Raw genomic sequence first — 243793 nt, forward strand, 5'->3', positions numbered from 1 at the left:
GAACCCAAGGGCCCAACTGGCAGGGAAGGGGGCTGGCTAAGCAGAAGACCAACCCAGCCTTCACTGTCATGCTCAGCAAGTGTATCCTCGTAGATCTTCCGAAACAGATAGAGACAGGATGGAAACGGTCTAGAAGAAGTCACCTTCTTCTAGACCGTTTCCATCCTGTCTCTATCCTTTTTGAGATTATGGTCTCCAGAACTGAAGATAGTACTCCAGGTGAAGCCTCACCAAGGATTTGTACAAGGACATTATCACGTCCCTTTTTAGCTAGTTATTCCTCTCTCTATGCAGCCCAGCATCTTTCTGGCTTTAGCTACTGCTTGTCACATTGCTTTGCCACTTTCAGGTCACCAGACAATCACCCAAGGTCCCTCTCCCGCTCTGTGCTCTATTAATAGAGATTCTTGATTATATTTGTCATCTTTCTTTGCCCATTCATGCACACATCTTAATGTTTAATTCTAGTAATGCCAAATCCCTAGCCTCCTTATTGCCCACCAAAGTATCATATCCGATTCTTGCTCTTTTATTACACTATGGGGTAGATTTTCAAAGGGTTACGTGCATAATGTACGCGCGTAACCCCCAAAAACCTACCCCAAACCCCCCCTGCACGCGCCGAGCCTATTTTGCATAAGCTCGGCGGTGCGCACAAGCCCCGGGATGCGTGTAAGTCCCGGGGCTTTCCTGGGGGCGCATGTCGGGGGCGTGTTGCGGCGGCACATCATCCGGGGGCGTTCCGGGGCGTGGTTCCGGCCCGGGGGCATTTCGGGAGTGTGGCTGAGGCCCGTGAAATTGCTCCCGGGCCGGGGAATCACGTGCCGGCCAGCTGGCCGGCACGTGCAAGTTACGCCTGCCTAACTTTTCTAACAAAGGTGAGGGAGTTTAGATAGGGCTGGGGGGGGGGGGTGGGTGGGTTAGGTAGGGGAAGGGAGGGGAATGTGCGGGGGGATGGAAGGAAAGTTCCCTTCGAGGCCGCTCCAAAATCGGAGCGGCCTCGAAGGAAACAGAGGTAGGCTGCCGATTTTGGGCAGCCTTGCGTGCGCCGGCCCTGGATTTTAAAGGATATGCGGCTACGCGCGTATCTATTAAAATCTGGTGTACTTTTGTTTGCGCCTGGTGCGCGAAAAAAAGAACGCACGGGCGTACTTTTATTAAATCTACCCCAGTATGTAAAAAAGTAATAATAGATTTAAAATTCTGAATATCACTCTTTTTCACCCAGAATGGCAACATTTGAAGAGGGTATAAACTATTGATAATCACCATCTTTATCAAAGCACACCTCCCATTTGCGATAAAAGTAATATTTTCCATTTATCCAACCATAGCTTAATATTATCCAAAGAATTCTGTATATTGAGAGTGTGAATTTCTATAATCTGTTTTCCTTCTGTTATTCCCAAATATTTTATTGTATTTGTAGTCCAATTCAGTGGAAAAGAGCCTTGCCAGTTATCCTTTATATTGTTATCTAAAGGTAATGCATCATAGTTTATCTTGAGATCAGAAAAAGCATCAAAACACTATCATTTGAATTGCTCAATGAATTTCTTAATATAAAGAAGTACATCGTCTGCAAAAACACTCAGTTTACATTCTGTACCTCCAAACTCAATGCCTCAAAAAGAGGAGATTTTCCTTAACTTTAGAACCAAGAGTTCTACATTTAAAATAAAGAGTAGCAGTGTCAAGGGGCATCGTTGTCAGGACCCTCTGAGTAATTCAAATCCCTGCATCAATTGCCCTTTGACAAGCAGACTTGTTAGGTTTCTTGTATAATAATCTAATCCATTTTTGAAAAGTCTCACCAAATTTATAGTTCTCAAGTTACTCAATCAAATGCTTTTTTTTACATCCATTCCAGAAAGCAGTCCACTTTTTTTTCAGCTTGTTTAGACACTTGTATAACAGTGAGAACCTTTAATATATCACCTACTGAATGTTTTCCCTGCACAAAGCCAGGTGTATAACTTGCTTGATAATATTATTCATTCTATTTGATGGCAGAAGCTATTCTGAAGAACAAAATTACTGCCCATCTGGACAGACACAGAATAATGGGACAAAGCCAATATGGATTTAACAAAGGGAAGTCGTGCCTTATTAATCTGTTAGAGCTGTTTGAAGGGGTGGATAAGGGTGAATCAGTTAATATACTGTATCTGGATTTTCAGAAGGCATTAGCAAAGTCCCCTCATTTATTTAATTTTTCCACTCATTTTTTTTTTTTGATGTCGCATTGAAATCCGCAGGAAAATTAAAATATAAACTGAAAACGAAGGTCCAAGGTATGTACACTTAGGCAAAAAAAAAGACCTCCTTCTTGCATCCAGCTCAGGCTCTCCCAGGAAACCTAACTCTGAGCCCTTTGGTCAGTTTCTATTCTATGAGGCCTTCCCTGCTCATCTCTCTTGGATGAGAACAAAACCTTCTTGTGCTTATGAGCATTTCCTTTGTTAGCAACAGGTTACAGAACTTTAAAGTGAAACAAAGCAGTCCAAAGATGCAATCAAGTCTGCAGAACTTTGATGTACAAAATGATTTCCTAGACATAACATTTACAATTGGTGAAAAGTGCTTGCCTGCAATTTTTAAATTATCTGAAAAATAACTGGTAGAGATGTGAAAAACGACTTGATTTATAAGCACGGAGTAAATAGGAGTTTCAGACTGAAAAAGAAAACCATCTTTGCGTAGTGCAAGTCATAAATCACAGCCAGTTTAAAGCAATGCATCCAGGGTCAGTGCTTCCATTTGGCAAACTAGGTGGCCACCTAGAGCACTAAAGTTTTAGGGGTAACAAAATCCTGCCAGCACGAGGCCCAGAGGGGTGCTGTGCCAGAGTCAATATCACTAAAGGGAGTGTTGTGCTGGAGCTACCACCACCAGTAGGAGGAAGTGCTGTGCTGGAACTGCCACCAGGAGGCAAGTTGGAAGTGGGGGGTGCATGACCAAAGATTTGCCTAGAGCACCAAATACTCTTGCACCAGCCCTTAATGCATCAGGTAATTAAACTGTGAATAGGTTGGCTCAAGATTCAGATCCTCTATGCATTGGGCCAGTTGAGCTTGGTCATGCTGTGCACTTGGTGTTGCGGACGTAGCAGTGGACCCTTGGGCCGGCCTAGCGGAGTGAGAAGGTAGAAGAGGAGAGCACTCCGTGGTGAGACAGTAGGCCAGGAGGCGGCGCCAAGCCATATGTAGAGCTGAAGTATTCACCCTGGAAGCCTGAGGACCCCCCGAGAGGAGCTTGTGAGGTCCCAGACCGCTGGGACTTAGGAGAGCACGGAGACAAGGCGACGGCTTCACCCTGGAAGCCTGAGGACCTCCTGAGAGGAGCTTGTGAGGTCCCAGGCCGCTGGGACTTAGGAGATCACAGGAGACAAGGTGACGGCTTCACCCTGGAAGCCTGAGGACCCCCCGAGAGGAGCTCGTGAGGTCCCAGACCGCTGGGACTTAGGAGATCAGAAGAAGCGGAGGGTGATGGAACAGTCCAAGGTTGAGGCAGGCAGCAAGGATGGAAGCCAGAAACAAGCCGAAATCAGGAACCAAAGAGACAAGCAGACGATCCAGATCTGAGGGTCCAAAACTGGAAGAGAGACAGCGGATCCAAGACTGGGACAGGAGCTGCAGGCCCAACCTGGAGCAGGAGCTGAAGATCCAAACTGGAGCAAGAGCTGAAGATCCGAACTGGAGCAGGAGCAGAAGATCCGAACTGGAGCAGGAACCGACAGAAGATCCAAGCAGGACAGGAACAGAACGCTACAACAAGCAGGAACCTTGTTGCAAGGCGAATACTGGAAGCAGATGCCGGCTTTAAATACTAGCCGGCGCCTGACGTCATCTTGTGGGCGGCCCGCGGACTGGCGGGAAAAGCCCTTTAAATTGGGCTTCCTTGTGCGCGCACGCCCAGAGGGGGAGGAGTCAGGTTCTGGGGCTCAGCGGCGTCTCCCTCGTGGAGACACCGCCGCAAGAAGGTCTGAGTAGGCCCAACGTGCCGCGTGTCCCGCAGCGAACCCCTCGAGAGGCCAGAGCGAGCCCGGACACCCCGAGAGCCCCAGCGCTGCCGCCATGGTGCCGGAGGTAAGGACCCGGTTGCAAGGCTTGCGACCAGGACTGCAACAGTACCCCCGCTCTTGTGCCCCCTCTTGGAAGGACCAGGTTTACAGGGATGACTGATGTGAAATTGATGAAGCAGAGACTTGTCCAAGATGTGACGGGCCGGTTCCCAGGTGCTGCCTTCAGGACCACAGCCCTCCCAGACTAGCAGGTACGCCCATCATCACTGGTGGAAACGGACATCAAGAACCTCACGAACTTGATAGATGGGATCGGAGTGCATGGCCATGTCTGCAGGCTCAGAAACCTTAGGGTGATATCTAGAAAGAATGAGAGGTTTTAACAGAGAGATGTGGAACATATTATGAATGCGCATGGAAGAAGGAAGGCGTAACCGATAGAATACCAATCCCACTCTTTCTGCCAGACAGAATGGTCCACAAACCGTGGAGCCAATCTTCGGAATGGGACTCGAAGATGTATGTTCTTGGTGCTAAGCCAAACCCGGTCACCTGGGAGGAAGACCAGTGCAGGTTGGCGGTGACAGTCCGCCCATTTCTTGGCTGTACTTGCTGCCTTAGTGAGCTTGTCCTGGATGGAGAGCCAGAGATCGCGCAATTGTTGGGCTGATATTTGAACCTCTGGTGAGATACTGGGCATCGGCAAAGGCAGTGGTGGTTTGAGTTGCTTACCAAACACTGTCAGAAACGGGGATTTGCCCGTCACCGAATGGGTGTGATTGTTGTAAGAGAATTCGGCTAGTGGTAGTAGACTCACCCAGTTGTTCTGCCTTTCATTGGCAAACATACGGAGAAAAGTCTTTAACGAGCGATTAGTGCACTCTGTCTGTCCATTACTTTGTGGGTGGAAGGCTGAAGACAGGCTAAGCTGCACATCAAATTGTTTACACAATGCTCTCCAGTAGCGGGCCGTAAACTGGGGCCCTCGATCAGACACTATATCTTGGGGAAGGCCATGGATATGGAAAATATATAGGGCGAAGAGCTGGGTGAGTTCTGGCACAGAAGGCAGCTTGGGAAGCAGGACAAAATGAGCCATCTTGGAGAAGCGATCCACAGTTATCCAGATGACAGTGTTCCCTTCAGAAGCAGGCAAATCTACCACAAAATCTGTGGCGATGTGTGTCCAAGGCTCAGTGGGTATGGGTAATGGTTGTAGCAACCCCCATGGCCTCCCCACTCGTGGTTTTTGTCGTGCGCATATGGGACATGAGCTAACATAGGCGTAGATGTCCTGTCTTATAGTGGGCCACCAGTAAAAACAGTTGAGCAAGTCAAGTGTTCTTTTGCGGCCGGCATGGCCACCCGTAAAGGATTCGTGAGCCCAGACCAGAGCTCTTCTTCGGGCGCGTCTTGGTACCACTGTCCTTCCTATAGAGGTTACTGAATTACTGGACAAGATTACTTTTGCAGGATCTAGGATATACTGGGATGCTCCTCCTCCTCCTCCTGCTCTGTGGTTCGAGATAAAGCATCTGCCCGCACATTTTTGCAAGCGGGTTTGTAGCGAAGCACGAAGTTGAACCAGTTAAAAAACAAAGACCAGTGTGCTTGCCGGGGGTTTAAGCATTGCACTTGGCATAAGAACTCCAAGTTCTTATGGTCCTGTAGACTGTAATGGGATGCGCTTTCCCCTCCAACCATTGTCTCCACTCTTCAAACGCAAGCTTGATTGCTAAGACTTCTTTATCCCCAATGCTGTAATTACATTCAGCGGGAGAGAATTTTTTAGAGAAGTATGAGCACAGTAGTAGTTTTCCTGAAGTAGTGCTTTGGCTTAATACAGCTCCCACAGCTATGTTGGATGCATCCACCTCCACTATGAATAAGCGTTGTAGGCAAATGTCTTGCACAAAGTCCTCCTTGAGGTTCTCGAATGCCTGGCAGGCCGTCTCTGGCCATTCCACAGCATCAGCTCCCTTTCTAGTAAGGGCAGTGAGAGGCGCCAACTTGGAAGAGTAGTGTGGAATGAAGTGTCTATAGAAGTTTGCAAACCCCAAAAAACATTGCAAAGCCTTCAACTCTCTTGGATGCGGCCAGTCCTTAATAGCTGTTACTTTCCCGGGATCCATCTGGAACCCTGTTGCTGAAACTATGTATCCTAGAAAAGGAAGACACTCCTGCTCAAACATACATTTCTCTAACTTGGCGTATACATGGTTGTCTCTGAGAATTTAAAGAACTTGCCTTACGGGTTGTCGATGTGAATCCAAGTCCTGAGAATAGATTAGCACACCATCCAAGTACACAATAACTGAAGAGTGAAGGAAATCACGGAGTACTTCGTTGATTAAGTGCTGAAAAACTGCTGGGGCATTGCACAAGCCGAATGGCATTACAAGATACTCATAGTGCCCGTACCTGGTGTTAAAGGCTGTCATCCACTCGTCACCAGGACGAATCCGGACCAAGTTGTAGGCACCCCACAAATCTAGTTTGGTGAATATCTTGGCCCCTTGTAGCCTGTTCAGGGATCAACGGAAGAGGATAATGATCACGTTTGGTAATGGCGTTAAGACCTCTATAGTTGATGCAGGGTCTTAGGGAGCCATCCTTTTTCCCTACAAAGAAAAAGCCCGTCCCTGCCGGCGACTTTGGAGGTCAAATGAATCCTTTAGCAAGGTTTTCAGCTATGTACTCCGACATAGCTCGGGTCTCAGGCAGGGATAACGGATAAACCCTCCCACGAGGTGGTGTGGCTCCTGGTACCAGCTTTATAGCGCAATCGAAGGGACGATGTTGCGGCAGGATCTCCGCCTTCTTTTTGGAAAAGACGTCAGCAAAATCCGCATAAACTGCCGGGGGCGCAAGGGCAACTTGCAGAAGAGGAATGCTGGGTGCACGAGGAATGTGGAGGCAGTTATTGAAGCAGAAGGGACTTCATTCCACGATCTGCAGGGTGTCCCGATGAATAACTGGGGAATGTTGCTGCAACCATGGTAGCCCGAGTACCACCGGATGGACGACTTTCTCCAAAATCAAGAAGGATATCCTTTCAGAATGCAGAATCCCGGTGTGGAGATTGAGAGGCACCGTGGAGGTGGAGATAATCCCTGGAAGGAGTGTTCCTCAAATGGAGGTAATTCGCAGAGGAGTCTCACGTGGAAGAACGGGAATCCGTAATTATTGTACAAGGTCACTCACAATAAAATTCCTGCCTGCTCCGGAGTCAATAAAGGTGAGGGTCTCAAAGGCTCTGCCGGGATACTCCAGAGTGATAGGTACAGTACATTGAGGAGCAGAAGTAACGCAACCTAGGAGTAGCTCCTCAGGACCTCCTAGGTTCTGGAGTTTTCCGGTCACTCCTTACACTGGGCCAGGAAGTGACCCTTCACCCCGCAGTAGAGGCAGAGACCCAAAGAATGGTGTCGTCATCACTCCTCTGCTGACAATAGAGTACGCCCCAGCTGCATGGGCTCCTCAGAGGACGCTTCTGGGCACGCCGGTCCTTGGCTGGATGCCAAAGTCAATGGTCTAGAGAAAGCGGGTGCCAGAGACACAGTGCATCAAAATGGACGGTTCTCCTTAGCCCGCTGTTGCAAGCGATGGTCAATTCTTCCCGCCAAGTCGATTAATTCGTTGAGGTCATCTGGAATATCACGGGCTGCTAGCTCGTCCTTAATCCGTGCCACCAGCCCCTCCAGGAAGAGGCCACGAAGGCTGTCCTCTCACCAGCCAACTTCGAGAGCGAGTGTACGGAATTCGATGGCATAGTCCGCCAATGAGCGAGACCCCTGTCTGAATTGTAGCAGCTCCGAAGTGGCGGTAGCCAGTCGTGCCAGTTCATCAAAGGACTGCTTAAAGCTGGTCATGAACTGTGACAAATTGTCTAGCAGAGAATCGTTTCGCTCCCACATGGGGGAGGCCCAAGACATCGCCTTCCCATCCAGCAAAGACAAAATATAAGCCACCTTCACGGAATCAGTTGGAAACTGGTTAGGCAATAACGAGAACCGGATATAACATTGGTTCAGGAAACCACGACAGGCCTTGGCCTCTCCAGAATAGCGGGAAGGTGCAGGCAGCTGAGTCGGTGTATTGACGCTTACCACCGGCGTGGGTAACGGGATTTGAGGAACTTCTGGAGGTGCCGCGTCCAAGTGGTTGGCCAGTCGTTCCATGGTAGCCGCCAGTACGTCCAAGCAATGTTGCTGTTGCTGTAACCATTGGGCCATACCGGGAATGGCCTGGAGGCCTGACAGTCTGCCGGGTCCATGGCCTTGCAAACTGTTGCGGACGTAGCAGTGGACCCTTGGCCCGACCTAGCAGAGTGAGAAGGTAGAAGAGGAGAGCACTCCGCGGTGAGACAGTAGGCCGGGAGGCGGCACCAAGCCATACGTAGAGCTGAGGTCTTCACCCTGGAAGCCTGAGGACCCCCCGAGAGGAGCTCGGGAGGTCCCAGATGCTGGGACTTAGGAGCGCACCGGAGACAAGGCAACGGCTTCACCCTGGTGGAGCGCACTGTTAACCTGCGTTTGGATGTGCGTTTTTGACGCGCTAGCTTTACCCTTTATTCAGTAAGGGGGTAATAGTGCGTCAAAAATGCGCGTCCAACTCCCCCCCCCCCCCCCCGAAACTAATAGCGCCCACAACATGCAAATGCATGTTGATGTCCCTATTAGTTATTCCTGCACGATTCAGTAAGTAAAATATGCAGTCAAGCCGCACATTTTACTTTCAGAAATTAGCACCTACCCAAAGGTAGGCGTTAATTTCTGCCGGCACCGGGACAGTGCACAGAAAAGCAGTAAAAACTACTTTTCTGTACACCCTCCAACTTAATATCTTGGCGATATTAAGTCGGAGGTCCCAAAAGTTAAAAAATAATTAAAAATTAAAAAAAAGGCCCGCGGGTTGAAAACCGGACGCTCAATTTTGCGGCATCCGGATTCTGAATCCGTGGCTGTCAGCGGGTTTGAGAACCGACGCCGCAAAATTGAGCGTCGGCTGTCAAACTCACTGACAACTGCCGCTCCTGTCAAAAAAAGAGGCACTAGGACGCACTAGTGTCCCTAGTGCCTCTTTTTACCACGGGCCCTAATTTGAATATTTCTGTTAGTGAATCGCGCGCACAGGAGAGTGGCCTGTGCGCGCGCTCGGAGAGCAGGCGCGCTCGGAGAGCAGGCGCTCTCCCGCTCTCCTGCAAATTTTACTGTATTGGCCTGATAATTTGGGTATTTTCCACTGGACCAGGTTGGTTGAGTTTCAGTCTGAGTTTATTTACAATTTTACCAGACTACTTTAATCCCAATTCCCCAATCATATATCTTTATTACATGGTGAGGATCCCTGTCTGACTGTCCACCTGAAAATCTGCAGCTGTTTTTGAAAGAGGCACATTATTTAACATCTCATTGAATGATGTGATGTCCTCTGCAGCACCATGACAAAATCAAACTAAACCAAGGAAAGTCAAAAAATGTAACAGATTTGTCACACCTATAGCACCATAACATTTTCCATGCCCTTCCCAACTCCTCTACTATCTCAGTTAAAACAACAAATATTTTTATATTATATTTCTTGACAAACAGAAGTTGCCACAAGCAATTTTAACTTAGTCTTCTACAAAAGAAATGATTGTGTTTGCGAGTCTGCCTCCCACTCCCTAATTTTTGAACCATTTATCTAATTTTATTCAAATTTGTGCCATAGATAGTAGATGCCTAGTGACACCTGGCTCACACTTTCTTATGCTCTTCATGCATCAAACATTAGAATCTCTTTGTCGTTTAAGTAGGGACCTTCATTTTCTGTTCTTATTTTACTTTTCCTGGGAATTTCAATGTTATAACAAAAAAAAAAAAATGGAAAAATGAATTTTTCTCCTGTGTTATAACAAAGTAATCTTCCACTGATTTTTTTTTTATTTTGTTATAACATTGAAATTCCCAGGAAACACTTTTAAAAATGCTGAAAATGAAGGTTCCTACTTATAGGACAGGAGTAGGCAACTCCAGTCCTTGAGTGCCACAGGCAGGTTTGGTTTTTAGGATATCCACAATGAATATGCATGAGTATAGTTGCATGCAGTTCCTCCATTGTATGCAAATATATCTCATGCATATTCATTGTGGGGTGGATTTTCAGAGGCCCGCGCGCCTATTTTGCATAGGCCGCCGGCGCGCGTAAAGCCCCAGGACGCGCGTAAGTCCCGGGGCTTTTGTAAGGGGGCGTGTTGGAGGGCGGGGCCTACTGACATGGCGTTTCAGGGGCGGGGCGCCGGCCCGGGGGCGTGGTCAAGGCCTCCGGACCAGCCCCCGGGACCGGAGGACGGAGCGGGGCTGCCGGCCGACGCGCACAAAGTTACGCCTGCTTCCAGCAGGCGTAAACTTTGCCGACAAAGGTAAGGGGGGGGTTAGATAGGGCCGAGGGGTGGATTAGGAAGGGAGGGGAAGGTCCGGGGAGGGCGAAGGAAAGTTCCCTCTGAGGCCGCTCCGAAATCGGAGCGGTCTCGGAGGGAATGGAGGCAGGCTGCGCGGCTCGGCGCGCGCAGGCTGCCGATTTTGTGCAGCCTTGTGCGCGCCAACCCCAGATTTTATAAGATACGCGCGTATCTTATAAAATCAGGCGTACTTTTGTTGGCGCCTGCTGCGCGAACAAAAGTACGCGCTCGCGCAACTTTTTAAAATCTGCCCCTGTGGATATTCTGAAAAACTGTTTGTGGTACTTGAGGATCTGAGTTGCCTGCACCTTTATTAGAGAAACCGGTCACTTCGGTTCAGCTGCAATCTCAGAGAATCAGAGAGGACATAGCATTCTGAAAGCTGCCTTGCCATTGGTTCATTTATTTATTTCAAACACGGTAAATTTTCAAATCGGCAGGCGTCCATGTGCACGTGGTTCCTGGCACACACACAGGGATGTGCTGATTTTATAACATGCGTGCGGGGACACACGCATGTTATAAAATTGGCTACCCAATCGGGCACACATGTGCGCGCATGTGTCAACTTGTGCGCACAAGGGAGGAATTTTTTTTACACACGCGCCGATGCAATTAGCCCTTTCCCCAGTTCCCTAACCCACCTATCCTTCCTCCCTTTTCCCCTCTCCTCCCTGACCCCTAAACCCCACCTACCTACCCTAAATTTTTTTGTTTGACAACTTACCTGCTCCTCCAAGCAGAAGTAAGTTGAGCGTGCCGGCTGCCTTCACGCTCTTCACTGTCCTGGCTGGCTCCTGCCTCACCCCACCCCCTGCCTTCCCCTTTTTAAAAGCTCGGCACTTCTGCGCATGCTATGCTCTCCTCACCCCTCAAAATCTTTAAATGATGCACAGATTCCCTATCCCGGTGTTTTATAAATTGAAATATCAGCCTGCCCCCTCCCTTCCCTCCCACCCACCCGCAAGGATGCTAAATGGCATGATGCCCCCTCCCCCCAATGCCTCCCCATCTCAATGCCTTCTCTTTTATTGCTGGGAGCAAGGGACCCTCTGTCTCGCTCCCAGCACCTCCAGTTTTGCTCTAAGTGAGGAAGTGTAAGCTTACATTAATCCAACATGGTCCTATTGAAGACACACATGCACTAGTTGTGGTCGAATAATTACATGCGGTTGGTGCATTTTAAAACATATATGCGTATGTACATGCACGATTAAAAATTCTAGTGTATTCTCACTCACACACTGATATGCACAAAATGGGTGCACTCACACTTGTTTTAAAATCGACCTGTTAATGTTTTAGTACAGACTGGACTCTTTTACCTCACAATTAATTTGTGCCATTTGAAAACTCATCTTGGTGGTGTAGATTATTTATTTGAAAGTCGGTTACAGTAATATCACAAAAAACAAAGAAGAGTCCAAAGAGAAGCCCAAAAAGATATCAGAGAGCAAACATACAGGTCATTCATCAAAATGCGATGGGCCTTTATCGCGTGCGTTAGGGTGTTTTCGCACGCAATAACGCCCTAATACATGCAATAACTACCGCATCACAACTTTAGCATTTAAATGAGGGAAAGGGGAGGGGTTAGAGTGGGGTTTGGCAGGGTTAAAATATTTTGCTGCTGATACTGCTGCAGGCGATAATGTCTTACACATTATCGCCGGCACTAGCGCCAGACTTAACTACACCTTTCCCACTGGCACTATGGGGGCGATAGTGTGCAGCATGGCCACAACTGCGTGGGGCGAAAACCCACTACTGCAACGTGGCCACCGGCTCACTATTGCCCTTCGCCCCTTTTTTTCCGTGACTCATCATTCCACTATATTTATAGCAGAATGATGAATCCCGGGGATAGAGGGGACCCAACAATCTTTGAAAGACTTGATCAGTAGAGCACTGCAAACAATATCAAGAAATTTTTTAAAAACATGGTAGAGAGGTGTCAGCAAGCCTGGTAATGCATCCCGTTGAGATAAACCAGGACCACCCAGACAATTCAATCATCCACCTTCCCCTGAAAATATGACACCTCTCTACCATTTTTTTGAAAAACTTTCCCGATATTGTTTGCAGAGCTCTGCTGATCAAGTCTTTCAAAGACTGGTTGTTGGGTCTGTTTGCTGTCCAGTAATATCACTTCATAATACTTGCTGGTTACAACCCTGCTCAATTTCCTTCCTCTCTTTTACAAGGAAAACATTAAAATAAGTTTAATGTGTTCCTCTGAAAAAATATCTCGCTCTACAGCCACACTATTTCCTTAGTGTGAAACAGTAGATTTAATACCACTCTACGTCCTTCAGTGCTGGTGGTGGCAATGCCCCATATTGTTCCCAGTGGGAAGGATCCAATAATGGTAGCCAGTGTCTCCCGAGGCAGAGAATGAAACCATGACATTATCTTCCTGTTGACTCTGGCAACAGTGGAATCCTAATGTTGCTTTTAAATTTCAGGCTTTCCGCAGCTTTTGATAGCAACATCACACCCCCAACTTCTTGAAAGCTTTTCTTTGATGATCAATGCAAATATAACACAGAGAAGCCACATACTTACTTACAATACAAACTATATCATCCTAAACCATATTTAGGGGACATGAATGAGCTTCAAAGCATCAGGCTTTTTTGCAATGGGCTGAATAAAAATGTAATCTCTCAATTGTTTCTGAAGTAAATGACTCACTAAAGCTGGCAAAGAATGGAATACATCCTTAAAAAAAATGGGCCCTCTGATTTTTTATTTTTTTTTTTGCAGGGGGGTGTCCAACATACAGACCATCACATCAGGCCTGGATGTTTTCAAAGAAAAGCAAAACTATATATGTAGAGATGCAAAGAGGCAAAAACCGGGACTGGATTAGCCTGTCCAGATGGCCTTCAGCCAATAAGTGAGCCTAGTTACATCAGAAAAGTCCGAAACGGCCAATATAAAAGTACAATAGAATGCAAGGTTTGAAAAGTGTCTTCTAAGTTCTATTTTATGCCCAAGAAAAACCTTCTTAGTAAAGAGAAATGTTGCTAATTTACAATCAACAGTCCAATAAAGATAAAATTAACTGGAGGAATGATAATCAGACTGTGTATTCAGTGGGTTTTTTTCTAAAAAGAAAGGTACCAGTACTCAGATGCATGGCCATCCTTGTGGGGCAGAGGGGGTGGAAATTGGGAAACCGCCCAATACCCACTCCCCCATGATAGCACACCCTCCTCAACGGGTTGCAGGATTCAGTCAAGGAAATAATCTTTCCTGCCTGCCTGCCCCCTCCACCCCCCCCCCCCAACTTCCCATCCTCCCTCCACTAAGGCCATTTTGAATATATGATGATGCCATTTAAATTAAGAAATGCTCCAGCTACCTTTCAAAACCTGGTGAATGAAATATTTCAGTATATACTGGATCAGAGTGAGGTCCTCTATCTAGATGCCATCTTGATATTTTCTGAAGATTCAACAGAGCATGATCAACAAAATCTTTAGGTCCTGGAAAAACAAAATCTCTGGAAAAACAAAATTTATTTATATTCTGCTTTTTGGCACTTCAAAGCAGATTACATTCAGGAACTGTAGGTATTTCCCAATCCCCACAGGGCTTACAATCTAAGTTTGTACCTGAGGCAATGGAGGGTAAAGTGACTTGCCCAAGATCACAAGGAATGACAGCAGGAGTTAAATTCAGGTTTCCCTGGGTTGTAGCCCACTGCTCTAACCACTAGGCTACTCCTCCCTAGCTTGAGGGATGTGAATTTAACAAATGATCACTGGAATTCCTGGGACCACACAATTTATCATGAAGGAATACAGGTGGACTCCAGTAAGGTCAGTGCAGTGGCCCAACAGCCTGTTCCAAAAAAAGGTTAAGGAAATACAATGCTTCCTGGTGTTCTCAAACTTTTACCATCATTTTATCCTGGGATTTTCCAAATTGGCAACTCCACCAACAAAGGTGCTTAAGAAGGGGATTACTTTCAAGTGGGCCCATGAATAGCAATTGGCATTTCAGCATCTGAAGAAGACCTTTACAGTGGGGCCCTGTCCTGCTACACCAGACCCACAGCAGTCATTTATAATTGAGGCTGATGCATCCAGGGTACCTATCGGGGCTATACTATGTCAAAGAAGGGGATCTAAAGACCTCCTCCTCTGCTTTCTATTCGTATAAGCTTACAGCTACGAAGAAAAACAGGTCTATGATAAAGAACTTCTGGCCATAAAAACTGCCTTTCATCAATGGCATCACCTTCTGGAAGGGGCCCATCTTCAAGTCCAGGTTTTCACGGACCACAGACATTTAGAACTCTAAGACCATGCACAATATGAATTCCAGGCAAGACGATTTCGTTTTAACATACTGACCGGTTTCCATTGACAGCAAAACAGATGCTAGTTTTCAAATTTTTTCTTGGCTTGCTTTATTAATATTTGACATCTAACTTCCCAGTGCTTATGCTCATTCCCTCTTTTCCTCATCTAGATCTACTTTCCATTTTCTGAAAGATAATCTTTTGGCTTCAATTCCCTCTTTCACCTTACCATTAAGCCATGTTGGTAGTTATTTGCTCTAATGCATGGCATATTTTTTTTTTATCATACCTCATGCAAGCTTTTAATCTTTGCAAACACTCCTTTTAATTTCCAAACTCCTCATTTTATTGTATCCCTTTTTTTTGTATGATATCTTTATTCATTTTAAATCGTAGTAACCCTTTTTACAGTTAAATGTTTCTGCAGTAGTTTTACTTAATATCCTCCCTCTAGCGATTATGACAAATTTGATTGCATTATGATCACTATTGATAAGCGGCCTCACAACTGTTAGCTCTTGTACCGAGTCCTGCATTCCACTGAGGACTTGTCCAAGTTTGCCATCAAGTTGCATGTTTCACCATGTTAATCAAATATTTTTCAAGTCTGATTTCTTAGGCAACTCACAGTTTACAGAATGCTTTCATGATCTATAACCTTGCCTAGGAGGCTGCTCCACATCTGGCATAAGAGACCGCACATAAAAAGCAATTCAATGCATGTAATTTGTATAAAATCTAAAATATTTGATGCTTGGTACCCTGGAATCTTCATAGTAAACTGCATAACTTCTGTAGCTACAGGCACAAGCTACAGCTCAAATTACTTTTTTCAAACTGTTCACAAATTACATTATAATCTAGGAAATAATACAAATGTGATTGGTTCTATTCCTGTATGTTTAAACTTCATCAAACACAAAAAGGGCAACAGGGTAGCTCAAACCGAAATCATGTAACAAAAAGAGAGCTCCACTGTTATTTTTCCAAAGACAACACCATCCAGGCCCAGCGCCACTGGGTGTGCAAACCATGCATTTGTACGGGGCGGTATACCCAGTGGCGTGGCGTTGGGAGCAGGGAGAGGCCCATGTTGCCGCCGATGGACCCAATCCCACCGGCGGTGGAAGATTTTCACTTTTTCTGCCGCTGGTAGATTGGGTCCACTGGAGGCAGAAAAAGCAGGAAGTAGTTTCATATCGGGGGAGCAGGGGGGCATGCCCTTTAATCGGCAGGGCCGTGGTGCAGCTCATCCCATGGCCCGAAGAAAAATTCACGTCCAGGTGCTCCTCCTCCTTCCTGCCTGTGAAGCCCTGGAAGAAAAATGATGCCAGGACTGCGCACGCAGGAAGGAGGAGGAGGAGCATCGGCTGCATGCAGAGGAGCAATAGAGATTGTAGCAGGGCCACTGCGGATCCCACCTCATGGTGGCCCGAGAAGGCCTGGTAGCAGGACCATGGCGGATCCCACCTCACAGTGGCCTGAAAAGATCAGGGCTGCCGTGGAGCCCATCCCTCTGTGACCTGCGAAGAGGACGCCAAGAAGTGAAGTCTTGTAGAGTGTGTGTGTGTGTGTGTATGAGAGTGAGTTGAGAGATTGTGTGTGGGAGTGGGAGCCTGTATGATCAGAGAGACAGCATGTGAGAGCCTCTGAGTGTGTGTGTGTGTTGTGAGACAGCATGTGAGAGTGAGAGCCTGTGTGTTTGAGAGACAGCATGTGAAAATGAGAGCCTGTGTGTTTGTGTGACACAGCATGTGAGAGTGAGAGCCTATGTTTATGTGAGACAGCATGTGAGAGTCAAAGCCTGTGTGTTTGAGCAAGACAGCATGTGAGAGACAGTGTGTATGTATGAGAGAGCATTTGAGAGTGAGAGCTGTGAGTGTGAGACAGCATGTGAGTGTGAAAGCCTGTGCCTCTGTATGTGTAGGAGACAGCGTTTGAGAATGCCAGCCTGAGTGTGTTGTATGAGAGAGAGAGAGACAGCCAGCGTGTGAGAATGAGAGCCTGAGTGTGTGTTTGGGGGAAGAAAAGAAGACAGGTGGTTAGAGAAGAAACAGAAAAAAAAAGACCTTGTGAAAGGAATTGGCAAAAGGCCACGAAAGGGACGGTGGGAAAAAAAAAGCCTGTGACCAACCAATTAGAAAACTAAGATCAGACCGCAAAGGTAAAAAAACCCCATTTTTAAATTTTTAGTGATTGACATATGTTATCTTTGGGAACGTGCAAGAGTAGCACTTTCTTTATAGCGATCTCATGATGGATGAAATCAACATGGAGAAACTGGAAGCCCTGCAAATTTTTAATATCGTGGGTCCTGCACAGAGGAGGCAGCAGAACAGACTTCAGTGCCAGGAACAGCGATCAGCACCTCCCCAATAGCCACGCGGCAGCAGCGACAGCGCAGCAGAGGAATAAGAGAGGCTCCGATTTTGCTGGTAAAAGAAAGAGAGGGGGTCTGCCTTCAGAATGTGCATGTGTATGAATGGAGCTGTGTGTGTGGGTGGGTGGGTGCTGCAAGTGGATTCCAACCTGCCAGCAGCTGAAATGAAAATGAGGGCCTGACGCTGCTGGTAGATCCTAACCAAAGAAAAGCGGGAGACACCTGTGGGTTTGTCTGAGAGAGTGCGTATGTGTGTATGAGCTTTTGTGTGTGTGTGTGTGTTTATGAAAGAGAGGAGTAAGTTTGTGCATCCCGCTTCCACTAATCCATGACAATCTCAGGATGAGTGGAAATCAAAGATCTCAGGTATGGAGAACATGAATTTTTAAAATCCTTTTTAGTTTTATTTTTCAGGTGTTATTTGCTGAGTCTGCTGTTTTAAAATATTGGTGTTTGAGACATTTTAAAAAACTTGTTTATGAGTTTTTAGTTATTTGGTCTTTTATTCGTCGGCTTTTTTTGAAATATTATTAGTATGTTTTTAGTATTATGATTATGTATATATTTAATTTCTTGGATTTTATTGTTTGATATTTGAGGAATGGTGATGGTTCTGTTTTTTCATTGTTGCACTGCATAGAGTGTCTGGCTTTTTGTGGTTTCCAATTCAGTTTTTGTCTACACATTTGTATTTCTATTTTATGGTTGCTCTATTCTGTATTTGGTATGGGATCTGTTAATGTTCTGCATGTGTGACTGAGGTGAGGCATTCTTCTAATAGGAAGTGTATTAGTGTATTCGGGCTTTCAGAGGATCAAACCCACACCCAACACACATCACAATAGGCCTAATAGCATATGGGTTCCAAGTGGTTTGTTTTTTTTGCAGGGATTTCTGGCTGGCTTCACAGCAGTGCATGTAAATATAATGTGATATTTTTACCGTAGAATACTGTACTTTGATATTTTTAATGTAAAAAATAAATGCATAACTCTTAACTGTGTGTATGGAATGGGGCGGAAGGCATTGTGCAAGGCTATAAGTTTTGCCTAAGGCACCTAATACCCTTGCACCAGCCATGGGTTTGGTGGAGGGGGGGGGGGGGGGGGGGGGGGGGATGGTGACAGTTTTTAAAGTTTGTATCACTGAAGGGAGCTGGGCGGTTTTTTTTTGTGGTCCCGGGACAGAGAATAAACGGCAGGAGTGGGGCAGAACAGTAATAGTTCACATAGGGCAGCAAAAGAACTAGCACCGGCCCCGCACCTTATAAATTTTTCAAATAAAACATTTTAGAAAAAGTGTATCAGCAAGCCAGATACGTGAGAACTGACAACTGTCTCGGTCTCTGTCCATCTTCTCAATCATGTACCCAGATATTAAAACTGAAACGATATAATATTCATTCTTGAGTCATTATAATTTTTTGTACTGCATATGAAAAACTATCAACTGCGAATTTTTCTAAAGTCCAAAACTGTGTAGTTCTTCTTCAACTGAAACTAATACTGCAACCCATTCGACATCAGCTGTTTTTAGAGTACCTTGACTGCTTCAGGGGTAAAGATATGAAAAAAATACTTAGCTTAAGAAGTGTTTAATTTCAGACGCCGGTGTCTGTCTTCATGCCAGAAATCCCTAATGTTGGATGCTAGGATTTTATATGCATATATGATCAAAACTGTGGAATTGTATAAAAGATTCCACTGTGCTCTGCTTTGCAGACCATTACCTCATTCTCAACGGGTAACTTCTGCCATCTGTTTCCACAGTTTTAGCCTTTTGAATAGCAAATTTCTGCACCAAAACAGTTAGCATCACTGGTTCTTTCTCCTTGTGCCTGATATTCATACATTCCTTCTTCTTCTCTAAGCTCAACATTATCATTGGTAATGCATTATGACAGTGGTTCCAACCCGTCCTGGAGGTCCACCCTGTCTGGTTTTCAGGCTATCCACAATGAATATGTATGTGTGTGAATATTTATCCGTACTCATATTTGTTGTGGATATCTTAAAAACAAACCTGTTGGGTGGGCCTTGAGGAACTGATTGGGAAAAGACTGTTGTAGACCATGGCACATCCTATCTTATCTTTGTACTTAATTAAAACATTTCTTTTTTACTATGCATTAGTTTAAAATGATCATAGAAGATATTTCAAATGGGACCTTTTAAAATATAAAGTAAACCATGGTTTTATTATTTTCAGATCTTGCTGGGTTTGTGGGCACTGTGCCAATGAGAATGAGTCACATGGGGCTAAGTCAGCCTTGCCATATTCTCGCTTCATGGCCACAGCAGGTGACCTAATGTCTTGACATCATAGAAACAGAGAAACGTGACAGCAGAGAAAGGCTGTATGGTCTATCTAGTCTGCCCATTTGCATTAACTACTCAGCATTATAATCCCTACCTCCCCCAGAAATTCTCTGTGCTTATCTTATGCTTTCTTGAATTCAGATACTGTCCTTATCTCCACTACCTCCACAGGGAGGCTGCTCCATGCACCCACTACAGTTTCTGTAAAGAAATATTTCCTTAGATTACCTGAGTCTACCCTGATCCTATGACCTCTTGTTCTAGAGCCTCCTTTCCTTTGAAAGAAGCTCACCTCCAGTACATAGAAACCTTGAAAGTATTTAAATGTCTCAGTTATATCTTCCCTATCCTGCCTTTCCTTCAAGGTAAATATTTAAATCTTTAGATCTATTCCCATATGCTTTAGAATGAAAGCCACTGACCATTTTAGTAGCCACTCTCTGGACTGACTGCAACCGGTTTATATGCTTTTGAAAGTGCGGTCTCCAGAGCTGTACACACTACACAGCATTACAAATGAGGTCTCACCAGGGATCTATACAGGGGCAATATCTCCTCCATTTTTCTACTGACTATTCCTCTCCCTATGCAGCCAAGCTTTGTTCTGGCATTTGCTGTCAACTTATCCACTTATTTGATCACCTTAAGATCATTAGATAAAATCACCCCAGATCTTGCTCTTCATTCATGCTTAGAAGAATTTCACTCTTTATACAATATTACTCCATTGGGTTTTGCTGCCAAATATATTTTGTAGTCATTCCTTAATCGGTGCTAGATCCCTCTTCATGTTTTCCACATCTTCTCGGCTGTCTACCCTGTTGGCATCATGCGCAAAAAGACAAACATTTCCTGATAATCCACCTGCAATGTTGCTTACGAAAATGTGGAAAAGAACTGGTCCAAGGACCAATCCTTGCAGTATACCACTAGTAATGCCCCTCTTCTTGAAGTGAATTCCACTTATCACTACCCTTTGTTGCCTCCCACTCAATCAGTTTCAAACCCAATCGGTCGCTAGAGGACACATACCAAAGGTGCTCAACTTATTTTTAAGCCTTCTATGTAGAACCTCGTCAAAGTCCTTACTGAAATCCAAGCACACTGTATCTAGCACTCTCTTTACTCAATCAAAGAAATCGATCAAATTTGTTTGCAAAACCTATCACTGGTAAAACCATGCTGCCTCAGATCCTGCAATCCATTGGATTCCAGAAACCACGCTACCCTCTGTTTTAGCAGCAAATCTATTAATTTGCTCACCACAGAGGTCAGACTAACTGGCCTGTAATTCCCAACCTCTTCCTTTTTCCACTTTTCTGAAGAGGAATCACATCTGCCCATCTCATCCTCCAGAACTATTCTCGACTCTAAAGGATGGAAAAGGTCAGGCAGTGTATCTGCCAGAACTTCTTTATGTTCCCTTGATATCCTCAAATGTATCCCATCCAGCACCATCGCTTTATGTACTTTTTAGTTTAGCTAGCTCCTCATGACCACACTTACACTGAAGTTCAATCTTATGGTTATGTGGTCCTACTTCTGACCCTTCCTCAATAAACATAGCAATTCTGCTTTTTCCTCATCAGCCTCCTCATATTCCTTCCTGTCACCTGAGTCTCACAATGCCAATTATGCACGTCCTATCACCAATATATCTTAAAAAAAAGACTTCTCACCTTTTATCCTATTTGCTTTTTATCCCATTTGTATCTTTGTATTTCTCAGTTGCTCTTAGCTTTCCCAGATATTGTTGCTTGTCTTGCTCTTTCTGTGATCACTTGTAGTTTATGAATACTAACCTTTTTTCCCTTACCTTTTATGCTTCTTTTGAAAACCATAGTGGTCTCTTTCCCCCCTTTCCTTTGTTTTTAATGTTTATAGCCCAGCTATATCAAAATCAGTTGTTCTGCGTGGATAACAATTTTAGTACATTCATTAAAGACATTTAAGACACAAAAAGACAAGACATCAGGTTTACAGAACTGCAATCAACAGAATGTATTACTCACAGCTTAACAAAAAGGTTGGATGCCCTTATATCTTTTTAGTTTCACCCAGTGCTCTGCTACTTCCACTATATTTTTCCATCTAGTCAACAAAGTTTGAGATACTCTCCTATTTTAAGTGCTCTAACTTTCATCACCTGTGCTCTAATTCTAAACCACACCATCCTATGATCACTGAATATAACATAAGAACATAAGATATGCCATATTGGGTCAGGCCAAGGGTCCATCAAGCCCAGTATGCTGTCTCCAACAGTGGCCAATCCAAGTCACACCAAGGGTCCATCAAGCCCAGTATGTTGTCTCCAACCGTGGTCAATCCAAGTCACAAGTACCCGGCAAGTACCCAAACATTAAATAAATCCTGTGCTACTAAATACTGACAACAGTGGCTATTGATTAATAGTTTATGCACCTTTTTTAAACCCAGCTCCACTAGTTGCCTTAAACCACACTGGCAACGAATTCCAGAGCTTGATTGGGCATTGAGTGAAAAAGAATTTTCTCCAATTTGTTCTAAATGTGCTACTTGCTAACTTCATGGAGTGTCTCCTAATCCTTATATTATCCAAGAGTAAATAACCATTTCACATTTAGCAGTTCAAGTCCTTTCATGATTTTGTAGACCTCTATCATATCCTCCTTCAGCCGTCTCTTCTCCAAGCTGAACAGCCCTAATCTCTTCAGCCTTTCCTCATAAGGGAGCTGTTCCATCCCCTTTAACATTTTGGTCACCTTTCTCTGTACTTTCTGCAGTGCAACTATATCTTTTTTTTTGATGCGCTGACCAGAATTGCACACAGTACTCAAGGTGTAGTCTAATCATTGAACGATACAGAAGCATTGACATCCTGTTTTGCTATTTCCTTCTTAATGATTCTTAATATTGTTTGCTTTTTTGAGCCACCTATGACGCCCAGATCTTTTTCCTGAGTGGGTAACGCCTAAAATGGAACATACCATCGTGTAGTTACAGCAAGGGTTATTTTTCCCTATATGCATCACTTTGCACTTGTCCACATTATATTTCATCTGCCATATGGACGCCCAGACTTCCAGTCTTGCAAGGTCCTCCTTCAATTTATCACAAACTGCTTGTAATTTAACTACTCTGAGTAGTCCTGTGTCATCTGCAAATTTGATCACCTCACTTTTCATACCTCTTTCCAGATCATTTCTAAATATATTAAAAAGCACCAGTCCAAGTACAGATCCCCGAGACACTCTACTGTGAAAACAGACCATTTAATCCTTTGTTTCCTGTCTTAACTGGGTCCCAGATAATTGTCCACTAAATCAGAAACACCATCCCCATTGGTAAACACCAGACCTAGTATTTTCCCCTCCAGGGTGGACTTTGATACCAGTTAATGGAACAGTTCTCCCTGCAGAGAAGTTGAAAATGTTTGCCCATAATTATGAAATAGGGTGATTTCTATTTTTTTTACCTAAAGGACAAACCCATAAGTCAGGCAAGTGAAGAATTCAAAGTCCCCACATGTTCCACAACTGTTCAAAACATAGATTAAAGGTTTGATGTAACATTTACAAACAAAAAAAAAAAAGAAATATTCATCAGTCTGAGCACTTTGCTTCATGGGATTACCATGTCAAAAAACAGCTCCATATTATACTCAAACCCCGGGGTTCTCTTCTCAATCATCGTCCTCACTTAGAATGCCTTCCTTGCAAGATCAACATGTCCAGCATGGCATCAGCAGCTCTTGATTCTGCAGCAGTAAATACAGGATCACTATCCCAGGAAGATATGAGAGACTTGACAAACAGTATCTGGGAGAAGGGATGGGCTAGAGAGGGGGTGCCTGAAAGCACACAAAAGATGAAAGAGGATGCTTGAAGGTGGCAGATAAATTTATCATTTTGACACTTGATTGAACCAAATGTCAGTTCAATTTGGTTAGCTGGTGGGCAGTTAGCACTTTCAAATTGGCCTAAATTTGAGCCCTCGTATTCAACTAGAGTGCTGCACGCTGTCCGGGACAAAGTAAACTGGGAAAATAAGACTTCGGAAGCTTGAGCTGTTTTACAAGTACGCAAGAACAATTCACTTCCCAGTAGAAGAGTGTATGTTGGCATTTCACAATTACACAACCTCAATAATCAATACAACAACCTTAACCACTCCCCAGCAAGTGTTGTTTTATGTTCCCAGTTTTGCAAAAAGTTGATTTGCAATGTGAGAGCAATTACCAAACCATCAACCCTGAAAACATTTTCATTCTTTTTCTCTTGGGTAAATACAACAATGGTACTCCACATTCTCTGCAAGAACTGAAAACAAAAATTAGTAACTTACCTCAGATTCTTCCTGACACAATGGTCTTGAGATTCTCCCTTCCATAGGGGCCGATTCAGTAAAAGTCGTGGGAGAGCGGCGCGTGCACAGGCCACGCTCCTGTGCGCGCGATTGAGGGGGGAAGAAAATGCAAATTAGGGCCTGCGGTAAAATGAGGCGCTAGGGACACTAGCGCGGCTCTAGCGCCTCCTTTTTGACAGGAGCGGCGGCTGTCAGCAGGTTTGACAGCCGACGCTCAATTTTTCCGGCGTCGGTTCTCAAGCCCGCTGACAGCCACGGGTTCGGAAAATGGACGCCGGCTAAATTGAGCGTCTGTCTTCCGACCCGCTGGCCAATTTAAACACTTTTTTTTAATTTTTTTAAAATTTTGGGGCCTCCGACTTAATATCTCTATGATATTAAGGCAGAAGGTGTACAGAAAAGCAAAAATTTCTACTATTCTATATACTTTCCCGGTGCCGGCAGGCGTTAATTTCTGAAAGTAAAATGTGCGGCTTGACTGCACATTTTACTTTCTGTATCGTGCGGGAATAACTAACAGGGCCATCAACATGCATTTGCATGTCGCGGGCACTATTAGTTTCAGGGGGGTTGGACGTACGTTTTCAACACGCTATTACCCCTTACTGTATAAGGGGTAAAGCTAGTGTGTCGAAAACGCGCGTCCAAACCCGGAGCGCACTGTACTGTATCGGCCCGTTAGTAATTAACACCCTTTGCTTCCCCCCACACATACAATGTACCCCCATGTGCTGGTCAAATCACAACCAATAGGGGAAAGATAAATGTGGAAACAAACAGATGTTAGCAAGGTACTCGTTCTAATTACTTAAAATCATTCTCACCTATAACAGGTGTACAAAGCTAATCAATAGCACTCTACACTCATGAGAGCAAATTATCACAGATGAAATATTTTTTACCATGTTGAAACTACTGCTTTAACCTGCACAGAATACTGCACAGTGGCTGCGCAAGTTAGCCACATAAACTTATCCAGCTACCTTGGCCGAGGTATTCAGTGGCACGGCCACACCGCTGAATATATGTAGTTGTCTAAAGCACATGTTTATCTGGCTAACTTTAGACCAGTTGAATAGCAGGTCTAACTTATCTGGCAAAGTTAATCAGATAAGTAGCTCTACCCCAGAACACCCCCGTCCCACCCCTCACTTAGCTGGATAAAAAGTTCTTCAGAGAAATGGCAGTGGCTGAGTATTATCAGTGCCACATAGCTGGATAAATCTGACTGATCCAGTTAAATGCTCAGGCTACAATCCTGTATGCTGTGGTTCAGGGAATCTGGGTTTCGCTTCTGTCACAGCTGGTTAAGCCTGGGCTAGTCATGGAGGTAGCATAGGTTCAAGAAAGAAGGAATGGAGGTTGTCACTATTATGGTGGTCCCTGTCAATAGGGCTGTTAACATCAAAAAATTTACAGTCTGCAAAAATAATTTCATGTCAGTAAAAACATCAGTAGTGATGGAGCCTGTCTCCAGTTTTGTGGGCTTAGACTCTGAAAGGCTGTAGTGCTCAGTAGTTGACGATTACGTCTTTGTGCATAAAGGGGTGAATCTTGGTACAGAAGTCCAGTTGTACTCAAAATTGCAATGGCAAAATGAGTCTGTAATAAAAACTAAGATTATCAGTAAAAATCTGGCAGACTGGCAGATGGCAATTCTCCCTGCCAGCCAATGAGCAGCACCTCAGAGGAGGTACCCTTGGCCATCAGATTCTCAGAGGTGCCCAGGCATGTCATCTGAGGTTGGAAGATTGAAGATAAGATTTAAAAAAATGGGGAAAAGTCAAAGCCTCCCCTCCCAACAATCTAATCTGTAACATTTAGTATCATATCTGCACAGAAATAAGGTTTACAAAGAAAAAAAATTATATATATATATATATATATATATAATACCAATAAAAAGGTATCAACTCAACTAACTTATTTCTTGACTAGTTTTCCAGAGTTAACACATTGTCACTGTAGTGTATGAGTCACTTGTATTTTCTGGTAATGTCATCTCTTGCTCTGATATGCTCATTCTCTTTGGAGTGCAAGAAGGAAATGTAAATGCATTTTTTGATGCATGTTCAGGAGTTATGTTAGTCCAATATCAAGGTATCACCTTACTTTTTTTTTTGCTTACAAACTGATTTCTGGGCATTCAAGTAGACTAACACAGCAACCACACTATTGTACTATCTTTGAAGCTTTCATTTTGTGTCTAAACTACTAAGATGGGCGCTTCACATGACAAACATTTTTTTGTTGTAGGATACTGAACAGAAAGGATCTAGCTCCTTGCAAATGTTTAGGCATTATGCGTCAACACCTTCCATGTGAAACCCAGCAATATTACTAAGTCTCCGGAGGTAAACCACCTTTGTAGACACCAAGCTATGCAGATTTTCAGGATATCCCAAATTAATACACATACAATTGAAATAGTGTGCATGAAAATCTCTCTCATGAATATTTATAAGGGATAGTTTGATAGCCAGAAGGGAACGGTGTCCGTGAGGACTACTGGTGGCCTATCCCTGGGAGCCTCCAATATATGTGAATAAGAGCTCACCAAGGCTACACGAAACAATTTTCCTGCAACTGGAGATCCTCATGCTAATAAGATTGAGAATACGTATGTGAGATAAATATCAAAATGGCTCCCTTTCTCAACTTTGTAGCTGAGAACACAAAAGTAACACCACTCCATTAGGTTACTAAATTAATATACATGAGACCTGCACAATCTTGGTCTTCTAGGGCCATAAACATACACAAATTAGCACAGCTATTAGGCCAAACATATGCCAATATGGCTGATGAATATTCATTGCATGTATTTTGAAAACAATCTTTTTGCAGCCCTCAGAGTAGGGTTGTACACCTCTGATACACAGACATGCTGTGCAACCTACACGATAGAGCAAACACTATCATCTATATTTAAATTTAATTTAGAAACCAAATGTTGGCTATATTTCTCAGCACCAGTTCTACCACACTGAATTTTAAATGAGAGCCACTAGGTTTCCTATGTGTGGCACATCTGCAACTTTCAGTTCATATCTGCAGATTTTGCCAGTGAAAATCAATTTCTGAAGTTGGGAAGCTCACAATGGGCCTGATTTTAAAAAGCATTTACAGGCTTAAAATTGGGTTTTACATGTGTGTTAATACACTTTATACTCATGTAAGTGGGCTTTTGAAAATTGCTACAATATATGCCCCTTGAATTGTCCCTAGGATATTCACTTGTTAAGCGCACTATATGCGGTTAAATGGCTTTTTAAAATTGTTACTATAGTATGTTACATTTACATGTGTAATTCCTTCTAAAATTACCTTAGTGTTTTTGTAGCCCATTTCATGAAGCAACAGACACTGGTGACATCAGTCTCAACAAAGAAACATCCTATGATTCATGCTCCCTGAAAAATTAAGCATGTATATGAGTGATAATTAAATGGAAATGATATAAGGCTGGAAATCCCAGTACGGTCGCACATAAGCAATCCACAGAGCTCACGGTTACACAGTGCCTGCTCACCAGAGGAGCACTGTAACAGGATGAATAGCCTTTGTGCACATACCGTAATTATCATTCAGAGCTGGTGCAGCTCCATTTGTTTTTTTTACACTGAGGCTGTGTACAGTCTGGCTTATAGTACGGCTCTCCCTATTTGTTTGAGAAAACCATTCACAAATGTAAGTAAAGTGTCACAGTCCAAACTGCTGAAGAAAACCAGTGGCCAAATGGGGGGGGGAAGCTCTAGTCTGGAAGTTATTAAACAACCTAAAAAGGTTATTTTAAAATTAGCATGTTATAAAAAGTTAGATTAATTTGTTTTATTACAAAGAGCCAAGGATTCTTTCAAAATATAAATCTGTAAAACAATCACTTGACTGTACATTTCATTTACAATATACAATCCAGTAAAATTACACGCAGTCTAACACTGCTTTATAGAATAGCCCTTGGCCAAAACAAAGAAGAGCTTGGCAGTACTACTACAATTTTAATGGCTATGGGGGTGAAGACATTTCATTACATTATCTAACTTCATTACGAAAGTATGAAGGGGAAATACATACATAATTGTACAAGAACAATGAACATGAACATTTTTTTTTTAACTAGAAACAGTCATCATGTTGTAATTCTTGGAGGGGCTGGACCTGCCGATTCTCAGCTCCTCTTTGCAGCTGGTTCTGTTATCCAAAGCCTTGGCACTTTTGCCCACTGGTGGGGAGCTCTCATAGAGCACACAGATGGAGCCATCCTCCCCTATGCGGTAGGACACCTCGAAGGGGTCGACCCAAAGAGTGAGTTCGCTGGGCAAGAGCTGGAAAAGCTGCCGATGGTTGAGTCCGATAAGCCCAGCTGCCTTCCCTATCAAGGGATCCATTTTGTGGTTGATTCGGATGCAGCGGTAGGCTGAGCCTTTGCAGGGCATCTGGGGGAACCAGTGGTGTTTGTAATGGTCTAAGGAAACAAAGGAACAGAACACAGAGACGTTAAACTACCCTAACCCAAAACATTTTCCATCCTTCTTTCCCATTTCAATCTGCATTTCTGATGGGCCGGCTCTAAGCGACTATAGCCAGTTACACGACAAGACCGGAGAAAAATTATTTCTTTTAAAAGTGATCAGCCGCCCAACGGTGTCACACTAAGTAGTCTCCTCAAAAAATAGCCCGTCTGTTAACATTTAAAAAGAACATATATTTTACAAAAACTTAATTCCCCGCTCACGAATATTTTTATCGGTTTTGTACCTTTCAAAGACTCCTCTAGCGACTCGCTGAATTGTTTCAGCTGATCTTCTCCGATGACTCCTGTTGTTTTCAACAACCGAGTAATAAAGCCCACAGCTGTAGAAATTTCCGTTTTCATTTCGTTTCCTCTTCGAGATATATATACTTTCTTTTATTCAATTTTTTATTCTCTCTTCACCGGCTGCGGAAAGTTATATAAAAAAATTTTTTTTTTGTTCTATGCTTGAAAAGATATAACTCCACTCTCTGCCTTTTCCATAGAATAAAGTAAATCAAAATAAAAAAAAGATCAAAACCCAAACGTTAACGAGCCCGAGAGGTTACGATCGTCCCCCCCTCCCCCCCAACTACGATCATCCGGAAGAAAAGACGCTTAAGAGGCAGGGTGAAGTTTTTTTTTTTTTGGGGGGCTGGGGGTGATTGGTTAACAAAAAGGCAGCAAAAGCCCGAGCTCTGACGGTTCTCCTGCCACCTCCAGCACAACGGCCTTCCTGCTCCACTCGGACACAGCGGCACTTTCCTGCGACTCTTTTGTCCGGGAACCTCGTCGAGAGAAGGCTCCGGTTCTCCCCGGCCTGCTCCGGGAGGGAGGGGGCGGTCTACGCGGCAGGAGCTGTCCTGGGCCCGGGGAAACGGATTCCGGGAGAGCAGGGTGGTGGTGGCGGCGGCGGCGGCACAGGTGTTGGAGGGGGGAAGTAGGGAAAGGGGGGGGAGGAACCGTGCGAGACGCAGAAGCCGGGGGGAGGTGGGCACTGAAAAGGAGCCTTGCCCTGCCGGAGCCTGCTTCTTATAATAAAGCAACAACACGGCGCTGGTAAACATTAGCTCCGCGTCACAGCCAACCGCCGGCCAATCAGGGCGCGCTCCCCCGCCGCGACGTCACAATGGCCCCAGTGTCAGCTGCACGTACACACACACGGGAACAGAGGGCGCGCGGAGGCGGCGCGGCGCTGGACGCTCGCAGCCCAGCCGCGAGGGAGGGGAGAGGCGGGGGGTGAACCTTTGTGTTGCAACAAGTGGTGGTGGTGGCCGCCTGACAAGGGTAGCGTATTGCTGCCCCTTCTTTATTAGACAATTAGTGGAAACAGCTCCAGAAAAACAAAAGTAAAAGTCCAAGGGCCGGAAGTAGGAGGCACTAAAGGATTGTCCCATTTTGTAAATAAAAATTCAGTTGGGGCATGGCTTTTTGCTGGCATAAGCCAACATGCATTACAGTCAAAGCAAAGTAAAACAATACATGTAAACATTGTAAAACAATACATCATACATACATCACAAATCATACATCTCACAGAAAACATGGAGTAGGGGAGAGGGGATGCTCATAAGACAGCCTCTTCCCAAGTCTGGACATCCCTGGCCAGCCTTTTTACCCCTGTTCTGTGGCCTTCTGAGATGACTGCTCATATATGGAGTGTTTGCATAAAAGGGAAGGAATAACTTAGAGAGATGGGGCACACATATAAATGTCAGCAGAAAAAGACCATCTAATCTGCCCATCTGTCCAATTTATGAGCCCTTCCAATTCCCATCACTTCCTCAGAGATCCCCTATATTTATCCCATGCTTTTCTGAATTCAGATACCGTTTTCATCTCCACCTCCACGGGGAGGCTGGTACATGCATTCACTACTCTGTAAAGAAATATTTCCTAAGATTACTCTTAAGTCTACTCCCTTTTGTCATCATCTGATGACCCCTTGTTCCAGAGCCTCCTTTCTGTTGAAAGAGGCCTGCCTCCTGTGCATGAAAACCTTGGAGAGATATTTAAATGCTGGTGTATGGCAAAGGCCATTGCTGTGGTTAGTCTGTCCAAAGACAATAGTAGGCATTCTAAGGCTTCAGCATGAACAGTTGTCCACACACTAAGATTTTACATAACTAGGGCAAGTTTCAAATCCATATGCACAGGTGCAAAATCCACAGCTAGTTTTAGCCATGAGCTTTGCACTAATTTTCACAGGAGAAGTGTAAGCATAGTTTCCCTTTGAAAATTGCTTCAAGAAAAAGCACCCAATCTCTGTGCAGGAAATGTGTGGAAAACAACGTATGTAGTTTTGAAAATGCAAAATTACAAGCATTGTTAATATCTCTGCTCTCAAACCAATGTTTTGCCTGGGTAAGAGTACATAGGTTGTTGATGCCCATACAAACTTTTACCAGGAGAAAGGGCATTTTTTTAGACAAATAATATACCACGGTAAATGGTTTTTGAAAATTGCTCTGCCCATTTACACTTATTACTACATCTGCAGCTAGGTTTGGTAAAACAATGACAGAAAATTTTCTCATCTCTAAATAAAATATAAATAGCTGGAATTGAGAGCTATGCACTAAACTCTATTATGTCTCACTTTCCTAAGTGCCAAATGCATGTCTTATATGATTTAATTTTTAACAAGCTCAGAGAACGTCTGAGCGGCATTTTATAGATTTTGATCCTTTTTGCAACCAGGACCAAAACCTCTCTGCCACTGACAGATTCTGAGCCACAGGATTGCAGTGCAAAACTGACAGTGATGGTAGCAGCATGATCTTCCTCCTGCTGCAGTGAAATGTAATAAGCATCCTTTCCCCACCCCCAGCTCACAGCCAACCCAATCACCAAAATATCTTCACAGTCTTTAATAGGAAGCCTGTTATGCTAAATTTGGATCTGTTGCGGTGATCTTACTTTCCTGAATCTACCACCAATAGTGAATTTGGTGCTCAAAGGAAATGTCCTCCTCTCACAAGGTGCTGACATGGCAAATCTTTTTTTCTCATCCATTCCTTAATAAATGTTTGAAAGACTTCCTAATTACTCACCACATCAATAGGAAAATAACTCACATGTTATTTATTTACATTGATTGATCACTTCTATAACATATTTGAAGTGATTTACAAACATATAGTTTGATTTAATACAGCAATAATCAAAAATCTAATCTCAACACATCAAATAAGGAAATATTAAAACCACAAAATTGCAAATAAACAGAAAATTAAAATTATCAATCCATAACAACCAGTCTCCCACCCAACTTCACAACTCATAATAATATAAACATAACACAAACCCTAACTGAAGTGAAAGGCCTTACAGAATAGTCAGGTTTTGATGGCCTTATGCAACAGAAAATGACCTTTTGACCATGGCAGCCATCAGGCAGATAATGCCACAAAATAGGTACTATAATTGAAATGCCCTTTTCCTCGTTCTTTGGAACTAAACCTTCTTTACTGTAGGCACAGAAAGTAAACCTGACTGAGATTATCGCAAAGCTCAAGATGAACTATAAGGCATTAGAAGTGACCATAAACATTCAAGTCCTTTGCTATTCGCAGCCTTTATGTATCAGTGCTAAAATTTTAAACTGGGCTTGAAATTCAACTGGCAGCCCAATGTAACTGCATCAGGAGGGGGGAAAACGTGGTTTCTATAACTAAGACAGCTATTTTGTATCTATTGTAATCTTTTCAAAGAAATATGCTGCAATCCTATATAGATCACATTGCAATAATCTAAATGAGATGTGACCTTTGCATGCATTACCATAGTCAAATTCTGAGGAGACAAAAAAAGATTTTAACTGGCAAATTGCGCAAATTTCTACACAAGATCTTCAGAAAAGAAGAAATATTTCATTTCGTTTATTGCTTCTGTACCACAGAATCAGGCACAGAGGCCTGCCTAAGGCATGTGCAACAAACAAACCTAAAATACAGTCCAATAAAAGATGGGATAAATAACCCATCCAGATGCCAAACCCATGCCATCCCAACCCAGTTGTGTCCATTTTGCCCTTCACAAACTGGCGTTCTTTAAAATTATAAAATCATAGATTAACAAAGAGTGCTCACACCGATCCTACGGGCCCCCCCAGCCAGCCGGGTTTTCAGATTATCCCTAATGAATATGCCTGAGAAATATTAGCATACAAAGATAGTGCATGCATATAAATCTCATACATATTCATTAGGGATAACCTGAAAACCCAACTGGCTGGAGGGGGGGGGGGGGGGGTCCATAGGACCGGTTTGAGCACTCCTGCCATAGACCACCATTCCAGGACCTTATTTATCCAGCAACTAAAAAGAGCCATGATTGTAACTTTTTCCTAAATGCCATGTAATTCTGCTCCAACCTGATATTACCTGGGAGAGAATTCCACAGCTGGGGGCCCACAACGGAATAGGCCCTGTTGCGGTATCTTGCCTTCCTGAATTTGTGAACTGAGGGTAATTGCAGGACGGCACCCTGACTAGATCTTAAAACCCAGACTGGTCGGTATCAACCAACATGCTTCTTAAGATATTCCAGCCCCCCCCCCCCCCCCTTTAAAATCAGGAAGATCAGTGTCCCCTGTTTAATTCTGACATGTGCCACCATCGGTAGCCAATGCAGCCAATAAAGTAATGGTATTGCACTGCATCTCCGGGTTCTCCCAAAAACAGTTCTTGCTGCCATGTTCTGGATGACCTGTAGTCTTTGAATTGCCTTAGCAGGAAGCCCTATAAAAAACAATTAAAATAATCAAGTAAGGAGATAATGGATCCTGAATTACAGTTTAAAATGCTATTTTGAAAAAAGAAATCTTCTTGACAAGTTTAAGCTTAAAATAAGCTTTTTGAATCACTACTGATACAAAAGCTTTCATCTCAAAAGGGTGGAAGAGTAGGCTAGTAATCAGAGCAGCAGGCTGGAAACTATGGTTCAAAGCCCAGTGCTGCTTCTCGTGATCTTGGACAAGACATGTTGCCCTCTATTGCCTCAGGTACAAACTTAGTACCTGATACACTAAGAATTTTTCTCATAGACACAAAATGGGAGAAAAGCCTTAATGAATCTGACCCTTAGATAGTAAGCCCTCTGGGGACAGGAAAATACCTATAGGATCTGAATGTGATCCGCTCTGAAGTGTCAAAGAGCAGAATATAAAGATCTGCCACACAGCCCGCTACTGCCCACTGACCTTGAAAATCTACAGAACAGGAACAGACTCCCCTTCCTTAATAAAAATTATTTCCATTTTGTATACATTCAAAACTAACCAATAGGGATGTGAATCGTGTCCTCGATCGTCTTAACGATCGATTTCGGCTGGGAGGGGGAGGGAATCGTATTGTTGCCGTTTGGGGGGGTAAAATATCGTGAAAAATCGTTAAAAATCGTTAAAAATCGAAAAATCGAAAAATCGAAAAACCGGCACATTAAAACCCCCTAAAACCCACCCCCGACCCTTTAAATTAAATCCCCCACCCTCCCGAACCCCCCCCAAATAACTTAAATAACCTGCGGGTCCAGCGGCGGTCCGGAACGGCAGCGGTCCGGAACGGGCTCCTGCTCTGAATCTTGTCGTCTTCAGTCGGCGCCATTTTGGAAAATGGCGCCGAAAAATGGCGGCGGCCATAGACGAAAAAGATTGGACGGCAGGAGGTCCTTCCGGACCCCCGCTGGACTTTTGGCAAGTCTCGTGGTGGTCAGGAGGCCCCCCACAAGCTGGCCAAAAGTTCCTGGAGGTCCAGCGGGGGTCAGGGAGCGATTTCCCACCGCGAATCGTTTTCGTACGGAAAATGGCGCCGGCAGGAGATCGACTGCAGGAGGTCGTTCAGCGAGGCGCCGGAACCCTCGCTGAACGACCTCCTGCAGTCGATCTCCTGCCGGCGCCATTTTCCGTATGGAAAATGGCGCCGGCCATACGCGTATGGCCGGCGCCATTTTCCGTACGAAAACGATTCGCGGCGGGAAATCGCTCCCTGACCCCCGCTGGACCTCCAGGAACTTTTGGCCAGCTTGTGGGGGGCCTCCTGACCCCCACGAGACTTGCCAAAAGTCCAGCGGGGGTCCGGAAGGACCTCCTGCCGTCCAATCTTTTTCGTCTATGGCCGCCGTCATTTTTCGGCGCCATTTTGGAAAATGGCGCCGGCTGAAGACGACAAGATTCAGAGCAGGAGCCCGTTCCGGACCGCTGCCGTTCCGGACCGCCGCTGGACCCGCAGGTTATTTAAGTTATTTGGGGGGGGTTCGGGAGGGTGGGGGATTTAATTTAAAGGGTCGGGGGTGGGTTTTAGGGGGTTTTAGTGTGCCGGCTCACGATTCTAACGATTTATAACGATAAATCGTTAGAATCTGTATTGTATTGTGTTCCATAACGGTTTAAGACGATATTAAAATTATCGGACGATAATTTTAATCGTCCTAAAACGATTCACATCCCTACTAACCAACTGTCCAGCATTTAGTCAGAAATCCCCATCCAGACCTTTTTTCAATCATGTTGATTTTGATGCAGGATCATATCCAGCTGGAACCACTAGCTGGACATCATATGCGTACAAATAGCAATCCATACTCAAACTCCGGCTAAAACTACCCAAAGGTCACATAAAAAAAGGTGCACCACCTTACTTCATTAAATCCCGAAAGTTGGCCCCCTAACCTTAATGACATACATTATATCAGTCAAAGAGAAGATCCACTAACACGTAACTCCACTGCCCAATCCCACCTGTTTGCACTTACCCAAAAAAATATCATGATAAGACCCATCTAGAAGTAACAAGTAAACATCCTCACCCCTCTCTTAATATTGCAAAATGTCTTCAGCTACCGCCAATATGGTCTCCCATAGTGTGCCCTTTCCTAAACCCTGACTGGCACCAGTCTAAGCCTCCAGACTCCTCCAGAAAAGCAATCAGCTGAGTGTAGCTGCTCCGTCAATAACCTTTGCAAGGATTGGAATGTTGGACACTGGTCTGTAATTAACCACACTGAGGGGCATCGAGGCAGGGGTTATTTCAAAAGAGGGACCTCAATCGATCGATCAATGAACTTGAAAGTAAAGATCCACATCTAACCAAACCCCAAGATTGCGCACCGACGGCAAAAAGCTAACATTCTGTTAAGTGAAACACCTTAAGACCTTCTCCCTTTCTAGTCCAGGATTTATTTGATTTACCTAGATTCAACTTCAATTTATAAGACTTTAGCCAGCTGACTACAGCCTCCAGCCCTTCCTTCAGCTTTTGTAAATCAGCCACAATATTCTAAGAAATTGGACAACAGATCTGGATATCATCCGCGAACAAGTGAAATATTAATCCCAAAGATCTTAACACCTTACATATGGGAGACAAATAAATATTAAACAGATCAAGTGACAAAATGGAGCCCTGGAGGTCTCCACAGTCCAGAGTCTCAGGAGAAGAATAAACTTGCTCTCAACAGACTTTTCGGGTGCATTCTTGTAAAAAGGATTTAAACCACTGCCAAACCCTTCCAGTAATCCCTTCCTCTTTTAATCAAGTTAATAACAGTTTATGATAGGGATGTGAATCGTTTTTCAACGATTAAAATTATCGTCCGATAATGTTTATATCGTCTTAAATCGTTATAGAACACGATACAATAGAAATTCTAACGATTTATCGTTAAAAATCGTTAAATCGTGTTAGTGCGCACTAACTCGAGTTAGTGCACACTAACTCGATTTAGTGCGCACTAACTGAAAATGATACAAATAAACACTTTCCAGGTCACTGAAGGTCAGTTAGGAATGAATATGAGTTCCTATTGGCTGGCTGCCCTCTTATCTATTGATATTACCAAGGTTACCACTGAGGTGATGGTTGGGGGGATGGGAAATGGAACTGGAAACTAACGAACACCAACAGAAAATGAAACAAAGTGTTCACACTTCCCAGGTCAGTAAAGGTCACTTAGGAATGAATATGTATGTATGTATTCCTATTGGCTGGCTGTGCTCTTATCTATTGATGTTACCAATATGGTTGGGGGATGTGAAATGGAAACAGTTGGAAGCTTGACAAAAAAAGTAATGTAATGATCAGCACTCACGTGACTAGAACTTGTTTGTTTATTATTTTTGTTAGCAGGCACCTGAAATGCTAGTGCATGTTGAATTTGCCAATCACTGTGCATTTTAGAAAGGTGGTCCTGGCTGGAACTGTACACAGTTCAAATATATGTAATTGATTGTTGGTAAGTGTATTTTTTAAGTAGCCACACTGGCACCAGTATGTTTACTTTTCCTCCTACTTAACTCACTAGCTCAGCTTTGTAAGAAGGGCTTCTCTGCTTGTGTGTTGTTTTTGTTTGGTGTGAGGAGAGCAGAAACATCAGATCTTTATTCAATCTACTACAGTCATCTCTTACAGTGCCCTATCCCTATTAATACCAGGAGTGTTGTGATCTTCCTGCACACAGTGCCCTAACCCTGAGACCAGTCTGAGACAGCTCCCTCCCTGCATTACTAGTGAGAGGCTGGCTTCACAGACAGGGGGGAGCTGCCTGACCCTCACTCCTGACTTCCCCCATGTCCCAGCTAGTGAATGGTGTGTGGGTGAGGGGGGGGGGGAGGATGGTGAAGTCTGAGACAGCTCCCTCCCTGCATTACTAGTGAGAGGCTGGCTTCACAGACAGGGGGGAGCTGCCTGACCCTCACTCCTGACTTCCCCCATGTCCCAGCTAGTGAATGGTGTGTGGGTGAGGGGGGGGGGGAGGATGGTGAAGTCTGAGACAGCTCCCTCCCTGCATTACTAGTGAGAGGCTGGCTTCACAGACAGGGGGGAGCTGCCTGACCCTCACTCCTGACTTCCCCCATGTCCCAGCTAGTGAATGGTGTGTGGGTGAGGGGGGGGGGGGAGGATGGGGAAGTCTGAGACAGCTCCCTCCCTGCATTACTAGTGAGAGGCTGGCTTCGCAGACAGGGGGGAGCTGCCTGACCCTCACTCCTGACTTCCCCCATGTCCCAGCTAGTGAATGGTGTGTGGGTGAGGGGGGGGGGGAGGATGGTGAAGTCTGAGACAGCTCCCTCCCTGCATTACTAGTGAGAGGCTGGCTTCACAGACAGGGGGGAGCTGCCTGACCCTCACTCCTGACTTCCCCCATGTCCCAGCTAGTGAATGGTGTGTGGGTGAGGGGGGGGGGGAAGGATGGTGAAGTCTGAGACAGCTCCCTCCCTGCATTACTAGTGAGAGGCTGGCTTCACAGACAGGGGGGAGCTGCCTGTCCCTCACTCCTGACTTCCCCCATGTCCCAGCTAGTGAATGGTGTGTGGGTGAGGGGGGGGGGGGGTGGATGGTGAAGTCTGAGACAGCTCCCTCCCTGCATTACTAGTGAGAGGCTGGCTTCACAGACAGGGGGGAGCTGCCTGACCCTCACTCCTGACTTCCCCCATGTCCCAGCTAGTGAATGGTGTGTGGGTGAGGGGGGGGGGGGAGGATGGTGAAGTCTGAGACAGCTCCCTCCCTGCATTACTAGTGAGAGGCTGGCTTCGCAGACAGGGGGGAGCTGCCTGACCCTCACTCCTGACTTCCCCCATGTCCCAGCTAGTGAATGGTGTGTGGGGGAGGGGGGGGGGGGAAGGATGGTGAAGTCTGAGACAGCTCCCTCCCTGCATTACTAGTGAGAGGCTGGCTTCACAGACAGGGGGGAGCTGCCTGTCCCTCACTCCTGACTTCCCCCATGTCCCAGCTAGTGAATGGTGTGTGGGTGAGGGGGGGGGGGGTGGATGGTGAAGTCTGAGACAGCTCCCTCCCTGCATTACTAGTGAGAGGCTGGCTTCACAGACAGGGGGGAGCTGCCTGACCCTCACTCCTGACTTCCCCCATGTCCCAGCTAGTGAATGGTGTGTGGGTGAGGGGGGGGGGGGGAGGATGGTGAAGTCTGAGACAGCTCCCTCCCTGCATTACTAGTGAGAGGCTGGCTTCGCAGACAGGGGGGAGCTGCCTGACCCTCACTCCTGACTTCCCCCATGTCCCAGCTAGTGAATGGTGTGGGGGGGGGGGGGGGGGGGGAGGATGGTGAAGTCTGAGACAGCTCCCTCCCTGCATTACTAGTGAGAGGCTGGCTTCACAGACAGGGGGGAGCTGCCTGACCCTCACTCCTGACTTCCCCCATGTCCCAGCTAGTGAATGGTGTGTGGGTGAGGGGGGGGGGGGGGAGGATGGTGAAGTCTGAGACAGCTCCCTCCCTGCATTACTAGTGAGAGGCTGGCTTCACAGACAGGGGGGAGCTGCCTGTCCCTCACTCCTGACTTCCCCCATGTCCCAGCTAGTGAAGGGTGTGTGGGTGAGGGGGGGGGGGGTGGATGGTGAAGTCTGAGACAGCTCCCTCCCTGCATTACTAGTGAGAGGCTGGCTTCACAGACAGGGGGGAGCTGCCTGACCCTCACTCCTGACTTCCCCCATGTCCCAGCTAGTGAATGGTGTGTGGGTAAGGGGGGGGGGAGGATGGTGAAGTCTGAGACAGCTCCCTCCCTGCATTACTAGTGAGAGGCTGGCTTCACAGACAGGGGGGAGCTGCCTGACCCTCACTCCTCCGGGGTATTGTGATCTTCCTGCACACAGTGCCCTATCCCTGATACCAGGGGTGTTGTGATCTTCCTGCATGCAGTGCCCTATCCCTATTAATACCAGGAGTGTTGTGATCTTCCTGCATGCAGTGCCCTATCCCTATTAATACCAGGAGTGTTGTGATCTTCCTGCATGCAGTGCCCTATCCCTGATATCGGGATGTGTGCAAGAAGATCACAACACCCCCAGTATCAGGAATAGGGCACTGTGTGCAGGAAGATCACAACACCCCTGGTATTAGGGATAGGGCACTGTGTGCAGGAAGATCACAACACTCCTGGTACTATTAATAGGGATAGGTCACTGTGTGCAGGAAGATCACAATACCCCTGGTATCAGGGTTAGGGCACAAGTTCTAGTCACATTGACTGATCACATTACTTGTTTTGTCAAGCTACCAACTGTTTCCATTTCCCATCCCCCATATACTGTCAGTAGGAAACTTGGTAACATGAATAAATAAGAGGGCAGCCAATAGGAATACATATTCATTCCTAAACTGACCTTAACTGACCTGAAAAGTGTCAAATTGTATCATTTTCAGTTAGTGCGCACTAACTCCCGTTAGTGCACACTAATCGGAAAAAACGATTTTTAACGATTTTTTAACTAAAAAATCGTGCCTAAGATGATTTTCTTGCCCTGCCACACGATTTCTATCGTTAAGACGATATGGAAAACGATTCACATCCCTAGTTTATGATTACCTAACTGTATTAAATGCTGCAGTGAATTCTAGCAAAATTATAACAATATTGTGACCCTTATCCAACACATCATTTATCAAGGAGACCACAACTATCTTAGTCCCCCCAAGACTTACAGAAAACTGACTGAAATATATCCAAAACTGCATGATCATCTAAGAATGCAATCAACTCTACAGCAACCGCTTTTTCAATCATTTTATCGAGAAACAGTAAGTTAGAGACAGATCTATAGCTATCCATAGAATTCAGATCCATTCACTTCTAAATATAGTAAACATCATGTTTATTCCAGGGTTCCTATGTAACAGGTGTGAGATCTTTATTGAAATAAGAGAAAGTTAACCAAAGTAAAGACAGCATGGCCTAGATTTTTACTTTCACCGCTATCTACTGCAGGAGCAGGCAACAATGGTCCTCGAATGCCACAACCAGATCTGGTTTTCAGGATATCCGCAAATAATATGCATGAGATGTATTTGCATGCAATGCCTCCATAGTATGCAGATATATATCATGAATATTCATTGTGGATGTCCTGTTTGCAGCTATGGAGGACCAGAGTTGCTTAGGCTGATCTACTGCATAACTAGGTAAACAGGAGATAAACCCCAACGAGTTTTCAGCAGCTAAGCAATGATCTGGTCCACTTCCAACGTGAAGCCCTCTATTATTAAAAAGAAACAAAATTATCCACACTCCCACAGAGTCAGTATAGAAAGGTCAACATTTCTTTCCTGGTGTAAATGTATCACCATTATCCTGTGAAGAGAACGGAATATGATCCTTCAGGAAGAGCAGTATTCACTTTAAATAAGGCAGATTTCTCATTCTCACAGAAACAGGAGTTTCTTTTTATTATAAACTCCTTTATAACAAACTGGTCATGTCAACCAAGGTAAATCTTTCACAGTGTTGTGTCTTAGAGCAGTCAAACTCCACTACCATAATACCTTTTTTTTTGTAATAAACAGATTTCTTAAGCTCTACCTCACTTGTCATAAGCAGTGTTAACTGTAGTTTTAAATTTTATATGAGTACAAGGTAAACATCAGTTATTATGCATGATATACTAAACAAGCATAAAATATTTAATAATTCATGCTCATGTCTGTTATAACGCTGTATAAATACTAATTTAGCTCTGGATGCACCTCCCTGTTGACCTCTGATAGTTGATATGTAGATCAGGGAACACACCTCATCTGAGAGTGCCAACAAGAGTCCGGGTAGAGGGAGAATCCATTCCTAACAGACACATTTTCCAATGAGATTGACCTTCCAACTTTTGAAAGTTATGTCTCATTGTCACGGGGATGTAGCATTATATAACAATGCTATATACAAGCACCAGGTAACTCTTTGGCCTATAAAAAAAAGCAAAACAGATCTTCAGTAAATCACATGCCTACAAGACCAAGCAACATTTTCTAATATGTTTCTTGGTCACGACCCGATTAAATGTAACATTTTTGTCAAAATTTGCAGAACAACATGATTGCTGTCATGCAGTAGCAGCAGAGTTTGTTCATTCACCTATTTTCTGTCAAGAGAACAGTGAATTCCAGTTCCCTGTGGCAATTTATAACAACAGAGTCACCTGCTCGAACATGTCAGCCACATAAGCAACTGGCACAAAAAGTGCTGAAAGGACTTGAATTATTTCTTGGTGGGGGGATGAATAGATCTATTATGTGTAATGCCTTTTTTAAACACGGACACAACTGTGAGACTTCAAGAGAATAAATAACTGCTGATAACACATAAAAGTGTCTAATAACTCTTCCATTCTTTTATCAAGAAACATGCTTGCTATATTGTTTAAAGGGGAAAAAAACTGTCTGACTTGTAGTTCTCTGTGTATGTAGTTCGTGATGCTCCAAGGGATTAGGAATTACATTTTTGTATCTGGAAGATTTGCAAATTTTACATATAGCTTCATTACTATTACTGTTACTCCCTCCAAAACTAAAGGAGGAGAGAGAGAGAAAGAGAGAGACTAACTATAAGGCCCTTATAGTAGTTAGGTATTTATACCTCTATATGAGGCCCACCTCATAACTCGAGGTGAGGTTTAGGTAGTAGTGTAGGGGTTAGGGGCCACTTTAACATGCAGAGTGAGACGTACGAACAGAACAGTACATTCTTGTGAAGATTTGATGACCTTCGGATGAGATTTGTACAATGTTCTCTCAACCTAGCTTGATGTTACCAAGGTTGAGAGTCCATCAAGCTAGGTTGAGAGAACATTGCACTAATCTCATCTTTGTGTGAGTTTCCTCACTCCAAAGGTCATCAAATCTTCACAAGAGTGTACTGTTCTATTCATACGTCTCACTCTGCATGTCAAAGTGGCCCCTAACCCCTATACCACCAATTATCATAATTCCTCCCCTAATTTAAATCTTACCGCCGCAATAAGGGCCTATTGCGGCTTGGAAAATAAACCCCTCTGTTTGTTGTCACATTTTTAGTAATGCGCTTAAAAATCATTCTCTACATGGCAACACTCAACATTTAGTTGTATTTATTGAATGAGATGCTCTCCACTTGCCATTCAGCCCAAGCAAAAACACTTGCCATTAATTTCATGGGTTGCCAACTCATCTTCTTTGGGTTTCTCTGGATTTCAATAAGGACATCTGATTGAAAAAACTTTTTTTTTTAAAGTACATAAAGTATTACTACATATGTCGTGCCAGTGATGGGGGATTTTTGGATGATCTTTTGTAGTGCTTGCATTCTGACTACTCAGTCGTAGGAATTAAAGGATATTGATCTGCTCAGCACCATAGTCAGAAATCAAAGTAAGCTCTCACACTGAAATAGTGAGTTAAATAGTGCATCAAATATTCATTAACAAGAGTCCAGTAACTACAGTGACATCTATACTAGTAGTATAGCTCCTGTGACCTGAGGGGGCTCCAGCTTAAGACCAATGTCCAGCATTGTATCTTTGATAGTAGTCAGTAAGTAACTTCAATTTCAAGTTAATCACTCTAGAAGTAAGAAGTAAAGACAGCCAAGTTTATCTGGTTAATAATTGTAAATGGACCTGTCCTCCAGAAAGCTTGACCAAACTTTTAAAACTCAGCTGTATTACAAGCCTTGAATATATTCTGATATGCCCCTTACCTCCCCAGCAGCGCCCTCTATCTGTAGGCTCCTCCGACATAGATTCCTGCACCAAGCTGCATCCAGTGGTGCTGACTAGGAGGCAGACCACATTCCCTGACACTTTCTCTGCCACTGGCTGATGACATCATCACTGCTAGCTCAGTGCACCTAGCCAGCACCTCAGCAACAGGCCCTCTTGCAAATTCCTCTGCCTAGGTGTTGTTGTTGCTCCTGATCCTGACTCCTGTTCCTGCTTGTCTGCCTGCCTGTTTACCATGTTCCTGCCTCCATTCCATGCCATGTTCCTACATCCATTCCTTGCCTGCTTCCTGCCTTGCTCTATTCCTGACTTCTTGCCTGCTCCTGCTTTTTCTCCACCTTGGGCTTGTTGCGGGAGCGCTAGGGAGCGGTCCTGATTCTGGGGAGATGTGTGCCCTTGGACCACGGCGCGACTGCAGAGAGGAGCTCCGTGGAAGCGCCGAGGCAGGCAAGACGTGTCCAAGTATGGGTGGAACAGACTGACCACCGGAGCCCTAACCTCTGCCGAACCTGCACGCACCGGTAGAGACCCAGCAACACAATGCTGGTCTCTGGGGTAGCCCTCTGGCCACTCGATAGCCCTTTCAGACCTGCCACTAAGGAGCGGCAGATGAGACAGGACGAACAGAGGTCGAGGACAGGCGATGGTTCTGGAACTTGGAACAAGACAGGACTTCGGGCTTGGACTAGGTTTGAAGACTTGAACAAGACGAGGACACTTGGGACTCAGACGAGATGAGGATGCTTGGAACTCAGACAAGACGAGGACGCTTGGAGCTTGAGACTCAGATGCAAGATGTGGATGGTTGGCACTTGGAACTCAGGTGCAAGACGCTCAGACATGGAAGAAGATCAGATATAGACTCAAGAGAGTCAGGCAAGGATTCTGGATACTCCAACGAGGACGAGGACTCAGGATACTCAGATGAAGACAAAGACTCAGAATCTAGGTTGAGGACAGAAGCAGGTATCCGGGGAGTACTCGAGAAAGGATCCAACTGGAAGAGGGCTCCAGCCACCAGAAACGGACACCGGATAGATATGGATTTACTCCCAGAGAAGGTCAGCTGGAGACGAGGTCTGGGACGAGACAAAGTTGAACCCAGAGTTAGGAACTGGCGGTACTTCAGGATCAGAACTGGACAAAGGTCATCAGGATCAAAACTCGGAACATCAGGATCAGGACTTGGAAATTGGAAACATCAGGACTGAAACTTAGGACTTCGGATACAAAAGGACACCGGTACTTCGGCACACTAGGACATCAGGGTGTCTGGACATCTATGGCATCTGGACATCAGGGACCTCTGGAGAGGAGGACCTCAGGGACATCTGGAACATGAAGGACGAAGCAACAGGTACATCTGGAGACAAGGAGGTCTGGACATCTGGAGACAAGGAGACGGGATCCGATGAGAGACCAGGACATGGAACAAAGATGAAGACGAAGGTTCAGGAACCACAGATGAAGACAAGGAACTGCAACGAAGAACAGAGTGCCTTGAAGAAGCGAGGAAGGATCACGGAGGTCTCCTGGAATGAAGAGCTGGAACTGAGGATCCAGGAGCAGTCCAGCTCCATGACTGGCTCCTTGCAAAGGCGAAGACGGAATGAAGGAAGGCTGTCTTTATAGGGCTGAAGAGGAAACGCCTCAGGGACGTCAGCAGGAGGAGCCCAGGACAGCCCACTGCTGGCCCTTTAAATGGAGCAGAGCCGCGTGCCTAGGAAGAGGCAGGACCTTGGAGAGTGGCGTCCTGCCACATGAAGAGCCCTGTTGCGATGATGCCCACGGCCCCAACTAGAGCGACTCCGTGCCACGCAGAAGGCTGAAGAAGATGGCAGCTTCCTGCCGCATGAAAAGGAGCTTCAGGACGGCCTCCAGGCCGCGGAAGAGGATGATGACGGTGGCCTCCTGGCCGCGGAAGGGATGGCACTGGTGGCAGCCTCCAGGCCGCGGAAGGGAGAAACGTCGGCGGCGGTCTAGCCGCAAGGAAGGAGCAGGAGCGGCCCCAGGCCACAAAGAGGGAATGCGGCAGCGGCTCCAAGGCCGCGTAGAGTGTGGCGGCGGCGGCAACTGGCCCGCCACAGAGGGTGAGCATTGGCGGCAACCTCCCCTGCATGGAGAATGGCTGGTTCGGCAGCGGTCTCCAGGCTGTGAAGATGACAGTGGCCTGCTGCGGACGGCAGCAGCAGCAGTGGTGATGTCAGCGGCCTCCAGGCTGTGAGGGAATGGTGTCGGAAAGGCTGGCAGAGGAGGTAAGAGGCTGCTCGCGGCTAGGCCCGTGGGCATCATCGCAACAGGGCTGACTTCTCATTGTTGACATGGGCTGACCTTTTGATGCTGCTTCGCTTACTACCTGCCCTGATCTCAGCTTGTCTCCTCGCTTCTGCTTGAACTCTGCCAGCCCTGACCTTAGTGTGGCTGAACTTTCAGTTAGCCCCTAAATGGCCCTACGGCCCTTACCATCAGGACTAATAACAGCTTAGTGGGATTTTCCATTCCTTTTTCAGTCTCTCCAATGAGCGACTGTGGTTGACTATTCCAAGGGCATAAGGTGCAACTAAAGGTATAGAGTGTGTAGTCATTTTGTTTTGGCTTTTGAGAGTAAGGAGCTATTTTTTCTTTTACCCTCCTAAGCTGGGCTCACTAACCCAACTTGATATTTTTCGTGCCTTGAGAGGACATTCCTCATCAATACACTCTGTCTGAGAGGGTCTGCCTCATTTTTGGGAGAGAGATCTTGTTGCTGTTATGCTCCTGCCCATTGACCCCATCATGTGGACAGGCTCTCACTTACCCCAGGCCAGCCCAACTCGCTACTGCTGATGTTCTTTGTTGTGGCGGGAGCCACCCGCCAACTTCTTCTTCGCGGCCCTGATCCACTGCCATGATCCCCTCTTCGCAGCCTGCAAGCCGCCGCAAACTTCTTTCTCATGCGGCAGGCCGCCACCGCTGTTGCTCATCTTCACGGTGGGAGCCGCTGCCAGGATGTGCCTTCACAGCTCTAGTTCTTCTGCTGCCGCTCCCTCCATCTATGTGGCCTGAGCGCCACCGTCGGGGTGTCTCTTTGCGGCAGGAAGCTGCCTCCAGACCTGCCTTCCATCGCGGCATGGATGCCGCCGCAGGTCTCTACTTCCTGGCTCCTCTAGGCGTAGGCGCGCGCCTCTTCAAGATATTTAAAGGGCCAGCAGCGAGAAAAGCCTATGGCCCCAACGATGATGTGATCATTCTTCGCCCCACTCCAGCCCTATCAGCTTCACTTCCTCGGGGCCTTTGAATTGGATTCCATGGTCGTCCATGTCTCCTCTTCTCCGGTCAAGGTCTTCCGTGGTCTGCTCCTACCCAGATGGTTTTGTGTTCCATGTTCTTCTCGTTCCTGATTTTCTCTATCTGATGTTCCTGGTCTCGTCCCTCGTCGGAGCTCCTTCGTCGCATGTTCCAAGTCCTGATATTCCAAGTCCTGATGTTCCTCATCCAGGAGTCCTGATGTTCTTAATCTGGAAGTCCTGATGTCCAGAAGTCCAGATGTTCCTCGTCCAAGTTCTAATGTTTCATGTTCGGTGGTTCCTAGTCCAGAAGTATCTGATGTTCCATGACAGATGCCCTGATGTTCCTGATGTTCTATGTTCCAGTCCGGATCCTCATGAATCCAAGTTCAAAGTTCCAAGTTCTGAGTTCCAAGTTCTGAGTCTTGAATCCTGATGTCCTAAGTTCCAGTCCTGATCCTGATGTGTCCGCTAGTTCCTAGCTCTGAGTTCAAGCCTAGTCTCGCCCGCCAGACCTCGCCTCCAGATGACCATCCTGGGAGTAAATTCGTATTGATCCAGTGTCCGTTTCCGGTCACTGGAGCTCTTCTGGCTGGACCCTTCTTCGAGTGCAGCCCAGATTCCTCCTTCATCCTGAGCCTCTGTCCTGCACATATCCTGCTCTCCGTGTGGTCCGCAACCAGCCTTTTCAGGTTGTGTAGGGTGCACATTGGGACAGGGTGGTCTGAGACCAGCCCACGGTGGGCTGTGTAGGGTGCCCTGAGGGGCAGTGCCTTCCAAGTTCCAAGTTTCAAATTCCAAGTTCCAAGTATCCTCATCTTGTCCAAGTTCCAAGTATCCTCGTCTCGTCCAAGTTCCAAGTATCCATGTCTCATCTAGTTCCTGTCCTCAGCGTCCGTCTGGCCTCACGCTGTTGCGTCCGTCGGTCTCAGATGGCTTCGTCCTCTGTGCCTCACCTTTTTCCCTTCTCTCTCCTCAAGCCTTGGAAAGATGGCTGCTGCTGTGTCTCCATGCCGCATTCTCCGGCGTCCCTGGAACGGCAACGGCGACAGTGTTCGCCATGTTTCTCCTGAGGACCTCCTAGGGTGCGAGCGCGCATGCCACCCATGTCTTTATCCACGTCATGGCAGGAACCTTGGGGACCTCCCCCTCGAGTGACGTCACGCCATCTGGGTATTTAGCCTGCCCTTCATTTGCTAACAAATTGAGTTAGCAAGGATCATGAATGGATTGGAATGCCTCCGGCCTAAGCTGCTCTGCCGCTTCCTTGCTGCCGCTGGAAGTTCTCTTCACCTGAGTACCCGCTCCTCAGGAGCCCTTATGCTTTCTTTCAGGTGCCTATCTGGGATACCGGGTACTCGCTCCTCGAGGGCCCACTCTCCCTGCCTTGGTGCCTGCAACTCAACTACTTCTGCCTGCCAGAATATCCATCTACTACAGCTATCTACTTCAGTGAGTAATCTAACCTTGTCAGTCTGTCTCACCTTCAGCTCTGCGCTGGGAACCTGCATCCAGGACTTCCCTACTATCCTGCGCTGCCTGCCATCTACTCAAGTGTGGGACTGGGTCCCTCTGCCGAGGATCCCTGGACTCCTTCTACTGGGTTACCTCACTGCTGCCATCACCTGGGAAGTACCACCGAGCTGTATAATAAATATTAATTCTCTGGGTCTGCATGTATAGAGTCTAACCTAGTACTGCGATTCCTTACGGGGCTCCTCCCCGTGGGATTGGCCATCTCCGCAGTACCCAAGAATCCACTCCAACACCTCAAAAGCATAACACACGCACTCGGCGTTCTCAAGCGGCGGGTCCGGAAGGGCTGTCGAGTGGCTGGAGGGCTACTTCTGAAACCAGCATTGCGTTGCTGGGTCTCACTGGTGCGTGTAGGTCCAGCGGAGGGCTCAAGCTGCCTTGTTCCAGTTCCTGTTGTTTCTTGCCTGGTCCAGTCCAGCCTTGTTCCTGTTCCGCCCGTGCCTGTACTCGCTCGCCTCCCGCGGTGTGCACCTTGGGGCTCCTCCCTGAGCTGCGCCGTGGCCCAAGGGCTCACTATCCCCAGGAGCAGGCGACCACGCCTCCGCGTCCCTCAATAGGAATTGAAGGCCGCGCTCGCAACAGTTGGACTTAGAGCATTTTGGATTTTCCCCTTTTTGTTACTGTGAAGGTTTCTTCTTCCCACCCCTCCAGAGTGAGAACATTGTTCAATACTGGAAACATCAGACTTTTCTCCCAGGGAAGTCACACAGAGTGCAAAAAGAGTACAGGATTGAAACATCAAAATCTGGAGACTCCCAACCAGATCTCCACACCAAAGGGACTGGGACACAGGCGGTGGGCAAAGGAAAGAACTTTGGACTCAGGTAGGATTGATTTGTGAGTTGGGGCTCCCCCCTTAGGATTCCCCATCTGTATTGGGCTGTTTGTATCCTGATGAGGAAACAGTGGCAAGCTCCTTCCCAGGAGCTAGGGAGATGGACATACATACCTCAGCAGAAAGACTATGTAAATAGTTCAAATGTACAGTTTCATTTGTGGAAAGTATGTGGGACAGTGATTGACGTTTTGAAATAATCAGTAGACTTTATTTGAACACCCAGTCTGTGTCCAGCCTGTCTGCCCCTGAGAAGAATACACCACAAGAGAAATACACACATTTGAGGAGAAACACTCCATCACCTGGGCCAAGAAGGACTTCCTTTACCCCTACAGCAAGAACTCCCTCCCTGAAATCTGCAGAGAGAAAGGGAAGGATGGAAAGAGTAGCCCCGACTGAGAAATACTTTTATGGCCCTAGGAGAAACAGCAAACTCCATGGCAAAGGGTTACATTAGCTTGCCTTCTCTCTCTCTGCCTGGATACTGACTGTGTCCCAGCCGTAGCCAGTAATTTGTCAGCTGCCACCTGCCGGAGACCAGTCTGTGCTCGCGCAAACTAGGCTATGCCAATCTGACAGCAGTCCAAGAGTTCACCATCCTGAAATGTGCCACATTCTCTGGCAAAAACCTCCATAGCTTAATTGTGCCCTGACTGAAAAAATACACTCTTAAATTAGTTTTAAATCTGTCAAACAAGCGTTTCTATTGTGCAACCTTTGGGATCTTCAGCCTGTCCAATGATAGTTTCAGTCATGTAAATTTGAAAGCTCCAAGGGTTTCATTCTTGTGTTCTCTGGGGCAGATCCATAGCTAATCTATGGCCAATATGATCTCAGCCATAGGCGCCATCCACCAGGAGACACCATTCCAGCAAGATGTATCAGCTTCCTTCTCTTGCCATCCCCCCCCCCCCCCCAACCTTGGCAGTGAGGAGCAGTGTGGTCCACGGGGCTGCAACAAGCATTGGCTTCTTCCGCTCTGTAATGAGGAGCAGCGTGGTCCGCAGGGCCACAATTAATATTTGCCTCCTCCTCCCTCCTGCCTCACAGTGAGAAGCATTGCGGCTCACAGGCTGCAAGAAGCATCAGCATCCTCCTTCCCTCCACCCCTGCCAGTAACAAGCAGTGGGGCCACAAGAAGCATTGGCCTTACCCACGCCCCACCCCCAGCCCACCTCCCTGCAGTTCGGAGCAGGAATAGCAATCCTGGAGGCTAGAAGAAAGTCTGGTGGGCCCTGGGGGCTGAAGGAGGAGGAAGCTGATGCCCTTCATAGTGTTTCCAGAGAGGGAAATAAGCGAAAGAGTGTGTGTGTGTGTGTGTGTGTGTGTGTGTGTGTGTGTGAGTGTGGTTGAGTATGAGAGAGACAGGAAGTGAACAAATGTATGTGTATATGGTTGAGGATATGAGAGAAAGCAAACAAGCATATGTGTTTGTCTATGGTTGAGCATGTGATAGAAAGAGAGCGAACAAGCATATGTGTGTATGTGTGCATTTGATTGAGCATGAAAGAGAGAGAAAGCATATGAGTATGTGTATGTGTGTGTGTGTATGTATATGACTGAGCATGTGAGAGAGAATGAATGAGCATGTGTGTGTATATATCTTTGAATATGTGAGAGAGAGAGAGAGAGCAAATGAGCAAGTGTGTGTGTATGTGTCTGTATGATTGAGCATGTATGAGAGAGAAAGTGTGTGTGAGAGGGAGCATGGAGAAAGTTTGTGCACAACAACCCCCTCCCCTCTCCCTGCTAAACCACAACAATCTCAGAGCATCTGGAAATTAAAAGTTCCCAGGTATGGAAAGCAGGGGATTTTTAAAATCCTTATTAGTTGTAATTATTGGGTGTTATTTGAAGTATTAGCTGTTTTGAAATATTTTTTTGGCTTTTGGAAAAGTTTTATCAGTTTTTAATTATTGGATGTTTTATTCATCAGCTTTGCTTTTTTTAATATTTAATTTTTTATTAATACACTTTTATTTATTTATTTATTTATTGGTTTTTATATACCGCCGCTCATCAAAGATATCACGTCGGTGTACATAGAACAAAAATACGCAGTTGCGTGTACATATAACAGTATAATAATATCTGGATTCCACAATACATTAAAACAGTAAAATACAAAATCAAGAACAACTTAATTAACGGAATATTAGATAGAAATATAGAGTAAAATAAATGTGATTGCATAACTTAATCTAGTATCAAGGCGAAAAAATGGGGGTATAGGAGGGGTGGGGAGCAAGTTGGAACGGGAAGGGAAGAGAAAGGGTAAGGAAGGAAAGGGTTATATACATATGTACAGAGGGCGAGATCAAAGGTTATAAGAGAGTAACAATAGAGCTAGAATGCCTAGAAGAGGAGGGCATAGTTAAACTAAAGTTGAGAGTAATAGTTTAGGGAAAAGATGGAAAGAATGGCAGACTAAGATAATAATAATAATAATACTCTTATTATTTATATTTTGTGATTTTATTGTTTGATTTTTGTGAGGAATGATGATGTTTCTGTTTTAACAAAAGTAGAAGAGCAATTCAAATAGTCCTTACGAGTGTAGTCACACAAAATGTTGAACTTTGTTGGTGTATTGGAACTCCACAAATTTTCAATTAAAAAGGTCTACTTGAAACTAGGTGATGTCCCCGACACAGTCACCATGTTTTGCCCCATGGGGTGCATCGGGAGGGACCATCAAGTACACTTCCAAAAAGCTACAAAAGAAAGGTTGCCAATAAGTTAGGACTAATAAAAATTATATATACAGCAGAACAGGAAGACTAAGACTACATAGCATACAACAGTCATATTTCTGTTGTTCCATTGCTGCACTGCATACAAAATCTGGTTTGATGCTGTTTCTAGTTCAGTTTTTGTCTGCATGTTTCTGTTTACACTTTATAGTCATTTTATTCAGTATTTGGTGAGGGTCTGTCTGTGTTCATCAGGTGTGAATAAGGCAAGGTGTTCTGCTAGCATGTAATTTCTGTGTAAGGATCTATAACATCCTGACTTGTTCTATTTTCCTAATAGGAGAAGTATTGGGGATTTAAGGCCTGGTACAAGATTTGCAATGTTTCCTTTTGTAGGTAGGGTTGTTACTGTTTGAGTACTGGCAGTTGGTGCTGTTTTGGTATGGAATGTTTATTATATTATAATTATAATTCAGTTTATTCATGGCTTTCTGAGGACCAAGCCTACATCACCGGGCAAAGGCTCTCCATGGATGGGAAGACAAGAGTAGTTGAGCTTCTAAAGTAACGAGGGGAATCCTCAATTGTTCCACTAGGCGTCGAAGTATAAAATTGCCTCCTGCCCCTGAATCTACAAGGGCAAGAGTTTGGATTGTAGATGGTCCATAAGTCAGGGAGACTGGTAAAGAGCGCGGAGGAGAAGGCGAGGCAAGGCCTAAGAACAGTCCTCTTGAGGGACTTAGGTCCGTCCATTTTCCGGACAAACAGGGCATGTTGGGACATCGTGACCTGCTTGTCCACAGTACATACATAACCCTTGCTTCTTCTTCTCGAGGAGCGAGTACCTGATCCCTGAGAGCTGAGAGGCTTGAAGGTGATATACTCACACAGCGGTTCCACATAGGAGATGGCACCAGGACTGGAACGGATGCAGGCCCTCGAGGAGTGAGTACCTGGTTCCAGGGAACAGCTCTGAGGTGAAGATGGTAGTACTCACTGGTGTTGAAGATAGCGAATCCTTCCAGACAGAAGAGAAGGTATGAGCAGGCAGCGAGTCAGGGAACATTGGCCCTTGAGGAGTAAATACCGGTTTCCTGATAGCAACCTGAAAAGCAAGTGAGGCCCTGGAGGAGCAGGTACCCCGTTAGCGTTTACAGTCCAATGGAATTGGAGGCAGAGTAGCTGGGTACGGAGAGCAAATCCCATCCGTAGAAATCCCCTTGCTAACTCAAATGCTAGCAAACATTATAGGCTTTAAATATCCGGGCAGCATGACGTCATCACGGGGGAACGCCCCTGAGGTTCGCGGCAAGCAGGAAATAAGAGAGAGGGCCGCGCGGCGCGCACGCCCTAAGGTACTAGTGGAGCATGGCGGGAGGCAGCACCCAAGCCGGTCCGGGAACGCCGGAGAGGGCGGCAGGCAGACGCTGCGGCAGCCAGGCGTCCATCTGCAGCAAAAGGAGGAGCAAAGAAAGAAAGGTAGGCGGAGTGAAGCCGTCAAGCAGCGATGGTTGCAACACATTGTACAGTCATCCTTGGCATACCCTGCGCTGCAGGCCACTACTGGATCTACAGAGGTTTGCTTCACTTCTTTGAAGGCTGCCTGACGAGCCCTGCTCCTCAGGCCACCCCGGATTACTACACCTGACGTATCACCCTGGGCATACCCCTTGCTCAAGAACTGTTCTTAACCGCAGTTCCCGCTCCACGGGTTCTGCTCCTTTTCTCCTATAATAAAGTCTCTTTACAGTTATGTCCTAAGCCTCTGAGACCACGTCTACCGACAGTGAGGCTCACAGGGCTCCTTCCTGTGGGCGGAGTCATCTCTCACTTCAGCCCAGGGTTCACATCCATACTAAAACATAACACTCAGAGAGGGGGAAATGAAGAACTGAGGAGGGCAATAGAAGGGAGAGTTGGAGAGGTGTTGGATTGGTACAAAGAACTGGAGGTAGAAAAGGGGGTTGAAATCTAGACAAGTGGATAGAGAGGCAGAGATAGAGAAATGGAGAAAAAGGAGATGAAAAGGGAAAGATCGATATTAGAGATGTAGGGGAGGAACTGAAGAAGACAGGAGGTGAAAGATGAAACAAACTTGAACAGGAGACCCTGTAAAGAGTTAGGAGACCAACAAGAAGAAAGCAGGAAAAAGAGATGAAGACCAAAGATATTAGAAAAATAAAATGTCCAGACAGCAAGTGTAGAAAAAAACCAAACATTTTATATTCAGTCTAGTGAATGGAATGTGACAACATTGGGAATGTGCAGCTCATGATATCTTTATTTTTATACAATGCAGGAGGAAATGTAAAATGGTAAGTGATGTCTGATAAAGACCAGAATGGTCTGTCCAGTCTGCCTAGTAAGTTGCTTAGGATAGTAACTGCCATTCCTTGCAGGTTATCCCCATGCCTTCTGTTAAGTGTTACCCCCATGCAGAAATGTTACACTTACTGTTAACATAGGTTACCTCATTTCTTCATTTCCATCCTCTAGCCTCTAGAGATCCGCAGTGTTTATCCTGTGGATTTTTTTTAATTCTATTACTTTCTTGTCTTCACTACCGCTTCCAGGAGCACATTCCATGCATCTATCACCTTTCCCGTGAAGAAAGCTTTCTTGATATTGGTCCTGAGTCTTTGCCCTTGGAGTTAAATATCATGACTCCTAGTTCTACAGTTTCCTTTCCTTTGAAAAAGGTTTGATTTTTGTGTATCATTATTTTTTTGGGTATTTAAAGTCTGTATCATATCTCCCCTGTCCCTTCTCTCCTCCAGGGTATACACATTTAGATCTTTCAATCTCATCTCATAACTTTTGGAGCAGACCCCACACCATTTTGGTTGCCTTTCTCTGGACCATTTCCATCTTGTTTCTATCCTTTTTGAGATGTGGTCTCCAGGACTGGACACAGTACTCCAAGCGAGGCCTCACCTGTACAGGAGCATTATCACCTCCTTTTTCCCTATGCAGCCCAGAATCCCTCTGGCCTTAGCCATCACCACCTTGTCGCATTGCTTCGTTACTTTCAGATTGTTAGCCACTATCACCCCCAAGTTCTCTCTCAAGGTCCATGCACATCAGTCTTTCACCCGCCATCCCATAAAGCTTCTTTGGATTACTGCATCTCAAATGCATGACTTTGAACTTCTTGTCATTGAATCCCAGCTGCCAAAACTTTGACCACTTTTCCAGCATTCATATTTCACATGTTTTGTACTGATATTAGAATTAAAGCAAAGTGCACAATAGAACAACACATGGCTAACTCTGGTCGGGCCATAGGGCTGTGCTAATGTTAACCAGTTAGACATAACCGGTTAACTTTAAGACAGCTGGATATATTCAGTGGCAGGACCATATCCTGCTAGTTAGCCGGATATGTTTATCCGGCTAACTAGCTGTGCTGCACAGCGGCTGAAAATGGACCCCTTTGAACATAGATAGAATGAAGTCTATACCTAATTCCTGTTTCCAGTGTCACCGCACATTACTATACGTAGGCAAGGCTTCTCTTTGCATGAGGGACTTATAGAGAAAGGAGATAATATGACGAGCTGGGTATTCAGGATCGAAATGATCTAATAAAAGTTCTCTATTTTTGTGGCATAGTTCCTGCAGGTCCAAGCATAATGCATAAGCTGCAAGTACACATAAAACTATTTATGGTCCAGGTCATATTTTTGTTGGAGTTCTTGAAACGAGAGAACTTTATCCTCTCTATTAAGCTAGTGGAATATTAGTTAAAAAACCTTTAGATCCCCCATTCAGCACAAATCTTGGAATGGAAACATGGAGCAAAATTTCTATTACATTTTATAGGTAGGAAATGAGATAATCTGTAATATAATTGAATCTTAGTATATAACCTTTTCCAGTTTTTCAAAATTGGGCGAATTAATTTACTGTCCTGGACATGAACTGGTAAGGCAGACTGAGTACCATGAAAAATATAATGAAGCAATTATTTCTCTAATACTAAAGGATATAGAAGTTTGAGCTCATCAGCCAGTCTCCTAAATGATTAATGTGACATGCCGTACTGTACCACTTCAAGTTGGAGAGACCCAGGCCACCTTTATCCCACTTTCTCATTAAAGTGGAGAGAGAGAGGGAGAGAGAGAGAGAGAGGGAGAGAGACAGAGCAATACATGGCTTCTTTCGATGCCAAAGAAATGGTCGGATAAGTTTTCAATCTCTGATATCTGAAACAGATACAACCACTTAGGAAGAAGCATCATTTGGAAACATAGTAACATATTAAATGACAGCAGATAAAGACCAAACAGTCCATCTAGTCTGCCCAGCAAGATGATTTTGTCAGTAACTGCCACTCCGTGCAGGTTACCCCCATGCCTTCTGTTAAGGGTAGTAACTGCCGCTCCGTGCAGGTTACCCCCATGCCTTCTGTTAAGGGTAGTAACTGCTACTCCATGCAGGTTACCCCCATGCCTTCTGGTAAGGGTAGTAACTGCCGCTCCATGCAGGTTACCCCCATGCCTTCTGGTAAGGGTAGTAACTGCCGCTCCATGCAGGTTACCCCCATGCCTTCTGGTAAGGGTAGTAACTGCCGCTCCGTGCAGGTTACCCCCATGCATTCTGTTAAGGGTGGTAACTGCCGCTCCATGCAGGTTACCCCCATGCCTTCTGGTAAGGGTAGTAACTGCCACTTCATGCAGGTTACCTCCATGCGTTCTGTTAAGGGTAGAAATTGCCACTCTGTGCAGGTTACCCCCATGCCTACTTTAAAGATAATAGGCATAGAGGTAGGGAAAAGATTTATTCTATTAGATAAGAACAGAGGAAAGTCCATTCAATTCTGTAGAGTCGTCTTGTTGCTCGTTAATAGTAATTGGTAATTGATTGTAATTTGGATGGGTCTCTATGTAATTGAATCCCCAAATATTTAAATAACTCTTTCGACCACTGCATGAGAAATCTCTCTATTGTCTCTATTGCCATCTCTAGTACTGGCAGGGCCTCAGATCTCTCTAGATTTAATTTTAGGTTTCTAAATCACCATAGATTGGAAATTCACCCAAAAGAGCCAGAAAGGAGATTGAGGCCCAATGGTATGGCTCAAAATATTGTCTGCAAAAGCAGCTCATTTAAAAAAGATTGTGGAAGATTGTCCTCTGGGTACCTCCACAATTCTATCATTATCCTGGATTGGACTCAGGCCACGTGGCTGAGGTCCAATCCCTGGACCTTGCCCCAGTCACAAGGCTGGTGCAAGGTCAGGCCAATGCCATTAGGGTGCATCCTAGCCCTAATGCGGGACCCTTTACTATTTTTAAAGGTTCTGAGGGTGTGGGAAGAGGAGTCATGGGGATGGGGGCCTGGACCCCCTTTTTTGGTTTTTCACATTTTGGGAGATGGGAGGGGCTGGGGCCTGGATCCTATTTAATGTTGGAATTAGGAGGGGTGAGGGGCCAGGGGGCTACTACTTAATTTGGGATTTTGGGGGGTGGGGGTCTGGGGCCCTAATTTTTATTGATCATTTTATGTTTATTTATTCAGCCATCTCCTGGGAGAACCATATCAATTTCCTGTTTCTGTTTCTCAGGTGTTGCATGGCGTGCAGAGTCTGGCTTCTTGGGGTTTCCAGTTTAATTATTGTCTGCATGAGGTCCATATTCAGTCACAGCCCGAATAGCAAAGTTATCCTGATAAACTTATCTGGCTATCTTTAGTGGTATATTCAATAGGGCAGACACACTACTGAATATAGCTGGCTATCTTAAAGTTAGCCAGATAACTTTATCCAGCTCTAAGCATGACTAGACTTAGCTAGATAACTTATCTGGCTAACTTAACTCCTCGCAGAAGCTCCTCAGGAAGACTCCTAAGTTATATGGTTAACTTTTAGCCAGATAATAAGATATCTGGCTATAATTTAGCTGGATTAGTGCACAAATATTCATTTAGCTGGATAATTTCAATTGCAATAACATAATCAAGATATATAAATAACTCAAAGTCCATTTATATCCAGGTTTGGTAGAAATTTTAGAATACAGGATATTTAATGTTCTTCTCTGGTGTAAGTGTCCCTTGGTGTGGAAAGTTGAGGTATTTATATCCTCTGTTTGGGAAGAATGGGTATCCTAACCTGACCGGGTTGTCCTAGCAGTGTGTATGGCCCCTGCTGCCCACAGTACCTGAGGTCCACTTGACACGTCTCAATCTCCAGCCTGTCTGTGGTCCTGCATTTTGGGGGAGGGACTCTGACTGGGGGGTCTCCTGGTGTTCTTTTTTCTTCTGTGAAATGCAAATCTCATGGGACCTTTCTGGGGGAACGGCGTACTCTGGAAGCAGATCTTAACTTCCAGTCCTGGGCAAGGAAGGGGGCAGCAAAGATACTTCCTTCCCAAAAGATGGTACAATCTTAACAAAAACAGGAATTTTCCTACGGTCTCTGTAACCTCCTCGTGGCTGGATGGGAAAGGTATGCAGATCCCTCCAGCACTCCAAGAAAGGTATGTCTGCCTCCCAGAAGCTGCAGATCTGGACAGTCCAAAAATATACAAAAATGGTCAGACACCTTCTCTGATCCTTCTTCCCTCCAGTCTTTAGTACAAAGCACTGGCAGGGCCGTGTCTCTTCTTCACTGTGCTAGACTGAGGCCTAACTGAGAGAGAGCACGCACAGAGACACTTCCTTCCTTCTTGAAAGCAAAACTACACTGCCCTCACTACTCCTAGGCTCACCCTCCCTTACCAGAAAAGGAATCTACCACCTGGGTAAATCTCAAAAAGAGGTACCTTGGAGAATGGTATGTTCCTCCTAGCTGTTAACCAAGATAAGGACCTAAGCCATCTGGTGGAGAATGGTATGTTCCTCCTAGCTGTTAACCAAGATAAGGACCTAGGCCATCTGGTGGAGACCAAGATGTCTCTACATTTATATGTGTGAAAATGTATGAAAGAAGGAGCCAGGCACAGAACAGAAGCACCTAAGGCAGTGTGTGCCTGTCTGGCTACCATACCAATACTGTGGGTTGTCAGATCAAAAAGCTAGGCCTTTTGCCTGTGCACAGCACGTCTTAACAAGTCTTTGCAAGGAAGAAACCATTAATGTTATGACATTAAGCAAATCCACCAAGACCCATAACATATTTTATGCTTGCATGTAATCGCTTGAAGAAGCCTTTTTCAATAATTACTATTTGATGTGTTTGTGCGAAATCTTTTGTTGCTGGTTGATCCTGTAATCAGCTTTACCTAGCTTGACTGTAACGCACACTCTCAAGGATCATACTTTTGTGCCCAAACATGCTTGTCCAGCCTTGGGCCACTGAGAACAGAAAATTCAGAGACTGGAACCTAAAAGCTATTTTCACTCTAAATCAGAGAATATGGATGCCTTCAAGAACAATAAGTATTGACACAAACTAATTGCAATTTAATGCAAATAATCACAAAATGTAATTGAAAAATAAATAGGGCCATCATAGCTTTAGAAAGTGAATTCAGTCATTCTCCTGCATGAATAATCATAGTCCCATATAGCTTCTTTTTCTTATTTTTGCAGTTTGCTTGCGGTGGCAATTCCCAGACTTTTTATTTTGCTTTCAAGGCTTGAAAAAGAGGAAGAGAAAACAAGTTATTTCTTTAGGTGTTTAAAAATGCTGAGAATAGCAACATTGTTTTGGATTCCATAAAGTAAAGATTTATATCCCTCTTACATAGATTTTCAATATGGCTCACAAGTCTTCTTGGAGACATGAAGCAGAATTTGCTCTTTAATTTGTGCTAAACAAAAAAAAAATCCATATTTCATAAACACATAAAAATCCTAGCAGATTGTTTAACATCCAATGTCTCATTTCACCCTGACCTCTAGGTACAGATACTGTATGGAAACATTTTACTAAATTTCTAAAAAAAAACAAAACCTAAGAAAACTGTATTAATTCAAGCGGTAACATTAATGTGAAAATCTAAATAATGACATTTGCAAATAGGTATGTAAGTAGATATTAACTAGGTATATCATAAAAATATTTCCTTATGATAATCAGTTATTACATGTCAAATAAATGTAGAGTACTTCGTAAAACAAAGGAAAACAGTATCTAAGTAAGGCCATCTCTCATAGAACAAGAAAAATATGAAGGCAGAGCATCGGGCATAAAGTGTGAGCACTTCAGTCCATAAAATGAAGGGTGCAAGATATCTTCTGTGGCAAAGGATGGGATGATTTCTGAGATCAATGACAAATGGTGTATACAGTTCTTACAGCATGGCGCTTCTCTGACATCGAAGCATAGCCTCTTAACTCTCATCATCAAGTATATCTATCCTGTGTACTATGACGATGCATCCCCTTAGATGCTAAGATGCAGGAGATACTAAAAAAGCAACTGGTATGTTTTAAAAGTCTGCTAGTAGACACAAAAAAAATTTCAAAGAAACAAATTTAAATGCAAATAAATAATTTTGCAAAACATAAAAACAAGGCTGTCCATTTCCCCTCAGTTTAATTTGAATTTCACATCATTCATATAATACATGTGATTGTCCTGATCGTTCTATTCTAAGAGCTGATTATGTAATAAAACCAGTTTTTAGTTCTTTTTCACAATTGCTCTTATTTAGAGGGCCGCCCTTCCATAAGAAATTGCCATGCTGGGTCAGACCAAGGGTCCATCAAGTCCAGCATGGCTCTGCAACAGTAGGAGATGATGTCACTCAAATGCTGCTCCTGCTGCCGGCTTGTATAGCATAAAGGAGAAGCCTGACTGTAATAAACTGCGCTAGGGAGTTCCTGCATTTGGAGAGGAGGAGGAAGAGCCTGAGAGTCACTTGATGAGAAAGTTCGGGAAGAGCATGGGGGGGGGGGGGAAGAGGAAGAAAGTGATGAAAGTATAGGAAGGGGAGGAAAGAGCAAGGGATGGGGGAGGGAGAGATGGAGGAAAAGGGGGAAAAGATGAGGTAATGAGAAAATAAGGTAAGAAAGGGGAATCATCTGAGACAGAGGTGAGAAAGAGAAGAATCTCTAGAGAGACGGGAATGGGGAAGAACTGAGGTAATGTGAGAAAGGGTGGGAGGGAAGAGCCTTTGGAGGGAGAGAAGGGGGGGAAGTGGGGGAAAGAGGAAAGATAGTGAGGGAAAGGGGAGGAAGAGCTGAGGTGGTGAGGTGGTGAGGTAAGGGGATGAGAAGTAAAGGAAAGAGCTGAGGTAGTGAGGCTGCCCGGTGGACCCCATCCGTCCGCCAATGGCCTAAGTAGAGAAGAGGCTTTGGGCTGCTGGTGGACCGCACCCCACCAGCAGCTCAAGTGTAGTGGAGGCCAGAGTTTTTAAATATTGGATGTTTATTCTTCATCTGTCTTGAAATATTTATTTGTGTAATTAATATGATTTTATGATTATGATTGATATTTTATATTTCTTGATTTTATTATTTGATATTTTATGAGGAATGGTGGTTTCTGTTTTTGCATTGTTGCACTGTAAAGAGTCTGGCTTTTTGCGATGTCCAGTTCAGTTTTTGTCTGCACATTTCTGTTTCTACTTTATGGTCTCTTTATTCTGTATTTGGTGAAGATGAAGGTGTCAGTATTTTGCATGTGTGACAAAGGTGAGGTATTCTGTTAGTGTAAGGCTTCTTTGTAGGGTTGTATAGCAGCCTGGCTTGTTCCGCTTTCCTAATAGCAGGTGAATTGGAATTTTAGGAGCTGGTGTTATATTTGCAGTGTTAACTTTTTCATAGGCAAGATTGTTATTGTTTGAGCGCTGGCAATTAGTGCTGTTTTGGCATGGGAGGTTTGCTATATTGTAACTGTGGGCTTTCTGAGGGTCAAGCCCACATTCAACATGCAATATAATAGGCCTAACAACATATGGGGTATTTTTGCAGGGTTTTATGGTTAACACCACAACAGTGCATGTAAATATAATATACAAGTTGTTGTAAGGATATTTTTCACCTCAGAAGACTGTACTCTGAATGTTATTTTAATGCAAAATCTGCTATTATAGATGCATAATTTGTAATTGTGTATTTGTAGAGAGCTGGTATGGGAGAGGGGGGTGGGGTGTGATAGGGCATCTAATACTCTTGCATTGGCCATGAGTTCCAGAGGAGAGGGGGTGGACCTGGGTAGGGAGGAACGTCAGATTTTAAAGTTTAGATTACTGGTGGGAGATGAATGAATCACAGGGGGGGGGGGGGGGCAGTACACTATTTGTTTGCACAGGGCAGCAAAAAAGCTAGCACCGGCCCTGTCCCTAGAGGAAATGCAAGATAGGGGAGATATGATAGAATATTCAATTACCTCAAAGGTTTCCATGCACAGGATGAGGTTGAAAGGGGGTCGACTCAAGAGAATTCTTAGGAAATATTTATTTGCAGAGAGGGTGGTGGATGTGTGGAACAGCCTCCCAGTGGAAGTGGTGGTGAGGAAAACAATAGCTGAATTCAACAAAGCATGGGATAAATACAAGTGATCTCTAAGGAAGTGATGAGAATTATAGTGCTAAATTAATTGGACAGATGGGCAGACTGGATGGGCCATACAGTCTTTCTCTGCCATCATTTATGTATGTTTATATTAAGGTTTCTGATTTTTAAAAAAGTTTAAAAAGTCTGAAAATAAATTAGCGTACCGTGGCATCTCTTTTGGTTGCTAAGTACAATATTAAAGCAGCAGCAGTGGCTCAAAATATCATGCATGCAATCCAATCAGCAGCAAGACTGCACAAAAACAGGATTTTCAGGATTCTGAGTTGCTTCTGGGAAGAAACAGTATTTGAAGATTTTGAAAACTAATCTCTCACCAGTCCCCATAGTTGTGAATCGCAGTAAATCACATTCTCCTGTGCTGTTTGTTGTCAGAAGCCAGTGCTAGAGTCACCCTTAACGTCTACATTATTAACCTGGGATGAGCAGTGAGAGTGAGGTTCACCTTGTGGCTTTGTAACCTAGAGTAATTTAATTTGTATAGATTGGGTGCCCATCCACCTTTGTATTAAGATTAAGGGTTTCTCCATTCCCTCAAGGCCCTGCATGCCTTTGCTTATCCCTACACCTCAGCCTTCATTTCTCCTATCACCCTACTTCTGCCTAAGGACTCCTCTCATCTACTGTAATTGCACTTTATTCTTATATTGATGATCTCTGTTTATTTATACTTTCTAATCTGCCTATCCTAGTCACTGTCCAAAGCAGCAAACAGCAGCTATAAATTATAATAGTTTACCTCGCACAGTGCTGTGTACCCTACCAACACTTTATAAAAATGAAATAATGCACTTTAGGTGCTGTGAGGGCAGCACTCATAGACCCCCCAGGGGGAGAAAAGGGAAGAAAGAGTCAGCCGTTGCACAACAGACTCAGGGTAAATGCATACCAGGTTCTAAAAGGATCTGCAATCTGTCACCCCTGGTGCAAGACTGTCCCTGCAATACCTGGACTAGAGGGATTGTGGTGGGGAAAAAAAAGGTTAAGAATAGGGAAACCACAAGGCCTGGCTTTGTCATAAATCGGGGGGGGGGAGGCAGCAGGCTAGCTGAAGATTTGCTGCCTTCCAATAAAAATAATATAAATTATACTAATAAATATAGTATAAAACTATTTTAGTTTTATAATGTAATGTAAAAGATGGAAATGTCTGTCAATTTGCTTCAACATTTTTTCATTTTTTGCCACAGGATCTACCCCTGAGCTGCCACAGGAAGCTAGGGCGGACTCTGCTATAGGACATCCAGGTGTTGTGCTTTAGAAATTCCGCTGACAAATATCCAGTTGTCATGCAAATCCGTCAATTAATCAATCAGTCCCTTGTGAGGATCCTTTCTCTTGCCCTGCCTTAATTCACTCAGGGGCGGATTTTCAGAGCCCTGCTCGCGTAAATCCGCCCAAAACCGGGCGGATTTACGCGAGCAGGGCCCTGCGCGCCGGTGAGCCTATAGGCTCACCGGCGCGCGCAGAACCCCGGGACTCGCGTAAGTCCCGGGGTTTTCGGAGTGGGTGTGTCGGGGGGCGTGTCGGGGGCGGGGCCGGAGCGCGCCGCGTTGCAGGGGCGTGTCGGCAGCGTTTTGGGGGCGGGTACGGGGGACGTGGCTACGGCCCAGGGGCGTGGCCGCGCCCTCCGTACCCGCCCCCAGGTCGCGGCCTGGCGCGCAGGAGGCCCGCTGGCGCGCGGGGATTTACGCCTCCCTCTGGGAGGCGTAAATCCCCCGACAAAGGTAGGATGGGGGTTTAGACAGGGTCGGGCGGGTGGGTTAGGTAGGGGAAGGGAGGGGAAGGTGAGGGGAGGGCAAAGGAAAGTTCCCTTCTAGGCCGCTCCGATTTCGGAGCGGCCTAGGAGGGAACGGGGGTAGGCTGCGCGGCTCGGCGCGCTCAGGCTATACGAAATCGATAGCCTTGCGCGCGCCGATCCAGGATTTTAGCCGATACGCGCGACTACGCGCGTATCTACTAAAATCCAGCGTACTTTTGTTTGCGCCTGGAGCGCAAACAAAAGTAGGCTGTTCGCGCTCGTCTGAAAATCTACCCCATAATATAGAGTGGGCTGCCTCTCTGAAACCCAGCTAACAACCCCATTGGGTTTCACCCCCACATTCAGTCTGAGGGAATCAATTGATGTACAAACTTCTTGGCTTCTTCTGCAGCCTGGAAATCATGTCTGGTGGCTTGGTGCCATATACGCAGTTGCGCAGGGAATTGTAAGGCGAAACTGATATTATTTTGCAGCAATTTCGTGCATAACGGTGAAAACATTCTCCGCCGTGCCATCACTCGATTCGAGTAATCCTGAAAAATCAGTACTTTATTTTTCTTATATGTCAATTGCTTCCATTTATAAAAAGCTCTCAAAATCATCCCTTTATACACATTGTGAGAGATCTTAGCTATTACTGTCCAAGGTCGGTTCCGTTCTGGCATTTTAGGCCCCAGCCTATGTGCTCTGTCAAATACCATCTTGCCCTGCAATTCCTGGAAATTAAGTTCTCCCAACAGCCATTCTTCCAGAAACTTAGTAACATCCATGATTGCTTCTTCTTCTGCTAGCTAGACCCACAAATCTTAAATTTAACCGATGGGCACGGTTTCCCAGCTCATTGATCTTACTTGTTTTCTCTTGCAGATCTTTTTCCAGAACGTGGACACACTTTTCCACTTGCAGGATGTCGTGTTCGATGGTTGAAATACGGTCTTCAGCCTGATCCAGTCGCGGGAGAACTTCAGCTAGGGAAGATTTCATCCAGGGTAGATACTACCGAATCAGTGAGGCGAATTATTAAAATTGCCTCGGAATTCTCCATCGTTCTCATGCCATCGGCCATCTTGGGAGAGGGTGGTTTTATTTTTTCTTTTCGCTGCACGGAGTGCCATGAATATGGAGCCTTGTTTTAATTTCCTCAGCTCGCAGTAATCAAGATGTGCTTCTCCAAAGATATGAAAAAACTAAATTTTAATCCACCAGGAAGAAATCGGAAGCTTGATAGTGGCGGCGGCGGCACCCGCAGCTCAACTCGGTGCGACCGGCTAAGCCCACCACATCACGTGACTCTAGTGCTCCCTTTTTTTTTAGCAGTATTAGATCTGGTACAGTGCCCTTCTATGCCTTGCACTGGCATGATTTTGCTGCCTCCAAACGTTTGGCGCCCTAGGCGACCACCTAGTTTGCCCAATGGAAACACTGGCCCTGCTCTTGGCACTAGGGATCCTCTGTGTTTATCCCATACTGTTTTTGAATTCTGTTACCTCCTTTGTGGGGTGGGGGTGGGGGGAAGAGAGCATTCCGAACATCCACCACCTTTCCTATGAAAATATATTTCCCGACATTGTTCCTGAGTCTACCCCTTAGTAGTTTCATATATGATCCCTAGTTCTAGATCTTATTTTTCATTAATTTCTCAATCATATCACCTCCCCCCCCCCCCCACGCTATATTTTCACACTTTTATAAAGGAGGGGTACAGTAATCTGATATTCAGAGCATTTGTTTTGACCTGGATTTAGGAAATGCTTCAGTTAACTTAGTAGGTTTAATTGTATCTGGGAGTGGCTGAAGGCTGGTTTGCACTGCCTGTATCTAACAGATGCCAGCTTACTTCAACACTGAATCCAGTCTGCACTTAACACTGCTGACTGGACATGAGCACCGAGGAGGCAAGTTAGGTTCGTGCTATTCATTGAAAAGGCAAAAGTGGGACAAGATGAAATGGAAAATACATTCTAAGTGGAAAGCAAATGCAAGTTGAGTTGAAGAAGCAGCGGCCAATTGTCTCCAGGGTGGGAAGGCAGGGGAGTTGCTTGCAGGTTTATTTGGGTAATATGATAGTCACATTAGTTCAGCTTGACTTTAAAATGCAAGAGTACAAGTTAGCAAAGAAAGCACATTTAGATGTTTATCCTGTGTAGGATGTAATCTAGTCCCTGTGTATTCTGAGATATTGTAGGTTTGCCATATACCTTAAATCTGATAACACAGAGAATGGATGGACCAGCTCCTTTTCTTATTTAAACAAGTAAGTAAATATTGTGCAACCTGGATTCTTCTCCCTTTTTACTGTCACTTGTGAAGACTAATGTTGTTAGCATGCCAGTGCTTATTTATTTTTTTATTTGATTTATATTCTACTTTTTCAGACACCTCAGAGCAGAATATTGTATACTGCTGATAGAATACTGATGTTATTGCTAACCTTGTTACTTTATGTTTTTATTTTGTTGTTTTTGTTGAATTTATTAGCAGAAAAAGACTGTATAGCCCATCCAGTCTGCCCAATTAAATTTTAATGTTTTTTAGTATGCTAAGACTTATTTATCATGATGTTAGTTTTATGTAACATGTTGTTATAATCTGTAAACCGGAGTGAAGGCTACTCTGCTCTACCTCGGTATATAAAAAAATGCTAAATAAATAAATAAAAAATGTATGTTAAATTTGAATGTAAACAGCCTTAATGAGAAGGGTGGTATAAATGAAGCATAACCAGTTTAAACTATTTTCTGTCTTGAAGAATTGCCATCATTTTGAGTTTTTATAATCAGGGTATGAAGTTTTTGCAGGTAGATTTCAGATATAAATGTGACATTTTAGGTCACGGGTCTTTCTACTGAGTTCCACAGCAAGCTTTGGGGGTCATTTTCCAAGGATTTACTGCAGGAGATAATTCCACAAATCTGTAATTTTGTATTCAGGGGGCAGAGTATATGTAAAGTAGGAAAGAGTTATCGTGTGCCGCAAAACAGCTGCAATGTTAGCACAGCTCCTACCCTTTCATTTGCAGTACGTTGTGTGCTAGAGGCTGGTAAAGGAGAAGGAGAGAGAAAGAGAGAGAGAGAGACTTGCTATAGTGTCTCTTCCCTAGACAGGTATTTGTATCCCTATGAGAGGCCCACCTAGTAACTCGAGGTGGGGATTAGGTATTAGTGTAGGGGGTTGGGGGCCACTTTCACATTCAACATGAGACGTACGAACAGAACAGTGGTCTCTTGTGAAGATTTGATGGCAATGATGAGATTTGGACAATGTTCTCTCCACCTAGCTTGTTGTTGCCCAGGTAGAGTGTCCATCAAGCTAGTTTGAGAGAACATTGCCCAAATCTCATCTTGGAGTGAGTTTCCTCACTCCGAAGGCCATCAAATCTTCACAAGAGACCACTGTTCTGTTCGTACGTCTCATGTTGAATGTGAAAGTGGCCCCCAACCCCCTACACTAATACCTAATCCCCACCTCGAGTTACTAGGTGGGCCTCTCATAGGGATACAAATACCTGTCTAGGGAAGAGACACTATAGCAGGTCAGTCTCTCTCTCTCTCTCTCTCTCTCTCTCTCTCTCTCTCTCTCTCTCTCTCTCTCTCTCTCTCTCTCTCTCTCTGTTGTTTTATTGCGCACGAAGATGTTTTCACGAATACATTTGCGCAAATCGCGAAAACATTGCGGCACGCAAAGTTTCCCCGCTGCACGAAAAAAGCCTCATTTGCATGGGAAACGCCCCTTAATGCGTTACCAATGCGATATTGGAAAATGAGGCCCTTTGTTACATAAGAATTGCCATACTAGGTCAGAACGAGGGTCCATCAAGCCCGGTATCCTGTTTCCAACAGTGGCCAATCCAAGTGACAAGATTCCTGCCAGCTGCATCACCCCATGCTACATACTGTCTGCCTGCCTATATGCACGTGACGTGACAGCCATGGTGCTGACAAATTTCACATGAACAACAAACTGTCCTCAACTTTGCATCACCCTACCCACAACATTTCATACTTACGTCTTTTAATAAGTATTTATTTCATTATGTATTAACCTATTAGCTCCGCACTCCAGACCAGCAACGTCTGGTCCACCCTTCCGACGCTGTGTAGCTGACATTAGCACGTCCTAACTCAGCCCCTACTGCTGAGCGCGCAGAAGGCTCCAGGTGCTGACGTCAGCACGTCCCAATCTGGCCTCCACCCCCGAGTAAGCAGGAGGAGCTGGACTCTTTAAAAAGCCGGTTCCATTTCTAGCAGTTTTGAAATGTGCAGCATTTCTCCAAGCCAGCCTTCCCTGTGAAATTTCCATGCCTAAGCTGTCTCTCTCTCTGTTTCCAGTGAAATTTACACCACTTCTTGAAGCCCTTTCAGAATTTTGAGGTGAAAGTGAGTTCACAGCTATGGTGTTGACACCAATCCCTATGTTTCCTATGGGAAAATCAATTTCAGTTTGTCATTTCAACTTAAACATGAAAACAGTTACACATAAGTCACAGTTGTGCCTTATGTGTGAGGAAACAGTTATGACTTATGTGTGAGGTCTTCTTGTATAAGTGAATGTAGAATATTTTAAGATGCTTTTTATGATGTATTTAACACTTGTTAATATTTTGAGTTGTTGTACATTGCGATTTATAATACTGAAATAATACATACATAATAAACATATTAGGAACAAAAGGGAACAAACTCTACCAAGAAGAGAAAATGAGAAAACAAGAGTCTGAAGAAACTGGCAAGTTGTTAATTTGAAAAAATAGCTAGAAATCTGTTTTATATAAGCAGAGCAAGAGAAGAAAGGGTGAACATGTAGAAGGAGGCAAGAGAATGCAAAGAACAGCCTCCTCAGTGCCCCACTGAAAATTTTCTTTGGAGGTTACAGTTGTAAAGAGGACTACAAAAATAGGGGTAAATTTTAAAAAGGTGCGCGCGCTACAGCGCACGCACATGTGCACCCTATTTTATAACTTGCGTGCGCAGGTGCATGAATGTTATAAAATCAGGGGTCGGCGCGTGCAAGGGGGTGCACAATTATGCACCTTGTGTGCGCCGAGCTGCGCTGCCTTCCCCCATTCCCTCCCAGGCCGCTCCGAAATCGAAGCGGCCTGGAAGGGAATTTCCCTTCCCCCTAACCTGACCTTTCCACCCCTTTCCTTAACCTTTTCCCCCCCAGCTCTACTCTAACCCCCCCAAATTATCTTACCTTTTGCGCCTGCCTCTGGGCAGGTGCAATTGCGCGCGCCAGCAGCTTGCCAGCACGCGATCCTCTGACACAGTGGAAATGGCTGCTCTGTCGGAGGCCTCTGGCCTCGCCCCCTCCCTACTCCCTCCCCGCCCCCAGACTACCCAGCCCCGCCCCCAGACTGCCCCTTTAGTAAAGCCCCGGGACTTACACGCGTCCAGGGGCTTTACGCACATCGCCGGGCCTTTTTAAAATAGGCCCGGCCCGTAACCCTTTTAAAATCCGGCCCATATTGTATGCACAGCCCAAGTAAGGTTCCTTAAGGTAAGGCATTAGCTACAACAGGCATTCTCCCTTTACTGTAAACAGGTTGTTCCCAGATTTTAAAAAAATGTTAACTTTTTAAAAACTCTCTTGAGATATCCTGCTTGCAAGAATGCCCAAGGACAACAGTAACAGACTGAAGTAATTATACTTCAAAGAAAAGACCCAAGTTGTAGCAGGTATTAGAAACACATATATATGGCACTTGCTACATAAGGATTTCACATTAGGTAACCAAGTCAACCTTCATATGATACCAAAAAATGGTTATCGTGCTGATAAGCCTTGACCGGCTTGATAAATCATTAGGTGACTTGATGATATTGTGTGGTTCTTCCGAGGAAGTTATCCATATATTTAGCATTTATCTTGATTTAAATCCACTCTTGATAGTTGATATAGCCACCGCCGACATTGCAATGTTTCGGAGTGTTTAAACCCATTCTTCAAGGACACGGCATAAATTGGTGGTGGATAGGTGATAAATCTGCACAATATAATATAATATAATATAAAAGTGAAAATATCCTTTAAATCTTGTATACACAATTAATTTTTAAGTAATGATTTCTATGGCAAGCACCACTAGGCTAATACATCATGAGGCTGCCAATGGGATCCAATGATTAGAGTTACGCTTGACAAAGTACAGCGTGCTTCGTAATAAATATCAAGAATGTCTACTATATCAGACAGAAATCAGTCAGAATGTTCATTAATCCAGTACATTCTAAGTAAGATAATAGAGTTAGCTCAAGGAACAAGCCAACTATATCGACAAGTCTCGCACATCAGAATCAGACAATGTTAACATTTTCTGATACAACAATGTGGATGACAAGATAGTTAAAAAATGAGCTAGGGACCTATAATTTATGTGTAAAAGAAGAATTGAATTCAGAAGACAGCCAACATTGGGCCCTGACTTTTACGGTCCAGGGTACTGATGTTCAGACATTAGGGAAAAAGCACAGAACTGCTTCTATAGCCAAGTCCAAAAGAAAAGCACAGTCAAGCAGCATTGTCTGAATTATCAAGGCTACTCACATCATAAAAATGTTGCTAGTAGTATTACTACCCTCAACATAAGGCTTGGGGGTAACATTCACAGAGTGGTATTTACTACCATAAGACACTTGGGTTATGGTTATTGATGTTTGGGTGGATACTTGGACACTGTGGCAGCTGACCACACCCACGGGGGGCAGTCCCGTGAGGGACCACAGTGTCAGGCTAGACTCTGGACACACAAACACAGATTTGAATCTTTTATTAAAAGTTTTGGAAGCCACCAGAGGTGGCAGTAGTGAGTAGTGGATGTTGAGCCCGGCTGGGCAGGTCTCCCACAGAACGCTGGAACAGTGAGTCTTCTGCTAGGCAGTGCTGTAGTGGAAAGAGACTGAGAGTTATGAATACACAATAAGAAGCATTCAGAGTCCCAGGTAGAATTAGGAGAAGCTCAGAGACAGGGAGAGCAGGCCCTCGAGGAGCGAGTACCAGATCCCTTAGAGCAGAGAGACTCAGTTGTATTGTACTCACGTAGCAGTAACAGAGATTCCACTAGACAAGAGATCTGGCACCAGAACAGAGGGCAGGCCCTCGAGGAGCGAGTTCCTGGTTCCAGTGAACCAGTACTGTGGAATAGATGGTAGTTGTACTCACAGATGGAAACTGTTAGTTAGGTCTTCCAAATAGAACAGTTTGAAGATGCAGGCAGCGATTCAGGGAACATGGGCCCTCGAGGAGCGAGTACTGGTTTCTTGATAGCACCTGAAAGAAGCAGAAGAGGCCCCCGAGGAGCAGGTACCCCGTTAGCAATCCCGAAGGGTGTAAGAGTTCCAGATAGCGCTGGAGTGGCAGAGTAGCTTCAGTACGGAGAGCGAATCCCATCCGTAGAGTTACCGTTGCTGACTCGATGAGCTAGCAAATACTGTAGGCTTAAATATCCGGGCAGCGTGACGTCATATCAGGGGGACGCCCCTGAGGTTCGTGCCAACGTGGAAATAAAGATGAGGGCGGCATGCGCACACCCTAAGGTACCTTGGAAGAGCATGGCGAGAGGCAGCACCAAAGCCGGTCCAGGGACGCCGGAGAGGACAGCAAATAGACGCCGCGGCAGCCAGTAGTCCAAGGTAAGCGGGAGGAGCCGCAAGTAGTGAGAGGTAGGCGGGGCAAAACCGTCGAAGAACGACGGTCACAACAACTTGTTGGACAGACTAGATGGAGCATTTGGTCTTTTTCTGCCATCATTACTATATACAGTATATTACTATCTGTGCATTTGGGCAACATCGTCCCTAGCTCCAGGGTCAGATTTAGGCAACAAATTCTGAAAATGCCCAAAACTACCCCCAGACTCTGCGGATGAAACAGTTGTCATCTGTGGATTGCCCCAGAACAGAGCAGCCTAACATCAGGAGAGTCAAATTCAGGCCACTGACAGTAAAAGGTCTTCCGCTTATGTCAGCCTCTTTCCTTCTGGGTTGAGCCCTCCAGTGTTGGTGGCTGGTGAGGAATAAGAAACATGAACAAGGAGCAAGAGGCCTGGAATGGAGTAAGAAGTTAGAACAAAGCAGAATTCAGGAACCCAGAAAAGATTACAGCAGGAGTGCTCATTGCAGAATCTGCAGATGACGTCTTCTGGACACAGGAACAGAGCCAGAATATGAGGAACAGTAGGCAGGACCAAGCTCTGTCAACTGACTGAAGAAATTGCCTCAGTATAAATACAAGTTTCTAGAGGAAACAAGATGGCCTCCGGAGGGGGGAGGGGAGGGGAGGGGAGGGGAAGCAAGGGGCACTAGGTTGGGAGGACTAGATAGATGGTCCAAACAGTTCACAATGCCACCTGCAGGCCAGAGGAGAATTCAACAACAGATCTTAACAGCTTAGGAGTGCTGTAATTCTAAATCAAGTCCTGCCTACCTCATTTTATAATAACCTGATAAAGGGAATATAGTATTCGAAAGTTAGTCACAAATGCATTGTTAGTCCAATAAAAAAGTATTATCCATAACTTGTTTCTTGATATTTATTCCCTGATATAATTATGGTTGCCAACCAGCTCCAGATTTTCAGGACAGGTGTATCTAGTGCTGGTTTTACCTCATGACTTGTTCTGATTTCTCAATCACACTGCTTAAGAAAAGCAAGACAACTACTATCATTTATCATTTCTAAAATGCTACTAGACACACTACAAGTCCATGTATGCGCTGGGGTAAAACCGGGACAAGATCAACCGGTCCTGAAAATCCAGTTGGTCACACTAGATATATAATAGATAATTACAATAATTTGCATTTAGGCAGCACCCTTTATCGAAACATACTTCATTTGTATGATGCCTTACATCTACATAAGAACATAAGAAATTGCCATGCTGGGTCAGACCAAGTGTCCATCAAGCCCAGCATCCTGTTTCCAACAGAGGCCAAACCAGGCCACAAGAACCTGGCAATTACCCAAACACTAAGAAGATCCCATGCTACTGATGCAATTAATAGTAGTGGCTATTCCCTAAGTAAACTTGATTAATAGCAGTTAATGGACTTCTCCTCCAAGAACTTATCCAAACCTTTTTGGACACCCAGCTACACTAACTGCACTAACCACATCCTCTGGCAACAAATTCCAGACCTTTATTGTGCATTGAGTGAAAAATAATTTTCTCAGATTAGTCTTAAATGTGCTACTTGCTAACTCATGGAATTCCCCTTAGTCCTTCTATTATTCGAAAGTGTAAATAACCGATTCACATCTACTCGTTCAAGACCTCTCATGATCTTAAAGACCTCTATCATATCCCCCCTCAGCCGTCTCTTCTCCAAGCTGAATAGTCCTAACCTCTTCAGCCTTTCCTCACAGGGGAGCTGTTCCATCCCCTTTATCATTTTGGTTGCCTTCTCTGTACCTTCTCCATCGCAACTATATCTTTTTTGAGATGCGGTGACCAGAATTGTACGCAGAATTCAAGGTGCGGTCTCACCATGGAGCGATATAGAGGCATTATGACATTTTCCGTTTTATTAACAATTCCCTTCCTAATAATTCCTAACATTCTGTTTGCTTTTTTGACTGCTGCAGCACACTGAGCCAACGATTTAAAAGTATTATCCACTATGATGCCTAGATCTTTTTCCTGGGTGGTAGCTCCTAATATGGAACTTAACATTGTGTAACTACAGCAAGGGTTATTTTTCCCTATATGCAACACCTTGCACTTGTCCACATTAAATTTCATCTGCCATTTGGATGCCCAATCTTCCAGTCTTGCAAGGTCCTCCTGTAATGTATCACAATCCGCTTGTGATTTAACTACTCTGAATAATTTTGTATCATCCACAAATTTGATAACCTCACTCATCGTATTCCTTTCCAGATCATTTATATTTCTTTTTTTTGACATGAAGTATAAGTTTATTATGATGCAGCCAGTGCTGGATTGCATATAAACAGGGCAATGACAGCTATTTTTTGGTATTTTGTGATAGCTATGGTTTCCACATTCTGCATCCATTATTCTTTTTTGTTTTGTTATGTTACATGTTTTGAAGTTATTGTACTTTTTATATGGTACACAACTTTGGGCGGTTTCCTTTTGGAGCTAGACAAGAGATGTATAAATGTTTTTGTTTTTTTTTTAATAAAGATTTTTCACCTTCCATCTTTCCTTAGTCCAGTCATGTAGTGACAGTCCTCAGCCAAGAGCCATGCACCAGGTTTGTTTCCAGAACCCTGCAATCATAGGCCATAAATCTGACCACAAGGTGTCATCATTGTGCAGTGACTAGAACGCCCTTCCTATAAGAACTGTAAACACTGCCTCCACAGCATCCCTAGCCCAGCCAACCTGAGAAGCAGAAAACATGAACTGGGAATTTGACCCAGGTCCTTCCACTTGGCAATGCACAGCACAACCACTGAGCTAGTGAGTGTTATGAAAGTGGACCCTTGTTTCGAGGTAGTAGTTACCGTCGAAGGGCGAGGCCTCTCGAACCGAAGAGACTTGCTAGAAGACTTCACCCTGGAAGCACGCAACCCCCCCCAGGAGGAGCCCGTAGGGGTCTGGCCGCTGGGACTTAGGCGACTTCTCTGAAGACTGTAAGAGGTCTGGATGCAGGCGCCTCCTGCAGGTCGTGGGTTCCAGACGGCTGGCGCCTCCAGCAGGTCGTGACAGTCTGAGAATGGAATCGAAGAAGAGTCCAAAGCCAGTCCAAAATTCAATATACCAGCAGGGTCCAAATCCAGTCCAGGGTCGAAGCAGGAGAAGGGTCTGAAGCCGTACCGGGGTCGAGACAGGAGAAGGGTCCAAATCCGTACCGAGGTCAAGCCAGAGAAGAGTCCAGAGCCGTACCAGGATCAAGCCAGGAGAAGACACGTCCACCAGTCCAAGGTCAGCAGCCAAGAATCAATCCACGGAGCAGGGGAGAAGAGCGGAACGAAGAAGCAAGAACCAGGAGCCAGGAACACACTCAAGGCAGGAACCTTAATACCAAGGCAAGGACTGAATGCTCAGCCCTTGCCTTAAGTACAGGAAGCAGGAGGAGGAGCTACAGGGGGAGCCATGACACTTCCTGTCATGGCCCCTTTAAGAATCTCCTACAGCCGCGCGCGCGGCCCTAAGAGGTACAGGGGGAGGAGCGGAGCCACGCTGCCGATTCAGCGATGGCGGCAGCCAAGGAAGAGAGAGGAAGGGCTGCCCGCCCCCGCAGACACCCTCAGCCAAAACCCGGCGAACCGGGTGAGTTAATCTTGCTGCCCCTGGTCCTGCCTTCGTCGCGGCCGACCGCGGTCGGCGGCCATGACACCCGGCTCCGGTTGCGGTCTGCCGCGGCCGACGCCACTAACAGTGAGTCAGCACATTCTGCTCCATTCTTGTTAAAGTGTGATTATAGCAGTCAACTTTGTGATAGGGGACTTTTGTGAGACTTATTTTAAAATGTAATCTTTAAATCCTGCTCTCCTACAGTCAGCAATATGCATTAGGGATGTGCATTTGTTTTGAACGAATGTGCAATCCGCAACATAGAGGTCCCTATTCGTTGCATTTGTGGAGTTCTAAAACGTACGGCGAACCCCCACGAATGCAACGTATCATAACAAATAAACCCCCCATCCTCCTGACCCTCCCAAGACTTGCCAAAAGTCCCTGGTGGTCCAGCGGGGGTCCTGGAGCATTCTCCTGCATTCGGGCTATCAGCTGCCGGTATTCAAAATGGTGCCGATAGCCTTTGCCCTTACTATGTCACAGGGGCCGGCCTCGGAGGGAACTTTCCTTTCACTCCCCCGCACCTTCCCCTCCCTTCCCCTATCTAACCCGCCCCCCAGCCCTACCTAAATCCACCACCTACCTTTATTATTTAAGTTGCGCCTGCCTCTGGGCAGGGATAGGTTGCACATGCTGGCCAAGTGCCGGCATGCGATTCTCCGGCCTAGCAGGCCTTTGGAGGCCTCTGGCCCTGCCCCACCACACCCCAGACTGCCCACACCCCGCCCCTTTTTTCAAGCCCCGGGACATACGCGCATCTCGGGGCTTGCGCGCGTCGCCGAACCTATGCAAAATAGGCTCGGCGCGCAGGAGTGGGTTTTCGGGGTTATGCGCGTAACCCTTTGAAAATCTGCCCCTTAGGGTATTTCAAATTGTACAAAATTCAACCACCCATATATTATGTGCTTCATCTCTTTGGGTCACTTCTATTTTAAATATTTATACCCCTATTCTGTCTCTAAAGTCTGCAAGTCATGGTCTGCAGAAAGTCCCTTCTGTGAGTTCGGCTCACCTCTATTGCTGGTCCTCTCATTGCCGGAGCAGTTAATGTTGAAGACTGATACAGAGGCCTTTAACAAGGCATTAAAGGCATTCTTGTTTCGGAATGTTTTTGATACAGATACCTAGATTTATCTGACCTGTTGTCTCTTGCTTTTCATACCTATGACAAACTCACTAGCTGAGTCAGTTTGATGTTAATTTGTTTGTGTATTTGTTGTTAAGTTTTTATGAGTATTTTACTGTACCCTACTACCCGGCCCATACAGAATGGTGTGCTTGGCCGAGCGCACCATTTAGCTCCTGTTTGGCCGCGTGTTTTAGACGCGCTGTTATTACCCCTTATACTGTAAGGGGTAATAGCGTGTGGAAAACACATGGCCAACCCCCCCGAAACTAATAGCGCTGATCACATGCAAATGCATGTTGATGAGCCTATTAGTTAGTTGCCTGGAATACTGAAAGTAAAATGTGCGGCCAAGCTGCACATTTTACTCTCAGAAATTAACACCAAATTGGAAGCGACCATGAAAAGTGTACATAAAACAGCGATATTAAGTCGGAAGAACCAAAAATTTAAACATTTAAAAAATCTGCCCGCCAGTTGGTGGGAGAAAAAATGGATGCTCAGTTTTGCCAGCGTCCGTTTTCTGAACCTGTGGCTTCAGCGAGTTTGAAAACCGATGCCGGTAAAAATTAAGAGTCGGTTGTTAAAACCCCAATAGACAGGAAAAGATCAAACTTTAGGGTATTTGCCAATGAAAGCTCCTGGTGCCAGATCCCAGCTCTGGTTCCACTTGAAGCAGAAGTCCAAAGCGAAGGAGGAAACTGCCAAATAAAAAAAAAGAACAGAGCAGAAGGCAATGTGCCTAGGCACCCTAGCTGTAGCGCAACATAATGCACTATCAAGCTGCTAGCCTGAGTTTCATTGTTGGTCAGGGTGGCTGCATCTCAGGCTGGTTGGAAATAGTAGAGAATCACTATACAGCAATCCCTGTTAGTTAAGCAAGTGTTCCAATAAGTCTCTCTTCTTTCAAAGGGGCATGGGATAAACACTGTGGATCCCTTAAAGGCTAGAGGATGGGAATAAATATAAAAGTTAACTGGGCAAGATGGACCATTTTGGTCTTTTTCTGCCGTGATTACTATGCTACCTCCTTCCATCGTCCTGTGTCATTGATTTAATATTCCTCTGACAACATCTAAATATTTAATTTATGAATCTCACTATGGCTGTCTACTCAAAGTAGGCTTCAAAGGTCTCAATAATCAGTTATGAGGAAACAAAATTTAGAAGCACTCCCTTGGGAGTTCGCATGTATAAGAATGGAGCCCAATCTTGTACTGATTACTCTAAAAATAATAAGATACTCTCTAAAGCAAATCTCTAATCAGATGTTTCCAGCAGTCACTAAACTCCAAAATTATACATAATTTGAGAGGGTTTAGAACAGAAGAACCTTGGTCAATTTAAAAATGGAAATTCAATCATCAGCTTCACAAAACTGAAAGATAATTTTGGTTTGTCACAGTTAGAATGATACACCTGTATTCAAATTAGGTACTTATTAAAAAAAACAAACCCCAAAGAAAATGTGTTTAAATAACATTCTTTATTTGAAGATTTGTTTATTAACTGTACATCAACCAAAGGATTAATATCTAAGCTTGGGCATGGGAACTACAGATTAGATTCACCCTGAAGCAATGAGAAACTGTAAAACAAAATTTACATTAATCCTCAATTTATTCACCCATTCTAGAAGAGTTACAAAATATTTTATAAATGGTACTTAATCCCAGCGCATCTTCATAAGGTTTTCGCTAATGCTCACGAAAAATATTGGAGATCACATAATGTAGGTTCCATTTATATATTTATTAATTATTCACATATTTATATTATGCCTGTTTGACAAATCGTTCCAAGCAGGTTACAGTCAAAACAAAATAAAAGTGTAAACAATTAATACAAACAAAATAGTAATAAAAATACATGGTTAAAACCCATAGACTAATTAAAAGCTTCTATGAACAATAAGCCCTTAAGTTTCTTCCAGAACATTTTAATATCTTGAATGATTTTTAGGTCATCTGGGAGCATGTTCCATAATGTAGGGTTAATGGCCAATAATGCCTACTTCCGTGTTTGCTGCAAATGAATTAATTTGAAATTAGGGATGTCTAGAAGTTATTGACTTGAAGATCTTACAGTTTGTGTAGGGATAAATGAAGAGGTGCATGGTCATGAATAGATTTGTGGACAGGCACAATGTCCCATAGATAGTGGAATTGTCCAAAACTTGTGGAATTTTGGAAAACTGTTCATTATGGGCCAGATTTTCTAACCTACGCGCGGGCGTAGATTTGTGCGCACAACCTGGCGCGCACAAATCTATGCCCGATTTTATAACAATTGTGCACCTTGAATGCCAAGCCCTAGGGGAGCCCCGAGGCTTTCCCCGTTCCCTCCAAGGCCACTGAGAAATCAGAGCGGCCTCGGAGGGAATTTTCCTTTCAAACCCCCCCCCCCCCCCCGCACTTTCCCCTCTCTAACCCACCTCCCAGCCCTACCTAAATCCCCCCATACCTTTATTATTTAAGTTTCACCTGCCTCTGGGCAGGCATAGGTTGCGTGTGCCGGCTGAGTGCCGGCGTGCGATTCCCCAGCCTAGCAGACCTTCGGAGGCCTCTAGCCATGCCCCGCCCCACCCAGGACCGCCCACACCCCGACCCTTTTTTCAAGCACCATGTCATACGCGCGTCCTGGGGCTTGCACGCAGGAGCGGGTTTTCGGGGTTATGCGCATAATATACACGTGTAACCCTTTGAAAATCCGCCCCTTAAGGGCCAGATTTTCTAATCTGCGCCCGATTTTATAACATGCGCGCACAGCCGCACACATGTTATAAAATCCGGGGTCGGCGCGCACAAGGGGGTGCCCACTTGTGCATCTTGCGCACGCTGAGCCCTAGGGGAGCCCCGATGGCTTTCCCCGTTCCCTCCGAAGCCGCTCCGAAATTGGAGCAGCCTTGGAGGGAACTTTCCTTTTGCCCCCCCGCATCATCCCCTTCCTTCCCCTATCTAACCTGCCCCCCAGCCCTACCTAAATCCCCCCCTACCTTTAAGTTGTGCCTGCCTCCGGGCAGGCGTAGGTTGCGTGTGCCGGCTGAGTGCCGGCGCTCGATTCCCCAGCCTAGCAGGCCTTCGGAGGCCTCTGTCCACACCCCGCCCCTTTTGTCAAGCCCCGAGACATAGGCTCGGCACGCGCAGAAGCGGGTTTTTGGGGTTACATGCGTAATATATGCGCGTAACCCTTTGAAAATCCGCCCCATATTGTAAAGAGAATTACTTGGGCTAATTTACCAAGGAATCCAGGAATGTTTTTGCTTGGATTATCAATTGCCTAGATTATCAGGTTTTTCTCTCCAGCATAAATTACCCACCTTTAGGTGGCAGCTAGATACACTGTAGACTTTCTGTGGAATAAACCTCATTCACCTATCCTGAAAATTTCTCCCCAGTGTGGGTGCCTTGGATTATTTTGAATTGGATCAGTTGCTTTCTGCATTTGGCTAGTGTGGTGGTCACTATGACTCTTCACAGTATGGGGCTTCATTAGCCTATCCTGACACATTCTTGACTGCAAAGAATGATTATGAAGGTTGGGCTTGGCTTCACTATGATGAGCGTTTTAGAGATAAAATGGAGGAGAATAAGTTCATGTCCTGGGGTACTCAGGATGTTGGTTTATGGCTTACTCACATGACAAATAAAGCAGTGGGGGGAATCAAGCCTTGGGGTCGTCTTCTTCATCAGTGGGTAAGTCCTTTCATGATTCAGAGGTGCTCTCTAGCTAGGGAAAGGGTTCTACGGGGCCGTCAGGTGTCTGTAGGCGCTTTAACAGATTTGGGTGTTCCTTTCAGGACTACAGATTTAAGCATCTGTGTTCCATGTGTTCTGCCAATCATCTGGCCACTAAATGTCCACACCAAGGGAGGGACAAAGTAGTGGTGTTTTTGACAGAGCGCCTACTCCAATCATGTTGGAGGGAATGCGTTCATGGCTTAGATGGTACCCGCAGAAGAAGATGGCTGCGCCAATGAATGACAGTTTCAGTTTGGGATTTGGGATTCCATATGTTGGGTGAATTTGGCTTCCGTTCTTTGGTTTGGTGACATGGATGAGTACAAGCTGAGGTAGGAATTATGTTTGGGTAGGATTGGGGGACTGTTTTCATCTCCTCCTTTTTTTTCTCCCTATTGGCAATGGTCCCAAAGAAGGAGCCCGGAACCTTTCATTTGATTCACAATTTGTCTTTTCAGAGAGTCAGTCAGTTAATGATTTTGTTCCTAGGGAATTTTGTATGGTATGCGATGCTTGTTTGATTCTGCAGTGTAGCTGGTGCATAGGTGTGGGCAGGGAACTTTGTTGGCTAAGGTGGACATTGAGACTGCTTTCTGTCTGCTTCCCGTGCATCCTGATGGTTTCTCTATTTTTTTTTTTTTTGTATAATGTGTTTTATTGAGGTTCAGTAAACAGAGACATTACAATAATGGAAGAAACACACCTCAACTTTTCCCTCTTTATTGTCCCTTCCCCTCCCACCCTTCCCATCCCCCTCCATCCCTCTTTATTCCTCCCTCTTTCATTTCTCCTCTCCCAACCATACATATACACCTGTTTTAACTGCAGTAAAGACATTAGTAAATACATCAATATCAAGAAATACATCAATATCAAGAAACATCAAGCGGCATCAACAAAGATCAAGAAACATCAATAAAGATCAAATGAGATTGAGGTATCTTGAGGAGCACATCTGAGATCCTATCCCTGGTAGCACATCTCCATAGAGTCATAAAGCTGAAATCTAAACCACTTCTCATTGGTCGTGACAGGTTGGTTTGTCATAATAAACCATATTAATTCATGATGAAGGATAGTAATCATATAGATCATGACAGATCATAATAAACCACCGTGAACGCAATAGGTGCACTTGGGCCCCGCGCTGGGCTTTGATAAGGCTCCATTAGGTGTATTATACTTGAACTTCGTTAGTGGGCCCTTGGGTTGTGGAGAGAGCTGACTCCACCCACAGGGAGGAGCCCTGTGGGGACTATCCACGACAGGCGGGGTCTCAGCAGTGATGGACACAGGAGACAGAGAGGTATTTATTATACAACAAAGAGAAACCCGAGGAGCGGGTTTGTAAACTCAGTCCTGGAGTAGGAAGACCTGAGATGGATTCTCCGGTAGTGGTCCGCAGAGTGGGGTAACCCGGGAAATACCTGCTTCTTGGTAGTTCTTGTGCGAGGTAGCTCCAGTAGTGGTCCGCAGTGTGGGGTAGGCTGGAGATAGATGTTGGCAGCAGGCACAAGGCAGCGTGGATCCGGTAGTGGTCCGCAGAGCAGGGTAACCCGAGGATCCGTACAGCAAGAGAGAAGCAGAGTTGTAGATCAGGTCAGTACTCACTCTGTAGTGTTTCAGTAGAGATATCGTGGTAGCAGCAGTGGAGACCCGGAGCAGGAACACTGAAGGGTCATCTGTAGAAGTAGCGAGAGGTACTCACTGAGCTGGTGAAGATGAGACTCACAGAGAAGGCTCTCCGAGGAGCAGAAAGCCCTGAGTGCAGCAAGGCCACCGAGGAGCGGGTACCTGAGTCACTCAGTCTAGAACGCAGGAATAGCGGGGTGAAGCGTCTCTGAGGAAAGGAATTGAGCAAGATGGAATCCTTGCTAACTCGTAGGTAGGAAGGTCCGGTAGGCTTAAGTACACGTAGGCAGTGACGTCATGCGAAGGGGACGCCCCCGAGGTTCCCGCCCTGACGAGGATAAGACGAAGGCAGGTGTGCGCGCGCATGCCCTAAGTTACACCAGCATCAAGATGGCGACCGGGATTGCCCACGCCGTCCCAGGAACACCAGGGAGGTCGGTGTGCAGAGGCAGCGGTGCCCATCTTAGCCAGAATTGGAGCTATGGGGCAAAATGAGGTGAGCAGCAAAGGTCGCAGCCATCTACGACCGACGGGCGCAACAAGGTGAAAGTTTCACCAAAACCCCATCGAGATAGCATTACGAATCATGTGCGGCCAGTCTTCTAATATATATATATGAGGTAACATAACATATGTGAAGGAATGAAACATCTCATTTGTCATATATCTTATATCATATACCTCCCTAGCTGGTTTGAGCATAGGCGAGAGCAGAACTAGGGTTGTTGAGAAAATACTGATAGTATTGTGTATGATCAATGGTGGTATCTAACAACAATGTCGGCAACAGTAATAATGTTTACAGCAGGGACAATTACTGTACCAGCAAAGGAACTTGTAAGATCAGACCTGTCTCCCATGTTGTAGTGTCCCAGGAGAGAGATATGAAAGCAGTGGCTCCCATATATGACAGTTGGCATCAGGTTTCCTTGGAGATATGTTCCTGGCAATAGCATATTCCATAGAGCACAGATGTATCATTTTTTGGAACCAATGCTCATGGTTGGGGCCCTGTGTCTCCAGTCATCGTGTTAAAATAACTTTCTTGCCTAACACGCCTCTTCCAAGGAAGAGGCGTGTCGATAAGCACATTGAGGGGTACTGTTGTTTGCTGGGACCAAACAACCAAAAATCAGGGTTAAGTGGCAATATGATGTGCAACAGTTGGGCACATGTAATTTGTATGGTATCCCAAAAATGAAGGACTAATGCACACTCCCAAAAGTAATGAAAATAGGTGCCTACACTCTGCTGACACTTAATGCAAAGATTGGATGAGATGAGTCTATAGCAGCAAGCGCGTTTTGGGGTAATGTAGAGTTGCCACAAAAATTTATATTCCGCCTCGCAGAAAAGGACATTGTCTGATAAATCTGGGAGTGTGTGGATCACCTTTTTAAAGGTGTCAAAAGAGATTGAGAACTGGGGCCATTTCATCCACCGGGCATGTAATATCTCCAAGGATTTGGAGGGCTTATCCGCAATTAGTGTATTATAAAAATAAGAAATGGACGTTGTGTCTTGCCTGGGGATAAAGCCATTCGCATTTTCTGATTAGCTCCTAATTCAGTATAATAATTGGGGTTACTGTTAATGAGATGACGGACCTGAATAAATGGGTAAAGGTCTGAATGGCCAAGATTATACTGCCGTTGTAAGGTCGGAAAGTCCAACTTCCCTCCTGAAGCAGGCTGAAACAGTTGGTGTATATAAGTCAGACCCTGCTTATGCCATCGGAAAAAAACAGCCTCTGCCTGTCCCGGTGGGAAAACGGGGCTGTGTGCAATAGATATCAGCGAAGTCATTCGGATATTGGTGACCATAATGTTTGCATAATTGTAGCCAGGCTTTCCAGCATGTTTGAAACAATTTGTGTGGTTGCACGCTAGGAGGAGTGGCCTGTAAATCAATTTGTAAAAGGGGATTCAGCAAGGGTACCCCGTACCAGGCTAAAAGGTCCTGGTAAGGGGTGTGGAGGGAAGTTTGAAAAAGCCAATCCTTGATGTACCGCAGGCTGCAGGCCAGAGTATACATCATCAAATCTGGGCATCCAAGGCCTCCAGACCTCAAGGGTAAGAACATAAGAACATAAGGACATGCCATACTGGGTCAGACCAAGGGTCCATCAAGCCCAACATCCTGTTTCCAACAGTGGCCAATCCAGGCCATAAGAACCTGGCAAGTACCCAAAAACTAAGTCTATTTCATGTTACCGTGGCTAGTAATAGCAGTGGCTATTTTCTAAGTCAACTTAATTAATAGCAGGTAATGGACTTCTCCCCCAAGAATTTATCCAGTCCTTTTTTAAATACAGCTATACTAACTGAACTAACCACATCCTCTGGCAACAAATTCCAGAGTTTTATTGTGCATTGAGTGAAGAAGAACTTTCTCCAATTAGTTTTAAATGTGCCACATGCTAACTTCATGGAGTGCCCCCTAGTCTTTCTATTATCTGAAAGACTAAATAACCAATTCACATCTACCCGTTCTAGACCTCTCATGATTTTAAACACCTCTATCAAGCCAAGAACATCCATGGTTAACCTCGCTTTTTTCCCTCTCCATAAAAAAAAACCTCAGGGCTTCTTGGTTAGCCATATTGTTGTCATTTGGATAATGTAAAGCCATTTCAGCAGCAAAACCATTTTGAACAGTTGTAATCTTCCTGTTCAGGAAAGGGGCAGGACCTGCCATTTAGACAGGGTCTTCTCAGTATGCAACAGCAGGGGTTGTAGGTTTATATTATATAGATCCTTGATGTTTAGTGGAATTCGAATTCCTAAATATTTTAAGTCAGTCTTCACCCAGCGCAAAGGAAATAGTGATGGCCAAGCATTGTGAAGAGTGCTAGTCACATCAATGGCTTCAGATTTTTCTTCGTTAATTTTAAGGCCAGTGAAACTGCCGAATCGTTTCTGTAGTCACAGCAATTCTGGAAGCGAGGTGTATGGATTTGTTAGGAAAACTAGCACGTCATCTGCAAACATGGCCACTTTAAAAATGTGCTGGTGAGTGCCAAAGCCAGTTATGCTCATTGTGTTCTTTATCAATTTTCCGCAGCAGGGGGTCTATAGATAAAATGTAGAGAAGGTGCAACAGAGGACAGCCTTGATGCACCCCACATCGTATTGGATGTCATTAGAGACCGTCTTGTTTGCTATGATACGGGATATGGGATTGTCATATAAAAGGAGTAGATACTGTAAGAAATCCCCCTTAATCCCATATCTATGGAGGACAGAGAAAAGGTAAGACCATGAGACTCGGTCAAATGCCTTCTCTTCTCTGAGTCGAAACAAATAGCTACGGTAGGAATCTGCTGGTTTTGACATACTTGCATCGTGGTGATTAGCTTAATGATGTTAAGGTTCACCTTCCGTCCTTTAACAAACCCCACCTGGTGTCAAGATATAATGGCAGGAAGCAAGATGTTCAATCGTTCGGCCAAACTATTTGCTAATAATTTAAGATCACAATTAAGTAAAGGAGGCAGGCAAGAGCAAATCTTTACCCGGATTGAGAAGTACCGTGATATGTGCAAGGTTAAAATGCTGCGGAAATGAATTTTTAACAAGGCCATCTACGTAAAATGTAGTTAGTGGAACAGCCACCTGGTGACGGAGGCATTTATAGAAATCATATGAAAATCCATCTGGGCCAGGCGATTTTCCAGCTTGGGCCGCGTAGATTGCCTGCAAGACTTCTACTATTTGTATGGGCCTATTCAAGAACTCTAGTTGAAAGGTTGAGAGAGCTGGAAGGTCCATCCCTGCAAAGAAGCGGGTCTCCTCCTCTCTCTCTTCATGCTGGTCTGCGGCATATAGGGTTTCATAGAACAATCGGAATATATCACAAACCTCTTTTTTGCCAGTGACTTGTTCCCCTTTTATATTACGCATACTTGGAATAAAAGTCATGGGTTTCGTGGCCCGTATTAGGTTAGCTAAGAGTTTTCACGTTTTGTTTCCATATCTAAATAATTGCTGCTCCCCTTTTTGCATTTGGTATTGGGCCCGTAGATGAATAATTGTATTCAGTCGGTTGAGGATGCTAAAAAAATGGGACTTGCATTGAGGATTTGGGTCTCGTAGCAAGTCTGCCTTTGCAGATTTTAACTGGTCTCCTAGGTTCAAAACAGATTGGTTTAGGGCTTTTTTACGTGAACTAAGATATGAGATGATACTGCCCCTCAAGACCACCTTGCCCACCTCCCAGAAAAGTTGGGGTTCAGAGGTATGCTGGAGATTGTGATTTGCAAATTCTGCCCACTGCTCCTTTAAGTATTGATGGAATTTAACATCATCTTTAAGGTAACTAGGGAACCTCCAAATGTGGACCCCACCTCGTTCAGGATTAGAGTTGAGAGAGAGAGATACCGGGGCATGGTCAGAGATGACCTGCAGTTCGATAGTGGCCTGAGCAACATCTGGGAAACTACCCTGGGATACCAGTATATAATCGATCCAGGAAAGAGAAAGATGGGATCGTGAAACATGAGTATAATCTTATTCTTCTGGATGAAGGGATCTCCAGATATCAACTAGTCCTAGCTGGTGGCAAAGAAACTCTATACCTTTCCCCTCGTCTCCTCTCTTTCTGCAAGTGGGTGGGCTCTTATCTAGGAAAGAATCAAGTACACAATTGAAGTCCCCCATCAGGAAGAGTGTGCCAAGCAAATTACCGAGCAGTAAATTATGCAGTTTAACAAAAAATACATGGGAATATTCATTGGGCACGTAAACATTACAGATTGTAACTGGGGATCCAGTCCATTCTCCTATCAATATGACGTAGCGTCCCTCGGGATCTGTCAGACTTTTAGCTATCTGGAAATTGGTTGTTTTATTAATAAGTATAGCCACCCCCGCCTTCCTGCCTTGAGCTGCTGAGTATACACAGGACTCTACCCAGTCATGGCACAATTTTTCGCTTTCAACGGAAGATAAGTGAGTTTCCTGAAAGCCTGCTATGGCTGGTTGCAATTTCTTAAGATGGGATAAGATCTTTTTCCTTTTTATAGGCGAACCAGGCCCATTCACATTCCAAGTTATTAATTTAGACATAATGGCACAAAGCCAGGCAACCTACAACAAACGGTTGGTTAACTACGTAAAAAGGGTAGAGAGGCCCCCAGCCTAGCCTCGGCCACCTTGATCTTATTTCACTTGAGATTCTCCTCTTGTGTTATCCACACATACAGTTAGTTCAGGTAAAGTAGTGTTAAGGCAGAGAAATACGAGCTCAGTCATAACATACCAGTGGCAGGAACAAAAAGATAAAATAATACTGTCACTGTATAGCATGGTAAAGAGGAATAAAGTCCCATACCCTTGTCCCCCCCTCCCCTTCCCTTCCCTTAACTCCTCCCCAAACTATTATCCATAACAAGGTCCTCATAAAAAGAGGATGTGGAGTCATGTGGATCTATGTGTGAGGGTCAAACTCCTTACACAGAATCACATAAATTGAGAATTAAAATATAGATACACAAGCGTGGTCTAGGCTTATCGGCACAGGACGCATTCATCAATGTCCCCGTAATAGTCTCGCTGGGCAGTACACTCTAGTAGGGCATCATGAAGCTTGTACCAATCTCGGTTTGGGATAATGTTATACTCAGGCGAATATAAGATTGCTGTCCGTGCCTTGCTCTAAAAAAGACCAGTGCTTTGTAAATGTTACGACCTGATACCATTCTCCCACAGAGAACCGCTCAATTGCTCCAGGCTAGGTGTCTGGTGAGAGCCCCAATGTCCTCAGGGGCTGTTTCCCTGTCTTTCTCAGGGCCATGTCTGCTGCTCGGTGATATCAATTTCCACTGGGGTAGGCCGCGCTTAGGTCCGAAGGGACTACACCCCTGTCTGAGAGCTCCCAGACGCAGCATGCAAAGTCCGGTAGCAGTCCAGGAGCAGCTCCCGCTATTCCGGCAATATCTAGGCGGCCAAATACATGTCCTCACGGCTTGGAGCGGTACCGCCCAGTGCAAGTTCTATCCTCTTGTCTAGCCCCCACGAGGAAAGGTTCAATTTGTAAGCGGGTTCCAGATAATGCATGTCGGGGTAGGAAATCGTCTGATCCATGCCAAACATTCATCTGCCCTATTTTTGCATGCCCTGAAATTTTTAGATGAGTGACTTCTGGGGGACAGTCGGTCCCGTGTGTGTCCCACAGTCCTATGTGTGTCCCACAGTGTCTACAGACCGGCCAGGCGCGTGAAGAACAAAGGTTCCTTACAGCTTAGTGAGAAATTCCCCAGCTGTTTCGGGGGTTTCAAAAACATGGGCCGTATCAGGATAAGGCCCATGTTTTTGAAACCCCCGTAGTTAACCAGCGTGCCGGGAATTGCATCGAAAATGTTATTTGCTTTTGATGGAGCGTGGAGCATACCTGGGAGAAGCTTTGCCATACTTCAGACACCCGGAGGGAATAATCCTGGAACAGCCGAATTGAGTGTGTCTTGTACACCAGGTTTTGTTTTTTCCGGGACGCCTGCCAGATTTTTTGTTTGTGCTGGTAGCTGAGGAATTTTGCAATAACAAGCCACAGCCGTTGTAAATTCTCTCTTCTCGCCCCTATTCTGTGAGCACGTTCAATCGCCAGACGGCCTGCAATTCCGGGAGGCCGAGCACCTCGAGGAGCCAGGTCTCCAGTATGTCCCAAGTGCACGGTCGTCCACCGCCTCCAGGAATCCCAAAAACTGAAGGTTAGAGCGGCGCTCCCGATTTTCCAAATCATCTAATTTGTTTCTAAGGTCACTGATCAGTTTTTCTTGCTCCGCCATTTTAGTGGAACAGGCCAGCGAGTCGTCTTCTAGCAGACTGATCCGGCCTTCCGCCTGTTCTATACACAGGTGAATTTTGGTGAGAGCTGCCTTAACTTCAGTGATTTGAGAGGCGATAGTGGCTAATTTCTCATCAAGCGCTGCGTAGATGACATCCTTGATGTCTGAAAGGGTGGCTGCAGTACCAGGATTTCCTTTCGCAGGTTCAGTGCCAGGCACCATTTTAGGGTCAGGGTCGCGTGATTTCTCTTTTTCCTTCTTACCTCCTTTTGATGACATTACTGGGGAGGTCCGCTGCATATAATATACTATGGACATATGCTCTAACGTTTCCCAAAGAAAGTTGAACCGTATCCCAGTGAGGTAAGAAGGATTGCAGGTGATGAGCGGAGCCGTCCCTCAGAGCCTAAGCAATTCCCTCTTGCCTGGTTCATCACATCACGTGACTCCATGGTTTCTCTATTTTGGGTTTCCAGTTTAGGAGAAATTATTATTTTGATAAATGTCTGCCTATGAGTTGCTCTGTTTCCTGTGTGTAATTTGAAATGTTTAGTACATTTGTACTTTGGGTAACTACATAGATGTGATAACATTGTTCATTATTGAGACGATTTTCTTTTTGTTGGACCTCAGTCTTTGGGTGTTTGTCAGGGCAATATGGCCAGTTTCTTCACTGTGTTGCAGCAGTTTGGTATTCCAATTGCTAAGGAGAAGACAGTAGGGATGTGCTTGAATGAATGCGCAATCCGCAACTAATAGGTCCCTATTCGTTGCATTCGTGGGTCCGCGAAATGCATGGCGAACCCCCATGAATGCAACATATCATTAGTTTTATTCTTTTGGTTTGTGCCATTTGAAATAGAAGGCCATGTGAGAGTAGGGGCGGATAGGCCTATCTGAGGATCGGGCTTCCCCCGGTAGGCCGGATTAGTGGATCACGTGGCCTTCTCTGCTGTGGGCCATTGAGGGCGCCTGGCCAAAGAAATGAAGAGACCAGGCCGGCGGGGCCGAAGAAAGAAGATGGCCACTGCCAGCCACCACCACCAGATAAATGAAGATGGCCACTGCCAGCCGCCGCTGGAGAAGTGAAGACCAGTGCAGTCAGCCACCGATGGAGAGCAGGCCGGCGGGGCCAAAGAAAACAAGATTGGCACGGCTAGCCGCCGCCCGAGACCAGGCCAAATAAAGAAGATGGCCACTGCCAGCCGCCAGCAGAGAAATGAAGACTGGCGCAGCCAGCCGCCGATGGAGACAAGCTGCTCAGCTGGGGCCTTTGTGTTTATATGTATTTGAGATCAGAAGGGTGCTTCTGTGTATGTGTATGTGAGAAAGGAATGGTGCTTCTGTGTGTGAGACAGGGAAGGTGCTTCATGTATGTGAGATAGGGAGGGTGCTTCTGTATGTGTGTGGTGTATATGTGAGTCAGGGAGGGTGCTTGTGTGTGTCAATGTGTGTGTGCGAGAGAGAGATGGAGCATGTTTTTGGCTGGCTTGTGGCTGTGAGAGAGGGCATGTGTGTGATTGAGCTTGTTTGTAAGTGAGATAGAACATGTGTGTGATTGAGAGCTTGTGTGTAAGTGAAATAGAGAGAGCATGTGTGTGATTGAAAGCCTGTGTGTAAGAAAGAGAGAGCGAGAGCATTGTGTGATTGAGAGAGACTGGCCAGAGAGGTGAAGTGTATGTGTGAGAAAGACTGATCAGGGAGATGACTGGTGTGTGTGTGTGTGTGAGAGAGAGAGAGAGACTGGTTGGGGAGATGACTGGTGTGCGAGAGACAGAAACTGGTCCTGAGGGTGTGACTGGTGTGTGTGTGTGTGAGAGAGACAGAAGAGACTGGTTGTGGTCCCTAAGGAAGAGGACAGTGAGGATAGCTTCAGCAGCTACTGCTGCTTCTGGTGTGGCCTGCAAGGGAAAAGAGTAGGAGAACTGCTGGAGAGGGTAAGTAAAGGTGGCTTTTTAAGTTCATTTTTCTTGATTGACTGCCATTTTAATTATTGGGTAGTATGTGATGTGTCTGCTGTTTGAAATATTTTATTGGTGTTTGGTAAAGCTTTCAAAATTTGCATGAGTCTTTAATTATTGGATATTCTATTCATCAACTGTTTTGAAATTATTTTATTAGTATGATTTTACTATTATGAATAATGATTTATATATCTTGATTTTATTGATTGTTTCATAAGGAATGGTGAAACTTTTGTTTTTCCATTGTTGCACTGTATAGAGTCTGGCGTGATGCGTTTTACAGTTCAGTTGTTGTCTGCACATTTCTATTTATACTTTATGTGGCTTTATTCTGTATTTGGTGAGGGTTTGTGTTCTGCATGCAAAGACTGAGATGAAGCATTCTTTTAATATGTGGTTTCTCTGTAGGGTTCTGTAGTGGCTTTAGCTTGGCCTGTTCTGTTTTCCTGATAGGAGGTGTATTGATATTTTAGATTCTGATGTAATATTTGTGGTATTCTTTTTCATAGGTAGGGTTGTTATTCTTTGAGTGTTGGCAGGTAGTACTGTGTTGATACAGGAGGACCATGCCGAAATATATCATAATAGGTATGATGCCATATGAATTCCAAGATGCACAACAGTGCATGAAATTATCACAATAATGTATATATTAATTTTACCTCAGAATGTCACTTTTCATGTAAAACATGTGTTAAATGCATAATTTAAAATTGTGTATGGGGAGGTGGGGATAGGGCGCCAGGCTGTAAGGTTTGCCTAGGGTGCCTAATACCCTTGCACCGGCCCTGTGCACAGCTCCACCCCACCCAGGCATAATTCATCATGTTTCACGTCCTAGCACGCATTTTAGACTCCTTGGTCCGTGTTTCAAGACGGGTTGGGTGGACAGTACGCCCCGGTTGACAGTCGCGCTGCATGCTGAGCCTCGTCTTGTCTCCTTGTCTTTCCCCTATCAACACCACAACAACCTGACTACCTCTGCTCTGCCAGCCTGTGTTGTCCCTATCAAAACCACAGCGACCAGACTACCTCAGCTCTGCCAGCCTGTCTTGCCCCTATCAACTTTCTGCCACTCTGCTTGCTGCCATACACCAGATGACTCACTCAGCACCTTGTGGTGTTCTTGCCACTATCATAGTTCCTCTCAGTGTGTTGGTGCTAGTCTTTCTGCTTGCTATGTTCCCCCTTCATTGTGCTGTAGGATGTTGATGCCACTTGCTTGCCACTTTGCCTGTCATGTTGCCTTCGAGGGTTCATGCAACTGTTATCGGTGCTCCCTTTTGAAGCTGTGCTATGTTTTTGACACTCTCGCTGCTGCTTTGCACCTCTGTTAAAGCACTCTTGCCACTCCTGGTACCCCTTTGCCCCTTTACAGTGCCTTAGGCTATTCATGCCACTTTGGTGCCACTTTGCCACAGTCTAAGTACCTTGGAGCTCTTTTCTCGTTCTGATGATTGCTCCCCAGAAGTTTCATCAGAATTGATAAGAAAACCCCAATTCTGCAGCCAAAAATAGGCTGCAAATACTTCCCCCATTGACTTTAATGGGAAAACGGAAAACGAATAAAACGAATTGGTTTTTCCCCATGAAATGAATGCAACAAATTTGGGTCCTGGTGAAACGAATATGAATCGAAACTAATTTTTTCCTTCTGCACATCCCTAGAAAACAGAGGGACCGATTATGAAACTAGTTTTTCTTGGCATTGAATTGGATTCTATTGCTATGATGTCTTGCTTGCCAATGGATAAACTGTCTAAGATGAAGGGTTTGGTTGTTGGTGCTTTGTCTGCTAGGAAGCTTACTTTGCATCAGATGTAGTCCTTAGTTGGCAGTCTGAAGATGCCTATGTGTCACATTTTATTGCAGCAGCTGTCTTTGGCTATGGCTCATGTTAGTAAACATCATTATCATGTAAGGATTTCTCATCATATTTGGGAGGATTTGCAAGTTTGGTTCAGTTTTCTGGAAACAGTTAATGGGGGTCATGGTGTAGCAGGAGCAGTCATTGCCCAATTGCTATTTGGAACTGTTTTTGGATGTGGCTGGGGGCATTGGTTTTGGTTTTTACCACCAGGGGGCTTGGTGTGCGGCGTCTTGTCTGGAGTCCTAGGTATCTGTGGATACAACTAGGAATATTACCTTTTTAGAATTGTTTCCTATTGTAGTGGCACTGGTCATTCGGGGTGATAGATAGTATTCTGGTGTGACAACTTGGGGGTCATGCAGGTGATTAATAGGCAGTCTGCTCGCTGTGTTTTAATCGTGGACTTGTTGCAGGAGTTTGTACTGCAGTGTTTGCAGCTGAACCTGTCTGTGTGGGCATGTCATGTTCCTGGTATTGATAATTCTATCACAGATTTTCTCTTGTTCTAAGTGGGCAGTGTTCCAGAGGCTGGCACCGGGAGTGGATCTGTTGGGAGTGGCAGTACCCAATTTCCTTTGGAGATTCAGTGTCCGAAAACCTGGATCATGCTGTGATCACATTAGCCCCTTCCTATTGGGCACCTCCACAGTAGCAGTGGTGGTGCTGCTGGATGCCTATCGGCTGGGTAGCCTAGGGTGGGCATCTTGCTGGGGATGTGGCAAATGCTCACGGGGTAATGATTTAGGTGTTGATGTTGTTACACTCAGGTATATACATCTCTATAATTCTATTTTAATAAAAGTGTGGCTAATTCTGATTCCAACATTTGTTTGTTGATTTGGTTGAACGGGTAAATTATGATAATTTGCATGCTTGTTTGGAAAATGCCTGAGGCCCATTGCGTGGCAAGTGACATCAGATAATTGGAAGCACTTTGATGCACGTCTTTGATACCTTGTTCATTGATTAAACTGTTTTAAATAGTATTTTCATTATTAGCATTAAGGATATTGCATCTCTTTACAACCCAGCCATTGCAGCAACAGTCTTCCCCAGTGCTTCCTTCAGAAGGCAGTACATGTGAACCATGAATCCCATTTGCAGGTGTCACTGCTCTGCAGTATTGGCAGTATCCTCAGTCCCAATAGGCCCATAGAACAGAAGCCAAGTCTGGGAGAACTTAAACCCAAATCTCCCACAAAGCTCTGCCACCTGAACCATTGAGCTGGCCCATCACATTTGAATATTATAGTGAAAATATATTTAATATGTTTTCAAGTATGCTAATGAAATTCCAGGAATGCTTTTGCAAAACAAAGAAAATAATAGCTACTTATAGAGATTTATCATTTTAACGTTACTTATTCAACCCACAGTTATATTTTATTTAAATATTCTTTCATCCTTATTTTTTTCAAATCAAGGCCTTGTTTTGAAAGATATTTTTCCATAGTTCCGGAACAGAATTAATGTTTCAGTTTGTTCTCCTTTCCAAGGCTGCTCTCCTTTTTTGCTGGTTTGACTGATTATGGAGTCATTGCTTATGTCTGTGTCCTGTAATAGGGAGGAGAAACCAGCGCTTTCTGGTGCTGCTTCAAATGCTTGGTGTGTTATTTAGTTCCCCAGGGAAGGATGTCATTTGCACACAGCAAAGGCAACTCTAGCTGGAGACTCGCTCATTCGCAAAAGAGTCTTCCTGTCCAATCCAGTGCTCCCTGCGGATCCAGCTTGTTTAATATAATTGTCAGAACAGGTGTGGGGAAATAAGGGAAGATTTTCTGTATGTGCAAAAATGCCATTTTGTGAATTTTCCAAGCTTTACTGCAAAATCTGAAGTCACATATTGCTAATTTCTCTCTTGCATGAATTGACTCTCACATGATTGATACATAAAGCAATTAATTCAGAGGTAAGCGGTGGCATTAATAACATCTGCTTGGTATGATTTATAAAAGCAGACAGAAGAGAAGCAGCACAACAACATAGTAATTAAATTTATAATTGTTATTTTAATGTTTAATTTGTTGTACACTGCTTTGAATCGTCTGTTTAGCCTTGCAAGTGGGATAAAAAGCTTATAAATAAATAAAATATTTAAAAACACTTAAGTTTGGAATGACATTTCCTCAGAGGAATTGATGTTCTGCCTTCACAGGCTAAATATTTCCAGTCTTGTGGGACCTGTGCATTTTCTAGTATCTACAATTATTTGTTCTAATCAAAATAAGATGCACACAGCTTACCATAATGGTTGGTAAAATTCTAAATGAAAATGACTTTGTAACTAGTATTGATAGGCACAGTGGTTTCCTCACCCATTACCAGACAGAGTCCTCCTGTGGTTGTACAAGGCAACTGTTTACCTTCCTCAGCCCTTTGCAAACACATCTGCCTCATCTTTTTACTTTGCAACTTTATAGTTTTAAAAATTACCAGCGATATAATGCAAGTTGTATTTTATGTGTACAACATCATCCTTAACTTATTCTTAGGGACCTTCATTTTCAATTTTGACATGATTTTTCCAGGGAATCTGCATTTGTTACAAGAACAAAACTAGGAGAAAATTGGTGGATAAATGACATTTTTCCAGGTAAATATCTGTTTATTTTGGTTGACAGAAGTCAAGACATTAAAAAATTTGGCTTTAACTAAAATAAATAGACCAGTATGCTGCACAAGAAACAAGTTGTTTATTTTTTATTATTTGCAGACATAGGATCAAAAACTCTCTGTACAACATTTGTTGGATCTATGGTGCAATGCCACAGACTCTTGTGTACAAAGAGTTTTTGATCCTGTGTCTGCAAATAAGTTGTTTTTAGATCTTCAGCAAGAATTTATATATGTGATCTTTGTGCCAACAGAAGCAATTTTGCCCAATGATTGAATAACATGAATAAAAGACTTAGCTGAAGAATTATATGGACAAAGTGCTATGAACTGAATTATATCCACAATTCTTGCGATTGCATATTTACCGGTCATAAGCCTGTTTAACAACTTGCCTTGTTCTTTCTGATTTGGTGTACCAGCTATCCGAATTTTCTTAAATTTATGTTTTCTTATCATCTTGCTAGACCATTCCAGATTAGTGAGTTGATTTTGCCTGTCAGCTAACTGATGGAGACACAGGATGCACCCTTTTTCCATGATGTCATCATTGGTTTTAAGGGAGGTACATACTGGACACTTGCCAGGAATCTCTGTCTCCAGCAGTTGGTGGCAGCAGCTCTCCGCAGAGAGGGTATTATGATGCATTTGTACCTGGACCATTGGTTCATCAGGGAAACATTATTTTGAGAGAACTAGTTGACATCGGTCAAGGTTGTCCAGCTCCTGGAACAAGCTGGGTAGGTGGTAAACTGCAAAAAGAGCAGCTTGACCCCCTCTTAATCCCTAGAATTTTTAGGAGCCCAATTCGATACAGCAAATGGATGTGTCTTTCTGACCCAGAAAAGGTAGACAAGTTGATTTTACGCATGCGAACCTTTCAGTCTCTGAATGACCAAGGCATGGGATTACCTCCAGCTCCTGGGCTTTATGGTGGTCACCCTAAACCTGCTGCCATGGGCTTGGACTCACATGTGTCCATTGCAGTTGTCCGTGTTGATTCAACGAATACCCATGTTCCAGAGTTACAAGTAGTAACTGTCATACCACTGCCAGTAAAGGACATCCTGAAATGGTGGGCGATGCTCTCAAACCTCTGAAGGGAATGGATTTAGAATCTCCCAGTTGGAACATAGTAACCTCAGATGTGAGTGGATTGGGTTGGGAAGTCCATTGCCGTGGTCAAGTGGCCCAAGGCTTCTTGTCCAATGCGAAGGTGTCCTGGCCTATGAACAAGCTATTAGATTAGTTCTAATACAATTCTTTCCACCAATAAAGGGAATAGTAGTCTGAGTTCTGTTGGATAATGCCATGGCAGTAGAACATGTGAACAAGCAAGAGGGCACCCAGAACCCCATAGTGGCACAAGAAGCAAGTCTGTTATTCCATTGGATGGAGAAGAACTTACTTCATCAGTGGCCCATGTTGTAGGGACTGAGAATGTCCAAGCAAAAACAGATTGAATCCTGGGGAATGGGAATTCAGCCAGGAGGACTTTCAGTTAATGTTAAATCAGTGAGGCTGTCCATTCATGAATTTAACGGCAATCTGTAGAAATACGAAGGCCACCAAGTTCTTCAGCCATTGGAAGGAAGTGGGCTCCATGGGTTGGGTGCACGATCCTGCTTTGGCTGAGGGGCAGACTCCTGTATGTATTCCTATTCTGGCCATTAATAGGCAGGATATTAAAGAGGATAGAGAACCCCTCTCCGTGGTGGACCTAGTGCTCTGGATTGACCAAGAAGGCCTTGGTATACAAATGTGGGAAGACTACTGGCAAGAAGCCCCTTCTGGCTGTGCAATGGCCATGGTCTGCTGATGTGGGGCCTGGTACCAATGTAAGATACAACTCAATTCTCATGGCCTGGCCCTTGAGAAGGTTTACTGGCATAAGAAGAAATATTCTCCCATAGTTGTTTCAACCATGTTAAAGGTCTGCAAAAATTCTACTTCTTGGAATATATTCAAGTTTGGTGCCTCTTTAAAAGCTTTTGTGAGGAGTTCAGTTCCCCCTGGAGGCAAGTATTGCAGCTATTTTGGCCTTCTTTCAGAGAGGCCTTGATAAGGTGCTAGCACTTAATTTTCTAAAGGTTTAGGTTACGATTATTGCCTGCTAATGTGGCCGGGTGAAAGGGACCTTGGAAGCCATACATCCAGATATAGTCTGCTTACTTCGGGGCATTAAATTACTCTGGCCCCCTTTCAGGCCTCTGGTTCCCCAGTGGGACCTCAATCTAGTCCTCAAGGCTCTGGTGCGTCCAACCCTTTGAACCACTGAAACTGGCTTCTCTAAAGGACCTTTTCTTAGAAACAGTCTTTTTGGTGGCTGGCTGTACCACCAGACATATTTAGGAACTGCAGGACCTGTCGTGCAGGGATTTCTGCCTAGTCTATTCCTCTGATTCACTTAGCTTTCAACTAGTTCCATTTTTTCTACTGAAAGTGATCTCACTTTTCCATTTTAAATTAGTCTGTTTTGCTTCCAGCCTTTCAGGACAACAAAGGTTGAAGAAAAGACAGCATGCTAAATTTCTAGGATGCCAAGTACATCCTAAGTTATTTGAAAGTGATGAACCCCTTTTGGAAAATGCACAAGCTATTCATGCTGTTTGGAGGGTCTTGCAAGGCTGAGGCAGTTTCTAAGGCTGAGGCAGTTTCCAAAGCTACCTTGGCAAGATGGATTAAGAAGACAATTGCATCTGAATATTGAAGGGACAACAAACATCAGAAATGCTCCATGCTCATTCCATGAGGGCCCAGACATCATCAAAGCCTACCAAAACACCCAATGACTCTCAGACATTACTTCCCTTCTATCGGAACTATGCAAACATGTGGAACCAATGCAAGCACGTAATAGAACACATAATTGGACCTGTATAGTATGACATCCGAACTACGTCTATAAAGCCTACAATATCTATGCTAACAATCACATTAATCTTTTGGACACCCTGTTAAACATCAAAACTTTGTAAACCGTTGTGATGGCGATACCGAACGACGGTATATAAAACTTGATAACTAAATAAATCATGGGCAGAATTATTTGCGGTGGCCCCAGAGGAGATCTATAAGGCAGTTGCTTGGTCTTCCTTGCATTCTTTTGTTAAATATTATTGGCTGGATCTGCAAACCAAGGCTGATGGTGCATTTGAGGCAGGTGTTCTCAGAGCGGCCTTATCATCTTCCCCCACCCTGATTAGTTTTAGCTTGGATACTTGCACTAATCTGGACTGATCTAGGAGGATGATAAGGAAGGAGAATTGAATCATACCTGTTAATTTCTTTTCCTTGAGGTTTGCTAGACCAGTCCATGACCCTCCTGGAAATGCAGAGGCTGCATATATGGATCTTTTCTTTCTCTTCCTAATCAAAGATGGCTCAGGAAGGCATAATGCTTACATTTTCCTTACCTCTTTGCTCCTCCTTAGGGGCTGCTGTCAGGGACTCTCCCTCTTTGTTTATGATGTGGGGGATATTTTTTACTCCATTGCTTTGACAGGTTACTAGCAAGTGCCTACTCTGCAATGAGTGATGTTATGGAAAAAGGGTGTGTGCTGTTTTCACCAGCTGATATGCAGAGTAAACGCACTAGTCCTGGACTGGTTTAGCAAGACACAAGGGAAGGAAATTAACAGGTATGATTCCATTTTTTTTAAAATTATGTATTGTGATGACTGTTGACTGATGCAGGCATTATTCTCAAAAAATGGCCATTTCAGCTCTTATGTTTTTGATATGTGGGCCTTATATTTTAATATATTATTTAATGTTTTACCTCTTGTTTACATATTTATATATTATTTATTTAATGCACAGCATACTTGTCTATTTATTGTTGTTCATTACCACTAGCATTTACCATTTTATTCGTTTGCAGTTTTGCACCTCTTTCTGTATATCATCAGGGCTATAACTGTGTAATTATTTATATTCAATGCTAGGTATACTGGCAATCCTCTACAATAAGTGTTATAATGTTTGATATGAAACTATTATAATATCATGTATTGCCTTCAAAGTATCCAGCATTCCTTAAACAGAAATACAGTAGATATAGTACAGCATTTCAGTGTGACTGGTTAAAAGTCAAGGACAATTGGAAAGAAAATGAGATCTGAATAGGAAAGGAGAAGCAGGTCAGCCTAAGCTATCAGGGCAGAGGAGTCAAGGCTTTAAGGTTGATGGGTGAAGTGTAACACAGGCATGAATGAACAACATAAGGTGGAGTAGAGAGAAGACAAAAGACAGATGCAAGATCAGAGTTGTAGAGAGATACTAGGTAGTTTTGATGTGAATTCCAAGAGACAGGAATCTAGTGAAGATTTCTGAGGATATACAAAATTGCTTTAATGGTTATATACAAATAAAAGTCAATAAGAAAGGTATCACCTACAATGTTATTTATTGGATTAACTTAATATATTTGTGACTAGCTTTCTGAGCTATGCTTCTATCCTCAGTCAGTACAGAATAAGTAGGGTCCTTCCTTATCAGTTTAAACTCATATTCACTCTCATTTCAAAAAACACAGTTGTAAGCCTGTGATGCTTTTCAGCAATTCCTCCCCCAGAAGACCTACAGTAGGGAATACCCAGGAACTGGGCTCCGACTGTATATGCAGCAAAAGAAATGGAAGCAGCATGCACGTGCCTGCTGCAGCTAACCACATGCATGCACCACAGGAGGAAGAAGTCGCTGGTAGAGGAGAGACTGGACCCACTCTCAAAGTCACTGTGACTGCTAGAGCTGCGCTGGAAGAAAGAGTCCAGAGCTGTTGCTGCCACTACAGTCACTGAAAAAGAAGGCCAGAGTCCTGTTAGAGAGGAAGGCCAGAGCTGTATTCTGCTGGAAGAAGACAGAAGGGGAAACTGGGAGAGATGAAGATGAGATGCAGGGGGAGAGGGAAGGGAGAGGTAAGAAGGAGAGACGAGAGATGTTGGGAGGGAAGGGTAAAGGTGGGAAAAAAGAAGAGAGATGCTCGGAAGTGGATTTATACCCCGTCTGTCCTTAGGCATGTGGACTGTCATCTTCCTGTCTGCCCCTAAAACAGCTGAGTGTTGCAGCTGACCTAAAACAAGTGACACAAATAGCAGAGCAGCTGCCCATAAGTACTTGTCTACTCTTCCTATTGGTAAATACCCCCCTAGAGATGCTGGAAGAGGAGAAGGATTGACAGCAGATGGGACAGTGGAAGGAGAGAGAGGGAAAGAAAAGGAGAGATGCTGGAAAAAAACTTTTCATCTAGCTCTATCAAAGATTTGGAAAGTTATGTGGCCTTTTAAATAAAAAATGTTGGAATTCCTGCTCTACGGATCCTAATCTGTTTAAAGTATACTTGTGCAAGGTGAACATGGAAGTCAAACCTGAGGCTCTAGGTTTCATAGTTCTGTGCTCAAAAATGAACCCAAAGAATATCCAGCCAAAGCAAGTTATCCTACATAAGCTTCAGGCTATGGCTGCTGAGCACAAATCTTGAACAGCTGTAAAGCTTTTCCTGAAAAACATTAGACCTAACATTAAATCAGACTTCTCATATGCCAGTGGTGCCCCTTTCTAATAAACCCAAACTGTATTTCCCCATGTAAACTGGGCACAGTATTTTTGTATCCCCTATTCTTTACATTCCACTCCTGACAGACTGCCCGGGCACCCTTACCAACACTTACTGCAGGTAGGAGCTGCCATAGTAGCGGAAACCATGTTTCTTCCCTTCCAGGAATGGACAAGGAAGTCATATCCGTGCTACGCCTGACCCTAGCCAACTAAGTTTACTGCTCACAGCACTAAAAAATAAACAACAAAGAGGATATAGTGTATATTATTTAAGTAGTGCTATACACCAGTGGTTCTCAACCTTTTTTTGGCCGGGACACACCTGTCAGATGATTCTCACATGCGTGACACTGAACATGTGACCATCACAGGGTTAAATGTAAACATGCACTCTGCATCCATAGGAATCCCCTCAACCCCCAGCAATGAGTGCAGAGCAGATCTGGGGCATTACCCTGTACAACTCACCATACAAAAAAGATATTCTGGTTCTGATGACATCCCAGTAAAAGCAAAACAAACTCCTTTTACTACCAGGCAAAATAGCCTTCCTTATGAAAAGACACTAATTTACCACTAATGCATATCCTATTGAGAAAACACAACAAATAAGATTGATACAAATGCCTACATGCTAGTAAAATTCTGACCTTCACCAAGTACAGAAAAACCACAAATTATAAATATGGAGACAGAAACTGGAATGGAAAACCAAAAAAGAAACTCTGCATGCAGTGCGAACCTGGAGAAATGGAAAGAGAAATATAGCACCTAACAGACTCTCGGGATTTGTAATAATGCACACAAACTAACCCGCACAAAGTTACACCTGTATTATGGAACACACTCAACAGTAACAATCCTGTCTAAGAAATACAACTATTAAACCAGGCCCTAAACACTAATACATTTCCTATTAGGAAAACAGAATAAGCCAAGCTGCTATAGAGCCCCACACAGAAATAATTGTAAAGCTATACTAAAAATGTTACAAAACAGCTGCTGAACAGAATAATATCCAACAATTAAAAACTCATAAAAATTATTAAAACGTGTCCAAATATCAATAAAATATTTCAAAACAGCAGACATCGCATAATACCCAATAATTAAAATGGCAGTCAATCAAGAAAAATAAATTTAAAAAGCCACCTTTACTTACCCTCTCCAGCAACTCTCCTATTCCTTTCCCTTCCAGGCCAATAGCACTCACCAGAAGCAGCAAGGGCTGCTGAAGCTCTGTCCTCACAGTCCTCTTCCTTAGCGCCCACAACCAGTCTCTCTCTCTCTCACACACACACACACAATTAGACCCCACAACCAGTCTCAGTCTCTCTCACACCAGTCATCTTCCTGACCAATCTCTCTCTCTCACACAGAAACACATCACCTTTCTGACCAGTCTCTCTCTCAGTCACACTCATGGTCTCTTATATACAAGCTTTCAATCACACACAAATGCTCTTGCACCCATTCACACCAGCTCTCACCCAAGCACTCATTCACACCCACAGACACAAGCTCTCACCCAAGCACCCATTCACACAAGCTCTCACCCAGGCACTCATTCACACAAGCTCTCACCCAGGCACTCATTCACAGACACAAGTTCTTACCCAAGCACCCATTCACACCCACAGACACAAGCTCTCACCCAAGCACCCATTCACACCCACAGACACAAGCTCTCATCCAGGCACCCATTCACACAAGCTCTCACCCAGGCACTCATTCACACAAGCTCTCACCCAGGCACTCATTCACACACAGACACAGCAGCTCTCACCAAAAACGTATTCTTCCTTCACTGCAGGGATGGGCTCCAGTTCCGCCACGGCTTTACTCCGGCAGGCCTTCTTTTTTCACCACCACGGGAATGGACTCCCATGGTGGCCTCGGTCGGGTTTCCTCTTCGCCACCACGGGGATGGGCTCCCGTGGTGGCCTTGGTCGGGGTTCCTCTTCGCCACCACGGGGATGGGCTCCCGTGGTGGCCTTGGTCGGGGTTCCTCTTTGCCGTCATGGGCTGTGGTGACCTTGCTTGGTCAGGGGTCGGGTTTCCTCTTCGCCGCCACGGGCTGTGGTGGCCTTCCTTGGTCGAGGTCAGGTTTCCTCTTCGCCGCCACAGGAATAGGCTCCCGGAGCGGCCTTGCTTCGTTGGAGTTCAACACTTCTATTCTTCCCAACCCACCCCCGGGCTTTCTGATGCCTGTCTCACCGGCCAATCAAAGGCTTCCTCCCTTCTTCCTACTCCCTACTCCCACTGGCAGGTAGAAGGGAGGAGGCTTCCGATTGGCCTGCACGGGGAAAGGCAGAATGAAGGAGACTTCCCATTGGGCAGTGGGGTTAGGAAGAAAGGAAGCTTCCAATTGGCCCGTGGGGGCTGGAAAAAGGGAGAAGGAAAGTACAATGGGGCAGTGGGACACCGAGAGACATGACACACCGGTTGAGAAGCACTGCTATACACTATGTTCGCTTTGTTGAAGTGATCCACTATTAGAACTACAGATTGACAACAGATCGTGGCCAAGAGCTCTCATCAGTGCTCCCACCACAGGCCCGGCAAAAAAACCCAACCCAGGCCTCATTCATAGTATCAGTTATATGTCCATGGAAGTCATAAACGTGCTGTATCTGTTATCGCGATGAACCATCACCAGTGTTGCCAGATTTTAAATGGGGTTTGTAGCCCAAAGTAAGACATGTTATAGCCCAAAACTAGCCCAACTAACTAGAGAAAAGGGAAGTCTCAAGCACAAAAGTAGCCCAATCTTCAGAGGACCAAATAAAGTTAATATAAATGGTATTTTCAATCATTATTTTATTTCTGATGTATTAAAACATACAAACTTGCATACTTACAGTGTGTTAACAGTAGATATCAAAACTGCCTAAATATAATAAATATTGAAACCCATCCCTCACTACATTATATACAGAAGGGCATTCCAGTATCACTCTTGGTCCAATTGGGAATAGTTCTCACTTTGAAAAGTCTATTGTGACTCCTGATAAATCAAGATGCCTCCTCAGCAACTACAATCTACCAAAGTTTTGAGAAAGGGCAGAAGTGAGAGAGACAGGGAAGGAGGGTGAGAGAAGGCAATAAAAAAAGCAACAATAGGGTGTTATCGAACCCCCGCCAAGGGGGAGGAGTTAGCAATCTGATGTCGATCACCCCACCAAGGCAATCTGTTATCGATCAGCTCCTCCAGAGGGGAGGAGTTAGCAATCTGTTCAATGATGCTCCCCCAAGGGGAGGAGCTAGCAATTTGTAATACTCCATAGGCAGAGTTAATGATCTGTTGTGGGTTGGCTCCCACAGAGTGGCAGTCTGTATGATATTGCACAGCAGTGTAAGGAATAAACACTTAATGTAAATTGGTGAATCCTTGGGCCGATGGCAGATGACAGCGCCCTCAGGAGGATATCCTGAGAGGGACCACCGGCTAGGCTGGAGTATGGAGACAAACTCAGATAGTTCTTTATTAGACAGGAAGTAGAACCACCAGAGGTGGCAGTAGTGAGCTGATGTGCCCGGCAGGGCTGAAGTCCCTCAGATACTGGAATTGCGATCTCTGGATTGCTGAGCTGTAGAGAGAGACTATAGGTAGTGAGTAGACAGGGTATGCTGGATACATAACCAGTAGTAGATGATAAACTCACAATTGTAGATATCTGTAATGGCTTCTATGCAACAGAGAGTCTTCAGTATATTCAGGAACAGGAGCCATGGGCGAGTACTGGTTCCTATATGCAGTCTGGTAAAGAACTCATAACATCTGTGTATGAGATGGCTTCTAGAATAGAAGAGAGTCTTTGGAGAGATTTAGGAACATAGGCCCTCGTGGAGCGAGTGCCGGTTCTTATCTGCAATCTGTAATAGTAATCCACAAGATATAGGTATATGATAGCTTCTGAAATAGAAGAGAGTATTTGAAGGGTTTTAGGAAGATGGGCTCTCGTGGAGCGAGTACCGGTTCCTATCTGCAATAATAACTCACGATCTCCGTACCTGCGATAACGTCTTAGACAGAAGAGAGTCTTTGGATATTAGGAACATAGGCCCTTGTAGAGCGAGTACCGGTTCCTATCTGTAATAGAACTCAGTGTTCACGTCTGCAATCGCTTCCAGGCAGTAAGGAGTCTTCTGAGCATTCAGGGACGTAGGCCCTCGAGGAGCGAGTACCAGATCCCGTCTTAGCAATCTGAAATCAAGAAGAGAGAGCAGGGCCCCCGAGGAGCGGGTACCCTTGGGTTAGTTTGCCTTGAGTGCAAGTAGTCTTGGACAGCCGAAGCTAGTCCAACGTAGTCCCTTGCTAACTCGATTCGTAGTTGCAAGCAAAGACCTTTTAAGTTGGAAGCGGATGACATCACTATGGGGGGACGCTCCTGAGGTTCGCACCCTTGCCGGTACAAATTTTGGAGCGCGCCCTTATGTCATCAAGAACATGGCGGATCCGCAGCGTCAGGCCAGCCCAGGGATTCCAGGGAGAAGCGGCAAGGAGAAGCCGCGGTAGCATCTGTCCGTCAGACCCGAAGGGGGTCGCCACTAAGGTAGAGAGGGTGGAGCGAGGGCGAGAACAGGCACGAACGCAACATAGGGATTATACATCCCCAACATAAAACCTCTATCAATATCCTTTCCCTCTGCACAACGTGCCCAACAGCGTCTGCATCTCACCCCCTACTCCCCTTCAGGCCCTGCACTATCAGGTGTGCATTCCATGCGGTTGCACGGGATGGCAGCCCTTGGGGGGGGGGGGGGCAGCACATTGTAGAGTCGGCATCGGCCTGGTGTAGAGCCTACAGGCAGTGGTTAGTACCTGCAGTCCAGTGGATCCTATTGCAATCATGCGCCAGCACAGGAAGATTAAAAGGGTGCTTGGATGCAGCATCTGGAACTGATGTTGTCTGAAGAATAGCACAGAATGATAGGCCATGAGCATGAAGTCCAACCGATTTAAGCTGCTCCCGCATAAGCAGCAAACGCTGACCTCTGCAATATTATTTTTTTCCTGGTTCCAGTTGGCTGCTGCTGACTCACCACTCCTGCACAGCCAATAGCAAGGTTGAAAGCAGCAGGGACAGCATTGCTGTGTCAATGAAATATCTTGCGTTTCTCCAGTGGCAAGAGAAGGGGGGGAGGGCCATGGGCAGCTGAGGCAAAGTCTGGCTACTTGGTATTTCTGGTGTCTTTTTTTCTGCTAGTGTATGGCTCTTGTGGTGCCCAGCAGATTACATGTTGTTCTTGCAGGACCTTTAGGTGAGTCAGACTTCTCATTGCAGTGAGAATCCTGCTGCAGAACCAGGAAAAGGGGGGGACGGGGGACTTACTAGTGGAGACCATCCCATAGTGGATGTGAGAGAGAACGAAAGCGCAGGGAAAGAGAAGCAAGCTTGTGAGGGCGAGAGGAGAGAGTATGTGTGAGATTTGTTCAGAAGGGTGGTATATTTTATTAAAATTAGAGAAAGGAATTGTGTTTGTGAGCATGAGTGGATCTATGAGAAAGAGGGAGTGTGTGAGCAACAATGTGAGAATAAATGTGTAAGAGAATGTGTGCATATGAAAGAGAGGAGAAAGTCTGTGCACCTCCCCTTGCTCTGACTGTGAGTGAGGGGTGTCAGGTTTTTAAAAATACATTTATAAAGAATTTTTATAATGCAATTGAAAAAAAATAATTGTAAAATATAAAAAATAAGCTGTTATGTATATAAAAAAAAATCTGGCAAAATACAGATAAACCAGTGCTTAATTATACCACAAGACACTCCAACTAGAGTGGGCTACACACACTTGATATATTCAAAAAACAATCTTAATTATTTTTAAAGAAAAACCACATATCACAAAGCATCTTTTATTATAAAAAATAGTATAAAAACAACTACAATCCAATATATAATGTAATCAAATGCGTGTAGCCCACTCTAGTTGGAGTGTCTTGTGATATACATATATATATATATATATATATATATATATATATATATATATATATATATATATATATAATCTCCCCTCAGCAACCAGCTCTCCCGGCGTTTGATGTGGAGTTGCCGCGAAGAAGCTGCCTATGCGAGGCTGATTGTTGTCTTTCGGAGTGGAGTCCTTCAAATTAGGGAGGACGCACAGTGATTCAGGAATCGAGTTCCAGAGTTTGGAACCTGCTACTGAAAAGGCACAACTTCTTGTGATGTTCAGTCTAGATGCCTTAAGGATCAGCCCTATCTCGGCCATCTGCGACTGCGAGACCTTCTCGCCCCGACCTCCACAGGCCCTATTGTCCCCTGTGCACCTCTATTAACCTCGCCCAAGCCAGCAAACACACAACCACATCCTTCCACCACTCAGCCAGCTGTACCCAGTTCCCCCCAGATCCCAGGACACATCCAACTGCATCCAGTAACCACCCATCAACGTCCAACACCCAATTCAGCCACTCCCAAGACATTTTTAACACCATCCAGCAACCAACTCTGCCGCATCCAGTACCCAGTCAACTACATCCAGTACCCACTCAGCTGCAGACAACAATTACCCAGCCACAACCAGACCCATCCATCCAGAACCCGCCCCTGAGCTCAGAAAAGACGACGAATTGGAAATAGAAGATATAAAAAGAAGAACCAAAAAGAAACCTTGTTCACCTCAAGGACCCCAAGAACCCTGAGGACCAATTTGCATAGCTACAAGGACATCTCCCCCAACTTTACACACACAAGGTCAACTCCTCATATAGAAGAATACCTCGCAACACACCCTCTACCTTCAACCACCTCTACAACATGCCTCCTCAATTTACCAACATTCCTACCATGATCAACCGGCCACGCACATACAAATCACTCATTCCAATCATGATCTCACCGACCACCCAATTTCTAGGACTCACACTGTTCACCATCATCCTTTTCAACGCTCAATCTCTCACCAACAAAACGCTGATACTTAACGACCTTCTTCAAGACAACAATCCAGACTTCTGCGCCATAACTGAAACATGGCTCAAAACATCAGACATCGCCCTCCTAAACCAACTACCCACTCAAAGCTACGACCTCTTCTCCATTCCAAGGAAAAAAAAAAAGGAGGCGGAGGTATTTTCCTTGCAGTAAAAAATCACTGAGATTTACTCATCAACCAATCATCTCATCAACCAAAATAGAAATAGGTCTCTTTAAATCCGAATCTCTTCAAATTCTCTTAGTCTACGCCCCCCAAGCATCCTAGAATCCAATACCTCCACTATTCTGGAAATCATAGCAACCCATCTAAACTTAGACTCACCAGCCATTATCTTGGGAGACTTCAATCTCCACGTGGATAAGTCTCCTCTCTCCCCCAACTGCGAAGCCTTCCTAACGGCCATGACAGCCTTGGGTTTCAAACAACAAATTAACGAACCTACCCACAAAGCGGGTCATACCTTGGACCTTATCTTTACCAATACCGGTATTGACCTCCCAAAACATCCGGAATGCAACAAAGTTCCATGGTCAGATCATTCAATAATCTCCGCTGCGTTCTCAGTGTCAAAACCGACCTATAATCACCCCCCCCCCCCTCCACCTCAATCATTCCTATACAGAAAAACATGCCCCTCTGAGCAACTCGCAAAGTTCCTAGCCCCAGATCTATCCTGCATCGACACCACCACTCCCAACGCAGCCATACTATCCTGGTCTAAAATAACTGAATCTATAGCAAACACACTATGTCCTCTAACAACAAAACATCTTAAACACAATGCAACAAAGAGTCAACCTTGGTTCAATGAGGAACTACGAAAACTTAAACAGACTCTACGACAGAAGGAAAAAAAAATGGAGAAAATCCCCGTCACCTGCATCACTAGCTGAATACAAACGCACCCTCCACCTCTACAAAAACAACACACTGAAAACCAAAAGGGACTACTACTCCAGTAAGATCCACCACCTCATCTTTGACTCGAAAGCTTTGTTCAACTACGTATCCAATCTCACAAAAACTTTGGCTCCAGACATCCCTATGGACATAGCACAGACTAAAGCAGACGAACTGGCTCACTACTTCAATAGAAAAATCTCTGACCTGCTTAAACAGTTGACACCAAACCCTAATCCATCATTCAATTCATCATATCTTCACCCAAACAAAAACACTACGCTCAACTACTTCGATCCCATCTCTACTGCTGACATACAAAAGGCTCTGAAGAAAATGAAACCATCATCTCACCCATTCGACCAAATCCCCACAAAAATCCTCCTACTAATCCCGGACACTATTTCCAAAACCCTAGCTGACATAATTAATTGCTCCCTAGCCCAGGGTATCTACCCAGATGACCTCAAAATGGCATCGATCAAACCACTACTCAAAAAACCAAACCTTAACACCAATGATCCCGTTAATTTCCGCCCCATCTCCAACCTCCCGTTCATAGCAAAAGTCATGGAGAAACTAGTAAACACACAACTATCCAATTACCTTGAGGATCACCAAATACTATCCCCTAACCAATTTGGATTTCGCAGAGCAGCAAGCACGGAAACGCTTCTACTCTCCCTCACAGACTTCCTCCTAACTGGCATAGACAAAGGACATGCCTACCTGCTAATTCTACTTGACTTTTCGGCGGCATTCGATACGGTCAACCACCACATTCTACTAAACCAATTGGCAAACATCGGAGTTCAAGGCACAGCACAGAACTGGTTCAAAACCTTTCTGGAGAACAGAGGATATAAGGTTAAAATCCATAACAAAGAATCTCAGTACCATCCATCTTCATTAGGGGTTCCACAGGGCTCTTCTCTTTCCCCCCCCCTTTTCAATATATACTTGCTCCCACTCTGCCACCTCCTCACCAAACTAAACTTGAAGCACTTCCTATTCGCAGACGACATACAGATCGTAATCCCCATAAAAAAATCCATTATAAACACATTAGAATTCTGGAACAACTGCCTGACTGAGATCAAACTCCTCCTTAACAGTCTTAACCTTATTCTAAATGCCTCAAAAACAGAATTCCTCATTATAGCACCCGAAAACAACAACATCACCACAAACATACCAGCCAACCTGCAAACCTCGCACGTAAGAGACCTAGGAGCAATCATCGATAACCGCCTAAACCTTAAATCATTCATAAACCAAACAACCAAGGACTGTTTTCACAAGTTATTCATCCTTAAAAGAATCAGACCACTGTTCCACTCACAAGACTTCAGAACAATTCTACAAGCAATAATCTTCTCAAAGCTGGATTATTGTAATTCTATTCTACTAGGTCTCCCTGCCTCACATACAAAACCTCTACAGATGGTGCAGAACACAGCCGCCAGAATTCTGACCAACTCCAGGAAATTCGACCACATCACCCCCATCTTGAAAACCCTTCATTGGCTTCCCATCCACTACAGAATTATGTATAAATCTATTACCACCATTTTCAAAGTCATACATCAACTCGCACTACTAAATCTACAAATACCCCTCAAGAAACACACCTCTGTCAGACCAACTAGAGAACACTACAAAGAATCACTTCATGTTCCAAAAGCCAAAACATTCCAACACAAATCTTTCGAAGACAGAGCTCTATCCACAGCAGGACCGCGCCTATGGAACTCCATCCCTTCAGAGCTTCGCCAGGAACCATGCCTACCAACTTTTAGGAAAAGACTAAAAACCTGGCTTTTCAAAAAAGCCTACCAGAGTTCAGATTGATCCAGGTTCCATTTCAACCACTAAATGAGTCGCCCCTAACCTTCTTCCCTTTATTCTAGTGTAAACCCCACCTTCTCCCCTTATCCTAGTGTAAACCCTACCACCCCAATATTCCACCACTTCCTTGACTTCATTTAGCCCTCGACTTCCACTAAACACAGATCCAATATTGCATACTATGTAAATACTCACTGTAAATGCGTTTTACTATGTAAATATTCCTGTCCCTATTCTCTTTTTTCCTCCTATCCCAGTTGCTAACTTCCTTGTTCATGGTAACTATCACTTTCTGCACCAGTTCAATACCTCTAGTTCTATGTTCAATGCACGACTTGTTAAATGTAAACCGACTTGATGCAACCTCTGGTCGTGAAAGCCGGTATAGAAAATAATAAAATAAATAAATAAATATATAAAAACCAAAAATACAGCAATGTATACCTAGCTAGTGCTTAGTATAAACCACAAAAACCCCCCCAAAAAACAGGGGGAGGAAAAAAGCACCTCGGTTATTTAGTACAGCAATTTTTTCCTTGCTGAGTTAAAAATCATGTTTATTGAAAATGTATAAAACATAATTTACATATTATTTATCTTCAAAGCAATCAATAAAACTATTGTATTGATTTAATCCTCATACCAACTCCTCAATGCTAAACTATAACTAATCTCACACTATTACTGGTTTAACCAACCTCTATGTTTCAACACAATGTATCTTAATTTATTACAATACAATTTAATGTATAGCTCATTTTCTTTTGTTAATACATAATAATAGTGCTTACAATACAAATTCCTTAATTCTTACATTTAGCATTTTTACAATCTTTTACTAATCTATAATACAGTACATTACTGGAAAAGTAGCTGTTATCCCAAGCTGTAATATTCCAATGATTGTTGATTTCCCACTGTGTCGTTTGATGGCATAATTACATCTCTCTCGTATCAAACGACACAGTGGGAAACGACAAAGATTGTAAAAATGCTAAATGTAAGAATTAAGGAATTTGTACTGTAAGCAAGGCCCCTAAAGGGGATCTAGTTGACATAGCAATACAAGGAAAACAGTACAATAAAGACAATCAATACTTATCCAATATATCCATTTCAGTTTTTAAAGTTTAGATCGCTAGAGCGAGGTGGGCTTTTTTCTGCAGGCCTGGGACAGAAACTGAATGAATTGGGGTGGATGACAACACAGGAATTGTTTGTGTAGGGCAGCAAAATAGCTTACCCTGGCTTTGCTTCCCTCTCTGCCCCTCCACTCCCCTACCATCCTCTTGTCCCCCACACCTCTCTCTGCCCAATTCTCTTCTTTGCTCTTCCCCATTCTTCCTCCATTGCTTTGTCTCCCCCCCCTCTCTTCTTTACCCACACCTCCTTGTCCCTTCCTGCCTCCACCTTCCTCTACTTTTGACTCTGCACCAGTATCCCCACACTGTCTTTGCCCTCTTTTCATGGTGTTCAACATCCTCTCTTTCCTCCCAAACTCCCTTTCTACCTCTCTCTTGACCTCTACCTATCCTACAGTGCTTCTCTCTCTTTTTTCCCCCAGGAAGCTAATCCTCAATCAGGCAAAGAAGAGCTCTCCTTCTATGCCACTACGTGCACCTTCCTCTTTCTTCCGTGTTCTGCAGCAACTCCACCTTCCGCATCCATCCTGCTGTTTCTGTCGCCTCTGGTTGGCTGCTGCCTATGAATCATCACTCTGCGACTGCTGGGCTGCCGAAGGCAAAGAAAAAAAAGCAGACGAAAGAATTTAGAGAGCTGCTAACAATTAAAGCTGCCTAGTCGTCCCACCCAAAACTAGCCCAATCCGCACAACGGGGAAAAGAGTAGCCCAATCTGACAGCACACTGACCGCCGCAGCTCTTCAACACTTGAGCTTGTGTGTACTTGGGGAGGAGCCGAGGTTGTTCGGTCCTCTCGAGCCACCGTAACAGCATCCCACAACAGCTTCCTTCTGATTGTAAACCGGATTCCGTGCGTAAGGAACGTGAAAGCTGATTGGCTGGTGGTGTGGGCGCGCGCTGGCGTTTGTCAGGTGGTATTCGTATCCGCGCTGGTGATGGTTGCCGGCTCACGAAGATGGAGGAGCGAAGGTGTTAAGCGTTGGTAGGTGCGTACATATACGGGGACCGGTGTGTACAGGAGAGGGGCGCTGCGGCTGTCGCTGTTCTGCCGGGCGGAAAAACCGAAATGCTCCGGTGTTTGGTTAGAGACGGCCTTATTTGTTCTCCACTACAAAAGAATTCCCCAAGCCAGTGTATTCTAGAGGGGCTTCTAGAGCTTCAGAATAGTTCTTGAGAAGAGTCCTAGTTGTGCATTGTCTAAAAAGATGTGAAAACATGGTGTGATGTAGTAAAGCTTGAAGGGTGGTCTAGAGTCTGGCAGCTAAGATTTAATGCTAAAAAAAAAAAAAAAAAAAGCAAGGTCCTGCATTTGATCTATAAAACCCAAAGGAGCAGTACAGGGCAGATAGAGACTTTAGTTTTCATTTTTTATTCTATTTCTCCTGAGAATTTAGAAGTGCTTATTGCAGCAAGAAAAAATATTTACTGAGAAAAATGATGCGTTTTCCCCCCACTGATCCCTCCCAAAAACTGATACATTTCTTGGAAAAAACAAAACAAAACTGAAAACAAAGGTCTCTAAGTACGGGGAATGAAAGTCTGCTATGCATAAATCAAGAATGAGATCTGGAGATGATCATATCTGATGACCTCAAGCTGGCCAAATAGGTGGATAAGTTGACAGCAAAAGCTGGAAAGATGCTTGGCTGAATAGAGAGAGGAATGGTGAGTAGAAAATGGAAGTGATATTGCCTCTGTATAAGTTTTTGGTGAGAGCTCATTTGAAATAATGTGTACAATTCTGGAGACTGCACCTTCCAAAGGATATAAATCAGATGGAATCGGTCTGGAGAGTGGTTACTAAAATGGTCAGTAGCCTTCATTATAAAATATATGGGGATAGACTTAAAAGATCTAAACGTTTCTCCTAGAACAGAGGTTCTCAACCAGTGTGTCGCCAAGCAGACACAGGCATGTCGCCCTACTGTGGGAAGAAGAGACGATGCTAGTGCGTGCAGCATCAGCCCGAAGTAGAGAGGTGCGGTCTGAAGAATGAGCAGCACGGAGCTCAAGAGGAGCAATGTCAGCTCCTGCGGCCGATGGGACTCCTTTCTTGAGGCCACGAGGGCTAGAAGTGGAGGAGGTTGCTGCTGCTAGTGTTGGGGGGGGGGGGAGAGAGAGAGAGTGGGTAAGCAGGCATATGTGTTTGAGATCCTGTGTGTGAGACAGCATGTATATAAGTGAGTGATTGAGAGCCTGTATGTGTAAGTGTATGATTTGAAAACCTGTTTGTGTGAAAGAGAATATTTTAACACTTATTTTAACACTAGAATATGTGTTTGAAAACCTGTTTGTGTGGGAGAGATAATATGAATGTAAATGTTTGACTGAGAACCTCTGGGGTAGATTTTCATTACACGCGTGGGTGTACATGTGAGAGCGCTACCCGGCGCGCGCACATGTACGCCCAATTTTAAAACATGCGTGCGCAGGCGCGCGCATGTTATAAAATCGGGGGTTGGCTCACGTAAGGGGTGCACAGTTGTGCACCCTGCGCGTGCCGACTCCCATGGGCTTCCCCTGTTCCCTCCCCCTAGCCTGACTTTCCCACCCCTTCCCCTAGCTTTTCTGCCTCCTAACCTAGCCCCCCCCTCCATTGTTATTTCACCTTTTGCAGCTGCCTGGAGGCAGGCGCAGGTTGCGCGCGCCAGCATCCCACCGTGATCCTCTGACACAGCGGCAAATGGCCGCTATGCTGGAGGCCTCTGGCCCCGCCCTCAGATCTTCCCTTTTGTAAAGCCCCGGAACTTAGATGCGTCCTGGGGCTTTACGTGCCTCACCAGGCCTTTATAAAACAGGCCCGGCGCGTGTAACCCCCCCCCCACACACACACGCACGTAAGGCTTTTAAAATCAGCCCCTCTATGTGTAAGTGAGAGAGATCATGTGTATGTATGATTAAGAGCTTGTGTGTATTGTGTATAAGTAAGAGAGAGAGAGACCATATGTGTCTGTGTGTGATTGAGAGCCAGTGTAGGTGAGAGAGTATGTGAAAGTGTGATTGAGAGCCTGTGTGTAAGTGAAAGAGAGCATGTGTGTGTATGAGAGTCTCTGTGTGAGAGAGACAGCATATATGTAAGTCTGTGATTGAAAACCTGTGTGTATATGTGAAAAGACAGCATGTGAGTAAATATGTGATTAAGATCCTATGTAAGAGAGAGAGAGCATGTGTATATGTGTGTGATTGAGAGCCAGTGTGAAAGAGAGCTTGTGAGTGTGACAGAGGAGATAGTTGAAAGCAAACCATCCCTCTTCCTGATAATTCAAAACAATCTCAGGGCACCTGGATATCAAACTTTCCCCATGTATGCAGAGCAAAGCGATTTTTTTTATCCTTTGTGCCTATTTTGAAATATTTTATTGTGTTATAGAAATTTTTGATATGTTTTTAATTATTGGATATTTCATTCATTAGCTATTTTGAAATAATCTGTTCTTTTTATTATTATGGTTTTACTGCTAGTGATTTTATATTTCTTGATTTGTTTGATGAGGACTGGTGATGTTTCTCTTTTTCCTTTGTTATACTGCATACAGTCTCTCTGGCTTGTTGCGGATTCCAGTTCAGTTTTGGTTTGCATGTTTCTATTTATGTTTTATGGTCTCTCTCTTCTTTGTTAGGTGAGGGTCTGCACATATGACTGAGGTGAGATATTCTGCTGGCGTGTAGTTTCTGTGTAGGGCTCTATAGCAGCCTGGCTTGTTCTGATTTCCTAATAGGAGGAATATTGGAGTTCCTGTACGTACCCAGATCAGTCCAGACAGTGGGTTGAGCCTCCTTTCCAGCAGATGGAGACAGACTAAAACTTGAAGGATGCCCTATATCAGGACAGAGCCTATCCTCTACCCCTTTTGTATTCGTCTGTCTCCAGCAGGTGCAGCATCTCCCCTTCGGTTCTCTGCTGTAGGCTAGTCAGCCGCCTCTTATTTATTTATTTATTTATTTACAGTTTTTTATATACCGCCGCTCATCAGAGATATCACGTCGTGTACAGTGAACAGGAACTTACGCCGGAGCGTTATACATTTAACAATATATAGGTATTGCTCAAGCAAGTAGTTCTTTTGATTCCCGCTAGTTTTAGAAACAAAGGAAAAAATCCATGAAGGAAATTTTGCCTTCTTTTAGTGCTTTTACTGTTTTTGTGTGGGAGATGTCCGTCTCCCAGCTCTTGCCCAGCTCAGGGGGGCTTTGCCCCTTTTGCAGGAGGGGGTTCCCTGCATAGTCCTGAGTCCGTGGATGCTTCCAGGTGTGGGGACAGACGCTCTCCGGGCCTCGTTCCCCCTCTGGCTGCCGAGAGGGTTTTTTAACCCGCTAGGGAATCCATCCACAAGTTTCTGATTATTATTTTTTTCTTTACCAAGACTGTACCACAGTTCTGGCAGTTTCTCCCACCTCAGCTGTTTCATTTAAAAGGCAACCTGGTATCTCGGGAACAAACTGATTTACTTCACGCTATGACATTTGCTAAAGCTCTGAATGCTGTGGTAAGCTATGCCCGAATGAGTTTCTTCTTTATAATTTGTTTCATTAGAAAACATTGTTTACAGCACCATTGCTACTTTTATCTTGAACAGACTGGTGAAGTTTTTTGTAAATATTTGCACTTTGTGAAGCATGTTTAAATGTTGCTGAAATATTTCTCTGATAAACTTGACAACACTGCGTTAGCACTGACTAGGTTTTCAATTGAAGCAATACAGCATGTCGTGAGTACCTCACATTTATGTACAACACAGTGCAATTTCATTGTGAAAGATAGTGCTTTAGTAGTATTTTTATGTTTGTTTCACAGTGTTCAGTGTAAGGAGGTATCTCATGTTTTTCCACTGAATCACCATATATGAATCATAATAGCTAGAAACATACAGGCCAGTGTACTGTCAGATCCCTAAAGCACTGTCACAGGAAGGGAAGGAACCTATGATCCTAGTAAAACAGCACTGTCTCGGTGGAAAAACCACAGACTTATCCTGGTACCCTAAAAGATACTTTATCAAGATGTGCCTGTTTGCAAATGCCTGTCTAAAAAAACCCAAAACAGACAGACAATACGACTTAAGCTCATAAGCAGGAGTCATGGATGAACCAAAGCAGAGTCCAGAGGTCACAAAGACCACCCCTGTTGGAATAAAATAGGGGGGGGGGGGGACGACAGTCGGAGATGGAAAAAAACACTCTGGCACACAACATGGCATATGGATGTGGCAGTTCTCCCCCTGAAGAAATGGGTAGGGGGAAGAAGACCTGCAACATGGCAGGACCCCCCCCAGGAAGTGGGGAAGGGAGAAAAGACCTGCAATGCGGCAGAGACCCTCCACCCACCACATGATTATGCATGAGCTTATGCATATTTATCATATGGAAAGTAATAAGACAGGGGGACAAAGAAGAAGGGAGTGAGACCCGAAAAAGCGAAGGACCCCCTGGGGAAGCGAACACCGAGAAAACCCTGAAATCAGAGAAGGGCCAGAGACCAGAGAGAGGAGACACCTGGTTTAGGTGCAGAGAATAACACGGAGTCTGGAACAGTGAGGAGCAAGAGCAAACCCAGATAGCCTGGCAAGTATCAGAGCCATAAGCAAGATTCCTTCCAGGACTACCTGCCCACTCTGCCAGTACCAAGCCCAGGAAGCAAGCTTCTCCTCTGCCCACATTCTTCAGACCCAGCCAGCATCTGCTTCAGAGGTGAATAGAGAGGTATCACCTGAAGCTGGGACTAAGAGTAAGAAAGTTAGCCATAAGTATTATTATAATAAGCAAGCTAAGGTTTATGGCATGCATGATACAGAACTTTCTTGAGGGAAAACTGAGGCTTAGTGGCCAGGATGTTAGAGACAGGAATTGTTGTTTTCTAAATGCTGAACCCTGCCGAATCTGATAAATAAGTCTGTTTCTGAGGAGAATACATAGTTTTTTCCTGACTTAGGATCGCAAGTAAGGTGGGAGGGCATCTGGCAGTGTCCTGTAGCAGACAGATCCCTGCGCCCCTAAACTTGCTTACATCAGTGCTTTAGTCACTAATCTCCCCATGAAGAAGCCAGTATTGGCAAAACATCTCAAGGCCTTTTGTTGGGGAGTGCTTGGCTGTGAACATCTCTACCGACACAGACCCCTGTTGGAGTAGGGTGTGCTCAGTTGTGAACATTTCAATATATATAGACTCTTGTAGGAGCTGCTAACCCTGGGAACTGTCTCGCAGATCTTTTCATCAAGCAACTACCTTCTTAATAACCTGAAGCAGGTTCTTACTTTTCACAGGATTCTTAAAAGGACTTTAAATTATTTATTATCTCTGTATTAGAGACTGCAGTATTCTATGCTTTTCATTATGTGGTGCTGGCTAGCATATTTTTTATAATGTGACTTTTTATATAATTAAAATATTGAGGAAGTTTGTATAAAATCAATAAATATAAATTTGTCTCTTGTGATCCTGCACAGTGTTCCTTTTTTGGATTTATAGTATGCATGTTTATTAGAAGTACCATTAATTAGATTTACTGCCTTTGATATATTTTTTTCTCTCTCTCTCTCTCTGTCTCTTTCTCTCTGTATATCTATATATAACTGTGCCCTCTTATCTCTGTCTCTGACCTCTTGTTTCTGTCCTCTTATCTCTAATCTTTTCATTTTCAGGGCTGCTTGCTGCTTTGCAGGTTGGACATGAGTTTAACTCCCAGCTCAAGTCTTTCTCTCTGGTTCCACTGGAGTTGCTCTATAAGTCAGCATTAACAGCCCTTGCGGGGGAGGGTATCTAGCCATCAGGCAATGGGTAATGCCCAAAGGCTAATTTAGGGCCCATGATTGCTCCATTTTTGGAAGTAGCTCTGGTGCATGGCCCATGGCCAAGGACTGCCATTGATGACTGGGCTAGGTGAGTTGCAAGGGGATGCCAGAAATAGAACAAAAACCTCTGTTGTTGCAAATGAAGGTTCATGATGCCAGATGCAAGCCCTTGTTCTGACTGAGCTGGAAGCCTAAAGCATCAGGAGGCAACTGCTGGGTCCAAAACCAGCCAAAAAAAAAATCTACTTTTTAGTGTCTGGTAGAGCTTTAAAATTAATATTGCTGAATTGTTCTTTTATTCTAGTTGTAGTACTTGTACAAGATGTCAGTGAACCCATTGGTTGGGAACAAAAGGAGAAACAGCTCCATACTGTATGGTGGGCATCAGAGGCAAGCGGCCTCTTCATCTCCTGCTTTTCAAGGTTCTTGCAGTCGAGGATATACCAGAGGCTGTGGAGAGAGTTTTCCGCCAAACAAGCGCTACCGGAGCATTGAAGCCGCTGAGCTGAAAGCAGTGGAAGATCCTTTTGGTGACACTGAAGATTTCACAGCTGATGACTTGGAGGAAATAGAAATCCTTGCAACGCAGGCATTGACCCAAAACACAAGCCCTGTGACTGACCCTAAAAGAAATGAAAAGAGCAAAATTTTGCAGAGTACTAGACCACCTGTATCATTGTGTCATGCTACTCAGTTGGTGAATAACAGTTCAGGAATTGCTGCCTGCAGTGATGGAAAGACTTCAAAAGAGCTTTTAGGTATGTGAAATGCTTCCTCGTGCGTGATGAGAATGATGTAGAAATTTATTGTTTAAAATACTTATATTCCACTGCTTCTGAGAATATGTTCAGTGTGGATTACAATAAAACAATCATAAAAGCAACATGATACAACGAAAAGTGTTGCATGGTTTGTTTTTTTAATTTTGTTTATATATGTATTTAAGACATAGCTTTAAAATATACAAAGAAGCCAGGTCTAAAAAAAGGTCTGGGTTTAAAACAGACCTCTTGTTTTACCTGAACATGGTTACTCTAAAAGATCTTTGTATTTTTTGTTCTAAAGGTTGTAGATTCAAATATTTTATTGTTTTTATGAGCAGTTGAACTTTTGGTTTTGTATTGTTTAGCCCCCAGGATATCGTCACATTCCAGACGAGGTTCAAAATGATTTTTGGTGTACACATTGACACAATCAATATAAGTTCCTTTTTGTCTTAGGCCAGTCCAGACATGTGGGATTAACTCTTTCACCAGTGGGTGGAGGTATAGGACTTCTTTCTTTTTCTGACATCATCTTCCTCAATGAGACCTGTTAGCTAAGATGTTTTCTTTATGTTCTTAAATTTTACAATGTTAATTTTGAACTAGTTTACCCTGTTTCCAAGTTCCGTAACCTTGTTCCATGTACCGCCTCTAGGTGAAATTTATGTTCTGTTTCAATGTAAACCGATGTGATCTGTATTTCATACAGGAACACCGGTATATAAAAATCTAAAAATAAATAAATAAATATTCTGGGATAGCAGGACATGACATCAGTAGTTCTCTGTTTCTGGCTGGAGGTCGTTAGTCAAGAATAGTAGGGGTTAAAAAAAAACAGTTCCCATTTGGGCCTGGTAAAGGCTTCCTTGCTAACTATATAGTGCTGGGTTAAGAACTTGGTATGGACAAATGAGGGAGATGACGCGGGAGAATGTGGACAGCTGCTCCAACCTGTTGCTGCGAGAGCCATGTCGGACAGAGGCAGGAAATGCCTCCAATGCGGCAGTCAAAAACAAAGTACTGTAGCAGGCTTTTTCTGTTTGAAATGTGTAATCTGGACCTTGTACAGTTTCCATTTCTGTGGAAAAAGCAAGTTTGCGTACCATAAGCCGTGTATTCCATAGATAGCAGGATTAATTAGCCATTCTGCTAGCTACGGAAAACACAGTTTATGGTAAGTAAACTCCCTTTTTTCTGTCAATAAACAGGCTGAATTAGACATGCTGTTTGGGAGTCCCAAGCTTCGGGTTACAAAAAAAGGAAAAAAATTGAACGGAAGGGTGAAAGGATGAGGGTGGAACAATTTGTGTCATCAGGTCACCATTCCTGTTGTTCTTATCTGTTCCTTGTGATTTTTTTTTTTTTTTTTTTATTTTTAACCCTACTGCCTGGTGGACATTGTTGTGTCTGTCGGTCCCAGACGGCTGCACCTCTCTGCCTTACCTTCTTCTCTCCTCCTCTGGGAAGAATGGCTACCTCCAGTGCCATGGGCCTCTGCATCCTCTGACGAGCATGGGCGTTCCCAGTCGCCATGCTCACTCCGGTGGCCTCCTAGGGCGCGAGCGCGCACACACCAGACGCTCAAATACATGTCATAGCGGGAACCTCGGGGGCGGCCCCACCGCATGACAGTACCTCTGGATACTTCAACCCTCTGCTTTCGCTACACCAGTGAGTTAGCAAAGTCTACTGAGGTACTCTGCCAGCTCTAAGCTGCGGCTTAGACGCTATCCAAGGGCCTCACTCCTCAGAGTTCTGGACACCCGCTCCTCGGGGGTCTTTCACTCTGCTTCCCTTCGGGGTCCTTACTAACATGACTACCGCTCCTCGGGAGTCTCTCTCTTCTCTATCTCCACAGGATTACAGGATACTGGGTACTCGCTCCTCGAGGGCCCCCCTCCTCCGATATCCTGCACCACAGACCTTCAGCCCCAACTACCTTCCACAAGAAGAAGCCTTTCTTCCGTGAGTACCACTACGAGCCAGTGCTCCAACGCCACCCACCAGCTGCGGCATCTCCCGCACTGTGGGTTTCTGCCTACAACGTGAACATCTGGGTGAGACTACGCTACTGAGTCCAAGCGTATTGGCACCTCCTGGATCTGTACCTTTTCTTCTTGCATACCATCATCTACAAGCAGTATAATAAAGACTGTCCTATTCTGTCTCTGCTATCTGTATCAGCCTATCGCAGTGGCTCCCCTCGGGGCTCCTCCCTGTGGGCGGTAACACCTCCACTGCAACCAAGGGTCCACAATGCCACAAACACAAGACATTTCTTTCTGGTTAACCACACGTGACAAAACTGCATGACCCAACACACTATCTAAAGCTGCCTTTTGGTCTAGGCAGTAGTGAGAAGTGAAGGTGTGGATAGAACCATGTAGCCACTCTACAGATATCTTCAATCAGCACATTCCGAAGATGTGCAATGGAGGACTTTGACTTGCACTTGATGTGCCGCGATAGCACATTCGCCATTGATGGGGTCTGACTTATGACAGAACTGAATGCAATCTGTGATCCAGTTGGAGATCGTCCTCTTGGAGACTGCTACTCCCAGTGAATTAGGATTAAATGAGATGAAAAACTGAGCGCTGGTGAGGCTGTGTCCTTTGTTTATAGTAAGCCAATGCTCTTTTGCAGTCCAAAGAATGTAGTAGTCTCTTCCACTTATTATGCAGTTTAGGAAAGAAGATAGGGAGTGATAGGGCTTGATTGATATGAAAAGCTGACAATATATTCAGTAGGAATTTAGGATGTGTCCTGAGTACTACGTTGTCATGATAAAAACTGTAAGTGGAGCGAGAAGTGCACGAAGACTTGGAGCTCGCCCACCTGTTGAGCAGAGGTCATCACCATGAGAAGAGTAGTCTTCCACGTGAGGAACTTCAAAGCTATGGATTGCAGTAGTTCAAAGGGATCCTTCATTAGAGCAGACAAGACATCGTTTAAATCCCAGGGCACTGAAGGTTTTTTGATGGGAGGATGAAGGTGAAAAAGGCTTCTCACGAAACACGATACCAATGGTTGGGAAGCCATAGAGGAATCCCTGTCTCTTTTATGGTAAGCAGCTGTAGCACTTAAATGAACTCCTATGGATGATGTCGCCAGACCAGATTCTGAGAGATGGAGCAAATAATAGAGAATCTCCTTAGGTGACGATGAAAAGGGGCTAATCGGATGATCTTGACACCATTTCGCATACCGTTTCCACTTGAAGGAATAGTTTCGTCTGGTTGACTATTTCATCGCTGCTATAATAATTCATTGAATATCCACAGAGAGCTAAGTCTTGCAAGATCTCGCGTTCAACATCCAGGCCTTCAAGTGGAGGGAAGTGTGGAGAGGGTGAAGAAGGGAGCCCTCGTCTTGAGTCAGGAGATCTGGGTCTTGACAGAGAGATATTGGACGGCTCTTGGAATACTGCACCAGATACGCAAACCAGGGTTGCCTCAGCCACACCAGTGCTATGAGTATCTTACGAGCACTGTCCTGGATCATCTTCTGAACTGTTCTTGAGATGAGAGGAATCGGGGGGGGGGGAAGCATACAGGAGGACAGTCAACCAAGACATGAGAGAGGCATCCTGTGTCTTCCTGAATCGGCTGGGACGGACCGATCAGAACTGTGCCGCCTTCCGATTTTGTTTGGTGACAAAAAGATCTAAGGTTAACCCCATTGTAGGAAAATCCTGTCGGCCACAGTCTGGTTGCGAGACCATTCGTGAGGATGGAAAACTCTGCTTAGTCGATCTTCCAACATGTTTGCTATTCCAGGTAAATACATGGCCTGTAGGGTCACTGAGTTTTCAATGGCCTACTCCGAGATCCATACTGCCTTTCTGCAAAGGAGCTAGGAGCCTGAGCCTCCTTGCTTGTTCACATAGAACATGGCCACCTGATTGTCCGTGTGAATCATAAGGATGTGGCCCCACAGTAGATGAGCAAAGGCCATTAGAGTGTATCTCATGGCTTTGAGGTCCAGTAGGTTGATTTGGTAGGACTGTTTCTCCAACTACCATAGGCCTTGAGTCTTGTAGTGAAGAAGATGAGCCACCCCAACCCTGAGTGGATGTCTGTGATGAGGACAAGACTGTGGGTGAGCTCGCAGAGAGGGGATCTCATGGTTAGGACTCCCGGTTTTCATCCACCAATGGATGTCTCTGCACATGGAGTCCAGAAAGGTTACTTTTGTTGTCATTGGTTGGCAGTACTGGGCCCATCGTAGTTGATGAAGAATTCTAGAGACTCCAGACAAGTGATTGTTTTCAGATAGTTTCATAGGGATAACTGGTTGGGGGAGACCATCAGCCAGTCATCCAGATAGGGAAAAACCCGGATTCTCTGGCATCTTAGATGGGCCACAGCCAAACATTTGGTGAAACTTTGGGAGCCGAGGAAAGACCAAAGGGTAGAACTTTGTATTGGTAGTGCTTTGAAGCTACCTGGAAGCACAGGAACCACCAGCAGAAAAGGGTGTATTGGGATATGGGTGTAGGCATCTTTGAGATGAAAGAACACATCCAGTCGTTCCTCTGAATGAATGGAAGGACCAACTTGAGGGATGTTATCTTGACCTTTTCCTTCCAAAAGTGCTTGTTGAGGCATCATAGGTCTAGAATAGGCCAGAGACATCTGGAGTGTTTAGGAGTAAGAAATTACTGGAAGTAGTAACCAGTATTTGATTCAGGGTTTGGCTACTAGTTGGATGGCCTGCTGTCTGAGCAAGGTTTGGATTACTTGCTCCAGAAGAGGTTGCTGAGAAACATCCTTCATCTGGCTGGCATGACGGGGAAGGGAAGGCTTGGTGGTGAAATTGAGATAACCCTCGCAGACGATTTTTAGGAGCCACTAATTTGAGGTGATTCGACTCCACTCTGAGGAAAAATGGCATAGCCTGCAAGTGAGGTTGTGGCTGGACTAATCTCAGAAAGATTGAGGGGTTTCAGGATTGTTGTCTGCGAAGGCTTGTGTTGTTTGCAGTCCCTCTGGTGTTCCCTAGGTTGAGCAGGTTGGGACTGTGTATGAGATTGCTGAAATTGTTGGTATGTCTGAGGCCTGAATGGCTGAAAATGCATGAACGGTTTTCACTGACAGTAGTAAGGCTTGCGATATTGATGGTAAAATTTCTTCACTGTGGTCTGAGAGTCTAACGCTGCTGACAAAGACTGTATTGCCACGTTTTATTGTTTGATCTGTGATGCTGTGTCCTTGAGCTTGTTGTCGAACAGGTTCTCGCCTGAGCACGCGGATTTGCTAGCCTCTCATGAATGTCTTCCCTAATGGAGCTGGAACAGAGCCAAGCTATTCAACGAGCAGCAATGGTGGGGCGGAAGTTTGGGAAGAGGTTTCAAAGATTCATAGACTGCCCTTTGTAAATGCCGTAACCTCTCTTCCATATCTTTAAAAACTTTGAAGCTTGAGTGGCTGGTCAGTTTCTGAACGTAAGAATGGCTTCAATGACTGCAGGCATTCATAGAGATATTGGACCATGTAAAACTGGTGCTGTTGGATCCGGGAAGTTAACGTTGCATTCTGAAAAGTTTTCTTGGCAAAGTCATCAAGCAGTTTGTGCTTCCTCACTGGAGGAGCCTACCCATGCAGCCTTGATTTATTTATTTATTTATTTATTTTTAAGCGCATTTCATCGCCGATTCTGCGACCACTGATGCATGTGGAAGTTGGACGACTTCATAGGTTGCGGACTTTTGTAATCTAAACTTTAAATCCAATTTCTTGGAGACCAGACGGAGTGAAGGGACTCCCACATTTTAGACAGCACCGCATCGAGTACTTAATGGGAAGGCAGAGCCGAAGGTTCAGCTGGAACCTTTAGGATTCCAAAGATTTCCTCCCAAGGGTCAGGGAGTTTTTGGACTTCTACCCCCAGCGTATTGCCCAGCTTCTCCACGAACCTTGAATGGGTTAGATCCTCTGGAGGAGAAGAGTGGTTGTTCTGGAGGGTCGGACGGGATACCTGTCGAGCTGGCAGCTGAAAGGTCTGCCGGAGAGTCTGGGTGGACTGACTGAGGCAACAGCGGCTGAAACTCCTCCCGCTCATCTCGAGCCGGGGATATGGGTGCCACCAGAGAGGAAGGGGCACGATCCCGAAGTCCTTCCCCACTCGGACTTGGAAGGTGCGGGGGCCGGAATCTCTGGATGCAAAGAGTAGAACAGATTTCTTATGATTGTTTAAATTTGGTCCATGACCTGTTGGGATCGGCTCAAAGGTGGATCCAAAGGGAGCCTCTGTTTCTCTAAAACTGCAGGAGCCGTAGAATGTTTCCTACAAGGGCGTATAGCCGCAAACAGGATATCTGAGGAAGGTTATGTTTGGTCCCAGGAGCCTTTATCTGGCGCAGCCCATTTATCTCTGGGAGAAAGGTCCTCCTGAAGAATAAAACACTGAAGATGAGATTGTGTGGACAAATCTGAATAGACAGTATGGTCTCCTTGGGAGGAGGAAGACCTGGAACTGATGGATACAGGCTTGGGAGGGGAAGCACAAGGTGGTTGAGACAATATGTCCTGGATCAGGTCCACAGTCTGCTTAGCACGAGAGAATGATGTAGGATCCAGTCTCTTTCTTGCAATGTGGGCTTTGAGGCTCGTCCCCTTCATTAGAAAAAGTGGATCTTCATCTGCTGTCACCTTTGGATGATGCATGCGTCGACAAATCTGGGAGGTGCATCATGAAGGCGTTGTGCATGGAGGGACGTCGCGTCTGCGTCTTTTATGAGCTGTGAGTCTTGACATGCGCCGTAACTTGTGTCAAACTCCTGAGTCAGTATCCGTTCTGTCGTCTGCGCCGATGCTTCGTGGGTCGAGGTCGGAGCAATGTGGTCACTCTTATCCGACAACATCCTCATCACCTATGTGGACGTGTCCCGGAGGTGTTTAGAGCTCGACCTGGATGTCTGGTCAGTGCACGGCTTTCGACGGTGCTGACAACATACCTGCGCCCGAATTCTGTTTAGGATGACGCATGGGCCTTGGCTTGGGTTTTCCAGGTACTGAAGCGACCTTTTCACCCACTGGTGCTGAATGCTTGCCCTTTGACTTTACCTGAGGACATCATGGGCCACAATTTTAGGGCCTGGGGAAGAGTGTGTTGAGCACTTTGGGGAGGGAGCATAGCTCCCCAAAAGAGAAGAAGCTCCCTCCCCGTCCTGGAGAAGGGCTATCTTCGCTGCCGTCTGTATCCTCCAGTAATCCTCCAGTAATCCTCCAGTGCCTTGGGATCTTAATGTCGTCTTGGCTCAGCTCATGAAGTCTCCTTTTGAGCCTCTGGAATTGGCTAGTTTGAAGCTCCTCATAGCTATTACGTCTGCTTGAAGAGTCCGTGAATTACAGGCACTTGTTGCCTATTCAACTTACCTTCAATTCTTCCACAATAGGATGGTTCTGTATTCATAGGCTGGGAGTAGCCAAAGTAACTCTGTCCAGTTGGCTAGTGGATTATACTGCACACTTGTCCATTGGCTAGCCTACAAATTACAGACTCTATCAAGGCTCATCAAGTGAGAGCCAGCTGCGACCTGGTCATCTGTGCATACCTTCATGTCCCACATGAAGCATTATTTCAAGAGGAGATAGTAGTGCAACCTGTTCACTCTCTAATGCACTCTCAACAGCTGGGGTTGGTGGTTTTTTTTTTTTTTTTTTAAATATTGCTCCACTTTGCAACAATCAGCTTAGGGCTCCCATGAGTCCTGGTTAATTTAGCAAGTTTGCTTACCTGTAAACAAGGTTTTCCATAGATAGGATAAATTAGTTATGCTTGTTAACCGCATGTCTTCCTGGAGTGTTGACTACCTTCCTAAAATTTAAGCTGTGAAAACAGAAGGGGCTCATGAAGCAGCATGTGTATGAGGAACTCCCATGCATGCTCAGTAAAGTTTTACTGAGATATGAAAGATGGGTTTGTTCATTTTCTTCGGATGACATCACCCATGACTCATGGCTAATTCATCCTGCTGCCTATGGAGAACTCTGTTTACAAGTAAGCAAACTTGTGTCTTTTTCTTAACACTATACTCTTTGCTGTGGATGCTCTTGCTCCACCCCTCCCTTGTCCTGTAAGGTATGCCAAACCCCTCTATATTTCATTTGCCTATTGTGCTGAGCGTTTCTGGCTGAAGTCCCATTCTCATGCTAACTTCATTTAATTATTTCAAATTCATGCATTTCTTTCTGTCTATTACACTTGCTAAGCCAAATTATGTCCAGCTGACAAGCTCCCTTGCCCTCAAGCCTTGCCATCTCTTTGCCAAGCTCTCCTTAATCTGCCTCCACTTCCCATTCCCTCTTCACTCTCTGCTGATGACTTCAATAACAAGATTAATTGTGAATGCTCCACCAGACCACAACCTCCATCTCCAATTCTCCTCTCCTTTTTTGCCCCATCATACTTTTATTTTGAAATCACGGAGGAGGAAACTGCCCATCTTCTCTCCTCCTCCAAATTCACTACTGGTTCCTCTTATCCCTATTCCCATCCAGCTCTTCAGTTCTGTTTCTTCTGCAATTGCTCCATTCGTCTGTCATTTCCTCACTTGATCACTTATCACTGCAACTGTCCCATCTTCCTTCAAACACGCTGCATTGCACCACTCCTCAAACCCTCACTGTACCTTACCTTATCTACTAACTATCATTCTATCTACCTCCTCCCTTTCATCTCCAAACTGCTTGAACATACCATTCACCTCTACTTTCTATTATATCAATCTGTTCTGCATCCACTCCACTCTGGCTTTCATCATCTATGTTCCACAGAAACTTCTCTTGCCGAAATATCCAGTGGACCCCTTCATGGCGAAGGACCTTTATTTGAGCCTTTTTTTCTTGACTCTGACACGATCACCATCTGCTCTTTGACACGTTGTATTCCATTGGATTTTAGAACTCTGCTCTGTCCTGGTTTTCTTCTTATGTCTCCCATTCTTCTTTTACTGCATTTGGTACTGTTTCTTTCACCACTATTCTGCTGTCGGTCACTATGCCTCAAGGCTCTGTCCTGGGCTCCTTTCTCTCAACATTTCTTCCTTTGCTGCTGTGATCTCCTCCTACAGCTTTTAGTACCACTTCTTATGCTGATGATGCCCAGATCAATCTTTCTATACCAGAAATTTCACCAAGTATCCAGTTCTAATCTCAGCCTTCTTGTCTGACATCAAGGCAATGATGTCCTGCCTCTATCTTAACTTAACATGGCCTAAATCTGCTTCCCCTCTTTTTTTTGTTTTTTTTGTTTCTGGAAAGGTCTCTCATCTTTCTGGTTCTCTCAGATCTGTAACCTTGGGGTTCATCTTTGATGTCTGTCATTCTGTCTCTTCTTGCATTCGTTCTCAGTGTATTGTTTCTTCCTCTATAACATTGCTAAAATATATCCCTACCTTTTTTGATCATGTTACCAAAATAATCATCCACTCTTATTACCTCCCACTTAGACTACTGCAATTTGTTCTTCACAGGTCTCCTATTGAATCATCTTTCTCCTCTGCAATTTATTCAAAATTCAGCTTATTTTTCAGGGTCTTCTTAAGTTGCTACATTGGCTCCTTGTCAGTTTCTGCATATAGTTCAAGCTTCTCTTGCTCACGTACAAAAACATTCACTCTGCAGCTCCTAATTATCTATCTTCTCTTTCCTAGCATGTAAACAGATGGACTCGGGACCAGTGGGTTTATGCTTCCCTGTCAGCAGATGGAGACGGAGCAAATTGATGTTATAGTGTACATAACCCTGCAGTGACCTCAGCCTGCCACTATTCTCCATCGTGGACATGCATCTCCCTATGGGGATTGCTTTGAGCTTTTTGAAAGAAGAAATGTGAAATTCTAAATCCAGAAAAAGAAAGCACTGCTCTCCAGCGGTGATATCTAAAGGTCCCTTCCCCCAGTTGAGAATTCCTGAGGCTGTTTCTGTGGTTCCTCAGAGGTGTGCCTTAGTCCAGTAGTTGGGTTTCCCGGCTTGGACTATGCCCTCTCCCTCCGCAGCCGGAGACAGTCTCTGTACTCAGCCGGTAAGCACTGAACTCATTTAAAAAAAAAAAAGAGAAAGTTTTACCTGAATCAGAGAGAGACAGAGGGGTTTCAGGACTTCCTCTGGTTTCCATTCTCTGCACGCCGTGCCAGCGTTCATTCCCGCTTCCGTTGGGGGTTGGGGGAAATAGGCAGCCTGGCAGGTTGAGCAGCTCCCAGTGGGCTAGGCCCTGCACTTAGGCTTTTTTCTTGCACGCTGCATGGTATGCTGTGGTGGCCGTTTTCATGAACTCTTGTGTGTGTTCTGCGCTGTATAAGCCATCGGTGTGTGCAGTACGTTGGCTCTATGCATGTGCTATGCGCTTGTTTTTTGGGCGCGCATTTTAGGCCCACAAACTTTTTTTATGTGCTTAATTTGGTGCACAGGTTGTGCGTGTGCCTTGCCGCACTTTCTTGTAGTCACATATGTTTTGGGGGCATTTCATTTTTGAGCATGAGCCATTCCGACGCACATTTACCGCATCGATGGCACCAGTAAGCAAGAAGTCTAAGTGTCTTCCCTTTTGTGTTGGCTGTCACATTAGGGTTTCTCAGCCTGACCTGGCTTCTAATCTGTGTCAACGCTGCTCAGACGCCCAGGGAAAGTTGTCTTCCTTGGATTTTGCTAAGTCTGGCTTTTCCCATTCTGATGATGGGTTGGTCACGGCCTTGACTGGAGGGATGCCAGATCTTGGTTCTCCCTTGACTGGCTCCTCCGCTGGTGAGGGCAGTTCTGTGGGACAAGCTGCAGTTCCTTCTGGGCTTGGTCTGGACCCGGCTGCTTTTTCTTGCCTTGATTTTTTTTAAGGCTTACAAGCTTTTCTTCAGTCGCAGTCCTCCTCTTCCCCCAGGTATGTCCGGTTGGACCCTCAGACGGTGGCTCCTCCCTCTTCCAGTCCTATGCTTAAGCGCCGGGTTTCGTCTCTGCTCCCTGCGAGTGTTTCCGACAGGAATCCAGATAGCACTGATGATGAGGTTGATCTGGATTCCCTGGATGGTGGGGAAATTCCTCCAGGGCTGGAACTGTATTGAACCATGTTGTGGTTCTTTGATAGAGATGAACTGCCGACTCTGATTTCCCAGATCTTGAAATAGCTGGGTGTTCCTGGTTCAGATGCTATGTCAGAGCCGAGGAAGAATCCCATATTGATTTCCTTACATAAAGCCTCTTGTTTTTTCCCAGTGATGGATGCCATCCAGGAATTAATTGATATGGAATGGGATGTCCCAGAGACAAATTTTAAAGGGGGACGGACATTGAAAGGCCTGTAACCCCTAAATCTGGCTGTGAGAGAGCGTTTGCATTTTCCCAAAGTGGATTCTCTGGTATGTGCTGTGTCTAAGTGGACGACTATCCCTGTAGAGGGAGGAGTGACCTTGAAGGATGTACATGATAGAAGGATTGAGACTATTCTTAAGCAAGCCTTTGAGGCAATGGCGATTTTACAGATTGCCTCCTGTTTGCCCTAGTGGCAAGATCTTGTCTGCTTCTCTCAGGAGGTTGAGTCTGGAGGGAATTCCAGAGTGGTTATGGACCCTGTTGCTGCCTTTTTAGCAGATGCAGGCTGTGATTTGGTCTGGACCTTGGCCAGAGGAGTGGCTTCAGAGATAGCGGCCAGGCATCAACTCTGTGAAATTGGTCAGCTGACAGTTTCCAAAACCAGTCTTACCAAGATGCCCTTTAAAGGCTCGCTCTTGTTTTGGGAGCGAGTTAGAGAAACTGGCCAGTAAGTGGGGCGAGTCTCCAGTGTCTTGGTTGATGGAGGCTCCTTGCCCCCCTCTTTTGTATATAGTATTTATTTATTTATTTATGTTTTCGTTCACCCCCCTCTTTATTTCTTACTCCAGGTTAAGGCATCCTTGTTATAATGTAACTTTTATGCTCCTTTATCTCTTGTTGATTGGTTAATTATATTTTCTGCTTAGTTCATTGTAAACCGAGTTGATTTGATTTGTATCAAGAAAGTCGGTATATAAAAGCCTTTAATAAATAAATAAGAAACAGTTACAGCGCCCCTTTGGTATGAGGAGTTGTTTCTAGGGTTCCAGGCATTTTCGTCCCTACGGAGGGATGACCTTTCAGTGGACTCGGCCTTTCGGTAGGACTCATTCCTTTCGTCCCCGGCAGCCCAAGAGGAGCGGGCTTGGGTGGTAGACCCTCCTGAGCTTCCCAATGAAGGTTTGCTGATCCATCTTCCAGAACAGGAAATGATATTTCTCTCTCTTTTATCGGAAGTAGGTCGAAATCACGTCGGATCAGTGGGTCCTGGAGGTGATACGCGAAGGATATGCACTGGAATTTTGCAGTATTCCTTGGGATGTGTTCATGATGTCCCCTTGCCACTCCCTGCAGGAGTTTACGCTTCAAAGGCTCCTCAGACTGAGGGCTGTGGTTCCAGTGCCCTCGTCTCAAGAAATGGGGCGATATTCCATTTTTTTGTTGTGCCCAAGAAGGAGGGCTCCTTTCATCCCATCTAGGATCTCAAAAGGGTCAGCTGTCACTTGAAGGTGACTCGTTTTCGAATGGAAACCTTATGCTTTGTATTAATGGCGGTGCAGTCGGGGAAATTTCTGACCTCCTTGGATCTGTCAGAGGTTTAACTTCATATTCCCATCCAATTAGAACACCAACACTTTGCATTGTTGGGGCGCCATTATCAGTTTCGGGTGCTGCCTTTTGGTCTCGCCACCGCTCCAAGAACACTTTCCAAGTTAATGGTGGTAGTACTGGCGGCCTTGCAAAAAAAAGGAATATGGTGCACCCGTATTTGGACAACTGGCTGATTCAAGCAAAGTCTCAGGAAGAGAGCCTCCTGGTGACACTCAAGGTGATTTTCTTATTGCAGAAGCTCGGTTGGGTGGTGAACCTGACCAAGAACAATCTTCAACCATCCCAGTCGTTGGAGTACCTGGGGGTCCAGTTCGACATGGGACAGGACAGTTTTTTCCTACTGGAAGTTCGGATCCAGAGATTGATGTCTCAAGTGTGTCAGTTGATGAACACCATACACCCAATAGTGATGTCCTACCTACAGTTTGATGGCAGCTACCCTGGAAGTGATGCCATGGACAAGGGCGCATATGTGACCTCTTCAGCGCTCTCTATCTTGTTGGAACCCGCAGTCTCAGGATTATGTAATTTGGCTCCACTTGCTGATGGAAATCTCCTGCCTCCAGTGGTGGTTACAGGAGGATCATGCGGTTCGGCTGGCAAGCTTGCAGTTCTGCCACAGGCTGTGGAATCAAGCGGTTTGTGTGATGTTGGCCAACGCGATGATAATGATCTTTATCAATCGCCAGGGAGGAACCAAGAGCCAGCAAGTATTGCAGGAAATAGCCCAGCTGATGTAATGGGCGGAAGGTCATCTGCAGATGGTCTCGGCCTCTCACATTGCAGGAAAAGACAACATAAGAGTGGAATTCTTCAGCAGGTTGAGTCTGGACTCAGGAGAGTGGGTGTTGTCAGCCGAGACATGTCAGCTGATTGTGGATCGCTGGGGCCTTCCGTTCCTAGACCTGCCGGCAACTTTTCGAAATGCGAAGATTCCTCAACTCTACAGTCACAGGAGAGATCTGTAGTCCCTGGTAAAAGGTGCTTTTTGTACGGGTCTGGCCAGAAGACAGATTGCTTAATGCCTTTTCTCCGTGGCCCTTGCTGGGCAGGATAATTTGCAAGATTGAAAGCCGCAGGGGGCTAGTACTCCTGGTGGTGCCAGACTGGCCCAGGAGTCTGTGGTATGCAGATTTGTGACGACTCCTGGTGGAAGCCCCCTTCTTCCGCCACACATGGATCTGCTTCAGCAGGGACCGGTTCTTCATGAGTGTCCGACTCGATTTTGTCTTCTGCTTTTGCCCTTGAGAGGGCTTGCTTATTAAAGTGTGGTTATTCCTCTGTGGTGATTGTCACTTTACTCTGCGCTCGCAAGTTCTCCACTTCCTTGGCTTATGTGCGGGTTTGGAGAGCTTTTGATGCCTGGTGTGAGGAACAGGGTGTTCCTCCTCGTTCAGTTAAGATCCCTCTCATTCTGGATTTTTTGCAGAATAGATTGAATAAAGGCTTGGCCCTTAATTCCTTGAAGGTGCAAGTTGCGGTTCTTGTCCGTTTCAGAGGCCTGGTGAATGGTGTTTATTTGTCGTCTTATCCTGATGTGGTCCATTTTTTGAAGGGTGTGAAGCACCTTAGGCCTCCCTTTACTGGTTCCATTGCGGAGTCTTTATTTGGTGCTGGACGTTTTGGTGGGCCCTATGTTCCAACCATTATGTAGCCTTTCTTTACGGTTAACTTTGAAAACTGTGTTCCTGGTGAGTGGCTATATGTTCTGTGCATGGATTTCTGAGTTGCAGGCATTGTCTTTCCAGGTGCCGTTATTCAGGTGACTCTGGGGGCTTATAGCTGTTACTGTTCCATCCTTCTTGCCCAAGGTAGTCTTGGACTTTCATTTGAATCAGTCTATCTCCTTGCCATCCCTGGACAAGGTCAGGGATGTGGAGGAATTTCGCCTTTTGTGCTCCTTGGATGCTAAGTGTCTTGTCGTGCGGTATCTGGAGTTCTTGGAGTCTTTTCAAAAGAAGCATTGCCTGTTTGTTCTCCATGGCGAGAGTAAACAGGGCGTTCCGGCTTCACAGGCTACCATAGCTCATTGAATTAAGGAGGTGGTCACTGCCGCATATGTGGTTGCTGGAAAGTTGTTGCCTACTCAGGTTAGGGCTCATTCCATTAGGGATCAGGCAGTGTCATGGGCAGTTAGTCTGTTGACTCCCGTCTATATCTGCCGAGCTGCGGCATGGTCCTCCTTATACGCCTTTTCCAGTTTTTATCGTCTGGATGCGCAGGCCTGGGAGGATGCGGCCTTTGCATGTGTGGTGTTGACTGGACCGTGGGCAGCCTCCCACCCTGTTGGGAAGTAGCTTTGGTGCATCCCATCTGTCTACATGCTAGGAAATGGAGAAATTACTTACCTGATAATTTTGTTTTCCTTAGTGTAGACAGATGGACTCAGCTTCCTGCCCTCAGCTGCTGCATGAGTGTATCAATATTCCTCCTGTGGGGCTCTGGGTCCCAAGGGATTACTGCTAAGTGTTCATGCAGTCCCTAGCTTGGGACACCTAGAATCTTGTGTGAGTTCAGTGTTTATGGTTGGTTGAGTACAGTTCTGGTTATTTGTTTTTAATCAAGTTTTTTTGCTACTCTGTACACAGTTGCTTTTGAAGAGAATACTGGCAGGCTGGGGGTCACTGTAGGGTTATGTATACTGTGACATCAGCTTGCTCTGTCTCCATCTGCTGGCAGGGGAGCATAAACCTACTGCTCCTGAGTCCATCTGTCTACATTAAGGAAAACAAAATTATCAGATAAGCAATTTCTCCATTTTTTTTTCTCCCTACACCCTGCCACATGAATTCTGTTCATTGGGCAAGTTGCTCTTATCTGTGCCCTTCTTCCTCACCAGCTCCCAACTCTGCCCTTTCTACCTTACTGCATCATATCCCTAGAATAAACCTTTTGATCTGGTGCATCATGCTTCCTCTCTGGCCAAGTTCCTCCAGTCTACAAATTCACCTTTTTGAGGGTACTTTTTAAAATTGTAAACATTTCTTTACAAAAAATACATGTTCCACAGACTCTTGCTATTTATTTTAGTCTAAATTAGATTGTAAACTCCATGAGCAGGAACTTTTTAATTGTATCTGGACAGTGCTGTATATATCTTGTAGCACTTTAAAAAAAAATAAACAGTAGTAGTGGTAATATTGTGTGCAATTCTGGAGACTGCATCTATATAAGGATAAGTACAGAAATAACTAGAAGACCTAGCAGAAACATAGGTGTTCACTTAAGAAGGTCTAGAAGACAGACTGTTTGGGCAGTAGCCATGCTGGTTTTGCTGGCTATTTAAATTGTTATAGGGATTTTGTGGTTACATATGGGAAAGCAGTGCAATGGAGGGAATTACGAAGGCATCTTTTATGCTTTTATGCCCTTATTAGTGGAGTACAAATGAGAGACAGACAAAAAGCAGTCCTCAGCTGGTGACCACAGACTGTAGCTCCCTTCAGAATTTGTAGGGTCCTTCATTTTTCAATTTAAACCGATTTTTCACCCATAAATTTCCTGATCTTTCCAAAGGTGACAATCTGTTTAAACCAATATTCACCCTAATTTTAAGATTAAAAAGCAGTTGCAGGGCTGCAGATACAGTGTGTAAAGGCCTCCAGCCTCTGCTGCTGGAAGCCAATGTGGGCCAAAACCCGTACCATGTTTCAAGTTCACCTCCTCACCCCCCAAGCAGCCAGAGTGCCTGCTGTCTGGTACTGTGAATGAGTTTGAAGCAGGTCCTGTCCACTAAAAACACTTTCCGGTAAGCTCCCTGGCCCTGCACAAAAGCAGAATTGCAGTGCTGCATAACATGGGAGTCTTGGCAAGAATGCTTCGAAGGACAGAAAGGGGTGTGAGGGTTGAGAGGGAGAGGGGAGATTCTTGGGGGTAGGGAGAGGGAGGGGTGAAGAGTGGGAGAGGGAGATTCTTGGGTGTGGTGAGAGAGACATGCTAGGCAGGGGATGAGGATAGAGAGAGAGATGCTGGTGAGTGGGAGAATCTGCTTAATATTGCTTTATTGTCTTGGCTTCTGTCTACAAAAATAAATTCCAGTATTACCCAGAAAAATGTTAATTTTTTCAAGTGGTTTTCTCCTGTTTTTGCTCCTATCATAGTAAACCCTGAGATATTCCCGGGAAAAATAAAGAAGAATAACTGAATGCAGGTCCCTAAGAATCTGGTAGACATATTGTGAGTCTAGCCACTGAGATTGAATGCTCCTCCATAGCATCCCAAACCCTAGTTAAACCCAAAGACCATAAGCTAGGATTAGGAATTGAACCCAGGTCTCCCACATATGATGTGCAGTAGCGGCCCTTGACTTTAGAATTTACAAGTAATGCATTTGTAGGACACTTGAATAATAGTTATGTTTTAAATGAACTGCAATATTAGTAACAAATGAATACAACATAATTTTTCCGTATGTCTGTAAGGCACTTCAGAACAATGCTGCATAAGAACGGAAATATTTGTAAATCAGTTTTATCATTCTTAATTCCTAAATTTGGGTACAAAATATATGCAGAACTGTGTGAAAGGTAATATCAAATCTTTGGAAACAAAATTACTGTAACTAAAATGTGTCCATCAAAATTATTTTCCATCCTTAATCTGTTATCATTGTGGAACCCACAGTGTGCTTTATTTGAATGCCATCTATGTGCATATATATTTTATGTGCTATTGTGTAGCATAACAGAACACATGTAAGGGACACTGTGTCTGCCTTCCAGGTGCAAACATAGGTCTGTCAGTACAAGGCACTTAAGTGCATATATCATTCTATGATTGCCAATTCTGGAGAAGCTGACTTTCATATACAAAGAAAGCCATGGTCTGGGTTATAGAGCAGCAACTACAGCACCCCCAAAGAATGCTGTGAAAGTGTGTACTGGAAACTCCCTCAATCCACCTTAAGGGACCGGCCACAGCTATTTCTCTCGGTCCTCTTTAAGGATCAGCCCTGCAAGGGATTCTGAGTGAAGAGAGTCAGGGCTCAGAAAGGTTAAAAAGGTCCCTGGAAGCAGGCAGGAAGCCAGCCTATGTGAAGACCTGTTACCTTTAATGATGTTTATTATCAGAGCTGCAAGGTGAGCAGCTTTTCTTATGTGTTTTGCTTTTGCACTGTAAATAACGTGAGGAATCAGCCGAAACTTGCCTCTTTTATACTCCTGGCTGTTTCCCAAGCCACTGTTGCCCAAGTTACCACATATGGTGTTAAGTGGGATCTTCTTGCCTAAGTGAGAAGCACAGGCAGAAGCCCTCAGCTGCAGCAAAGAAAAAAAAATCCTACAGAACCTTTTTTTTCTTGGGGCCTTCTAGTTCCACTCATCCAACATAGGTTGCAGCAAGCCAAGGGAGCTAGCCTTGCCTGTGCAGTTGAGGTTCAAGCCGTGAATACGGACATTGTTTTTCTTCCCCTCTTCTCCCCCCCCCCTCCCCCACCCCTTCCTAGAGTGATATACAGTTTGGAGGCAGTTCAGGAAGCAGGGAAGATAGAGCAAGTATTACAGATCCTTGCTACAAGGCAGCAGCAACTGCAAAACGCCTTACAAACTGAAATTGAGCAGCAGCAGGCACTACAAGAACAAGTTATACAGCAAAACACAGTGCTAACTCAGATAGCACAGGCTGTACAGATCGCTATGACCAGACCACTTCCCTTGCCACTGGTACTACTTAAGATGACCCTAGGAGAAGACTCAGATTGTTTTCTGGAAAACTTTCAATGTACGGCTTGACTAACATTCTGGCCAGAAGATAAGTGGGCTATCTATCTGGGGAATCTACTCACCAGGAATAGTCCAAATGCCTTCCAAACAGCTATTCCAGAAGGGAGGATCACATATTAGGAAGTCAAGACTGTCATTCTAGAGAGAGCAGGACTCACTTCAGAAGCCTTTTGACAATGATTTTGGCAGGGAGTTCTTCAAGCGGGGGAAAATCCAAGGAACCTATTTCACAGACTCAATGATGTCGCTTGGAAGTAGCTGCGCCCAGAAGGGATGACCAGGATTAGAGGTAGCCAAAGTGGTTCTGCTGGAACAGTTCCTAGACGGTCTAGAATGGCCTATGCAGCACTGGGTCTGCCAACACCCAAACTTTACACTTGAAAAAGTACTGGAAGTAGCAGAGGCCTGTTACCAGGCCCAGACAATGCCTAAGTTGCCAAGGTCCCCAGAGAAGCCACTCGACCTGGGGTAAAGTGTGATGGAGCTCTAAGAGCCAGAGGCCCCGACAGACAGTAGCACGGATCTGACAGGGCTTTTCACTTCAACCACAAATGTCAGATGGACCACCATGTTTGAGCTGTGGTGAAAGGGGCCATAATGCTAGAGACTGTCCCCGCAGGGAAGATGAGCCAATGGAAGTTAATTTCATGGTCCCACATTATTGTAATTTTGTGGATGAACCCAACCTGGAAGTCTCTACACTTTTGATTCCTGTGGTTAGAGGGCTCTGCAACCCAGGCTTTAATGGACTCTGGGAGTGTGAAAATGCTCATTCAGAGATACTTAGTAAAGTGGATTCAGATTGACTGTGGGGAAACTGTGACCTGTGTGAAATGATCCAATTTTGAGGACGCTACTATAAGTGAAGTAGAAGGTCTAATAAAAAAAACAAAAACAAAACCTAAACTCCGCTAATCATCCCTTAGATTCCATACCAATAATAGCATTAAAACAAATTGCGCAGGTAATTGCACTACCATTAGCTCCATCATTAATAATTCATTACATGAAGGCCTCTTACCTGACTCATTAAAGCAAGCAATTATCAAACCGATAATAAAAAAAAAAAAAAAAAGAATCTGGACCACCCAAGTACTAAACTACCGTCCAAACTCAAATTTATCATTCATTGCTAAGTTAATTGAAAAGGTGGTATTGAAACAACTCACTGAACACCTTGAATCTAATGACTATATATACCCCATGCAGTTTGGTTTTAGAAAGCACTTTAGCACAGAAACCCTGCTCCTCTCACTGTCAGATACAGTTATGAGAGGATTTGATAATGGACACATACCTTCTTATGCTACTGGATCTCTCAGCTGCGTTTGACACAGTCACCACAAAAGTCTAATTCGAAGACCTGTAGAAATCGGGCTCAAGGGCAAAACATTGCAATGTTTCACTTCCTATCTGAGCAATAGATCATATTGGGTAAACATTAACAATTCCACATCTGACACAATGCTTGAAACAGGAGTACCTCAAGGCTCTTCCCTCTCAGTCACCCTCTTTAACATATATATGCTCCCACTCTGTCACCTTCTTTCTGGATTAGGCTTGAACTACTACATTTATGCTGACGATATTCAGATTATCATCCCGGTTAATGACACATTAGAAAACACTTATAAAATTACCACTATGTACCTGAATATCATCAAACAATTATTAACACAAATGAAACTCGGCCTAAACATTGATAAAACTGAAATCATCCTCCTTGAAAGGAAAATTTACACTATCGAGCAAAATCTCACAATGCCATATGAAAATTTATCAATCAATTTAGGAGACAAAATGCATGAACTCGGTGTCTAGATTGACCCCCGAGCTTAATTTCAAAAAACACATTTCAATTAAAATTAAAGAGGGATATGGTTAGCTACTAATGCTAAGTCGTTTAAAGCCATTATTAAATTCCAATGACTTTAGAACAGTGCTACAGTCTTTATTATTTACCGGCACAGATTACTGCAACTCTCTTCTACTCGGCCTTCTACAATCTACGATTCGGCCTCTCCAGATTCTAAAAAATTCAGCCACTAGAATACTCACCGGTTGCAGAAAGAAAGATTATATCACTCCAATATTGAAATCACTACACTGGTTACCCATTGAAAAACGCATCCAATCCAAAACACTTTGCATCCTACACAAAGCTATTTACGGGGAGCAAGTAGAATGGTTAAACGCGGTCATTCGTCTTCACACACCACAGCGAAATCTCAGATCCGCCAATAAAGGATTATTGTCAAAACCTTCAGTCTCCTCAGCCAGACTCACCATGGTCAGAGAGCCATATCACTCGCAGGGCCCAAATTATGGAACACTCTACCAGTTGATCTAAGGTTACAAACCGATCTCAAGTTGTTTCGAAAAAATCTTAAAACCTGGTTATTTAACAAGCATATAAAGAAGGCATTGGTTAAAGCTAATTATCTCCATTTCACTAATCACAACCTCCTAAACGCGATTTTGTTTTTACGGACTGTTCTTTAAGACCATGTCTCTGCTTATCAATTTTATAGCTTTTATAGTTTATTTACCTGATTTATTAATTGTTTTATAACAATAGGTTAATATTATGCTTTTATGTTTTTACTACTGGTATTTTATTATTTTATTACTATTTTTGGAATATATGTTTTTAATGCTGGCTCTTATGATTTTATTCGCTTCTATTATTTTTATGAATCATTGAAACTTGTGTTTCTGCTTTTGAAATGTCTGTAAACCGTTGTGTTGGCTAGTCCAAACATCGGCATATAAAAGCCTAATAAATAAATAAATAAATGGTGCAAGAAGAAGTTTAGCTTAGAGGTTGGACCTTAAGTGAACCGAACCCAGATTCCTTTCAGAGAGCAGCTGTCTACTTCACCAATCAGCTGATGGAGCAAAACAAGGAGAACTTCTTGAACCTACTAAATTGTACCCACCTGTTGCAGCATGACATTGATATGCCTCCTGGAGGAGTTGTACTGCAATGACCCTATTGGATTCCTAAGGCCAGGTGCTGTGTCATTGAGATCGAAGTAAAGGAGATGCTCCATCCTTGGCGTTATAAAGAAGTCTAATAGTGATTGGTCCTTACCTATAGTGCTGTTGCCAAAGCCAGATGGGAGCATAAGGTTCTGCATTGACTCTAAAAACATCAAGGTCTCAAAACTTGACGTGTACCTGATGCCTCGAGTGGATGAACAGATTGAGAATCTGGGATCAGCCCAGTTCATTTCTACCCTGGACCTTACGAAAGGGTATTGGCATGTGCCTTTCATGCCAGCAGCGAAGGAGAAGACTGCATTCTCAACGCCAGGAGGACTTTTCTAGTTCACCATCCTCCTTTTCGGACTCCATGGTGCCCCTGCAACATTTCAGTGCTTGGTTGACGGCCTGCTCTGCCCAAGTCAAGGGTACGCAGCCACCTACTTGGATGACATTGGTGGTGTACAGCTCAGAATGGAAGACACATCTAAGCCAACTCTAGGCCATAAATAGTCTGAGGAAAGCAGGATTAATGGTTGCCAACCCTAAAACATGCTTGCTGGGAAGTCCAGTATATAGGCTACACCCTGGGAAAGAGCAAGGTCCATCTGCAGACCCAGAAGATCAAGCTGATCACCTGAGTACCAGTCCTGTAAACAAAAGCAAGAGAATTCCTAGACCTTGCAGGGTATTATAGAGGATTTATCCCTAATTGGAAAAGGCAGAGCCTCTTACAAGGTGGCTGTTGAAGTAAGCACCAGAGAAGGTCCAATGGTCAGCTAAAGCAGAGGAGGCCTTCTGGGCTCTAAACTGGTCCTAAGTCCAGACTTCACCAAACCCTTCATGGTGAAGACCAATGCCTCAGAAGTAGGCTTGGAAGCATGCCAAAAACATGCTGTGGCATACATTAGTCGGAAACTGATGCTACGGGGGAGGCATTGCTCAACAGTCGAGAAGGAGGCCTCGGCAGTCAAATCAGCCTTAGAGGTTTTGCGGTACTACCTGCTGGGATGGCAGTGCTCATTCTGCTTCTGTGGTTTAATAGAAATTAGGTGATGAGATGACTCTTGGCCCTATAGCCCATCATCTATAAAATACGACATTGGACAAGAAATGAAAATTTCAATGTGAATTTCCTGTCCAGAGGTGTGTCCCTGGTACAGACAGGTGCTCATCTGAATAAATGAGCCGAGGGGGGGAGGGTATGTGAGGAAGTATACTGGAAACTCCCTCAAACCACCTTAAGGGGCCAGCCACAGCTATCTGGCCTGATCCTCTTTAAGGATCAGCCTCTCAAGGGATTGTTTCTGAAGGGAAGCTCCCCTCACCATACTATGAGGAGTCAGGGCACAGAAGGACTAGAGAGGCCCCGGGAAGCAGGCAGGAAGCCAGGCCATGTGAAGGCCTGCTATGTTTGATTGTTTATTACCAGAACTGCAAGGTGAGCAGCTTTTCTTGTGTGTTTTTTGCACTGTAAATAAAATTGCACATGAGGGAACATCCAAAGTCTGACTCCTTTATCCTCCCGGCTGTTTCAGAAGCCGCTGTCGCCCAAGTTACCACAAATGCATTTGGCCCTCCTCTGTAGAGAGTCAAGAGCAGTTTGAAAGATGGGTGTAACTGTTTGTACCAAAATGTTATCTGTATTTACATTCTAACCACTGATTCAACCTGGTAAATAAAATTGTTGACAATATATCTACCGAATTCTCTCAGCAGTATTGATGAATACCACTGCTTAGAGTACAGAGATGGGAAGGAGTAGAAAGATGTGGAGAGAGAGAGAGAGCTGCATCATATCCTGATCAACTATTTGCATTTTTCTGGGCAGGGAATAGTACAGAAAATACCAATGCGAATGATGTATTTGGATTTGAAGTACTCCAAGCACAGTATGAAGAACTGAAGCAAAAGGTATATGTGTACCATGGTTTTTCTCAGAATTTTCTTTGTCAGTTTATAGACCTTAGGGCTTTTTATGCTTATTTCAGATATGATGATGTTATGATAGTTGAAGTCTTTATTTTTGCAGATGTATTGTGTTTTTTTTTTCTGTTGTAATGTATTTCCTTGGAATTTGCAGCTGAATGAATTGCAGAAAGATATCTTGATTAAAAATGGAGAAAATAAAGTTTTGCGTGACTCTCTACGACAAACGGAGTCTGATCTGGAGCAAGAGAAAAGATCCCATTCAGTGCTTGAAAAGGAGAGGGCCCAGATCCAAAGTGAAAAGGAAAAAGAACTGTCAAAAAAGGTACTTTTTCATGTACACTCCCTCCCCCCCCCCCCCCCCCCCCAAGATACTTTTCTCTGGCTTAATGTTGTTAAAATCTATTGATCAAAGTACTGGTCTGCTAGATTGCATTCTCTGTTTAAGCAACAGAAGCAGGAATGGTTGATGAAATTTTAAAGTGCAGCTGCAAGAAGTATTCAAATTCCAGCTGTTCTCTGTATCAGAGGTGTGACAGTACTGTAGGGCAATGGTTTTCATACTAAGAAAAAGTCCAATGGAAGAAAGAGAAGTATTTCTTCCCCCTCTTCACATGCATGCATTCCCCAGCTCCCACTACTTCTAGTGATCATAATCCACAATGCTCCTTGCAGTTGTACAATACTTGTACTCTTCTGCTTCTCAGCCCTCCTCGTGAGAACGATGATGAGACTATAGCTACTGTGTGGCTCAGACTTTATCGAGAGCCATGTAGAACTGAGAGTCAGCAGCAGAAACTGCACTAAGGTTGGGAATGGGGCTGCCACACAGTCATTGGCATATTGAGACCAAGTTTGGAAGCCATTGCTGTAGAGCAGTGATACTTGTGCATTTGGGTTGCAAAAACCCAATGCAGCAGTACAGTATAAGGGTAAAATTCTGTTTGCAAAATTCTTCCAACATAGACCGGCAAACGTATTAAGCAGGGTTTTAAACTAGAATCGTCGGGGATAGGTGAACAAAAACCTAAGATAAGTAAAACAAATACTTGTATAGAAATGGGGGGGAAGGGCAATATCTGTAAAGCTATGTACAGTAATGATCATAGTATGGGAAATAAAGTCCTGAACCTAGAAGCAGTCATTGAAGATGCAGATTTAGATGTAGTGCCTGTCACAGAGACTTGGTAAACAGAAAACCATAACTGGGGATATAGTTATACCGGGCTACAGTCTATTCAGGAAGGAAGGGAGGAGGTATGGCATTATAAACTATAAAGCAACAGAATTGCAGGGCTTATAAGGTAAGGAGGAGGTACTGTATGTTAATTTGGAAAGAGGCAATGGAACATCTATTTATATTGGTGTAATATTTAGTACAAACCTCCATCACAGACGGAGGAGATGGATAGAGATTTAATGGAGGATATTCACAAAATTACTATGAAAAGGAGGCACTATTGTTAGGGTATTTCAATCTCTTGGATGTTGATTGGGACATCCCAGCTGTGCTACTCTTCTAGATGCAGGGAGATCCAGGATTCTCTGCAAGGAGAAATGTTCTATCAGCTGGTAAAGGAACCCACTCGGGAGGGGGAATACTGGACCTAATGCTTACCAATGGGGGCAATGTCTTTGATGTTGTAATTCATGATCATCTGGGATCCAGTCATCACTTGATGGTGTGGTTCAATATTAGAACACAAGAGGTAAAGGTTCATTCAGAGGCAAGGATCTTAGATTTTAGAAAAACTAATTTAGTTAAAATAGGGGAGTACCTCAAAGAGTTGTTAGCTGGTTGAGAAAATCTAGGGTAAGTAGAAGAGCAGTGGGCAAAACTAAAAGGTGATATTACAAGGGCAACTAATCTTTTTGTTAGGAAAGTAAATAAAGGAAAGAGGGAAAGTGGGCTGCTATGGATTTCTAAAGAAGTAGCTGAAAAGGTAAGAGAAGAAGTTAGCATTCACAAACTATAAGAGATCACAGAAAGTGAAAGACAGGCAAAATATCTGGAAAAGCTAAGAGAGGCTGAAAAATTAGGAACACAAAAATTCAAATAGAAATAAAAATAGGACCGGAAGGCTCATCTACATACTGCTCCCAGCAACCACCAGGAGAGGAGTCCAGAGGTCACCGCAAGCTATCCAGGAATTGAATTCCACAGCCCCAGCTTCAAGAGGCCCTGCACCCTTTGCAGTAGAAGAGGACCGGACGCGCGTGCTGTTAGGCGCACGAATCTCAAGCCCCTCGATTCTTTGAATGAAGAGCAATTTAATGGTGGTTAAAGAAGATTGGTTAGTATAGCTTTGGGAAATCTTTGGACTTATAAAAGTTTGGAGAAAGGTGAAATAGTGGGATATATTCTTTAGAGTTTGTGTGTGTCTGAGGTAATAAGCAAGTCAGAGAGAGTTAATTCTAGTGTCTGTCTTTCCCACCCACTCAACCCTTGATTTTTAGGCAAGAGACACTTTCTCATTAAAAATCAATGAGGCTCTTAACTAAATCATACTATTGTACCAGCCCTTATTGAAAGCTTAATCATCCCCTTGTAGGACACTAGCTGATTAATTAGTAAATTCATCTGTAAATTTAAAGTACTCTAATTCCAACTCCCTTAGTATCCTAAACTTAACTAGGAACTCAATAAAATTAAGATGAAGGCAGCAGTCCAGCAGCAAGAGGGGAGGGGGGCTTTCCAGTCTTTTGCATTGAGTGTCACATGTATGATTTTTTTACCCGCCGGTGAGAGATTGTATGTGTGCAAAGAGCTCCTGGTTCTCAGGGAACGAGTCTGATCTCTGGAGGCTACAGTAGCAGACTTGGAGGAGCTGAGGCAGACAGAGAGGTACATTGATGAGACTTTCAGGGACATAGTAGCCAAGTCCCAAATCCAATCTGGCAGCCCCAGTGCTGCCTTGGATCAGAAAGGACTCCCAGTAGGAGACCATCACCATGGTGTAGCAGGAAGTGATCCTGTAGCCAAGGACCTGCTCTCCAGGTGATGTATTGTCCTCTTGCACCAAGAACAAGTCTTCCAGGGCTACTGCCCACGAGGGAAGGGTTAGGCCAGCCATCATAGTTGGTGATTCAATTATTAGAAATGTAGATAGCAGGGTGACTGGTGGGCATGAGGACTGCCTGGTAACTTGCCTGCCTGGTGCGAAGGTGGCTGATCTCATGCGTCACCTAGATAGGATTATAGACAGTGCTGGGGAGGAGCCAGCTGTCGTGGTACATGTGGGAACCAACTACATAGCAAAATGTGGGAGAGAGGTTCTGGAAGCCAAATTTAGGATTTTAGGTAGAAAGCTGAACTCCAGACCCTCCAGTGTGGCATTCTCTGAAATGCTTCCTGTACCACATGCAGGTCCCCAGATGCAGGCAGAGCTCCAGAGTTTCAATGTGTGGATGAGACGATGGTGCAGGGAAGAGGGATTCAGTTTTGTAAGGAACTGGGGAAACCTTTGGGGAAGGGGGAGATTTTTCCGAAAGAATGGGCTCCATCTTAACCAGAGTGGAACCAAGCTGCTGGCATTAACCTTTAAAAAGGAGATAGAGCAGCTTTTAAACTAGAACAAGGGGGAAAGCTGACAGTCACTTACCAATGCATGGTTTGGAGGAATGTATCCTTGAAGGATATTAATAAAACAGGAGAGTTAGGGCATCCCAACAGAGGTTCCAATAAAAGCAAATGTAGTCCATGTGCCTATATGTAAAAAATCACCTGAGCTAAAGATTTCCAAATTATCCCTAACAACTGGAAAGCAGGTTGTTAATACAAACAAAAAACACACTTTGAAATGTGTGTATGCCAATGCCAGAAATCTAAGAAGTAAGATGGGAGAGTTAGAGTATACAGCAGTAAATGATGAGATTGACATAACTGGCATCACAGAGACCTGGTGGAAGGAAGATAACCAGTGGGACAGTGCTATATCAGGGTACAAATTATATCACAATGATAGGGAGGATCAACTTGGTGGGGGTGTGGCACTTTATGTCCGGGAGGGTATATAGTCCAACAGTATAAAGATCATACAAAAGACTAAATGCTCAGTAGAATCTATATGGGTAGAAATCCCATGTGTGTTGGATAAGAAGTATAGTGATAGGAGTATACTACCGTCCACCTGGTCAAAATGGTCAGACAGATGATGAAATGCTAAGAGAAATCAGGGAAACTATTTGGCAGTGCAATAATAATGGGAGATTTCAATTACCCCAATATTGACTGGGTAAATGTATCATCAGAACTTGCTAGAGGCACAAAGTTCCTGGATGTAATAAATGACTGCTTCATGGAGCAACTGGTTCAGGAACCAACGAGAGAGGGAGCTATTTTAGATTTAATTCTTAGTGGAATGCAGGATTTGGTGGGGCCACTTGGCAATAGTGATCATAACATGATCAAATTTAAACTAATAGCTGGAAGGGGGACAATAAGTAAATCTACAGCTCTAACACTAAATTTTCAAAAGGGAAACTTTGATAAAATGAGGAAAATAGTTAGAAAAAACTGAGAGGTACATCTGCAAAGGTTAAGTGTTCAACAGGCATGGACATTGTTTAGAAATACAATCCTAGATGCACAATTCAAATGTATTCCACACATTAAGAAAGGTGGTAGGAAGGCAAAATGATTACCAGCATGGTTAAAAGATGAGGTGAAAGAGGTTATTTTAGCCAAAAAAAAATCCTCCTTCCAATTTTTGAAAGATCCATCTGAAGAAAATAGTATAAAGCATAAGCATTGTCAAGTAAGTGTAAAACATTGATAAGACAGGCAAAGAGAGAATTTGAAATTAAGTTGGCCATAGAGGCAAAAACTCATAATAAATCTTTAAAAAAAAATATATCCGAAGCAAGAAACCTGTGAGGGAGTTGGTTGGACCGTTAGATGACCGAGGGGTTAAAGGGGCTCTTAGGGAAGGTAAGGCCATTGCAGAAAGACTAAATGAATTCTTTGTTTCCGTGTTTACTAATGAGGATGTTGGGGAGATACCAGTTCTGGAGATGGTTTTCAAGAGTGATGAGTCAAACAAAATGAACCAAATCACTGTGAACCTGGAAGATGTAGTAGGCCAGATTGTCAAACTAAAGAGTAGCAAATCACCTGGACCGGATGGTATGCATCCTAGGGTACTGAAGGAACTCCAAAATTAAATTTCTGATCTATTAGTTAAAATTTGTAACCTATCATTAAAATCATCCATTATACCTGAAGACTGGAGGGTGGCCAATGTAACCCCAATATTTAAAAAGGGCTCCAGGGGCAATCCGGGTATCTAAAGACTAGTGAGCCTGACTTCAGTGCAGGGAAAAATAGTGGAAAGTATTCTAAAGATCAAAATCGTAGAGCATATAGGAAGACATAGTTTAATGGAACATAGTCAACATGGATTTACCCAAGGGAAGTATTGCTTAACAAATCAGCTTCATTTTTTTGAAGTGGTTAATAAACCTATGGATAAAGGTGAATCAGTAGACGTAGTGTATTTGGATTTTCAGAAGGCGTTTGACAAAGTCCCTCATGAGAGGCTTCTATGTAAACTAAAAAGTCATGGGACAGTAGGTGATGTCCTTTCGTGGATTACAAACTGGTTAAAAGACAGGAAACAGCATAGGATTAAAAGGACAATTTTCTCAGTGGAAAAGGGTAAACAGTAGAGTGCATCAGGGATCTGTACTTGGACAGGTGCTTTTCAATATATATATATAAATGATCTGGAAAGGAATGTGACGAGTGAGGTTATCAAATTTGCGGATGATACAAAATTATTCAGAGTAGTTAAATCACAAGAAGATTGTGATACATTACAGGAGAACCTTGCAAGTCTGGAAGATTGTGCATCCAAATGGCAGATGAAATTTAATGTGGACAAGTGCAAGGTGTTGCATATAGGGAAAAAATAACTCTTGCTGTAGTTACACGATGTTAGGTTAATTTTATTTATTTATAAAAATTTCTATACCGGTGTTTGGAACCAGGACCATCACATCGGTTTACATCTTTACATCAAAAACATGAGAAATAAGTTTATAAAAGTATGATACAATAAAATTCAATCTAAAAGTAAAGTAAAAACAAAAACTCTGTAATAATATTAATTCCAGTCTGTATTTAAAACTGAGTAAAATAAAAATATATCTAAATTGACTAAATAGCAATTAAAACCAAAAGTAAGAAACATAGTTGAAGTATGCCTGAAAGAAAGGGAGGAGCCATGTAACGCCAAGTTGGCTTAGCCTATGCCTTCCTTGAAAGCTTGGTTAAAGAGCCATGTTTTCAGGAATTTTCTAAAATCTTTGAGTTTTGTTTCAAGCCTTATTTCTTGCGTGAGCATGTTCCATAGCTTTGGGCCTGCCAGGGATATTGCTCTATCCCTGACAGAGATTAATTTTGCAGAAGAAACAGAAGGTATGGATAATAGTCCTTTGTTCGCCGATCTGAAATTGTGTTGTGGTGTGTGGAGCCATATTGTGGCATTCAGCCATTCCACCTGTTCTCCATAAATTGCTTTGTAAGGCAGACACAAAGTTTTGTATTGTACTTGCTTCTGAATGGGTAGCCACTGTAAATCCATTAATATTGGGGTAATATGATCTTGTTTGCTTGAGCCGGTTAGTATTCTTGCTGCAGAGTTCTGTAGTATTTGCAGAGGCCTGATGGTGGAATGTGGTAGCCCAAAAGCAGAGAATTACAGTAGTCGATGCTGTTAAAGATTAAAGCCTGTAATACTGTTCTAAAGTCGCTCAAGTTGAGTAATGGTTTTAATTTTCTTAGTATTTCTTAGTAATTTATAGTGACCTTCTTTGGTTTTTATAGCAATGTGGTTTTTGAAATTGAGTTCTGGATCCAAGTAAACACCAAGGTCTCTTATTTTTGTACCGAGATGAATTTGAAGGTTTTCATATTGAAAGCACTGCTTATTGTCTATTAATGCTGTTTTCCTTTCTAAAAGTATTGTTTCACTTTTTTTCTATATTTACGCATAATTTCATTTGTGTTAAGATCTAGGCATCATAGTGGATAATACTTTGAAATCGTCGGGTCAGTGTGCTGCAGCAGTCAAAAAAGCAAACAGAATGTTGGGAATTATTAGGAAGGGAATGGTTAATAAAACGGAAAATGTCGTCGTCATGCCTCTATCACTCCATGGTGAGACCGCACCTTGAATACTGTGTACAATTCTGGTTGCTGCATCTCAAAAAAGATATAGTTGCGATGGAGAAGGAACAAAGAAGGGCAACAAAAATGATAAAGGGAATGGAACAGCTCCCCTATGAGGAAAGGCTCAAGAGGTTAGGGCTGTTCAGCTTGGAGAAGAGACAGCTGAGGGGGGATATGATAGAGGTCTTTAAGATCATGAGAGGTCTTGAACGAGTAGATGTGAATCGGTTATTTACACTTTTGGATAATAGAAGGACTAGGGGGCATTCCATGAAGTTAGCAAGTGGTACATTTAAGACTAATCGGAAAAAATTATTTTTCACTCAATGCACAATTAAGTTCTGGAATTTGTTGCCAGAGGATGTGATTAGTGCAGTAAGTGTAGCTGGGTTCAAAAAAGGTTTGGATAAGTTCCTGGAGGAGAAGTCCATTAATGGCTATTAATCAATTATTCTTAGGGAATAGCCACTGCTATTAATTGCATCAGTAGCATGGGATCTTCTTGGTGTTTGGGTAATTGCCAGGTTCTTGAGGCCTGGTTTTGGCCTCTGTTGGAAACAGGATGCTGGGCTTGATGGACCCTTGGTCTGACCCAGCATGGCAATTTCTTATGTTCTTAGCAAAGATGGTAAAACAGGGGTAGACAAGTTTTTTTTTTGTTTTTTTGTTTTTTTAAGCTATGTTAATGATAGAAGAAAGGCAAAAGTGGCATTGTGAGACTCAGGTGAAGGCAAAGAATATGTAGAGGCTGATGAGGAAAAAAGTAAAACTTAAATATTTTTGTTCAGTGTTCACTGTGGAAGGATCTGGAGCAGAACCACATAGAACAAACACAAATAAGACTGGAAGTGAGGTAGACTCAAATTGATTTTCAGAACAGTGTGTTCGTGAGTAGCTAACTAAACTTTAAAGTAGATAACGTGATAGGGCTACATCCGAGGGAATTGAGGAAATGTAGAGAAGTCTCAGCAGTTGACTTTTTCAATTCTTCTTTAGCGTCGAGAGTAGTTCCAGAGGACTGGAGAGGGGCAGATGGGTTTCCTATTCATAAAACTGGAAGTAATGAGAAGGCTGGAAAATACAAGCTGGCTAGTTTGACTGCTGTGGCAGATTAAATTAGAGGAATCGCTGCTAAAACAGAGGGTAGTGCGGTTTCTGGAATTCAGTGATTGCATGATCTGAGGCAGCATGGTTTTACCAGAGATAAATCATGTCAGACAGATCTGATCAATTTCCTCTTCTCTCTTTTTCTTATTTTAAAAAAAAACCCAATAGGGTAGGAGGTTGTGGGGAAAGAGAGCAAGAAAAGACAATACCAACAGGAAGAGGGAAAGGCAAAGCCAAAAGGATTGCTGCTCCAGACAACTTGCCTGTCTTAGCTCTTTTTTTTTTTTTAATTAATCAGCCAAGCCCCTCCAAGGCACTACCCTGTCCCCCCTGGGACTAGGAACTTGCAAACTGGGCTTGCTCTGCCGGCTGCAGCTAGTGGCATGGCCCTGGGGCTGAACGGGCTAAGATCCAACATTGAGCAGCTGCATTATCAGGTCCTACCATCTGCTGGAGGTAGAAAATACTGGGATTTTCCAGAGCTGCACCATCCCTTACTAGGGACAATGATGTCCTGCTGGGGGAAAAAACATTGTGTTCTATATTCATCTGCTGGTAGGGGGGAAACAACGCATGAGTGCTGCCTGGACTGGTATAGCTGGACGACATGGAAACTTGGATTTCAATAAGGCCTTTGATATGTACAAGAGACTTATAAATAAATTGAGCGCCCTTGGTATGGAACCTAGAGTGATCGACTGGTTTAGAAACTGGCTGAGTGGGAGGCGTCAAAGGGTAGTGGTAAATGGATTTTACTCTGAGGAGTATGACTCAGGGATCAGTCCTGGAACTGGTTCTTTTCAACACTTGTCTTTTTGCCAATGATATCAAAATCTGCAACAGGGTGGACGGCCAGGAAGGTGTGGAAAATATGAGGAGAGATCTGGCAAAGTTCGAGGAATAGTCTAGGGTCTGAGAGCTAAGACTTATTGCTAAAAAATGCAAAATTATGCATTTAGGCTGCAAAAACCCAAGGGACTGGTACAGTATTGGAGGTGAAATTCTTCTAATTAGAAAAGAAGAGTGGAATCAGGGGATGATGGTATCTGATGATCTTAAGGTGGCCAAACAGGTGGATAAAGTGAAAGCAAAAGCTAGAAAGATGCTTGGCTGCATAGGGAGAGGAATGGTCAGCAGAAAAAAGGTGATCTTGCCCCTGTATAGGTACCTAATGAGACTTTATTTGGAAAATAATAGGATATACACCGGTTGGAGTCTGTCCTCAGGGTGGATACTAAAATGGTTGGTAGTCTTTGTTCTAAAGCATATGGAATAGACTTAAAGATCTAAACATGTACACCCTACAGGAAAGGCGAAATAGGGGAGATATAATGAAATGTTTAAAGGTTTTCATGCACAGGTGGTGAGCCTCTTTCAACGGAAAAGAGGCTCTAGAACCAGTTTCATGGGATGAGGGTGAAAGGGGGTAGACTCGGGAGTAATCTTAGAAATTATTTCTTTACAGAGAGGGTAAGTGAATGCATGGAGTGGCCTCCCAGTGGAGTTGGTGGAGACAAAAACAGTATCTGAATTAAAGCATGGAATAAATACAGGAGATCTCGGAAGGAGTGATGCAAATTTTAAGGCTAGATGCATTGGCCTGAATGGTAGACTAGATGGGCCATATGATCTTTTTCTGACATCATATTTCTATCTGATGATCAACATGGCATATCTGAAGCTCTTGTAGCAAAACAGATAAGCTTATGGTAAAAGTCAGAAGCATGCTTGGGTGCATAGGAAGAGGAATAGCTACTAGAAGAAAGGAGGCTATATTGCCTCTGTATAAATCTATATGGAGACCTCATTTGGAATACAGTGTACAGCTCTGGAGACTGCACCTTTATTTATATATTTATTTCAATTATTTGTATACCTTCTAAAGGATATAAACCAGATGGAGTTGGTCCACAGGGCAGCTACAAAAATTATCACCATATGCTTTAAGATGAAGACCGCTGAAAAACTTAAATATCCAAACGTGTACCTTGGAAGAAAGGGGAGATACGATAGAGACATTTAAGTACCTTTGGGGAATGAATGAATAGGAGGCTCTAGCATGAGGGACCATGGAATGAGGGTGATGAGGGATAGACTCAGAAGTACAGTAATTTAAGGAAATATTTCTTTATTAAAAAAAAGAGGTGACACATGGAACAGCCTCCCAGTGGAAGTGGCGGGAAGAGCATAGAGATTCTCTGAAAGAGAGGAAGATATTGTAAAGCTGAGTTGGTGGTGTGAATGGACTGTATGGTCTTTATCTGCCTTCATGTTCTGTGTTTCTGTTAACCTATGACTTGGGAGATATATGAAAGTGTGTCGGCAGATCTATAGGTGTGGCTATTTTACAATCAAAAATTTTGTTTGACAGAACAAAATGACTGATACCCTTCAAATTTAAATAGATATTGTCATACTAAAATGGTTCTTTGAGACTCAACTGGCTATTGACGAAACTGCAGAGATATTAAAATCAGCAAAAGGAAGGAGCCCCAACAACCCAAATTATTCACCCATAGAAATGAAGGTCCACCTTTCCTTTATTAATTATGATTTTTAATTGAATCCTAGGTATCTGAGTTTCTTCTGTTTTTCATTAACGTATCTAATCCATTGCTTTGTAGGTAAGATGCAGGGGTAGAGTCCTGTAAAGGGTCCTTGGGCTACAAGACGTAAGACATTTCGGTAAACAACTGCTGGGCAACCGATCAGAAGCCTGGGGTGTTCCATGGCACAACAACCATAATGTGCTAGTTTCAGGAGATGAGGACTCGCCAAGGCATCTTGCTCAGATTACACCCAGGGCCCTGTTTCTGAGCTTTGTGTTTGCAGGGAGCTAAGAGAATAAGGATAAAGGGGAATCATCCACATCATATAAAAACTAACTGGTGCAGAATTTTATTAGACTTGTACTGATATCCAGTATTAGCAGTCTCACAATTTTGAAACAAAAAGTACTTTCTATACATGGAGAATTAAAAAATGAACCAGAACCACTTTCAATTGCTTTGCTTAGTGTAAGTCCACAAAAAGAAGTAAAGAGGGAGGGTAAATATAAATGTACAGAAAAAATAAATTCAGGTACATATAACAAGGGTAAAACACCCATCAAATGTTTATTCCTTTGCTTATTATGATGATTTGTCAGATGCCTTTCCTGCTATTGATATTGGATTCAGACAAAGAAATCACCAAAGAGAGATAATTGATCTGGATTGCAAAACGGAATCCTTAAATGTAACTTTATACTTAAAGGGTATTTTAAAGAAAATTCAATGCCTTTAAGCTAAAAATGTTAAATCAAGAGAGTAGATGTTTTAGGTGAAATCTCCAGAAACATTTCAGGTTCTTGTGTAAGATTCAAGGTTGAAACCAGATTTATGGTTTTCTAAGGTTTTCACTTGCCCAGTATGTAAATAATATGTTCAGGTATTGGCAATAAGCTATCTTTTTGAGTCTAGAGGCATTCAGAAATTGTATTTTTAATATCCAGTTCCAGGGAGAATCATGACATTTGGGAAGTTTACAGCTAAGTTGCTAATTTTCAGAGTATTTTCAATGTTAAAGAATAATATTTAATCAATGCAGTGTTAAGAGCATGAGAACACCCAACTTGTTGCTCAGTATTTTCCATCTTCTGCATGCTTTGTATAGATACATCTTAAAACAAAGCTTTATCTTCTGTATTCCCTGTAGATTTTTACATAATTGTAAATTAATGGTAAACACTTATTTTCCTATCCAAGATGGCCTTCTCACTAGTTTCAAAACTTTAGAAGACTTGCTAGCTTCTTGGGTTACTACAGGTTTTCTCTGAAGGGGGTGCTCCAGGCAGCTGTAGACCTTCATTCTATTCTGAATGGATCTTCCTAGGGAAACCTAGGATCTGTACTTTTACTTCAGCATATCTGATGCTGACAGTCTGTAGTAAGATAGTAAATATATGTAGCAAACGTGAGGGGGAAAAATGAAATTCAATACATAACAATGAAAAATCTCAGATGGTGTTTTACGCTGTAGCTGCCATCTTATCTACCCTCCACCTACTCCAAGGAAAGGACACAGTTTTTCAAAGGAATAAAGCTCAAATTGTATAAGAGCCTTCAGCATATTCTTTTCTCCACTGACAAACTGGACTGAATTAGCTATGACACATGGGGGGACATCATCTGACAGCACCAACTGGACCTTTCTCTCTTAGCTCATATAACTTTTACTCTGCTGAGCATTTGCAAGAGTTCCTGTGAAGGTCTTGCCTCATGAGCACCTCAGTCTTTTTTCATTCAAGATAATCTGTTTTTATAACTTTTATTTCAATTCCTACATTAGTTTGCTGTCTCAGCAGCCCCCCAGATAGTACTTTAATGCTATCTTAAAGAAAAATATTTCTTCACAAAAGATGTCTGGCACAAAAAAGCCCACCATCAATAGCTTCAAAGACAGTCTGTTGCAGGAAAATCTCTATTACTGATGGACATAACATTAAGACTGAATCATGTCCATTCCAGCTGCTATCACTGTTGCTGGTGGTCTCAGTGTTCTCAGAAGTCAAGGGCTTGGAAGATGGAGGAATTGCACAAGTCTCTCTGAAGAGTCGCATCTGTTCCTCCTCCCGGAGTGGAGCCTGGTTTTGCACCCTGGATGTCTAGTTGAGCAGGAGCTCCTTAAATAAGCCTCTTCCTTCATTGGAGCAGGCATGGGGACTCTCCACCTCACTAAGTTTGAGCAAACAGAAAAAAACATCATTCTTGGGTGTTGGTAAGCCCTTCGCATGCATCACAGGGCTCGAGACCTTGTAAAAAAAGAAAAAGCTCCATTCCTCTGAGCTGGCAGTGCAACCGGTACTGAAGAAGCACCAAGCATTGGCGCTGACAATACAACCATTGGCACGTCAATGGCACAACCATTGGCACATCAAGATCCATTGACGTCAAAGCATTGGACTCTGCTGTTGACTCATCAGAATCCAGAGCACTCGCACCTGGACTCTGAACTACCGATGCAGTTTTTGTAGGAGGATAGCGGGTGCAAGGGAAGATACACTTCACTTACTTCACTATTTCCAGAGTGGCTTCCCCATCAAAACCACTTGAGCAAGGTCTCCATCTGGACACACCATATGCTCCATGGTACAATTAGTTTCTAACTGGCCCCTAGGACTAATTTTGCAAAATCCAAAGGGTGTGCAAGAAGATTCCATCTAAGTTTCTGAAGAGAATGTTCCATCCCCAGAACATGGCAGCCCTTGGACCAGGTGGTAGAGTTGATGAAGACTTTCTTTACATCCCTGGCGGCTAAGGACATCCTTTCCAGAATGTCTAATTTTTTTCCCTCAAGAAGTACCCATGGGGTATTCCCATCAGAACCCCTGTGAGATGATTTGAGTCCTCACCACTTTCTTGCAGCGGAATTCAACTAGCTGAATTCCGTTAGTGATGAAGGATCCCCTTCTCAATTGCCTACTTCATCATTGGGGACCTGAATCAATGTCCCCTCTCCCCTCAGATCAGAGGAAGGATCAATGGGAATCCCCTCTGACCCCCTACCTGAGCTTTCGGAACGCTTGTCTCTTCTGGAGGACTCTCATAGTCCAGATTTATGGATGGTTCGGTAAGACGCTGGGCATTAACATCCAAAGGACAAAGACCCCACAAGGAAGGGGGTCTCTGGCCCTCTTCAGATTTTGAACACTTCAGTGGAGCTGGAGGCCATTCCAATCCATTTGATCCTGCAAGAATTACAAAAAAGAATATGGGAGAACCTGTTTTCCTGTTCCCCTGTAGCCAGGACGTTAAACCTAAAATACAGAGTCTGGTAACCATGTTCTCCATAGACAGCAGGATGAATTAGCTATGCTTAATATCTGCCTACTTTCCAGGAGATTTGACCATCTAGTTAGATTTAGCTCTAAATTTGACTGAGGGGTTCATGAGGCAATACCTGTATGGGAAGTCCCCCACATGCTCAGTAGAGCAAAAGCTCTATGAGCTATGAGAAAAAAGGGTCTATTCATTGCCATTGGGATAAGCAACCTGAACACCACTGATTACTGGATGAACAGGCTAAACAAAACTGCTTGTCCAAACTTTCCATATGAGAAACTTCAAAAAAGCAGATGCCAGTGGCTCAGAAAGTGGTTTCATAAGCTGCACTAGAACCACATTAAGGTCCCATGGAACAGATGGTTTGGCTCCTGCTGGTGCTCCTCTTTGGTAGGAAGATCTCTCTAATGGCTAGCAGATGCTTTTGAAATAGTTGTCACTTTTCAGATTTATTTTTATCTATTCCAAGATACTTATGCTTAAAAAAAAAAAAAAAAAAAAAAGAGGTACTCAGTTCTGGTCCTCAAGGGCCTGATCTGAGGACCTCTGGTTTTCAGGATTTTTGCAGTGAATATGCATGAGAGGTTTGCATCCACTGCCTCCATTGTATGCAGTTATCTCATGAATAGTAATTGTAGAAATTCTAAAAACCTAAAAGGGGTTGCAGTTGTTGTTGGCTGGATTTGTCTTAAAATGGAAGAGGGAGTCAGTCACGTGATGGTCGGCTAAGGAGGCAGGTGTGACTTCCAGAGCTCCATGTTCCCTCTCAGCTTGAATCAAATTATTTTGCTTATAGTGCTCTTCTCTCCATCTGAACCTTGACCGCAGCTGTGCTTAGTTTGAGTGGAAGGTACATGGATGATTCTGGCTTCAGAGAGTGGAAGATATGACCACAAAACAAAAAAGCAATGGTTGAGAAAGTGAAAGTGGGAGATGCAAGCGGAGAAAAGGAAAAGGATCTAGCAGTATTTTTTATGTTGGAGGAAGTTGCTAAGCACCTTACAAAATGTCACGGTGGTATTGGAAGATAAATTAGCAAACTTTCAGTCAACTGTGGAAGAATTTCATGCAGCAATGACTGTATACAGACAGTGAATTTTGACTAATGAAAATAGAATTGGGGACAGGAAGACACCATGATAGACTTGCGGGAACAACTGCGTCAGCTTAAAAAAAAACAAAAAAAGATCAACTGGAAGAATGAATAGATGATCAAGAAAATAGAAGCAGATGCAAAAACATTCGATTCATCAGCATCCTTGAGAATGTTAATGGTCAAGAATTGAAATATTTCTGTGAGTATACCATTCTGGAAAAACTAGGATGGGCACCTGAAAAACTACCTTTGCAATTTGAAAGGATTCACAGACTGGGCCCCTACAATGAAAGTAAGGGAAAGCCTAGACTGGTCACTACGAGAATACTGAACTATGCCGATAGAATCAATACTGCGGAGGAAGTGAAACAGTGTGTGAGTAATAACCTAGCAGACACATGAAACATGTCTAAAGGCAAGTTGTTAGCACCAAATTGTCCGGCATACCTTTTGAAGCCTTGTTAGACTGTTACATTTCTGGTTTAGTTTATTTTGCCTCCTTACTTCGGTATTAACTGGCATGCGAACCTTGTGGTGGTGAACTGGATATTGTGATGTTTGGAATTGAATTCTGCAATAAGTCACCTCCTTGGCCTGCTCTCATCTCAGTCTACTAATATGGCAACCTGCAGTGACGCAGATAATATATTATGCGCAGTGCTTTCGCTGATAAAAGGAATATGGATGTGTCGCAGTACAATTGATCAGTAATACCAAATTGATGAATGATTGCAGGATACTTTGATTCCTATTCTGTATGTTTTTTTGAAGAAAATCTGGAAACTACATTTTGGCACATGTGACTTTTTGCTGGTATTAGTTGCATTACATGTGGGAGCTATGGCTGAAGCCCAGTTTGGCGCTAATGTCTTTTAGCAACATGAAAAATGGCTGCTGATGGTGACGCAGTTGGAATTCGGAGAAAGGAGTATATTTGATTTCCAGCATTAATGAGCTTTATCTGTTACAAAGATGATTTGGTGAAGTTTAGTTCTGGCTTTTCTTCCCTCTTTTCACTTATTGCATATTAACGAACATTTGCACAGCTGTGGAGGAGGATATCTCTGACCTAGGGAGATGGAAACGATTTCTCTGACTTTTTTTTTTTTTTTTGACTGATGAGATTCCTCTTGGTTTTCGATGTGTGGGGACTGGATGGAGTTGGTTCACTAATCTTTACCGTTTTATAATATTGAACTGAAGAGGGGACTGGGCTTATGGCCCATTGTAATTTTCCAAGTAAGGATGAGTACAAACAAAAAGGAACATTTGGGGGGGGGGGTGATGTCAGCACATTGGAAATGGTGAAGTAACTTGCATGGAGTGTGAAGGGTATGAATGAGGCATGTGGGATGAATGTTGTGTAGAGTGTAAATGTGGTCAAATAGAGATATGGCCTAGGCATGTAAGATTTCAAGACATTTGTATAGAGGGTAATATTGAAAAGTTAATATACAGTGCTCATCACTTTTTTTTTTTCCCCTCTCTTCAGAGCATTAGTGGTAGCGGGGTCTAGGCTGGGGGGCTCTGGTCACTCTCATACCAGTTATTCATGTATCCTATACTTTAAGGCCTTCCATTAGATGGCTCAAGATGTCAATTTCCGATCATGGAATATAAAAGGTATTAACTCTCCCATTAAAAGGGAAAAAAAAGATTCTACTGTCTCTGAAAAAAAACTGTATACTCGTATAGTTTTTTTTTTTTTTGCAAGAAATAAATTTAGAGGACAAAGAACATATGAAACTTAAAATAGACTGGGTGGGGATATGTGAGTTTGCTTCCTTCTTCAAACGTAAGTGGGGTGTAGCAATATCTATATAAATAAAAATGTAAATGTTCGTTTGTTCAGAATCTTAAATCTCTGAAAGTTCTTCACCGATTGCTTTGAAATTTTGACACAATGTTGCATTCGAATACGCACGTGTTTTTATATACCTATATTATATACGTGTCACACCTGTGACAGGTAAAAACATGCTTTTTTGGAAAAACAGCGCCATCTGTTGGACGTACAAGCAACACACGTTATCTACAATATAAATGGGCTCTGACCGGCCTGCAAATGCACAGTAGAGAGCAGCTCTACCGCGCATGTGCGGACCATTGAGCTCTGCGCTACGTGCTGGGAGTCAGAGGGGAGTTGGAAAGGGCAGACGAGTCGCCGCTTCGAGAAACGGCTCAGCCCGTTCCTCCCCTGCTGGGGAAGGGGGGAGGGAGTAGGGACTGCCGGACAGTTACACACAGGAGGAGGAAAGGGTAGAAGAATCGCCAAGCCAGTCCGTCCACCGCTGGGCAAGGGGGGGGAGGGAGTTGGGACGGCCGGAGCAGAGCGAATGCAGTTGAAAGCGGCTATGAAGAGATCACAAGCAGCTGCAGCAGCCAAAGCGCAAAGAGCTGAACAGAGAACAGCTCGCCCTCCTCCCCTGCCCCCTGAGTCCCGCAGATAAGGAGAAGCCAAGTAAATATCCCGCAACTGCCGGGGGGGGGAGAGGCAGTGCTGTCAGCCCGCGCGTGGGTCTCAGCTGCCACGGGAAGAGTTTACATGAGCATCGCTCCACCCCCACTCCCAGCAAAGCACGGTGACAAAAGTGAAAGCCAGAGCCCTGCTCCCGCCTCCCTCTCAAGCCCCCGATCAGATTTCTTAAAGGCACAGGTCTCCCAGAAAGAGCAAAGTAAGCTAGGCTACGTGTCCCAGATCTGTTGCAGTGCCTGCCGCCTGCCCTTTGCAAGGGGGGGGATGGAGTGTTTTCCTCTCTCTCCCAGACACAACTGGCGTGGGAACTTTGCAAGCTCTTGCAAGTGCAGAGCAAAGACTTAGGTGGGGAGGGGACAAAAATCCCACCCATTTTAACTGTGTGTGAGAGAAGTGTGGCAATGTGCACTGAAGGCGAGTGTGAGTGCCAGAGAGAGAGAGGGAGACTATGTGAGGGATTGTGTATGTGTGTGAGAGAGATTGGGCGTGCGTGTGTGAGGGACAGAGGGAGGAGTGTATGTTCAAGAGAGAGAGAGAGAGAGAGAGGAAGCCTATGTAGGGAGCTGTATGAGAGAGAGATTCTCTCCCCCCCCCCCCCCCCCAGCTCTCCACTTATAGGTTACAGTGGAAGGGGTTCAGTGTAGAGGGGAATTGGAGAGCAAAGGCGTTGGGGCCTGTAAGGATAGAGTGAAAGGGGTCTGAGCCTGTCCCTCCACCACCGGGGAAGGGGGGAGGGAGTTGGGATGGCAGGACCATTACGCCTCGTGAGATTCCCCTCGGTCACCGCTGCAGCTCCTACCACCGCTGCCGCCTCTGGCCCTTTGTGGTGCTGGGGGGGGGGGGGGGGAGGAGCAGAGCAAAGCAAAGACGTAGGAGGAGAGGGGACAAAAATCTCGCCCATTTTAACGGGCTTAACGGCTTGGACTAAATATTTTACGATTCCATTTCAATGTTTCCGATCGCATTGTTAAATTGAATTTTCATAGATTTCGATTTATTTTCATTTTGATTTAATTATTTCGTGTGACATTGCGTTGGAATTGAGCTGTGTTGTTTACCATACCGTTCATTTAGTGAGTATAGTTTGTTTTTTCTTTTTTCATCCTTTTTCATTTCTAGAATTATGCGGTTTACATCTAGACACGGATTGCTTCTCGCATGGACAATTATATGTTGCGTGTTCTAGAGTCGGCAAACCAGATAATCTCTATATCTGCACAGACAGTGGAACAACAAAAAATATTGTATACCCACAAGCATTGTGAAATTAACCCTATTCGAAACGTGCGCTTTCTCTTTTCTTTCTTTTCCATTTAACCAGACTGAGCCACAGCAACGCGTGGCCGGGTACAGCTAGTTGATAAATATAAACATTCTATTTCAATGTGAAAATTAATCAAGGATTCGCAAGAGAGATTTCTTTGGATTGTAGGGCAAGTATATGGTATTAAACTGTTATTAGGGAACATATATGCACCTAATGTGTATTAACATGACTCTTTGTTTCCTTAGTAATACAGATGCTGCAATTTGCTGCATATCCCATTGTGTTGGGAGGAGATTTTAATGTTTCCTCTAATCCTGTACTGGATATGTCAATTTCTTGTGCTGTAAGGTTTTGAACAAGTGGTGGTTTACTTATATTTTTTCCCCTAATATCTGAATTAAAATTGCATGTTGAACTTTTGTATGCGACTTTACCCGAGATTCCTTTAAATGTATGTGGGCTCTTAAAGTACAGAATGCATGCTGTTTACACTTTGTTTCCATTTAAGTTGAAGTCGCTGCAATCAGAGCTGCATTTTAAAGATGCCGAGATGAATGAGTTACGAACAAAACTCCAAAACTGGGAAAGAATGAACAAACCAGTTCCAGTACCCATTTCGTGTAACAGGTAAGAACATAAGAAATTGCCATGCTGGGTCAGACCAAGGGTCCATCAAGCCCAGCATCCTGTTTCCAACAGAGGCCAAACCAGGCCACAAGAACCTGGCAATTACCCAAACACTAAGAAGATCCCATGCCACTGATGCAATTAATAGCAGTGGCTATTCCCTAAGTAAATTTTATTAATAGCCGTTAATGGACGTCTCCTCCAAGAACTTATCCAAACCTTTTTTGAACCCAGCTACACTAACCACATCCTCTGGCAACAAATTCCAGAGCTTTATTGTGCGTTGAGTGAAGGAATTTTCTCCAATTAGTCTTAAATGTGCTACTTGCTAACTTCATGGAATGCCCCCTAGTCCTTCCATTATTCGAAAGTGTAAATAACCGATTCACATCTACTCGTCCAAGACCTCTCATGATCTTAAAGACCTCTATCATATCCCCCCTCAGTCGTCTCTTCTCCAAGCTGAACAGCCCTAACCTCTTCAGCCTTTCCTCATAGGGGAGCTGTTCCATCCCCTTTATCATTATGGTTGCCCTTCTCTGTACCTTCTCCATCGCAACTATATCTTTTTTGAGATGCGGCGACCAGAATTGTACACAGTATTCAAGGTGTGGTCTCACCATGGAGCGATATAGAGGCATTATGACATAGGTGATACCTTTAACAGAAGCAGCAGTGCTACCTTATTTTTAAATAAGCCTTTCACAGAAAGATAGACTATTTCTGTAAGCTTCATTTTTACCATTCTAATTTGTGTTTGATTCTTGAGATGCAGTAGCTGTTCCAAGTGCTGAATGCCCATTGTGCTCATGCAGGGTTTGTGTGGAGCCCAGCTTGAGATAACAGCTACAGGAGGAGCACTTTGGAGGCCGTGATATTAAACACTTAACTCTGTTTTAGGAAAAATAACTTTGTTATTAAACAACTGGTGAATACAAATGCATTACAGAGTGAGGAAGTGGTGACCAGGGTTAAGCTGTGGGGTATAGGATGTTTATCAATTTCATTGCAAAGATCTTTGGTAGGCTCTCTCTGTGTACTCTTTGTGTATTTTGCATGTATGTTAATCTTGTTTTTCCTTATATTTCTGCTACACCAGTCCAGAACGTTGGGGCTCACTCCCACTCCCCAGCTGATGGAGGCATAATTTTTTTTTTTATATGACATCACTACTCTTCTTAGTATTTTCTGCCTCCAGTTGATGTGTGGACAATCTGGTGATATAGCAGAATTTTAAAATGTATTTTCAGTTTTATCTGCTAAGAATTAAAAAAAAAAAAAAAAAAAATTTCAAAAAAGAGAGAAACAGATCTGGGCCAAGCTCCAACCCAAGGATTGATGAAGCGTGCCAATACTGCTAATGCACCTTCCACAGTAATGAGGTTTTGGTAGAGCAAGAAAGAGAGAAGATTCTCAAAGAGCTTTCCTTCACTTAGGAGAGCAATTTTCAGTTTGCCAAACTGTTCTTCTTTGTTTGTTTCCCTGCTGCAGCAATTAAATCAAAAAAGGGGGAGAGTGAGAAGTCACTGATAAGATAAGGAATTCAGCTCCAACCTCACAGAGGGGCCAATGCAATATCAAGCATGAAAAAATGTGTCCAAACTGGACTCAGCGTTTTTTTCAACGTGTGCACATCCCCCTCTCCTCAGCACCTAAGGCAATAGGCAAGTGAGCTGCCTTGCTAAAAAGGACACGCTAGGGATACATTGTGCGTCCCTAGCGCATTCATGGCATTGGGCGCCCAGGAGATGTAGTAACACCATGGGTTAGGGAAACGGACACTCATAAATTGAGCATCCATTTTCCTAACCTGACCGCCATGAAGACTTTTTTTTTTTTTTTTTCGTGCTGCTTTCTCTGGTTCCTCCTACTTAGTACCAGGACGATACTAACTAGGAGGAACCACAGAAAAGCAGTAATTTCTTTTTTTTTTTTTTTATTTTAGCCCTTGATGCGTGTCAAGACTTAACGCCAGCTCCGAGGCTGACATTAATTCTTGCATGTAAAATCATCAGGCGCACAATGATTTTTTGCATGGGGGGCAATAGCTAATAGCCTCATCTACATGACATTTACATGTGATGAGCGCTATTAGCCATGAGCGTGCTAATCCCCTTTTTGCATCTGGTGTTAGCCTAGTGCATCCAAGACACGTGTCCAATTACGGGCTAACCTGTGCGTTTGCCTGAGTGCACGATATTGCATCGGCCCCAGATACACAGGTCGATCCAGTAAGGCCGCGGTAAAAACAGTGAGGTAGTGTCAGGCGCACCCTTCCTCCCCGCACGCACAGTTCTCTTCACTAACTCCCCGATACTCTCCTCTAATCGCATGCAAATGCATGCCGCGGCTGTGAAGCGTTAGGGAAGGGTTATGCCCGCGCAACCCATTTTACTGTATAGGCGCTGTAACAGCGCCTATACAGTAACCTGGGTGCGCTGGTACCTGTCATTTCAAATGACATTTGAAATGACAGGCACCAGGAAGTGTAAAAAAGTTTAAAAAGTGTAAAAAACAAAAAACCTGTGTGTTATATAAAAAAATAAAACAATTTTAAATACCTGTCGGAGGGCCGTGGGTCCCGGTGGGCGGCGGGCAGCCATCAGCGGCATCCGGTAGTCCCTTCTCCCTTCCTCCCTCCCTCCCCTGCCTGGATGAGCGCCAAAATCGCACGGGCGGGTCGGCAGCGGGGGGGGGGGCGGCAGCAGGATCCGGGAGCGGCGGGTAGGCGGCAGCGGGGTCCGGAGGGGCAGCGGCAGCGGGGTCCGGGGGTGGCAGCGAGATCCGGGGAGCCAGCAGCGGCAGCATGTTCGATCGGGTAGGCAGCTAGGTGGCAAAGTAAAGATGGCCGCCTGCACGGGAAAATCGTGAAATTGGCCGCTGAGGACGTGACGTCACACCCCGTGATGCCAAACGTCGTGACGTCACGTCTTCAGCGGCCAATTGCACGATTTTCCCGTGCAGGCGGCCATCTTTACTTTGCCACCTAGCTGCCTACCCGATCGAACATGCTGCCGCTGCTGGCTCCCCGGATCTCGCTGCCACCCCCGGACCCCGCTGCCGCTGCCCCCCCCCGGACCCCGTTGCCGCCTACCCGCCGCTCCCGGATCCTGCTGCCGCCGCCCCCCCCCCCCCCCCGCTGCCGACCCGCCCGTGCGATTTTGGCGCTCATCCAGGCAGGGGAGGGAGGGAGGAAGGGAGAAGGGACTACCGGATGCCGCTGATGGCTGCCCGCCGCCCACCGGGACCCACGGCCCTCCGACAGGTATTTAAAATTGTTTTATTTTTTTATATAACACACAGGTTTTTTGTTTTTTACACTTTTTAAACTTACCATAGCAGGCCCGAGCCTTGCTACTTTTTCGTTTGTTTTTTTTTGCCCTGGTCCCGTCTGGTCTCCTGCAGCCCCGTCCGGTCCGGACGGGGCTGCAGGAGACCGGACAGGACCAGGGCGGGTAAGCAATGTTTTTACCCTACACTACACTACACTAACTCCTACTAGGGGGAGGCGGTAAACTAGCAGGTTAAGGCCGCAGCAGAACAGCGGGTTACGGAGGAGATAATATCAGCGCCCGTTACAGTATCGCAGGGGAATAGCTAATTCCTTCATTATACAGCTTTTTCGTTCATTTACATGCCGGGTGCGGAAAGGGTTATGCGTCTGTTTTCAGAAGCGATACGGACGCGTGAAACTGGAGACTGAATCGCCGAATTGCCTTGCGCGCCCGAATTGTGCGCTACGAGCACGTTACAGACGGGCAATCCTCGAGCGGACGATACTGGATCGACCTGACAGACAGCAATAGGGGTATCCATTACTACCAGGCTGCTTGCACCTTCTCTCTCGTCACACTGAATGCACTCTATAAAAACAACAAATCAACAAACTGTTAGAATCAAAAGGCTGCAGCTTTATTACACAACATTTATATACAGTGGCTTGCAAAAGTATTCAACCCCCTAAAAAGTCAGCAGATTTGTGTGGACTACAAATGACACACAGATTGTTCCAGACATCATATATATTGCTGTTTGTATAAGTATTCAACCCCTTCAGACTAGTGCTTGCTACAATAACAGCTTTGTCTGTTGGGATAAGTTTCTACCAGTTTTGCATGCTGTTCGGGAATGATTTTTGCCCATTCTTCCTGGCAGATTTGATCCAGATTGTTCAGGTTGGTTGGATGACGCTTATGGACTGCAATTTTCAAATAGTGCTTCATCTTCTCGATTAGATTGAGATTGGACTTTCACTTGGCCATTGTAGAACATTCACCCTTTTGTTGTTCAGCCACTCCTGTGTTGCTTTGGCCTTGTGCTTGGGGTAATTGTCCTACTGAAAGATGAACTTTCTTCTGATTTAGTAGTTTTTTGGGTTGGGTTTTTTTTTTTTGGTTTGTTTTTTTTTAGCAGACTGAAGCAGGTTGTCTTGCAGTATCTCCCTATATGTTGACCATCTATCTGTCCTTCAATTTTAACAAGTTACCCAGTCCCCGCTGAGGAAAAGCATCTCCACAACATAATGCTGCTACCCTCATACTTTACTGTTGGGATGGTATTTGCTGAGGAATGGATAGTTAGGTTTGCACCACACATAGCATTTTGAATTTTGTCCAGAAATCTCCATTTTTGTTTCATCTCACCATAAAATCTTATTCCACATTTTAATGGAATCATTTTGCTTTCTGGCAAACTCCTGCCATGCTTTGATATGGTTTTTCTTCAGTAATTGCTTCTTTCTAACCTCCCTCCCAGGCCAGTTGTATGCAGAGCTCTTGGTTATGGTTGACTGGTGCACCTCCACTCCAGCTTGGCCACTGAACTCTGTAGCTCCTTCAAAGTGATTGTTGGCCTCTCTGTGGCTTCCCTCACAAGTCGTCTTGCTCAGATGCCGAGTTTTCAGGGACAGCCTTGTCTAAGTAGTGTCTGGGTGGTATGATACAACTTCCATTTCCTCACAATTGATGCAATAGTGTTCACTGGGATATCTAAGCACTTGGATATTATTTTGTAGCCTTTTCCTATATGTCTATAACTTTATCTTTAATTTCCTTAGAATGCTCTTTGAGCTTCTTTTTCACAGCTTTCCTTCAGATTCACAATCTGACCAATGGTACTGGAATTAGGAAGTCTTTTATTTAGAAAAGCTGACATTTTTTAATGATTTACAATTGTAGCCAATTGTTAGGGCTTTCATCTGTGTAAACGTGGAGCTTCCACAGCACAGGGGTTGAGTACTTATGCAAGCAGCATTTTTCAGGTTTTAATTTTATTTTATAAAAAATGCAGTGAAATAATAATTGTGACTGAAAATTTGCTTTAAGATAATACTGGTTTGCAATAAATATACTATCTGGAACAATCTGTGTAACTGCTATTTGTAATCCACACACATTTGCTGACTTTTTAGGGGGTCAAATACTTTTGCAAGCCATTGTATGTATGTTGATGTCTGTAGATATAGACAGAGAGAGAGAGAGAGAGATCTATAGAGATAACAATATCAGACTTAATTCAATGCCCAGTGAGCATCTGCTACATCCCCAGCAAGATGCCCACCCCCAGGCTACCTAGCTTGCAGGCATCCAGCAGCACCATAGCTGTTATCGTGTGAGGGTACCTACCTCATAGAAACATGAAAAAGACCATATGACCATATGGCCCACTCAGTCTGCCTCATCATCATCATCATCATCCACTCATTCCGCCACACCTTTCTACCTGATGATTGATTGATCAGTCCTCCTGGCTGATCCATCAAATGAACCCAATACAAATCTGCTCGAGTAGTATCGCTCGTACATTTGTCCAACTGTGGCAAGCAGAAGAAAAATTACAGCACAAGTGCAAACACTAGAGGGAGGGTGGGAGGGAACCTGAAAAACAAGGAGGAAGAGAGCAGAAAACACACAGGTCCACTAGACCCATGCATTCATACCTCATCCCCATGTGCTACTTCCTAATATGAAGTTCCCAGTGGAGCCAATCAAACAAGCAAATCTGCATAGTTTGAAAACTCCACTGGGATGCAAGATTCCTAGCCATGAGACCCTAAACCATCCCCACTTGGCCATCAAGTGCACAAGGCTGCATGCAGCTAAGTCGGGAGCCCACATTGTCACAGGCAAACCAGGACTGGCCTGGCCCGCCCAATCATTTAAAGAATAATGCTGCAAAGGCTGTTTTCTGAGCAGTAAAAATAAAATGTCAGATAAGATCCTTCACTGTGGGAAATGTGGCATAAGAGGCAGTGATACTGCAATCGTCCTGGACCTGCTCCTGTTGTTCTAGGGGAGAGAATCCAGTTTCAAGCAATGGTTGGCTGGCAGTGTTGCTTTAAGTTGGGGGTCATAGACCAGCAAACTCAAAGATCCTCCTTCCCACCCCCTTTTTAACCACTCGCCCTGTGACCTTAAACCAGTTGCTTAACCTTTTTTATGGTCTCAAATTTAGAAAGTATTTTCCTTAGAGTAGAAGCTTTATAAGTGCTTGAATTATCTTTTATGGACATACACACTCAATGGGAAGTATAATGGTGGGGAAAGTGCCATGGCATGGCAGTTTGAGCCATTCTAGATGTTATTTTGAGCTTAGTTTAGGAACACTTGAGTTTAGTACCTATAAAGGTGTAAATAACTTGCCGTAGGAGTTATCATTGTAAAAGGTGTAGTTATTTCTGGTGCTAGTGCCAGCGATAATGTGTTAAACATTATCACCCGCAGCGGTACCGGAAACATTTTTCCTACCCCCGCCTAAACCCCTCCCCTTTCCCTCCTTTTAATTTTATCATCGCAATGTGGTCGTTATCGCGTGCGTGAGGGCGATAGCCCATTGTGTTTTGAAAAATGACCCTGTAAGGTATTTCTTACCTGTTCATGTATGGCTTATTAAGCTTCTAAAACTAAAATCACAGTGAATTTATACATAGTATCAAAAAAAGCTTAAATTCATCTGATTTGACTTCCCTTCATGTGTGATTCATGCATTGTTTCCATTACACCCACAGGTGATTACTTCTCATGATTTGGATAAACTTGTAAACCTGTAATGTCTACAGCATGCTGCTAGACATACAGGCTAATGCTAGAAACAGATTTTGTGAAACATTGCATTTTTTGATTATTTTCGAGGAGTTGTTTTCAACCTGGTTGTTGGGGACCACCCGTTCAGTCTGGTTTTTGTGCATGAGATATAGTTGTATGCACTGCCTCCATTATTTGCAAGTATATCTCATGTTCACTAGATATCCTGAAAATCATACTGGTCTGGAGCTCTCGGAGGACCAGATTGAAAACTACAGCTAAGAAGACATTTTTACAGGATTTTTAAACTGTTCTGGTAGACCTTGTTCTTTTCTTTTTAATACATAGTAATTTACTGACACAATTCTATCCATTTGACAGTTTTTTGTTTTTTTTTGCTAGATATTTGAAATTTAGTGACCAGAAGAGAGTTTAGGAAGAAATGTGTAGGCACATTTTGAATTAAGGCTAAAAAATGTTTTTGTTTGTTTTTTAAGCTAAATGCAGACATCCTTGTTGATGGCCTTCACAGCATTCCCAGCCCTGATTTAGGAATTGAACCAAGAACTCTCTGCAAGGCAGAATATAGCACTGCCACTGGCATATCAATCATTCTTCATAGAAATACACCACCACTATACTAGCTTGCTAGTGCCATCTACAGCATTACAATTGGCCAAAAATATAATTTCAAATGTGTTTTTCTTCCTCCTCCTACACCTAGCAGTAGTCCTAGTAGATGTTGGCTCTTGAGTTTTGGTCTTTTTGATGTGGTCATTTGGCCCCAAAGTTTTCCTGCCTCGTTGTAGCTTTTATACAGTAGATTTTGTCCCAATATTCAGAGTTTTAAAATTTCCCCCAAAATGGATGGAATTTGCATGCTGATCCTGTTCATGTTGTCAATAATATTGCTCAAAAATACAAACTCCTTGCCAGTGATGACACATTTTTATCAGTTTAGTGTAATTATGCACAAAAGTGTTTTCATTCTAAACTGTATCAATGTGTAATTTAGTCATTTTGTCTTTTGACTTATTTGAAATGTGTGTAGAAGATGTATTGCTTTGTCCAAACATGTCCATCCATCTTTGTTTAGTCCTAAGAAGAGCCCCCTGGCAAGTGTAAAAACAGAAGGCTGTTCTTCCCCTCAGACTGAAAAGAACTCTTTTCCTACCAAAGAATCCTTCACTGCTGTTATGTCTCCTAAGGCCTCCTCTTCGGTGGTACAGCCGCTCATTCACAGCCCTTTCAAAAAGGAAGGTAAGAGGTCGAGTATAGTATCTGCTACAGTAAGCACCGATAATAGGGTACTGAAAACTGTAAAACGATCTTCTGCACTTTAAAGGGATGTTATCTGTCCCACTGTAGTTTGTTTAGGCCAATTTAAAATATGGGTTAACAAGGTTTTTTGGTTTTTTTTTCTTTTCATTTAAAAATACAAGGTTTTGCACCTGTTTGGCGACTCTGGTAGGGTTGTGCTCTCCCATGTGGGAAACTCAGATTCAAGTCCTGAACTTAACTTCTGCTCCTTGGGCCAATACAAGTTGAGAATGCTGTTTAAGGAGCATTTGTAGCTTGTGGGAGGGTGTCCTGGTCATAAACCACGAGCAGCCGCCGTGGTGTGCAGCTGAGGCTCGTTGTTGGAATGTCTGGCCTAGGCAGAAGGGGTTAAAAATGGGGTAAAGCATTGGGTAACTGTGATTGAAGGCTCATTGCACCATAACGCCAGTTCTGATTTGAACTGAACATCCAAAAGCGTGGGAGGAGGCTTCTACACCAAAAAAAAATAGAAATGCAAGATTTCCATTTTTAAACATGGTTCTTTACATATGAGAACATCATATATTTTTAAACATGTAAATATAGAAAGTCTATAAAGAAGCATCACAGATAACATAAATAAGAAAGCCACACAGATGGCGTGTTTGTACTGTTTTTGAAAAGTTTTTCAACTGTACAGGTTGTCAACTTTTATATAACTGTAAATGTATTGTCCAGTTCCATGGTTTTCCACCTTAGTAATGTAAGAGAACATATAGTGGTTTTAAGTACAGACTGGTTAGGAGAGATGTTGCCACCTTTCTGGCCAAAGGGTGAAAATGTTTTGAATGTGTTGTGGGTTATTTTTTTATTTTTTTGTAACCTCTAGAGGAGAACCTTACCTAAAATTCTGCTCTTTTAAATTGGCTCACCGGGAGATTGGGGTGGAGATATAGGTATAACAGAAGATCTTTAGAAGGCTAAGAAAAAAAAAAAAAGCAGTGCATTCATTATTTTTTGAATTCTTTAAAAGCCTTGGAGATGGATATATATGAGGGGGAGTCCATAAATAAGATGAATTTAAACTGTTTTGATGCAGTGCAAAAATTCACCTTATTTATGGACTCTTCCTCATATATAATGCTGTAAAGTTTTGGCTAGCTGAAGGGTTTTGGATGTCGTAAAGTGTCGCCAACCAGTCAGTGTGATCACTGACTGATAGGTGAGACACCAGTGGGGTGGATATGATTATTTTTACATCAGCCAAGGACCAGCACATGATCGCCTTGGACCCTTTTTCTCTCTCTCCCCCCTGCCTCTCACCAAACAGTCTCATACACACACACACCAAGTAAGTCTGTTAATATAGATCATCATTATTTGATCATCATTATTTAGTTCATGCTTTTTCAGTCATAAAGTTCAAAGCATGGTACAATTTGCAAAATGCATTGCATTCATAAATTTACAGAGTAGTAAAGGTAAAAGGCCATTTTTACATCTATAGTTTAAACAACATAAAGGCGCAATATTTTCATAGGATACACAGAATGATTCTAATATCTCAAACTGGGAGAAAAAGACACCAAGAGTGTCTATAGATACAACAGACTCATAAATAGTGAGGAAAGGTATTATAATGCAGCAGGGCAGCACTTGCAGGTTTAACAGCTTTATAAATTGAAAGGTCTATGATTACTTGAATAGTTTAGAATAGCATAAGATACAGTTGTTCCATAAAACACACAGGATAGTTCTGGTGTCTAGGGTTGGGGGGGAAAAGCACCATGAGCGTCCATACATGTATAAACTCATAAATAGATGAGAGAAGGCATGAAGGCAGTATTCACAGATTTAACACTTCATTAAATAAAGATGTAAGGAATAATATCGATTTACCGTATTTAAACTTAGGGAGCTGGGCTGGTTGTCGTTTACAAGATAGGGCGAACCACAATGTGCAGTGGTCCTGGGTAGGAAGATGAGGTTATGACTCAGATTGTGGCTGGGAGCTGAAGGCTGCTTGAAAGAGCCATATTTTTAAGTTTGGTGTGTATGTATATATGTGTATATATGTATGTATGTATATTCATGTGTGTATATGTACCATGATGTTAGAGACTTCTTACACACAGGGATATTTTTCCTATATGTAACTAGTTAGTTAATATTCACTATAAAATGGCAATATTTACATTGGTTTTTAAAACTTATGTACAAAAAATATAAAAAGGAATCAACAATTTTTTTCAATCCAATTTTCCCTACTAGAGCTTATGTTTGTTCATTAAAAACAGGAAAGAATCATTCTGGTCCTGAGTACTAAAACAGCAAAACAGGAAGCTGGATTTAGGGAAACAGAAGCAGATTTATTTATTTATTTATTTAAAAGTTCTTATATACCGCACAAGGGATAAGTATATATCCGTCTAGGCGGTTTACAAAATGGTCAAGCACATACATAATTTAAGAATTTTCAAAGGATGGTTTTGAATAGAATTATTATTATTATTTTTTTTTTTTTACATCATCACTAAGAGGGTAACTTTTGCGCAGGTGCGCATGTTCGTCGACCTGCATCCAGGGATGCAACCATTCTATAACATACAAGCGTATGTTATAAAATAGTCTGACTGTGTGCACCTGTGGACGTGTGCACCTGTGGACGTGCGCTTGTGCATACAAATACTGCCTCTGTTGCGGAAGTGGGGGGATTTTAAAAGACATGCGTGACGACGCTTTTAGCGGTTTTTCCAATTTGCTCTCAGTTCGCCCAGGTAAGAGAGAGGACTTCCAAAGCCCCCTAGTTTAATAGCCCAACCTTTAAAACCCTGCTGATTTGCCTATATCTTTTTGCTTTACTCCTTACACACCATCCATAGCAGAAGTAAAATACGCAGCAGGAGACCCCAGCGCACGTCTGTGCGTGTAAGTATTTACGTGCAAATTTCAAGGCAAAGTCCAGGAACGCCTATTGCCCCGCTCAGCCCACACCCTGCCCCTTTTTCAGAACTTTTCATTTGTGTGTGTAGTGGCAAGATTGCAGGCGGCTTTTAAAATCTGTTTGGTGCATGCCGGCCCAACTTGTGCACGTATCTCCAGGTTTTGGTGCATGCTGGGCTTTTAAAAGTCACCTCTAAGTATTTTATTTCTTCATTATCGCAAACAGACTGGGAGGCATCTTTATTTTACAAAGATGGCTTATTCCAGAATTCCTATCTCCGATGCTGCCTAAAGTTTATTTTGGACCATGATTTTAGTTTCTTGTAACCAAGGTTTGTTATACAGAGGAGCTGTTGTAAACGAACTCAGGAAAAAATCAATAAATGATCCTTTTGTTGGCCTTCCCACAAATATGTAACGTAGAAGATGAAGTAAGACAGGATTCCTTAGCCACTGAAGGTTTTATAATTAAGGGTAACAAATTTTGAGCAAGCTTTGGTGCCAGAAATGTTAGAAGATTTTTGCATTTTTTTTCCTTGCTTTCCCCTTCCTACTGTTTTTAGTATACTTAAAAAAAAAAGTGGGGGGGGGGGAGGGCTTATGTATTTGCTCTCTATGTGTACTCATTATTTCATGAACCATTTAAGCTACCAGCAACCACATTTTCACGATAGATATTATTTATATAAAAGCTAGAAACCAGAATAACATCTTAGAAAATGTATGGATGTGGCCCAAAGTTGAAAAAAATGGGAAAAAATATATTTTAAGGAAAAAAAAAAAGCACTCATAAAACTTGCTCTGTAATTCTTTTCTTGTTTTTAACTTTTTTGTTGTATTTCCCCATACCCCCCCCCCCAACCCCTGCCTCCAAGTTTCTTTCCTCCCTACAAGCTTCTTCTGTCCAGCCTTCCTCTGCCTGCTGACGTGTTTCTCCGTGGACCTGGGTGTGGGCTCAGCCACGGAAGCTGTGGCAGCTCTTATGCTTGGTCCAGCAGCAGGCACCAAGTTTGTGTCTGGGTGACTTGGCACCCATGGTTTTTCTAGCTCTTTTTATAAGACTTATGTTAACTGTACTTTAAACTTCACATAATCTGGGTTGACCATTTGCATAAATGATGTTTCTTTGTCTTGTGATTATAGACAGCAAGGCGCAAATCCTTGAACCTGAGCAAGTAAAGACAGAGGTGATTCAGAAAAACATTTCTTGCAGTTCTTTTCAACGACAAAATTCTCAAGGTAAAACAAAAAAGAAAAAAAAAAGAACTTTTATCTCACTCAATTCAGATATGTTTACCATTGCAGGTATTGAAACAGTAGTTTCAAAATCACAGAATTCCTTTTCTTCCTGCTAGACCAGTCTGCACTTGTGGGGTTTCCTGTTTCATAGCTGTTGGAGATAGGGGGAAAAAAATGGTATGTCCTCTATGACCCCACTATGGGTATAAGGGAGGTATGGGTCACGGTAGTTGCCAGTAGTCTCTTTGTCCAGCAGTTGCAGACAAGAGAGGACTTGCGTGTGCTTCTCCCAGAGCCAAGTTAGTCCCCAACCTGATGAAGAAACTTTGGCTCCTGAGGCAATAATCATGTGGGGCGGATTTCAACAGGAATACCCTGTGGAGTGCATCCTTGGGGAATGATCCCAGTGTCCATAAGGGGCTGGTTGATCCTCCTAAAATAAAAGGATTTCACAGGCTGAATGCTTTAGAGGTAGATTTTAAAAGCCTTGCATGCACGCAAAATCAACACTGTTATGCAGCAGGTGGATGATCCTCCAAGGAGAGGGTGTCTTGCAGTTTGAAGTGAAGAAGATACCTATTTTCATGCCCCTGTTTTAATATGCATGAGCTCCTGAATATTTGCATATCCTGGCTCTTAAAAACGGTATAGGAGAGGGACTCCGGGAGTGACGAGGAAGATCAGTTAATACCATCAGAAGACAATGCCCTAGCCATTGCTCTCTGCCCCTCCATGGAACCAAGCGGATGAGCTTCAGTATCCTGGAAAGCACTGCATATAAAAGAATCTCTCGCCTCCTACTTAGCAGCCTGAGTCGAACTTGTCTTTTTCCTCTCTAGGAATTAGACAAGTCCTCTCCAAAGCCAGCTGGCAAACAAGGCACCAATGTTTGCTTCCTGTGACAAAGATTGCCTTTGGGAACTCCAGCTTCTCTCATGTCTTAGCGACGAAGACCATCTTCACTTGTGAGACTGAGAGTAATCTCCTGTTTTGGGTTATTTAGTTAAATTTCTTAGTAACATCCTAAGAAAGTCTAGGTTAGAATGAGTTCATCTATAAATGCTAAGCTTTAATCATTGTAAGTACATGCTATGTTAAGGATTATAGTATGTTTTTTTTTTACCTAAGAACTAAGTTGTTTGTATTATTCCTGACCTATCTCTGGTGTTGGTTCCTGGGGCAGCATTGACAACCTAGGGATCTTGAAATGACACTCCAGGGAGAATGACTCAGAACCAATGTCAGGAAATATTTCTTCACGGAGAAGGTGGTGAATGCCTGGAATGCCCTTCTGAATGCCTTACAATAAACCTTTTTTTTTTTTTTTTTTTTTTAATACTGAGACTGTGAATTCCTGTATTTAAAGATAAAATAAGTGGTAATTTTTTGTAGCACTGCTAGTCCCCACAGAAGAGGAGGAACTGGCAGTATCCCACAGGCTACTGTGTACTAGGGATGTGAATCGTTTTTTGACGATTTAAAAAATCTTCCGATATTTTTTAAATCGTCAAAAATCGGTACAGTGCATGATACAATAGAAATTTCCACGATTTATCATGAAAAATCGATACTCCCGTTAGTGTCCACTAACGGGAGTTATTTGGGGGGAGGGCAGGAAAACCGGCATACCAAAACAACCCCTAAACTCACCCCGACCCTATAAAACTAATCCCTTACCTTCCCCCACCCCCCGATTTCCCCCCCCAATACATTTTTAAATTACCTGGTGCTCTAGTGGTGGTCCTGGGAGCGATCTCCCGTTCTTGGGCCGTCTGCTGCCAATCATAAAGATGGCGCCGATGGCCCTTTGCCCTTACCATGTGACAGGGTATCCGTGCCATTGGCCGGCCCCTGTCACATGGTAGGAGCACTGGCTGGCCAGCGCCATCTTTAAAGATGGCCGCCGCCATCGTAAAGATTGTGGAGGCCATGAATCCCAGTACTTGCAAGCAATCCCAAGCTGTGGGTGAAGAGAGACCAGAAAAAAGCTGGACTTGCTCTATCAACGTCTGAGCCCGATCCGGTCGTAGGAATACATTGCCGATCGACGTGTCGAACCGCGCTCCCAGTATCTGGGACGGGGTAGTTTGCTCTTGGTATAGTTGATAATACAGCTGAGAGACTGGAGGAGCTGTACCACTCTGTCGACTGCCCGCCGACCTTGCATTAAGGATTTTGCTTGGATGAGCCAGTCGTCCAGGTAAGGATGCACAAGGATTTCCTCTCGGCGGAGAGCAGCTGCCACTACCACCATGACCTTTGTAAAAGTCCTCGGTGCCGTTGCCAGACCAAACGGCAGGGCCTGGAACTGGAAGTGCTGGCCCAAGATCTTGAACCTGCAGAAGCGGTGATGCGCCTTGTGGATCGGAATGTGGAGGTAAGCCTCTGTAAGGTCTAGGGAGGCCAGGAATTCTCCCCGATGGACTGCCGCAATCACCGACCGCAGGGTCTCCATCCTGAAGCGAGGGATCTTGAGGGACTTGTTGACCGCCTTTAGATCCAGAATCGGACGAAAAGTGCCCTCCTTCTTGGGGACCACGAAGTAAATGGAATAGTGGCCTCTTCCCAATTCCGTGAGGGGCACTGGCGCAATTGCTCCGAGAGCACGGCTAGCTGCTTCTGATGTGAGCCGCAGGGGGAGAAAAGGAATCTGTCTCTTGGGGAACGAACAAAATCCAATGCATAGCCTTGTTTTAAAATGTCGAGGACCCACTGATCCGACGTGATCCGGACCCACTCCTCGTAGAAGAGAGAAAGCCGGCCCTCTATTTTGGGGATCGAAGAGTGGGTCGGTCTGGCATCATTGAGGAGGCTTGGAGGACACACCATGGGCTATTCCGTCCTTGGCCGACCTGTGCCCACGAAAGGGCCGGGTCCAGGTTTGCAAACGGGAAGAAGGCATCCGCAGCGTTTGCTGTCTCGTGGTGCGGAAACGGCGCTGACTGCGATACCTACTTCTGGATGTATTGAATGATCTCATGGACTGTGGACGATCCTCTGGAAGCCTATGTACCGCATTTTCTCCTAGGTCCTTGATGATCTGGTCCAGATCTTCTCCAAACAAGAATTTCCCTTTAAACGGGAGGGATCCCAGCCGCGGCTTGGAGGAGTCATCCGCCGACCAATTGAGCAGCCAAAGAAGACGTCGAGCCGAGACTGCCGCAGCCATTGCTCTGGCCAGAACTCTGAGAAGGTCATAGAGAGCGTCCGCCCCATAAGCAATAACGGTCTCTAGCCTGTCCGCCTGATGTGTTTCCTCCGGTGGAAGTTCCTGTGAAGTGAAAAGTTATTGAACCCACCTCAGGCCCGCTCTTTGTGCCAACGAGCTACAGATAGCTGCCCGTACTCCTAGAGCGGAGACCTCGAAGACTCTCTTGAGATAAACTTCCAACTTGTGATCCTGGATATCTCGCAGCGCTGTGCCCCCTGTAACAGGGATGGTCATGCGCTTGGTGACAGCCGAGACCACGGAATCTACTGCCGGGACCTTGAGCAATTCGAGGAAATCCTCTGGAAGAGGCTATAGCTTCTCCATTGCCCTGCTGACCCTGAGGGACATTTCAGGCGACTCCCATTCTCTAGATAACAACTGTTGGAACGTCTGGTGCGTGGGAAAAGCTCTCGCTGGAGGACGAAGCCCCGCCAACACGGGGTCCCCCTTCTTCCCTGAGGGAGCCGGGCCAGGCGGGTCTGATGGAGCCTCGATGTCCAACTCCTGGAGAATGTGTGGTATCAAACTCTGTAACTCATCTGTATGGAAAATCCGCAAAACCCTCAGATCATCACCTTCCATCTGGTCTGTCAGAAGTGGATCATCTATGGTAGGCCCCTGTGGGATGCCCCCCCCCCCCGGAAGTGCTAGTCCACGGGGGTTTCCCCCCGGACCAGGGTCCGCAGTCCGTGTCAACTTAGGAGGGGGGGGTTCCTGGATTAAGGTTCGGCGGCTGCTGCATCCTGGCCAAATATGCGTTGTGCATTAGGAGCACGAACTCTGGCGTAAAGGCAGAGGGGCCCGGGGTGGGCCTATTTAAAACATCCCCCACAAGGGCACCCAAATCCAGCGAGGGAACCGGGGCAAGGGTAGAAAATCCCCGTCGTACTCATCCTCCGATGTGCGCGGTTCCTCTGATGTGAGCAGGTCCGGAGGTTCCTGCTTCAAAATGGCTGCCGTTCCCGTGCTCAGCGGGAATGGGCCTTGAAGCTGCCTGCCCTGGCGTGCCTGAGCGCGCGAAGAAGGTCCGTCCGCTGGCCACGAGGTGCCTTCCCCACCGGGGAGGCACGTGGTGCAGATCCCCTCCCTGGACAGTCTGTCCCCAGGCTGTCCACAAGCTAGGCACAGTGCCGCCCTTGGCATTCCGGCGGGGAGGTGAGGGGACTGCGGGGAGAGGCAGGCAGCGCCGCACCAACAAGGGGAATCCACCTGGGAGACACACCCCCCCCCCCCCCCCCCCCCGGCCGTCCGATCCTCACGAGCCCGCCAGGGAATGCTGCTTCTCGGCGGGCAGCGGCCCCGGGGAATGTGCGTTTCGGGGCCGGGGTACGGCAGAGAAAGCAGGACACAGCTGAAACGCCGAAAATAAACCTACCCAGTCGGGAGGAAAAAACAAGAGAACAACTCACCCTGTCAGTGTGATAAAAGAAGAACAGCAGACGAGAAGAAAGAAGCAGGTCTGCTTGCAAGACTAACAGGCTGAAGAATTGCTTTTTACCTCTTTTTTTTTTTTTAAATTAACAGACTTCATCCCTCACAGCTATCTTAAAGAAGACACAAGAAATGAAGAAAAAGTACACCTATTATAAGGTAGTGGGGAACAGCCATTCCCCTGCTCCTATCTGCTGGAGTCAGAAAGATACTGAAGAGGGAGGCTGGTTGTGCTGGCTTATGTGGCAGCACCCTCTAAAGTTCTTGTCTGACTCCATCTGCTGGACGGGGGGACATAACCCACCGTCTGGACTGATCCTGGTACGTACAGGGAATGAGAGCTTCTTCAGCTTAGCCCCCCGAGAATGCTCCTGAGGGAAGCGCTGTGAACCTAGCTATAAAGCAAAAGCTGGATTCACCTGCTTCAGTTATTGCACTCAGCCCAGGAGCGCTGGCAACCCCCTCACCCCCCTTTTTGGATTGCCCTGAAGGAAGAATTTTGCCTGAAAAAAAGATTATTATCATCTGAATCAATAGAAGAGGAAACTGTATCACCCGCGGAAGCTGGGGGAAAGAATATTCAAGGAGATGCAGGAGTAAGGGCTTCGAAAGGCGGAGGAGGAGGGGCCAATCAATGAACACAGTGAAGTGCTGGACATTGGAGGGGTCAGAATTAGCCATCAAAACTCCTATAAAAAAAAAAAGTTGGAAAAACCCTTGGTAATCACCTTGGACAGTGTATGGACTGCAATTATTACTCTGGAAAGATCCATATCCAAATTAACTAATGTGACCATGGATATGAACAAACAGGTATTCAAATCAGAACAACAACTTGAAACACAGAAAGTACAACTGGAGGAATTGGAACAGAAAGTATCTCAGGTTCATAAACTACAAGGGGGAATAATACAAGGGGAGCTGATTCAGGCAAAAAACCTAGAGAGATTAGAAAATCTGAGTCGAGATTTAAATCTTAGAGTCATAAATTTTCCTCAAATTAGACACATGTTATTACAAGATCAATTTAAAAAGTATATGAACGAGGTTTTAAAAATACCATCAGAAACTACTCCTCCTCTTGCAAAAATATACTATGTCTCGTATAACAGAGTGAATGAAGAACAAACACCTCCATTAAATGTAACTGAATTTCTTGAGACATCCAATGAAGAATTTGTGGAAAAAAGTGGAACGTTATTGGTAAAATTCATATTTCCTTCGGATAGGGATACAGTTCTTAAGTTATTTTTGCAAAGAAATCGTGCTGTCAAATATTATAACCAACAAATTTGGATATTTCCGGACATTGCCAAAGTGACCCAACATAGAAGGAAGGAGTTTCTGGAAATGAGACAACTAGTTGAACAAATTTGAGCTCAAATGGTAGTGCGCTACCCATGTAAATGTATGCTAAGATTGAACAGCATGAAATATATATATTTTGAACCATCAGATTTAAAATTGTTCTTAGAAGCTAAGTGGGGAATATTGTTGGCTAAGAAGGTTACCGCATAGTTGAAAATGTGTGGGGATATACTTCCCTTTTCCTAAGAATGTTACTTTAAATATTGCTCAATTAATAATAGATTGTTTACTGCTAATTTCATAGTAAATAGGGTACCCATTGATAAATCTTTAATAGAAGATAATATTGGATTGTTAAAATTATATGGTGAAATTTTTGGAAGACTTATAAATATGCAATATTATTTTTATTTGTACCTTTAAGAAAAATGGATACCTGCATTGTATTTTGGCATGTTATGTCATGAAAATTAAAAATTTAATAATGTATAAATTTAAAAAAAAAAAAAAGATATGTCCTCTGTCCTCAACAGCTGTGGAACAGGAAATTCCATTAGTGAGTCTAGCTGGACTCAAAGAAACTCGGTTACTACAGAACTTGTCTTGGTATTTAATGTCAAACTTTCACACAGAAGTCTTAAATTGCAATTTGTACATCTTTATCATTAATTTTGTGCCTCTGCAGGTTCCATTTTATTGAATGCTTTGATGCAACAACCAAAAGCTCCTGGATCATTAGGACTCTACCACCTCCTTAGCAGCAATCCTGACCCTTTGCCTGGTTTCATGTTGCAACAAAATGTTTTTAGTTCGTAAGTATACAAGTAGATTAATGAGGGGAGAGGAACCAGATATTAGCAATAGGCTTGGAACAAGCTAAAATCTAAATAGAACCATTTATACATACGTCCCCACTGGGTATTACAAGTTTGTATTTTAGTATGTCTGTTTAAAATTGATCTTATTTTTATTTTATATAATCTTTCATTTTTAAGTTAGTGTCTTTTAATGTATTTTTTATATATACCTTATACATATATATTTTTCCACCAATATCTGTGTTTGTTCATACTCTTGCTGTTCTATTGCTCCTCTTGTTGCCTATTGTTCGTAGCAGTTTTCTTTTGCATCTCCCTGTTCGTTGGCAATAGTTACTTTACCAAGATTAACCATCAAGTCACACCATATCTGTTCCATGTCATAGTAAGAACTGCAGTAGAAACATTCACCTTCTCAGAGCATTACTACTTAGAGCTTTTGCCAGAAGCATTAAGGTGTTTCGTTACCTGCAACAGTATTTTGCATTTCTTTCCTTTGAATTCCTTTGCAGATTAGAACTTTTTTTTTCCCCCTTTTAGCTTAAGACCAATGAGGTCTGGGGTTGCTATGCCTTTTTTTTTTCTTCTATATTTCTGCCCCGTGCAGACTTCTCTACTGGTTCTCTACTATTTGGGTAGTAGGAGATCACGTTCCATAATGTAGGAGGAGAAGTACGGCTGCGATTAGAAAAATGTGAAAAATGCACTGGTATTTAAAATAACTGAAATAAAATGTTTTTGGAAAACTGAGTATGATCAACAGGGAGAAGTACTAAGAAACAAGCAAGCTGATGTTTTGTGGACATTTCTAATACTGTGGCTTTTGTTTAAATTCTGTAGTTCATTTGTGCATTGCAGAATTGATGCACAGTGTGGTCTCCAGTCACAATCTTTTGCACAGATCTCTCATTCAGAGAGAGCAAATAAGCAAACACATGCCCTCCCTTAATGAACAGATTGAGAGGAGAACAAAGAAAATGGACTGAGTGGAAGTGGTAATGGAGACACATCTGTTAACTCAGCCTTGCTCTGTGCAACTGTCTGATCCTTATACTGGCAGCGCCCCCTTGGTATAGTACTTGCTAATGAATCATTAATAACACTGTAGCATATTATTCACTTTCACTGTTCTCTATTTTATTTTTCAATATGAGGTTTTGTGGGATGTATGACATGAAGGAAGTTTGAAGAGTAATACTGTGACCTTGTTTTAATTTGCATTATTTTTCATTGGTTTTTTTTTTGGTTAGTGAAGCTACAGGAGCATCCAGCATCGGGGCAGATTCTTCCAGGGCTGAAACTCCCCTTTCATCTCTAAGAGAAGCTCAGAAACTTGCAATAACTGGACTGAACCTGATTGTGATGGACGAAGGATTATCAGACAAAGACTTGGCCCAAAACCAAAGGGACTTTTTTCAAATGAACAGACTCTGTAAACTAGCAGGTGCTGTGCACCTCCTGCCCCTGGTGGAGCACTACATCAGCGTATACTGTCACGCACTGCAGGCTATGGAGAAGTCTGGGACCGGTCCCTCTGAGAATCCTTCACTATGGTCATCGAGCACTTTGAGAAGCATAGCTTCCAGTACGGATGAGCTTTTATCTAGTTTAGAAGATTCTGCCCTTGCTTCACTAAGTGTCCTTTACTATTTAGTGTCTTACAGTCAGGAAGTGGTTTGTACATTGCTGTCTTCTGAAACAGAGAGGGGTGCTGCTGTTGGGGATATTTTGACTCTGGAAATGGAAAAGACCCAACCATACAATGATCATTGTAATAATGAACCAAGTCCTTCCAGGCCAGAAAAAGCAATTATTGAGACCCCAACTCAGCATCCTTTGTTTAAAAAAGTACTCCAGTTGTTGGATTTCAATATCGCAGCTGTGGGCTGCCAGCGAACACGTATTGTGAACCAGAGCCTGAGAGTCTTAGTGGAGCTGGCTGGAAACGCTACTGATGGATTATTATTATTCAGGTAAAGCAGTCAGGCTTTCAATGATGGCTTATTCTTTTGTAAATGATTTCAGTTATAATTACTATATTGACCCTGGAAAAACAACTGGGGGTTTTGTGGGACTTTAAAATATATCACTGAGTTTGTAGTACATAAGTTTTCAAGACCACACAGGTCCTTGTGCACTTCTTCACAATCCTCTGCTTTTTGTACAGCATTGAATAATTTCATGTCATCAGAAAATTTGATCACCTCACTTATTACTCCCTTTTCCAGATCATTAATGAATGTGTTAAACAGCAACGGTCCTGGTACAGATCCCAAGGGCCCTCCTTGTTGAACTTTCTCAATTTTGAAAACTGACCATTTAGCCCAACTCTGTTTTCTGTCTTTTAACCAGTTACCAATTCACAAAAGAACACTGCCTCCTTATCCCATGGTTTTTTAATTTACTGAGGAGTCTGTCATGGGGAACTTTGTCAGGTGCCTTCTGAAAATCCAAATACACTGTATCAACTGGCTCATCTTTATCCACATTTGTTTACATCTTCAAAAAAAATGTAATAGATTTGTAAGGCAAGACTTTATTTCACTAAAACCATGTTAATTCTTCCCCATTAAGCCATGTCTACTTATATGGCCAGTAATTTTGTTTGTAATAGCTTCTAACATTTTGCCCAGCATAGATGTCATGTTTACCAGTCTATAGTTTCATGGATCATCACTGGAGCTCTTTTTAAAAATTGGCATTACATTGGCCACTCTCCAATCTTCAGGTATTGTGGCTGTTTAAGTTACATATTATTTGTAACAAGTTTGCAATTTCATTCAGAGTTTTTTCAGAACTCTGGGGTGAATACTCTCTGGTCCTAGTGATTTGTTACTTTAGTTTTATCAGTTTGATCTATTACATCTTCCAGAGTCACAGTGATTCGCTCTATTTGCTGAGAATTATCACCATCAAAGAATATTTCTGGAATGGGTATGTCTCTAGTATTTTCCCCAGTAAAGACTGAGGCAAAGAATTTAGTTTCTCTCTTCTTGTCCAACTGAGCACCTCTTTAACCCCTTGGTCATCTAGAGGTCCTCCTGATTCCATCCTGGTTACTGTGTGACCAGCAGTGTCCCTAGGTCATGCTCATTTTCTTCTCATTATTTCTCCTCTTGCCTCTGCTTTTAAGTGCATGCAGGGTGGGTTGTTTGCAATACTGTAACCACTCAAATCTGTTCCTACCGTTGCGCTCTTTGTCCGTTCCAAATATACTTGAAATCTGTCACACAGGACTGGAAAAGTTTCAGGCAATCAACATTTGGAACCTCACAGCTGACAAGAGATGCTGGTGAGGCCCGGGCTTCAGACAGAGGTGATGGCTGCCACTGGGTGCTCTGTCAATGAATTGAAGGGAAGAAGCTGGAAGGGAAGTGAAAGGAGAAGAGTGTAGGTGGGAGAATGCTTGGCAAGAGGGAGGAGCAGTGGCTTAGCAAGGCGGGGGGGGGGGGTGTCAAAGACCCCAGGTGCCAGGCTATAGGGGGCGCCCGGGGGCAGGGGATCCCATGCCAACCCAGAAGAAGAGGAAGCCCACGGCAGCCGGGGAAGCCCATCCTGGCTGGCGGCAGAAAAGGAGGCCCACAGCTGTCGGGAGCACCCATCTCGTCCAGCAGTAGAAGAAGAGGCCTGCAGCTGCCAGGTGAGCCCATCTCGCCTGGTGGCAGAAGAGAAGGAGGCCTGTGGGGAGAGCTGCGAGTGAGCTTCCAGGGGGCCGTCAGCAGCAGTGAGCTGGGATGTTCCATACAGGAGGGGGAAGTGCATGCGGCCACCGGTGGACTCGATCCTACCAGTGGCTGAAAAATGGGAAGAGAGGCCATGCAGCTGTCAGTGGACCTCATCCAATGGCGGCTGAGCAGAGGAGGACACCCATCCCCTTATCTGTGCAGGCCTGTAGTATTGGAATTCGCGAGAGTAGCACGTTCTCTATGCTGATCTTGCGATGCATGAGACCAGCATGCAGGAAGTGTTAGCCCTGCTAATTTTTAATATGGCGGGGCCTGCACAGAGGAGGCAGAAGCAGCAATGAGTGATCAGCTCCTTCCCAACAGCCACATGGTGAAGATGACAACAGCAGCAGCAGAGAGAGAGAGGAGCTCTGAGGCTGCCAGCAAAACAAAGAGAGGGGGCTGCCTTCAGTGCGTGCATGTGTATGAACGGGAGCTTGTGTGTGAATAAATTGCTGCCTGCCTGGGGGCCTGTTTGTCGGTGTGAGAGAGATGAATGGGTGCCTGCCTGGGTGGGTGGGTGTGTGTGTGAGAGAATGGGGGGTGGGGGTCTGGGTGGGTGTCTGGGTGGGTGAGAGTCTTTGTGTGTATGAAGGAATCTGGGGGAGTAAGTGCTTTTTGTGTGTGTGGGGGGGAGAGAGGGTCTTAGATCCTCTGTATGAGAGTGTGTATGTATAGATATGTGCGAGAGAGAATGAACATATGAGTGTGTGCGAGAGACAGAGGATAAAGATGGTGTGTCCCTGCTAGCCCTCTAATCCTTGACAATCTCAGGGTGACTGAAAATTGAGTTCCCAGGTATGGACAGCAGGGGCTTTTTAAAAAATCCTTAACAGTTTTAATTGTTGGGTGCTGTTTGATAAGAACATAAGAAATTGCCATACTGGGTCAGACCAAGGGTCCATCAAGCCCAGCATCCTGCCCCCAACAGAGGCCAAACCAGGCCATAAGAACCTGGCCAAGTACCCAAACACCAAGAAGATCCCATGCTACTGATGCAATTAATAGCAGTGACTATTCCCTAAGTCAGCTTGATTTATAGCAGGTAATGGACTTCTCCTCCAGGAACTTATCCAAACCTTTTTTGAACCCAGCTACACTAACTGCACTAACTACATCCTCTGGCAACAAATTCCAGAGCTTAATTGTGCGTAGAGTGAGAGAGAATTTTCTCCGATTAGTCTTAAATGTGCCATTTGCTTCTATTATCCAAACGTGTAAATAATTGATTCACATCTACTCATTCAAGACCTATCATGATTTTAAAGACCTCTATCATATCCCCCCTCAGCCATCTCTTCGCCAAGCTGAACAGCCCTAACCTTTTCAGCCTTTCCTCATAGGGGAGCTGTTCCAGCCCCTTTATCATTTTGATTGCCCTTCTCTGTACCTTCTCCATTGCAACTATATCTTTTTTGAGATGCGGCGACCAGAATTGTATACAGTATTCAAGGTGCGGTCTCACCGTGGAGCGATACAGAGGCATTATAACATTTTCCATTTTATTAACCATTCCCTTCCTAATAATTCCTAACATTTTGTTTGCTTTTTTGATTGCTGCAGCACACTGAGCTGATGATTTCAAAGTATTATCCACTATGATGCCTAGATCTTTTTCCTGGGTGGTATATCCTAATATGGAACCTAACATGTAACTACAGCAAGGGTTATCTTTCCCTATATGCAACACCTTGCACTTGTCCATATTAAATTTCATTTGCCATTTGGATGCGCAATCTTCAAGTCTCGCAAGGTCCTCCTGTAATGTATCACAGTCTTTGTGATTTAACTACTGAATAATTTTGTATCATCTGCAAATTTGATTACCTCACTCGTCATATTCCTGTTGCGCTTCTGCTCGTGGACCTAGCCGTGAGCAGGCGCTTACCTTTGCGGCACGGAGCCGCAGTCAGCCTTCTTTCATCGCGGCAGGGAACCACGGACTTCGGTGCTTCCTGGCGCGGAATGGAGCCGCTCTCATTGGGACCCTCTCGCGGTGGGGAGTGCCGCAGACACCCTCTTCGGCCTCGTGGCCCGGAGGCTGTGGTCCCCGGACTAGCCTGCGCGGCGGGGGCAGCCCTCTGCTGATTCTCAGCAGCCTGGATGCTGCCGCTGTCATTGGGCCTGAGCGGAGGCCCAGCTTCTCCCTGCACTGCTCAGCGGCAAGACGCCGCTGGCCATGGTCCTGCACGGTTTCCTGTTTCCTGCTTCCTGTCTCCTAAGGCTCGGGCCGCACCTCCTTCACAGATTTAAAGGGCCCGCGGCCGGATATGCCTCGGGCCCCACCTGGACTCCTCCCAGGGTGTTTCCTGATCTTCAGCCCTATTTAAGGGCCCAGCTTCCAGTCCTTAGTTGCCTTCGCAAGCAGTTAGTTCCTCTCCAGGACTTCTCGACTTCGCTCCTGCTGGTATTTCCTGTTCTTCAAGGGATCCCTCATCGTTCTCCATGTTTGTGGTCTCTTCTGGATTATCTCTCGTCTTGTCCTAATGTTTCGTGTCTTCCTGATGTTCCTTCCTGATGCCTCGTCTCCGCTTCTGCTTCCTGGACCCGTGATTCCTCATTGCTACCTCTTCTGGTGTGCCATGTCGTGTCTCGTCACCTCATGGCATGAGCCTGTTTTCTCGTCTGCAGCACAAGCCTCCGGAGGGTCATCCTCGCCTGAAGCCAAGTCTTGTCTTGGTCCCTTACCCTGAATCTCGTCTCTGCCCTCGGATGTCCTTGAGGCTGCTCCGTCCATGCCTAAGACTCTGACTGAACCTTCTCCCTTCCAGCATGGTCCATGACCAGCCATGGGCGGCTGTGTAAGGCGCGTCTCGGTGCAGGCTTCTACTGAATCTTCGCCATGTTCCGGCTTCATCTTCTACGTATTTGTCTGGAGTCTGCTTCGCACTCAAGCGTGGTCTGTGACCAGTCCCGTGGGTCCGCCCTGTGGTGGGCTGTGTAGGGCACCCTGCATCGCAGCTCAACCCAGTACTAGACTTTGTTCCTCAACCTTGATCCTGAGTCTTTGTGCTCAAGCTTCTTGATTGTGTCTTCATGTCCCAAGCTTCTTGTCACAGTCTTCATGTTCTAGAGCCTTCATCTGCCCTCGTCTCCTGTCCGGCCTGCTGCCTTTGCTGTTCCCAGCGGCAAGTCCGAAAGGGCTTGGAGTAGTCTGAGGACCACTCAGAGACCAACCTTGCGTGGTTGGTCTCACTCAGGCTGTGCAGGTCAGCAGAGGCCTGGGCTTGGTCTCAGCCCAGGCTCAGACATGTCTCGCCTTCCTTGGTACCGCCTTGGAGCCCCCTGAGGTTGTGCCGAGGTCCAAGGGCACACAATCTCCTCGGAAATGGGACCGCTCCCCTAGCGCTCCCTAACAATTCCTTTCCAGATCATTTATAAATATATTGAAAAGCACCGATCCAAGTACAGATCCCTGAGGCACTCCACTGTTTACCCTTTTCCACTCAGAAAATTGACCATTTAATCCTACTCTCTGTTTCCTGTCTTTTAACCAGTTTGTAATCCACGAAAGGACATCGCCTCCTATCCCATGACTTTTTAGTTTTCTTAGAAGCCTTTCATGAGGGACTTTGTCAAATGCCTTCTGAAAATCCAAATACACTACATCTACCGGTTCACCTTTATCCACATGTTTATTAACCCCTTCAAAAAAATGAAGCAGATTTGTTAGGCAAGACTTCCCTTGGGTAAATCCATGTTGACTGTGTCCCATTAAATCATGTCTTTCTATATGCTCTATGATTTTGGTCTTCAGAATAGTTTCCACTATTTTTCCCGGCACTGAAGTCTATAGTTTCCCGGATCGCCCCTGGAGCCCTTTTTAAATATTGGGGTTACATTGGCCACCCTCCAGTCTTCAGGTACAATGGATGATTTTAATTATAGGTTACAAATGTAAACTAGATCAGAAATTTCATTTTTTCATTCCTTCAGTCTCCTAGGATGCATACCATCTGGTCCAGGTGATTTGCTACTCTTTAATGTACCAATCTGGGCTACTACATCTTCCAAGTTCACAGTGATTTGGTTCAGTTAGTCTGACTCTTCACCCTTGAAAACCATCTCCGGAACAGTTTTTATTATGAGTTTTTGCCTCTACGGCTAATGTCATTTCAAATTCTCTCTTCGCCTTTCTTATCAATGTTTTACACTTAACTTGACAATGTTTATGCTTTATCCTATTTTCTTCAGATGAATCCTTCCAATTTTTGAAGGATGTTTTTTGGCTAAAATAGCCTCTTTCACCTCACCTTTTAACCATGCCGGTAATAGTTTTGCCCTCCTTCCACCTTTCTTAATGCATGGAATGCATCTGGACTGCACGTCTAGGATTGTATTCTTAAACAATGTCCATGCCTGTTGAACACTTTTAACCTTTACAGCTGCACCTTTCAGTTTTTTTCTATTTTCCTCATTTTGTCAAAGTTTCCCTTTTTAAAATTTAGTGTTAGAGCTGTAGATTTAATTATTGTTCCCCTTCTAGTTATTAGTTTAAATTTGATCATATTATGATCACCATTGCCAAGTGGCCCCACCATTGTTACCTCTCTCACGAAATCCTGCGTTCCACTAAGAATTAAATCTAAAATAGCTCCCTCTCTCTTTGGTTCCTGAACCAATTTCTCCATGAAGCAGTCATTATTACATCTAGGAACTTTGTCTCTAGCAAATCCTGATGATACATTTACCCAGTCAATATTGGGGTGATTGAAATCTTATGAACAATGACGTTGTATCAACATATTCTTATAATTTTTAGTGAAAAGCTATATTAATCACTTGTGTATATATGTTGGACCTTCATATTTCCCGCGGTTTGCAAGTATTTTGAACTTGTAATTTTTACCGCTTGCGGGTCTTTATTTAATCATCGGTCCATAAACATATATGCAAACGTGTTTTTTAAATTTTTTTATTTTTAGAAAAAAACATGGTACTTCCCTTAGCTGAACGCTATCACGCTTCAGAGTCCAGGGTCCGGAGTTTAGTCCATGTCCACGTTTTGCGGGCTGCTGCTTCAGGGACAATATGAGATGTTCTCCGGTTGCTGGTGTATCTTCCACATGGCTTTATAAAATTTTACTGGGAGCCCAATTATAATTATAATTTCTCACAGGACAAGCAGGATGGTTGTCCTCACAAATGGGTGACATCGAGGATGGAGCCCACCACGGAAAACTTCTGTCAAAGTTTAAACAGAACTTTGACTGGCCCCTACTGGGCATGCCCAGCAAGGCACTGACCCTGCAGCCAGCAGGGGTCTCCCTTCAGTCTTCTTTTTTCCGCGCAGCAGCTGCCACGCGGTGAAAGGAGCTCTCTTACCACGTTCCTGACAGGAATTCGGTTTTTTCTTTCCGAAGAAAATTTGCCCTTCAGGGGTCTCCCTTCGACAAATTTTTGTCACCTCCGCGAAAGCCGGTAAGTTTTTTGCCGATTTTCATCGACTGCCGTCGATTTTGGCCCTAGAGGCCTGTTGGCACTTACCAATCCCGCGGCTAAATTTGGCCCTAGGCCATGGCGACGGGGTTCCGTCGTTGTCCGGATTGCACCCGGACTATGTCAATCACAGATCCTCATCGGGTCTGTGTTCTATGTTTGGGAAGTGAGCATGATGTCCTGACTTGCACTAAATGTGCCCTAATGACACCTAAGGGTCGTAAAGCCAGGATGGAGAAGATGGGGCTCCTCTTCCATGCACCCACCCCAACGCCATCGATAGCATCGACGTCATCGGAACCGGCACCGTCGAAGTTGCACCACCATCGTCAACCCTCCGGTGACCGTCCTCCACCGATGACTTCTCGGCCGTCGACTCCTGTCCCCTCCCCGGATGGGCGAGGAGATCGGAAGGATAAGCATCGCCATCGACGGCACAAGTCTCGGCCCGTCGAGGATCCACAACCATCGACCTCTGAACAGGCCGAGCCACCGACGAAAAAGCCTCGGTCAGACCTGGCACCGTCCACGTCTCGTTCGCAGGCACCGAGGAAACCCTCACCCTCCCGGGGTGCGGGGGCCGTGATCCCACCGGTTACGGTGGTACTTCCGGCCCTGCCTCAGCCTCCCTCTCCCGTCGAGCCGGGTATGGTTACCCCTGGTCTCCGGGCAGAACTGGACCGGCTGGTCCAGGAGGCCATCGAGAATGCGATGCGAAGATTCCAGCCTCCACCGGCACCGATTCCGGCACCGCCTCAGGCACCGCCCTCAGCACCGACTCTGCCACCGAGGAGGGAACCGACCACCGAGCCTCTAGTGGAAGCGTTGGCACCGATACTAAATCGTATGGAGGCACTCATGCGCGCCCTTCCATCGGTGATTCCAGTAGCACCGACTACACCATCATCTCCGGAAGGACATTCATCGACAGGAGAAACACCGTTCCGGATTCCCCCGTCCGGTGTCGTTCCATCGGTGCCTTCACATACCTTTCCACCGATTTATCCTTCGGCTCCATCGATTCCAAGATCGGCACCGATTCCATCGGTACCCCCGAAGCCCTCGATGCCGTTCACAGTTCCGCTTGCAGCACCGATTCCATCGATGCCTTTGGATCCTCTACCAGGTCCTTCAGGACTGCAAGCCCTACATGATCCTTATGATACCTGGGGTGATGATACATCTTCAGATACAGATTTACCATCCCCACCATCTCCTACAGAGAGTAGAAAACGATCTCCTCCTGAAGATCTCTCCTTTATAAATTTTGTAAAGGAGATGTCAGAAATTGTGCCTTTTCAGCTGCAATCTGAGACCGATGACAGGCACCAAATGATGGAGCTGCTCCAATTTCTGGATGCCCCAAAAATCATCGCTTCCATCCCCATTCACCAGGTCTTTCTGGATCTTTTAAAGAAAAACTGGGAATCACCTTCATCTGTGTCACCAGTTAATAAAAAAGCTGACTCAACATACCTCGTTCAGTCAGCACCAGGATTTCAGAAGTCTCAACTGGATCATCGCTCTGTTGTAGTTGAGTCTGCGCAAAAGAAGGCCAAGCGCCTAAAACCACACTCTTCCACTCCCCCTATCAAGGACAACAAATTCCTTGATAGTGTGGGAAGGAAAGTGTATCATGGGGCTATGTTGATATCTCGCATAGCTTCATACCAACTTTATATGACTCAATACAACAGAGCTATCCTTAAACAGATGCAGGACTACGCTGACACATTACCGGACCAATACCAGCCACAGCTTCAAGCCCTCCTTCACAAAGGATTTGAAGCTGGGAAGCACGAGATCAGAATGGCCTACGATATCTTCGATGCTTCCACGAAAGTCTCAGCTACTGCCATCTCAGCCAGACGTTGGGCTTGGTTAAAATCATCCAACCTTCGCCCAGAGGTCCAGGATCGTCTAGCCGATTTACCCTGCTTGGGGGACAATCTGTTCGGAGAACAGATTCAACAGATTGTGGCGGAATTGAAGGATCACCACGAGACGTTGAAACAACTTTCGTCTGTTCCATCTGAGGTATCCTCCAAACCACCACCTAAGAAGGACTCTAAAAAGTCATTCTTTCGGCCACGTCGTTATTACCCTCCGTCGACTAGGCCTCGTCCGGCTCGATCCTCCACCAGACCTCAGCTACGCCAACCTCGGAAACAAAGACCTGCTGTAGCCCCACCTCCCGGGCCTGCGGCAGGCCTTTGACTTCCCGACACGGAGCACATGCCATATCCCACTCCCCCACATCCCTGTAGGGGGTCGTCTGTGCCACTTTTTACAGCATTGGATACGGATTACCTCAGACCAGTGGGTGCTGGCAATTATCGCACAGGGTTACCACCTCAATTTCATAACTCTTCCGACAGACTCCCCGCCTCTTCAAGCGTGGAGTCTATCCAGCCACTTGACTCAATTACAACAGGAAGTATCCCTTCTTTTGCAATCAAATGCTATAGAACCTGTCCCTCCCTCTCAACGAGGCAAGGGATTTTACTCCAGGTACTTCCTAATTCCAAAAAAGTCAGGAGGGCTACGTCCAATTTTGGACCTTCGGGCCCTCAACAAGTACCTTCAAAAAGAAAAGTTCAAGATGGTAACCCTGGGCATGTTACTCCCTCTGCTGCAAAAAGGGGATTGGCTATGCTCCCTCGACCTACAGGATGCTTATACCCATATTGCGATAACACAATCCCATCGCAAATATCTGCGGTTTCTAGTAGGCCGCGACCATTATCAATACCGAGTACTACCTTTCGGTCTGGCATCTGCTCCACGAGTCTTCACCAAATGCCTCGTAGTTGTAGCAGCATTCCTCAGGAAGGAAGGTGTCCACGTATACCCCTATCTGGACGATTGGCTAATCAGGGCCTCCACCCCTCAGATTGCCCGGTCCTCCCTACAATTGACAATCAACACACTCCTTTCCTTAGGGTTTCTTGTCAATTACGAGAAATCTTGCTTCGTCCCATCTCAAACCTTATCTTTCATTGGGGCAGACTTGGACACCTTACAGGCAAAAGCCTACCTTCCGCTTCAACGGGTCCAAACTCTCATGTCCCTAGCTCACCAGCTCCAGTCTCAAGACACAGCCTCGGCTCGCCAGTTCCTCATTCTCCTAGGACACATGGCATCCTCGGTTCAAGTCACTCCCATGACCCGACTAGCCATGAGAGTAACACAATGGACTCTATGACACCAATGGATTCAAGCTTTTCAGCCTCTGTCCTCCATAGTCACAGTCACACAAGCGCTGCGCCTATCCTTAACCTGGTGGACGACTCAGGTCAACCTCCTTCAGGGCTTACCCTTTCTTCCACCGGATCCGCAAGTAATCCTAACCACCGACGCTTCTCACATCGGTTGGGGAGCCCATGTGGACAACTTTCAAACCCAAGGGTTATGGTCCAACGAGGAAGCCGAACACCAGATCAATTTCCTGGAACTTCGAGCAATCCGCTATGCGCTCCGCACTTTCAAAGATCATCTCTTTCATCAGATAATCTTAATCCAGACGGACAACCAAGTGGCCATGTGGTACATAAACAAGCAGGGAGGCACAGGCTCCTTCCTTCTGTGTCAGGAAGCTGCGCAGATCTGGGCGGAAGCCCTCTCCCACTCCATGTACCTCAGGGCCACTTACTTGCCGGGAGTAGACAACGTATTAGCAGACCAGCTGAGCCGTGTCTTCCAACCACACGAGTGGTCACTCGATCCTCTGGTAGCGACCTCTCTGTTTCACAAGTGGGGTTCTCCCCGCATAGACCTCTTTGCGTCCCCTCAGAACCACAAAGTGGACGATTACTGCTCTCTCATTCGGAGCCAGCACTCTCGGCCGAGGGATGCATTCTCCCTCAAGTGGACAACCGGTCTGCTCTACGCATTCCCTCCACTTCCTCTTGTGTCAAAGACTCTCGTGAAGCTACGCCAGGACGGAGGAACCATGATCCTGATAGCACCTTACTGGCCACGCCAAGTATGGTTTCCAATACTCCAGGATCTCTCCATCCGCAGGCACATTCCTCTGGGAAAGGACCCGCATCTGCTCACTCAAAACGACGGATGCCTCCTCCATCCCAACCTCCAAGCCTTGTCCCTGACGGCATGGATGTTGAAAGGTTAGTCCTTCAGCCTTTCAACCTTTCAGATTCCGTTTCTCGAGTCCTGATAGCTTCACGAAAGCCTTCCACAAGAAAGTCTTACTCATACAAATGGAAAAGGTACACATCATGGTGCACTTCTCAGTCCCTTGATCCCCTTTCCTGTCCAATCTCCAAATTCTTGGACTATTTATGGCATCTCTCTGAATCAGGTCTTAAAACCTCTTCCATTAGGATGCATGTCAGTGCGGTAGCCGCCTTCCATAAAGGTGTACAGGGTGTCCCTATTTCGGTACAACCCCTAGTAACACGTTTTCTTAAAGGCTTGCTCCATCTGAAGCCACCCTTACGGCCTCCGGCCCCATCCTGGGACCTTAATCTGGTTCTTGGTCGTCTAATGAAACCTCCTTTCGAACCTCTGCACTCCTGTGAGTTAAAGTATCTCACATGGAAAGTGTTATTCCTTTTGGCTATCACTTCAGCTCGCAGGGTTAGTGAATTACAGGCCCTAGTTACCTATCCGCCTTACACTAAGCTCCTGCAGGACCGGGCGGTACTCCGCACTCACCCTAAATTTTTACCTAAGGTAGTTTCTGAGTTTCATATTAATCAATCCATCATACTACCTATCTTTTTTCCCAGGCCCCACTCCAACTCCGGGGAACAGACTCTGCATACCCTAGACTGCAAACGAGCTCTAGCTTTTTATCTAGACCGTACAGTTGCTCACAGGAAGAGCACTCAATTATTTGTCTCTTTCCATCCTAACAAGTTAGGACATCCTGTGGGTAAGCAGGCTCTTTCCTCCTGGTTGGCGGACTGCATTTCTTTTGCTATCAGCAAGCTGGCATTCCTTTTCAAGACCGTGTGAAAGCACACTCTGTGAGGGCCATGGCGACGTCAGTGGCACACCTTCGATCGGTGCCGCTTCCTGACATCTGCAAAGCTGCAACCTGGAGTTCTCTCCATACCTTTGCAGCCCACTATTGTTTGGACAAAGCTGGAAGACAGGACTCCATCTTCGGCCAATCTGTCTTGCGTAACCTTTTTCCAACGTGATGTACCAACACCCTTCCACCTACCCGGTGGGGTGCGGATGCCCTTTACCAAATTCCACCCCAGTTGTTGTGCCTATTGCACGTCATTGGGTGCATTTGGTGCAAGTCAGGACATCCTCAGCTCGGTACTCACCCATTTGTGAGGACAACCATCCTGCTTGTCCTGTGAGAAAGCAAATGTTGCTTACCTGATGTAACAGGTGTTCTCACAGGACAGCAGGATGTTAGTCCTCACGAAACCCGCCCGCCACCCCGCGGTGTTGGGTTTGTTTTGTTTTTACTTTCTAGGCACTGCCTGTAGCTTTGAACATCAGACTGAAGGGAGACCCCTGCTGGCTGCAGGGTCAGTGCCTTGCTGGGCATGCCCAGTAGGGGCCAGTCAAAGTTCTGTTTAAACTTTGACAGAAGTTTTCCGTGGTGGGCTCCATCCTCGATGTCACCCATTTGTGAGGACTAACATCCTGCTGTCCTGTGAGAACACCTGTTACATCAGGTAAGCAACATTTGCTTTCTCGCCATTTCCTCTTGTCGTGATTGTTCATAAGTGCATCTTTGTTTCGTTGTATATCGGACAGATAGATTCAGTGTGGTAATTGAAATCGCCCATTATTATTGCACTGCCAAATTGGTTAGCTTCCCTTGATATGTGTGTTGTTTTGACATATTTTATTGGTGCTTGGGAAATTTTAGAAAAATATATATGATTTCAATTAATAGAAGTTATTCTATTTGTTAGTTTTAAAATATTCTTTTATTAGTACGATTTTACTGTAACATAGGGACACGAGACGTTTGTCCATGCCCCGCCTAATTTCATTACCCCCCACCCCCTTTTTGCCCCTTTAATAACTAGACAAGACCACAGTATGGCATTAAATAAAGGCCGCAGTTTATTAACCCTAACCCGAGCCACAATCTTAACATAATTTCAAACAACATCAAATAACTTCCCCCCATCCGCTTCCTCCGCCGCTTGCCATTCTTCACTTACCACCGCGGCCCCGATGGTAAGCTAGCTTCTGCCCCACCCCCCCCACTCACCCCGCCTCGTCACCGGCGAGGGTAAGCTTGCGGCCTGAGCATCGGCCCCCTCTTGCTCTCTAGGCCTTCCCGTGTAGCAGCCCCCACGCTACACGGGCATTCCCCCCCCCCTTCCGAAATGCCCCTTCAAATTGCAAACAATACAATACATCTGGCTCGGGTTTTCCGCCACTAACAAAGACAAAACATTCCAGCGCTGGGTGCCCCACATCCCATTTCGGGCCCTCCCCTAACGCCAAGGACCTGCTCCTGCCCTCCGAACTGGAACTAGACGAAGATGTGGAGGAACTCGCGCTAGAACCCTCCCGCGACCCCTTTCTCTTTCCCAAATGACCCGTCCCCCGAGACCCTTCCTTTCCCATACCTGATTCAACTCCAGATGCCACCGTATCCCTCACATCCGGCACTGCACCACTCGCCACAGCAGACAGTGCGCTGCCTCCGGCCGGCGTCCTCCGGTCCGCCACGCTCCGCTGGTCCGCCACACTCCTGGGTCCGGGCACCTCTCTCTCCCTCCACGCGTCGCGGCTCGACGGGCCCGGGAGGTCGTCATACTCAGCACCTGCTGAAAAAAGTCCCCCTGGGCCCCGTATACCCCCAACCGCACCAGCAGGCCCACTTCCATGGGCCCTGCCGTAGGCAACCGTATCGCCGCCAACCGCGCCTAGGCCATCGCGTGGCCAACATGCCTCCGCAACACCTGCCGCAGGGAAGGCGCGGTCGACCAAAGAGGGACCGGGCGCCGCTCGCCAACCTCCAAAACCCGGGTCACTGACACCACTGGCCTTCCCAGGCGCCGGAACAAGGTTGTACCCAGCCCGTGCCAAGTGCCCCAAAACCTCCGCAATCATGGCCGCCGAGGGCACCGGGCCCGGGCCCTGGGTGCCAAGGTTAACCACAGCAGGCATGGTCGCCGCGCTGCCGTCACGAACCTGCCCTCCCGCCCTGGTGGGTCCAGCACCACCGCCCCTACACCCCGAGGAAACCCTGTAGGAGGCCCCCGCTCGTGGGGAAGCAAGGATCCGGATATCCCCTACCGCGGCGGGGAACCGAACCGCCCCGCCGCTTCCGCTGAACCCGAGGGGGCCAGGACCGGGGGGGGCAGGGAGGCACCCCGGTTATCGCGCGCTCCGAGGGAACCGGAGGAACACGGGGCCGGCCCGGTGGCACAGGGCATAAGGCAAGGCGGCTCGCTGAACCCCGCCCCCCCCCCCCCCCCCGGCAGCTTCAGGCTCTGCGCGCTCGGGCACGACGCCCCGGCTGGAATCCCCAGGCGCCGGCAAGGCCGGGCCCAGGCTGGCGGCGGGGGGAGGCCCCGAACCCTCCCGGGCACCCCTCAAGGCTAAACCGAAATGCGATCCGGGGCTGAGGGGGGGGGGGCTAGGGGCATCGGGCTCCGGCCCGCTCTCACCAGAGTCCGAGGGTAACGGGAGAGGAGCGGGGGGCGGGACGGGGGCACACGCAGCTGGCGGGGTCACCCGGGCCCTGGCTCTACGGGTACTCACCGGAGGAAGCAACGCTGGGGTCGCCTCACCTGGCTCAAAGCCCGACCTAGGCACAGACCGTGAAGTCGCTCGCGCCGGCGGCTGAACAGCTCGATCCCTTACACGCCGCATACCGCCAAGAACCCCAGCACCTACGCTCAGAAAATCCTGAAAGCGACCGCAGCACTTGAGAATTCGACACCGGCAGAAGCAAGAAACCACCGCCCGCTCCGCTGCCGAATTCCCAACTGCTCTATCCTGAGGAATGGTGGTTCTGTTTTCCCATTGTTATACACAGTCTGGCTTCTTGGGGTTTCCATTTCGGTTTTTGTTTGCATATTGCTGGTTCTAATTTGTGATCCTTTATTCTGCATTTGGTGAGAGTCTGTCTGTGCTCTGCATGTGTAATTGAGGTTAAATATTCTGCTAATGTGTCGTTGCTATGTAGGGGTCTGTAGAAGCTTGGTTTGTTCTGTTTTCCTAATAGGAAGTATATTGGTGTTTTAGGGTCTGGTGTAATGTTTGCAGGGTCACCTTTTCATAGGGTGGTAACTGTTTGAGTGCTGGTAGTTAGTGCTGTTTTGGAATGGGAGGCTTATTATATTGTAATTGTAATTTAGTTTGCTCATGGCTTTCTGAATATCAAGCCCACACCCAACATGCGTTACAATAGACCTAATACCATATGTCTTTCTGGCTTTTATGCAGGGTTTTCTGTTTGACAGCACAGCTGTGCATGCAAATATAATACACATGCTGTTGTGATATTTTTATTTCAAAAGATTACTTTGAGTGTGTTTTTTCATGTAAAATCTTTTATTATAAATGCATAATTTTGAAATTGTGTGGTAGGGGGGATGCTGGACACAAAGCTGTAAAATTCACTTAGGATGCCTAATACTCTTGCACTAACCCTGATTAGTAAAAGAATAAAATTAAATGTTTAAAGAAAAAGAAAACCAGAATGAGGAGGGGTCAGCCCAGTAATTGTTTGCCCAGGGCTGGAGAAAAGTTAGTTCTGGCCCTGCATGGCAGTGCCATGTGGTGACGTGCTGGCGGGGCTCCCGTCCCTCCCCAGTGAAGGGACCTCGCGCGGTAGTGCCATGTGGTGATGCACTGGCAGTTGATGAGGGGAGGAAGATGGGAGAGGGGGGGGGGGCCACAGGGGGAGGCAACACTGAACGCTTTGTGCAAGGAATTTGCAGAATATAAGATTTTAATAAATAAATAAGTAGATTGGACCCCTGGGCGTCGGAGTCCCTTGCTATGCCTTTGGGGAGGAGAATGCCTGGGGAGGAAATGGAAGAGCAAAGGAATGCGTAAAGGAAAAGTGAAAAAAAAAATAGACAAAGTAAAGAGCAAAATAACCAAGAGAAAAAAAACAGCGCAGTGCCTTGAAACAGCAGGAGTTCACAAAGGGAAGAGTCTATCAGACACACTCGATTCAGTTCTTTAACGAGGTGACAAAAGAAATGGATCAGGGAGGTGCAGCAGACATTGCCTAATCTGGACTTAAGTAAGGCTTTTGATGCTGTTCGGCAAAGAAAATAATAAACAAGCTGGGCTACCACTTGTTTTAGCAGAATCATATGTTGACTGGAATCCTGTACTCATTTATTTTTTAGATGACTATTTATTATGACATGGAGAACATTACAACAAAATGTATACCTAGTAGAATAGCACCCGTATAGAAATCACAAGCAAGATTGTCTCAATAAACCTTATTCACTAATTTCACTTACATAGCTTTCAGACATTGTAAAATGATGGTAATGTATGCCTCTGGGCCTTGCCTTATTCCCTCCCTCCCTCCCTCCCCCCCCCCCCTCCCCCCCCCAAAAAAAAAGAAAAACTCATACATACACACTCACTCATCCTGTATTTTTTCAAAGTGCAACGCTATTGTTTTTCTTTAATATTGTTTTCATAGTTTTTCCCACTACTGAAATTTAACAGAACTGTAACTGCTCGCCTCCTTCATGTCTTCATTTTTGAGCAGTGAGATGGCATTCACTTTCCTTTAGTTCCTCAGAATCTTCCCTGCTATCAAGGACGAGTTGAACAGAGTTGCAAAGGATACAATCAGCGTATTATTTTTACTTCTGGTAGTATCCTGGGATGTATTCCATCAGGACCCAGGGTCTTATCCACTCTAATTTTTATAATTTATTAAAGTGCTGCCCCCTCTGTAAATGGGTTTGTAATCATTTCACATTTTATTAATGCCATTTCCTGCCTTAGATCCATCAGCTTCCCCTTCTTCTGAGAGAGCTTATTTAAGACTTCTGTTTGTCCTCCTCTTTCCAGATCACATTTCCAACTTTATCTTACCCATTTGTGCTTTGGTGGGTCAGGAGGTGGGTGGATTTCTCCCTTATATAATTAAGGACTGTTTCATCTCCTTTATTGACTGGGCAATTTTCTTCTCACTTTGGGCCTTTGCTTATCTAACTGCCCTCACTGCCTCCTGCTGTTTTTTCCCAATAATTCTGCCTGCCCTTCTCTGCCTGTGTGTGCATTTGAAGAGCATATCAAGGCCCGCCATGTTTGATCCATAGCAACATCAGTTGCCATTCTAAGATCTCCCTGGAGGAGATTTACAGAACAATGATATGGCTGTCAGTCCATCATTAACATTATATTGTCTGGACGTGGACTGCTGATGGAATAGTAGGTTTGGAATGTTTGTTCTCCATGGTGGCAGATAAAAACCAAAATGGTCCTTCCAGTCAAGATTTGTTCTCTTTGGGTAGCTGGGCATCAAATTTCCATATGCAACTGAACATCCATTCCCTTTCCCCCATGTCTTAGACTTGAAGATTTATCGGCTGTTCCCTGCAATGCAAAAAGTGCTCCAGCTCTGAACCAGTATTTTTGTCATTGAAAATACTAAGACACATTCAATGTGAAATTTGCAGCTACTTTTATTACTACTACTTAAATGTATTATTCACTTAAGGCCTGATTTTAAATCCCCTATGCGCAGGGAAAACGGGGGTTACGCGCATATTTTAGAAGAGGTCCAGCTGCGCCCTTAACCCCTGTTATGCGCCCAAGAGCCAGGCTTCTTCCAAGGGGCGGTCCCGGGGGTGGGGGCGGACCTAGATCTAGAGGCCGCCGGCACAGTGGCCATTTACCTCTGTGCCAGGGGATCGTGCGCCGGCAGGCAACTTACGCCAACTGGCGGAAGTTTGGAAATTAAAGATAATAAAAAAAAAAGTAGGACCTTCAAAGGGCGAGGGGAGGGGGAGGGTAGGTAGGGGGTAGGAAAGTTCCCTTCCAGTCATCTCCTTAATTGGAGTGGACTGGGAGGGAATTGGGGAAGGCCTGATCTTGTCGCCGCACGTAATCTGGGCAAATCTCCCCCCCCCCCCCAGATTTTATGACATGCATGCGCCGGCGCGGTCATGTTATAAAATTGCACTTCCGTTTGTGTGCGCCGGGTAGCACGTGCACATGGAGGCACGTGCATATTTTTTTTAAATCTACCCTTTAGGAGAATTTTTAAAGGAGTTATGCGTGTAAATGTAACACAATATCATAGCAATTTTCAAAACCCCCTTATTCATGTTTAAGTGCACTTAATATAGATAAAACCTATTGACAATTCAATGGCATGCATTGTAGTGATTTTCCGTATTGAAATTTTTTCTAAATCCAAATTGCTGTGGATCTAACAGTGCACGGTCATCAATGTAATCTAATTGCGATAATTCGACCGACTCAGTTTTTGATAAGAAGGAAAGTGACCAAATGGGTCAAGAGTTGACTTTTTCAGCAGGGGACAAATAGAGGTCTGTTTCAACCATGCAGGTAAACATCCCTTGCTCAGAGGGGGTCGATGCACAAGGCACTTCTACTGAGCGCCCCTTTTCCTAACATGTGCACGTTCACCTCCCCTGGGCGCGCAATCCTGTATTTTAATGAGCTGTCGCATTAAGGAGGACGTACCAGGGAAAACCGTGCATCCCCAGTGCTCAAAGAATCAGGCACTCAGTAGAGCTGTGGCTGTGCACGCTTTAGGAAAATGGATGTTCAATATGAGGATCTGTTTCCTCGCCCCACAGAAGAAAAGCAGGCGCGTTGACATTGATCAAGCGGGATTTGCTTTGATTGTTGGTGCAAATCCTGCTGTTATAAACTACCTATGTTGTTTGCAGCAGTGCAGGCAGTTCAGTTATTGTCCCCATAGTGTTTAATCTGAAGACCTTCTAATGATCTGATCTTTCATGTTTAAGTTTCCAGAAACTTGTCAGCAGCACAGTGTTGTGGCGCTGTCTTTCTCCTGATTCCTCTCTGTCTGCTGTCCGTCTGACAGTGCAGCTGCTGGCTATTTGTACTGACCACCCAAAGCTGACTGCTCAACTCTTGTCCCACTCAGGTAGGCAGCAGTGTTTTCAGTGGTGAATGTCATTCATGCAATGCCTCTGAATTGTGTAGGAAGCAACATAAACTAGTGATGTTGAATAGTAGTTTCAGTAACAAAAACTGCTAATTAGTAATACGAGAAGAAACCCAGGAATATTTGTAGAATTTTACTTGCACTCAGTCTTTGCTTCCAGGTCTGGGGAGAAGATTCTCACAGACCTCTCTCACTCCCCTTGGTCCTCTGGGTGGAAATTAGCCTCGTGTTGACCACATAGCAGGAGCCAAGTATGTACTCATGTAGCAGCTGTTTCCTGAACATACCCAGATCAGTCCAGACAAGTGGGTTTAATCATTCCTACCAGCAGATGGAGGCAGAGGACAAAACTTAGGGCACTGCTACATAACCAAGTGTGCCACCTACAGTCCCTCAGTATTTCTCTTCCTCCAGCAGATGATAGAGGTGTTTACCTGCAGTCTTGACTGATATGGTGTTTGGAAGGTTTCTGCTCCCCGAGGTGCCAGGTTCCTATTGAGGGCCATCCCTCAGGTTGAGCCGGGCAAACGGGGGGGGGGAGGGGGGTGAAGGTGGGGTTTGAATACCCCTGGCAGGTTTTAGCCTGGGGTTCCTTTAAAAAAATAAATAAAGGGAAAGCTAGGAGACTCAGCAGCAGTGGCAGCTCAGGCTGAGTGCCTGGGCTGTCTGTCAGGCGGCCTGCTCAGCGGGATCGTCGAGGGTCGGCCGGGAAGGATCCGGGCTGTGCAGGGGGGAGGGATCGACTTTGCCGCCACAGGAGGGTGCCCCCAGCTGGGGGAAAGTGCCCCTTCTTGTGTGTCTTTTACAGCGGCGCCCGCACACATTTCCCTCAGCGTCAGCGGTGCGCCCTCTAGCTGCTGCTCTGCGGCGGCCACGTGGTGCGCCCCTCCCTCCTCGTGAATCCAGCGCATGAAGGTTTTTTTTAAATCGGAATTACTGATGGCCCTGCAGAGTCTGGTCTGCCTATCTCAACCCCCTCTCCCTTTGCACGGAGTGTGCAGGGGGGGAGGGTACTTCGACCAAGTCTACAAAACGGAGGTCTTCACGGTCAGTGCGGACCGCAGGAGGATCTCAGGCCCGCGGACCTTCCCCACGGATGGGGAGTTGGGAAAAGGGGCTCAATCCCAGGGCTCCGGAGATCCCCCCTCCCCCCCGCTTTATCCCCCACAGTCCAGCAGCATGCGGAGGGTGCGTCTGGGCCGGATCCCAACAGCCCAGAAGGGCCCTCGGGGGACCAGAGGGGCTTCGTGCCCAAATTTGTCCTTTTGCTCCATGAGGCTTTCCTGTCTAGGGAAGCTGGGAAGAGGCGTGTTAAGGACAGGCCCTCAGACTCCGCTAAGAGACTGAAGGGTGACCCGTCGGACTGCGAGATCGTGGGGGCAGCCTTGGGGACCCCGTTCAGTGTGCCTGGGTGCACATACCAGGGATTCGGAGAATTCTGATGACCCTCAGGATGAGGGTGGCTTGTCTCCGGCGGAGGACCTGGATGCTGGCCCGGATGCGGGGCATCCCCAGGATCCGGATGGCCCTAAAGATAATCAGGGGGCCTGTGAGGGGGACCCGAAGCTGAGGGCGACGACCCACACGTGGTCCGCCTGTTCAAGAGGGAGGAGTTGAGACCCCTTATCTCCTAGGTGCTGGAGGAATTGTGGGTGAAGCTCTCCCTGGAGGAATCAGATAGCGAGGGGGTTAATCCGGTGTTGGACAGGCTATGGAAACCCCCCAGCACCTTCCCCATTCCTAAGAAGATCCAGAAGCTGATCAACCAGGAGTGGGACTTCCCGGACTCCGGCTTGAAAGTGGGAAGAACAATGGCAAAGCTTTATCCATTGCTGCAGGATCATTTGGATTCCCTCAAAATCCCAAAGGTGGATGTCGCCATATCAGCGGTCAACAAGAAAACCACAATTCCGGTCGCCGGGGTGGCTGCTCTGAAGGACGTGCAGGATCGGAAGCTAGACGTACAGCTTAAACGGGGCTCTGAATGGCATTCTGTGTCCGTCTGATGCAGCGCGCCTATTTATGTTGGATCCAGAAATCTCAGGAGCAGTCTTCCGCAGGGACGCTGTCACCACTCCAGGCAGCCCGCCTCAAGGCGAGGGTTGAGTATATGGCCGATGCCTTATATAACCTTGTGCGGACTACAGTGCGTAGCATGCTTTCGGTGGTGGTGGCAAGACAAATGTTGTGGCTGTGCAATTGGTTGGTGGATCTCTTGTCCAAGTCATAGCTGTGTAACCTTCCTTTTAAGGGCAAATTTTTGTTTGGGGAGGACCTCGACCAGCTCATGAAGTCTCTGGGAGAGACCAGGGGCAACAGGCTGCCGGAGGATAAGAAGGTGGCATGGAAGCCATTTTCCTCTCGATCCCCTTTTTGAGAGGCGAGACGTTTTCGCTCAGGCAGGTCCGCCGGATCTTCAACGTCACGACAGCCCTCAGGGAGACAGCAGTCCTTTCGAGGTCCCGGAAAGACTTCTAGAGGTTAGTCCATTCAGGGAACGGGCGGACTCAAGTCTTCCCGGTTTTACGAGGAGTGGACTAAGATCACCTCCGATCAGTGGGTGTTACGCCTTAGAGTTTTCTCACCCTCTCAGGTCGGCCTTTCTGGAGTCGCACTGTCTTTCCTAAAGCAAAAGAGCTGCCATCGAGGGGACCCTCCAAAAGTTATTAAATCTGGAAGTTGTAGTCCTGGTTCCAGTTTTGGAGCAAGGGCAAGGAAGGTAATCCATTTATTTCGTGGTGCCAAAGAAGGAGGGCACCTTGCAACCCATCCTGGATCTCTAGCAGGTCAACTGGAGTTTGAAGGTACCATGCTTTCAGATGGAGATGTTGCGTACCATGATCGCAGTGGTCTGAAAAGGAGAGTTTTTGGCTTCTCTGGATCTCACTGAGGCCTATCTGCATATCCCCTTTCGCCAGGACCACCAGAGGTTTCTCCGTTTCAAGGTGCTGGGTCAGCATTTTCAGTTTCGGGCCCTTCCCTTCGGCCTTGCCACAGCTCCTCATACCTTCACGAAAGTGATGGTGGTCGTAGCGCCACCCTAAGGAAGGATGGGATTCTGGTGCATCCCTATCTGGACAAAGTCGCAGGTGGAGTGCTCACGGTCAGTGCTCCGGGTGTGTTCTCTACTGGAGTCGCTGGGTGGATCATCAATCTGCCGAAGTCATTTGGTTCCTTCTCAGGTCCTGGAGTACTTGGGCACCCATTTTGAAACTTATCAGGGAAGAGTGTTCCCCTGCGGACAAGATGGTCAAGATCCAAACTCAGATTGCCTGCTTCACCTTCCGGTTCCCAAAGTCTGGGACTATCTACAGGTTCTGGGATCGATGGCTTCAATGTTGGAGCTGGTGCCATGGGCGTTCACTCATATGTGCCCCCTGCAGAAGGCATTGTTGTTCCGCTGGAGCCCCCTATCGGAACAGTATTTTCTGCCACTACCCCTATCAAAAGAGGCTAGGTCCAGTCTGGCGTGGTGGATGACAAGGAGCAATCTGGAGAAAAGAATGTCCCTCGAAGTCCTGGATTGGGTGGTGGTGACCACGAATGCCAGTCTCGGCTGGGGAGCAGTGTGGCTGGGCAGGTCAGCACAGGGCATCTGGTTGGTGTTGGAATGGTCATGGTCCATCAATCGACTGAAGACACGGGCAGTGCACAGGGCCCTTCAAGTGTTTCTGCCCTTGGACTGCGACCGAATGGTAAGAGTGTTTTCAGACAACTCGACGGTGGCATACATCGACCGCCAGGGGGGGACCAAGAGTCATGCTGTGGCCCGGGAGACTCTGCTCTTGTTCGGATGGGCAGAACTCCATTTCGAAGGTCTTGCTGCCTCACACGTCGCAGGAGTGGACAACATCCAAGCGGATTATCTCAGCTGGCATCAGTTGAACTCAGGGAAGTGGGAACTTTCTGCGGAAGCCTGGAATCACATTTGTGCCCATTGAGGGACTACTCAGCTGGACCTCATGGCAACAAGATCCAATGCCAAGATGGAGAGGTTCTTCAGTCGCCAGAGAGAGACTGGGGCGGTGGGTCTCGATGCTCTAGTGTGTACATGGCCTGCTAGAATCCTTCTATATGTTTTCCCTCTGTGGCCCCTTACAGCTCAGGTGCTCAGGCGGATAGAGGCTCATCCGGGTTCACTCATTCTCGTGGCTCCGGAGTGGCCGCGATGTCCGTGGTTCGCAGATCTGTTACATCTGGCAGTAGTGGATGAGCCACTGCGTCTAGCTCACTTGCAGGGATTTCTGCGGCAAGGTCCCATATTTTTGGATCGGGCAGATCGCTTTTGTCTCACAGCCTGGCTTTTGAGAGGTGGCGGTTGCGCCTGAAGGGGTATTCGAAACCAATTATTGCTACCCTCCTTCATGCTTGACTGCTGGCTACTTCCCTGGCCTGTTCCAGAGTGTGGAAGGTTTTTGACTCCTGGTGTGGGTGACAGGATTTGGACCCGCTGTGGGTTTCCGTCCCGCACATCTTGGCTATTTGCTGCATGGCTTGTCCAAGGGGTTGGCCTTTAGCTCACTTAGGATCCAGGTCTCAGCTCTGGGTTGCCTCTGAGGGACGGTGTAGGGCAAGTCTCTGGCTTCACACCCTCATGTTGTGCGTTTTCTGAGGGTTGTTAAGCATCTGCGTCCCCCTCTACGGAAGGTGTGTCCAGAGTGTAATCTTAACTTAGTGTTACGAATTCTCTGCGAGAATCCCTTTGAACCTTTGGCTCGAGCATCATTAAAGATTCTCTCCTTGAAGACTGTCTTTTTGGTAGCAATTTGCTCGGCCAGACTGATCTCGGAGTTGCAGGCTCTTTCGTGGCGTGATCCTTTCCTGCGGATATTGTCTGACACAGTTTCCTTACGGATGTTGCCTTCTTTTCTCCCTAAAGTGGTTTCTGCCTTTCATGTGAATCAGACAATGGAGTCACCAGGATTTCTGGTCTGGTCCCAAGATTCCTCTATGGGACGGACTCTTCATCTTTTGGATGTGTGATGTGCCCTGTTGCGTTATTTGAAGATCACCAACTCTTTCCATCGATCTAATCATCTTTTTGTGCTATTCGGGGGGATCAAAAAAGGGAGAGAAAGCGTCTAAAGCTTCTTTAGCTCGCTGATTGAAAGAAACAATTTGCTCGGCGTATGTTTCTAAGGGCTGCGCAGTGCCAGTGGGGCTTAAAGTTTATTCCACTCACGCTCAGGAGTTGTCGTGGGCCGAGCGTCAACTGGTGTCTCCTCAGGAGATATGTAGGGCCGCAGTTTGGTCCTACATATCTCACACTTTCACCAAGCATTACCGATTGGATGTGCATGCCTTTGGTGAGAGTGTGCTGAGAGTGGGTCTTTTGGGTTCCCGCCCAGTTTAGGGTAGCTTTGGTACATCCCACTTGTCTGGGTTGATCTGGGTATGTTCAGGAAAGGAAAATTGGTTCTTACCTGCTAATTTTTGTTCCTGTAATACCACAGATCAGGCCAGAGGCCCACCCTTGGGATCTGTGCCGAAAAACTGCTGGTTCGGCTGCTGGGCCTTTAGGCTCACACAAAGATGGTTTTCAAAGCTATGTTGAATTTGTTAACATGTTCTAGAGTTTCACTGTTGACTGTGGTTGGTGGTTATCCAGTTCAGGGGTATCCATCCCAGGGGCTCCGCCCTATTGTTAAATTATCTTGGCTTGAGTACAGATCAATACTGAGGGACTGCAGGTGGCACTCTGAGATATGTAGCAGTGCCTAAAGTTTTGTCTTCTGCCTCCATTTGCTGGTAGGAATGAATAAACCCACTTGTCTGGACTGATCTGTGGTATTACAGGAACAAAAATTAGCAGGTAAGAACCAATTTTCCTTTTTACAAAGGCTGCTATAACATTTGCCAAACTTTATTTTTGGTGTTCATTTTTAGAACATGCTATTTTTTTTTCCTAAAACACTATTTATTGGCAAAAGATGTTTTTTTACACTTTCCAAAGACTTTTCAGCCTTATGGGTGAAGGGCCCTAACCCAGCATCCACATGGATGGAGTGAGTTCTGTAGATAGATAATACTGATCTGGAGAGGATGCTGGAAATGTTGCAAATGGTTCCCAGGCAGGAATGTCAGAAGAGGACTGAAGGGAGAGGAAAGCTAAATAGCACAAACTATGATTCACATTCTGCAGGGCAGTACTTTTGTCTGCTTTTACCATTATGATAGGTTCTGCGCTGCCTGAGCAGAGTACAAAGTGTGATGGCATCTCAAGAGGGATACCATCACGTACAAAACAACTGATCCTTTTCAGCAAGCCCTGGTCCAGTTCTGCTTGCTCTTTAAAGCACGACTTTGTTAATGAGGAAGAAGACTATTACAACACTGCGTTACACCACTTTTCTTTTTTTTTTAACAGAAATTATAGTACAAATTGCTCTTGCTGTTATTTTTAGTTGTAAGGAAGATTGTTTGACTGCCTTGCTTATTTTCAGTTTCTGTAAAGCAAATATACATAGAAGAAAGCTACAAATCTGTCTAGCCACTGTCTGCGAGCATTCAAAATTGAACAAATGTTTGTTGCCCGCTCTACGCTGATTGCCCATGTGCAGAAAACAAGTATGCATATTAACGCCCACGTAGTTAAGCGAGCGAGGTCACACCGTGTGGACGTTTTACCACGGCTTTGCACCTGTTCTCAAAGCGAAAGTGCACACAGAATTTCCCTTTGAAAACTGCCATGACTACAAATTGTGCACCATCGCTTACACCTGCTTGTGAGTGGACAGAATCTTCTTTCAAAAGTGCACACGGATTTGAAAATGCAGTCTGTGTCTGCATTTTTCCACCCCTAACCCAAACATAATCCCAGAAACGCCTCAGATCTGGCTAATGTGACATTCTGCAGCACACAGACTATTTTAGCCATATTTAGGGGGAGCAGTTTCGGACAGCCAATTTATGTAGGCAAAACGCTTTTTATTGCAGGAATTACTTTGAAAGTTACCTTCAGCATGATGAATTATGGGCCAGTATGTAAAAGGTCCTTGGTCTGATCCTCAAGTTGGGTGCTTGACTCCCTGTATTGGCTGGAGCCGGGGATGCTGTGGAAGCAGTGTTTGCAGCCCTGCAAGGTGGAGGGAAGGGGCAGTCAAGATCATTGTTTAAGGCAGGGGTGCTCAAATTGGTCCTCGGGGACACCCCCTCCCCTCCCAAATCAGTTATTCAGGATATCCCTAATGAATATGTATGAGAAATATTTGCATGCATAGGAGGTAGTATATGCAAGTAAATCCCAGGCATATTCATTAGCGAGATCCTAAAAACTGATTGGCTGGAGGAGGGGGGTGGCGGCCTGAGGACAGTTTTGAGCACCCCTGGCTTAAGGGTGGCATCTAGTGGCTGAATACAGACCCATGATTGCAGGGTTTTGGAAGAAGCCTGTGCAGGTCCCGTTCTGTCCACCCCCCGCTAAGTACAGTTACTATAGTGTCCAGACTAGGTACTTTGGTGTGGGATTAAAAAAATAAAAGAAAAGGGATAATTCCCCAGGTTTTTGCAAATGCAGATGTATGACACCAGAATATTAGCGCTGATTCTTATTCAACCAGAAACCCAAAGAAGCAGAAGGGAAACTGCCTGCTCAAGACAAAAAAGATGAATTCTGGAATAAAATACATTTTTATTCTTTCAGAAACCTGTGTGTTCCGTGCTTTGTACCTGTATATCACTTCAAGGCCAGATAAATTGGCTTCTGAAATGCTTTGGCTTCTCCTAGAACACGAGGTAAACAAAATCAGATTCCTTAAATGTATTAAACCCAATAATTTTGTGTCTGATTGTTTGTTAGGGAAGGCAAGTTCTACACACGTGAGATTGTGAATCGAGTCATTATATAGTGAAAGCACTTTGAAAAGTGAGAAATGTTACTTGTGCCATGTGTGTGTCTGTTAGTCTCCTCTTGTAAGAACTGTACACCCTCCCCTCAACTCTCTCTGTTCCTCTTACACCCCTTCATTACTGTTTACTCCTGGGGGAATTCTGCACACAAAAACTTAAAATTATGCAAACTTTATATTGGTCAAAATAACACAATTTACATGCCGGTCTTTAAGTAATTACATTTTAAATTAATACAGAAAAAAGTTATTACTTAGAGATGCAGAATTTCCTTAGAAATTCACTGTAAGAGAGTGTCCCACTCGCTCTTCCTACTCCCCTGGCCACTATGCCCTGTCAGCCCCCAACTCCTCCACCTGCCAGTATCTCTCCCCTCCACCTCTAGGCTCAACCCCTTCCACTCTATTGCCAGTCCCAGAGTTTGAAACCCTTGCCAGTACTGCCCCTCACAAGGCTCCCTCTGTCCCTCCCTCTCTCACACACACGCTCCTTCTCTCTAGTACACATACACACACCCTCATACAGGGTCCCTCTCTCTTGCATACACACCCACACAAGCTCCCTTTCTCTTTCACACTTACATCCTCACACAGGCTACCTATGTCTCTCTCACATACCCCTTCACACAGGCTCTGTCTCACACATACACAATCCCTTCACACAGGCTAGCACCCTTGATCCCTTTTTCATACACGAGCTCCCAATCTCTCACACACAAACACACTCCTTCACAATCTCCTCATACAGGCTCCCTCTCTCTGAAACCCACCGTCAAGCATCCCCCTCCCTGCGCTCTTACCTCTCATGCTCGCTCTCTCTCACCCTCCCCTCCCTCACTGGGGCCTTTATCTTCGCCGCGAGTGGAGCATACTCCGTTCGTGGCACACGGGGGCCTTCCATCTTCGCCGCGAACGGCGCCTTCATCTTTGCCGCGAACAGAGCACGTCTTGTGGCCCATGCAGGCCTTCATCTTCGCGCGCTCGTTCACAGCATGCTGGGGTCTCCTCTGCTATTTTCTGCGCAGAATTTGGCAATCCTGTGCAAATTCTGTGCTCCACAGTAGTGCAGAATTCCCCCAGGACTACTGTTCCTGCTGTGAAGAATTGTCTTTGATAAAACATACATGTGTAAAATAACAATGCATTCGGTTATCTCGTTTTAAATTGGATATAAGTGCCCAGCTTGGGAAGGACACCTCTGCAGTGTTGTTTTGAGTACTTTAAGTCCCACCCAGTGTATGACGGTAGGACATGGAGAAACAATCTCTCATTTGTTAAATAATATTTTAAATTCCTATCCTGAAGTTCACAGGACTGATTTTTAAATCTTTTCCTCTCCTTCCCCTGCAACCAGGAAGATCAGAAGTATACATGCTAGGATGGAGGTGTGAGGCACGTCCCAAAAAACAGAAGAGAATCATTTCTCTCCCCCCCCCCCCCCCCCAAAAAAAAAACCCCCCAAACAAACCAATTCCCACTGAACATGTGGTGATCAGCTGGAAAGAGACATCTTTTCTAACAGTGTAGCTGTTAAGTATAATAATTTCTTTTAAGGTAACTTCCTTCTATATAACCTCTTTGGAAATAAATTAGTATTTCCAGGAATATTGATTGCAGAGATTAGCTGAGAATTCTGCTGTACCAGGTTGAGATGGGACATCCCTAAGCAATATCATCCTTCCTTTTTTTTTTGTTTGCCCGCAAAAGCTCTGTGCTGTCATTTGAATGGAGGCCTTCAGGGAAAGGTGTAACTTGGACATAACGTTTTAGTTATTTCCTCCTGAGATTTGAAATTGAATTGTTCTGGAGCCATTCATTAATGCTCCCCACTCAGATTCATAGCATGATATATCCAGTTCTACAAAGGGGAACAGGGCTGTGGTTGGGAAAAAAAAAAACCCAGCAAGTATCTGGATGTGTTAGATGTGAAACTTTCACACCCTGGCGCATTGAGAGGGGGTCCTGGAAGGGGAAGCAGTGATCTTCTGTCACTCCTCCCTTCTAGCAAGTATGTTGATAATAGGGATGATGGAGTAGGTGAAGAGAAAATCTATAAAATAAATTTAGGGAAATAGATTTTATTTTTAAACCCTGAATTTCCAAACAAAAAAAAAGGTACAGATAATATTGCAATTTGATTATAAAAGTGTAATAAGTTCATTGTTTTACAGATTTGTGCACCTTTTTTTGGAGGCACTTGTAAACACTGAATACCAACAGCCAGTTTGAGAAAAATCTTTAGTCTTTTATTATAAGATATCTCATGATAGGAGCAGTGCAGCTTATCCCAGTCAGCTCTTCTGAGCTGTTGCACTCAGTTAAATATGTCACCGCCTCTAAACCTACACACCAATGGGTTAGTTTGTTTGCATAACATTTTCTAACTGGTTGGCATTATAATTTTCTCATATATACTAATAAGACTGGATTCTTGTAAGTCATATGATTTCTTGGAAATTGAGCCCAGAAGGCAGAAATTAAACTTAATGCTGTCCTTTAACATACTTTAGCATTTCAAGAGCCTTGACTAATTTTACAAATCTGATCAGTGCAATCTCTTTATGCTAAGATTATGCTGTTATCATCTTTCTATTTCTTCACTGCTACCAAACTAGTCTGGCTTCATAGAAAACCTTCTCAAAGCACCCTTGTACTTTTTGTTTTAAAAGTTTCCAAATTCATCATTTTGTAAAAGTGCTAAATGACTTTTAGTTAGATCTTAAATGCAAACCATGAAAACGGTGCATTATCATCTACACTTTATTTAATGTATTTGTGGGTGGGTGCTATTAGCCCTAACAGTAATACTGGAAATTCTGACTGTTACGTTGATTCAGTTAAAGAAGAAATTGCTATCTTGGTGCCACCTAGCAGAAAATTTGCTAAAATAATGGACTATCTTTCTTTTTTAAATGAAAAAAGTATTATTTCCAGAATATAAACATCCATTAGAACATTCAATAATAAGAAACAAAAACATCGCTCATGGGAGATCCAAAATGGTGTTGAGTATATATGAGACTCTTTGAGCTCCACAAATAAGCTGGGGGGGGGGGAGAGAGAAGTGAAAGCTTTGTGCTTAGCCTTCTCTGAGCAGTGCTTCCTTACCAGTATCTGAGCCGATGGCCTGCTTTATGATCTTGGTGGTCAACAGCAGGGTTTCGATAATCGCAGGAAGCCATAGGACAGCATCTCTCTTCTCTGACTAAGTCTTGCTCGGTTTTGCACCATGAATGCTGCTGTTACCACTACAGCATCGCTGGGCTGACCACCTTTAGCACACTGATGCTAAAGGGGCCGATGTGCTGAAAACGGGTGCTCGTATTGAGTGCCCATTTGCCTAACGTGCATGCAGTCACATTCCCTGGGGGCCTGATGCAGTATTTAAATGAGGGACTGTTAAAAAAAAAAAAAAAAAAAAGCACACTAGGGGAGAATTTTGCATCTGCAGTGTTCAATTGCATCGGTGCTCACAATTGCTCAATATGAGCGTCCGTTTTTTATCCTGCGTTTTCAGGCCAATTTTTTAATTTTGCTGAGGATGCAGAAGTATCTTATATTAAGCACCCCTTAATAAGAGAATTTTTTTTTTTTTTTTTTTAAATCAAGCCAATAATCATTTTTTTCCACTGCAAGCAGTAAATTAAAGTATCACAATGATATTAAGTAGGAGGACACACTCATCATAACACAGAGAACCATTATTTTTTAATTTCTCATGAGCCCTTGTCTCGCGAATTGACTTTACTCCACCTCCGGGGCTGGAGTTAAATTTGCCGCGTTAAAAATTGGGCATTGGGTGCCCAGCGCATTCCTGCATTGGGGGGTAACAGCTAGTAGTCACATCTACATGGAATTTACATGTGATGGGTACTATCGGCTACGCATTTGTTTGAGCATGCACTTCATTACATCAGGTGCTGGTCTAGCGCGTCCAAAACGTGCATCCAACCGCGTGTAAATGTGTGTGCTAAGCTGAGTGCACTTTATTGCATCAGCCCCTCAGTGTGAGCTCCCTAGTCGTTAGTGAAGTAGGTGCTGTTCTCAGAAAGAAAGAATTTTAGACCAGCTAGATTTGGAAGAGGTGCTAATTTCTGACTGAGTCACCATGGCTGAGATTCTTGGTGGAAATGTGCTGCGCATGGAGACTTCTGCCTTGAGACTGGCATTTTGCCATATGTTAGTGCAATGCTGTGGTGAAACAACTTTAGGCACCTGGATCTCCAAGGGATATTACTCTAGAGGAAGCCAAAACAAAATTATAAGTTGCACTTTTATGTAAGGTTAATAACCTTATTTCAGCAGTGCTTGCTTTGAATGCTAACTTTATTAAACATATTAAAAATGTTAGTTTATAGTCTGATTAAATCCAGAAACTTGAAGACTAGTTTACTGTAGCACAAACAATTCATTCTGTCTTGATTAAAGAAAATTATTTATTGAATTGTAGAATAGAAAATCTGGAAAATTCTATGAAATCTCTAAACTTAAAGCTTATCAGCTTTCCTATACAGGAAGTCCTCAAACTTAAGACAGTTGGTTCCTGAAATTCATGTTTTAAGTCAAAATGTAAATTGAAAACTATTGTCCCAAAAGAACAATGTTAAATTGGGGACTGCTTCCAGCTCCACAATACCCTATTTTCACCAGAATAATTTGTAATTTAGTGATATAGTACTGTAAAAAGCATAGAATTATTTTTGGGTTTTTTTGTCTGAAGCGGAGTGTGCCAAGTCATGAAGGTGAAGCATATTTCCTTCTACCTCACCTTGCTTGTACTCTTAATTCAGTTCAGCACTTACATCACTTTCTATTTACTTTTCCTAGGTTGTTAGATTCCTGACCAAGCTTTGTGAGCAGTGTCCTCAGTCCTTGACTGCGCTTGTTGATTCACCTTGCCAGTGCAGCCGTGAGGTATGTACATTATGACTGTACAAATGTTAGGGGCACTGAGACTACTGACTCTGTTATCGGTGTAGGAGACCTTTTTTCGCTCCAGAAATCCTGGTGCTACGGTGCCGCTTTTAATAAGACTTAACACTTGTTGGCAATACTATGGATTGGCAAGCAGCCCTTCCACCCCTAGTAAATGAAACCCCAAATCCTGACATTTATATGGTAATAGGTTAATATATCAAGTGATATGAGGTTAAAGAATGCACTGACTGGCAAACCATAGGACAGCAACATTCCTCTTTGTAACATGAGGCCAACTGGATGGTGGTCCTGACTGAGGCAGAAGGATAAGGACGAGATGAGAAGAGAAATGCCCCTGTAATGTAAAACATACTTAGCCTTCGTTTTCAGTGATGCTCAGAAGTATATCTAGGGTTGCTGGACAGCTTAGTGGTTGTGAACTTGTAAGCTCACCAAAGTTAGGGATGTAAAATGTTAAACAGCAAGCAAAACATTACTATTTGTCATTTAACTGTTTAACATTTTTCAGTGCTGCTGCAGGTGGCTGGGGACAGACTCGAGTCAGCCCATAGCGGATTTCCTGGTTCTCTTTTCCTTGTATGCTGAGTGGCTCCCCACATTGGGGCAGGCTGGGCAGCTACAGGGCCAGCTCAGGAAGGAGACAGGCACACCAGGAGGCACCCCCCAAAGCTGCTCTTCCTGTATTTATTATTTAAATCAAAAGCTATTCACACTTCAATAGTTTATTTTCTAAACAATATTTACCTTCTTAAAGTATCACCGCTACTGCTTGCTATGTGAATTTCAGTACGCCCTTTAAATCTCTGTGTAATGTAATAGAAAAAAAAATGTGCTAGCCTGCTTGCTTTTCATGTTCTATAGATAACCATTAACCTGATACTTTCCTTAATACATTTCTTGTAGGTTGTTAAGGCACTTATTGTAATGCTGCATCAACAGTGGCTGAAGGTGAGGAGATGGGATATCCATCCTTGTCTGTTCAAGAAGAAAACTGTTCAGTTTTTACGGGACTCTGTTTTGCTGCTACACAGACTGTCACAGAGGGGTAAAGCCTACCATGAGCAATGTCTAGAAGTTCTTCATCAATATGATCAGGCACTGCCTGGCGTGCGAAGTATTTTCAAAAACATCCCAGACTTGAAAGAAATTGAAGGTAAATCAATTTCTATATGAAAAATTCCTGTATCAATAAGGAAGTAAACTTGGTTTATGTAATGTCCTTCACACAGACAGAATGAGGTTACAGAAGAGAGCCATGAACAAGGCTTGTAAGCAGGGATGCTGGAAATTTGCAGATAATTTTTCCTAAATTAAGTTTTCATGTTTTTGGTATAAGTTTTGGTAGAACATGGTCTTTAACCATGACAGTTTCTTATGGTCTTGTATATACTGTATGAACTTTTGCCTTGTGAACAGCAGGGGAAACAGCAGTAAGTTCAGGGAATGAGAACCTGCTTCTGATCTATGATTAGTACTGGCTTCTGTAAGTTGTAATGCCCTCCTAGAGAGAAGCTGGGGTTGTAGAAAGCTCATACAATGCTGATCAAGGAGCATTTCCTAATGTGATATCCTCAGACATTAAACTGCAAACCTATTACTAAACTGTCATAAGAACATAAGAAATTGCTATGCTGGGTCAGACCAAGGGTCCATCAAGCCCAGCATCCTGTTTCCAACAGAGGCTGAACCTGGCAATTACCCAAACACTAAGAAGATCCCATGCTACTGATGCCAACAATAGCAGTGGCTATTCCCTAAGAAAACTTGATTAATAGCAGTTAATGGACTTCTCCTCCAAGAACTTATCCAAACCTTTTTTGAACCCAGCTACACTAACTGCACTAACCACATCCTCTGGCAACAAATTCCAGAGCTTTATTGTGCCACAATTCCTGAAGTCTGGAGGGTGGCCAATGTAATGCTGATTTTTAAAAAGAGCTCCAGGGGTGATGTATGAAACTAGAGACTAGTGAGCCTGACATTGGTGCTGGGAAAATGGTAGAAACTATGCTTAAAAACAAGTTTCCTTATTCTGCTACACCAGTCTAGACAAGTGGGTTATTCCCCGCCTACCCAGCAGATGGAAGCAGAGGACATTACTTTCTGTATGACATCGTGGTGTAGCCCAGATAGCGTCTGTATTGTCTGCTTCCTGCAGATGGTAGGACGCACTGTTGATGCAGCAGGATCTTCCATAGTCAGATGCCTATTTTTAGGCAGCTTGATTTGGTGGCTTTGACTGCCTGTTTCCCAGTGGTCTTGAGCCATGCAGCTAGTTTTCCAGGCTAGCAAGCCCTGTTGAGAAGGTTAACAGCCCAGGGGTAGAGTTATTGGCTGAGTTAAAAAGGATCCTTTGTAGAACTGCTCTCTTTGCCGCTTCTGGGACCCATGGAGAGAAGTGCTGTTTGGCAACATCTTAGCTGCCTGACGCAGACATTATCACAGCATTGGGGGCTTATTGAAGCCGTGCGCCAAGGGGGTGTGTGATCCTTTATGTCATTTTTTTTTTTTTTAAATCTTTAATCGGCTAAGCATGGGGAAAAAGAGAAAGGGGAAGGTTTCTTTTCCCTCTCAAACCTCAAGCTGGAGCTGAGATGGGAGGGTCAACTACTATACCTACATCTGGGGAGGTAGCCCTTGAAGATATGGAAAGTTGTTGTGGGTACAGATTCAAAATTGTCTAATACTTTTACTCATTTATGTCAGTTTTATGTGGATACAGCTAACAAGTTGCAGGAAGTGGATGCCAGGCCTTTTCCTTAGAATCTAGTGTCCCTACCCAAACCTCTCTTATTTCTAACCTATAGTCAGTGTCCAGTGCAGGAATTAAGGATAAGTTATTGTTGTATTCCTTTTTTTTTTTTAATTTATTTTTTATTGCTTTTACAATAAGATATCCGTAATAACATCTTAATGATATCCATCAAGAAAATGAGCATTTACAAATTTTATTACAAGAAATTCTCGAAAGAAAAATACATTGTATGCCTCATACACAACAGATAGCGAGGGGGGACAGCCTTATAAAGAGCAATAAACCATGAAATACATAATAAGAAATATGAAAGTGAGTAAACGTTTAACCCCAATATTACTTTGCCTAAACTTTCAGAGCTACTAGGTGTGCGAGTCTAGAAGGACCCGTAGTTGTGAGGGTTAAAAAAAAAAAAGATATTTAACATCTCCCAACTTGATTTTACATTTGCATGGATACTGCAACATAAAATTAGCCCCTTTAGATATAACCTCATCTCGCATTAACAAGAATGTTTTTCTCCGAAGTTGTGTTTGCCTCATCACGTCTGGGTAGATCCACAATTTCTGTCTGTTTCAGTGTTTGAGTCAGATTTAATGAGGCTTCTTCTGAAATATTTTTCGATGTTAACCCCTCAGACTTGGATAAGTAGTAAATTTTAGTAATCGCCGGCATGATGGATTCAGGCAATTTCAAAACCTGCGACAGATAACTTTTAAACCAATCGTTAATAGGCAAAGATTTAATAAGAGGAAAATTCACCACAAGGAGAATACAACTCCTCAAATTATTTTCAATATTTTCCAACCTTTTTGCAGTTATTAAATCTGACCGAATCATATTAAATTATATTTCTCCAAATTCAGTAAACTTTGATTCCAAAGCATTTAGCTTAGTCCCGCACTGAGAGATAAAGTTCTCATTAGCTGAAACTTTTATATTTGTTTCCACAAACACTTTTGTAAGGTTGAGAATCGACGTTTCCAGTGATTTTATTGCTTGCCAGAGAACGTCTAAAGTTATTACTGAGGATTTAATAAATTCCAAGTTGGGGAGAATTGCCTTCCAATATGCACCACCGCTACTCCTTATTCCGCCCTCGAGCAGTGCTTTCGGGGTCGAAGATCTACTCACAGGATCAGGAATGGCCCCTCTCCACAGCCTCTCTCAACGGGCTCACTCCTCCTGCTGCTTCCAGGTTAGGCCCACGCACTTCGGCGCTTGCACCTTCCGTTGGCCCCACGCTTGCTACTGCTCGGTAACTCTCCTCCCTAAGGGAAGGAATCAATCTTTTCAGGGAGCTAGAAAGCCAAGATCCAAGACAACTGGCTCAACAGGGGCCCATTGTGTTTCCCAATGACGAAGGGTGGATCCCCTCCTTGTTGCTGCCCATAAGCAGTCACCTATAGTGATTTTACCAGATGTGGACCCACATAACCTCAGACCAGATGTCATATAGTATGATTGTGTCCTAGAACAAGGATGGCCAACTCTGGTCCTCAAGAGCCACAAACAGGCCTGGTTTTCAGGATATCCATAAGGAATATGCATGAGATATTTGTATGCATTGCCTTTATTTTATGCAAGTCTAAAGGAAATGCATTCATATCTAAGTCATGTATATTCATTATGGATATCCTAAAAACCAGGCCTATTTGTGGCTCTTGAGGACCAGGGTTGGCCACCCCTTTCCTTGAACTTGCTGTTTTTTCTTAATACCTTTATGGTTTCTCCTTATGTTTCGCCCACCAGAAGATTGGCAGTTTAAGCCATTCTCAAGAGATTTGAACTTTTGAAGGCTGTGAGTTCGGCACCACACAAGGTGCGAGGTCACCGTCCTGACTTGTGGTCCCTCACTTAAGGATGGAACTTACAGACTTATTTGTGATCAGAAGGACATCATCAACAAACTTCACATTTCTCATTTCTGAATGGAGATTCTTTGGTTGGTATTAACATTTCAGAAGGATGAATTTGTCTCATCTCTGGATCTGTTGGCGGTGTATTTTCAAATTCCAATTGGAGAAGACCGTTGGAGGTTTCTCTTTCTGTATATTGGGAAATCATCTTCAGTTCAAGACCTTCCATTTGGACTCACCATGACTCCAAGATCCTTCACCAAAATAATGGTAGTTGCAGCGGCCTTTTTGAGAAAGGAAGGAATCCTGGGTCATCCGTGTCTAGATGATTGATTAGGGCCAAGTTCTATCAAAAAGGCATCAGAGTATCCAATAGAGTTGTCCAAGTTTTAGAACACTTAGATTAGGTAATCAGTTTTACAAAGAGCAAGCTTCTCCCATCCCAATCTCTGGATTACCTGTGAGCTCAGTTTGATATGAAGATAGGCTGTGTATATCTGACTTCAGATCAAGTGGCCAAAATTGTATGTCAGGCGCAGAGGTTTTCTGAGCCCTCAGAGCTTGGAACTATCTTCAACTACTGGGCTGTTTGGCTGCCATCTTAAATCTAGTTCTGTGGGCAAGAGCTCACATGCAGCCCCTGCAATCTTCTCCCTAATTCACCTTGCCTTCCTAGGTCTCATATGACAGAACCTATACAGGTAGTCAGTGCTTCAGAATTTTGCTGAAATGTGTGAACCTGGAACCTCTCTCATGGATCCTGATTGCCATGTATGTGAGTCTGTTAGGATGGGGGAACACTTGTCATTCAAGTAGCTCAAGGGCTCTGGTCTTGGGAGGAGGCCTCTTGGCCCATCAATAAGTTGGAGATAAGGTTTTAAGACTAGGTCTGTTGCATTTTCTACTCTTGATAGAAGAGGAAGTCTAAGTTCTCTCTGACAGTGCAACAGACGTGGCCAACATGTACAGGCAAGGGGGTGCTCTGAGCTAGGGAGTGTCCAAGAAGATCAACCTTCAATTTATTTGGGCAGAAGAAAATCTTCTGAGGCTTTTGACAGAGCACATTGCAAGACCCAACAATGCTCAAAAAGATTTTCTGAGCAGAAATTTCCAGGATCCAGGGGAGTGGGAGTTCAGTCAAGAAGCCTTTCAGAGGATAGTGAAGCCATGGGGCATTCTTCACGTGGATCTGATGGTGACCCAAATTCTACCCCTGTTACAGGGGTAGAATTTGGGTGTTCGGTTTTTTCAATGGGTGAAGAGACTAAAATCCCTCCTTTAGATCAGTAGTTCCCCAGTGGGACCTCAATTTTGTTTCTTAAAGCACTCGTAGCATTGCCATTTGAACAAAATATCCTTCCATTAAGGGCCTCTCTCTCAAGATGATTTTTTTGTAGTAGCTGTTTGGCTAAGCATATTTGTGAGCTACAAATCCTGCCCTACAGATATCCTTTCTTGTGTTTTGTGTGGATTTAGTTTCTATTTGATCATTTCCTCTTTCTTGCTGAAAATGGTCTCTGCTTTCCATCTAAATCAGACCATTTCAATGTCAGCCTTCTCCGGGGACGAGTGTTGGGGCTGCAACATGTATTTAAGATTTTTGGATGTTTGTTGGGTTCTTATTTGATACGTGGAGGTCACAGGGATGATAACTTTTAAACAGGTGCGCGGGCACACGTGTGCGCGTTTATTGGCCCTCACTCAGGGATGTTACCATTTTATAACACATGCGCATATATGCATGCATGTTATAAAATAGCTTGACTGCACACACGTGTACATGCAATTTTAAGTGGATGCGCACAAATGCCGCTTCTACCACATCATTGGGGGGATTTTAAAGGTCACGCATACCGATGCCATTACTAGTTTTACCAGTTTTTCCCCAGATTGCCCTGTTAAGGAATAGGACTTCCAAACCCCCGAGTTTACTAGCCTCCCTTCTCTCCTCTTAGCCTTAATCCTTAAAACCCAGCTGATCTATTTTTCTTTATTTTATAACTTGCATGTCATCCGTAGTAGAAGTAAAGTTACATGGCACAGGACCCCAGTGCGCACTAGTTTCAAGTTAAAATCCAGGAACACCCATGCCCTGCCCAGACCACGTGTGAATATGCAGGGCGTGCACTGGCCCAGCATATTCACACATCCCCTAATTGATGCGCATGTCGGGCTTTTAAAATTCACTTGTAATTCTTTCTGGAAGTCAGATTGTTTTGTTTGGAGGACCATGCAAGGGCAAGATTGCCATTAAAGAAACAATTGCTTCAATGAATATACTCATCAGGCTCTGGAGATCATTTGGGTGCATTCAACAAGAGCGCAATCTTCTTCCTGGGCGGTAACAATGGCTATAACTCCAGAAGAACTTTGCAAAGCAGTCACTTGCATTCTTTCACAGAGCATTACAGATTGGATGATCATGCTAAGGAGGATGCAGCCTTTAGAGTGGGCATTCTCAGAGTGGCCCTAACTTTCTTCCTCCCGGTTTAGTTGGTCTTTGGTACTTCTCAGTTGTCTGGACTGGTGTAGCAGGGATGCTAAGAGAGGAGAAATCTCTGCTTACCTAATAATTTCCTTTCCTTGAATCCTGCTGCAGTCATCCAGGATCCTCCCAGAAAGTTTGGGCCTTATTGGTGAGGAGGTGTTTTTCAAGTCCATGTGAGGTATTTGTGATGCTTTGGAGAGACAATTTATAAGGAATGTTTAAAGTTTATTATATATCTATTGTGTCCTTGTTCTAGTTGTTTTTCCTATTTAACTTTAAGGACTCCCTTTGATTTCTCAAGTTATTTATATTTGTTTTTAACGCATTTCATATTTGTAGTTTTTTCACTGCTTTGTCATAAGAATACTAGCTTTGTCTGAGCTGCACCACATGTAAGCAGTAGTGATGACATGAAAGAGGAAGTTATGTCTTCTGCTTTCATCTGCTGATAGGGGAGAATAACCCACTTGTCTGGATTAGTGTAGCAGGATTTAAGGAAAATAAATTATCAGGCAAGAATACATTTCTCCTTACTGACCATATAGATATACGTTGCTTAATGGGGAAGAATCAACATGGTTTTATCAAACTGAAGTCTTGCTTTTATAAATCTATTGGATTTTTTTTTTGAAGGTGTAAATATACATGTAGAAAAAGGTGAACTGGTTGATATAATGTATTTGGATTTTCAGAAGGTATTTGACAAAGCCCTACATGGGATTCCTAGAGGGGCTTTGTCATGGAATAGGAGGCAATGTCCCATTGTGGATTGGTAACTAGTTAAAAGACAGGAAATAGATGGTAGGATTAACTGGTTGGTTTTCCAAATGGAGGATGGTCATTAGTGAAGTACTACTGGGACCTGTGCTGTTTAACATATTCGTAAATTATCTGGAAAAAGGAACAAATGAGTAAGGTGATCAAATGTGCAGATTACATAAAATTATTCAAAGTTGTTGAAACTGCAGCGGATTGGGAGGAACCACAGAAGGACCTTTTGAGACTTGGAGACTGGGCATCTGAATAGCAGATGAAATTTAATATGGAAAAATGTGAAACAATGTACAAAGAAAAATACCAACTACAGGAACACACTGCTGGGTTCCGTATTTGAAGTCACCAGCCAGGAAAAGGACCTTGGAGTCCATGTGGACAATACAGTGACATTCTCATTTCATTTTGCATTGACGGTCAAAAAAAACCCCAAATAGAATATTAAGAATGATTTGAAAAGGAATGGAGAATAAAATGGAAAATATATCAACTCTATCGATCCATAGTTTATTGCATCTTGAGTACTGTGTGCAGTTCTTGTTGCCCCACCTCAATAAAGACATAACTGAACTTGAAAAGGTACAGAAGAAGGCAACAAAAATGATAAAGGGAATAGAACAGCTCCTACATGATGAGGCTACACGGGTTAGGGCTGTTTAGCTTGGAAAGAGATGGTTGACAGGACTGACATGATAGAAGTTTATAAAATCATGAGTGGAGTGGAACAGGTAAATAGAGAGGTTATTTACCATTTCAAATAATACTAAAACAAGGGGATGATCCATGAAACTAACAACCAATTAGTAGAAAGTATTTTCACTCTGTGGAATTTGTTGTCATAAGACATAGTCAAAGGCAACTAGCATAGCAGGGTTTAAAAGAAGTTTGGACAAGTTCCTGGAGGAAAAATCCATAAAATATTAGCCCTGTAGACAAAAAAAAAAAAGCTATTGCTATCCCTGGGAGTCAGTAACTAGAAATAAATCTTCTTTGGGATCTGCTGGGTATTTGTGACCCAGACGGGATGCTGGGCTCAATGGACCTTCTTATGTTGTTCTGTTCTCCTTGGTTTTGCCTCACCACAGTACCTAATGTTATTTTCTTGCCATGCATTCATTATTAAAAAAACAAAGGTTGAATTAGCACAGCTTGTGAACAGTGGCATGGCTTAAACCATAGCCAAGTATTTTCCTGTCTTACATACATTCAAAATTCAGTTATTCAAAATATATATCCATATTAGAGCTGGGATAAGAGGCTGGGAATGCTAACTCTGGCTTTTTAAAGTCTACACTAGAAATTTTAAAATATTTATACAGAAGACTTTGCAAACTAAGTGGATCATTTATCAAAGTGCTATATGGCATTTTCGCATGTATTAAGGGGTTTTCGCATGCAAAAAACGCCTTTAACGCATGCGAAAGCATCATAACGTTTGGTGCGATGCAAATGAGAAAAAGGGGAGGATATTGGGGTGGGAATTTTGGCCAAGTGGGCTGGGCTCACAGTTTTGCGAAGCCGTATCGCATGGCTTTAATGTGAATATTAACTACACCTTTTTCATTCGCGTAAAGCCATGCGATAGGGCTTTATCGAGGTTGTGATATTTTTCGCACATGCCATTTTGAGCTCCTGGAGAGCCAGCCAAGCTATCAGGGCCCTCCTGGGGGGTAGAGAGAGAGCCAGAGCCTAGCCATAATGCCCTCACGCTAGATAGGTATTTATATCTCTATGGGAGGCCCACCTATTCACTCGAGGTGAGGTTTAGGTATTAGTGTAGGGATTAGGGACCACTCTGACATTCAAAGTGAGACATACAAACAGCACAGTGCTCTCTTGTGAAGATTTGATGACCTTCGGAGTGAGGAAACTCACCCAAAGATGAGATTTGTGCAACGTTCTCTCAAGTTACCCAGGTAGAGAGTTCTCTCTCTCTCTCTCTCTCGCTTGCGCTCTCTCTCCTAAACATGGTCCCCCCAGTGGTTGTATGTAGGACATACATCAATGCTGCCGCATAGGTATTAGCGCAAATTGCAATAAACTGCCTATTATCATAAAACACGCCCCTTTTCCTATCGCATGCGATGTTTAGTGCATTTTATTAAATCCAGGCCCAAGTCGGTGCAGGGGAGAGGGGAAAGAGTTTAAAAATGTGTAAGTAAAAGCTATTATTATCCACAAAGGGCCCATAAAGCAGAGAGAAAAAGTGTACTGACCATGGATCATGCACACAGTGTGGGAAGGGATGAGGATGAAAGGAGGTCGACTCAGGACTAATCGTAGGAAATATTTCTTTTCAGAGAGGGTGGTGGATGCATTGAAAGGGCCTCCCAATGGAGGTGGTGGAGACGAGAATGGTTTCGGAAATCAATAAAGTATGGGATAAACACAGGGGGTCTCTGAGGGAGTGATGGGAATTATAAAGCTGAATTAGTTGGGTGGATTTTTTTTTTTTCTGCCGACATGTTTCTAGTAAATCCCTCCTAGACTTACCTGGCCCGTGTCATGCACATTTAGATTGTACAAGGGAAAGGTTTGAGACTGTGGAACAGTTTACCACTACAGCTTCGTTGTACAAATGATCCAAAAGATTTTAAGAAAGCATTAAAAACATTTTTATTTAAAGAAGCAGTTAAAAATCTCCAGGAATAAATAGGTGGTTCCCTTCAGACCTTGCCTGAGCAGATCATTAAGCAGTTCTTTTGAAGCCTTGATTTAGGCTTTTAGATATCTGTCAATGTAGCTATTGAATTATGTATGGTTTTTTTTTTGTTTTTTTTTGTAACTTGCCCTAAACTTTGGAGGGTACGGGATATAAGTAATTTTAAAAAAATAAACAAATAAAAATCTAATTCAGTGAAGAAACTCAAAAGCAGAAGCCTCTCAGCTGATTCAAAAACTGAGGTATATTTATTTACATTACCAATAAAAATGTCAACATTTTGGTTCTGACATTTGTCAAGAAATACAAAGATGCTGACTAATGATATCCGGATGATATTTTCAGGAACTAAGTCCTAAAGTAGTGTTAATGGGAAGTTACTAAACCTGTATGCCTCATGGAAGCACCTCAAAAAGTCTTGCTTTGTAATAGGATAAATTAAGTTAAAATATTAAGTTTTGTCTTTTATTTTGGTGACAATTATGCTTTTATGTTTTATCTGTAATTATTGTAAACCGATGTGACTGTCCTTTCCAAACACTGGTATAAAAAAAAATATATAATAAATATATGTGACTTCTCAGCAGAAGCTTGCATGGAGCCCGCGACCCCCAGCTGGCCTGGGATGTGGTTGGGCTCCAGCTTGTACCGCTGCTGACCATTGAAGCAGCTGTATTATACGCAGAAGAAAGCTGTACCTGTCAAAAATAAGCCAAGAATGCAGTAATTCTCACCTTGATGTCCCCTAGCGGATTCTTTGCCAAAATGCCAAGCTATTTGTATCTGTTTGGATACTGGGGAGATTTAGATATCTATTATGGTACCAACCAAGAGAGGTCTGTATAAAATTCTATAATACATTTTGCGGCCTTATAATATCATTCTTTCGGCTTCCTTTTTATCCTTGTATCACTAAAAATATAACTCGAGGACATTTATTTTTTAAATTCTTGAGGCTATTCCTGAACCCTTTGGGAGAAGCCATGCTCAGAGTACTTTTGCAAATCACATTGCTAAAGAGTGGATTTGGATTGGCTCCATTTTTTTTCTTTGCTCTCATTTGTGGTGCTCTTCATTTTTTTTTTTTTTTGTTATACAGTGTGTTGTTAATATGGGGGGAATATTAATTGCCTCCTTTTATGCAAAGAACGGTGGATTTTTGCTTAAAACTGTCCATTTGGTTTGAATGAAAGGGTTGAATGGGTGGTATTTGTGTGATCCCCTTGATAGTCAATGCTTGGAATGTTTCTTGTATGTGCCACAGTTGGTGAATAGATGATCAGCTGTTAAGTTGAAGCAGTGTTATTTTATTTATTTAAAATTATTTATCAACCGCTTCCCCTGCCCTAAAAGAACTGTCCGAAGTAATGTAATATAAACATTTATAATAAAAAACAAACAAACAAAAAAAAACCCCAACTCTTTAGCTTGGAAAGAGATGGCTGACAGGGCTGACATGATAGGAGTTTATAAAATCACAAGTGGGATGGAATGAGTAAATAAAGGACAGTTATTTACCATTTCAAATAACACTAAAACAAGGGGATGCTCCATGAAACATTGACTTCCAATACAATGGAGAGTGAAGATTAAATTCATGATTCTTACTCACAAGTTGCTGCTTGGAGAACATTCTTCTTGGAGGTAGAGAAACTGCACTGGTATGAACAGGCTCTGTCGCTTTGTTCAGTGGGTGCACATTTGTTAGTCAGTCCTTCACTTCGAGAGTATAGGCTACAGTGAATCCAAGCTAGGGCTCTTTCTTTGGAAGTCTCATATCTTTGGAATGGCCTTTCTATTGATGTGCGGGAGCAGAGTGATGCCATGGTATTTAGGAAGTATGATCAAGATATATATTTTTAAAGAAGCCTATCTGTAAGTTTATTATTTTTAATGTCATTTATTATTTTAAATATATGTATGCAATATAATACTGTGCTTGACTGTAATCCACCCACGATAAATTTGTTGGATGAGGCAGAATATAAGATCAAATAAATAAATATACATAATACAATTAGGCTACTACAACTATTGCATAACTCCACAGCCACAGTGTTAATGGGCACAGGCAGCTACAACCATATTATTCCAGTTCGGTCAAAACTTCATTGGTAGCTTTTAGAGTACATTATAAAGTGCTCTCGTTAATACATTAAATAATTTTATAATCCTGAAACAATTTGATTAGGAGCAAGTCTTCACTTATATATGCCACAATGACTTTTGCACTCTGCGAATAAGTGCCTTTTATCAGTACTGACTGTTCAACAGGCAAATTTGGGAGAGGGCAATATCAGTGGCAGGCCCTTTGTTATGGAATTCAATGCCTGAACAACTTTGTAGTAATGATAATATAAAAACATTTAAGAAAATGCTAAAATCCTGGCTTTTTAAGCAGCCCTTTGAGGTAGAATGATTCCTGGTAACTAATTGAAATGTTACCTGGCCAGTGAACAACTTAATCAGGCAAAGTCAAAATGTTAACACACTTGGAAGATGATGGACGTTTTATGAACTCTGATGTTTATTATTTTGATGTTGTAACATTTTTTATTGTAGTATTTTTATGATTTTATTATTTTATGAGACATATGCTGATTATGTATGTTTTTAACTGTAAACTGCCTAGATTGTAGGATATGGTGGTATAAAAATAATTGTTAATAGATATAATAAATATCAAACATTCAACTGACAGCCATCTACAAAGAGCCCCCCCTCCCAGACCCATTTTCCAGTTCTGCTCTAAAAGTCCAGGAGATAATCAAAAATTGATTGAAAAGCTAGGCTTTAACCTTTTGAAAGAAAAGATCATTTTTTTCCATCCAGACATCTATAGGAAATAAATTCCAGAGCATTAGTTGTTACAATGGAAAATGTCCTAGCTTGTAATTGGACCTGATTCACTTCTCTAAAAGAAAGGATTGTCAATAGAGCACTCTGCCTAGACTGCACCTGCTGCCTTGAGATATACCAATATAATTTTGCTTGCAAATAATTTGGATCCCATTCCATAAAGGGTACAAAATGTTAATGTTAAGATTTTAAATTGGGATCTTGCTCTCTTTGGAAGCCAATGTAATTCTCTTAATACTGGTGAAATAGCAGTTCTACGAGAATATCCTGACACCAGTCTTGCTGCTACATTCTGCACTACCTGAAGTCTTTATGTAAGTCTCTCAGAAACACCCAAGCAGATCATTGCAGTAGTTCAGATGAGAGGTGACTAAAGTCTGCATCACAGTCCTACTACATACCTGAAAGTTCAAAAACAGACGTAATCTCCAAACACTAGCCTAAGCTTTCAAAGCACCTTTCATATAACCTGTGAAACCTGATAGTTCAGAATTTAAATAAATCCTTATATCCTTCATTACATTTGACAGGTTATCAATTTCTGATCCAGTCTTTAATGACAAAGAACCATTATCACTCAAAGGCCCATTGATTTTCAACAACTCCGTCTTCTTGAAATTTAAAATCAGTTTACTTCGAAAAAAAACCTGGAGAGTACTTTTGAGTTGTCATTCATTTAAGTCATAGCTGTTAGTTCATTATTCCCCAGTGGAGCAATAATTTGCACATCACCTGTGTACAAATATGCTCACAAGCCAAGCTGATGAAGAAGTCTTCCCAAAGGTTGCAAAAAATATATTAAATAGTAGTGGGGAAAGTGGTGATCCCTGAGGGACCCTATAATTTAGCTCTAAGACACTCGAGAGTTCCCCTCTAACCAAAACCTTTGCTTTTCACCTTGTAAGAAAGGAGGCAATCCAACTTAATATCACACCACCGAAATCCAAGTTTTTACATCTATCCAACAAGCTAGTATGATCAACTAAGTCAAAAGCTGAGGGCAGATCCAATAGGACTAAAAGAACCTGCTGGTCTCTGTTCATCCATTGCCATATGAGGTCACATATAGAGACAAGAACAGTCTCTATACTCTGACCCCCTTCGAAACCCACTTGAAATGGGTCTAACCCTCCTGAATCCTCTAAAAATGTTGCTGTGTAACAGCCTTTTCCAAAATCTTAGCTAAGAAAGGCATATTAGCCACTGGCCTGTAACTGACAAAGTGCAGCCTTTTTTTTTAAAGTAGGATTAATTATGGAGGTTTTGACAGTAATAGGAACAATCCCTTCCTCCAGAGAATCATTAATTATCCTAGATAAACATAACAAAACCTCATCAGAAGTATTTTTCACCAATTTCACTGCACATGGCTCCAGCCAGCAAAAAAGTAGGTCTCATCTCCACCACCAGTTTCTTAAGATGAAAGAGTCAAAATGCTAAAACCAAACAAAACTGACTCAACACTCCTAATGTGGCCAGAGCGAAATCCACTCCATCACAAATAGCTTGAGCTTTCTGCTGTCCAAATCCATACATACATTTTATATTTTAATTTAAAAAAAGTGGCAAAAGTTTCACAATCAGGAGTAATTAATTGTTCTTTCCCACCAGTTACATCATCTTATTTCTGTAATGTCATTTTTTTAAGATTGTGAGCATCTATGTAGAGATATTTTTGTTGTTTCCCGGGGATTCGTTTTTATTTTGGGGTTGAAGTATGATTTATTTGTGTAAAATTATTTTTGTTGTTTTTGGTATAGTAGTTGGTCTGTTGATGGAGATCACCATGGTGTTCAGCTACCTGTGTGTGGGATTGAAGTATGGCATTGAATTGCCCCTGGAGAGCGAAACGTGTCAGGTGTATAATTGCCGTGTTGGAATGTGCTTGAACCTACATGTTTGCAAGTTGGGAGTGTTCCTCGTCAGATTGATTTCTGTATTCATTTAAAACTCTTCTAAGCCTGCTGCTATTATATTCATGATGGTGAAGATTTGGAGGGTCATGAAATATAAATAGCATTTATTATATTTTAATGAAATTGTGCATCCCTAGTGCCTCCTTGGCATCGGGCACTCAGGAGAAGTGACTGTGCATTGGTTAGGAAAATGGACACTCGTAAAATTGAGTACGGTGATGAAGGCATTAGCCCTCTTCCACCACAGCTGAAGACCGACTCTGTACTCGGCCAGTTCTGGCTGAGCTCAGGTAAGGGGATGTAAAAAAAAAAAAAAAATTAAATTAAAATGAAAAAAAAAAAAAGATAAAATCATACATACATAAGAGAGAGGGATAATTTTAGGGATTACTTTCCTCCTCTTCTGGTCTGGTCTTGGAGTGTCGATTCGATGGTTGTTCCTGCCTCTGTGAGGGGCTTGGGGAGTCACGGCAGTTTTGGCAGGTTGAGCAACCTTTTTGCTAGGTCCTGCTCTCAGGCTTCTCTGAGATGCAGGTGGTAGGCCATGGCGGTGTTCACATGCCGCCTCCTGCACAAGTCTGCTGCGAAACAGTGACTGACATCGGTTCGTGCCTGCACATCCAGGTTGGACATCCGTCTGGACCGCGTGGATTGGGCGTCCAAATTTTGGGCACCCATAGTTCGTGCATTCCTCGGATCCTAGTGCCTAAGCCTGTAGCATGCCTGTGGCCAATATGGCCATGGCCATAGGTGCTAGTACCAAAAGGTGCCGAGAGCAATGTGGCTGGCCGCTGGCGGGTCTTCAGCAAAAGAAAAGCAGTACTGCCCTGTTGAAATTGATAACGGAGTTGGCGCAGCCTTAGTAAGTGGAAAAGCAGTGCGGCCCTGCTGGCAACGCTGCTGATTCTGTCAGGGTTGCACTGCTTTTTCACCTACTAAGGCAGAGCTTATTATGCCGACAATTTCGGCGGGGCCACGCTGCTGAGGAGGATGAGCATGCCCTGTTGGAAGTAGTCCAATGCCCCATGGCTGGAAGTCGTTCCCTTGGCCATGGGGGTTGAAGGAGATTGCTGCTGCCTGCTAGATCAAGGAGGAAGTGCGTGAGAGAGAGACCATGTGTGTGGGAGAGAGAGCAAGTGTGCATGTGTGTGGGAGAGTGAGAGCATGTGTGTGCACAACTACTCCAGTTACTCTCTGCCTGCTAATCCATGACAATTACAGGGCATCTGGAAATCAAACGTTTCAAGGTATGGATAACGGGGAATTTTTAAAAAATCCTTATTTTAATTGTTGGGTGGTGTTTGATGTGTCTCTTTTGAAATATTTTATTGATGTTTGGAAGATTTTTATATGAGTTTTTAATTATTGAATGTTATTCTATTCATTAATTGTTTTGAATTATTTTTATTGGTATGATTTTACAAATCTTGTTTTATGAGGAATGATGTTTGTTTTTTACATTATTGCAGTGCATACAGAATTTGGCTTGTTGCAGTTTCCAGTTCAGTTTTTGACTGTACATTTCTATTTATATTGTATGGTCTCTTTATTCTGTATTTGAGGATCTATTTGTGTGTTGCATGTGTGACTGTGAGTTATTCCATTAGTGTGTAGTTTCTATGTGGGAACTATAGTAGCTTGGCTTGTTCAGTTGTCCTAATCAGAGGTGTTTTACTATTTTAGGCCTGGTGTAATATTTGTAGTATTAACTTTCATATGTACATTTGTTGCTCTTTGAGAGCTGGCAGTTAGTGCTATTTTTAAATAGAAATTATTTTTTTCTTGTGGATCTCTGAGAGTCATGCCATGCTCAAGACGCATTACAGTAAGCCTAGTACCATATAGATTCCAAGCATCTCTTGCTTTTTTGCAGGGCTTTCTGGTTGGCTTCTCAGCAGTGTATGTAAATGTAATATGCATATTGTAAGTGATATTTTTACCTCAGAAGACTGTGCTTTGAATGTTCTTTTTCATGTAAAATCTGTATTATAAATGCATAGTTTTTAATTGTGTGTGAGGAGAGTGTGATGGGGTGGAGGGTGCAAGGCTATAAGGTTTTACTAGGGCATCTAATACCCTTGCACTGGCCATAGGCATTGCTGTACAAACATTTAACAGAATCTCCCAACTTGTGGTGTCGTGTTGTGTAAAGGGGGAAGGCGCAGATTTTCACTTGGCCATAGGCGCCAAATTGCCTAGCTGCAGCTCTGGTTTACGTTGCTCTTCATAAGCGAGAATGCGCTTATGGGACGTTCTATCTTAAATACAGGCATCCCATACTTGGGTGTCCTGTCCAGGCTTGCCTTGTACAAGACTAACAATTGTCAGATGCTGTTACTGGACATCTTATTCATGGCGCCGGTTGTGCCATGTGATTTGCACTGCTTGCCATATTCGGGCATCACAGCAGGGTGTCCCCTCTAATCTTATCCGCACTGCCTGAAGGCTCAGGGAGAGTTGTTTTCCGCGGATTTGGCTGAGCCCGACCCTTCCCAGCAGGATATGAGAATGGGACTGGAGGGGGGATCTGTCAGAAGTTTCACCTGGTTTTGAGACTCCCCTAACTGGAATTTCAGCAGGGGAGGACTTCTCAGAGGACACCTCTCTCTCACCCCTGGATTTGGTATGGATCCTTTCGCCTTTTTTGTTGGGTGGAATTTTTCAAGATCTGCAGTCACTTCTAATGTTTGGCAGAACTGGCCAAACCTGGATGTTGAGGAGCACAGGCTGCAGAATCCTGCAAGTCTGGTGCCACGGATAAGTACACCGCAGCCTGCTGCGGGTTCCATTGATGGGGACACCACTGGCTTCGATGACTAGGGCAATCCTTACTCCCTGGAGGATAGAGAACTTCCTCCCGGTTTGGGGTCATATAGATGGATCGCCGGCTCTGATCTCCCAGACACTGATGATGCTGGCAGTGCTAGGTGTTGGTTCCATGTCTGAGCCAAAGAAGAATCCAGTTTTAGTGCCTTGATTGGCCTTGAATGGGGCGCTCCAGAAGCTATTAAAGGGGGACAAGCTTTGATAGGGCTGTACCCCCTGAAAGTGGATGTGCTGGTGTATGCAGTCTCCAAGCGGGCGACCTTTCCTGCAGAAAGGGGGAGTGGCATTGGAGAATGCGCAGGATAGGAGCGTTGAGGCTATCCTTATGCAGGCCTTGAGGCAGTAGCAATGAATTGCAGTTAGACTCTTGTTGCTCCCTGGTGGCTCATGCTTGTTTGCTTCTATCTCAGAAAGTTGATGAGGCTGATTTGAATACCAGGGCAGTGATGGAAACGGTTGCTATCTTTTTGGTGGATGCGGGCTGTACCTTGGTCTCTCTCTGCCAGAGGGGTGACTTTGGTGTTAGCAGCCACGCATCAATTGTGGCTGAGATTGAAATTGTAGCAGGCGACCAAAGTCTAATCTTATGAAATTGCCCTTAAGGATCACTCTTGTTCTGGGAGTGAGTTAGAGCAAATGCCAATATGCAGAGTGAGTCCCAAGTTCCTCATTTACCAGAGGATTAAAAGTAGGCGCTGTGCTCTTTGGTGCAAGGGGCCTTGTTAGGGGTTTCAAACATTTTCAACCCTACAGAGAAGCGCCTTTTCAGAGTATTCGACCTCTGAGTAGGTCTCGGTCCTTTTGGCCTGGGTAGCCCAGACAGGACATAGGATTAAGTTGCGAAGCATCTTGACCCCCTCAATGATGATATACTGACCTACCTCCTAGAACTGGAGATGGGGGTTTGCCTGTCTTCTCTTATCGGGGGTGGGTCAAGGTCATGTCAGACCAATGGGTTCTGGAGGTGATAAGGAATGGCCATGCGCTGGAGTTCTGCATTCCTCAGGATGACTTCATGGCATATCCCTGCGTCTTTCCATAAAGGAGGCTGGAAATGGAGGTTACATTGTCGAAGCTCCTGAGCTTGAGGACCATGGTTCCAGTGCTTAAGTCACAAAGTATGGGCCATTATTCCAATTAATTCATTGTACCCAAAAAGATTTCCTTTTGCCCATCCTAATCCTAAAGGAATTTGTCAGAGGTGTATCTACATATTCCCTTTTGGCTGAAGCATCATCGCTTCTGTGGTTCGATGTTTTGGGGTGACTACATCAGTTTTCAAGCGCTACCTTTCAGTTTGGCTACCGTGCCCAGAACCTTCTCCAGGGTCCTGATGGTGGTAGAGACAGCGAGAGTGTTGAGACAGGATGGTATACTGGTCTACCTGTACCTAGTCATTTGGATAATTTGGGCCAAGGGCATGGAGAGAGTCTTCAGGTCTCATGCAAGGTGGACTTGCTGCAATTTCTAGATTGGGTGGGGAACTTGACCCAAGAGCAAGTTACAGCCGTCTTAGATGCTGGAGTGTCTTGGTGTTCATTTTAACACAAAGCAAAGCAGGGTGTTTCCTGCCGGAGGCTCACATTCAGAAATGGATAGCACAGATGTGGCTATTAACAGAAGCAATTTATCTGGTGGTATGATCTTACCTGCAGGGATTTGGTTGATGGTAGCCATTCTAGAAGTGGTTCCATGGGCAAGGGTGCATATGCGTCCCCTTCAGCACACACTGCTGGCACGATGGAGTCCACAGTCAGGATTTCTGGATACTGCTTCAGTTACTGGGGAAGATTAGCATCCAAATGTAGTGGTGGTTGAAAGTGGATCATCTAGGACATATCCCTACAAACACCAAACTGACTGGTACTCATGACAGATGCGAGCCTCCAGGGTTGGGAGGCTCACTGTCAGGAGTTGATGGCACAGGTGCACTGGACTGAAGAGGAGTCTCTCGAGCATCAATCATCTGGAAGCATGTGCCGTACAATTGGCATGTTTGCATTTCATTGACTGCTGGCAGGGTCAAGCGCTCAGAGTAATGTCAGACACTGCGATGACAGTGGCTTGTATCAGTTGCCAGGAAGGCACCAAGAGCCAGCAAGGGTCGCAGAAAATAGTCCAGCTCTTGGAATGGGTGGAAGTACATCTTCAGAAAATCTCCACCTCTCACATTGTGGAAAAAGACAATGTAAGAACTGATTTTTCAGCAGACAAGAGTCTGGATCCAGGAGAATGAGAATAGTCTGACGAAGCGTTCCAGTTCATAGTGAGCCGCTGGGGCCTACCGTTTTATAGGCTTGCTAGCGACATTGCTCAGTGCAAATGTTCCTCCCCTTCTTGTTGAAGGGGATATCCTTGGGCATCGATTTTCTTGAGAAGTGGCTGGAAGACAAGCTTTGGTATGCTTTTTTCCCCTGCCCGTGTTGGGACTGGTGCTTCTGGTGGTTCCAGTTTGGCCCAGGAGGTTGTGGTATGTAGATTTGTGGAGGCTTCTGGTAGACTCTCTGTTTTGATTACTGGTCGACAGGGACCTATTCTTTGTGTAGGTCCATCTCGATTTTGTTTTTTGGTGTGGTCCTCTAAAGGGCTTGGTTGCTGAAGTGTGGAATCTCCACTGCTGTGATTTCCACCTTGCTTCGAGTACAAAGTTTTTCCCTCTTTAGATTACATTCAGGTTTGGACAGTATTGAGGCTTGGTGTGAGGAATGAGACGTAGTCCTCGTTCGGTTAAGATCCCACTCATTTTGGAATTCTCATAGGATGGGTCACTTAAATTCTTGAAGGTGCAGGTGATAGCTCTTGCCTGTTTTCAAGGGTCAGGTGAATGGCGGACCCTTGTCGGCCTATCTGGATGTGGCCTGGTTTTGTAGGGGGTGAGGTTTCTTCGTTCTCCCTTGTGGTTGCCAGTGCCCTCATGGAGCCTGAATCTGGTTCTAGAATTTTGACAAATTCCAGTTTTTGGCCACTGCGTAACCTCTTCTTGAGGTTAAAGTCTTGAAGACATTGTTTCTCGGGGTGAATTGTTCTGCGTGTTGGGTCTGAGCTGCAAGCTCTTTCTTGCTGGGAACCATTCCCGAGGGTGACTCCAGGGACGGTCCGGCTGTTCTGTCCTTTTTTGCCGAAAGTGGCCTTGGGTTTTCATTTGAATCCATCAATTTCCCTGCCAATGCTGGACAGGGAGAGAGATGTGGATGAATATCTTCTGTTGTGGACCTTGGAAGTCAAGAGGCATTTGATGCAGTATGGAGGTTATTAAAACCTTTCAGGCTGACTGCCTGTTTGTTCTCCACTATGGACCGCCTGTTTGTTCTCCACTATGGACATAAACAGGGGGAGTCAGCATAGCAGGCTACGGTTAGCCTGTTGGGTTAAGGAGGTAATCACAGCTGCATATGTGGATGCTGAGTAGCCATTGCCTTAACAGTTTTGGACTCAATCCACTGGAACTCAGGCATTGTTATGGGCAGAGCTTTGTTGTCTCCCGTTGAGATTTGTTGAGCTGCGATGTGCTCCTCCTTACATACTTTTTTCCAGGTGCAAGCCCAGGAGGACGTAGACTCTGTGTGTGCGGTGTTGCTTGGACTGTGGGCAGCCTCTCTCCCTCTTTGGGAGTAACTTGGTACGTCTAACTGGTCGTAGATTAACCTGTCTGAATGCTGAGAAATGAGAAAATACTACTTACTTGATCAGTTCCTTTTCTCTAATGAAGACAGGTTAATCCACCTTCCCGCCCTTGGCTGCCAGTTTGTGGTTCTGTTTACCTCTTGAGTGGCTGTGTTCTGAAGATAAATGGTAAGTGTCACTTTTAGTCCCTAGATTAGTGATGTTACACTCTTTGGCTGAGCTCAGTGTTTCCTGTTGCTAAGTGCTTGAATGCTGTTAATGGTTATAATCAAGTACTATTAGTTTGTCCACAGTTGACTTTTGCAGAGAATACTGGTGGGCAGAGGACAGAGCAGGGGTATGTATACCTCGACGTCAGCTTTTCTCTGTCTCCATTTGCTGGTAGAGGTGCATAACCTGTGGATTAATCTATGTTCATTAGAGAAAAGGAAATTATAAGGTAAGTAGTAAATTATGCTGTTTCACCTAAGGCTGCACAATTGTTGAAGGCTAAGGGCATTGCTTATATATTGCCTTCCTTAAAACAAAGTTGAGACTTCATTAGTCTGTGCCTTCCTAAGCTCCTGAAGCATGCTGTGAGTGGTGCATTCCCTTGCAGAGGAAACCTTTTCATTAGAGGGTAAAGAGAGGGCACTGTAGAAGGTGCTTTAAAAATGGAGTATTCTGCTGGCTTTAAGAGTCCTTAATGGGAGACAGAGCCATAGTGAGCCTAAGGCCAATTTGGCCTTGGCCATAGGTGCCACTACCAGAAGGGTACTGTGCCACCAGCCCACTGTATGCAGTTATTATCTATGGCAGGCCAGCGGCACAGGAGCAGCCTTGCAACTCATTCATAGTATCTCCCCTGCAATAGTAGCAGTGGCACAGGATTCCATCTGCCAGTGCTACTCTGGCCGGCACATTGATTTTAGCATATTTAAACCTTGAGGTTGGGTATGTCTTGCTGCTGATCTCGCAGTGCACAAGATCAGCAACAGGAAGCGCCTGCCCCCAAAGTTTGAACCTGCTAGTCATTCTCCCCACTTCCCTGGGTCCATCTGCAATGGGGAGCAATCTCAAAAGTTAATGAAGATAATAGTAGGAACAGGCAGGGACAGATGCTGGGGAAGGGAGGGACAAGAGAGGGTCATTGGAGGCAAGGGGTGAGAAATGTGGAAGGATATGATCTATGATGGGGTGGGGTTCAGCCTGGGGAGGGTGGGATAAGAAGGGTGAAAATGCAGGTCTGTCCTGGGGAGGTGGGAAATGAGAGATACTGTGGTTCTTCCTTGGGAAGGGGGGCGGAGAATGCTGAGGTTTTTTCCCTCCATTTGTCCACAGCAGGTGACCAGAGTTCTCGGGCGTCCTCCTTAGGGTTTCCAGTTCAGTTTTTGTCTGCACATTTCTAATTTTGATCCCTTATGTTGTATTTGGTGAGGATCTGTCTGTGTTCTGTGTATGCGTCAGAGGTGAAGGCTTTTGCTAATATTTAGTTTCTGTTTTCCCAGTAGGAAGTGTATGGGTATTCTAGAGCCTGTTACTATATTTGCAGTGCTACTTTTTATAGGAAGAGTTATTGCTGTGTGAGTTCTGGGTATTTGTCCTGTTACAGTATGGCAGGTTTGCTATAAAAGATCTCTGTGTTTTTGGCAGGATTTTGTGGTATATCGCAAAACCTTATTTGCTTTGCTGTTAATGAAATCCAGAACCTAATTAATTTAATCAATCTTATAATTCAGATGAAGCAAAAAAGGCATATATTCATTGATGCCAATACTTCCATTGAAAAAGGCTATCAGGCTTACAATTTAATCATCACCTGCCACGATTAGTTTTTTCATGTCCAAGATGAGAGAGTGCAAGACCTCCCATTAAGGAGCAAATACAGTTTAAGATCATGGTGTTGATGTTTAAAATTAATCAGGATATTGGGGCTGAATATCTTAGAAAGTTGGTTAGACATATTTATTTATTTGTTTATTTAAAAAATTTTCTATACTGTTGTTAAGTTAAATACCATCACAATGGTTTACAGAAGGGCACGATAAAGAGAAATATGGGTGGTATAGATTACAAATTACTTGTGTGCCCAATTGTCTTTGTTCAGCACAAAAGGTATTGTTTCATGTGCCAGCATTCAACATAAGAAATTGCCATACTGGGTCAGACCAAGGGAAGCCCAGCATCCTGTTTCCAATAGTGGCCAATCCAGGCTACAAGTACCTGGCAAATACCCAAACACAAAGCAGATCCCATGCTATTGATGCCAGTAATAGCAGTGGCTATTCTCTTAAATCAACTTGATCAGTAGCAGTTAATGGACTTCTCATCCAAGAACTTATCCAAACCTTTTTTAAACCTAGCTACATTAACTGCACTAACTATAGTTTAATTGTGCACTGAGTAAAGAAATTTCTCAGATTAGTTTTAAATGTGCTACTTGCTAACTTCATGGAGTGCCCCCTAGCCCTTCTATTATCCGAAAGAGTAAATAACCGATAGACCTCTATCATATCCCCCCTCAGCCGTCTCTTCTTCAAGCTGAACAGCCCTAACCTCTTCAGCCTTTACTCATAGGGGAGCTGTTCCAGCCCCTTTATCATGTTGGTTGCCCTTCTCTGTACTTTCTTCATCGCAATTATATCTTTTTTGAGATGTGGCGACCAGAACTGTACACAGTACTCAAAGTGTGGTCTCACCATGGAGCGATAGAGAGGCTTTATGACATTTTCTGTACTCATGACCCCTAGTTCTGCTGTTTTCTTTCCAGCGGAAAAGGCTTGATGTTTGTGCATTATTAATATCCATCAGGTATCTGAAGGGTCTGTACAAGGGAGATATGATACAGACCTTCAGATACCTGATAGTTATTAATGATGCAAAAATGTCAAACCTTTTCTGCTGGAAAGGGAACAGTAGAACTAGGGGCCATGATATGAAACTCCAGGGGGGAAGACTCAACCAATATCATGAAATATTTCTTCACGGAGAGGGTAGTGGATGCCTGGAACACACTCCCAGAAGAGATGTTAAAGACAAGAATAGTTAATGAATTCAAAAGGGCATGAGACAAGCATTGTGGATCCCGAAAGGCATAGTGTATAACATTTCTGCATGAGGGTAACCTACATGGAGCAGATGTTTTTACCCTTAACAGAACCCATGGGGGTAACCCGCATAGAATGCCAGTTACTACCTTAAGCAAATTGTTGGGCAGACTGGATGGATCATCTGGTTTTTTGGGTTTTTTTTTATCTGCCATCATAATATGTTACTGTGTTAAGTAGCTTGAAGGAAAAGATCATGTTTAGTGATCAGACCGAAACTGGAATTCAGTGCCATTAAACATAAAGTTGGAATTTAATTATTTGGCGTTCAGAAAGAAAGTAAAAGCATGGTTGTTCCCCAGCTTGAATTGTTGATATTGAAGCCTCTGTGTATTGGGGCCCTTTGCCTGCCTGTTCTCCTGTGGTTTTAGGTTACATGGTTGTGTTTGTTTGTTTTATTGTTCTATTATTGTTTACCTCTTCTAATGATTTTTTATGTATGATTGCTTTTGTAAAATTTTGATTACTACTTGTACACTGTTCTGGTCAGTCTTGTACTGGGTGAACAGTTTATAAAAACCTGGAAATAAATAAAATCCTTCAACAGCTTTTAAAATCAATGTTTTTGTCACTTTAAAGACTTTATTCAGAATATTTTATGGTAAACTGAAAATCCTCAGTCAAATGAAATCCCTACAAAAAAGAACATATCCCCCTAAGAGTTTCTCCCTTTATACCCGTGATGGGTCATGGATGGCATTACCGTGGCTTAAAAGCGCGCACACCTTTTTCAACCTCTGCTGCTTAACAAGCTAGAGATTACCAATCAGTTGGGTAGAGGTGAAGGATCACATCCATACAGACCAAAACGTCACACTTGTCTACTGTAGATTATAAATAAATGTATTTTTTTAAATTTAAAAATAAAAACACTAACAAACTCCCAGTTTGTAATGTCATGTGATGTGGGCGAGGGTGTTTGTCACTTGGCCATGGTTGCCAAATTTTACCTGCCTCAGGTCTGGCTGTGAGGAAGCAGCTGAATACTAGATATTAGCTTCAGCCCCAGTATCCTACAAAGACCTACATCATTCTTATAATGTTTGCAGTAGAATAAATGGGTTATTTTCTTTGTGAAATTAATTTAGGTTTCTGATAATTCTCTTTCAGAGATTGCTGTAGATGAATTGTGTCCCCCTGAGCCTGACGCGGATGAGCAAGACATGGATTGTGATGAATAGTAATTCAGTGAATGCTGCTCTCTGCATTTTACCAGTATGCTCTCACATAACCCTGCAATGGGGTGGTTTTTTTTAAACAAAATGAGCTGTTTTATAAATTAAAAAAAAAATCTTTGAATAGTGATTTATTTATCTTGAGCCTGACTTCAATATACTGTATGTTATCTCTTTCTGCACAAGCTTCAGAAAAATGTATATGCTGAACTGACAACTTTAAAAAGAGAATCCAAATATTTTATGCACCTATTGTTTTCTAGTAAAATGTTTGGGTACTGAAAGAATAAAACTAAAAAAAAAAATTAAAAAAAATCCACTGTGTTTTAATGGCTGTATACTTTTTTTCTTGAGGTCCCAAAATGATTTGGATCTGCAGACGTTGCATTCACAGCCCCTGGCAGAAGGGTGTCTTCATTCCACAATGGCAACAGCTAGTGGCCAGGTTCATGATGGTGTTCCAAAGGCAGTCTAGGACTGGCTCTGTAATGGCTGGACTAGACAATAGGAGGTTGATAAGGAGGGGCATAACCTTGGGTAGTTGCCAATGAATCCCCATTGGGGGCCAGTCGTTAATTGAGTGGAAAATGTGAAGAAGCAGTTGGAAACCGCTGGACCAAAAAAGGAACAAATATGTTTTTAGATTGTTTTCCAAAGGAAGAGGTGGCTTCTGAGACTGTAGGGTGGAACATAAGAATTATTACAGGGGGTTGGTGTTTGTGTACCTGGAGGTAGAACTAGAAGTGTGGGAGAAAATGAGAGAGGTGGAACAGTGGACTAAATTAAAAATAGCAATTACAAAGGCCACAAATCTATATGTTAGAAAAGAAAACAAAAGTAAGAGAAATAAGAAACTGATCTGGTTCTCAAAGGAGGTGGCTGAAAAAATAAAAGCATTCAAGAAATATAATGTATCCCAAAAAAGAGGAGCACAAGGAAGAATATCTAGTGAAACTGAGGGAGACAAAAAAAAAAGCAAAAGTCAGGCAGAAGAAAGGATTGCCAAAGAGGTAAAGTGAGGTAACAAAACATTTTTCAGATATGCAGCAGTCAAAAAAGCAAACAAAATGTTAGGAATTATTAGGAAGGGAATGGTTAATAAAACAGAAAATGTCATACTGCCTCTGTATCACTCCATGGTGAGATTGCACCTTGAATACTGTGTACAATTCTGGTGGCCGCATCTCAAAAAAGATATAATTGTGATGGAGAAGGTACAGAGAAGGGCAACCATAATGATAAAGGGAATGGAACAGCTCCCCTATGAGGAAAGGCTGAAGAGGTTAGGGCTGTTCAGCTTGGAGAAGAGACGGCTGAGGGGGGATATGATAGAGGTGTTTAAAATCATGAGAGGTCTTGAACGAGTAGATGTGACTCGGTTATTTACACTTTTGGATAATAGAAGGACTAGGGGGCATTCCATGAAGTTAGACTAATTGAAAAAAATTATTTTTCACTGAACCCACAGGGCGTCTTGCCTCCTCGCTTTGTGCAGCTCTGATGTGGCATGTTGGGCAGAGGCCTTGAGCCTTTATCCCTGATTCTGGTGGTGCCATGGCTGTCGGCGTGTAAATTCTTATGCACTCCGGTGCGCTTAAGATGAGCGTATGAGTTGTGCACGCAGCTGTGCGTCCAGCTGTATATATGCGCCCAGCTCTGTGCATGCAACTTATGTGACAAGGTTTTGTGTGCGTGTAAGTCTATGCGCACAAGTGCTTTGTGCGCTCGGGCCGAACGGCGCGGCGAATAGGGCCGAGGTGGCGACGGCGAGCACGCGGGCAATATGGCGACCCCCTCGGAGGGTCTCCATGTGGGTAGAACCTTGGAAATAGCCAGGGCCTGGCCCTGCTAGGGCGGATCAACCCGGTGGCACTGGTCCCGGCCAGTGACCTGTGCTCTTCCTCGATCCTCGGAGACCAGATTCAAGCAGAAGATTTCTACCTTACCTTGTCTTCGGCACTTCCCAGTTTCGTCCCGGGCGGTCTCCGGCTGCGGGGGGAAGAGGGCAAATACCTTCACCGCCGTGCTCAAGGGTGGACCCGCTGCCTCTCAGCCACGCCCGAGGATCGGGGGCTAGGTCCTCGCCGCGATTCGGCCACCGGACCGAGGCTTACCTCCGAGGGACCACAGAAATCACTTCGGGAATCTCAAATGGGGGAGGGACCTGAGGGTATCACCGCAGGAGAGTGGGGCTCGTCTTCAGGTAGGTTTTCTTCTTTAAAATTTGGTTTTCTTTTTGAATTTGGTTCTAACGTTGTGAGAGCGTGCAGAAAGTCCCTAACTGCCATGGAGATGGAAAATACTGAAGAGCTGCACTTCCTGCAGGGGTATATGTACTAGGGGCTGACGTCAGATTGAAATCTGATTTGTTTCCAACTGCTATCAGGAGTACACTATACCCATTGATCCTGAGTCCATCTGTCTACACTAAGGAAAACAAAATTATCAGGTAAGTAATTTCTCCATTGGCCACCCTCCAGTCTTGAGGTACAATGGATGATTTTAATGATAGGTTACAAATTTTAACTAATAAATCAGACATTTCATTTTTTAGTTCCTTCAGTACCCTAGGATGCATACCATCCAGTCCAGATGATTTGCTACTCTTTAGTTTGTCAATCTGGCCTACTACATCTTCCAGGTTCACAGTAATTTGGTTCAGTTCGTCTGACTCATCACCCTTGAAAACCATCTCTGGAATTGGTATCTCCCCACCATCCTCATTAGGAAACATGGAAGCAGTTACGGGCTGATACAGTAAAAGTCGCGGGCGATTGCCCGCTCTCCTGTGCGTGCAATTTAGTATTCAAATTAGGGCCTGCGGTAAAAGGAGGCGCTAGGGACACTAGCGTGTCCCTAGCGCCTCCTTTTTGACAAGCAGTGGCTGTCAGCAAGTTTGACAGCCGACGCTCAATTTTGCCGGCGTCTGTTCTCAAACCCGCTGACAGCCATGGGTTCGAAAACCGGATGCTGGCAAAACTGAGCGTCTGGTTTTCAACCCACGAGCTGATTTTACTTTTTTTTTTTTTTTTTAAATTATTTTTTACTTTTGGGACCTCCGACTTAATATTGCCATGATATTAAGTCGGAGGGTGTACAGAAAAGCAGTTTTTATTGCTTTTCTGTACACTTTCTGTACACGCTAGCTTTACCCCTTACTGAATAAGGGGTAAAGCTAGCGTGTTGAAAACACGCGTCCAAACGTTAGTGTAACTGGGTTCAAAAAAGGTTTGGATAAGTTCTTGGAGAAGTCAATTAACTGCTATTAATCAAGTTTACTTAAGGAATAGCCACTGCTATTAATTGCATCAGTAG

The 243793-nt window shown here is 44.4% G+C and overlaps 2 protein-coding genes and 2 long non-coding RNA genes across 6 annotated transcripts; 2 read left to right on the top strand and 2 right to left on the bottom strand.

Moving 5' to 3' along the window:
- Nucleotides 1–27642: 27642 nt before the first annotated feature.
- On the bottom strand, nucleotides 27643–29363 carry LOC115090383 (protein BTG1-like). 2 transcript variants are annotated; one of them, XM_029599394.1, is made up of 3 exons: nucleotides 29108–29363; nucleotides 28588–28768; nucleotides 27643–28294 (listed from the first exon to the last, which is right to left on the bottom strand). In XM_029599394.1, exons 2-3 carry the CDS (start codon nucleotides 28703–28705, stop codon nucleotides 27942–27944), a joined length of 471 nt encoding a protein of 156 aa, XP_029455254.1. In that variant the 5' UTR covers nucleotides 28706–28768; nucleotides 29108–29363; the 3' UTR covers nucleotides 27643–27941. The 2 variants fall into 2 exon arrangements, with proteins under 2 accessions (XP_029455254.1, XP_029455253.1); XM_029599393.1 differs by having other exon boundaries at nucleotides 28588–29363.
- A 29164-nt stretch (nucleotides 29364–58527) lies between these two features.
- LOC115089474 lies at nucleotides 58528–64312 on the bottom strand. The gene is made up of 2 exons (XR_003856099.1): nucleotides 64224–64312; nucleotides 58528–58725 (listed from the first exon to the last, which is right to left on the bottom strand). It is a non-coding gene; the product is annotated as an uncharacterized LOC115089474 (long non-coding RNA).
- A 23273-nt stretch (nucleotides 64313–87585) lies between these two features.
- Nucleotides 87586–99298, top strand: LOC115090385. Its single transcript, XR_003856390.1, has 3 exons — nucleotides 87586–87842; nucleotides 94283–94347; nucleotides 98929–99298. It is a non-coding gene; the product is annotated as an uncharacterized LOC115090385 (long non-coding RNA).
- Nucleotides 99299–111623: 12325 nt separating this feature from the next.
- Nucleotides 111624–240786, top strand: ATRIP (ATR interacting protein). 2 transcript variants are annotated; one of them, XM_029599396.1, is made up of 14 exons: nucleotides 111624–111767; nucleotides 117879–118332; nucleotides 141513–141595; nucleotides 141765–141935; nucleotides 161058–161176; nucleotides 169295–169458; nucleotides 173545–173640; nucleotides 180276–180402; nucleotides 181659–182381; nucleotides 201506–201648; nucleotides 209312–209403; nucleotides 214344–214430; nucleotides 215358–215607; nucleotides 240414–240786. In XM_029599396.1, the coding sequence occupies exons 2-14, from the start codon at nucleotides 117897–117899 to the stop codon at nucleotides 240482–240484; spliced, it is 2562 nt and encodes an 853-aa protein (XP_029455256.1). In that variant the 5' UTR covers nucleotides 111624–111767; nucleotides 117879–117896; the 3' UTR covers nucleotides 240485–240786. The 2 variants fall into 2 exon arrangements, with proteins under 2 accessions (XP_029455256.1, XP_029455255.1); XM_029599395.1 differs by having other exon boundaries at nucleotides 111625–111771.
- The last annotated feature ends 3007 nt before the right edge of the window (nucleotides 240787–243793 follow it).

This window comes from Rhinatrema bivittatum, chromosome 4 (assembly GCF_901001135.1).
Source record: "Rhinatrema bivittatum chromosome 4, aRhiBiv1.1, whole genome shotgun sequence".
Classification (NCBI taxonomy): Eukaryota; Metazoa; Chordata; class Amphibia; order Gymnophiona; family Rhinatrematidae; genus Rhinatrema; species Rhinatrema bivittatum.

Bases quoted from the DNA above. Each gene is read 5' to 3' on its own strand.
- LOC115090383 (XM_029599394.1), bottom strand. From the start codon at position 28,705: ATGAAAACGGAAATTTCTACAGCTGTGGGCTTTATTACTCGGTTGTTG. The intron at 28,295-28,587 runs GTACAAAACCGA...TTGTTTCCTTAG, and splicing joins GCTAGAGGAGTCTTTGAAAG to ACCATTACAAACACCACTGG.
- ATRIP (XM_029599396.1), top strand. From the start codon at position 117,897: ATGTCAGTGAACCCATTGGTTGGGAACAAAAGGAGAAACAGCTCCATA. The intron at 169,459-173,544 runs GTAAGAGGTCGA...TTGTGATTATAG, and splicing joins CAGCCCTTTCAAAAAGGAAG to ACAGCAAGGCGCAAATCCTT. The intron at 214,431-215,357 runs GTATGTACATTA...CATTTCTTGTAG, and splicing joins CTTGCCAGTGCAGCCGTGAG to GTTGTTAAGGCACTTATTGT.